The sequence below is a fragment of the Podarcis vaucheri genome (genome assembly GCF_965113315.1).
Source record: "Podarcis vaucheri genome assembly, chromosome: 6".
Classification (NCBI taxonomy): Eukaryota; Metazoa; Chordata; class Lepidosauria; order Squamata; family Lacertidae; genus Podarcis; species Podarcis vaucheri.
In genome coordinates, this window is record NC_138764.1 from 62,682,642 (window position 1) to 62,943,581 (window position 260,940).

The window sequence follows — 260,940 nt, forward strand, 5'->3', positions numbered from 1 at the left end:
TATTAGATTATGACGGCTGAATGGAAATTCCATATTCAGAAGCTGTATTACTGGATACTAGTGTCTATTCCTTGTGACTCACCAGAGTACGCAGGACTGGTGGCCTTCTTGGTCTGATCCAGCATAGATTTTCTTATGTTCCTAATTCTGTGAAGCAGCTTAGGCTGAGAGATAACTGATTTGCCCAGAGACACAAAACGAGCTTCGTGAGTGAGAGATTTGAACCTGCTCCTTCCAACCCTACTTATTGTTCACTTCCTGAAAATGGGTCCCATTTGTGTATCCATATAGGATTGCGCAAGAGTCCCTGCACAGATCCTTTGTGATGGTGTGTCTAATAACCCAATATAGGAAGCTTCTGTGTTGGAGGCTGAGGTGAGCTGGGATGAGGGACTGGTGGAGAGAGGGAGGGTGTGCTGTTTCTTCAGCTTTCAGAGAGAATTATCAAACGTACAATAAGCTTCAGATAGTGCTAATTGCTAAAGTTTCGCCAGCAGTTTAGAAATACATTTCTCACCCTTTATTGACCATGTAGCACTGGGAAAGAAACCTTTGATTCATTTATCTTAAGCCCAAACTACATGTACATTGGAATTCTGTGGTCTGAATTCCCAATGTAATTTTCTTCTGACTTCAAAAAGCAACCCTTTGCCCTACAGTAGTTCACTGACTTAACTGGAGATGGGTGAATCTGTCATTTTTTGGCTTCTCTCAGTTTCTCATTTTTCTAGACAATGTCATTTATCCATATATCTAGTAAAAGTTTGCAAATTTTATTTTTAACAGTCCTCACGTAAATTCACTAGCATTATAGCGAGAATTTCTCCCAATATACACATTTTTGCAAAGCAATTAATGTCGTTCTCACCATGGGAACTTAGGGTGAAGGGCAAGAAATAATAAAACAAAACAAAATATACATCTTTGTATGTCCTTTTCTCTAATATATGCATTTATATGCATACTTTATACTAGTATATGCATTTTTATGCACATTACTTGGCTAGGGAACTGCACTGCAAAGTTTAGGAGTGAGAATCTTGGTTTCCATATTGTTTCAGAAAGGACAAATTTGTTAGGCTCACCTTTAAATGTGAACTGAATCAAAATTCGCCCTCAGCCCTGAACTTAATACCCCTGAAGCTGAAGAGGTTTCTTTTGGGTTTTTTTGGTCCCTGCATTTTCCCTCTGTGGTTAATGGCAACATGTGTCTGTGTGCACTGATAAGCATTGGGCTTTCCCATGGGGTAGGGGTAAAGGGAGATAGCAGAAGTCCCTGAATGAAGCAGACCAAATCCAGAATGGGAACAACTTGGCTAACTTTAATGAATTATAAACAGGCAGGCTGCAGCAATAAGATTGCTGTAAATAACAGTGCATAGACAGAGTTCTCTGGTGAAGCAGTCAGATAGGACAACAGGTCAGGCAGGGCTTCTAACAGAATGAAACTACTGCTGGTCTGCAACAAGAACAGTTTGCAGCCAGGAAGCAGCCAGGCTCCCCACACAATTCAGCACCCTGTGCCTACATGTGTTGAGCAAGCTCCCTGCTTCAGACCTTTACACCTAAGGTATGGACAGTGTGGGGTGGACCAGGAGAAAGGTGGGCACACAATGTATAGGAACACAAGAAGAGCCAAAGGCCCATCTAAGTCCAACATCCTATTCTCAGTGGCCAAGCAGATGTCTGTCAGAAGACCACAAGTGAGATCTGAACACAAAGGCACTCTCCCTGACTGTGATTCCCAGGAACTGGTAATCAGAAGCACACTGCTTCTGAAAATGAAGTAGAGCAAAGCTATTTAAATACAAAGGGAAGTTGCTAAGTTCTAACTCCGTCAAGTCAGGGGTTTTCCTGAGTTGAGTGGAAGTCACACAGAACTTCCCTAAGACAAGTATTTTGTGGTTACTTAGCATACCAATTACAGGCTGGACAGCTGCTTCCAGTGCATCCCTTTCTGACTTAGTGGGAGAGTACAGCTCTTTCAGCAGAAGACCTGGAGTTTCCCCATACAGAGCCTTTTAGGACTTCATAGAACCATAGAACTGCCGAGTTGGAAGGGACCACAACAACAATAGTATTATAATTTATTACTTATACCCCGCCCATCTGGCTGAGTTTCCCCAGCCACTCTGGGTGGCTCCCAATCGAGTCTGAAGGCAGCCCTCTTTAGGGAAGTTTTTAATATTTAATGCTGTATTGTTTTTACAGCATTAAATATTAAATATTAAAAACTTCCCTAAACAGGGCTGCCTTCAGAAGTCTTTTAAAGATAAGATAGCTTCTTATTTCCTTGACATCTGAAGGGAGGGTGTTCCACAGGGCACCACTACTGAGAAGGCCCTCTGTCTGGTTCCCTGTAACCTCACTTCTCGCAATGAGGGAACCGCCAGAAGGCCCTTGGCGCTGGATCTCAATGTCTGGGCTGAATGATGGGGGTGGAGATGCTCCTTCAGCTATACTGGACCGAGCCCAACCCCCTGCAATTCACAAATATTTTGCCCAATATGGGCCTTGAACCCCAAACCCAGAGATAAGAGTCTCATGCTGTGCTGACTGAGTTATCCATCATGAGCTTGTGTAGTGACAGCATATTTTTCCCCCCAGTAGATGCTGCAAAACATCTCCAGTCATGTCCCTTTAGGGCAGGGACAGGGAACCCTTTTCAGTCACTACACAAGCTCATGGAGGGTGGGACCAGAGATGAAAAGTGACGGATGTGACTCTTGCCTTTGTACTGTAGGCTACCTTCAAGCCACACAAAACTCAGAGGTTACTGCACACCTGTACACATATCTCCACCAGGAAAGCAAGGCACATTATCATGGTTCAAGCCAGCCAAGCAAAAGTACTTGAGGAGGGCAGAGAGCAAGGGCCGGGCAAGGGGTGTCTTAGAGAGAAAATATGTGGTCTGAGAAAGGGGTGTGGGGTGGGGAGAGTCCTTGGGGCAAGATGGAGAGGCCTTCGGGGACAGAAATGACTCTGGTGTCTGAGATGTAGGGCTGTAGGGCTTGCATTGAAAACCAAGACTCTAAAGTGGCGTTCTCTGCAAAACAGCCTCAAAAGCACTGTTTGTTTGTTTCTTAATATAGGCTGCCTATCTGTAAAATTTTCTACTGTAGAAAAAAAGGCAATTTCCTACTCAGTAGCGGCTGGCAGCACAGGGCAGGTGGGGCTGCGTTGCTCGCCTGAGTTCCTGTCGATGTGCATCACTGCTGGTTACTGAGAGGGGGAGGCAGTGGGGAGCTTGGTGCAGTTTAGCTGCAGCAGTGATACAAATCCAAAGCTCCCACTGTTGTGCCCACACGGAACTGAGCTCCTCACTGCCTTACCTCTCCCCCTCTCCCTATTGCTAGCTGGGCCAGGTCAGCCACTATTGTTCCCATATGAAAATTAAAGCTATATCAGCAGTAACGTAACTCCTGTCTTGGACGCTTTAGCTGAGATTCCTGCATTGCAGGTGGTTAGGCTGGATGATTCTTGTGGTCTCTTCCATCAATACAATTCTATGATTCTATGACTCCTACTTATAGTGAATTCAAGTGGTGTGTGGTGACTGAATTATAGCCCAAGCTGGGGCACTGAGAAGCAAGAGGGAAGTACAGTGGTACCTCGGGTCACAGACACTTCAGGTTACAGATGCTTCAGGTTACAGACTACGCTAACCCAGAAATAGTACCTTGGGTTAAGAAGTTTGCTTCAGGATGAGAACAGAAATTGCACAGCGGCGGCAGCGGGAGGCCCCATTAGCTAAAGTGGTACCTCAGGTTAAGAACAGTTTCAGGTTAAGAACGGACCTCCAGAACGAATTAAGTTCTTAACCCGAGGTACCACTGTATCAGCATATTCAGGGGGAACCCCAAGGTTTGAAGTAGTACAAAAACTTTTTGGGGAAAACCTAAAAGGGGAAAATCCAAAACCCCACAACCGAATGAGGTCTGAGTATGCTCAGTAGCCATATAATGTTGAGCAACTGACAGCTGGAAAAGTAAAGATAAATTGGACATGACATGGGGGAGAGTGGACAGCCTGCTTGGAGGGATTGGCTGGATAGAACCCTAAACAATATCGCTCCTTTTAGGAGTGAGAATACATTTGCAATATCTTGTTTCCAGTTCCGTTGGCTACCTTTCTCACAAGTGACATTTCGCCCGTTAAAAGTGTTGCCACCTTTGTCTCCAGCTAGTACAAATAAGACACTCCCGCAATTGCTTTGTCCAGAAAGTATGCAGCTCTCTGAGGTAGACCAATAAGGCGTTCTGAGTAGGAAACATCAGTGGCACAAAAAACACAGTATGCTTGAAATGCACATGCAAATCTAGCTTCCTGTATAGACTCCTGTTGACTGAAAACTGGATTCCTGTGAACTCATAACTACATTGTGGTCATTTGCTAATGCCAGGAGGGTGGTTCAAAGGTGCACTTTACATCACTTGGGTGCAAATACTCTTAGGTAAGACAAATGAGAAATCGGAATACATTACGCTGCTGTTACCGCATCCCAAACATCAAACACTATGGTGTTAGGCAGCTATTCTTGGCACTTCTGAAAACATGTTTGTAAACACGTCACATTACAGACAGCAACAGTGACACCATACCTAAGACAGTGCTAAAGAAATATAGGCAAATAAGCCAGATTCCCCTGCATTACACAAAGTGTCTTCAGAAAACTGTCATTCCTTCAATATATCTGCAAAGATCTGCAGAGGTACACCTGGCAGCTGAGCATGGCAGGGGCTTGGATGTTTCAAGTCTGTTTTATGGACATTCTGCCTGCTTTGGGACAGCTTCTTGAAAAATAGAAATCTTGATTTATGTTTATTATTATATGTTCATTTTAGTTAAAAGATGTGGCTAGAAAGAGGCTAAATAATTCAAGCTTCCATATTATTATCCAAGAGGTTTTTAGCACAATTTATGAATGATTAAACAGGAAGTATTTTCTGGATTGGCTTTATGGCACGAATGGAGAATTAAATGTGCCACAGAAATTGGGGAGATTCCACATATTTCTGAACTTCTATTTTTGTCATGTTTTACTTTACGAAATGATCCTATCCACTGAGCCACCAGCAACCTTTATGATATAGAATGCGTAAAACAACGTTTGTAAAGTTCAAATTCGATTCACAAAACACTAAACCATTCAACTGATGCAAAATTGTGTTTGTAACTAGTTGATACATTCTTCAAATGTTTCAGAGTCTGACATCAACTCTGGAAGTGCTCAGGCAGGCGCTAAGAGGAAGGAAATTCCAGTGCTGGGGAGCATTCACCAAGAACATACCCTGTTCCAAGATGGTGCACAGATGGTAACTTAAGAGGAATTAAATTATTTTATGATGCTGGGTTGTTCTTGACTGATTTTAGGGATTTCAATGTGACGCAGAGGAGGAGAAATACAACAATCAGTCTTTAAAATCAGAGATCAGTGCCTGTATGCTGTGTCAACTGCTGTTAACACAAAGGCATGGTCTGCTCTTGCACCATCCATCACCCTTTTCCCATGACAAAGGTACAGATATCGAACGCTTACTGTTTTCTATTTTAATCTGCTTTTACTGTTTAATGAAGGAAAATGGCTTGGCAATGGGGCCCAAAAGCCAAACAGTCCAAAGCAAATAAAAATAACCCCAACCTTTTAAAAGGTTTGATGTCTCATGGATGCAAATGTATTATTACCATTATCTGGGGAGAAATGTTGGAATGTATGAGGTGGGTTGCTGTGTTGGCACTTAACATGCCTTTGTGAATTGATGGTGCTTGCAGCCACAGTTTTCGAACTTGCCTAATAACTTGGCTACTAACTAACTCCAGCTGGGGGGGGGTGGAATGTATGTTTGAAAAAGGCTGACTAACCAAAGGGGCAGTTTTTCATAGGTGCCATGCTGCCACGCTGCAGTTACAGGGGACTGGCTTCTTCTCAGGCAGCTCCTTAAGCAGTACAGCAGGGAGAGAGAGAGGACATCCTGTCTGTTTACTTAGGTGTCTGGTGGCAGATGTGGGCTGCATGCCTGTATTTATGTACACAATTTATTTGTTTTCAAGGCTTCTATCCCATCTTTTCACTTAAAATAAAGCACTCAAGACGACTAACTTCATAATATTTTTTAAAAAACCCAGCCCATTAAAAAAACCACTTAAAAAACCATGCAATATGTGGAAAATTTGTCTTTTTTTAATTTAGAAAAAAAGACAACATGCTAAAGGTATATAAAATTGTGCATGATGTGGGGAATGTGGATAGAGAATAGTTTTTCCTCCCTCTCTCATAATGCTAATGGCCAGCATCATCCAGTGAAGATGAATGGTGGGAGATTCAGAACAGACAAAAGGATGTACTTCATGCACACAGTGCATATTTAAACTATGGAATTTGCTACCACAAGGTGTGCTGATAGCTATCAACTTGGATGGCTTTTGTAGATGATTGGAGAAACCCAGGGAAGATAAGCCTATCAATGGCTACTAGTCAAGAAAGCTGTATATTACCTCCAGGGTCAAGGAAACTTGCCTCTGAATGCCAGTCGCTGGGGAATAACAGTGCCCTCATGTCCTCCTTGTGGGCTTCTTTTAGGTATCTGGATGTTGGACTAGATAGGCCTTTGGTCTGATTCAGCCGAAAGGCTCTCCATATGTTCTGAAACTTCAGAAATAGCAAGAACTCGGGGGGGGGACCCACACTTCAGGGTAGAGATGGGGAGTTCAATTCAGTCTGCATTTAAAAGTGAACTTACTAGTTTCACAATTCACAAACTGAAGCGTAGCCATCCTTCAAGATTCACATTTCTCTGAATTTTGCAAGGCAGTTCTCCAGCCAAGTAATGTGTACAAAAAGGTATAGCGTACATAAAAACCCACCTTTTAGTAAACATAACATGCGTCAACCGAAGCACCTGTGATGTTAGATAAAGCCAGGGAATACAATGAATCCCAAATACACTGCTCTTGTTGTTTCAGGTTTCCCATTCATTTTAGGGGAAATTGCTTTGCAAAAATGAGTATAGTGAGATAAATGCTGATGGGTTTTTCATGAGGACCATCCTGCCACCGCCCCACAAAAAAAAAAAAAAGCAATCTGTTGTGGAAATTTGAGCAACTGAATTTAGTACTGGAAAAATTAGAAACTGGGAGAAACCAAAATTGGTGTATTTGCCCATCCTGACTCCAAGGGGAGCAGAAGATCAGGCAAAATCCAGGCCTAAGGCCTGCTGAAACAAACAGGTATTTAGCTGGTGGAGTCCAGCAAAGGAGGGGCCTACATGGATCTCCCAGGGCAAAGCCTTCCAAGTCTTAAGTGCTACAACAGAGAAGGGCCTTCCTTGTGTCCCCCTAGCAAGAAAGGGACTCTTACCACCAACCCCAGTGGACATGGGATTGTACAGGAGACAGTCTTGTTCCCAAGTCGTTTAGGGTTTTAAAGGCAATAACCAGAATTGTGCCTGGAAATGGACTGATATCCAGTGAAGTTGATAAAGAAGTGGAATAAGCTGAGCCCAGCCACACACACAACAGGCTCAGGTCAGAATGTTTGCAGCTGCATTTTGTACTTGTTGAAGCTTCTGAATGCCCTTCAAAGGCAAATAACTGGTATTCCTACTCACTGCTGCCAGCTGTGAATCCAAGCAAGGCCAGGTTCAGGAGCACCCCCTAAACTGCCAACCTGATCCTTCCAAGGGAGTGCATGCCCATCCAAAAACAGGGTTTTAAAACACGAGTGTTTGCCATTTTCAGCATGTGTGTGTGCGTTTTAGGTACAGGTTATCTTCTTGGGACACTGGATGGGGCGCATGATTCTCAGCAGCAGCCACTAGCAAATTGAAGCAAGGAAAGGTGTTTTTACAAGTTAGAAGTAAGAAAACTAAAAGTGGCCTCACAAAGTGACACTTAATTCAAAGCTTTTACATGCACTTTTCCATCTCGGAAGCATGAAAGTGCCTAAATTAGCAAAACAGAAGTAAACTGTTGACTGCTTCATTGCAGGATTAAGTGTGATAAATGGAGGTTTTGTTCAGCCTCTGTCCAGATGTTGTGTCTATGCTGTGTGCACACGCCTCTTTTTCTCTTTTCTTTTTCTTTTTTTTTACATTCTTGGCGTAAGGCCCATATATATTTTGGATACTGCAGGGAGTATATAATATCATTGGAAAATGATGTGGTCTGGTAACCTTTTAAATAACATTTCCTCCCTCCTCTCTTTTCTAATAGTTTGTTTTTCTTTCCATGTTTTCCTTTTATTGGGGGGATTTAAAAAAAAAATTAATGAGAGAAAAGTTTTAAAACAAAAAAAAAGTCAGATTGCCGTCCTCCTCCTCTTCTCCCTCTTTTTTTTTTAAATTGGGTGTAAAGGGACTTGTAAGGGTGCAGACATAGCTTATATATGGGGCCTTTTCTGTCTAGAACATATTCCTGATTTTTCCCCCCTTCACTTTCCTGGCCAACTTGGCTTGAAAAGTAAAGTAAGGGATTTGGCAAAATGTTAGTTTCCCCCGCACACACCTTTTACCTTCTGTTTGCATTTCAAACCCTCATCCCGAGATGCCTTGTTTTCTAGGAAGTACCTGCCACTCCTATATGCTTTGCCTGAAAAAGGGTGGCTGACTTGCCTTTCCTGAGTTTAAAAATACAGTATCCAGCAGGAATTCGGACCTCCCAGTTTTAAGAAAAACAAACAAAGAAAAGATTGTCAGGCAAGCCTCAAAGTGCCGCCATGCCGCCATACGAGTTGCCCTCTGCATGCCTTTGAGTCTGGGCCTCTTCTGCTTTTGCAGAATGCCCATCCAATTTGCAGTAATAGTGTCCATCTTTCCCAGAGTAGCTTCTAAAGGAAAATGATGAGATTTCAGAAAAGCATTTCTCCCTCTTAATACAATTTTTTGGGAGCTTCACCCCTCCCCCTGCCCTCGGCACACACTAGATTTTCTCTCACACACATACCACACTTTTGGGCTAGGCCAGATGGTGGAGACTTTCTTTCTTCACAACTAGCTAGTCACTGAAATGGTGCACTTTTCTGTTTTGGTGAGAAACACAGAAAAGGATGTGTATGCCTTACTGCACTGACTTGTTGCTCTATCAAAGTTCCAAGTTGTTTAATCAAGACTTTTCAGTTCAGCAAAGGGCATATTTTTATTTTGTCTGATTCTGTGAGACCCAACATGACTACAAAAACCCGGATCCATTTTTTAAAAAAATAAAGGGAAAGCTCACATTTCATTGAGTTCATTACATTGAGTCTGGGATCACAAATCTCTGGTGGTAATTTACTAAAAAAATATATATAGAATAGACAGGTGTACTGAGGATTCCTTACTAACAAAATCTGCAAATCTAGAGGCCAAGATGCTCCTATTTATCAGTATTGTATATATCAAGAGTGGCCAACTGTTGTTGGCATCCATGCATTTGAGAGGCAGTGGAGTGCACCTCTGGGGGTGAAGTCAAACCACTGTGTTAGCAGCACCAAAGTGACCCCAACAGAGTACAAACCTGGGCAGTGTGTATGGAGGTCCTGGGCTGCCCAGACAAGACCCCTATGGTCCAAAGGAAAGCAGAGCAATACATTTGGCACCAGCTGGGCTGCATGAGTTGCCAGAAAGAGGCGTACAAGGTGCCATCCAACCATCTTAAGGACTCCACTCCAGATTTGTGTAGGGTTACTCCTTAGCCTTTTCTTGTCCCAAAGATATCCTGCAAGGCAGCATAGGTTTAGGATTGGAGTTTCCCTTCCCCTAGATGGGCTACCTTCCCAGGTTGACAAGCCCCATCCACCCCTCACTTCCCTCTACAACTCCTGCAGAAACTGCCTTTGGCAGAGTGGATTGTTTTGGAAAGTGGCAGAAGGACATTTCTAAATTTGTCTGGCAGGGCAAAAAGCCCCGAATAAAGTTTAAAATATTAACTGATGCAAAGGAGAGAGGGGGGTTTGCCCTGCCGGACTTAAGGTTATACTACGAAGCTGCGGCCTTCTGCTGGATGAAAGATTGGATTTTATTGGAAAACACTGATGTCCTAGATCTGGAAGGCTTCAACAATTCGCTAGGTTGGCATGCGTATTTGTGGTATGACAAGGGGAAAACACATGGAATGTTCAAAAACCATATTGTCAGGAAAGCAATATACATGGTCTGGAAAAAATACAAAGACTTATTGGAAAGTAAAACTCCGAGGTGGATTTCACCAATAGAGGCCAAAGCTCGGAAAACATCCAATATGGAGGCATATTGGCCGAAATATTGGGAAATAATAGAGAATATTGGAGGTAATTGGAGATTGCAGAGCTTTGAAAAACTAAAAGATAAGGTGCAAAATTGGCTACACTATGCCCAAATTAATGAGGTTTTCAAGCTAGATAAAAAAATAGGATTCCAGGTGGAAAAATCGAAACTTGAGACAGAGCTGTTAGAACCAAAGACCAAGGTAATATCGAGAATGTACAACTTGCTGCTTAAATGGAACACTCAGGATGAGACAGTTAAATCAGCCATGATAAAATGGGCTCAAGACATTGGTTATAACATCATGTCAGAAGACTGGGAAAAGTTATGGACCACCGGTATGAAGTTCACGGCATGTAATGCCTTGAAAGAAAATATTATGAAAATGGTGTACAGGTGGTACATGACCCCAGTCAAACTTGCTAAGATATACCATTTGTCTGACAATAAATGTTGGAAATGCAAGGAGGCTGAAGGGACATTTTTCCACCTCTGGTGGACGTGCCCAAGATTGAAGGCCTTTTGGGAAATGATCTATAATGAGTTAAAGAAGGTGTTTAAGTACACCTTTCCCAAGAAACCAGAGGCCTTTCTTCTGGGCATTGTCGGCCAGAAGGTGTTAAAAAAGGACAGAACTTTCTTTATGTACGCTACAACTGCAGCAAGAATCCTTATCGCCAAATACTGGAAGACCCAAGATTTGCCCACACTGGAGGAGTGGCAGACGCAACTGATGAACTATATGGAACTGGCTGAGATGACTGCAAGAATCCGGGACCTGGGAGAAGAGGCAATGGAGGAGGACTGGAAAAAATTTAAAGACTATTTGCAAAAGTATTATAAGTTGTATGAAACATAAGATGACGTATGATTCAGAACGCTAGCCCCAGCAACGAAATTTAATTATTTATGAAATTGTTAATATTTGTGAAAGAACCAAAGTTTAAATGGGTTAAAATGATATCAGGTTATATTTTTAGAGTAAATGGAGAACAAGAGATTTAAACTTAAATTGCAATTGAAAATATAAAGAAATATATGAAATAAGGGTATAATTTGCTGATGACTTTATTATCAAGAATGCATTATCCGGGGGATGTGGGGAAGTCCAATGGAAATTTGAAAAAAAGTTATTGAAATGGAATCCTTTGTTTTCTTTTCTTATCTTTTCTTTTGTTCTGTTTTTTCTTCTGTTTTACTTGTAATTTGGAAAAATGCAATAAAATTATTATAAAAAAAAAAAAGAAACTGCCTTTGGACCCATATTAGTGTTGTCTGCTCAATCTGCTGGAATTTGTCTATGTATGCAGGGGATGTTCATAACCCATTGACTACCCTCACCTGGTTTACCTGGCCAGTCAAAGCCACTTCCTGGGGTGTGGCCACTGTCACGTACTGACAACTTCTAGGAGCCACAGGTGGGAGCTGAGTACAATTATTTCAAACATTTTTTAAAAACTTAAAATCAATCATAAGCTAAAAACCAAATGAAAACACACATCAACCGTCTACATATCTGTATAGGCATGGCTAAACAAAAATGTACCGTGAAGGTGTCTGTCTGGTGTCAGGAAGTTTTTATTGCATCTTTTATTTCTGATATTGTATTTATTGCATTATATAGAATACAATTAAAAACCTGTGCTATTTTTCTAGAAAAAGAGGTGCTGGAACTTTCCCTTGTTCTCTTATAATGGAAATGGCACCCACCTGAGAGGTGCTGGAACTGAGTTCTAGCGAGTTCCAACAGAGAAAAAAACTTGTTTAAAACCAATATGTGTATTCAACATGAATATTATGTGGACTGCCTGAATGAAGCTGGCAGACCATTGGACGATGGACCATAGTTTGGGAATCCCTACCCCAGAACCTGTGTATAGGATTGCGGTGCCCTGAATCACAGTTCTATGGGAAATAAACAGGTAAAGCATTGTGATGTCCCCAAACACCATGCTGATGGGGTCCAAACATGTATTAAAGATTCTTGATTCTGCTCTCTGTTGCTAGAAACAGGTGGTTTTCTCATGACCTGTTAGGTAATAAAAGAAAATGGGTAGACAGTAAAGTGAAAATAGGCCAAAGATGTCTTCCAAAAGGATGAGAATCAGAATCAAATTATAAATGTTACCTATTGGAATGCTCTGATCGCAAGAGACTTGATTACACATCAGAATGAAGGAAGTCTTTGTTAGCAGTTACATAATGCCTGCGTTGTTTTTTTCTGTTGTTTTTACTCTTTTATTCTTTTCATAAACCACATCGAGGTTGTTGTTTTTACAGCAAAGCGGTATATAACTTTTATGAAATAAAAAATGAAAATTCAATTAAAAATTGCACAGCAGCAAGCACAGCATATTTTAATTGCTACAACCAGTGGGGGATCATTAATTGATCTGCTAAGACTCTCAGCAAGTTTTATGTAGTCCTTGGGGGGGGGGAGTTTTGGGAACCACAGTTCTTGGGAGCAAAGCTCACTGAACAGTGTGGAACTTACGTCTTCTGAACAGACATGTAAGAAGATTGCACTGAAAATGACTTGCCTCAGGGGAGACAGAGGAGCAAGTCTGCTGCAAAGCAAGGATATGTTTAAGACCCTAAGTCAGCACCTAAGAACCACATCAGGTAATGTAACCAGTCCATAGCCCCATCAGTGTTGAGCTTAATTGTTTCTGTTGGTTATTTGGAAGAGATGCGTAAGTCCCATCAGTGACATGAGCATATACATGCTATTTGTTCAGGTTTTGAGAGAATATAAAAAGGTGGCAATTTTTGAAGATAAAAAGGCAAAGCGTCAGCCATTTGCAGCAGTAAACACCTTGGGAAACTTGTTCTCTCTCCCCCCCCCCCTTCTTACTCCTGGCCTCCTCCTGTTTTCTCCCTCCTCTCTCTTAAGGTAGCAGTGTGGGAGCATTGCCAATACATTGTGGTCTCATGGGGAAGCTTTCCTCTCACTGAAAGAGCCCTTGCGCCTGCCAGCCCAATTAAAGCAATGTGAAAGGAAAGCAGCATCTGGAATCATGCTGCCTCTCACAGCCAAGTCACAATTGTTTAGTCTGAAAGTTGTTTCAGGGAGAGCTGAGCTGGCTGGCTGCACAGTGGCCCCCCACATCTGGATCTGCGGCTAGACAGCCTCTTTGGCTGAAGTCCTGTGTGCATGTGCATTATAAACTTTAGGATATGCTGACAAGTTAAGAAGTCAGAAAGGCAGTCGCACTGACAGTCTCTGCAGCCTCTTTCCAAGACACACATGCATGCATGCTCTCTTTCACACACAAACACACACACAACTGCATATAGTTTTCAGAGACCGTCTTTCTCTTTCCTTTCTCGACTAGCAGCTTTCGTCTTCTGAATAAAATCAGCTGAGCCAACACACATGAATAAAACTGTTCTCCTCACTTTGATTTTAAGGCCTGTTTGCTTTACATCCCAGCAAGAATGAGATCTACTGCTGGATGTTCTCCAAAGAGCACCTCCGAGGGTCATATTTTAGATTACTTCACCGTGGTTTGGTCCCGGGGGAAGCCATCTTCAAATGTGGATGCATCTATCATGTTTCTGAACTCAAATGTGAACACAATTAAGGCCAAACTAGACATGACGTTAAATGCATGACTGCATTTAGCAAGTCTAGTTTTTCTTCTTCTAAATAATAGCTGCCGTGGGGTCATGATTGGGATTGGGTGGCATGGAGACAAGGGGTTTAATCCTTTCCCCCTGCCTTGGTCCAAATGGAAATCCCCACCAAAACTTATTAGCTTCAGAAGATAAATTTTCACTGGCACCGGTAGAAGCTGCCCTCCTGGGGCTAATAGTAGGTTTGGAGGGTTTCTCATTCAGATTGCATGGATAGATCAGTTGGTTAGAGAACAAAACATGGCAGGAGGGAAGGCTAAATGCCTCCTTTTCACATATTATGGTCCTCCTTCCCAGCTATTATTTGGAAGAAAAGACCAGTTAAACACCATCACACATTTAAAGCCAGGTTGAGTTTGGCCCTTAGGATAAAACCATTTTCATTCTTGCAAGAGTTTTAGCTAAAACAGTACCATAATTGTCTCCATTCCCAACTAAGGTTGCAATCCAAATCCTGGCAGGGCTAAATAGAGCAAGTGGGGTCAAGGCAGAAAGGGGGGATGGCAAATCACTGTGCCAGCCTGTTGCAGTGATCTAGCAGTAGGGTGCTTCTGGGATCCAGTGTATTTGGGGTTGGCTCAGACCCTCCCCTAGCCCCAAATGTCTCATTTGGGGCTTTCTGTGGGCTGTGATTGCCAGGGATCCCATTGGCAGCACTGCTTCCCATCCATTCAGATGGGAAGCTCTTTCCCACAGCACTTCAGAATTTCTTTAGATTTCTTCATCAAGTCAATGGGCTGGGCTTGCTAGATTGTTACAAGTAGTGTGTTTTTCTTCTGTCACTTAGGTAAACATTTCCACAGTACTCTGTACTGCAGCCTCCCAAGCTGAGTGCCCTTTCTAGTCTAAAAAGGCCCGTGAGTAAGTTACCTCATGACAACTTTCCCTGAACTGTTGTTGAAATACTATGAAGTTGGCTACTAAGCACATGATATTGCTGAGGCTGGTGATTTTGCTTTTAAATAAAGTTATTCCATTAACCTTAAAAAATAAATATCTGTAAAGTGGTACCTTGGGTTAAGTACTTAATTTGTTCCGGAGGTCCATTCTTAACCTGAAACTGTTCTTAACCTGAAGCACCACTTTAGCTAATGGGGCCTCCCGCTGCTGCCGCGCTGCCGGAGCACGATTTCTGTTCTCATCCTGAAGCAAAGTTCTTAACCCGAGGTACTATTTCTGGCCTAATGGAGTCTGTAACCTGAAGCGTATGTAACCTGAAGCGTCTGTAACCCGAGGTACCACTGTACTGATTTCTCAAAAAGTAAAGACTTTGCTTAAAAAAAATAGCTTCTGTCAGGTGCTCTGTAGGCAGCCTAACCAACCTTCCTGCACTGACAGGAATGTCCAAACTAGAACATCATTGAGTTTTCAGGAGATGAGGGCACCCAGGGAGGCTGTAAAGTACAGAGTACCCAAGAGATGATTTGCAGAAGGAAAAAACAATTTACCACCTGCATTGTAGAGTAAGTGCAACAAAAAGCCTGAAAATGTCAGTAAAATTTTCTCTCACCTTTCATTCTTTTTAAATGCAATTTCTTTTCTCATAAATTGGATCCATGTGAGTGACCACGTGTGCTCTGAACCCTTGCCCCTGGGGGCTGATGAAAACTAGCAAGGAGGGAAATGGGTGGCTGGCTGGGTGGATATACCATGGAGGTGATTAATGCCTCTTTATGAGAGGGAGCAGTTCCTGCATGCCGAACAATGGTAAAGTTACTCCTTAAAAAATGTCCCTAAGATCCAGAAAATAACTATCATCTGGATATGAAAGTCCCCTTCCTGGGCAAGGTTCTTGGATGGTTGCTAACCAGCTTGGCTGTATTGGATGATGATGATGATGATGATGATGATAATTTATTATTTGTACCCCGCCCATCTGACTGGGTCTCCCCAGCCACTCTGGGCGGCTTCCAATAAAGATTAAAATGTCACACATTAAAAACTTCCCTAAACAGGGCTGCCTTCATATGTCTTCTAAATGTCAGGCAGTTGTTTATTTCCTTCACATCTGATGGGAGGGCGTTCCACAGGGCGGGTGCCACTACCGAGAAGGCCCTCTGCCTGGTTCCCTGTAGCTTTGCTTCTCACAGTGAGGGAACTGCCAGAAGGCCCTCAGTGCTGGACCTCAGTGTCCGGACAGAACAATGGGGTGGAGACGCTCCTTCAGGTATACTGGATGAGACTGATTTACTATTCTCCACCTTTTGTGGAGTCTTGCAAAGGTATTATTATGCCAGTGTAGCCTTGTGTTTTGCAGGTGGAAGGAGGATTTAGTCAAGATCCTATCCTGCTCAGCAAATATAGATTTTGTATAGGATCACTCACAAGTTGACAGCTTATAATTGGCCTTATTAGATTTTTATGTATTGTATTGATTTCTTTGTTCCACAGATTTTAATGCTGGTTTTTCTATTGTATTCCCAGGGCAGGATGAGGGGGGAAACAATTGCAGAGAAAATGCATACAAAACATAATAAACGGAAAAGTCTCAAAAGAAGCATCAAATAGCAACAAGATTAGCATTGTATCTAGAAAGGTTGGGGGAGGTTTTAGGTGTCAGACAAATCTCTCTGGGGAAAGCTTTCCAAAACTGGGGTGCCACCACCAAGAAGGTCCCCTCTCTGGGACCAATGTAGATGGCCTTCCATTGCAGGTTTTCATGTGTGGACAGTTACATAATGTTACGCAGTCCTTTAAGAACCCTACTCCTAAGCCATGAAACGGTTTTAAAAATCAAAACCAAAGCTTTGAATTGTGCCTCAGAAAGGCTGTTGGCATAGCACACAGGTTTAATATAGTCATAGAAGACAGCACCATTACATTAATCTAATGTGGTATCCAGAGCATGGATAGTTGGGACTAGACAGGCAGGGTTTCAGATAGGTAAGTTAGATCCATTTTTAACAGTTAACATGGTCACTATGACTCTGCCTTGTACATATCATGGACTAAGAGCCAAAGCTGAAGTTGTTTTGATTTGTTTTAAGAAAGCAGTTAACAGACTTTACAAAGATAACGGAGGGCAAACTAAAAGAAACTAAATAAATAGAAAATAAATAGATCTGTGTGTAATTTTTAGCTTCAACTTTTACAAATTCTAAAACGGGGTACGCAATCTAAGGCCTATGGGCCAGATGCAGCCTAATCGCCTTCTCAATCCAGCCTGCGGACGGGCCAGGAATCATCATGTTTTTACATGAGTAGAATGTGTCCTTTTATTTAAAATTCATCTTTGGGTTATTTGTGGGGCATAGGAATTTGTTCCTTCCCCCCAAAAAAAAAATATAGTCCAGCCCACTACATGGTCTGAGGGATGGTGGACCGGCCCACAGCTGAAAAAGGTTGCTGACCCCTGCTCTAAGATGTGCTGTGAAGCATTTTGTTTAAACTTGTTTACATATTGCAAAAAATTAGCATAATTCTTCGTTTATAGATTTGACGGGGAAATTCTCAGAAAAGCCCCACTTTTCACTGTTTTTCTATTAGCTCTGATAAGAATGAAAAGCGGAGATACTTGTTTATGCAGTTGACAGGCGAGTCTTTGTTCTTAAACCATTAAAGTCAGAAGGAGCTTTTCCACTGACTTCCATGACCTGTCTCTAGATCTCAATAGAACTGTCTAATGAATTTCCATCTCTTAGATTAGTAATTATTTGCTGGCCTGACTTCCTCTTGTGGTTTGTATGGAGAGAAACAAACCACAAGTGCTGGTTTTAAACATACTGCTAAGCCATCCCTCTGGTTTGTTTCCTCTTTGCTTTAGAAAGGGAGGAGCAGGGAGGGTGCAGTTTTACCAGTGCGCACTTGCTCATTCACAGCAAGCCACAGTAAAGAAAAGAAAAGAAATAAGTGTGGGTGGGTGAGATATGAAGGATGTCCACAATCTATAGATTAAACTTCTAATGCCAATACTTTTGTATTGTATACAGATACTTCTGTAGGTGAAAGAAATTGATTCAGATCTTCAAAGAGAGTTGCAGAAATATATGTCTTTGTGAAGGAACTTCTGTTCCAGAGGGAGCAAAGTTGGAGAGGATTTCCACAAACTAATGGATATACAGTGGTACCTTGGGTTAAGTACTTAATTCATTCCGGAGGTCCGTTCTTAACCTGAAACTGTTCTTAACCTGAAGCACCACTTTAGCTAATGGGGCCTCCTGTTGCTGCCGCACCACCGGAGCCCGATTTCTGTTCTTATCCTGAAGCAAAGTTCTGAACTTGAAGCACTATTTCTGGGTTAGCGGAGTGTGTAACCTGAAGCGTATGTAACCCGAGGTACCACTGTATTAGAATAATGGAGTCACAGCCTGGCAATGGAAAGCTGACAGCACAAGCAGGGAAACCAGGCAGCTTTGTTCAAAGGAAAGGCTGAGAAGCAGCTAGAGATATTAATGAGACCCCTCCTAAGATATCCCAAGCCCCCCACCCCGAGCCAATTTTTGTTGGTATAGGGAACGTGGGCAGAGCTCCATCGCATGAGTGGAAGTCCTTGTGCAGGGCTTTCACTGACGGGGCTCATTAGTTGGATCCCACCCCAAATGCACCCTGGTGACATGGCAGTGTGGGAAGCTGAAAGGAAGTATGAGCCAGGATTTACCTCAGCCCAAGAATGAGCTTTTGTTATGTGACTTGGGCCTGAAAAAAAGTGAGGCAGTAAAGAGTGTCTGTGGCCTTGTTAGGTATCAGTTCCAGGCAGTGCTCTCTCCCCCCCCCCCCCGAAGGGACGCAGGGAGACATTTTGTGAATCTAACAGGTGAAGAAACTTTTTTTTAAAAAAAAAAATTAGTTTCTTCTCTAGCACAGTGAATTGTCTGTTCCGTTGCTACCTTCGATGGTGGCCTCATTTCCTGTCACGGTGTTTCCTGAGTCTCAGACGGAAGCGAGCGTTTAATGTGTGAAGTAGGAGCTGGAATCTAGCACAGTGATTGGTCAGTTTTGTTGTTACCACCTCCGATGATGGTTTCATTTCCTTTCCTGATTTGAACTATAAAATGATGATCTTCTTGAGTCAAAATGAGAGTACCCCTAAACATTTTTTTAGAAAAAAAGCACTGGTTCCAAGCATAAATGGATATGTTGAAAGTGGGAATTGGGAACGTGCCTCCACAAATTCACTAGAATGTATGGACAAAGTTGCTGTGAACACATTTTTGAATATTAGAGATGGTCAAGGTCTCCCAAGCTCCTCAGTTTGGCCCAGGATTTTTCCAAGTTTCCTAGAAAGAAAATGGGAACACTCAACATTTTCCAATACAAAAGGGCCCAGAAGAATGTGCCTGTCTCCCTCCGTCTCCAGTTTGCCAACTACCACCCCTTAAATACACTTCCCCTTCCTTTCCCCCTACTCTGTGTGGCAGTGCAAGAGAGGTTCTTCTTTCCTACTCTTTCTCAGTCCATGGTTGGACATTGCACTGGTTAGTAGTGTGATAAGGCCACAGAGGGCTGTGGGAGATTGGGAGAACTGCCCTTCTCTCACATGGCTTTGCTTCTGCTATTGCCTAGTGAAGGTACAGGGGAATGTGTCTGTGGTTGGGGTGGGAGGGGATGACTTTTTTGGATGAGAAATCAGCAGTGATGCCAGGAATTCCCCACTTGGATTCTGATCTGAGTGCAAGAAAACTATTGGGGGGAAAATATTCTACTGGGTGAGAATTGTGGCTGAGAAAGCATGGGATGGGAAAGAAACTTGATTCAGTTCACACTGAAAGGCAAACCCACCTGATTCACGCTTTCCAAAACAATATGTGAACCAAAACCCAATCCTTTGAAATTTGCAACTCTTCTAATTTTGTAACGAAGCCGCCCACCCAAGTAATGTGTACAGAAATGCATACACGAGTGTACATTTAAAGGCATATATCTGTGAAAATTATATTGCAAAAATGTGTATATTAATCAAAATTGCATGCAAAAATATGTATATAAGGAGAAATGCTGATGACTTTTCATGATGACTTTAAAAAACAACCACCACCACCACCAAATAATGTGGAGGTATGGAAAACTAAACTTCAAGATTCAAAAATAATGTGAAAATTAGATAAATATCTGCCTCTCCCTAGTTACTTCAGCCTTGCTGAGTATCCCAATGTTGTGGTATTAATATTGTAGGGGAGAAGGAGCGAGGACTAAATGAAAACCTTGCAGTGTAGCCCAGTGTTGTAATCCAGTCTCGTGGTGTTGATTTTCTTTTTTCTTAAGAGAAATAAAGTTGGGAAGCTGTTAAGTGAATTGTAGCAGCAACATGGGGGTTGGTGATTAATTGCTTTCCCACCTGTGGGAGGAGCGAAATAGGGGGAATCTTAGAGGTAAGATTCTGCTGCTTGTATAAACACTTGAATGGATATACTGTACTCATCAAATCCTTTTTGCTCAAAAAGAAAAAGAAAGAAAAAGGTGTCTGTTTGACCTTTGATGATAACATTGCTGTAGTTATTATGAGATATAAATAATAAATAACCAAAACAAATGCTGTTAGAATACACTGCCTGTTTTTTTGTTTTTTGAACAATTTAAACTTGAATTTATCCAAGCACAGGCAACTAAACCTTCATTGCTGCAAATCTCTTTCAACCCGCATATGAAATTCCATTAAATGTAGAATTGCCAGCCTAAGATCAATGGGTGAATGCTCTATAACTCATGAAGCTCTTTGCATGGTTTAGGGTTGGTGCTGCAGGAGAGCAGAGCTCTTGTTGAGGAGGCAGAAATTCAACAGGTTAAGTCTGTTCTTGTCTAAAAATACCATTATGACCAAAAAATTACCTGTTGACACTCTGTCTGTCTGACATCTTACTTGTGTGTGGCCCCCGATTTCTTTTCAGGCCTTCCACCCAACCTGCAAAAAAGGTAAATTTGCTTATGACACAAACTGTACACAGCTCGATTTCAGCCTTCTTTGTAAGTGGGGCTGAGGGCCCAGTTGACATACCAGGCCTAGAGAATTTTGTTAGCACCCTTTGTAGGTTCTGTGCACAAGCTCCAACTAGACCAGACCAGGAGATATGTCACCTATTTCCCTCCCTCCAGGTATTCATTACTTCTGGGGAAAAACACTTCTACAGGGGCTATTTGATTTTATATATTATGTTTCTCCCCTCAGCACAGAGTAACCACAGCCAGATCTTCGCACACTGAGGATTAGGAGAAGCGGCTTTTAGGAAGTCTTGAGCTTCGGCAGCTGTCATTTTAGACATTCTGTACTGCTGAAATGTCATGAGTGTGTGAGGATAACAAAAAAGAAAGGGAGAGTTTGACTGTGGATAGTATGGGATATAGGAAGGCAGAGAGTCTTGGAAAGAAGAAGCTTGAGGGAAGGCTAGGTAAGGTAGGGGAGACTTGATAACTCAGAGACAGTCCTGATATGGTAGGATATTCTGTACCGTTCCATACTATCAGCGTGGGCTGCCATTTTTGAATGCCCCCTCATGTAAATACTCCCCGTACATACAAAGCTAGCATATCTGAGAGACATAGCCCAACTTGCTACCTGTTGTGTTGATTTTCTGCATTTGGGGATATGTCCCCGCAACAGGGAAGCATTCAGAAATTTGTTCTCGCACTAAGAAAGTGTAGCCACTCCGTAAGCTTATTACCACCTCATTCTGCCACATGGGTAGACTAGGCCATGGGTAGACTAGTTGCTGTGGTGTCAAAATATGCCGTACACTATAGCTCTCTTCAGGCTTCTTTCCAGTGAAAGAGAATATGTAAGCAGGGAAATGGAAAGATAAGACTGAGTCTGTGTGCACACAATAAATTGAAAGCACCCATCGCAAGAATCCTGGGAACTGTAGTTCACCCATCACAGAGCCGCACTTAATAACCTTAACACACTACCGTTCCAGGATTCTTTGGGTGGGGGAAGGTGCTTAAATATGTGATGTGCATACAACCTTACATTCCCATGTGTGTTATTTTATGGCATTTCCCCCCCCCCATTAACTGTAATTTAAGGGAAACTGGGACAGAGTTCTTTATGGAAAAGTAGGTGGGACTGAGTGCCCATCTTTAGATGAAAAGGAATCATGAGTTTTAATTCCCTTCAAAAATCCTTTCTATTTCAGCATTTCAGATTTATACAAAAAGAGAGAAAACATTGTGTCAGAAACATAATACCTCGTAATTCTAAAACTTCACATTTCAGAGTCCATTACATTCAGATTAAGTATATGTGTCAAATAAATAGAAATATCTCCCGTTCTTGACATAATAAGATTGTAAGATTGTCGTTTTGAAAACACGTTATTTTCATGGGACCTTTTTGTGGGGGCGGGGGAGGTTGCTTGCACAGAGATATGGTTGTGCATTTCATCGTGTACACAAAGGAAGAAAAATATGGGTTTATGTGCGCTGCTGTTTGCTTTTGTGGGTTGTTACATGTATTAATACGTATGAGTCTAACAGGTTTAACAACCCTTAAGGGCTGGGTTGATGCTGTTTCCAAAGTCTCACCAAAAACATGTTGTTCGCAAAGCCCTCCTATATAAATAAACACCGGTATTTTCTCTCCTGACCTTTACTCTCTTCCCGGATTACATGTAAATGCTGAGCATCCAAATAAAACTTTTGTTAATAAAGAGGCTTGAATTTCATCTCTGCTAATTTTCCATGTCTTGTTGCAGGGTTTTCCTGTGACCAAAATCCTAGAATCTAGAATTGTAGCTTTCAGGTTTTTCATTCTGCTCTCAGCAACCAAATCACAAACTGAAGTAGAAATGAGAATACAGCAGAGCCAAGCAGCAGAACAGACACCATGGTTCAGTGAATACAGAATTTTTATTTATAAAATGCATTTCTAGCCTATATAGTGCCTTTCAGCCCACAAAATTCCACTCAAGGCGGTTTACAATTAAAATATCAACCAGGTTAAAAGGAGTCAAATAAAACAAACAAGGCTATAGCTAGCAAGATTGAAATATACTAAGGCTACAAACCCAAATGCTTGCCCAGGAGTAAGTCCCATTAAACACAACGGGACTTACTTCTGAGTAGGCATGTATTGGATTGCACCAAGAACACTTGTCAGGTTTGAGGGCGCCCTGGGCAGGGTGTCTTCCAGGGTCCCCCATCATCACCCTAACCACCCTCCCACCTCCCCAATCCCCTCCTCCTCAACTTGCTGCTGACATGGTTTCTTCTCCCTTGGTTTTCCTCCCTACTCTGCCTGCCTGCCTGCCTGCCTGCCTGCTTGCTTGGTGGCAGATGGTTATGTTCTCCAGAGGAGCTTGGCAGCAGCCTAGATAACTACTGCTGATTTGAAAATGGCGCTGACAGGAAGTGGGAAGGGAACAATGCGCCTCGCAGCTCCAATTGCAAACCATCCGGGCTGCTGTGTTGCTGCTGCAATTGCAGTTAAACTGCTCTTTCTTTTCTTTCCTTTTTTTTTGGGGGGGAGACACATGGTTGGATTTTACTTTTGCAGTTTAAAATCCAAGCGCTGCTTTTCCAGACAGATTGGCAGAGGCAGTGGCCCAGGTAAGCCAATCCAAGCATGGGCGTGGGAAGCAGAGAAGTAGGTTTGCACTGCATTGGATTACTTTGAAAAAGCCTGGCAAAAATAAAATTTAAAAGCCATAAAAGTAACAAAGAAGAGGGCAGCCTAAACTCTCTTGGGAGGGAGTTCTGTAATTGAGGTGCCGCCCCTGGAAAAGCCCTGTCCTGTGTCCCCTCCAATTGCCCCAATCTCCACAGCAGAATGCGGACCATTCTGAGATGATTGCAACTGGTAGGCAGGGTCACATGAGAAGAGGTGGTTGGTGTACAAAGCTGAACTGAACTTTAACATATCTCATTGCCTTATACCAGGGATGGGGAACCTCAGGTCCAGGGGCCAAATGTAGCCTCCAGTCTTTCTATCTGGCCCTGGAGACTTCTCAGGCCATGCCTGCTTTCCCAAGCCACTCTCCTCACTGGCTCTACTCTGCCCCCTCATCAAGTGCTTTTGCTGGTCTGAAATGTGCCTTTGAACTATGATAATACATCTTGCTTGTGTTGATGGAGGAGGGAGGTTTGTGTAGAAACCACTGGCTTTTATGTCCCTGAAATGTAGCTCACTGTACAATGGCAAGAGTCACACCCATTGCCCAGGTGGACTCCAAAAGGTTGCCTCCAAGGGATTGCAGCCCTTAGGCTAAAAACGTTTCCCACTCCTATCTTCCACAATTTTAGACCATTTGCCAAACTTGCCCAATTTTGTATTCTCTTGGTGACACTAGGACTTATTTTGTACAATGTACATGTCATCCCACTGAGCTATAAACCCCTCCCCATAAACATTTTAGCCAGTGCTTTTATTCTAGGAAAAAAGGTGTCAGCACTGTGTACCCTTGACTAGCCCCAGAAAAAAGCACTTATTTCAGCTGTTATTTCTCTTTTCATGTTAAATCTGTACAGAATCATGGCTACTAGAATTAAAAACACATATACAGCCATACACACACATGTACGCAAGCATATAACCATTCATCTTTTGTTCAGTCTGTATGTAGCACTGCCCCCCTCCCACCCCAAATATTGATATTAAATACATATAAAGACCCTTCAAGTGTCCCTATTTTCCAGGGACATCCCTGATTTAGAGAATCTGTCCCCAGAGTAGCTGGGGCAACCCAGTAAGATGTGTGGGGTATAAACAGTAAAATTATCGTTATGGAATGGGACATCCCTATTTTCATTGGATAAATGTTGGAGGGTATGCTTATAAACCCACAATTTAATAATCTGAAGTTAGTTAAAATAATAGTTCTTTTTTTAAAAAGTCATCAAGTCTACTGCAGGAAGTATTTACACCTGCGATGAACACCACCTTGTGAGAAGCCTTATTTAAATCGTGTCATATTCATCTCAGAGCCATTAGTTGGACTGCACTCTTCCTTGGATAATTTGATAATTCGATGATACTACAAATGCAGTGTCTGACTAATGGCAGATGTCCAAATGAGTGAATGGCAGAGCATGTGATTGCAGATATACATTGAGGAGACAGCTTAGAGAACCAGGGCTGGGGAGTCGGTGTTTTTATCCCTCTCTCCTGGGAGGAAGATAGTGAAAACTTGAGAGAAATCAGAAAAGCAACCAGAGATGAAGGCTTATGAGAAACAGGCCCTGGATAATAATTTTCAACCTGTTGTTGCAGAGTGGTGGGGCCATCTGTGTGCTAGCCATGTGATCCACCACTGAACTATGGCCCTTCCTCTGTCTTTTTAACGATCCAGGAGGTTAAATGTATACTAGCCTAGGATCAGCAAGGTAACAAGATTAAGCAGAGCTTCAAATACATACAGGGGTCCGTACAGGGGTATGGATCCTTACAAGTTTTTTCACAGAGACAAACTGGAAATCATAGACACAGGCTGTGTACACACTCCTGTTTACTCTGCATCCAGTGTACTCCCACTACTTATTTGGGAAGTGATGTACACACAACATCAGCCACAATCCAGATCTATCTTGTATGTATACTACCATTTCTTAGGAAATACTGCATTTCCCTCAAAAACAGTGTCATTCTGAACTGAGAAAAAGAGTGACCTAGCTGCATTTTAAGCTAGCAATGTGTACATAGTCACAGTTATGAACTAAGGAGACCTAAACCCATCAGGGAACAGCAGGCAGAGTTCTGGGTTTTTAAAAATCATTTTGCTGGTTTAATTAAACAGACTTTTGAATTACTGTTACCTAAACCAGTGCAAGCTTTGTGTATATGCAAGAGCTTGTGTTTGATATGAGATGAGTAATATAAATCCAGAGTTGTCTGAGCTAATTGGCAGGATGAAAAACTTCACCAGAATGATGCAAGTTGTGGCATTACAGAATGGGATACTGCAGCCAAAGAGCAGACATGTTGTGTGTAAAACTCACTACAGCTAAACTTTCTAGTCACCCCTCGTGCACACCCAGTTTCTGGGTTTATTTTATATTTTTTCTCATAAAGATCCATGCCCCTGTTGCTTTCCTATCAAAGCCTGTGGCGGCTTCTAGGATAAACATGTGGTCAAAAGACAGAAAACTCCAGGCAAAAATGGTATTCATTTCGCCCATAGCAGCATAAACTGAGAGGCTTTTAAGAAGGGTGAATGGTTTTCAGTAAATCTCTCGTATCAGCAGAAACCTTTGAAAAAGTTTGTTTAAAGGCCGTGGAGATAAACAGCCCAGCCAAGTGTTTGTTTAAGATGTATGTACTCTGTGTCAACCAGTAGGCTGGTATTTGTAGGGGGAAGGAAAGCTGGGATCTTTTTGACTCTCTGCTACCTTCAGCTGCCACGAACTGAGTGTTTAAAGGGCTGGGATGGTCACCAGCCCTCTGGCTTGTTGCCTCCAGTGTGTCTCATCTGGGTGTGTGTGCTAGATGCAGCTCAGGGTGACTACACTTCAACCAAATAACTCTTGGTTTTCAGGCACGCACACAAGCTGCCAGCTAGAGCATTCACGAACTTCACACCAAGGCAAGACTGAAGTGCTGAGCACCCAAATTCTTTAGTTACCTCCTCAGTAAAACTAACATCATTTCAGAAGAGCTGAGCAACTTGGGGTGGGGGAATTAAGTGTTTTTAGAATGTTTGACCCGAGATCAAAGAATGCCCCCGAACTAAAGAGCTTGTGGTAGATTTTATTGACACAGGATGCAGTCATACACAACTAAGATTGGATCCAGATCTTCTAGTTCTTTTGGTGCAATATATCATAAATATAAGGACTTAGATTGTAACTTGTGCCCTCCAACTGCTCCCCCCCTTTTTTTACCAATATAGCGTCAGTTGTCAGAGGAACATGGAAACTGCCTTTTGTAAAGTCAGACTGATGGTCTACTTAGTTCAGAATTGTCTATAAACTGAGCAGCTGCTCGCAGAGTCTTTCCTAGCCCCGCCTACAGATGCCAATGATTGAGCTTGGGTACTACATGTCATGCACTGAACCACCAAGCTTTGGCCCTTCCACAGTTGCTGACAAAGGAGTTTCTAATGGCAGGAAGTTATGAAAGTTTCCTTAATTATGATAGTAGTGTGAGACATTTGTTTGCCCAGCTAAGGTTTCAGAAATTGTGGGCAACAAATGGAGAGAGGGACATTTTTCAAATATGTTATGAATTATGTTTATGAATTTTTGCTGATCAAATGTGATGAGGCATCTTGTCCACTGCACTCTGTTCTGTCCTTAAAATGCAGAGGTATACTTAACGCAGAGGAATCCTTGTTAGGATTGTTCATAAATGAATTCCATGTTGTAACTTTTTTTCCTTGGGAATATACTATTGGGGCTTAAAGATCTCTTGCTATTTTCCCAGAAAAAGAGGTGTTGGAACTCACCATGAACACCTCCCTTGTTCTCTTAGAATGGCAATGGTGCCCACCTGAGAGGTGCCAGAACTGAATTTCAGCGGGTTCCAGCTGAAACCCCCCCCCAATTACTTGCCTTATTATCTGAGACAAGTGGTTGGGTTGTTTTAGTGGGGACAGTATTATCTGTATGAAGAAAACTTAAAAACCCTGTATTTTGGCTTTTTATATCTGCACAGATGTATCCATGTGTGGTTTTATGTTGCCATTGCTAATGGATGACATTAAAATTTTCCACAATGCCTCTGAAGAAGCATCACTCCTAGGCATTGTGGGAAATAAAACACCCCTCCCACTTCCTGGTTCTGTTTCAAATGCTGGTACCAGTAGCCCACAAAATGAGGACTCCTAGAGAGGGTATTTTGTTCAGCACCTCCTAAAACGTAGAGCCAGTCCTGATGACTGAGGTCACTGTGTTGGTTGGGATAAAAGGGAATTCCTTATTATTTCCTGCATGTTTAGTTTAGTGCTAAATGTTAAAGCAAGGGGTTGAGAAGCAATTATAGTACTGCAACCTAAACTTGAGACAAGTCCTTTTTCCTGGGACAGATGATGATCCACTCATCAGATGGAGCTGATGACGGAGGTAATATTAAACTGGGTTCATTGGAGTCTTTCCCAGACAATATATTTAATGCAGAGCAAATTCACATTTGTTATTCTTTCATTGTAAAAGATCTAGATCCCCCCTTGATGTTTTGCCTCTGATTCAAGAATACTGTATTCCCCTGAGACTTAAATACAGTGGTACCTCGCAAGACGAATGCCTCGCAAGACGAAAAACGCGCAAGACAAAAGAGTTTTCCATTTTTTGAGTCATTCCGCAAGACGAATTTCCCTATGGGCTTGCTTCACAAGACGATACGTCTTGCAAGTTCTTGCGAGTTTGTTTCCTTTTTCTTAAAACCGCTAAGCCGTTAATAGCTGCTAAGCCGCTAAGCCTCTAATAGCCGTGCTTCGCAAGACGAAAAAACCGCAAGACGAAGAGACTCGCGGAACGGATTAATTTCGTCTTGCGAGGCACCACTGTAGTAACATTCTATCACCAGAAACGTGATTTCTCCTCCAACCTCACAGCTAGTCTAACATGTTATTTGCAATAGTGACAGTATAGAAAGTGGTTGTGCAAATGTCACAGGAATCTATTGAACAGTGTCTGTGACATCATTTGTGACTACTCCCTACAGCTGCAACGTTTTGTATATATTTTTTAAAAAGATTGCTTAGCTAATGAGGACCACTTTACTGTATCAATCAGGTTCACAAGGACTCTGCGGCTTTGAAATAAAAAAGGGAAAGTGTCAACTATGAGTAAGGCTACACCTTCTTGTCGCAAGAATACCCCAACACTGAGTAATTGTTTAATTTTTCACATATCTATTTTATCAGTTTGCAGTCTGTGGAATCCCCCTCTCTACTACACTTTGCATCACCTGTGATTTTGTTTTTTAAGATGACCATAAATATGGCTATTTCCTTGTAGAAAAGCTAATAATTCTCCTCTATCCACTTAAACTGTAACTCTCCTGGTGTTGAAACAAGGCTAGCACAAGCATGGTTGAATTGATAAAAGCCGAGTTTTTGAATGACCAGAAGTGACCCAAGACGTGAACTCGGTGAACGAGCCAGTCATGTTTCCCCTTCTTTTTCTTATACCAAAGACCCTCCAAATTCCAGATATTTTGTCAAAACTTAGACTGAAGTGTACACTTCTGCTTGCATTTTGAAAAAGTCACTGCGGGTGGAAAGGGACGTTGACAAATGACGACTGGCCCTTCTCATTATTATAGCAAAGCAGGTGACAAAGGGAATGTGTGACAGGCATGACTGAGGCAAGCCCCCACTCTTCTGGAAGCATGGGAGAAATAAAGGGCTTTCTTTATTATTTCTGCCTTATCCAACGCTGCTATCAAAATTAGCTCTGGGGAGTCAATTTCATATTCTCATTTACTTTTTCTCTGACCCACGCATGCTCTGGACATGGCAGAGAAGTCATCTGCTCCGAACCAGATTAGCGGCTGATATTGTACGCTAAATGGTGCTAGAGTTCTATGCAGTGCTGGTCTTTGCAAGAGGCTGGGAGAGGTCAGTCTACCATTTGACAGATTACATGCTAGTATGATAAAATGACTTTGGACTATTATGGGTCAGAAAGAAACTTGAAGGTCATCTACCCTGAACCTATGCAAGGCACGCTAGGAGCCGTTGAAGAAAGTAGGTGGCAACAATCCTGTCACTCATTGGTATACAGTGGTACCTTGGGTTACAGATGCTTCAGGTTACAGACTCCGCTAACCCAGAAATAGTACCTCAGGTTAAGAACTTTGCTTCAGGATGGGAACAGAAATTGTGCAGCGGCGGTGCAGCGGCAGTAGGAGGCCCCATTAGCTATAGTGGTACCTCAGGTTAAGAACAGTTTCAGGTTAAGAACGGACCTCTGGAACGAATTAAGTTCTTAACCCGAGGTACCACTGTACCTGTTGTGTGCTGTTTTCTTTCCTGCATTTAATTGAAGGGATCCTTTGAACCAGATTTTGTGAATTTTGAAAATAAACTCCTAAAGTTAAAGAAGAACTTGGGGTCTTTTTGCACATTGGAGTTGCCAGGTCGCAGCCTGGAGATTCCTGTTATGTCCTTAAAATCCCTGATAATGTAGGAGACACGGCAGTTGTTTTTCTTGAGAATGTTAGCATGACAGAATTACCCTACTATTGAAAATACAATCCATCATTAGTATATCCATCTTTCAGAGGGTTGGGTGCTGTGGTTGAGAAACATGGGTTGCATTAGTCCTGCAAAGTAGCCCAGTGTTGTCCTAATGTTTGGTTGGGTGGGGGGAGTGTATTGCATGACAGCCCTACAGGGCAGTCTAGTGTTGTTGTCCAATCTCAGTATGCCAGTGGCAGGGCTGGCCCACCAATGAGGCCAGGTGTGGCAACTGCTTCAGGCGGCAGGATCCACAGGGGCAGCAGATCCTGATGTAGCCATTTTTTCCTCCCCTTGTTCGCGATTTAGAACTTCACTCCCCCCCCTTCTTTCCTAGCAGGGAGGGAGAGGTACCATTTTGTGGTTCACCTCAGGTGCCAAAATGTATTGAAATGGCCATGGTGGGTGGGTGTTTTTAGGGAAATAGAGTCGGAGGGGGCTGTTAAGTTGATTGTGGCAGCAACATACGAGAGAGAAGTGATTAATTGCTTTCTATAATAATAATAGGGGACGCGGGTGGTGCTGTGGGTAAAAGCCTCAGCGCCTAGGGCTTGCCGATCGAAAGGTCGGCGGTTCGAATCCCCGCGGCGGGGTGCGCTCCCGCTGCTCGGTCCCAGCGCCTGCCAACCTAGCAGTTCGAAAGCACCCCTGGGTGCAAGTAGATAAATAGGTACCGCTTACCAGCGGGAAGGTAAACGGCGTTCCGTGTGCTGCGCTGGCTCGCCAGATGCAGCTTTGTCACGCTGGCCACGTGACCCGGAAGTGTCTCTGGACAGCGCTGGCCCCCAGCCTCTTGAGTGAGATGGGCGCACAAACCCCAGAGTCTGTCAAGACTGGCCCATTCGGGCAGGGGTACCTTTACTTTACCTTTATAATAATAATAATTTATTTCACACTCATGGAGGTAGGGGGAGACAGGGATTTACCTGGCGGTTGCTGCTGGTGGTATAAAAATTAAAATAGGTCAATGTCAAATCCTTTTTGCTCAAAAATAGAAAAGAGTGGCTGTTTGACCAGTGCTGATAACATTGCTGTAGTTATTATAAGGTATAAATAATAAATTACCACAACAAATGCTCTCGGAATACACAGCTTGCCTTTTAACAGTTTTGAATTTATCCGAGCATGGGCATCTGAACCTCTGTTGCCATAAATCACAAATCTCTTTCTACACCCCTCACCCCCCGCCATCTGAAATAGCCCTCTCCTGGTCTTGCACTAAATATAGTATTGCCAGCCTAAGAGCAATTGATGAAAGACCTACAGTAACATAAGTGTTTTACAAGTTACAACTCATGAAACTTAAGGTTTTTTTGCATGGTTTAGTATTGGCATTGTGGGGGGGACAGAGCTCTTGTACTTTAACAGCTGAGTGGCAGGCACAAATTCAACAGGTTGCATCTTTTCTAGTATGGAAATGCAATTATGGGGAAAAGCTTCACCTGGTGGCACTCTGTGAGGACTTATTCTATTCCCGTGACTAGAATTTGTTTCAGCTTTTTTTAACATTGGATTTTAAATTGTTGTAACCTGATGGTGAAGGGTGAGTAATAAATTGAAGTAGTAATAGTAGAAGAAGTAGAAGTAGTAGTAGTAGTAATACTAAGAAGAAAAAGTTCAAGAAATCCTATTGGTTCCCCTGCCTATCTAAGCAACAGATTCATTGGGAAGAAAAAAGTGCTGCTTGTTAGTGTGAGGAAGCAACAGAATGAATTCTTATTTATTCTAAGTCCAAGGGTGGGACCATATAATACAACATGAGGCTTCCAAACCACAGGGCATTTCCGGGAGTGAATTGACAGGTGGGTGGGGCTACAATTCTCCCATCCACATGTTTCTTCCCTGGAAGACCTTCTCTGGGGTTGTGTTTCATTCTCTTCATTTGATTTTAAGACAAATGTCTAAGCTGTTTTTTCATCAAAAGCATATACCAAGCATTGGTAACATTGGAAAAAATAAATATACGATAACATTGAAAAAATAAAAAAAATCAAAACTGCACATTTTTAAAAATCAAAACCACACTTTACAAAATTCCAAATAAAACAAAGCCAGGTAGGACTAAACATGGACAGGACAGCAGATGAGATACAAAAACTAAGCAGGTAAGTTAAATACCTGATTAAATAAATCAGTCTTATGGAGTTTTATCCCAGCTAATCTCCAAGTGGAAGAATAAATGGAACAAAGAGAAGAATTTCAGAGGAGAATCAGTTAATGGGAGGGGAGGGTGCTACTCACCCAGCTGCCAATTCTCCCCTGCAACCCCCTTTCCCTGCTCCTACATTCATTCACATATCCCAGGGATGTTGAAGCTGCGGCTGTCCAGATACATGTTGCTGGCCCAACTCCTGCCATTTCTGTTGCCCATGCTGGAGGGCCATACCTTCATCATCCCTGAGGTATGGAGAGTCTATGTCTGCCAGATGAATATGTAGCTTCACCCTAATGTCTGCCCACAATAACTGCCTCTTCACTTTCACAGGCCATTCTTCTCTGAAATGAGTGGGAGACAAAGCAAATGAAAGCTGATTTTATGGTGACAGGAGCTGTACACCTTGATGAAGTCAGGAATGCACGATGCTCTCCAACGGGAATTTCATCATGAGGTACATTTCAGCTGCTCAGAAACAAGACCCATTTGTTTCACAGGTTTGGCTACAAAGGAACGCCCTGGTAAAGAAACCAATTTAAAACCTAGAAGCTGATACTTTTCATTTCAAAACTCTTCCATTTTGTCTTTCTTTTGAGAAGGGCGGAAGCCCCTTCTGTTGAGTATACAGCCTGTAATTTCCCTGTCAGATCCTAGCCAGCAGGTCAGTGTTGTGACTGACTGTGTGAGGATAGCTCCCTTAAGGGTAATTACACTAAATTTCCTTTTGAAGGACAGCTTTCTCTGGATATGATACAAGGAACTTGCTTTTTTCCATTCGCTTAAATTCATGAAATCGGCATCTGTCACTAGAAACTCAGCAGTTAGAGACTTACATCCATTCCAGCTCCAAGGTGAGTCTTGAAAAGGGAGGTAATAACAATATTGTAGACTGTGGTGCTAATCATGTAACACCAACTGACTTGCCTGAGAGGGGGAAATGGAACAAAAAGCAGGGAACAGGGAAGCATCTTCTCAACTTTGTGTTGGCAGTCTGTGGGAATTTCTCAATCCTAGGCCAAGAGCAAAACTATAAAAAGTGAAAAGTCCAGCCTCTGAGAGGATAAATAGTGAAGTCTTCATTATGGAATCCCTGCAAGTGGAATATATAAGGTAAGATGACCCTTAATTCAAAACAATGATTGGCTGATGATTGGCTACGCAGCTGAATGGTTTATGGGGAGAGAAGTTTTCAAAAAGCGATAGCTCTTCAGGATGAAATTGCCATGGAAATGCTTCAGTGTCAACATATCTAAGATGTAAATTGTTAGCATGGACAGGGTTACCAAAGAATGTAGATGTACTCGATCTCCTTATATTGGTAGTTATAGAAAAATGAGAAATCTAATTAGCATGTTACATGGATGTGGAGGAACAAGAATCCAGTCCCTCAAGACTCCCTCTCTCCTTAAAAATATTCTTTGTTCTTTCAACCTTAAGGCCTCTGCAGTTACTTTTCCACATCTAGAATGTTCCCAAGGTACGAGCTGCCATGAGTCCAGGAATCACCCATCAACAACAAACAGTTAAAAGGAAGAAAATAGCCTCAAAATATCAATGCACTTTGGTAACAATAAACCCTGCTTTTAATTTATGCTAATATGTAGGGTTGTGGTGACAGTAAGAACAAAATTATAGAGTGGCTTTCTAGCTGGTAATTATCCCCCCATTTTCGTTGCTCAGGAAGATGGACACACAATTATGCTCTCTTGCTGTATATTAATACGGATTCTTGACATCTTCAGCAGACCTGGAGCTGTCATCGGGCTTTTTGTCTAGTTTAATTGAAAATTAATGGTTACTGTGTTACCACGGAAACCGTGGCAATGGACGCCAATAGCGCTCACATATCAAACAGGCACTGGTGGCATTGTCTGTCCCTGTTGACCTTGAAAGTTAAAAGAAAACTTAAGGGGAGGGGAGAGAAAGCCCCCCTGAAAACAGAGGGTTGAATATTATGTATCAAAAGGGGGGAAAGGGATAGAAAAAGTCTGAAGGATAGAAGAGAAAAAAGAATTTGCAGCCTTTTGTATCTTGAAGAAGAGAAAAAGCGGAAGGAGACCTTAAATAAGAGAATCAGAGTGGCAAAGGGGAGAATAGTGTTTGAGTACGAAAGCTTCATAGACCACCCTTGTGAGGCACGGAAGACGGCTGTTCGTACAACCGACATTGATGTTCTGATGGGGCTTGCAAGGTGTATTATGCCATCAAAATGCAGAGGATAGGCCCAGGCTAAAGAGTCACCACATAACTGCCATAACATTACACAGACGGTAGTGATGGAGTGAAAGAGTTGTGTCTGTTGGGCCATCAATTTGAAGACATAACAAAAGAACTCAAATCAGTCAGAAGAGGGAGGGGGCAGAAGATGGGAGTGGGAAAGATTGGGGGGGGGAAAGTTAATGGTATGTATAAAAACAGAAGAGGTAAAAAGAAATGGAGGAAAATAGACTGGAGGGTGTAGAATCCAGATTTGCTCCAACTGTTAATACCGAATGAACAATAAATAAAGGTTTGTGGTTTAGAGATCAGTGGATGTTTAGGAAATTCTTCCATTATTGCTGTTGTTTTTATTTCAGTGTTTTGCTGTTTTAGCAATTCTTAGCTTAGCTGGGAGTTTATACAGTGCCAAAAGGTAAATACAGCCTGGTTGTTTTTTTGGCATCACCACCAATCCTGTTAGAAGCCAAGAGGATTAAACTGTTTTAAGAGACTGAGAAATTGAGAGATTCAGAGAGAAAGAGAAAAAAGATGGAGGAAGTGTGTGTGTGTGTGTGTGTGTGTGTGAGAGAGAGAGAGAGAGAGAGAGAGATTTTCTCAAGTCTCATAAACAATGAAAACCTTCAGTTTTCTAATTTTGAGTACAAGTTGGGGTGCCAGACTCATTTTAGCCTTAAATGGAACAATCCTTTGGCATTAAGAGTGCCAGGAAGCCACGATCCAACCGTGCCAAACAGATAGGCTGATAATTGTCTTCCTGAAACTTGTTGTGGAGGACAGTTATTTTGCACTGTAGGCAATAATATTTTAGGCGTTGCTCTGTAATGTGTCTACGGTATAATTTTATACTCAAGTTATGCTGGCTGAACAAGGATAAGATTGCAACTAAGTTGTGCACACCAGTGTAACCCTGTTTCAGTGTGCAAAGTAACGCCATTATAAATTATCATCCTAACCTTTTGTCAGTGTAAGTCTTATATACTCTTGTAACTGTTATGGTTTAAGATGGGAAGGGGAATGGTTGGGGAGAATCTCATTAGTGGCTAGTGAGGTTGGCATCCTAACCTCTTCCAAGGCTAAGTCACACCTCTTGTGTGGCATAGAGCTATGACAGCAAAACAACTAGCAACCCTAAGTAAAAAGACACTTTCATGAGTGTGAATTCTATTTCTGCTACCCGTTCCTTTTCCCTCTAGCACGGCTGTTGCCAGCTAGAACCTCAGAAGTCATGCTCTGCCTCGTTTCCAATTTCAGTGGTTTTTCATCATTGGGCTATTGGCTAGTTCCTGGAGTTGCTACGCCTGTGGTCTTGCTGTTGTATCTTCTATTCTTCCTTGTCCAAGCGACTCCCTCGCCTCCCTTTTGCAGAATGTGTGCCTTTCACACAGGCACGAATTCAGGCATGTTGTGTGTGTAGTATTAGGCAGATCCACTCCATTGATTTAAGGCATATCCAACACACATTTAAAGTGCATGACTTCCCCCAAAGAAACTTGGGAACTCTAGTTTGTTAAGCATCTGTGAGTTGTAGCTCTGCTAGGGAAACTATACTTCCCAGGATTCCTTGGGAGAAGTCATGTGCTTTAAAGGTGCATTGGATGCCCTTTAAATCTATATTGTGGACCTGTGCATTGTCTCTGTGGATTTATTGATTCTTTAACGCATTGGTCCTTGAACCCTCCTCCTAGGGATCAGGGGTTTCGTCCCCCATGTTCTGTGTTGGGGCTTCATCCCAGTCTCTGGCTTATGGAGCCAATTAATAGTTGGAATAGCAGTCCTTCCTTCTCTGCTTTACCTAGCAAGAGTGACACTTGTTGGGGCCACTAGGAGGCGCATCGGAAGATGGCTGACAACAACATCTCTCCGACCCACACGAGGTAATTTGGATGCTATGATGGGGGTAATTAGCCTCCTTACCCCCCCAGGATGGTGGGGGGGACTGCCCTTGCCTGCTGTGCCCTATACCACCCCCGAATTTGTGGGGATGGGGGCACTAGGCACAAAGCCCTCCTGTGGGATTCCGGCACTCCTGGACGCCGTCCCTGATCCATGCCACTAGCTGCAAGAACTTCAAAAGAAACAATTTGGATGAAGGAATGCACATATTTCAAGGAAGGAGGGGGAGTAAAGACTGCTAACAGAAGAGATCTCTGATAAAACAAGACAAGAATAAATCATGAGAAGATATGCCAAGATACGGTATGGCAAATGACTGATGGGGGAGGGGGAAAACTTTCCTTTCTTTTCTTATGTGATTAAACAAGAATCCCCTCCCCTCACGAGTCAGAAATGTCGTTTTAAGGACTTAAGCTGTGGATTTAAGGCTGTGTGGAGATAAACTTTCAAACCAAAGCATGTTTTAAGAAGAGCTTGGAATGTATAAGAGCTTTGGAATGACGCAGTTAAAAATGCCATCGCCATTTTGGGAAGTTCTGTTGGAGGTTTTGAGTCTGGGAGGAGAAAGAGAGAAATAGAGCTGCTTTTATATGGTGGGTGAAACTCCTCAGAGGGACTTAAGAGCGACAGTTTTGCGAGATAAATGATGGAAAGAGCGATGTTATCTATGAAGGCGATGATATATGGAAACCATCTCGATTTGAGGATTGGAAGAACGGAAAAATTCACACAGGATTAATATTGGTGTTTATCGGCTTAAGGAGACTATCAGAAGAGATCATAAAGAAAAAAGAGAAAATATATGAACAAGATGTGATGTGGAAACAGCAAGATAAGACTGGATAGAATTATGAACTCTGTTTGGACTGATTTGGTCTGATTTGGACATTAATGCAGTAGCAAGATGATCAGAATCCCCCTTCGGATCTTGAAATATGGGTCCCCCCAACAAAATTTAAAATTCGGCTTTGTAATTCGGAATTTATGTGATGTGATTTAATTTGAATTGATTGGCCGGTTAATAAAAAATATTTTTTTTAAAAAAAGAGTGACACTTGTTTTCAGACTGTTGTTTGGGCCAAAAAAATGTCTGTGTTGGAAGTGGGGATGGGGGAGGAATCCAATTCAGTTTGCACTTAGAGCAAACCTACAAAATTTTCACTTTCCAAAACTATCTGCAAACTGAAACACAGCCATCCTTTGAAATTCACACTTTTCTGGATTTTGCAATGCAGTTCTCCAGCCAAGTAATGTGTGCAAAAATGCATATACTAAAGTGTGCATAAAATTCATATATTAGTCAAAGTAACATACAAAAATGCATTATATATTAGGAGAAATTGCCCTTGCATAAATATGTAGATTAGGTGAATTTGGTGTGGCACAAGCAAATTCATGTTCTGAAAGTGTGGCCCAGAGGAAAAATGTTGGAGAGCCACTGGTTTAAGTGATGTTGTGGTGGTGCTGTCATTGCCAGATGTCCATTGGCATATTCCTTTTAAAGTTAATGTGAAGATGTTTTTATGAATGGTGCTACTGTGATTGTTGAGCTGCTGGGGTCCTTGTGGGACTATCCTTGTTGTTCTGTTGCCTCTGGTGTTGCCTGTTAATTTGTATGCCATTTTCCCACAAAATTGTGCCCAAGGTGGCTCATAAAATACCCAAAGAACAACAATAAATATAATAATTCAGCAAACATCCTTGGAACAATTACAGATGATGATAATGACAATAAGTAAAATTTTATCCATTTCTCTACTGCTTTGTGTTTTTGATGTTGCTACTGTGAGAAAGCATAGGATACCAACTTGTTACACCAGTGTAAGATTCAACATAGTGGTAGCCATCTTAACTGGATCATAGAATTGGCCTGCCTATCCTCCTTCCCAACTCTCTGTGAGGTAGGGAATCTGCAAGCACATTGCTCCCACATGTTGCTGATATCATTAAATATTCCTGCTCTGGCTACAATGGCCCCTGATGAATTACTGCTCTTGGATACTTTTCCAGACTTCCCCCAGATGTATGTCTGTGCAGATGCACAAAGCAGGGTGATAATACTGTCCTGGCATTACACAAGGGGTTTTTTTGTGTGTGTGTGTGGACAGGCCTCAATTAAATTGTGTGAAAATGACTCAAGTGTCCTAGGCTGGTCACAAAAGCACATAAATACAGCCAAGAAGACATAGTCTTTCAACATTAGAATATATTAGCCAAGAAACTTGATTGTATAATTTATGTGAAGGACATTGATTGCATGAAAATTGTATACAATTCTTTTTGAGAAGTCATACTCAGAGAATGGTGTTTTTTCCACAAATGAATATCCTGGGTCCATAGGTGTTCAACATTTATTTTGGATGAAGAAGTGGAGAATGTCTCTCAGATTTGCAGACAATACCAAACTAGAAAAGGTCGCAACCACTACAGAGGACAAAATAAAAAATCAAAATGAAAAAGTAAAGCACAGAGAGGATAATATTGAAATAAGCTGCTATACAAGATGAAGGTGGTGTATTTCACACTGGCAAGAGAAATAGACAAGCTAATATGTAAAAAGTGTGGAACTGGTTTGGTTTTAGTTCCATTGAGAAGGACCTTGGGATCTAGTATTAATTTATTTGATTTTACAATTTTTTTCACTTTCTTTCCATGAAAGTGCTCATAGTGGTTTACTGTCAAAACAGTAAATGTCAGCAACAAGAACAAAGTTTTTTTGCAACTAGGAACCAGGGAAAGGATGAACAGGTGGTTGAACATCTCCAAGTATTCCAGCAGCATCTTCTGAGATACCAAACAACTGTGACAATTGGAAGCCAATGATACCTCTGGCCTTAGTTCTGCTTCTGCACTGCTGCCCAAGGTAGATCAGATGCAAGCAGTTTGGGAAGCTTTTGCCACCAACCAGAACATGCATTTATTTTAGGGAACGGAAGCCTCATACCTGACTTTCAAAGAAGGCAGGCAGCACCTATGGGTAATGTTACGACCACGCAAGGCAGCTAAGATGTATGCTGCTACAACTTCCCTGTTTGATGATGGTCCAACGTGGGGCAATGGACAGAGAGACTTGAGTTGAAGGGCCGGTTCACACAACCATGATCAGGAACCAGGAAAGCAAGAAAATAATGAATAAATGAACCATCAAAAATAAAACACCAATGAGCGAGTGCTAATACCTGCTCACATCACCTCAGACGCATTGCTGCTCAGTGGAATTTGCTCACGTTTCCAGCTGGCAGGCATTACGTGCCAGGCTGCCGCACATCAAGTGATATGTGCGCATGTATGAGCCACCCCTAAGAAACTGTGAACTTTCAGAGTTTTGCCATCCCCATTCTGTTAACATGTCTTTGGCTGTGGCAGAAGCGACGTAGCAGTTAGGCAAACACTGGGGCCTTTCATGAAGGTGATCTCGGGCTTTTTAAAGTCAAATGTCCAGGGAGTCAATCTTCCTTAAGAACAAACAGCAAGACAAACACAACAGAAGCACGCCTGAAAGCCAGAATCTTTTTTCATTTTCCCTGCATCCCTGATCCCAACCTTAATCCCTGCTCTGAATCCTGTCAGCCCGACTGTTCTAGAACTGACATTGCTGCAGGCATCTTCTCCGCCGACTTCCCTCAGATCTGCCTCCTCCTGGGACTGCTAAAGAGGACTTGGAGATTTCTGTGTTACTGGATGATTCACTCAGTGCCCTCAAGCAAAGCACTGGGGTTCCCTTGGGGGTGAGCGAGGAAGGGAGGGGAACAGAGGCAGTGCAGTGCCATCCCATAGAAGGGAAGGCAGGTTATATGGCACAGGAGAGCTGCCTGACTTACAGCAATGAGTAATAGTAGGGGCTGGTGCAATTCTATTAACTGTAGCTGTGGGCTGATCCCACTGGTGCGGCTGCCCTTTTCTTCCTCTGAGGAAAGACAGAAAGAGAGAGAGCGCACACACACGAGAGGGGATTGCTGTTCTGACCCATTTTGGAATAATAATTTGTAGGTGGAGCTCTCTTGACAGATCTCTTCTCAGTAGTGTTGTCAGGTGATCAATTTGATATTAATACTTTACCAGTGTCTATGAATTTTTTTAACTCACTTTCTCCCTTGCTATTTGTGCTGACTCCCCACCCCACCCATTATGCCAGATTGCTTTTGCTTTCAAATAACATATGGTGGTTACCAGTGCTATTTTTCTAGAAAAAGAGGTGCCAGAACTCACCATGAATGCCTCCCCCGCTCTTAGAATGGCAATGGCGCCCACCTGAGAGGTGCCGGAACTGAGTTCCTGCGAGTTCTGGCTGAAGAAAAAAGCCCTGGTTGTTATGATGGAAAATAATGATCAATACCTCAAAAATCAGTCTTATGGTTTGAATCCCCTTCACTTTCATTCTTTTTTTTTTTAATAGGGAGAAAATAATTTCCCAACCTACTAACTGAATTGATGATGACCACTTGCCCTGTTAGAGCAGCTTTGTGCTTAATATGGTCCTGTGGGAATGCCAGCGCTTGATCATTGTTTCCCATGTTAAACTCGTAAAAGGTTAAGGAGAAACACCCATGTGCGAAATATCTGAGAGCATGCAATAGACATGTGGCAGAGAGTAGAAGCTGATTGGGGTTTTCTAAGGAGTTTCCGCTGAGTGATTGAAGATGCCCATTTCTCTTCCTGTTTAAAAAGTGAGTATGGAAATTTTGTCAAACCGTTTGTATTTTGCCCATTCTTCTCCATTGTTTAAAAGGAGGGCTGTGGTGCTTCCAAGCTCCTCCATTTCTGGATTATAATTGGTGTAGTTGTCCAAATTCCACTCCCAACAGTCACCAGAGGATAATAATATTATTAATAATAATAATAATAGAGAAGAAGAAGAAGAGGGTGTAACTGGCATTCTCACTATGCCTGGGGTTTGCCTTTCTTGATATGTACACTTGTGGTAGTAACATATGCTATAGTTAGAGCTGATAGAATAGCATTGATACTGCTGGCTGCTACTGTATTTAAGTCTTCCCTAGCCACTGCTATGCACTAGTCAAGAGACCCTGGTTGCTCTTTCAACAGCTGTGCAGTGGCTTGAAGCAGACCCTCCAAGTGTCCCTCTTTTCCAGGGACAGTCCCAGATTTACAGAAGCCATCCCGGTTTCTGATTTGATCCCAGAATGTCCCGCTTTTCCTTAGGACATTCATTTTTTCATTGGAGAAATGATTTAGGGTATGGAACAGACTGTCCCCAGGGCTTTTTCCTCAGCCGGAATTCACCAGAACTCAGTTCTCAGTTACGCACCATTGTCATTCTAAGAGAACAAGGGAGGTGTTCCGAGTGAGTTCCAGCACCCCTTTTTCTAGAAAAATAGCACTGGACATCCCTATTGGATAAACATTGGAGAGTATGGATAGGATGCCCCTATTTTCACTGGAGAAATGTTGGAGGGTATGTTATAGATCAGGGGTAGGCAACCTAAGGCCCGGGCGCTGGATGCAGCCCAATCGCCTTCTCAGTCCAGCCCACGGACGGTCCCGGAATCAGCATGTTTTTACATGAATAGAATGTGTGCTTTTATTTAAAATGTATCTCTGGGTAATTTGTGGGACATAGGAATTTGTTCTCTTCCCCACCCCAAATATAGTCCAGCTCACCACATGGTCTGAGGGATGGTGGACCGGCCCAAGGCTGAAAAAGGTTGCTGACCCCTGTTATAGATATGGAACATGAAACACCCATGAGGGCCAAACTGGGCATGATGCTAAGTGTGTCTTTGCATTTAACATGTAGGTTTTAAAAATGCAAATGAAATCTTCTTGTGGGGGAGGGTCTGTGAATTATTGGGAGTGGAGCTGGTTTAGAGAGGAAATTTAACCCTTCCCTCTCAGAATCAGTCTAGTAGAAGAAAACCCCTCTTCTGAAGCAATTATTTGCTTGGAGTAGTGGAAAGAGAATCTTTCATTCAGGGAATGTTTTCATAGATGTACACAATTGGTTGGGTGTGGGCAGCAATGGCATCATCGACAGTTGGTTTTGAGACCCAGGAGAAATATATTGGAGAGCTGAAAGCATGCTTGTTTGGAAACTGAAAGTCAAAAGCCTTTCTAATTACAAAAAAGTACCAGGCTCATAGGCTAAGCAGATTTTCTCAATAAAAGCCAGCCAAGCTGAACATGAAAACTCCCTGGTAAACATTCTAGCTAAGCCTTAAAACAAAATGAATATTTTTACACATTGTTTTCCAATTTCTTTGCACCCTTGTCCACTCAGTCTTCTGTTTTTGAACTAATTTCTGTTCTAAATCAGTTTTACTCTGAAAGGAATAGCACGGAAGTAAAGGTCATATGTGGTTGAACAGAACATAGATGAATGTACATTGACCAAACATTGGGTGGTGGTAGGTGTGGAAAGCTGTACAGCTCTGTCTCTTTCATTGGAGCTCTGTCTCTTTCATTTCACTGTGGGTGATGTTGTAGCACCTTTTAATAATAAATAAATAGGAGAAGATATATATGCATGGTGATGGCTGTTGTTGTTTGTTAGTCAGGGGTAGTTAATATATGACCCACTGGTCATCAGTTGAAGTATCTGCATGCCACTGTCCCTTAAAAGCTGCACCATGCAATGCGGTGGTCGTCTAGCAGGCTGGCATGATGACTGCTCAGTTGTCTGCATGATTTCAAGAGTGGTGTTCAACACCGCCAGATTGTCATGCATCTAACTGTCCTTGAAATAAGGCACAATTGTATCCCAGTTGCTTTTCTGGCTGCATCAGAAATGTGGTTAGTGCAGATGCAGCCTTATTTAGAACATGGCTAAGTGGTCATAAATGCTCATCTCACACAAGAATCTGAACAATAGTATTCTAGAAGACACAAAATGATACGTAAATATGCAGATCAGACAGAGCCATTCAGCTTGTGAATTATTCCCGTGATAGCCCTCTGTTCTTACATTTTATCTACTGGCGACTATAATATAGGTATAGAAATATGTTGTATCATATACAGACATCTCCTCACTCTGTGCATGTGATGAACCAGACTGCATTCATCTTGTCTGTGTGCCCTACCTGACCTGTTCCAGCCAAAAATTAAAGAAACAGGAAGAATGGGATGGGCAGTCAGAATTACCTGGCCCACGTTAGCATCTGCTTCTTGGTTTAAAGCTACTGAGAATCTTTAGACATGTACTCTGTTATTGTAAAGTCCTGTTAGGCATGGCAGGAAGGTGATTTGTTGCCTCTTCCAGGTGCTCCTGTATTTCTGTAACTAGGCATCTTCCTTACCTTGACTAAAATATGTGATAGTGACAGCATCTCTAGGTTTAGGCACTAGTTACCTTAAAATGAAGTCCTATATATACTTACCTGCATGTACCTGTGTAGGACTGCATTGGCAAGGCCTCCTGTTAGAACTCTTCTCAGAACTGGGTCTGTATGTGAATAGCATTTTGGTTAAACTAGACTAATCACTGGTTCTCTGTGACTGGGAACATTTTGGGTACACCTAAGCACTGTGGCACTTACTCCTTTCCCCCAGATTCAGTGGCCTATTTCTTCTTCTTCCTCTGTGTGACAAGTTCTGGTAGGACCTGCAAACTCCATTACAGAAGCAAGTATGGGAAAACTCAAAGCAGTTAGCTGTTATGATGTTCAGCTCAGTAGTAGAGTGGTACTCATAGATCCCAGCATGCGGTGAGGATTTTCTCCCTGAGATATAGAACCTTGAAAGGTTTTCTGTGAAGCATGAGCGTGCAGAGAATACTTGCGACACATGCAATCAAAAAACCTCGCTGACAGTTGTTATCAGACATACTGTCTGTCCTGCTTTGCTCTGATTGTGATGGTTTTGTCTTGATCTAGTGACAAGTGTCCCCTGTGCTCCCCACACCACAGACCACCAAAGCTTCTTTTTATTATCCTCTTAATACATATGCAGAACTCCTGTTGAAGGTAACAGGCACACCAGAACGCCCTTTGCTTCTGTGCTACTCACACACTTTGTTCAGAGGGCAAACATCGCCCTAATGTAATGTAATGTAGTGATGGTGTCATTCTTCTCAAGTCCAAGAAGTTGGTCCTTAAAAGGGTTTATTGGGCACATGTGATTAAGGCTCGACTAGTTCAGTGCTTTGGCAATGGACTAGTGGAGCTTTTCGTTTTCCAAATCACTGGTTCAGATCCAGCCAGATAGCAGTTGGCATCAATCAATCCTCTAATTAAACATCCATCTTCATTGGGAACTATATATATCATCATGGGAGTATGAACATATCATCTTGTACACAAATGAAAGTACTTAAAATAGAGCTTCACTGAAGAATGAAATGACCACATCTTGAAATATATGGGCTGCTTTGCACAGGGTTATTTGTTTAGCATACATGTTTTAATGCCTTATTTTACATGCCAGTAGGATGGGTAACAGTAGGATGGCCAGGTAGGGAAGGCAGAAGTTGGACAATACAAAACTCAGCAGATAGCTCCAGTTCATCTCTGGAGTGACAAGTAGGTATATGACCCATAAGACCGTAAAAACCAAAGGGATCTCTTATTATTAAAAAGCAAAATGTTTGAAAAATTGGGCTGCTGGAGGTGTGGGAGTTCAGAAGGCCAGATAACTCCAACTCCTCCCTCCCTCCCTTGGTCTTTCTCTCTCTGACTTCTCTGAAAGCTCTTCTCCTCCCCTCCTAGTCTTCCCCTTCCTACTTCCTAGAGCCAATTCTTTGGCCACAGTGGGATTGTATTGTTTCTCCAGGCAAGCACCAAAGTTGTGGGAGGCAGCATGTACCTGTGACTGGTGCTTTAGATACAGTAGAGCCTCGGAACTAAGGGATGGGAAGGTGGTGCTTCTCCGTGACTCATGCAACATGGCTTCCCATGCTTTGCTATGTTGGGCTCTCAAACCACCATTCTCAGAATGGCAAAGTGCAGGGGGCCATGTTGCTGTGTGAGTGGAGAGCAAATGAGGCTGTGTATGTATTTCTTCTATGTATCCTGCCCATAGCTGTTATCTGATGTGGAAGTGGGTAGACAAAGCAATGCAGCATAGTGATTAAGTGATTCAGGCTGCAGTCCCAACCATGCCTACAAGTCACATTGAATTCAATGGGGCATACCCTGTTCTAAGTAAATGAAGTTCAGGTTGCAGGCTAAGTATAAAACAAGGAGTCCCTTGTTTTGAGTTTCACCTCTGCCATGAATTTACTAGGCAGCCCAAGCTTCCTCCTGGCCTCATCCTCTTCACCCTGCACCAATATATGTATCATACTACTCACCTTACAGGGAGGTTTTAAGGACAATAAGACAATGCATGTGGGCACAAATGTGCTATACAAATGCTTGCTCATTTATTTACCGTTAATACAAAAGTATTTAATGAGAGCTGTAACTCTTTGACTGGATAGGAATTTTTACTCAGATTGCACTTTGGAATACATTGGCTGTGATTGGAAGTAATAGTCTGGACTGTGAGCATTCTGTGTTTAAGAAACACATATCACCTTTCTGCCGCAATGTACAGCTCAAGGTCTGTGCCAATAAAAGCTGTGCATAGAAATCATGCAGATGAAGTAGAGTAACATCCCTGGGAAATATGGCCTGGGAGACTACTACATAAGGCAGGGTCTTCTCAGTGGTGGCACCGAGTCTCTCTCTCTCTCTCTCTCTCTCTCTCTCTCTCTCTCTCTCTCGATCCGGCTGACCCCAACTGTATTTTAGTTCAGGTGGCACCTTAACACCTTTTGTTCTAGCATCTTTGAACAGCAAAAGGAGTGGCATACAGATGATACAGACTGTTGTATTGTATATGATATTATATATTGTGGGTTTAATTTGTTTTAATGATATTTGTAATGTTTGTCACCCTGGGCTATCCTGAGAGGAAAGGTGGTGGATGATAATAATAGCATACTGTAGTTTTGCAGTTTATTCTGTGTTTCAGAGAGTGTTTGAGGGGGTTTTTAACAATCAAGTGGTGTATAAATTTTATGAAATAAATGAATCATGGAGAGAGGCAAGAAATATTTGCAGCTACAAGGGCTATACACTTGGGAAGGGAGGGAGAGATTGAGATCTTTAGGAAGGTGATTTCTTGGTCCAACACCACAATCCCTAGATTTTATGTGCACAATATTATGAGATACGCACAATGTTAGTGGTAACTGATTGGCTACATCCCTCTCCTGAGTTCTATGCATTACACATATTAGTCCTTTGACCCACACATATCTGGTGAGCTGCAAAAACTGGGGATGCAAATGGAGGACCTTTACTCTTTGGACTGCAAGATGATACAGGCAGGATTTTTTGTCTGCTGTACTGTGAAACTTCATTCTGGGTTGAACAAACTGATTCTCACAGAGTTGCACATACCAGACGTTATCTTAATTGGAGTGGATTTATTATCCCCTGCTTTAATTGACCAGAAATGAGTGATGGGGAATAAGAAAGACTTATCAACACAATCGTATATAGCCTAACACCATTTTGACCCTGTTTGACTTCCATGTTGAATATCTTCTGGACTGATCAAACACTTGATCTGCCTCTGGTTTCATATGGTACTGATATATTGTGGCTTTAAAATAAAGGTGATATATATCTTGAAATAGTGGGAGATTTATAACAGAAGAGAACTTGGTAGATGGGGAAACAATGTAATTGAAATGCTAGCTGTGCATGCATGTGTTTGTATGAGTCGAGTGAGTGAGGGGTGTGTGGGTTATGTGCTGTTCAGACACTCCTGCAATAACGTTCACGAAGTCTCCAGAGAGGGGCCCCCCCCATAAATTTTAAAATTCGATCAACTCTGTGAGGGGGTGTGTTTGCTAAAGTTAATGGATGTAATTCAAACACAACACAGGCTCCTGAATTGTAGTTACACAGATTAGGTGTCATATCCAACACCAACTGCAAGACGTGATTATATATTAAGCAACTGAAACTGGACCCTTGCCTGAGGTGAACTGCATATAGGTCAGCAGATCTGATGAAAGGATTCCTGGACACAGAGATACAGAAAGCTGTTTCAGGACAATTTTATCATGAAACAATGTGAAAACAGGCTGCTATGGGAAGCAGATTTTCTGAGGGGACATCATTTCCCCATCTCCACTGCTATGAGATCAGGATTGCCAACTTTTGTTTCTGGTATGGTTCAATTGCTTTTTACAGCTGCCTGATGAACAGGAAACATATACGTAATCTGCTAAACTTTGGCTGTTCAGTAGGGGCGGGGCTAGAATTGGGGCACAGGCCCGTGACACAAACTTGTCTCCAGACATAGTAAGACAGTGTGTGGCTGGGCTCTCACAAACACTGTGGTCACACCGTCACCATAGACCTTTAACAGTCATTGAGAATCATGGGGACTGTAGCTTTTAAGGGTGCTGAGAACTGTAGTTCTGTGAAGTCAGTGCCCTTGGCAAACTTCAGTTCCCTGGACTCTCCATGATGACTGTTAGGTGGTATAATAGTGCTTTAAATGTGTGGTATGGGTGTGACCTGTGCTTTGCAGGTCATCCGACCATCACATGGGCAAAGTATTTTTTTAAGTTTTTGTTTTTTTAAGGAAGGGCAGATTATTTGTGGTTTTGTGCAAAAGCCCTAATGGATGTTGCACCCCTGACAGCTAGCTGTTCAAAGCATAGGAGCAAAGCAGTTTCCCAACTGGTATTAATTTGAAATAGCTCAATGGAGCTATACTGCTTAAAAACAGGTATCTGTTGCTGGCAAAGCTACCCTGTTATTTGCCATTAGGGTTGTCAGCAATTTTATTGACAGGGAGTCTATGCTTCTAAAACGTGCTACAGGAAGAAATTCAACAGGTACAGCCTTCCATCCTCACTATCTCTCTTATACTTGGGAAGCAACATCTGTTGAATTTCTTCCTGTAAAGCAGCTGTTAGAAACACTGAGCACCATCGGGGGCAGGGGGACTAAGCAATACTATCTGTATAATATGCCCATCACATATGGGCTTGGGATACTTTGTTTTTCAGCCACATCACTAGAGAGAACTCTCAGAATAATTTTTTAAAAAGAAGATGTTTACTGAAAGATTGTTGTCACGGGGACAAGTAAACTCCTGAAGCAGACAGAAGCCTGAGCTTAAGGAAATCCAAACCTAGAAAACGTTTGCCACTGAACCAAAAAATGAAAAGGGGGGAGAGAGAAAAAGTAGCCACAGAATGGGAAAAAAAACCAACTGTTTCCTGAAAAAAAGAATTTAAAAAAATGCCGACGTATTGAGCTGTGACATATGGTTACACAAGTAGAAACCACAGAGGGGAAAATCATGTTTTCTCTTTCATTATTTATCACTCTCTAACCATCTCCAGCTGGGTGAGTAAACAGCCTCATTGGTCTGTAATGAGAACAGCCTGCTGCCACTGTGCTTCCAGCTGCCGGATTCCTATGGTGTGAGGAGGAGTTTTGTATGAGTGTGTGTGCATACGTGCAACTGACCTTGCCTAGCCACTGTCTTGGAAAGGAAAACAGGGGACCACATGGGCAAATTTCCATCCAATTTTTACTCCAGAACATGGCTGTCAAGGCCTGTTGCTTCCCTTCCTTGTTTATCCTGTTGTCCTGGTGCATTTTGGGTTTGGTCAAGATTATATACCCAAGAGGCCCACCCTCACGGTATAAAAGCTCGCTGAAATATGTATGTATTTATTTCACAATCCTTCCATGACACATAAGGAGAGGTTCTCTCTCTCTCTCTCACCCCCACCCCACCCCAATGGATGTATCGTGTGGGCCTACAGGAAGCCTGCAGCCCATCAGGAACATCTTATGCTGTTCTCTTAAATCCCAGGCAATGTCTCTCTTAAGCAGTGGTCTATGCTTTCCTGTGCAGACACGCAATCTTACGCTGACTTTCTTCTGGTTCCAATCTGGACATGGAGACGGGTGCATGTCAATCCGGATGCCTGCTTCATGGTCGTGCACTGGAATGCGCCTGCCGCGGTGTTCTCTGATGGAGTGCAAACTGGCTACAGGCTTTGAGTTAAATTAACCACGCGACTCCCTGTTATTGTTCAGGGGGAATTATGTGCCCAATTTCCCCCCACTGCCGCGTTGCAAATTGAGTCCTAAGTGTCCCGTGAAATGGCTGCATAATTTGTGCATTTAGGAACTGGTGGCACAAATGTGTTCAGAGCTGGAAGGCGACTGAGATCCAGATGGTTTTTCTTCTCTCCCCCCGCCCTTTCTTTTCTTTTCTCATTCATTTAAATATGTCTCTCCCTTTCATAAACTCGCCATTATTATAGTCAATTTGGAGATGGGGAGAAACTCAATGCAAATACCCCTAATACTATCTCAGGCTCTCACAGGGCTTTAAATTCATCGCCATCCCCTCCTGTGGGGGTGGGGAATGATTCAAATCTCCTTTACTAAGGAAAGGAGAAATACAGTAACTAAGTTCCGTTTACTCAAATGTCTCCACGCGCCCCATTTCTCACATCCTAAAACTGCAATACTATACCCACTTACCTGGGATTAAGCCTCATTGAATTCAGTGAGACAGATCAGTAGACATATATCAGATGGCACTGTCAGTCTCAACAACTCTGTTGCATTATGGCCCACCTTTTTTTCTTTTTCTTTTTTTGGTCTTTAAATATATATAACAGTGAATTGCAATTTGAATGTAGCTCCACTGTACCACAAACCTTGTAAACTTCTTGGGGTGATGTGCTTGTGAAGAGCAGTGGAACAGATGTCTAAAGTCCCCAGTGGAAACTGGAGGTTCAATCCTATCTATCTATCTATCTATCTATCTATCTATCTATCTATCTCCTCGGAAGTAAATCCTATTGAGTTCGGTGGAGCATATTCCCAGGATTGCGAGTATAAGATTTCAGCCTAAGACTCAGTGGGAGTTCCTGAAAACATGTGAATGATTCAGTGTGGCTGAGAGGACACCACAAAATAGGGTTGTCAACTGACCAGAAAAAAATTGTCCTTTATCTGTAGCTTGATCTGCAGAAATTCATATACAGTGGTACCTCGGGTTACAGACGCTTCAGGTTACAGACTCCGCTAACCCAGAAATAGTACCTCGGGTTAAGAACTTTGCTTCAGGATGAGATCAGAAATTGCGTAGCAGCGGCGCAGCGGCAGCGGGAGCCCCCATTAGCTAAAGTGGTACCTCAGGTTAAGAACAGTTTCAGGTTAAGAATGGACCTCCAGAATGAATTAGATTTTTGTAAAGAAAAGCTGTTTATGGCAGGTTGATATGTATTATGGTCTTCTAATGTCTATAGGACAGGCTACTGTTCAGTACAGAGGCATGGAAGCTAATAAATAGTTGGTAACCTTACTCCAAAGACATAATCCATTGGTTCTCAAACTTTTTTTCTGGACCACACTTTCAGAACAAATATTTGCTCACACACACTTATTGGTAAGAAATACACTGGAAAACCAAAAGAAACAACTCATAGCAGTGCTTAATTTATAACAGAGCACAACTACATTATAATATGATCATGGGACATCCAGAAAGTATAAAACAATGCAGCATGAATCATCCCCAAAATATAATTATCGATGAGTCTCTTACATATGTAACTTAAGGATGTACACAAACTCAGTGAGAGGCATGAGGTTGCTTTTGCTGGGTAATCTCATTTATATTAGGTCTAATTTGAGACAAACAAACCCCCCTCTCCTCATCAACACAAATAAGCCTTTCTCTTGTCTGATCTTTCATATTTGTCAGTGTTTAAAACCCTGTAGAAGAATAGCTAATGCTATTATCCAGTGTGGTTCGAACAGCGATTCTACATCACAACTAGGATTGTCCTCAATATCAGCTGATGCTCTTGATCTCGTTTTGAAAATATATCTATCCATATTCTGCAAATAAATAAATTGATACTATACTATATTATACTATACTGAAATGTTTCCTTGTGTCTTTGCTTGCCCTTGGATTTCCCCCAATTGCCACCCTCTCCTGCCACACTAGTGTGGTCTGCCACATACCATTTGAGAACCACTTACATAATCATTGTAAATGCCTTCTGAGCAAGCCCTGTTGAAATGCATGGAAAATTTACAAAAGCGCCATCATGCTACTCCCAGTGATTTCAACTGGGCTTGCCTACGAGATCCTCCTGAACGGACTATATCTAAACTCTCTGTGCAGATTTCCATTTCCCAGATTTTCTATCATACATATAGGAGAAGTAAACCTTTCATTTTAGCAGGTCACAGTTTCCCTAAAAAATATGATAATACCACAGACACACTTTTATTTTGTTGCAGAAACTCAAGGCTGCACATGTGGGCTGGGAAGATATAAAACAATAGGAGCCAGTCCCTTTGAGTGAAATGTGGACCTCTTTCCGACACCTGTATTACGAACTGCAAGTTATGTAAATGAAGAAGAAGAAGAAGAAGAAGAAGAGTTTGGATTTGATATCCCGCCTTTCACTCCCTTTCAGGAGTCTCAAAGCGGCTAACATTCTCCTTTCCCTTCCTCCTTTCCCTCATTTAATGACATTAAATGTGTTTACAAATACATTTCAAAACAAAACAATATGTAAAAATGACCTTTAAAAATTGCTTATTAACCCATTTCAATCAAAAAGAGCAACACTGCCATTTAAAGTGGGCTATTTATTCAACACAAGTATCTTTTGTAGGAAAGTTGCAAACAAAATTCACAGTTTAACATATCTTGATCTGAGAAACAATTTTTTGCAGGTGTGTATTGAAATCTTCCAGTACAATACCACAAATAGTACTGTACAAAGAAACAGGAAAACGAGCCAGATGTATTTGCCTGACCCTCTCCAAGAAACAATTGGCTTAGTAACACTTGAGCTCACATTATAAGCTTTCTGCCTTTTCACAGAGAAACACTTAAAAAAAGGTTACTGGTGGAAATCAACAGGTGAACTGTTTCCACCAGTGCCTGCCTCTCTATGCCAGAGAAATTGACACCTGTTGATTTTTACCTATTATGCAGCTCACATTCTGTGCCCATGTAGAAAGTTAAAACAAATCCACACCTTGTGGGCAAGGTGGTCCGAATTATGAGACAGCAAAGACATGACATGGGAACAATATAAAGACTGCATATATTTCTATTTATATAATAATATATTTATATAATGTTACACGCCTCTCCTATCTCTGAGCAGCACCAGATTCTAGAGGTCCAGTAGCTTACGCAGAGTCTGCGTTTCCTTTGTAAACAAGGCACAATGGAGACTATGTTGTCTTTAGGATATATGGTTAATTTACACATATATACAACCTGAACCTATGGCAGGGGTGTTCAAAGCATTACACTCCAAGAGGATCCTGTTTCTCCCATTCCTGCAGCCTCAAACTGTTAGTCGACATTGTGCTCTGACCCCACCCTTCAGCTTGCCGTGTTTAACAGACTGAAACTATTTTTCCTCCAGCCCACATCATCCCCAACTGCAATCCTAAAACTTTCTCCCCACAAAAAACTAGTATTGTCTTCTGCTTACTTCCCAGAGCATAGAATGGAACTTCACCCATTTGCTAGCTGGCATGTAGTCTTAGTTTAGCTGATGACATATCCCTGTTAATGACTTAGTGGCTACTATCAGGCTGGCCTGTATTTTGACACTGCTAAATTCATTGCCTGACAGCCCATCTTAATATTCCAAGCATTGATTAAACTTCAACACCTAATAGACCCAGGAATTTAGGGGAGTTGAGGCACCCAGAAACCCATAGCAATAAAATAATAATGATCTCAGGGAACTTTGCAATATGATTGTAATTCCAAAACAAGAATAAAAATATGTAAGTGTCAGGCGCTGGTGGCGGTTGCTCGTGAGTAACCAGGCAGGACTCCGACCTGTCTTTTACAGGTTTTATTGGTGCAAACTATGTACAGTGCAGAAACCCAAAGTTTATGTCTGTCTCAGTCACTTGCAGATTCCGGGAGCGCCCCTTTCTGGTTTCTCCCCCAGCATAAGAACTTGGACACCCCAAATCTCCGCCCCCCTCCTTACGTTTCAATCCTCTGTGCAGGCAGTGCAACGGAAGTGATGTGTTTGCCTCCTGGCCGGGTGGGCTAGCTGAGGCGCTTTGGCTCTCAGAAGCATCTTTGAGCTTCCCTTCACTCGGCTATCCCCTTCCCCCCTACTCCACTGGAGGTGTGGCTTTCTCCACTGCCGGATGAGGAGCTGCCTCTCAGAAGCTTCAGAGGCTCTTGGTATTCCCCAGCCTCCCTCCCCCATTCTGATGGCAGTCCCCTGACAATAAGATATTAAAAATCAATAAAACAGAAGAGTAGAAAAACAGAAACTACCAGCAAATACAAAATCATAAATCATCTGGTAGAATGAAAACCTCTCAATCAGGTAAGCTTCTTCATGGAGGATGTTCAAGGCCCTCCTCTTCCAGCTTACCACCAACCTTATCTCTGATGGCAGGAGAACTCTGATGGCAGGTTATCTTGTACAGTGGTACCTTGGGTTAAGTACTTAATTCGTTCCGGAGGTCCGTTCTTAACCTGAAACTGTTCTTAACCTGAAGCACCACTTTAGCTAATGGGGCCTCCTGCTGCTGCCGCGCCGCCAGAGCACGATTTCTGTTCTCATCCTGAAGCAAAGTACTTAACCTGAAGCACTATTTCTGGGTTAGCAGAGTGTGTAACCTGAAGTGTATATAACCCGAGGTACCACTGTACTAGCTTGTATCTTGTGCTAGCTCTTGAGTCAGCACCATCCCTGTTCTACGACACCCTTGTGACATATATGGATTCCAATCATTTTCTTTAAAGGTGAAAAGTTGATCGTAAGAGCATCAGGCCAATGGCCCATTTAGTCCAGCATCCTGTTCTTACAATGGCCAACCAGATGCCTATGGAAAGCATGCAAACAGAACCTGCGCGCAACAACTCTGCCCATTTGTGATTCCCAGCAGGCATGCTGCCTCCAACAGTATTGGCAGAACATAACTATCATGACTAGTAGCTACTGATAGACTTCTCCTTCATGAATTTGTCTAATCCTTCTTTAAAGCCATCCAAGTTGGTGGATATCACTACAACTTGTGGGAGCTCATTCCATTAAGTATGTATCATGTGTGAAAAAGCACTTGATTTGGTCTGCCTTGAATCTGCCAACATTTTAGCTTCCTTGGATTGCTTAATATGAGAGAGGAAGATGATGCACATGAAAATGATTGGCCAAGGATCATGATTCATTTGCGGTGTTTTGAGAAGAACAAAAGAGTAGCAGGAAGCAATGAAAATGAATTAATATGCTGGAAGATCAGAGAGATGGAATTAAAAATAAACACCCATGTTCAGAAGAACCCTTGACAAAACAATGATGGCTGTGAGTGAACAAGAGGCATGGAAATGAACAGAAACTTAGGAAGTGCCCTTATATTTAGTCCAAACCCATCTAACATGGAATGAGAGTGTCTCTTTTCAGACAGGCATCTTTTCCAGTGCTTCCTGGCATTGAACCTGGGACTTCCTATATACAAAGCAGGAGCTACATGTGCTGGCCCTGTCAAGGCACCCACCTTTTCCAGGGATGCTTTTCTGCACTTGCATGCTTCTGCAAAATCCAGGAGCATAAGAAGCTAATCTGTGGATATATACTAGCCCTGAGAAACCTCTTTTCTCCCCATAGATGTATAGGAGGGTTTGAAAGCTAGTGTGGGATGTAATAGTTTGTTGCTTAACAAGATAAGCAGTGGTTCCAATAAAACAATTCCCTTTGCAGAACAGATTTAATGAGCTGTCCGTTGATTATTCTTGCTTTTCATCCGAGTGCTTGCATTCTTTGGGAACGGATGCTGATCTGTGTAACCTCTGTGTAAGGCTGTTAGCTCAGGAAAAAACTGGTCTGCTGGATTTGTGTTTGCCCTCAGGAAGACCACCTTATCAGGCTGCTTGGAGCTGCTGTAACACCAACCTTCTTCATTTTTGTACCCTCCCCTTTCTTTGTTAGTTCTAACGGTTAACATTCTCTTCCTGTACATTGTAATGAATTGTCGTCAGACAAAAGTAATCACCAATCAGCACCCTTAATTTTATATTAAAAAAAATAAGCCCCCAAACAAAAGGAGGCTTCATTCTAATTGATGGAAAATTGGTTGTTTCTTGTCAGGTTATTGTTCATTTTGTGGTCCTTAATGACTTGTGTTTCCTACCAATCAGGGCAGAGATTTCAAATCTCATAAAATACCTGTACAGTTTCTCATGCTGTTAAACTGTATGTTACATACTGCCCTCTAAATACATTTTATCACTTCCTTGTGAGCCCTAAGAGTAGCTGTTTGAAATCCTGAGACCTTTTTTTTTTTTCTTTACTAAAATACAGCTGGAAATATGGCTTCATGTAGCTAGAAAAGAAATCTGCTTTCTGGGCTTGCAGCTCATCTTGCACAATGAGCAAGTGCAAACAAGCAGTAAGAGAAAACTCTTCATTGAGTGTAGACTACAGTTTCCCCTTTCCCCACCAAACACTGCTGTTGTTACCAACACCGCCAAGGCTTCCATTGATGAGGGTTTGTGTGAAGCTTCCACACTGTCCTGCTGAGCTGTATCAAGGTTGCAGAGCAGCAGTGTTTAGTCGACGACACCCTTAATAATCAGAGCAATTTCTAACCATACAGAGAAAAGAGAATGGGTGTAAATCAGATTTAACACAGCTGAAAGCTGATCGTGGGAGATTATTATTAAATACTTGTTAAATAAAAATCACAGATGAGCTATGGTATTTTGAAATAGACGGCACATCTTATTCAGTAAGTTACATGGTGGTAAATTATGTCACACATATAGACATATCCATGCTCATTGTACTTAGGTCTAGGACAATAATTCTTCTAGAACTACTACCTAAAGGGCCCAATCCAGCCCAGGTCTTGGTAGTTCTAGGTCCTAAACAAATATGTACATTAGACACCCCACAATGCTGATGTGTCCATATCAAATGTCACACATTCTGTATAAGCAAAAGTAGCTGCCCATCATTCTGCCACATGAGCCAGTCCTCGAACCCTGTTTACATCACAAGCTATTCTTGAAGAGTGCATGTTCTACACAGGCTATTACGGTAATTTGATAAGCCAGTTCTTCGTGATATGAATCTTTGCCTTTGTTAAAGGGAGGTGGGGGGAGAACCATTGCAGTCTGATGGCTCGCAGGGACAGTTCATTAAGCAATCAACCCTTTTAATGAAATATTTCTTTGTTAAAATATTCATTGATCTGCTGCAGTTTTGCACTGAGAAAGGACCGGGCTGTGTCCCAAATGCTTTTCTGTCGAGTCCTCCCAAGCACGCACTTAAAACAGAAGATTGTGCCCCAGCATTACAAACATGGTAATTCACACACCAGACCTTGTCAAGTGACCTTCAGAGGGTCCAACCAAGACCCTAGGGTGGCACAAAGCTCTGTTCCCACTATATTGCAGCAGTATGGATAATGATTGTTGATGTTTTACATCCCACAGGGTGGTCTTCTTCTGAGAAAAGTAAACGTCAGTTCCTCCCCAAGGAAGAAAGGAAACACAGAGAAAGAAAGCAGAAATAAAATACAAGTGGTGTATTTTGTATGGCAATTCTGCTGCTATTATACGTGATGCAGACAGGTGGACCTTGCTTAGCTCCTATGCAGCAGTTGTGTAGTTTAGGGGGGAAAGTCAGTTTTCACCAGTCCAGGATCTGGGCCTTGGTGTCAAAGCAGCAAAAAGAGAGTGCTGGTTGAATAAAATATGAAAGGCAGTATGGAGATGAAGACAAGAATATGGGAAAAGATGGAAAGGAAGGACCTTTGTGAAGAAGCTGGTAAAACAATAAGCAAAGTGAGAGAAACAAAAAGAAAACAAATGGGCAGATTCTCCTTTAATTCTCATTAAAACAAAAATCAGGGAACTGAATGGCTCAGAAAGTCACCTGATGTAACTGAAATTGATGAGCTGCTGCAGTTTTTCATAGACAAGGATCTGTCCCAAAGCATATTACGGTAAATGAAGTCTAGGCCATAAGAAGAAACAACAACATAAACAGCAGTTGAAACTTAAAGCCTCAAAGCAAGGAATATTCTTACACAGCGCTATTGAGTGTCTGACTTGTCCCATCGATTTCAAAAGGATTACTCACAGCTGACTCTGAAAGGGTAAGGAGAGAAGAATCTAAATCTAAGGAAACAATGCAGACAAGCACCGTGAGTGGTGTGTACAGACAGCCGATCTGTATGAGTAACATTATTTGAAAAGCAGATAAATGAAAAATGAAACCCAGACCTGCTGTGTCTAAAGAAGTGAGTGGTAAAGTGTTCATGGCTCTGGGCGGGTGGTACTACAGCCTTGGTCTTTTTCCACCTGGCACGAAGCAAGCAATACGCACAGGTCAGCTGTTCATCGGTCTGGAATTACATTGTTCTCTCGTGCTCAAACATAGCCTCCGAGCCCAGAGCTTTTCTCCTTTTGGTCTGAGGTTTCAGAGACATGATGCAGGCTCCCTGCTGAGTAAGCCCCATCTGGAACTGAAGATTCCCAGGTGAAAAGTGGCGGGGGGGGGGGAGGAGGAGCTGGAGCAAGGAATGTGTGGGAGGCAACATTCCTGGTTCAACCTCTCACCAAAAACACGTTTCCCTGTGAGAATACCCTATGGCTAGCCAGAAGTCCTTTGAAAAAATTGTCAGCAGCAGAGAACATGGCAACTAAAGATTTTTTCAGCTGATTTTTTAAAAATCCAGATTTTATCTTTAGTTCTACAGTAATGCTAACACTGTCTGGAGCCAACAATCTGTTGGCTCATCCACCACTACGATTGAAGAGAAGGAGGAAGAATACTTTTGCAGGGGAGTGGCAGTGTTAGCCTTGCTGTGGTGTTAGAAGATAGTCGTATCACCTCCTTTGCCTATACCATTTTTGATGGTACTGACTAACCACAACTGGAAAACACAGAATGTCAAAGTTTCCTGAGATGGCTGGCAGTCCAGCATTAAGAGGAAGGAGCAGAACAGCCCGAAACCTTTGTTCAAAACTAGGGCTCTGTACATAGGGACGCAGGTGGTGCTGTGGTCTAAACCACAGAGCCTAGGGCTTGCCAATCAGAAGGTCGGCGGTTCGAATCCCCACAACGGGGTGAGCTCCCATTGTTTGGTCCCAGCTCCTGCCCACCTAACAGTTCAAAAGCACGTCAAGTGCAAGTAGATAAATAGGTACCACTCTGGCAGGAAGGTAAACGGCGTTTCCATGCACTGCTCTGGTTCGCCAGAAGTGGCTCAGTCATGCTGGTCACATGACCCAGAAGCTGTCTACGGACAAACGCTGGCTCCCTTGGCCTATAGAGCGAGATGAGCGCACAACCCCAGAGTCATCCGTGACTGGACCTAACGGTCATGGGTACCTTTGCCTTTTTAGGGCTGTGTACACATTAGCAGCTTAAAACCTAGAAAGGTCGTTCCCTCAGCCACTGTATTTACATGCTGCATGTGGACAGCAGAGATTTAACCACAAAGCACACTTTCAAATTGGATGGAATCTGGTTTGAGGGAAAATGCACCAAGCAGCAGAATTTCTCAGGAAACTACAGGTATGGATTGTGGCTAAAGTTCTGTCTACATGGCTTCAAACAGCTGGAGCCAGAGCAAATGGTAATGTGTACACAGCCATATATATTTCTCAGAATGAGTGAGGCATGGAACAAGTTTGTTATGGCCCCTGGTGTTCATGTGACATTATATTCCCCCGAAACAAAGGGCGCTTCCAGACAGGGGCTTAATTTGCAAACAAGGTGTTGAGATACCACAAATGTATTGTGGCAGCAGTTATTTTACTTATTGGATTTTGTCTGTAAAGTTTAGTCTGGATTTAATGGGGTGGGGAGGAGATGCAGGATGTCATTTTGCTACACAGCAATGATGTTGTATCGGTGCTGCAAAAAAGTTGCACGAGGAGCATCGATCGCAAAATAAAATCTCACCTGGAAGTGTCCAAAATCCAGTGTTGAGAAAATATGATAAATCCACAACAGATGGATTACATTGAGAGAAGATGCTTCGAGGATTCTTTAGTTGTGACTCCTGCATTGCAGGGGTCAGACTAGATGGCCTTTGAGGATCTCTTTCAACTCTGCAATTCTATTATTCTATGCATGGATCCTAAGCATTTAACATGTAACCACCCACAGTAATATAAATGATTTGGGTGGCAAAACCCATTGTTTAAAAATAGAAGCATCGTTTCTAGAACATTTCACTGCTTTGGTCATTGGAAAACCTATAGCACAGATGCTAGCCTGACTAAAAGTTGATAGCGTTTGGCACCTTTGGAGTAATTTACAGGCACTGTATACTTGTATTTATGCCACACAGTGCCATCTAATTTAAAATCTCCCAGCATATCCATCTCCAGGATGGATACTCCACATGTAACCCTCCCTATTCCCCCTTCTCTGGCTTTAGAGCCAGTAAGGAGTTCTACATTTCCTTGTGGATATTTGTTTGGGAAAACATGATGCAGTTACTTGTTGACTAAGGCTAGTGGGTTGGCTTTTAACCCAGCGCTGAGAGGAATATGTTGTTTTTAAATGCAGAGCCAGGGGATTTCTCATCACTTACAGTAAATGGATCACGTCATTTCATTGCCTTACACAACTGGAATGTAATAGCCCAATGACAAAGCCATGGCCACCCACCTAACCATTTTGTCTAAAGCTGGAGTAGGAATTTCACAACTATTTAGCCAAGGAAGGCAGTGCCAGCAACCATGTGGAAAGGTATCAGACACTTTCTCCAGTTTGGGGACATAAGAAAGACACCTCCCCTTTCTGGGATCCTGCTAATTACAGGCCAGCTTTTACTCATACAATGTTGGGCACTGCTTTTGCTTCATCATTTATTTTAAACTCCGTTAACTATTTTTATACTCATGGATTCCTTGGAATTTTCCAGTATGCTGCTTATGCTGTGCTGGATCCATTATGCAAATAGATTCAAATGAAGCAGAAGCTTGAGAGTCATCTTTGATTGACGCCATCACCAACCAACCTGGGGCCTTCCTTTATAGACTACAACTTCCATCAGCCCCAGACAGCCCTGCTGGAGGGCACCAGGTTAGTGAAGCCTGGTCAAAACCAACAGAGAAAGTGTTAGGAAGAAATAGACATGGGTTGTTTTTATGTTTGGGCTGTTTCCTAATCAGATCCAGCTTTTGTGTGAGGTAGCTTAAAATTGTCTATTGGGTGAGGAACCACTCAGCCTTAGCTGAGCTGGTAGAGAAAGCAGGAGCTGAAATTCATTCATTCATTGCATTGATATCTCACCTATGGCTCTCCCCACCTCAATTAATCCCCACAGCAAACTCTGCATGGTAGATTATGCTGAGGGGCAGTGACTGACCCAAGGTCACCCAGTGAGCTTCATAGTCAAGTAGGGATTTGAACCCTGGTCTCTCAAGTCCTAGCCAAAAACTCTAACCACTATAGCACACCAGCTTTGAGTCAAAGGACTCTGAGCCATCTCATGACCTCTTAATATATGTCTATTGAGGTATAACGTTATAAATGAAAGATGTTTGTAGAGCAGGCTGAGAAGGAGGATGGTTCTAGATAAAGGCATCGAAGGTTGTGGATGCCAGTTTTAAGGGGCAAGTTGAAGCTACCTCACCTTGCTTTCACTCAGGCCATTTTCCCTTGCCTTTGTGGAGCAAGATAAGCACTGATATTTGAAAGCACGAGTTATGTTGAAATGTTGAGAGCTGAGGGGGGAAGAAGGGGGTATTGGGGCTAGATCCACCTCAACAAGAAAACTACTTTCAAAGGAACCAAAGAGAAGGAAAGGAAGTAGCAGGTTGTGTGATCAACTGGAAATCTTGTAGCAATCAATGGAATTTGCTTCCAAAAATTCTTAAAACTCTATGAATTTTTATATTGAATATTCACCTTCTGTAATTTGAACAAGTTACTATATGTGTGTTACATCTGTTGATATTTGATTTCCATTTGACTTTAACTTTTGAATATCAGTATTGAATATACGGTAGCATAGTATATTATGGTATATATAATGATATTTGGTTCCTGTTGATAGCTGACAATTCTCCAATTCTGTGAGACCCGTACATGAGGCAATGGAGATAGGGTAGGGTTGTTTGAGAGAGCAGGAGACCTTCAGACAAGGGATGTGCTGGGATATAAGACAGGGTGTAAGGGGGTGGCAAACAGGGCCATGGTCAGCTTTGAAGACAAAGATGAGAAGCTTGGGTACGATCTGGGAGCAAGCGGATTTTACTGAGAAGTAACTCCCATTCAGTTCTAAAGTAATCCTAGGAACACTTGTGTTGGATGGAATGGGCCTCTTTGACAAGTTCCATAGATTTCATTGAGCCATCAGCACTATGCAGGCATTCTTATTTTCATTTGATTATAATTGCATGAGGGAGAGCCTACACAAATACATCCGGCTCCCTGCTGCAGACATTTGCCCTCCAGTGTGTGGTGGGCAAAGGGTTGTTGATGATGAGGCGACCAAGGGGGAGGAGCTAGCTGGCACACAATCACTCTCCCCCCCCCCGCCACCTCAGTGCGTGAGGAGAAGAATGCCCGAATATGGCTTTAGTCACACAACCAATTTTTGCTGGAATGTGCCCAATGTGGCTTTAGCAGTATTGTTTTCAAAACTGGGCCATTACCCAATGCTACATATTGTTGAAAAAATATATGATTTCATTAAAACTTTCCATTTGTAAAACATCAGAGCAAAACTGAACATTGACAAGCATTATTTTGATAATTTTTGTGCCAGTAATTTTTTTTTAAAAAAAACCACGCTGCACATGTAGCATGGAAATTGTATTTATATTGTATTGTATTTCTTAACAAGCTTTCATTTCTGTTGTTGAGAAATGACGAAATGCTTTAATCAAAACAGAATTCTCCATCCAAGTGAAAAAGATCTGAATGTATACAGTGCACATTTTGATAAAACTCTCCAGCTAACAGCAATTCTGTTCGCAAAACTGACTTTTTAAAAACCTTGACATGCATCCTTGTTTTGTAAAATTACAAAGTGCATGCTGTAAGTGCCATATTTCTTCAATTGTGCTCTTCCAGCAGGAGAGAGGGGCAAGGTCTAAGGCAAAGAGCTACAGCAAATCAAGTCCCTTTGTTGCTCAGGGCAATTGGTGTCTACAGTAAAGTCTTATTCACATGACTTGTGGCTTATTGTCGTTCAAGAGCCTGACTGTAGGCATAAACTGCTAATTTTGTAGTTACTGTCATCAACCAAAATTTGATGGTAGGCCGCAGATTCCACAATCAGGACACAAGTGTGGGCTTGAGTGTGCACAATATTGTATGGTAGACAAGGGCCTGCCGGTGCACCGGGTGAGGAGTGTATTTTGTGTGTGTGAGGTAGTAATGAAAGAAAGAGCCTTTTCCCATCCTCCATTTTGATTGAGACCCTCTCACTACCCAAATATTTATGTTTCATGGGTATGTTGTGGCGGCCCACAATTGAGGCATAGCCAAATGCAAGGCAGGTAAGAACAGAGATACCGCCGCTATTTACTTTCTGAGAAAGAGAAGAGTGGGAGAGAAAGGTGGGCATGTATAGTAAAAACGAAACAAACAATGTCAAAAGTAGGCCTTGTGTTGCAGGCCGAGATTAAATGTAGGTTTAGGGATGTGAAGTTGTAGTCCGTCCACAATCACTGATAGTTCCACACAGATCGGACCACTACAGCACTGCAAGAAGGTCCACAAAAAATTATTACCCCCTCCCCCATTGTCACTAATCTGCTTGCAGTAATGAATCATGTTATGTAAAACCTATGCGCCACAGTGCCTGCTTGACATTTTTGTTAGCCAGAGGTGATCCAGTGAGTAGCTATTTACAACCTCGGACCAGTACATTTCAAGCATTTATTCAGATTATCAATAAAGAATTTACAGATAGGTTTTGATCTGCTAGAAAGGGCCACAGCCTTTTCACAAGATGGGAGTGCCAAAAGGCATTCTTGGCAACTGCTACAACCTAGACCTTCATATGTTATTAGAAGAAATCAAAAATATGAGGAATATGTTTGGTCAGGATATTTTTTTCTAAAGGTTTATCAATATTTTGCTTTGTTGATTTGATTTTCGAAAACATTTCATGTGTCTAGGCACTCACCCTAACACAGGGCTGCCATGATTAAAAAAAAAAAGTGATGGTGAAGGACCATATACACTGCCCTAAACTCCTTAGAGAATTGTGGGGGAAATATAAATAATGTTCTTAATTTCTAAAAAATAAATGAGAGACTGCATGCTCTAGATATCAGTCTTTTTTGAAAACAGTAGCCAAAATTAGCCTTGTATGCAATTTCAGTACAACACAGAGTAATACAGAATTTTCTTGAAAGCGAGAAGGAAGAGAAAACAATCAGGCTGAAGTTGATTCGCTTCTAGGAAAATCTATGCCTGTACAGTGGTTACGAACTTAGTTCGTTCCGGAGGTCCGTTCTTAAGCTGAAACCATTCTTATCCTGAGGCGCGCTTTTGCTAATGGGGTCTCCTGCTGCGCAGGCGCCTCCGGCGCACAATTTCCATTCACATCCTGGGGCAAAGTTCGCAACCAGGAGCAGCTACGTCCGGGGTAGCGGAGTTCGTAACCCAAAGCGTTCGTAAACAGAGGTACCACTGAACACAGGTCAAACTTTTCATTTTATTTGCAGTTTGCAGGCTTTTGAAAGCGCAGTTCATAGTGTGACTGCTTTGAAAGACAATACCGTTGACAATATAATATAAAATTTTCGGGCAGTAATGTTACTCTAGAAAGAAACACTAACAGTTTTTCCTGGACTGTAGAGGTACCCCATATTATAACACCCAATGAATCAAGATCCAAAGAAAATAATAGGTTCAAACAAATTCATTGACAAACCCTGATATGTTTCCCAGCTAAAATACAATCTTCAACAAATATTTAGTTTTTCTGTTACAGAAAACTTTATTGCATTGCTTTTGCATGAGTACTATTAGAGGTATAAGAATCACTCAGCAAATAAGGCCTGGTCTCACAAATGAAAGCACGATAGGGAATTGAGAGCCTTTCCTGCAGAAATGTTTAAATTAGATTTTCCCTTCATTTAAGGCAAAGCAGTAGGACTTACCTATGCATAACATGATAGCAGGATTGCAGCCTTGGGCCACAATTCTGCATAGGGTTAGATGTGCCTAACTAAGCTCCATGATTTCAGTTGGTTCTAAGAGTGCATAAATGTGCATTAGGTTGTGGTTTCTGTCTGATAAAAACATTTTGAGTTTTTCTTTCTACTACTGCTGCTCTTCATAAGGTTTTGCAAGAAGTAAGTAAGTTAAATATTGTGGCATTTGGATACGTTTTTACAATTCAACCTATTAATCTTTACTCAGGAGAAACATGAATATTGAATCTGTGGAGGCCATGCTATGCATGTGTACATGGAAGCAAGTCCGACCAATTTCGATGGTGGAATACTTAAGGTATTTTGCTTTGTGTTCAGTGGGATTTGCATCCAAATAAACATTCATTGGATTGCAGCTTTTACAGCCCAATTCTAATAATGGCTTCTCAGGAATATGCTTCATTGATTTCAATAGGCCTTACTACTTAAATAAATTTAGGATTGTAGCCACAGTGGGACAAGAGCAGCACTTGGTTGTAGCAGCAGAAACATTCATGCTTCTCTTGTATGCAAAATGGCTGTCTAAAACTCTGTTTCTATCCCTCACAAAGTAGTGAACTTGAAAACTTAATGGTAGCACATGTGCCCTGTAACCAGATGATCTGTAAGTTTAAGGAAAATGCCTTATTTCTTAAGGCCGAGAAAAACTGAAGAACTGTCTGCATTCATATGGACTCCCTCTTTTGCTCAGATGTTAGGCTGAGGAGCTGCTCTGGTTCCCCTGCCTTTGGAAGTTGGGGGACAGGGTCTTCTCTGTTCTACAGCTGAAGCACTATGGCATTCCTCCTCATACATGTATGGCATCTATTAGACCAGGGGTCTGCAACCTTTAAGACAAAAAGAGCCACTTGGACCTGTTTCCGAAGGAAAAAAAAACCTGGGAGCCGCAAAACTCGTCATTATAAAAATAGCTTTTTTGTCACTTTTTTATTATTTGTTTGTTTGACCCCTCAGAATTACTCCTCCTCATAGAAATAAACGTTAAATTAACAAGTTACCTTTTTTTGCGTGTGTGTTCTTCACTCCCCTTCAAAACAGTGACCAGCGTACATGCCCCCTTTCAATGCAGTGACCAGCGTACATGCCCCTTACAATGTAGTGGGCGGGTGGGAAGGTGATGTCGGGATGGTGTGTGACTAACGCACGCTCCGTCCCCATGCGACGTCACAGCCAGTACAGCGCCCGCCACAGTGGGGAGTGTCGGGGCGCACAATGCGCCTCCTCCCCTCGCTAGTATCCGCCCCGGAGCTGCGGCAAAGGTGTAAAAGAGCCACATGCGGCTCCGGAGCCGCAGGTTGCAGACCCCTGTATTAGACAGAGCAACCACCACATCTAAAGTCTTGTCAGATAGGTGTGGCCAGCATGGGGTTGGGGGCAGCAATTCTCTCCCCCCCCTCCAAGCCCATCTTTTTTTTTAAAAAAAAAAAATCTCTCGCATTGACTCCAACGAGACAAAAATAACTGGGGCTGGTGTAGTTTTGGACACTCCACCCCCCACCCCGGAGGAGGAGTGTCGGGAAGAAGGGGGCTTAGGAACTTCTGGTTCCTTGCCTTTCCTGACATACTCCTATTTTGGCCCCCACAACCTGTGCAACATCTACACCCATGGGATCTTCAGATGAAGGGTGGTATACAAATTTTAATAACAACAACAACAACATACTAGGGGAACCTCCAGTGGCCTTTGTGCTGTCCATTCAAGGGCCTTTCCTGTGGCCCCTCAGCTGGCTGAATGCTGGCTGTAGGATTGCACCCTTAATATAAACACCAGGTAAAATATATATAATTTATTTGATCTTTCAGAGGCATTTAACTGTGGATAGCTTTTAGTAGTGCTGATTTCTGTCCATTTATGTTGGGTCATTTTAATTAGACTTAAGGCAAACTAGAATGAATCAGATCTCCCCCCCCCCTTTTTTTTCTTTTAAAAAGGATCAGAGCAGCCACAAGAGGCTGGGAATTCAAATCAGGACCATGACTGCTAGGAGATGGTGTTTTAAACTTTCCACCAATCCAGTTTCCTGGTCGAAATCCACCCCGCCCCCCCCCCCATTACAGCCATTTCTCCACAGGGCAAAATATAACATAGGGTTGACTTCAGCTGGGAAAATGGCACAGGTGAAAACCATCCCACAGGACTGTAATCCTGATCTGAATCAGGCCTTGTCCCAAGGCAGCTGGATCTATCTCTTTACCTCACCTCAAATGTAGGTGATGGTTATTTTATTATTTATCTGTATTTTATATTTTTATTTGTTTTATTTTTTAATGTATGGAATAAGGCAACATCAATATCCTTAAGTAGAAAGAAGGCATAGAAATATTCCCCAAAAAATGTCTTATTTAAGCATATATATTCAGTGTTCTCTGAATAGATCAGGATCATTGTTACTGAGGGGTTGGTAAATACAGGTAAGGGCATTTTTGATCTATTAAATGTATCCAGAAGATAAGAGCTGGGATGTACTAAGGCTGCAATCCTAAAGACGCTTACTAGAAAGTAAGCCCAACTAAACATAGGGGGACCCTCTTTTGAATAACTATGCTGATAATTGTGTTGCATATTATTAATAATAATAAACCTGGGTGAATTCTGCTGCTCTTTTACAAGCCAGTCCTACACATACATACTGGAAAGTATGGTTTTAGTGAGAGCAAAATTCAAGGCAAATTTGAAGAGACCTGCAAAGCATTTAGGGAAATGAAAAGGATCTCAGTACGATTAGCAAAAATGGTCAAGCTTTCCAATCTCTCAGTATAATTTTTTTAAGCCATTTCCAAGTAAATAAACTAAGGGTCAGGTGTGAAAAGTACTTTATAACGTTTATGAAGCCTAATCCTATGCTTCGGGTTGCAAGTGTGAGGACATTTTTACTTACGTTAATTAAAAATAAATTGAGTCTCCCCCTCACTCTGCGTGTGCTCAGGCAAATGTTTTTTTAATACTTGTCAGAAAGTGGTAGGAAGCCATTTCAAAGTTATTCAGGCTAATATAAGTATTTCATTGGCATTACAAATAGGAGAAATGCAAAGAAACCGGACTTAAGTCTCATGAGTGAAAACAACCCTAATCATCCCCCCATATTCACAACAAAATTGTATGGGCCGCTTCCCATGTTATCTGGGATCAAACACACATTTAATATTTCCTGTGCACCTTGAGAGGAGCAGCGGCCAGTCCTGCTGCATGCACCTGTGTGATACCTACAACGATCCCTGCAGGTTTGTGGCACACAGACGCACGATATGTGCCCATTAAATTGTTTGGTAAAATATATTAAGGTATGACATAGCAGCGTGGCCACTCTTTCAGCAGGGTCTTTAAAACCAGAATCGGTAGTCTAACACAAGGGCTATTAGCGAAAACTGAACAACCCAAAACACGGAAAACTAAGAAAAATATGTACCCCTTATTATCCCCCTCCCTTAAATATATAAGAAAGGAGGGGAAACTTAACACATTAAAAGTGCGGAGAAATCACGATTTCAGGTATTAAAGGCCCCCAAAAGTGACTTGAGAGAGGGGCCTCGCTTCCTTTTGCTTGCCTCGATTCAAAAAAACCTTTCCTTCCCCTCTCCTCCGCGCTCCTCGCCCGTGGCTTCCTTTCCCATTCAGGACCTGTGGGCTTGGAAAAGAGCTGCACCTGCTTTAGATGGATTATGGTAGAACTGGAAGTAACTCTCTCTCTCTCTCTCTCTCTTTCCCCCCTCCCCTCCCTTCCCAGCTCTCAAGTCACATCTCCAGTACAGACACAACCCCTGTGATTAGAGGCTGATCTCCACATCTGAATGGGACAGAGAGAGGAGGGACCCGAGACATAAGATTGACTCCCCCCTCCCCCCCCGCCCGCCTCTGAGACTTCCATTGAGGAAAACGGAACAGGAGAAAGGGGTGAAGGAAGAAGAAACGGGACCCCCCCCCCGAATACAATAAGAGAAGAAAGCGGCAAAGCCTTTGGCAAGAGAAAAGTATGATCATGCCTGAACTGTGTTAGTGCTTTCTCTCCTCTCTCTCTGTCGGCTTGCTTCTCCCTCTTTCTCTCTCTCTCTCTCTCTCTCTCTTTCTCTGTCTCTCTCTCTTTGTCTCCGAGGTGTTTAACTTTGGGGGAACCTCGGGCTGCTGGGAGCTGGAGGCATTTCTGCTCCGCAAGGGACGAAGCTGGACGAGGCGGCGGCGGCGGCAACGGCGGTAGCAGCGGCGGCGGCAGCAGCAGCAGCAGCAGCAGCAAAGAGGCAGCCACATGCTCCAAGTGGGGGGTGTTAAAAGTTGAGACCCGATTCCAGGCGCTGTAGATCGAAACAGGTTGGTGGGATCTTTTAACAGTAGCAGCAGCCGCCGCAGCAGCAGCAGCAACAACAACAACAACCCTCCCCTCCCCCCTCTTCTTAAACTTTCAGTGCTAGTTTAGTTTTTAATCCATACAGTAGTTCCTTCCTCTTTCTCTCTACCCCCCCCCCCCAGCCGCGCGCACTCTTCTGCTTTAAAGAGATATATATATACCTTGCATTGAATATTTGCGATCAGGAACGACTTAAAGTTGATAAACTGGCCGGTCTGTTGCGCCTGCCCCCCAGGTGTTTTGGAAAAAGCAGGTGTGTAGAGGAGGCTGAGATTTATGCTTTGTTGATTCCCTCCCTTCTCCCTCACCCCCCTTTCCCGCATCCTTCCTTACTCTCTTTCTCCCTCTGAGATTGCAACCTCAAGGATGTTAGGGTGTGTATGTGGAAAATATATATATATAGAAAAACTACTTGGCGAAGGCAGCCTCCTCTCGGTTTAATTTATCAGTGCCTTTTAGTAAAAGAGACGCGTGAAAGTTCGGGGTACCCGGAAAACGGAGCACTCCAGACAAAGAGAGGTGCTGGTGGAAATAACTTTTCAGCTGGGATTTACAGAGGGTGGCATGGAAACCAAAGGAATCGGATATGTGAGACTAGTTGGGGGTGTTGGAAAGCTTTTCTCTTTGTTCATGGGGGGAGCTGTGAGGATGGGAGGCAGGGATAAGAGGTTCTTGCTTATAGGGAAAATGAAGGAAGAAGCATGCAGTGAGTGGATTTTTTTTTTTTTTTTGTTCCTCTGTTTTGTGAATGTGAAGAGGGGTGGGGAGTAGATGTTGCAAAACCGCTTTGGGGTTTCTGCAGATCAATCAGTCCTGTAAGTGTGTCTTTGAATTACAATTTATTGTGATTGACAGGATGGATAGGCTCAAAGGCACTCACATTTATGGTCTTCTTGAGTACACATTTAGAGTGGGGGTGAGATCCTGAATTGGGATAGCAGAATTTCTTGTCTTCCCCACTCTGAAATAACTTTTTCCTGGCAAACAAGTTGGCAACGGATAGGAAAGTTTTTTTTCTAGTGAAAAGATCGGCTCTCTGGCTTAGGTCTATTCTTTAGGGTAATAAAACTTTGAGGTGGTAGAGATGCTAGAAAAATATTTCATAAATCCTGAATTCCCCTTATTTCTTACCGGTTTTTATACGGTGGCTGAAATTTAAATTTGCTTTATTCTAAATAACAAGTCTAAAAAAAAACTTTTAATGGCTCTTTAAATTATTATTTCCTGCTGGGAAGGTAGCAATAAATATACTCTGTTGTTACAGTAGTTCACTTCATCATCTACATTCTTAAATGAGCTTATCTTCCTCGTTTTATATATTTCTTAAATGCACAAAACGTATGTATTGCTGTCAGGTAATGTTTTTGGCCCAATCAGTCTTTCAGTCTATCTCCTTAGCTTCTTGTCGGTTTGTCTTCTACTCCCACCTTTAAATGCCACCTCTGAATTAGAAATGTTTCTAATAGCCCTTAGAGCAGCAAACTTGAACTAAAATTAGCAAAGAAATGATCGTATCCATTGTTCACTATAATACAATGTGATGCCATCCCAGTGCTCCCTAAAAGGGGGGGGGGGAAACCTATATAAATTTTTATATAACCTATATAAAAGTGGGAAAGGTGCAAATATATATAATTTAAATGCCATGGTGATTGAAACTTGAAAGGGGAAATTTTATATTCAGACTTAGGAGCTTAGAAGTGATGTTCTCGGTTTATCTGTATAGGTTTCGCCTAACTGAGAAAACTTTTTAAAAGCACAAATCTTAAAAAACAACCTAAAACATCAACATATTTTTTTAAAAAAGGAGCTCAATAGATATTTTGCTGTGATTGTGAATTGGGACTGGGTCTTCTAGTAGGTTTATCATAGTTTTGTGAGCATTAGTCGGTCATTAAGAGAAAGGGAGCAAATTCATTACCAGCCTTTCTTGGGCAGCTGAGAAGTTTCAAGTAATAATTATTTTAAAACTTGTAGTTGACATGGGTCTGTGAAGATAATGCTCAATTTCTATCATCATTTTCATCACCATTGACACACAGCAGAATAATTAATAAAGTTACGGATCTTGGTTGTTTTATAAATTTTCATAAGTGATAAAGTTCTGAATGCTACGTAACGCAGATGAGTTCAAATATGGGGGGGAGTGTTAAAAATGGTTTTATTTTGGCAGACCATTTTTTGGGTATGTGATCTGAAACAAAAACTCCCATTGAATTTGGTATTTAAAAAATGAAATCATTTAATCATCTCTCCTCAAGTTCAAAATAAACTTCAAATGGATGAGAATAGGTATACTAATTCATTAGAGACACTTAGACTCTAAAAGATCTTTTGAAGCGCAGTATTACAAGGAATGCATTTGACAAACTCATAGTGAGATTTGTCTCTTCTTAATTTAGCCCTAAGGAATTTCACTACAGATCCCATTCCAGGGTCCATTGCTGACTTCAATCAAGTGCTCAGTCCGAAATACTGTTTCTTTGGAGACAAAAATTTACTCCAGTTTTTAGCAATGGCTTATAACTTCAGTTTAATGCTTTCAGAAAAGCTGTGGGGTGTACAATAAAAAAGAATTATTACATTGTGTTAAAAGGTGGGTATAATCAACAACAGAAATAGTGTAGTATTCTACAGATATATTACTACATGTTAAAACATTTACACAAAAAGGGGCTTGTGTTGCTCACAGGCCATTTTCTGTCAAATTGTCACAGTGTGTTACTTCCTTAGGCACTGGGCCCTGTGAGTTGTGTATGCTGCCTGCAGTAGCATCCAGGATCCTAAACCGTTTTTACACATATTTAACATTTCTTAATTTCTGTTAATTGTACTTTAAACTGAGAGCATATATTGCAGGTGAGTGATGCTTGTATAACATGATTTAAAATATTTAACCCCCTTCCCCTCTCAAGTTTTTAAAAAACCCAGTCAGATTTAAACTAAGAAAGATGGTCAGAACCAGATTCATAATTTTTTGTGCAAACCAGGTCCGGGGGGGGTGTGTGTGTGTGTGTGTTGGTTCTGATTCCAAATCTTTGTTCCTTTATTTTCTCCCCCTCAGAAATGGGTGCACATTGAAGTGGAGTAAATTGCTGAGCCCCTGTGTTTCCTGTATTTTGAATTGATTTTGTATAAAGTTCTTGGAAGTTTAAACAAATCTTCAAAACTTAATGCTTATGCGTATGTGCATAGAATGTAAACATCTAAACTTTGAGTGGGGAGAACATCTATTTCGTTACAATTGATGCAAGTGATTAGTTATATTTTAAAACTACAAACATAATGAAAAGGAAATATGTTTCTCTAGTAAAGTGCTATCTTATATGATTAATTTGAGTATTTTGGCATGGAAATATATGATCAAAAACCTTCTCTCCCATCCATTTTTGAATTCTTTTAAAGCAAAGATTAAAAGGGGGGGGGGTACTTCAGTCCCACAGGCACTAAGCATTGGTGTTAGGCAAAAACCTTCTTGCAGAGTAAGATATATACAGTAGGCTGCCTTTTCACAGCTCCATTGTGTAATATTGTAAGGAAAGCTGGGTAAATAGGCATGGAATTTCTTTCTTCCCGGACTGGTAACTTTCTAGACCATGAAGTTGTCAAGTTCATCTGATACTCAAATGTCACAGTTTAGGATTATAATAAGAAAAGTTTTTTTGTTTGCATGTAGGACTAAAGGATGTAATAATTGAGAAAATAATTTGGAGTGAATAGTTCATTCAATTTACACTGCATATTTTCTTATTATATTAACATTTTGATTGCTCTTTTATTTATTAAGAGTACAATCAATAATAGCAAAAAATCTGGTGGATCTCTAATTCAGATTCTCTTTATAGAAAGGAGGGTTTCTTTAAGAAGAAAGGGGGGAAATCTATAAAACAAAGAGCAAATAAAATAACCACTTCAGGCGCTTTCTCTTTTTCTTTTCTAATAACCAAGCCGGGAACTATGTGCAGTCAGTTGTGAAGTTTTTGCCCAAAGAAGCCTAAGAGCTTTTCTTTTCTCATGGCAGAGGGGATGCATTTGAATCTGATAATGTTTGTGTGTGTCTCGCTGTGGGGCTGAAATGGGGAATGGAGGGGGTGATGGCTGAAATGTTTCTGTTGCATGTGGGGGGAGATCGAAGTTGGAGGAAGAAAAGATACTGTTGTATTTTGCTTTTTAAAGTGACATACAGTGCAATTCACCCAGAAATAAATCTCGCTAAGTTCAATGGGAGTTACTTCCAAGTAACCATGGTGTGTGCCTGTGTGAGAACTGGGGAGAGTCAGAATTCTGAACCCCCACCTTAAAACTAGAGGGGGAAGAGATGGATCTAACAGAAAAGATGGGCATATATGTCCTCCCCTTCCCTTAGAATGTAAATTTTATAGCTTGGCACCATTTAGTAAAGAGCTTTCCACCTCCGTTTCGCACTTCCAATCAGTGATTTTCCCTGTAAGTTGAAGCGGAGAGAGAAGTCATTTGTTCACCAAAGTCCTTCTTTACTGGTAGCAGGTGTTTGTTTCTAGAAAAGGCATTCACTCTAAAAAAAGGTTAGGGGATAACATCATATAAAGCTACTCATCTGTGCCCTGTGCTTCAGGAAGACAACATATTGTTACACAGGTTCTTGGCACTGAGATCCTGCAAGAAATTCGTTATCAGCCGTTATAATCAAACTCTGCTTGTGTATGGTTTGGCCTTCAGGGTAGAAAAAGGCTCTCTTATTGCTTCCTTATGGAGGAACTTGCTTTTGCCTGCAAAAATATATTGTTTTATCCCAGTTGTCTTAAGAGAGGGCAATAAAAGATCTTTAACATGATTTAAAGACAACAACTTCAAAACAAGTCCCACTGATGCCCGTTTTGATTTAATTATTTTCAATTTGGCATTGTTGTGCTGTTGCATAGAACAGGATGCCACCTTTCAAACTTGGCTAATTCACTTGCCTCCAGGGCTGAGTGATTTCCTCTTTACACTGGGAGTAATTGCCACATGGCAGGTTAAAACACACCTTCAGAATTGTTGTTGATAGGAAAAGAGTGATGACTTAAATTATATGAGGGAAATCTGTACCTGGGAGGTGTGTGATAGGCGATATGATTAACAAAATAATAAATTTTCAAATTTTGAATGCAGTTTTACTATTATATAAACTTTGAAATTGGCATCCATGCCACAAACTTAGATTTCATTCACTTCTATTTGTTGATTTGTTCTGTTAATTTTTCTGGCTTTGGATCAAATAGACACATACATTTCTATATTCATTCATTGTCCTGCTTTGTCTCAGAAGCTCCTTCACTGGTCATAAACATTTTTTTCTTGGTAGTCAAGAGGGAGGCTTTTGAAATGTTTGTTTTGTTTTTAAGTTAAAAATACTATTTTCACATTTGACTTTGTTCTTCTACCCACACTGGAGTTTCAGTTCTAGTGTGTGCAGTTTGCACATGGAATTTAAAACAGTTTTTATTTTCTTTGAAAAATCTGCTTGTCTTACGTGAAAAGGGTTTTGAAGCAATACAGGGGGGAATGCAGTAGATAGAACATTTCCAGAATTCAGTTTCAATTTGTCTTATAACAGTGTATATATGTGTGCGCACGTTTGAACTGGTGGTTCAGTTGATTATTGAATTTCTATCCGTTAATATATTTTCCACAGAGATCCTGATTTTAGGAAAGGGTTAAAAAGCTGAACTAGGAAGAAGGATATATTAAAAAGTACAAGTGCACTTGCACATTTGTATACATAAGGTAATTTAAGCCAAGATCCATAGTGTGGGGATTCATTGGGAAAACCTGGACTCTCGTTTTGTTTTATAAAAACCCTGCTATGTCTGGTGAACAGAGGTTGTCTGTATAGAGGACGGTTATTGAAAACTTTGCAATGTAAGTATCTCATCAGCTCAGTAGAGTTTCCCTGACAAGGTGTTAGTTAGCATTGTGAATCTGACTCTTTCAAATTCATTATTGTACATCGTTCTCTACTGACTTGGTCTTTATGGCAATATCAGCATTTGTTATCTGCTAGCCTGCATGTGTCACCCAACCTCCATGTCCTTGTAAAGAGACAGAATCTGATCAATTCACTGCCCGCTTACCTGAAACACTTCCATCCGTTTCAGGACTTTCAACAACAAATGGATCAGCAGACGAGGATTTCTGCCACCATTAAGGGTTGTTGCGTATCCTGGCATTCTGGATGGAGTATTACGTTAACTGCATGCAAACTTCATAAAAGCACACTATAAAAATTCTAAGTATCGATAAAAAAACACAAGCATTGGAAATACTTGGGTGGGAGAGAGAAGCCACTGTTGCCCTGTTTTGATATGCTGCTTCTCATTCTGCCCCACTGGCGAAACTTTACCACGTGGTGCCTTTGAACGGGCATTAGCATATAGGCAGCAGCTAAACCAGAGTTGGAAACAAACCTATGGAAGTCACTGGCATGCACATGTTTTAATTAGCCGACAGGGGTTGGCAGAAGAGGGACAGAGAACTCTGCTCCTCTCCCAGCAGCCTGCTGCATGTCTGTACTGGGTGAAGAGGAGGCAGCTTCTGTCCTGCAGCAACTTACTTGCTGGAGTGCCCCATCCATCGTCTGTCAGTCCATTAGCTCACTTGCATGCAATTCCTTATTGTTTATGGCTACCGGGCAAGTGTGTTAATACAGGGGTAAACTAAACAGTTCATACTTCGAAGTGGGGAGAGGCTTTCCCGCAAGGTTTGGCAAGCCGCTTTGAGGTTTTATTACAATCAAGCGGTATATAAATCTTGTTAAATAAATAAATAAAAGTCATTCTCTGTGAGAAGCTTGACTTTGCTTCACTAGTTCACGAAATATGAATAAGGAAAATCCCTACAAATTCATAAAGGAAGAGAAGTTTGTATCTTTTTTGAAGAAAGGGAGCATTTGCCCATTTGTATATAGCAGCTGTATGCCAATGAACCTGGGTATTTTAACATGAACACTATCCTGGCACTATTTCTCCTCAGTCTATTTAGCTTCCTGAATTTATGCTAGTATGGTTTAGAAGAGAGCCCTACTTGCCTGTATAAACACAAGAAGGGTGGAATAGCACTATCAGGTAAAGCATAAAGCATCCTGCATGAAGACAGTGAAATGACCAGTGTGCCTCTGCAGTATTAGGCAACGGAGCATGTGTATAGTGTGTTCCTTGAGGGCAGCATAGGAGCTAACATGCTTCTGGATTTATCTGGCACTGTTTGATCCTGTCAAAAGGAAACTGTGTAATGACTCACACATGCGGGAGTGAACAAAGCAGTTTTGGGGAATATATCCCATCCCCAAAGAGGCAGTTTGTTCAGTTAAAAACCAGTCATTCCTCTTTTAAAAAATCTAGGAGTGGCCAGCGGCTTAAAACTGTTCTCCCATATCCCATGGCCCCATACAAACAAATAAAACATGGGAAGCGGCAAAGAAGAGTGTAGATGAATTAGTTGATATTTTCAGGCAGTTTTTCTAGGGTTTTCCTATGGTCTATTTCCTATATACACTTCTAGTTCACACATATTTTAAGCTTTACAAATGACAATCCAGGTATATTCAAATAAAACATAGTGATTGTTTTCTCTTAGGCAAAAGGCCGATATAAGTAGATGGTGTTGACCTGTGTTTCAAGACCTAGACTGTCTAGTTCACTTTTTGGTTGTGCTGTGATCATCCTGTGTTGCTTTGGGTGGGTCATTGCTTCAGTAACATCTAATTTCAACGACAGTTACCCCTGTTTTGGAATAGAATTACAGTGAAGTAGTTGGGTGTACTTCTTGGTGTTGGGCACCTTAGAAAAGCCTCTGTAAATAAGGTACTTGACCACATGAACAGGGTGAAAAAAAGCTTGCTTGTGGTGTGTGTGTGTGTGTGTGTGTGTGTGTGTGTGTGTAGGATTGGAGGCGATGCAGAAAGCCTGTTTTTCTGCCAGCAGCAAAGACTCGAAGTATATAATGGGAGAGGCAGTAGATCCTGTCAAATAGCAGGACTTCATCCATTGTAGTGAGGTAGGGAACAGCTGGATTTTTAGATGAAGGGCAATACCATGCCAGTATAATGGAGCAAAGTGATATTTGAGCATCGTCAAACACTTCGTACCTTAATTTTCCTGGTGTACCCTATAGAATAATTCTTTGCCTTCTTGTTATTCAACATTCATTAATATTTACAAATGATTTATGTTTGTAACCTAGTAGGGAGTTTTTAAACTTGAACCCAGTGTGTTTTGTATAGAAAGCACTCCATAGCATGACCTGAATTTGACCCAGCTCTGCCCATTTTTCTGCCCTGAAGATATTCTTGGGACTCTCAGAAATGGCTTCCCAGATGGACGAAGGTCTGGGTCACAGAGCTCTTCCGATTTACGTGTGAAAGGATGCTGCCGCCTTTTGGTTTAGGTCCTGATTTGCCAGATGTGGGATTAAAGGTGGAAATGCTGAATATCAGATAATTGACATAACTGGACTGTTTGTGGCAAGTTGTTTTTCTGCAATCTGATTAGTTACAGCCAGCCCTTAACGTCACAATAAACAGCCAGTTGGAATTGATGACTATCTCCTCCTAGCTCAGGCTGAAGCAGCATTATCTTTGCCTAGACAAGGGAGTGGAAACAGTACTGTTAACATCTCTCTGCCTTCCTATTTTTTGGTGGGTGGGTGCACTCTGTATGGTGTAACTAGGTTCTTACGGCTGACTTAAATGCCCAGCAAACATTTTTTGTGTGCCCAGCTAGTTGACTGAGAAGCATTTCAAGAAGGCAAGAAAAAGTTCATAGAGGGGTGCCAAGGATACAATACAAAGCTACATCTTCATCTTCCAGTGAGCCTAACAGTCTAGAACAAGTTGGTTATTGGAGGTCACTTTTCAGTATTATTGACCTTTTCCAATTCCAGAGAGTATGCAAATATCAAGTAGTTTATGCAGAGAGTTGGCATCCCTCTCTTCTTTGATTCATCTTGGTTCAACTATTGGACATACACAATGTTTTAGGCAAGCCCCAGCTTCTATTTTAGAAGATGTTGTGCCTTTGTTTCTTGCAGCTGCCTGGCATTTGTTTTGACAAGGTACCTTCTCCAAGCAGAGACTATGGCTACGGACTCTGGCAAGTTGCATTTGTTCATTAATGAACGGTGCCCTGGTTTTCTTCTATTTCTCTGCCTTCGTGTATTACTAGGGTGGGTGCATTAATCTGAAGTGGATGGCAGTTTATAATGCCAAGATACTTTCTTAGCAAGCAAAATTTAGCAGTTTTTCCCCTCGCACTTAAAGAAAAAGTGCAGACTGGTTTTTTTCCAATAAGTAGAAGGGGGAGGCTGGCATAGCAGAGTGGAGAACTGAAGAAGAAGAGGAGGAGGAGGAGGAAGAGTCGTCTCTTATACCCCCCCCCCTTTCTAGTAGAAACCATTTTCTACAAAATATATCAAAAGCAGTCACTTTTTTGAGATTTTATGTGTGTTTTAACTAGACCAAACTATGCAGTTGGGTGATGAAAGAATGTTAATATTACTTTTGCAGTAGACTCTTGAGGTGGAATTTGCAGGTGTGAAGGAAAGCAATTGTTCTGATTTAAAGATTTAAGTTGCAGGACTTCAGTCAACTTCGCCCCTGACCTTTTCTTGTCCTATTTTTGCCTCTGATGTAAACATAACATTCATGTTCATGGAAGGAGGCATCGTTTTAATTTTGAGTGCCAAAAATCTTTGTACTGAGGTCGCTTTCTCTCCTACGCCCTATTCATTCAGTCAGATAAAGTGGCATTTCAATAATACAACATAACAATCATGCTGAGCATTTTCTTTTTGTTCATCTAACTTAAAATTTACCTTTATGCCTGGCCAATATTTGGTTTCAAGTATCCCATACTTCAGGTCGTGTAATTCTGAGAGTTACGTGTGGCATAGCGAAAGGACAGAAACGATCATTTCTCTCCCTAGGCAATTAGAAATTAAAACTTAATACTCTTTTTTTTTTTGAGATTTTATATTTTCATTTTTTCATAACAAAGTTGTTGCACTATCTATATTTGGATGAAATGTTCTACATTTGTGATCAGGTTGTGTATTATTAATTTCTGTAACGCTTTTAAAATTTCTGTATTCTTGATCTTTTTAACATACTCTTTGACAGTTTGCTGTTATCCCCATTTTAGAGATGGGGAATTTATAATGGAGTACAATTGGTTAACTTTGTCCAGCATTTTTTTCTGTTGAAACAAAAGCTACACAGAATTCTTGCTATTTGCAGCCTTTTGTTAAAAAAAATAAATAGAAACTATTTTTTGGCTCCATCACCACATTCAGAGAAATGATCTACAAATGAGAGTCCTGCTTGTTTCAATTTGTACGCTTTCAGACTGCACCTAATGTTTTTATTTTCCCATAGTATTTCAGTGTGAAGTCTTAAAAGTAACCATAGTGCAGAAATTAGTATCTCGCCTCCCACAGGATACTCAAATAGGATTTACCGGGCTATACTGTAAGGTTGAGCTTTTATTTTTTTTATTGGCAAAATCTCGACAAAAAAAGACACTGCCGACACAGGTTGCCATATGTAAAGATTTTCCCAGACATTTCAGCAATTTCTGCCGAGAGGCTGTTTTTGACAGCTGATTGCCGGCTATGTCTGGGAAATTCCGGATGTATGGCAACCGTACTATACAAATATTTTCAGAGGAGTAAGAGAGGAGGCTGGTGTATGTGCAAAGTACAGTGGTACCTCGGGTTAACAACTTAATTCATCCTGGAGGCCTGTTCTTAACCTGAAACTGTTCTTAACCTGAAGCACCACTTTAGCTAATGGGGCCTCCTGCTGCCGCTGTGCCGCTGCTGCACAGTTTCTGTTCTCATCCTGAAGCAAAGTTCTTAACCCGAGGTACTATTTCTGGGTTAGTGGAGTCTGTAAACCTGAAGCGTATGAAACTTGAAGCGTATGTAACCCGAGGTACCACTGTATGTATCTGGTGTGTTCTGTAGTAGAAATGCCCTATATTGTGTCTTCTACCATGTAGCTTGCTCAGGGTAGAACAACTTACTTGATCACTGAAAAGGGCAACTACCAGTAAAAGAAATAACACCATTCTTGTGGAGTCCATGTATTGGTGGTAATGCAGCCTAGTGTTGGTTTGGAATCCAGAGCAGAACTGGGCCAAGCATGAGGGAAGTTCTAGATCAACTCTCCCGCTGCTTTAGTCTCCCTACAATAATGCAATCTCTTGTCTGTTGTGAAAGGACTTTCTCAAGGGAAGGCAGAAGGGGTTGGTTGCTGTTAGACGATCGATTCTAAGAGAACAATAGGGCCAGAATGAAATATAACTAATGAAAAGCATTTTTGAACATGCATGTGTTACACTAGGATGCGAACTTCAGATAAAAACTCCCTGTTATGCACTGAGTTATGCAAATGTCCAGAGTTAAAGAGTCTCTCTCTCTCTCTCTCTCTCTCTCTCTCTCTCTGTGTGTGTGTGTGTGTGTGTTCTTGACTTTCTAAAGCCATCTGGAATAAAGGGAGACATACTCAATGTTTTGATAACTGATGTATTTCCTTGTACTATGAAACCAGTACGAGCGCATCTGACCTTTTTGCAGAGGGCAAAATGAAAAACCCCGTCATGACTATTCTTACTATTTGACTATCATTTTTCTTAATAATGTAATATTTATTGAAATAAAAGAGGTTTCCATGCTCTGGTGTCAGCAGAAAATGCTTATAGAGTTTCTACAGTGTTTTCACAGTCTAGAGTAAAAGTCCAATGTGAATTTTTAAGTTTTGCTGCCTCAAACCTTGATATAGTAGCCTTGCCCTGACTTGGAATAACCAGGCGCTTCTTCCCTCCCCTAGCCCATGCCGCCCCATGGAGAAAGTTCTGTTCCAAAATTTGACACATTATTGCATAAAATCAAATGTCTGCTTTTGCTTGCTGATGCGCTGTAGGGCTGTTTTTTTCCTTTAAAGGTACTGTACATATTCATGTGCTTTGAAAATATATTGTTTGAAGTACAGTGCACTAAAATAAACTAAAGAAAGGAATTGTTTGAATAATGTCTGTCGGATTCTGTAGTTCTTGGTTACGGCATGTAAATGGTTTGAGGTATAGGCTTTGCCCCAGAAACTGGTGATGGGTTCCTTGTGGTGCTAGTTCTTTCTTGGAGTGGCATGTTAACACATTATTTATGACATATTATAAAGTAAGTATAGCACTGTCTAGGTCTGTTAAAGGTGGCATGGCAGCATGATGTGTCTGTGCTTGTGACATTTTACCTAGCCTGTGTGTGTGTGTGTGTGTGTGTGTGGAAGGGAATCTCATAGTTCCTGAGAAATAGCAATATTTTTAGACCCTATTTTCACAATCACCGGAATTATGTGGGAAATCCTTTCCTGGGCTGTACCACTTCAGATTGCAGGTGGTGAATTTTCTCCATGGCATCAGGAGAAACACCCTTTAGAGAAGATTAAAACTCTTTATCCTGGTGTACCAAGCCCTCCCCCTGTGGGAAGCATTCAGATGCCACCCCATTGCACCTTGAAATGGTACACCCTAAGAAAACCTATGTAACTTCATTTATTATGTACAATGGGCCTAAACGTTTGTACTGTACTCTCCCCTGACCCAAGTTCAAGGTTGAGTGTGACAGTTTCTAATGAGGTTCAGTTTGCATTATACTACATATGGACCTGACAAAGTGGTAACCCAGGAGTAAGAATCGGTGAAATGAGAGAGAAGCTTTTTAAAAACCCATCTCTTCCTTGAAAGGGTTTTGTCATCCTAGTAATTTTAGTTAATCTGAAGTAGGAAAATCCTTCTCCTTCCAGTGTTCTTAAATCTTTATATGCCTCCACTCAGTGATGTATCCAATTTGAGGCTATTTAGTGCTGGAGCACTTGTTCTGTCATCTAGGGATGAATGAATTTTAAGAGTTTTAAGAGTTTCCTTGGATTTTAAGGTCTGGGATGAGACTAGAATGGCACTCAGGGTGATTTCTGATCCTTGGTCTCCAGGTTGCCTTTGTTGAACCTCTTCCTCCTTGGACACTCTGTAGACCATCTTAGAGTAAAATACTATGAAGATTGTATAGAAATACCCCAAATAAAATAAAAAAATCCTTTCAGCAATCTTTCATTCACATAGTTCACTTTTTGGTCTATCAATCATTTTGTTCTTGTGTGTATGGAATTCGTAGCACAGTATTGGAAGTACTATGATTAGTTGCTTCCTTCTTGATGAAATCAAAGACAGTCATGTTGACCCACTTTAGGCTGATCTCTAGCTAATAAGCCATGGTACATTGGACTGAGAATGAACATTACGCTTGTATATGCCCTTCCTCCCTTTCCCTTCTCTTATGCACTCTGATGGAAAAACTACCAGGGTTTGTTTAAATCAGTTTCCTATTACATTAGAACCAGGAAACCTGAAACCAGGTTTAATCTCTGATTACAAACTAGGATATGATTTCCCTAGTTTTCCACTGAAAACTGAGATTTAATAAAGTCTTGCATTATAGTACACAAGAATAGGGAACAGGGAGGCGTGCAGTTATAGCACTTTTCTCTTGGTGCAAAAATCATGTCTGAAATAAGCCACTGTCCCCCTTCCCCCACCTGTTAGAACTGAAAGTTCTATTTTTGGCCCAGTAATAGCATTAAGGCACTATTGTATTTCCTCTATTCTTAATTTTGGTGAACCACCCTGATAAACTTTTATACGGAGGTGTAAAAATCTCAAACATTGCAAGGAGTGTATTATCTAGCACTACTCTAGAACTAGGCATTCACATTTAGCCAGCTATGGGAATGGGTTGCTGACATCTTGCGTGGCCCACTTTTAAGATATATCCATTAAAACTAAAAAAACTGTAACCCCATATTTCAAGCTGCAGAAATTGCAGCTTTTGATAATTTCTATGTTCCCGAAGATTGGCATGTTGGATATTGCTCAGGCATGTTCAGGCCCTACTGTTTTGTCCCCATGTGAAACAGAACACATCAAGGTGTGCAAATGAAGGTGACTGTCTAAAGAGCTTCAGACTGCCTGCACTTTGTGACGAAAGTTGCAGCAGTAACAAAGCCAAAATCACTCTGTTAATCATCTGGAAATAGCATTCCACCCTGACATAGCTGAGGGGGAAGGTGGGGGATGGTGGAGGAGAGGTTCCAACATGACCCATAAACACAAGAGGACTACCATAATCTGATTTGTTAGTCTGGGATGAGCTGGATTGTGAATCTCTTTCCAGTTCTCAGTAGGAGCGATAACGCTGCCATTAAAGCCCTGAATGCAACTAGTATTTATTTTGCTGTCGTATGGAGTTCTTGCTATGGGTTAGTGATTGAATAGGTAGAGAGATTCACTTTCTGTTGTAGAGGAAAAGTTAAGACATGTCGGAGAAACAGCTCTGTTTCTTCCGATTCCATGGTTGTCCTGTGATCATGCAAGCTACAATTTCTTCAGAGCTATAAATCTAGTATTGTGTATTTTGTGAAATCAAGAGTGCAGGAGCTGGAGGACCTTGGGCTACACATATTACCCCGCATAAGATGACCAAGAATTTTTAGGTCAAAAAGAACCTGCATATTTATCTTCTTTGCTCCATTTGTTTTCTTTTAGTCTCTTTCCCCTGATAGTCCATGTGGCAGTAAAGCAATATGGGAAAGTTTTAAATTGAAATTATTGCAGCTATTTCTGGCGTCACACCGAAGTTGGCCAAGTCAACTGACTTTGCAGAGCGACCATTTTTTTTGGGGGGGGGGTACAGTTAGATTTGCTCATATCTAACATGTGCATACATGCAATTCTCTTTGTGATGTGAGCTATTCAGTTACTTGTTTAATAGCCTATTCTAAAACTAGTAAACTAGTTCTTAACTGTTTCTTGTTGAAGGAAGTGGCTAATTTGGAGCCTTGTAAACTGTAAGGAAAAATTAACTGAAGCAGGCAGAGTTCCCAGATGTACAGCTTTGCACTGAGGGCGGCACCAGTTAAATGGTATAATTTTGCACTATAGGCATGTATGCACTGGATGCATTTTTGCCTGGAGGATTTAGGAATTTGTCTCCTGGCTGCTGGTACTACTTACTGATTCTGATTTATTAGTTCTTTATTGTTAAAAAAAAATTGATAAGCTGTAGGATATAGGAACAGTTTTAACAGAGCAAACATTTTCATAGAGCAGTTTGGGACTGGGCCAAGGCCCATTTCCACTATGTTCTTGAGGATAGTAGTTGCTTCCCCCCCCCCATTGACAGCAAACTGCTGCTTCTGTTGAGTAAAGGGCTTAATTAGAGTAAGACACTGGATAGGCTTTCCGTATCTGAGTACTTGTTATGCTGCATCTTCTTGTTCTTTCTTTGGCAGTACGTACAAAATGATGGTAGTATTTCAGCAGCTACCTTGGTGGTATGACTGAGGTATGCTTCACTCTCATAAAACAGGGCAGAACTTGAATCAGGGAACTTGATTCACACAACTCCTAACAAGTTGCCGGTAGTACCTTTTACTTCTTGGATTCTGTAGTGCATGCCTGCATGATTAAAATAAAATAAAATTAAAGTCTTATTTAAGACAGATTCTTGCCTTCCGAAGAAATTGTGATTGCAGTGGGAGGGGGTTCAAATTTTACTGTATTTTTACTTATTTAGGTTATTTCTTTCTGGATGATGCCCATCCACAGCAGCTTGAAGTAGGGAATGTTTACAAAATATCAACTGTTAAAGTTTGCAAAATATCTACAGTGTTCAAAAACAAAACAAATAAATATGCTCAGCTGACCAATTAAGCACTTTTACAGCACTAGAAAAATAGAATTGTATAGTTGGAAGGGCCCCAGGGGTCATTCTAGTCCAACCCTGCTGCAATGCAGGAATCTCAACTAGGAACTCTCAGTTCAAGACTGGACTAGTCAAAAAAGAGATGTCTTTAAAGCCTTTTGAAAAACTTGAAGCCTGGAAGCCTGTCTCAGATGCACTGGCATAAAGTTCCAAACCCATGCGGCTATCATGGAGAAGGCTTTCTCCCTCATTTAAACCAGCAGTTTAAATTTAAACCAGCGGTTTAAATGAACACTTCTATATGAGAGCTTGTTCCTTGGCCTGCTTCTTCTTGCATCTGATGTTTGGGGTTATTTGACAATACAGTCATACCTCGGGTTACAGACGCTTCAGGTTGCTTTTTTTGGGTTATGGACCCGCTGAAACCCGGAAGTACTGGAACGGGTTACTTCCGGATTTTGGCGGTTGCGCATGTGCAAAACCGAATCGCAACCCATGCGTGCGCAGACGTGCTGCTGCGGGTTGCGAGCGTGCATCCCACACGGATCCTATTTGCAACCTGAGCGTCCACTGTAGTTTCAGCAGAAGCAACTGGCTTCCCTTCCTCTTATTAAGCTTAGAATATGTGGGCTGAGCCATAGTTGCTTGCATCAGCTAAGCATCCCCTCCTTAGCTGATCACTCATCAGAATATTGCCAGTGTACCTGTGGATATTTCTGGTGCTTGCAATTTATAGGTAGCTGGGCAGACAGACTTCTCATTGTCTCTAGGGGCAAGGACAACTGGAAAGCTGTGTCTCTTCCACACACACACACACACACACACACACACACACACAGAGGCTTAGTAGGGCCAGAAATGCTTTTGTCTGTTTCTGAATTGGTGATTAAGCCATTAGCTGTATGTAGCTAATGCTTGAGATGACAACTAAACCCCCCCATATTTGACTTTCATGCTACATGGTGGGGCAGTATGTTTTAATTCACATATTAAAACTTTTACTGAATGTGAGACCAAATGTGAAATTGGGCGGGGTGGTGGGGGGTGGTGGTGCTGCTATCTGAAAATCTTGTTGAGGTGTAAATTTGTCCCATGACTGGTAATGACTTCTCTTGTATAAGCTATGAATGAAGGAGACTGGACACAGCATATGCAAACTAATTGTATTTGATGTCTTCCGCTGGTGAATTCGCATGAGCTTTCCATGAGCTAAATCCCTGCTTGCAGAGCAGCAAAGTCATTCAGAGCCTCTCTATCCTGTAAAAATGTAAACACGCAAATCAAGGTGGGAGATGAGGCTTCCTTTCATTACTTTAATTTTGTGTGTTGTGCATGTCTCCTTTCTTTCCTGCACACTTTTATCCATGTGCAAGTGTGTAAGGTAGGTTTCCAGTAGCAGGAAACACTGAGGGCATAGTGTGGCTAAGAGTTGCAATTCCATTCATTTTCTTTTTTCATCCACGGTTTAAATTGTTTCCATTTTTGTATTTTCTTTTCTGTTTAATTAGGTTGTGATGGGAAATTATCTCTATTCGAGAGTAAAACTCCTGACTTTGTCCCAAGCCGAAATTTTGCGTGTTGCACAAGTACATAATGGCGAGAGGGTTTTTTTTAAAAATAAAAAAAATTCTTCATAAAAGCTTCTTAAAAGAGAAACTGTTTTCCTTCCCCATGCTGCCTCCTCCCTGCCCCCCCTAATTAAACGGTTTGAATTTGCACGTTAACCGCTTGGCGCTTCCTCGGCGCCTCAGATGATTAGAAAGGGATATTCATTTATGCCTTTTAAACGCCGCCCCGATTAAAATCAGAGAGATTTTTTCCTTCATCAAAATCTAACATCCTTGAAAAATTAATTTGATGCCTCTTGTTATCAATTAATTGAATCTCGTTGGGAAGGAGGCTTCTGCAGCGGGTGGTTAGAGCTAGTCCTTCTGTTCTTAGCTGCTTTTTTAAAACACACTCTCTCCCCCCCTCTACTGCTTCTTCCAAACTGTGACATTATAAAACTTTCTTTTATTATCTTACTCTTCTTATATAAAATAAATGAATAAAACTTGTTTCTGCCCCCGCCTTTCTTGGGGTGTCTTCATATACTGTATAGAAAGGAAACCTCCTCTTCCTTCTACTTCCTAAGAAGACTTCAGGAAAAAAAATAGTGCTTTAGCAATTTCTTGCCAATGTAGCTGGGTTTTCATTCTCTTTCAAATGGGGATATTGGATATTTCATTTGACTCTCCCTTTCAATTAAAAACGTAGAGCACCTTCACTTAAACCTGCTTCTTTTCTCTGCTGAAGTAATTTTTTTGTTGTAAATTTCGGTTCTTCCCACGAGACGAGACAGACTCCTTCAATATGAATAGACTTCTTTCCCCACTTTATTAACTTCTCAACTCTTTGTCCCCTTTTCTGCTTTCTTAAACAAAAAGCTGGCAATCAAAGGTACTGACTTATTCGCACAAGCTTTTTTATTATTTATTTCTTTAAAAATTATTTAAATAAACTATATCTTGAAGTGTTTTTCTCTTCTTTTCTGTATTACACTGAAACTGCAGAGTTATTCAAACTCTATGTCTCCCTAGTTCTATAACATGATCATGAATAGATGGATGGAGCAAATTTTAGATTGCAACAGAATAGCATGAGCAGTAGAGAACAAAATTTTCACTTCCTCAATCTCCATTGCTTTAGGAAGGCCACTCCTGTTAATGGTACTTAAGTGTTCTCACAGACCTGGCAAGAATATAAACTTGTATGTATCGTTCACCTTACAGCTACTGTTTTCAATCCTGTAGTATTCTTCCTCAGACTGGGATCCCTCTAGTGATTAGACTCTACAGAAGTATTTTGAAATTAAAGTTTTTTGCCCTATCTGTCCATCTGTCAGGATATAAAATGATAATCATGGAAGTCTGTTTAATGGCTATCTCACCTAGCTTCTCTGCTTAGTTTGGTCCTTTCATAGCTGTTTTTATACAACTGTTGTTGAGAAATGGTAGTGTTTCAGATTAACGACAGTCGCAGCTGAGAGCATAGACTTGTCATGCAGAAATGGCTTCCCCTACAGGCAGAGCTACTGATTCGGCAAAAGTGAATGAAATTTTGTAAATTAAACCATATGCACGTTTAAGAAAACTCCACTGGAGTTCAGTTTTGCATAGCAAGTAATTTTGCAGGTTAATGTGTAATTGGCATAATTCTTATTTATGTGAAAATGGCTGCGGATGCAATTCCTCTTTCAGAATGAAAGTAGGAAACTATTATTAGGATGAATATATTTAAGCATATGCAACTTAAAAATGCTAACAGATTTGCCAACTATAATTGACATAAAGTTTAAAAATAAAACTAGTTGGAAATCAGGCATGTGCCACTGACTCCATTCCTTAGCTGGTTGGCCTGTTACTAATAGAAACTACAAAAAAATCCCCAAATGTGAGAACCTGATGTGGTAGCACAGCAAAAGCCATAAAATAGTTTGGACCTCAAATAAATGAAATGTTTTGGAGCATAATTAATAATTACCCAAGGGTTACCTTTGGTTGAACCTAGTATTGTCTAAGAGGTAGACCATCTAGTTCAGTTGGGAATTGAACATAGCACATTTTGTGTGCTAACTATGTGTTCTACCACTAAAAATGCTGGGCTTTCTACTTTTCCACCAATTTCTGAGCCTACGATGCACTTTGCTATTTTGATTTCAAGCCTATCTTTTCAAGGGCTCGCAAAAATGTTCAAGACCCATTTACACTCTGTAGGCTGTGTTTTGTCACTTGCTTGTTCTAAACCATCAAGGGGTAGGAGGAGAAATATCAAGTCATAATTAAATCGTGGTCAATATTATGCTCCAGTTCTTTGCGAACCTGAACATAAAAACACCACCTAGCTTGGTGTGTTAGATATAAAGTGATAACTGAGCTGCTTCTACAGTGGTGCCCCGCAAGACGAATGCCTCACAAGACGAAAAACTCGCTAGACGAAAGGGTTTTCCGTTTTTGCGTTGCTTCGCTAGACGAATTTCCCTATGGGCTTGCTTCGCAAGACGAAAACGTCTTGCGCTTTTTTAAAAAGGCCGCTTGAAGAGGCGCAGTTGCGACGGACCGTGCTTCGCAAGACGAAAAGCATCGCAAGACAAAAAGACTCGCGGAACGAATTCTTTTCGTCTTGCGAGGCACCACTGTATTGTGTGTATCCCTTGAATTACTGATTTCTTAATTTTGCTAAGTAGTTTCTGCACTATGACAGCAGCTTCATGTATTATAATTATGCAAAGGAAAAAAGTTGGAAGGTGTATGCATCCCTCTTCTTAGTTTCATCATCACTGATTGACTTGGAAATCTCTGGGCCCTTTGGGAAAGTGATGCTTTCAAGGTTTCTATATTGAAATGTATTTTTCTACTAAGCAGAACAGCATGGTTAGTTGGTCATCTCCTGTACCAAAGATGATCTTCGTGGAACAGCTCAGGGGTGTGTATGATGATAGAACTTCAGGTTAGGTGTTGGTCTTACAGAGCATAAATTGAACTTTAGACTATAAAATGCTTCAACAGTCCTGGTTTTATGCTACCCTTAGAAGCTAGTTTAGTTGCAGCCTCCTATGCTTACCCTGATACTTCAATTGGTTATGGAAGTTCACAGTGCAGTTCATTGTGGAGCAGCGTTAGAAACTCTGATATATAAGCTAAGCACCAAATGGCTCCTTAAACCAGTGTTACAGTCACCAAAACGGAATGTGTAGTTGCTATTTTGGGGCCAGACAGCTCAAAAGCCATCTTTTTCAACAAGACTTTTTGCTTCCTGAAATTAATTGTGATTGCGCAGATAAAATATAACAGATAGAATTCTGCGGGTTGCGTTGTTAGTGTGTGAAAACAGTCCAGATACAAGGATCTCTAGGCATGCACTTCCAGAGGGGTGGAGACATCAGGATTGGTATAATTTTCACTTCTATTGTGACTTATATGCATCAAGCTTGAAAGATGTACATTAGAGCCCTATGCTTGTTTGATGTAAATCCCACTAAGTTCAATGGAGCTTACTCCTAGGCAAGAGGGTTTAAGATTGCAGTCTTCCAGAGCAATCCAACCTCCCCCTACTATGCACTAAGTCAAGTAGCTGTAGTACTGTGGTAGTGAAACCTTTCTAGAGTGGGCAAGGTTGATATTGGATGGTGTGCTCCTTCTTACAACTTCAAAGTATATTCTCATTTAGATATTTTAAGTCCTTTTTTTATTCCATAAAAAACCGCACACTCAAGTAATACATTTTCCAGCATATTTTGAATAACTTATGTCAGTATGTGTCACCTTAGTTTTCTAATGCTGAATAAAATGGAGGGTTTGTTCACATGAAACTAGAAATTTCATTTGCCCTCTCACTTTTTTGGTCCATTTTCAGTGACTAAATTCTTAGCACTGTAGGTCTGGCCTTTGCATGATAGCCTGAAATCCTATATATGTTTATTGGAAATAAGCATTGAAAGCAGTGGGGTGTATGCATAGGATGAATCTCATTTTTAAAAAATACTGTTATGGAAAAACAGCTTTAAACCCTGCATGTTCAGTGGTACATATTCTCAAGGTTGGCATGCATAGCTCTGAGCCTTAGTTGTTGAAAAGTCATACAATTTATATGATTTCGATTACAAGTCTGGGTTGCAAAAAATAGGTGTTCTTTTTTATATATATAAAAATGAAATGGGAAAAAATCTAGTTTATAGATTCATAGTATCCTTTGCTATAAGCCACACTTGAATATTACACTCTTAGTCTGGCTTGTACCTGCAGTGACAATTGGTACTTATTATCACTTGGGTTTGCCAAGCGAGTGGAGAAATATCTAGTCCTTAAGAACTGCATTGTGCATATTCTGGTATTAATGTGAATATAAGTTAATTTGCACATGCAGAAAACATTTAACAAGAAAATGGTGTCTGAATGATTGTCCTTCAGAAACATAGCTCTTTTTCTTTTCCCCACTTTCATAGAGTATTCAGGGACTCCATTCCTTCAGAGGCAGTGGGGTAGTACATTTTGCCCCAGATTGCATGTCAGCCAACCTGGACTTTCAGAATGTATACCAAGGATGCACAAAGGTGTCTTACCCTAGGCAACCTCTTGCCCTGTCTCTGGATTGCTCCCCCTTTTTACCTTGCAAAAAGCCCCCCCAATAATCCCTAGTTAACAGGTGAGGATATGACAGTTCTTAGTAGTTCTCTTGCTCTTTTCTTGGGAATAAGAGAGGCCACTCTGTATATATTACATACATTTGAGCTTTCCACAGAAATGTCACAGGATATATCTCTTTGCATTTCATACACTTCTGGCCTTGCTATTTACATGCCTCGTCTCCTGTCCCCCACCTTCAAGCCTCCGTAGCCTTATCGTCAGTTGAGGATTATGCTTCAGGTATCTGTTGATACTCTAGTTCACAAATACTTGCACTGCAATACATCTGTTAGTCTGTAAGATGCCACAGGATTTTGTTCTTTGCAGGGCTGTTGGTTATAATCACTTTCCTAAAATCTGGTAATCTATCCTCATTGTGGTTTGTACTTGATTAAAAGCAAGACCTTTTTGTTCTGTATCACTTTTTATGTATAGTTTGGTATAAACTAGGGGGGTTATACGATATGATGGAAAATTTGGAAAACTCAGATCTGAGCTCTTAAATGTTCTTTGGCTTTTTAAATCCCATTCTTAGGTATATGCCTAAAATGCATCTGGTGTGAACTTGGTGGTAAACCTAGGTTGCCTTAATTGGTTTGATAGAGGACTACACTTGTTTTGGGGTGTCAGAAGTTGTGAATGACCAGATTCGTTCTAAAAACAGAGGAAACTATTGGCTAGAGTTATTCGCATGCAAGTCCAGAGGCACTGCATATGCACAATTATATTTCGACGATGTCTTTTATAAGAGCAGTCGTGTTGGAAACATGCATTATTCGTTATAGCATGAAATAGCCTTCCCGGTGGCAACAGAACAAAAGTTTAAAAATTCAGTTGCCATCTCTGAACAGATTAGTGCTGGCAAGCAGTAGCCTCTTCTCTATGCCCTCCTCCTTTTTGAAACCTTCAGGGTGACACAATGAGGAAGGTTCTGTTACCCTCGCTTAGACCCAGTCTCTCTCACACACTTATGGTTTCCTGAGTCTCCCAAACAGTAAGGCAGGAGCCCCTGTGTGTGCAACGTCACTATTTAATTAGTCGTCCCTGATTAACAAAACTTGGCGTTCAGCTTCCTTCTGCCCTCATCTTTCCTGGCTTCGAATCAATGGCTTTGATATGCTAATTAGGGAGTAATTTAATTTCAAAAGGCCGCAATTAACAAGGGTGTTGTGGACATGCTGTAGTTAAGCGGCGTAATCTAATTTGCATTAGTAACAAGCAGGGACTAATTAGAAGCTTAATTAGACACTTAGATGGCTCTTGTGTTTACTTTCTTAATGAGATGGAGTGGGGCTCTTTTTTTAATCTTTTCAAGAGCTCAGCAGAAAGCAAGCAGTGGGTGAAACCAGGATGCCAACGCCTGGCACTTTTTCAGTCGCTGAAGGCAGCGAAAGCAGGCCGGTTGCCTCACCCAGTCACTCCTCTCCACAGAAGAGATGAAGGCTTCCAATTCTAGCCTTGGCATCTTATATAGGATTTAAATGGCGGAAGAAACTCTGCTACTGTGGAAGGATTTAAAAGTTGGCTATTTCTCCCCCTCATTCCGATGAAAGGCACATAGGAAGTGACCTTGTATCAAGTCAGATCATTGGTTTGTCTAGATCTGTATTCTATAGATCAACTGGCAGTGGCTCTTCAGGGTTTCTGGCGGAATCTTTTCTAGCTGTATCTGGAGATACCATGGATTGTACATGAGACATTCTACATGGAATATTGACCTATGGCCCTTCTAGGCGAAGGCAAGTGACTGTATTGGAGAGGCCAATTCCTGCTCATTGTTAACTATGTGGTCCCCTATTGAAGTGCTAAGTTTTGCTTAAAATGGTGGATATGCAAAGGTTGTTCTAGGCTGCATTAGAAGCCCATAGATCCTTTTCTAATTCATCTTCATTCCCACCAGTTGAACACATCCTGTGAAAATTTTCATTATCTTGTAAATACTTTACCTGCTGCACATTGTCTTGACGGTCTAACCTCCTGGACTGGACTTTCAAATGTTATTTCCTTTGTCAAAAATAGAGTCCCCAGTTGTACAATGGAATTGTCTACAATTCTCACTTCTTTATGACCTAGGAGAAAGGAGACTATGAAATGTAAGTCTATGCAACTTCTTCCTGGCTCCAGCTTCAGGGAGACAACTGCCATAGAATTATTTTCAACTCCTCTTCAGAGTCAAGGATTTGGAGAAATAGGAAAAACTTGGAAAACAACAGAATCTGGACAGGGTTTCACATTGTTTTGCATTGTGAGTTCACTAATGAATGTCAACACTAGAAGCAACACTAGACTATAGAAAAGTATGAAGTGCAAGAGCATGGGACGTTGAAGGGAAGTTGTCATGTTCTTTTAATGACTATTAGTGCATGGGGTGGGCTTATTCCAAAATAAAAAGTTGCTTTTTAGCTAGATGAAAGTAGTAGATGAAAGCATCCATAGGTGTGATCCCATTAAAGGGGGTACCTGGACTAAGCCAATCCTTGCTTCCTTAAATCTCTTCTAATTTACTGTAATGCTTTAAATTCATTTTAGCTCTTGCAGATTTTATTTTCTAATCCCTTTCCACATTTCCATGTGTTTGTGTGTTAATTAAAGGGTAAAAAGCCACTCTGAGCAATCCTAGGTTCTTCTTCTCCTCCTGAACCCAAAGCCTTTTAAGATTAAGAGCTGTTTTCTAAAGACTTCCTATTACCCACACTTGGGGAGGAATATCGTTCAACTCTTCACATGTTTAAGCAAAGACTGAATGTGAGTAAAGGTTTGTGAGAGAAAATACTTTATCCTTGCTGGCTAGGACTAGTGTTGCTTAGTCAATCTAAAGGCCAAGTTGTAGCATTCTGAAGTGGTCCTAGGGAGGTATTGCTCCCTTCCTTACTACACCTTGTACAAGTCTCCACAGACTGGAATTCAAAATATCAAGTAGTATGGTGCAGTATGTAGACTTTGGGGTTTCAACATGGGTAATGAGCCATGAGGCTTAGGGCAGCTTCCTGTGTGACACGTTTCTCCTTGGCAGTTGGAGGACAGAAAGAATTCTGTGAAATAACCTTTATAAGGTGGCCTAGAAAATTACTGTTCTCAGTGCAACAGTACTTGAAAATAAATCTTTTTTTAAAAAGACTGTTCGGTTTCCGAGCTACTTAGCCTTAGCCTCAGATATATCCAGATCATTTGCTGAATGCTGAGAATAAAATAAGCAGAAAAATGAAACTCTAGGCATGAAAAAGTGTTGTTTGTGGCATCTCTTATGCCTGAAGGAGCATCTCTTTCAGTACCAACTTGCCTACATGTTAAGATCTGCTGAGATCCATGTCCATGTACCTCCTTTATCAGAGATACATTTGACCGCACGAGACAGAATCTTCTCAATAGTGGCGTTATGCCTATGGAATGCCCTCCCCAAAGAGGCACACTTGATGCATACATTGCAGTGTGCCTGGTGCCTGGTGCCTGGAAAAAATGTTATTATTTACCCAAGTATCTTAGTCTGTTGTAAACTTTGGTTTGTTTTTAACATTTTTTTTGCTGTTTTATTGTAATTTTCATTATGATATGATTTTTTGTTGCACATCACCCTAAAATTCAAGTACAGTAAAGGATGATGTCGAAATGTTTAGGTAAGTTAATAATAGTACGTTGCTAGTTAGGATAGTTGGGGCAAGTCTGTTCTTCATCACCCCACCTTCTTTGCATAGGGTGCATCTTCCTGGGTTCATAAAGCATTTCCTTTCCATTACTTTTTGTGATCTTTTGCCAGAATATAGGCAACAGATTCTATTCTTAAGGGAGAGACAAACAGACTTGGGGAAATTTACAGGACTTTGCTAGGAAAGGATTGACTGTTGAACCTTGAACATATTGGCATCTCCACTTCTTTAAAACAATATGTGTGTTTTTTATTTTACTGTTTTATCTTTTGTTAAGTGTTTTGATTTTTTTTATAGTGAATGGCATATAAATTTTATGAAATAAATTAATAAAATAAAAAATATTTACAAACTTAAATGAAAGAATTAAGTGTTTCATTTAGCTACTTCTTCTAACCTTTGGCAAAGAGTAGCTGCGTGCTGATGTATTTGAATCCTGGCATTCACAACTTGAGGAGAAGACCTTTTGGGTGGTAAACTGAGTGCTATGCCTGGCCTTAGTCTCTTCCTTTCTTGGTAGTTCTGAAGCCTGAAAGAATGAATTGGGCAAACCGGTTTGGTTGAATGTTGGGAGGGGCTGAACTTTCAGAGTTTGGAACTGAATGGGAATTGCCCTGAAGCTGTATGAACTTGGATCTCTAAGACTGTGGCTATTAAAATATGACAAGAGTATGTTCCGACTTTCAACCAAAAATAAGCTCCTGCCAGCTCAGTGCCAGAAGTTAAAAAATTTATTTCGCCTCCTTTTTCAGCTAGAATGTGATAGAAGGTGCAAGAAAGCCAGAGAATTGTCCAAAACACAGGGTACATATGTGAATAGGGTTTAGAATATATTCTCTCCCTATGCTTCCTTGAGATTAGGGTTTGTTTAATCTAGACAGAATGCTGTTGATGTAGCGTGTGATGTGCTACATAGTGAATTTTCAGTTTAATCTTCATATTTTGGTACTGGAAGGAATCTTCATGCATCTCAGATTGGTCATGGCTTCTGGAGTGGGAAAGGATGTGTGTATGCATGTATGTTTGTTTATTTGCACATATTGCCTACTGCTGTGTGCATGCTTGGCCTTCATACTTATATGCAACAATTTGCTGTACTACCACCGTATAGTAAGTTCACAATTTATGTGCTCATTCAGCTTTATGTGTTTGGCAATTTTAAAAAAAGGGGGGGGTGAGCATCCAGGAAAAAATACTTTGGGTGCAATGGCGGGTGGGACTGCCATTGTGTTTTGACTATACACAATTTGGGCTTTAAGTGAGATCCTTGGAGGGCTTACTGTACTTGCAGTGCACAGCTCTTGCTTGTACCATTCCATGTTCTGAACTTCTTGGATTTATCTGTGGAGTGCACTCAGGAATTAGTGAGTGGAGCATCTTGCTTTTTGACATATATAAAAAAATAAAAGAATTGTCCAGTAGCACCTTAGACACCAACTAAGTTTCTTCTTGGTATAAGCTTTTGTGTGCCTGTACACTTCTTCAGATTGCTTTTTGACATTCAAGTTTGGACAAAATTGATATTTGCTCCTTTTTAGCCCGTATACTATATACAGAATCAGGGGTTTTTTTTTTCTAATCGAAGTGAATCCTCATATCTTCTGATGACTTTTCTTTTCCAAGCTTAAAAATAGACCCTCACAGACAGGGTTCGAAACTAGCAGGGCACCAGCTGCATTTTGCGCCTAAAGATTTTCCATTTGCGAGCACTTCAAAAAGTCTGGGTGCCATGTTTTGAGCCTGACTGAAACTTCAGGATTACTGAAATGTTTGTGCTTTGAAGCCTCAAAGTATATGTTAAGGATAAACAATATGTTAAGGAGTTTAGCAATAAATAGTAGAGTGTTTTGAAAACTGAAGTATGGTACCAATATTTTTATTGTAAACACTAAATTTAACATGTATTAATAATTTCTGTTAAAGTGATATTAACAGTCTCACTTATGTGAATTGTGTACTAGTTCATGCTTATCAAAATAATAAATAAAAAGTGTTGCTGAACACCCCCCCCCCAAATGGCGACTGTACATTCTGTTTTGGTGCCCACAACCCAGGTCCCAAGAGCCATTTGGCTCCTAGCAGTTTCTAACTCACAGATCTCAGTAGACCTTGCTGTCTCTTACAGTGTTGTGCACTCTATTCTCCTCGGCTACTTCAGCATTTTGGAAAGTGCACCTGCTGCCCAAGTAGAAAGCAAATACAGAGTTTTTGCTGCCTTCTGGAATGTTGCTGTTGTGCTTGTGGGCTCTTGCTTTCTCCCCGCCACTCAGTGCTACTTGGCAGTGAGGTGGAAGGCACAGACACAGATGATGCATGTGGGTGTCTTATCTGCTGTGACTTACTCAGGGGGTCAAATGTGTAAAGGTGGCGAGAGCAGAATCTTTGATGGCAGAAGGTTCCATGACAGTTGAAGGTGCTCATTGGGAGAAGACTTGAGGCCATGGAGTTTCTGGTTGCTATCGGTGACAAGTGTATTCTTGGCAGGAGAAGTTATTTACCCAACATTCAGAAGAGCAAAGCGGACGGATGTGAGGTGATGATTTTATGTTGGCAGAAGGAATCTTTTAGTAAGATATGTGCAGAGTTGAAATGACAATTAAGAGCATCTGCAGACTGTTGCTACAAGCACATTAGCTTAGCTCTCTTGTCTTGTGGTGTGTGGGACCAGAATATTGGAAGAAGAAAAAATTAAGGTGTCTGCCTGATTCTTTTTTTTTCTTCTCCTGTAGTTTAAGAGATCGAGAAGTGAAAGGAGAAAGTGAAGCTTTTACCCCTTGTTGCTTCAAAAACTTTATGAGAAGAATATATTTGAGAATCTAACTTTACAGTTTTTGTATATGGTTAAAACTGCAATTTGAAACAGTTGCTTCAGAGCACTGTCATAATATAGCTACCTCTGTAACGAGAGCATACAGTACGTGGGTTGCTGAACATTTTGATGAGCTTTGTGCTGCTTTAAGGATAAACATTTCTGTGTTTTTGTACATGTACACCACTGCATTACACGTACAGTTCTCCCAATACAGAGAACAGACTCTTGTAGCTTGCCCACAGATCTGCAAATACTTCATTTTAAAATTCTAGAAGATAACATGTATATGCTGTTACGTGTTCTTGCTCTCAGTGAGAGATCTGTCCATACAGCAAAACCAGCTGATCTCTGTGCTCTCTCTCCCAGGGAAACTCCGGGCATCCATCAGTCTGTTAATTGCACTAATTAGAGAGTGTGGAGGTGTTAATTGGAAAACCCTGGTATTGTGCCTGTTTAAGGGAAGAAAACGTCAATAAAAATTAATTGATGACTTGGCATGGCATGCGCACTTCACAGGTTAGGAGAGAGTCAAAAGATGTCAAGGCAAATGTTACTGCTCAGATTAAGCAATTGTTAATTAAAAAGCAGCAGTAATTAATATGCCTATGTGCCATATGGTATTGGGTCTCTCTTTACTCCTGTTGCCTGTCTCTTTCGTCTACCTCTTTCCCTAACCTCCTTTCACTGCCAAATAAAAGGTGTACTTTGAAACAAACAAATACGGAAAGTGAAATCAGTGGACAATTGTTGAATGAAATTATTTTGATTCCAGACAAAAAGAATCGCAATTAGTTATCCAGTCACACTAATTAATCATTGAAGGATGAATGTCTGACCTCCCTGCTCTTTATATTTGTGCATGTACTTGTATGTGGTATTGTTGCCAGTATTACCTCTCCCAGAAAGACTGAAAAACCACCGCTGCTCACCTGTATCTTTACTGCTTATTTATTCATTTAAATTTAAAAATTGCTTGGCACTGAGACTAGGCTTTAACTGCAAACAGGCCCTTTCAGACTACTAAAAATCAGTTGGTAGTTCTTATTGGCTGCCATTTTGATATGCCATATACACTTACTTGTCCAGATTTCCATGGGTGGTGATTTGTGATAGCTCGTGCCAGAGAGACTGACTAAATTGTTAGGCTAGTACTTCTTGATTGTACCCACATGCCTTCTTCTGAATGCAGATAAAATGGTGTAGCTTGCCATAGCAGTTGCTGAGAGAAATTTGTGTGTGTGTTTGTGTTCATACTATAGGATCCATTTCTAGTTTTGACAATTTATAGTTTGGTGATTTTTCAGTTTCCTGTCAAGGTTTCTAATAAGTTCGCAATAAATTCTCCTGATATTCATGCTGGAAAAATCATTGCCAGGCTTAACACTCCTTCAATCCTTTACTGATAGTGTTGGCTTGCTCATTTCCCAAAAATAAACTAGAATACTGCTCCCATTGTATAAATAAGGAACTCAGGGACCAGTGCTTCAACTCAAGTGAGAAGGCTGGCAGAAGGCAGCATTTATATAAAAGCAAATATCATCTATCAGGGTTCATTCCAGTACTACATACTGGTAATGATGTGAGTGTACTAACAAATGGGCAAAAGGATTGTGGTTGTGAAGTAGAAGATACTCCTCTATTATTCACCATATGCAGAAAAGTGGAATTAACATCAGTGAAATAGGTACTTGACTTTATTCTGAGTATGTATCTGAAGCCATGAGCTGATGTTAGGGTCAGTTTGTTACTCACTGCTATGATTATTATTTGTCTCAATTGTGTGACGTGACTAAGAGTGCAATTCTATTCATGTCTACTGAGAAGTAACTGAGTTCATAGGGTTCATAGGGTTCAAAGGTAAAGGGACCCCTGACCATTAGGTCCAGTCGCAGAGGACTCTGGGCTTGCAGCACTCATCTCGCTTTACTGGCCGAGGGAGCTGGCGTACAGCTTCCATGTCATGTGGCCAGCATGACTAAGCTGCTTCTGGTGAACCAGAGCAGCACATGGAAATGCCGTTTACCTTCCCACCAGAGTGGTACCTATTTATCTACTTGCACTTCGTGCTTTCGAACTGCTAGGTTGGCAGGAGCAGGGACTGAGCAACAGGAGCTCACCCCGTCGCAGGGATTCAAACCGCCGACCTTCTGATTGGCAAGCCCTGTGCTCTGTGGTTTAACCCACAGCGCCACCTGTGTCATAGGGCTTAGTCCCAAGTAAATGGGTACAGAATTGCAGCCTAAATATTTTCCCATTGTCTAGCTCAGACATCCCGTTCAGAATGTGATTTGAAGGCTGGAAATAGACCATGGCTTCACTCCTTCCATCTAACATTCTCCATTTCCTGGTTGTTCTAAGCATGGATTTGGAATCTGGCAACTATGGTTTGCTTGATTTGGATGCCATGACAAGCTATAGTTAGAACAAATCAGGAAACTGAGGAGGAAACCAGTGTCATGTTTCTAATCCTTCCAAATTGTGGTTTATTTTATATATATATATATATATATATATATATATATATATATATATATATAATATTTTATTAGGTTTTAACAATAAGAAGTTTAGAAAAATAGTAAAGACAAAAAAGATACAAAGTTATAAAATACAAAGCTACAAACATTAAACACAAAAAAGAAATAGGAAAAAGACATATATATAAAGAAAAAAAAATCCCTCTTTCTTAAATTATCCTCTTTAGTTAACTTATTTTCCTGACTTCCTCACATCTCCCATTTTTGTATCCCTTTTAAAAATTAATTCAGCAAGTTCATGTCCTATTATTCTATCTATTATTAATCCAATCTTATATTTTACCTTGTTGCTAAAACCCCTGCAATTCATTTCAATGTCCTCAACATTCAAAAATTTTACAATATTTCTGCAAATAAGTTTTAAATTTCCTCCAATCTTCTTCCACTGACTCTTCTCCCTGGTCTCGGATTCTGCCAGTCATTTCCGCCAGTTCCATGTAGCCAAATTGTGGTTTAGAGAATTGTCAGAACCGAGTTTTTCCCACAGGCATTGGTTGGCCACTGTGAGAGTACAGGATACAGGACTAGATGGGCCTGATCCAACAAGCTCTTATGTTCTTATGAGGCTGTAGCCAGGTTTGTGCTCTGAAGGCATGTGATTCAACAGACTTGTTGCCTTGAAGCAGGCCTGGGTATTCTTAGCATGTAAATTAGGGATACTATCTGGGAATTCTTTGGGGTCTTCCAGACAACCTATTTATTGATCATTCATCCTGATTTGCTTTCACAGGAGTTACGTTGTACCTAGGGGTTCTGATTTGTTTGTGGGGAGGTCATACAACAATGAACATTCATCCTGATTTGCTTGTGGTGTATTCATACGTCTTTGCAGTGACCATTTGTTCATATCACACTTTTCAATGCATTTCCCTGTCACTTCCCTAACCACAAAAGTCAGTTTCTTTTTTAAAGTGGATTTGTTGTGGTGGGATGATAAAGCACTTTAATCCACTTTAATTGCACAAACCTAAATTTCTTGGTATGTGCTTGACTCCTTCGTGCAAAATGCTGACAGTCTGGAGGTGCTATTGATATGCCATTTTGAGCTCTGTGGAAGAAAAGTGAGCTATAAGTGTAGTAATAATATGTAGGCTCAAAGTGTACACATCTTGTTCAATCACATCTGTCACGCCGCTGCATGCATCTATTTAAAATGTGTCAGTCAAGCTGCATGCTCTGTGATGTATGCTCTTAAACTATAGCCCGCAAAGCAGCCCTTTGGGGAGGAGACACAGGCCTTACTGAGCCTTCTGGGTGCTATAGTTGTCCAAATAGCACTGGGAACCCAATGTCTTTAAAAGCCATAATTTAAAACTTTTTCCAAATCATTGTGTGTTAAAAAGTCATAACTTGAGGGTTCGTTACACTTCCCTGGGTTTAGAACCACTTTTAGGGTTGCATGTCAAGTTTTTATTGGCAAACCTCAGATGTGGGAATATGACTGCTCTTTCCCTTGCTTTATTCTAGCTGCATTTTTTAAAAAGTTGCCGGCATATATCAGTAGAGGGTAACTATCTGACACAGTCCTCTAAAACTGTAAACAGCATTTTGTCCCTAACACTTTGTGGAGTAAATTCTTACTTAACTAGGAACACCCCCCCCCCACTGGTTTGGATGAAAATTGATTCTATCTATTTCTCTCAAACACCGCCGCCCATGCAGCGAAAGTTTGAGAATTAAGATTAAAAGTGGGGAAAACAGTAAAAAGGGCACACACAAAAAACCACCCCACCCCACCAAGGAAATGTTGGGAATGTTGATAGTTTTGCAAACTGGTGGGAATTTGATTTTGGTAAAATTGTATCACTTGCCTATATCATACACACCTGGTGTACAAGTTGTGGATCACAGGAATGTCTGGGTGGCATGGGCTTATTTTGGAATGTTACTGTTCTTCAGAGTACAGAAATGCTTAGCCACTTTCTGGCATGGCTGGTGACAGTTGAACTTTAAAGTTCAATATAGTGTTTAGCCCACTGGAGCTTCAATGAACATGTTCAGTGCAAAGGTTGTACGTGGTGTGGTCATCAGGATATTCTTCTAGACCTATGGGGGAGAATAAATACTCTTATATTCCAGTATTTCTGTGGCTATTTTTATGGACAGTACGGGAACAACTGCTTTCCTAAAATGCTTAGAAGTCCCTATAAACTGTAGGCTCTTGAATATTTATTACTAAAATATGTGAAAACATATTTGGAACATGGACCTGTTTAACTTTAAAATACTTTATCTCATCATGAAACTCTCCTCCCATATCATAGTGGGTTGGAGCTTTGAAGCCTTATGCAACCATGTATCGCCCCCTGTGATAGATGGGGACATAGGAAGTTGACTTATACTAGCTCAGACTATTTATCCATCTAGCTCAATATTGTCTGTTGACTGGCAGTGGCTCTCCAGAGTCTCAGGCCGAGGTCTTTCACATCACCTGCTACCTGATCCCTTTAAAAACCAAGCCAAACCAGGAGATGTCAGGGATTCCGCCTAGGACCTTCTGCACACATAGCATGTGTTCTACCGCTGAACTGTGGTCCCTTCCCAAATCTATAGTATTTCTTCATGGTTCAGTTCTTGGTGTGTTTGGGATTTCTCAGTGCATTCGGCTTGTTTTCTTTTTCCGTCTACCACAATAGCAGTTTTCAGACAGGCAGGACTAGGATTAAATGAGTACCCAGTGCATTTGCTTGGGGCATCAATGGGCAAAGATAAAGATAAGCCTGGGATTTTGTTCTGCAGCAGTTGTTTCGAATTTTTTTTCTTGATGGTGGTCTAACTGGACACCACTACCAACCATGCTGCCTTCCCAAACCATCACACGAGGATCCCAGGGTTAAGGCATTTTCATACATGGCACTAAAAGTACCTTGCCTTGTTCTCTATATGTACTCATATAAATGCTGTTGATGTGGGTAGAGGGAGAAGTAAACCATTTTAAACCATCCCAAGTTTGCTCTTCATTCAAATATTGTCAGAGGAGCATAGGAACCAGACAAGAGAAAGCAGGAACCATACTGTATCACAGCACCTGTAACACATCATGTGTTGCCCAATAAAATGTTAGTTGATGGTATGCATTTGAATCTGCTAACTGCGTGTATGGATGGATGGGTGGGTGGATGAATACTTTTGAGGAAGAAACGACTACTTTGTTTCTATTTTTAAAAGTTACTTAGTTGTTTATGCAGCAAACCGCTAGGCAACATACAATACAATACAGTACAGTATAAACTTTCAAGCATACAATCAGTCAGTTAGATAATGTATACTTTCTTCATGGCAAGTGCTCTCTTGGAAGAGATACTTCCTTCTGTATACGAAGTATCATGGTGCAGATAAACACAATTCATAACTGCATGATTCATGTAGCATGTTTTCGGTTACGTTTTTTTCATCTGCAAACATTATCTGTACCTATAAAACTAATATGTACAGTTGACCTATTATAATTGGTTTGATTTAAGTGTACCTAAGCTCCGGAGAAAAGCTAGAAAAGAACTGTAGGTAAACAAAATGGATCTGGTTAGAGCGCAGTGCTGATAATGACAAGGTTGTAGGTTCAATGCCTGTTTGGGGCTGCTGCATATTCCTGCGTTGCGGGGTGTTGGTCTACATGATCCTCAGCGACCTTTCCAACTCTAGAATTCTGTGATTCTACTCCACCTTGCCTCCTGACCAGTTATACAAACTCATGACGTTTTGGAGCAAGCTGCATGTTTTTTCTCTGTCTTTTTTCTCTAAGTGGCTAGGATTGCCTGCTGAACAAAGATGTAATGGAGGGGAATGGCAAGTTGAAGGAGATGGATTCATGTTGTTTCTATGCGTCATGTATAAGATTAAAATCTACTTTTGTGTTCCCACGCTTGTAATAGCAAAGCCTATGCTGGCGAAAACGTTCGTGTGATTTTAAAATTGCTCTCCCGCTTTTAGTTCTAAATGTTTTTATCCTTGGATAAAGAGGGAGAGGCTATAGCTCAGTGGCAGAGCACATGTATTGATTGCAGGAAGTCAGTTACCAGAATTACTAGGTGATGTTGGGAAATACTCTTGTCTTAAACCCTGGACAGCTACTGCCAGTCAGTGGAGACAATGCTGAGCTAGATGCGCCAATGGAATGGCAGAAGTGACTTGCCTAGTGGAGTGCAGCTTCTATGCTACCATTCTGGCAGATGGGTCTCTCTTGCTTACCAGGAGGAGGAGGGTGTGAGGTTGCAGGGAGCTTTGCATGATGATTTGCTATACAGCAGCTTCTGGTGTTCGTATTAACGGCCTTCACATGTGCTCACACCGCATTTATAAATTGAAACAAAACAATATACAATCATACTTTTTTTGCCCACCAGTGATTGAAATGTTCTTTTTGAAACAAGATTCTGTAGCTGCTTTTATGGTTGTGCTGCTCTTTATGTTTGCTTTAGATGCTGTTTTTAGCTTCATAACTTTGTGTTTTTATGGTTTAATTAGGAATTTATTCTTACTTTTATTTTTATAAGCCATTTCAAGCAACTCCTTTTGTGGAGTGAAAATGCAGGGTAAATTTTTTCTACAAAATAAAAAAGCTTCAGAGGCACTGATTTGATGGAGGGAGTTGATAAATTGAAAGAAAATATTGCAGGAATATAAAAAGGGAAGGGGAAAGGAATCCTATTGGACTATGAAGGTCTGAGCAGCACTTACAATGTAGGTAATACTGATAATGTGTACAGCTAGGATTGCTTTTTTTTTTAAAGTGTGGTTGAGATTTTGAAAAGCAAGTTTTTTTCACATTTTGAACAACTTATTTGCTGAAAATAGAGTTTGTGTCCCTGTGAAGTAGGAAGATGCATGTTGGAAAGCACTGTCAGCAGCTTTGTATAGTTAGCATGTGACTAAAAGCTGAATTGTATCTCTGTTTTGCTTGCAAAATGTTCATCATCTTTCCTGCTAACTTTGCAACTCCCACAGTCCAAGTTCAACAGCCTTTGTCTCAGAATGCTGTTTCTCCGGTGCCCTACTATCCTGTGTCCTAGTATCACTAGCCTGAAACATGTATATTTTCAACAAAACCAAAAATGTAGTAATCTCTGTGCCCTTGAATTCTCCTGCAGCTACAAGTATGTCAGTGTGTGTGTGTGTGTGTGTGTGTGTGTGTGTGTGTGTGTATTTGATAGTGTGAGGGACTACAGGAGAGAGTCGACAACTCCACATGGGAATTAATGTCATTCATACACCCTGCGGAAATGACTTTTGAAATGCATATAATCTCAAACATGCAAATGAGAAGCTTGCTTCACCCTGTTTAATATGAATGATCAGCTTCTGAATAGCTATTATTACACGCCACATTTCAGCAATTATGTTGTTCCCAGTTTGTCGGTCTATCGTGCCAAAAAAAGGGAGGGGGGAACCACGCATAGGAAAGAAAAGGTAGAAAAAAGAAATATCCCTTTTTTGCTGCCCCTCTTCCGCTTTCAAACTTGCTGACCGCTTCTCTGATCAGTCCCAGTTAATGTCTTTCTTCTTCTTCACTTCTTTGCTGGCTTGGCAGCTTGTTTCCTTTATCAAGAGACAAAATTAAAACAAGACACCCTAGTGTGTCTGTTGCGTTTTAGCCATTTTGTTTTAGTCTTACGTCAATTGTAGATAGATTTATTAAGGTGAAATGGCACTGCCATATAGAATTGGGATAGCAAAACTCTGCCCATTGATCTAACAGAATTGGTGCTACCAGTTTAAGATAATTGGTATTTCCTCCTTTACGCTGATATAACTATTTGTAGTATACTGCTAAAGTAACGTGAGTCAATATTAGAATCTTCTTTCACTTTATGTTTAAAACAAACTCCTAGCTTTTCTGGTTGCAGAGAAAAGCTTGAAAACATGACAATAGTGCATTCTTAACTATCTCAAATGAGAAATTTAGAAAAAGGAACCTTTTCCATCTTCCAAAAAGAATTTTCTATAAGAATCCCCTCCTGCCCTGCAAAAAATCTAGCATTTTATTAAAGTCAAGCAGATACCAGCTGCTGGGCCTATCCAATGCCAAACCTCACTGCAAATAATTCCTGCTGTCAGTGTACCAGGCAATTTACTAAGTAAGTAATCTAGAGCATCTCTCACTGGACATGTTACTGATTGTGCGTACAGCTAGGGGAAACAGTTACTCTAAATAAATCCAGTCAGAAGTGATGATTTTGAATGTATGAAGAATAAAAAACTGACTTTTTTCAACTCCTCTTTTTCTTCCTTTTGTCAATAAGTCTCTCTCTCTCTCTCTCTCTCTCTCTCTCTCTCTCTGTGTGTGTGTGTGTGTGTGTGTGTGATGTCAACTAATTCTTGCCCAGCTCTGTAGGATGACATAATCTTTGTCTTCCTCCTTGTAGTTCTGAGTTTTTCGCTTTTTACAAACTCAATGCATAGAGACTTACAAAATATTAAAGTCCAGAACTTACCATACTTAATTCTATTTAGAGAAGTGAGTGGCCCCATGCCAACCAGTATACCAGCAGAGCAACCCAGGTACTCAGAAAAAGAGTGTGCTTAAAAGGAAAATGAGAAGATCATATGAATGCATATTGCTATGGAATCCTGGCAGTATAAGGGTAGAATACAGACCCCAGTTTTCCCTATGGGCTCCTTAAAGTTGTTACGAGGTCTACTGCCATCACTATTTACAGGTTTCCTTTGGGATGGAAAAGGAAAGTCCTCTGATCCATATTACCCCTACAGGATTATTTAAGCTGTACAAGTGGCAAAATACCTTACAGGTTATAGGAACATGAATGGGAAGAAATCAATATTGCCTCTGAACTCTCCCTAATAGTGAGTATGGGTGGGGGAGGATTAACCTCCCCTATTCTCCCTTCCCCATGTTTGAACCTCAGAAAGTATTGTTTCCTTTTGTGTTTCCATCAACCTGCTGCCAGTTGTCTCTCCACACTCCCATGGCAACCTTGCCTGGCAGGCTGTTGGCCTGCAGTTCAGGGGTGGCGTGCCAAGTCCAAGGCCTTCTTGCGGCCCTTTCAGGAAGGAAGAGCGAAAGTGAGTGAGCCAAGTTATTCAAGGCTGGCTGCCTTCTTGGTCCTGAAAGAGGATAGAGATGGTCAAAAGTCTTTTTTTCTTTTTTTAAGAAGGGGGGCACCTTTTATCCAGAAGGCTAATGTGGACATTGTGGTTAGTGTTGGACTGAGACGAGGGAGATTGGGTACCCAATGGCCTTGAAGCTCCCTTGGGTATACCATGATCAGTCATATTCATCTCTCTCTCTCTCTTTCTCTCCTCTCTTCTGTTCTCTTCTGCTCTGTTTTCTCTCTGTGTGTCTCTCTCAGCCTGACAGGGTTGCTAACTGGGATCCCACAGCTAATTCTCCCCTGGTCTCCTCGCTGGCCCAAATAGGACTAATTTAGCCAGCTAGCCCTGGTGATCATCTAATGTTTATTGGATGGACTTTCCCCCTAAACTGATTTTTGAATTCTGAATTTATTGTTATTCATGTTTTATACTGTATTTTATGCTGTTTTTTGTTGCATCAATTAAGTGTTTCAAATTTGTTGTTAGCCGCCCTGAGCCTGATTTTCTGAACCGGGAAGGGCGGGGTATAAATAAAAATTTATTATTATTATTATTATTATTATTATTATTATTATTATGTGATTGTGTGTATGTGATTCCCCATAGTTTTTATCCCACTCACAGCGGCATTTTCTTTAATGGAGGGTTCTTGATAGATGCATGTGCTTGAGATAGAAATTACTTCTTCCCAAGAGTCCTTTAGGACCACTACGTTCTTAGTTGTTTGGTTTTTCTTAGTTAGTTTCTGAGACTGGAACAAAAACCCCTCCACATCGGTAGTCTTTTCTGAACTGAGGACCCACCTTTTAGCCCAAACATTTCTTCCTTTCCTTTTTTAGCCATGTATTTGTATGGTGGTACTGTGGCTGCTGCAACCCACCTTAGAGCAGGACATGACCTGTAATGAGTCCAGACCCAGCAGTTGAAGACCAGTTGAAGAAGCAGAGACAGCTTCTTTGTATCCCCCACCCCTTTTTTCATTTTAAAGAGGAAAGAAACTTTAACTGACAAGCATTAAAGGTTTCAAAAACAAAGTGGAACAAACAGCCGGGTCTGCTGTATTGCTTCTCCCACTATCATTCCGGTGGTGCTAATTTCAAATTTAGACATATGGGCACACGATTTTTCAGGATGGTAATTTGTCCAGCCTTGCATACCCACTCCCATCTATGGTAAAAATGTGGAAAGTCGCCTTTGACTATAAGGTGGGTTTAAAAGCAGAGCTGCTGTCTACTAGTTCCTTGCTTTGCCTATCTGGCGGCTTCTTTGAAGTTAGGGCTGGATTTTCAAAATAGACCTGGCTTTAGTTTGCTACGGATGCCTTCCTGATGCCTGCTGGTTTACTGCAGTATGTGCTCTTGCTACTGTACACTTTGCACTTGAGCAGCAGTAATTCTATTTCACGTTGCTGTTTGTTTTCCTTTGGATGCTTAAAAACCGTGTCACCCATACTCATATAATGCAAGGGAATAGTAACCTGCAGTGAGAGAGGTTTTACATGAGAGGTTTGGGGGGTATTGTGGCTCTTGGTATTCTTTGCTGCTATCGTGTGTGGTGGTTTTCTTGGTTTCTCCTGTCTCTAGGGTGGACTTGCCCCCTTTTAATGGTATGTCCCAATTCCTAGTATATTGGCTGCTTCAGTTTTGACTAATGTATGTGTTTTATTAACCCATTGTTTTGTTTATTTTGGGGGGTAGTGTTTATTAATTGGCTTTCTTTTAGGCATTGAATCAGCGCTCTGCAGGCTTATTGTAGCTTGTTTTCATATTGCTTGGTTGTCTTCTGATACTTGTTTTTGTATGCTGTTTATTTGGGCTTCCTTCTGAAAGGAAAAGTGGGGTATTGGTACATGTTGAAATGAAAACACACAGCATAGCTGCTACTCTTTTTGAGCCTTGGAACAAAACAGAGCAAACAGCAGGAATATGCTTCTCACTAAAGTGTACAAAAGTTATGTTATGATGAAGTTAAGATTGGAGTAAAGTGCTACTCTTTGAAAAAGGAAAGCTGCCTTCTATTTATTAACAATAAAATGGAAATATCAGCATATCCTGCCCTGGTATTTGTTAACTCTTCAGCCCAAACTTGCAGGGATTGGCAACCTACCATTCACTTATGTATTGAGTAGCTGCTAAAATGTGCAGTGATTGCCTTATGCTGTGACCCTCCATGTGTTGTTAGACTCCTTCTCCAGTCAGCCCACGGCATCATGGTCAGTGGTTAGCTGTGGTGGGCATTGTAGTCCAAACACATCTGGAGGATCAGAGGCTCCCCACCCCTGGTTTAACAGGTTTTATGTTGATGTAATCACCACTAAGACAAACTATAGAAATCGAAAACTTTCATATTCATTGCAATTTACATGTTAAGGTGAAGAAATGCTTTGGTTTTTAACAGCATTTTGTGGAAGATGGGGGGCAAGGGTCTTTTCAAAGGCAAACATTTCCTGAAGTACCTCCTGCTTTTCTTATGAAATCTTAGTTTATCCAGATGTGTTTGTGCTGACTGCATGGCTAGGTAGGAGACTTGGAAATATTAAATTGCCAACTCCATCAGCTCATGTGGGAAGTCCTTTGTTGCGCCATCATTTTCTTTTGAAATCATTATGCTGATACACCCATTTAGAGTGCAGAAACCACATTTTATCTTCAGAGGTTTACTCTAGCGGACATTATTCACCAGGCCATGCAAAGCATCATAATCCATAATATGATCACAACAACAAAAATATAGTCAGTGGTTCATTTACTAGATCTCATGTTGTGTGAGTGAACCTGTTGAACTGGGCTTCAGCCCCCCCCCCCCCGATTGAGGCATGTCATTGGAAGCAGTCATGGAAGTGCCTGTTTCTCACAATGTTTCAGGTAGGTGACAGATATACTTTCTCCTAGGCCTCCTGTGATGCTTTTGACTTCTAAACTCTGTATGAGGGATTCTTTTCTTCTTCTTCTACCGGTTTCTACTAAGTAAGGAGCTTCTCCAAATTCTATGCATTGGAGCAGGCCCAGAGCAAGTGTGTTATGAAAACGACTCCTAGCAGCTAAGCTATTTTAATTTCTATGAGAGTTTCACTTGGTAAAAAAGAGGACATGTTAGTGTGTGTACTGAAGACGTTGCTGTACTAAACAACTTTGTGGGCACAGCTGTTCTCTGGCAAATGTCCCATTGGTTCCTGCTTTCTGGATGTCTTGGGGCATTTATACATCTGGGATGGGGAGGAGTCTGTCGTGCTTAGGTCATTGCAGTGCAGTGTTTGAAACTGATATGAAAGCTAGGCGCTAAATGGCACCTTAAACCGAGGTTATGGGCAAAACAACTGAATGCCCAGGCGTGTTTTTCTATAACAAGAATTCAAAGCTGAAAATGAATGAACTGCAGCTAGAATATTATGTTTATTTTTCACATTGTCTAGTCCTTCCCGTGTCCACCCCCCTAATATTCTTAAGAGGGTCTCTTCTCCTGTACCTAGAAGTGGGGAGGCAGAAAAAGGTCCTCCTTTCCTTCCACTCTGCAGTTTTAATCTGAATCCTAGGCGCAGTACTGCGTTCAGAGCTCAGAAACTCCTTGCACTAATGAAATTCCTTGTCGTAAAATGGGACAACCGAACGCTGTTGCAGTGTGAACAACATTGTGCAGAGTGATGCCTTCCAGTATAGCATAGATAGTAGCTTCAGCTGAAATTTATGCTCTTGTAATAGACTGCTTTGCTTATGCAGGTGCTGCTAGCAAGTCATGATGGTTGAATCTGCCTCGGAGACAATACGTTCTACTCCCTCCAGTCAGAATGGGGTCAGCAGCCTAAACAATCCAACTGATGGAGGAGGCGGTGGTGGATGTGGAAGAGAAGGAGGAGCCAGTGGAGAAACCAATGGAGAAATGAGCCCCGTGGAACTCTTGCATTTTCAGCAGCAGCAGGTACTGAGGATTTGATTCTTCCAGACACTCTCTTGCTTACCTACCTTTTGAGTGCTTCTCTCAACCTGTTAGGAACAGGTTGATCTAAAACGGATCCCAAACCTTTTCCTTGATCTTTATACTACTATGTGGTATAGTAGAATGCAGAAAAAGGGCAATGGAAAGATAATAAGCCATGAATAGGGTAGGTTAATTGGTGGGAGGGGTTGTGGATAGTCTTCTGCTGTCAGTTCTTAGCCACATTTAGTAATCTTGCCTTCATAAAACCTACTTCCATAAAATTCTGATTGGAATGAATATTTTTTCATGGAAGTGACTTTTTCACAGATGTGACTTCTTTAGGATTAGCATTTATGCCTAGGTATGTGCATACCTTAAATTAGCATTCCAGCTTACTTTTACCAAAATGTTTGACTTTGTTTATGACGGATCCTTGTGTGTTCACACTCTGCTTCTTTTTCTCTGTACCCCACACTCCCCATTCAGTGGCAGGATATTCTTAGAGTCATGTGAACAGATTGGCTCATGGCTGTTTGTATGTCCACTTGTAACTGCAAGCATACTTAATCTTGTGGCCAACCCTATTGGAAGGTGCTCCTCTGAGTATGAACCATCCTCCTTCAGTTGTGTACATACTTTACTGATACTGTTCATGTGTTTTTTTTTTCTATCTCCAGCTTTGCAAGTAAGCCAGTGTAGTGCTGGCATTGTGTAGTACTAGCAGGCTTTTGGGGCAGCCCAATGAATCACATCTTACAAACACTGCACTGTCACCTGCCTTGAAAACTGACCAGCCGTAACAATTGTTACCATGTCACTGTGGATTCTTTCTGCTCACACAAAGTCCTAAAGGTGATCTTGTATGCTCACAGCAGTGTTACCCTTTGGAGCTGACTCAAATACACACATGGGTGCCACATTGTGAAGGTACTCCACATATTTGCTGTCTTTCCTTCAAATCAGGGATTAAGTAGTCCCAAATTAGAAGCACTAGCTACCCTGCTTGGCCAGGTATTTGGAGGTAACAAAGAGTACATGCCAGAGTTCCCCTTTGGCATACTGTGTGTTTGCCCATGCTCACACAGTTCAGCTCTGTTTTGGTGGTCTTTCTAAATGTGCTGCTTGTAAAGGAAAATAGGAACACATGCACTACAGGGTTTTTTGTGTCCATTTCTTAGGCATATATGTGCATATAATTTTTATGTAGCATTTGCATGTGTTTGTGTATGGATTTAAGTGCTTACAATTTACCTTTCAAAACAAACTTAAGAGGAAACTTTAGTAACCGCAGATACTAAATAAGGCAATGAGCCCAGACTCATACGGAGATCGCCTCTCGTCTAAGTTGTAAATTCCAGCGTGAAAGCTGTAAAAAATTGCTGTGTCTGATACTTTAGTAGTGAGCACTGTAAATCCATTACCTGAATAACAGCCGTTTCTCATGCAGTTAAGCCACTGTTCCCCTGATCTGAAGGGTAATCATGCATGTCATGCTTCTCAGAGTCACCCCTGCTGAATGAAAGAGACACAGTTCTCCCCCTCCTTCAGAGGGGCGTGTGTGGCTGTAGTAAGGCTGTCTTCATGGTGCCTTGGGGCTTGGCACTGCAATTAGTTTAACAGTATTGTGGGCTCTAGTAAACAGATGTGTGCTCACTCATTGCCCAGGTAAAGTATTATGCAGTACTCACTGAGTAGCATGAACCTGGTGCTGTTTGGCCTAAGCCACTGTGGGAACGTGTAAAAGCGATTGCTCCTGATTTAAAGCTATTGCTTTGTCAGGATGTACAATGTGTGTGTGTGTGGGACATTTACAGCTAAATGCTCAAGTAATTCATCTCCTCTGCCCCCAATGTGTGAGACTGCTATTTTTAAAACAAACAAACAAACAAACAAAAAACCAACCAGACACACAACTTTTTGTATTGCAGTGGTTTTACTATTGGAGGAGAGAATGGCACATGGACTCTGGACCAAATAAGCCTGTTGGGCCTGTTTTCCTGAAATAATGCCCCGCTGCCCTACATGTGATGCCATATGTGACATCAGTTGTGATGCAAGGAGAGATGTGGCTAGATAGGTTGCACGACTGAGTTCCCCATGGGGAGCTTGATTGCACAGGGCTTGCAAAGCATTATGTGCAGCACTTCACTAGCTCCCAATAGACAGCTGACTATCAGGCATTTGAGCAGTGGTGCACAAAGCACTTTGCAAGCCCTACGTTCAGTGCTGAGCATAGGACTGACACAGCCCCTTGTGCTGCAATTCCCAAGTGCTTGATAACCAGCTGGCTGACAGTCACTTGGGATGTTCCGTGCAAGGGACTAGATAGGTGAGCAGGACAACCCACCTGTCAATCATCTGACATCAACAATGTGGGGGTTATAATACTGTGTGGTTTGGCTTGATGTAATATGTATGCCACTGTTTTGCGACTTACCATGTGCCACAGAGGGGCAACTAATACTATGCCTACATCTTTACTGCATTTGCTTGTCCAAAGGCAGATATGATATTCTGTCTTGCTCTGTGGCAGAACTCTCTTGAAGAGATGGCTGTGGAAAATGCTATACCACAATTGGTCAGCCATGTTGAGATTCCTGCATTGCCGGAGGGTTGGACTAGAAGACCCTTGGGGTCCCTTCCAACAATACAATTCTGTGTTTCTATGTGGACTTTTCTGAGATTAACTTGAGGATCTTGCAGGAAACAAGTACCCCCCCCAAACCTATGGTTCTTTTTGATAAGGCAATACGAATGATCAGCTACTGCTTTTTATGTGCGTGGTTCCATAGGACTTCCTTCAAAAAGCACTCAAGGGGAGGTAGACATTTGGGAACCTGTTCTCTTCCATTCTAGGTCTAAGGAATGGGACATAAAAGTACTAACTTGAGTCTCTTGTTCTAACTGCAAGGACATTTTGTCTACCTTGCCAAACAATGTACAGAATCTCTTGCAACAGACTTAGATGTCCATAGCCATATCTCACTATGTAGAGAAGCTGCCTTGCTTCCAGTAGAACATGCTTAGGAAGTAAAGGAGAAGGAGGTTGTTTTTAAATTGCAATACCTTGTGGAGATGTGTCATTTTGGTCAGTTTTCCGAGTGCTCCCATATACCTGCCTTAGGGCAAAATATATTTGCTTATATTTTTATAATTTACACACTCACACAGCATTTAAGCTTTTTCAAGTACCCGAAGGGTCTGACCAAAAATGACAAATCCCCACCTGCTGCAATTTAAATGAACTTCCTTGCGCCAGCTCCTTCCTGGGACCTTCTACTGGAGGCGTCACTTTATAGTGGGATGTACCAATAAATATAGTAGTAAAGGGGAGCAACTGTACTTCTTGTGCTCTTTTCTTCACCAGAAATGAAAGAGCTTAGGTGTGAAGTAACTAAAAGAAGGTTATTTTTTTTTGGGGGGGGGGCGGACGGAAGAATCATTATCCCAAGTAACGTTTGCCTTTCTTCCATGCCCCTGCCCACTCACCACTGCATATAATTAACCTGTAGAATTCACCAGTGTGAGACGGTATTTAAAGGCAAAGGAGACTTCTGAACGCAGATGGCATCTGCAGTGACAGTAGCTCAGATGAGAACCATTGGTGCCATCAATCTTCATGCTTCAGGGAACAAGCTGAGCAGCAGCTGGGGTCAGTAATAAATGTCCCCATATATAGAGTTTTGCACAATTAGGTGCTTCATGAAGGATTTACACCTTCTCCAGTAGCATCCTATATCTGCCCCTGTTTAAAGAGGCTTCTGAGCCATTGGTCTGTTCCTGTCTGACAACTTCTGTCTCTTCCTTGTGCTTCAGATCCCAAATGCGCCATCTCTCACTTCTTCTTTAAAAACGAAACAGAAAAACCCCCAAGACTAATTCTCAGGAGGAGGACTAGAAAAATAATAAGTGGACTGTAAATAAAAGGCTGGGGGGGGGGAGAGATATTGGTGAACATATTACGCAACCAGTTAGTAAAATTCCTGCCACATGAAGAGTTAAGGCCTAGAATGTAATAAAACTGGTCATGAAGAACTACTTCTAGAGGGCAAATGGCTAATGCCATCAAATATGGAAAGACAGATTAAAACTTGCTGCTTCAGAATAATAGCTAGTCTTTGTTAGGGCGATTTTGGACATGTATTTTCTGTGTCAGAAGCCATTTGTATATATGAAGCTCAACACACACACACATCTCCTGCTTTATCCTGTGTTACAGGTATTTGTTGAAACTGCTTATATAATACAGTGTGTTTGTATATGTGGTGTTCAGCACTACACATTTCAGAACAGTTGCTTTTGACATGCTAGATGCATTTAGTTTGCTCTGGGTGATAGCATTCTCTAATTCACCTGCGTACATGAATCATCTCCCAAAGTTTGAGTATGGACATCCTGGATCTGATCATGTTTGATGAACACAGACTAGTAGGTGGACTTTAATAAGTATGTCTAGACAGTGCTTGCTTCTAGGATTTTATATGATTCAGTGCTGTCTGTATAGAAATTCTACAGCTCCATCCACATGCTTTTTATGGAGTTCATTGTGGGATTAACTGAGCTACTTTTGTTTTTCTGGAGATGTCTGGTGCAAAAATATAATAGCCCTTTTCCAGAATACTTCTGGATGTGTGCCCCCCCCCCCGGCCTATTTGAAAAAATCTCTCAACCCTTCCCCCCAAGTTGTGTAGTCTCTGGCTTGCACTATGAGCTAGGTGCCTTCTCAATGCTGCATTCTATTCCTTTGGCAAAGGAGGTAATGATTTTGAATGCTGATTCCCATGCAAGTGTCATTGGGTTACTGCAAAACGACCAAACACCTAGAACAACATAAGCCTTTGCTGATTGTGCTCCACATGGAAGGCAGTAGCACATTGGCCATTTTCCTACAGAGAGACAAAGTGATTTGCCCAAACAACAATAAGGCTCAGAGTAGGGATTAGAACTATCAGATTCCTGGTTTTGAGGCCTCTGCTTGGTCAACTCAAGGATTTTTTGTTCTCTTAAGGTTGGTATATTTTATAAAGTAGCTGCAACCCAAGACCCTGCTGATGTTGCTTCACTGAAGAGATCTGTTCATGGTACACATACTGTAAGAACACATTTTGAAGATCACAGTAGAGGATTTTGTTGTGGTTATTCCAGCTGCTGTGCAGGTATAACATGTTCTCTCCACCTCTTCCCATCAGACAAAGTGCCCAACTCCTGAGCTTTTGGTAAACAAGGCCTGGAAACGTGAGCTGGGCTGTGGAGTAATGAGGTGACAGAAGGAGAGGGAGATAAACAGAGAGAGTCAGAAGTCAGGCATCTGACAGGAGTTTAGACTGAAACAAACAGCACTGGCAAGAGAGCGCTCGTCACTTTTGAACAAGACGGAGTGTCTGTTTCCATGCAACGGGCAGAGCTGAAGAGCTTGTTTAAATAGAGATGAAAGAAACAAGGAGGCTGTGTGACCTGCAGCTGGCGTATGGTCCTGAGGCTAGAAAAAGGGAGGAGGGTGTTAGGAAGAGAGGAGCTGCTGAACTTGAATTCAGGATGGTTGAAGAAAGAAATCTGGGATGGGCAAGCAGATCCCTTGAGTGCTGCATGCAGATGTGTTGGAAAGTTCAGTGGTTCCTGGAGCTATTTCTTTTATGTATCGCAGAAAGGTCGCAATTTATCAGAGGGCAAAGCAGAAGCTCCAGCATATGATTTGGCAACTGGGTATCAAGTCTGAGCTCTGACAGGCAAACTTGGTTATTGCTAGATGTCTAAAGTAATAACTTATGAAACAAAGATTTGACCTTGTAGATTTGATTTGTTTTGTTATACATGGCTAACTCCCAAACTTTGACCTGTTACCTAATAGATCATATTGCCCCTGCGGGAACCTTTTTCCATGCAAAGGAAAAAAAAAATCACACATAAAGTGCTACAGTAACCTAAATGCCCAGTCATGCTTCTATATCCTTTGAAAGTTGGTCAATTAATCAAACCTCCCAGCCCTATGTTCCCAGTGTTTGTGGGTATTGCAGCTCTTTTGGGTTCCTGTCTTTACCCCCACCTCCAAGTAACCTTTCTCCTGTGGAGCTTGCCCTTTCCAATTTGATACAAGGCAGACTCTGAGAAAACACTAAACACTGTGTGCTGCTGTCAGGAAAACAGAACAGCCACGTTATAGTTTCATTTACTTTCCTTCCTTTTTCTCTGTAATGTGTCCGGTCTTTAATTCAGTTGTGAGCCTGTAACCAGGGACTTAAAAAAAAAAAGTCATTCTGCAGCACCTACTTCTTGTTGTTGTTGTTTTATATAAAAAAACAACAACAACCCAGCAATAACAATATTGTCGTATTTCGCTTCTGGCTCTGTAAGCACACTGATACTGTTGCATTGAAATATACATAAGATAGTCAATGATCTTGTATGCATATGTCTTGGTATAGATGTTGCCACTTGCCTTTGCCAACTGCTCAAAATATCTGTGATAATTCTTCATGCAGAAGCACTAATGCTTTTTAAACAGTCCTTATCGCATTTGTTGCACAACTTTATGCAGATAATGCATTGCAGGGGGTTGGACTAGATGACCCATGGGATCCCTTCAAACTCTACAATTATATGATTCTGTGACTCGCATGCAATTTGTACACATGCAATAAGGCAAGGATAGTCAATGTATTACTATCCAGATGTTGGACTACAACTCTTACCATCCCTGACCATTGGCCATGTTGGCTTGGGCTGATGGGACCTGGGAGTCCAAAAACATCTGGAGAGTACCATGTTGGCTGTACTGGCATAAAGAAGTGTTGTGTATTATAATGCTTCTGTGTGTAGTCATACCATAGATAAAGACTTTTCAGATGCCTACAAAAGCAATCTGGTCACCAATGAACTGCTTGTGGAGATGGAAACGGCAGTAGGAAGATCTGAAATCCTGATAATAAAACTAGCTGTGATGGAGGTGATCAAAGCCATGGTAATTAATTCTCTTAAAATATGCCAGGCTTCATCTGTCCAGCTTCAAGCTTGTTATTACCCATAACATTGCTATTTTTTTCTTTTTTCAAATTATGGGTACAAGTCTTCATAGGGCGTGTTTTGGAACAGGTTGCCAGAATAGGAAATATCTATCCACATATCCGTAAAACTTTCCTAGTGCAGACAATATGGACATATGTGTTGCGGCTCTGACCTGAACAATGTCTTCTTTTGGGAGATGGAGGTGTGGAGGATTGTGTTCCATTTGAGCTCTCTGTATGGTCCAGTGAAACAGCGATTTAAGAATCAGTAAAATTATGTTAGGGGACACAGGTGGCGCTGTGGGTAAAACCTCACTGCCTAGGACTTGGGGTGGCGCTGTGGGTAAAACTTCAGTGCCTAGGACTTGGGGTGGCGCTGTGGGTAAAACCTCAGTGCCTAGGACTTGCTGATCACATGGTTGGCGGTTCGAATCCCCGCAGCGGGGTGAGCTCCCGTCGTTCGGTCCCATCTCCTGTCCACCTACCAGTTCGAAAGCACCCTTAAGTGCAAGTAGATAAATAGGTACCGCTTTATAGTGGGAAGGTAACGGCGTTTCCATGTGCTGCACTGGTGCTGGCTCGCCAGCTGCAGCTTCATCACGCTGGCCACGTGACCCGGAAGTGTCTTCGGACGGCGCCGGCTCACGGCCTCTTGAGCGAGATGAGCACGCAACCCTAGAGTCGGTCACGACTGGCCCGTACGGGCAGGGGTACCTTTACCTTTACCTTAAAATTATGTTATGGCTATTTCCACACATTTTGAAGGTCTGTGGGTCAAGCGCCCTTGATTCTAGGTAGCCTGGATCTTGAAATGTGGCTCCAGCAAAATGCTCTGTGGTGCCTTGTTCATTCTGAAATGTGTTCATTTTCAAAGCAGTCTTGGGAGTGTCTATTTATATTCCCACTCATGCTTTAGCTCAGAAGGGTCTGTATATCTGTAGTCTGAAAGCTGCTTTAGCCTACAGTAAACATGCAGTTGCTGTATTGTAATTTTGCTGCTCTGAACGTGCACTGGGGGAATGGGGAGAACAACTCCCACCTCCTTGCAAGGAGTAGACTATTAGAAACAACTTCCAGTGAGGCTTCCGCAGACTCTTTCTGAAGAGAGTGGAAAGAATGGAGGGATCACTTCCCATCTTTCTCTAGCAAATTTGATGGTGTTAGGGGGAAATCCTTAGGTTTCAATGGTGGGGCCCAGCTGAAAAACGTCCTGGGATTCAATAGCGCGCGCTTACATTGTGGCAAGGGTCATAGAAGGGGAAAGGTCAGCCAGGGTCATGGGAGGGTTGCCTAGCGTCTGGGAACTCCCACAGTGGTTGCTGTGGGAACATCAAGAGACCTCCAGTGTGTTAACATCCTGTAACGAGATTCAAAAGAGCTCTAGCCTTTGCACATTAATGAGTTTTTAACTTGGGCTAAGTCCTCCCCACCAGAACCCCACCTTTCCAAGTTCAGATCCTCTTTAATCCTTGGAAAGAGGGAGCGTTACAGAGACTGGAAAGCAAGAGACCAGGGCAGTGTGATGAAAAACAACAACCCCTCCAACCTACTTGGTAAGACAGGCTTGAGGAGGGGAAGAAGAATCCTCTGAGCCATACTGCACATTGACTGCTCTTGACTTCCTGGGGAGCCACTGCTGAGAACATCTGGAGAAGAGATTAACCCTTTGGAGGCCTTATTGCTTTTCTCCCACTTGCGTGATTGTATTCACGGTCTGGTGGCTACAGCAGCAGAGCTCCAGGATCTCAGGCAGAGGTCTTCCCCATTACCTGATACCGAAACCCTAAAAAAAAGGTTGACGAGGCCCAGTATCGCATCTGGGAACCTTGCATATGAAAAGATTGTGCTCTACTACTCATTTTACACGCTTTCCCCTAACAAAATCCTACAGTTGTTACATTAAAAAGTGTAATCTGAACCAGTGGTTGCCAACTGGCAGCCCATGGGCTTCATTTATCGCCTTCTTGACCCTTTGCAACCTTCTCCCAAAACAAAGTTGTTTTTTGCATATGGCATACTTCTCCATTAATTGTGTATGAGATCTCATCTAGTATTTGTGCTGTCTCATCATTAAAAAAACACCAACCTTTTATTTATTTATTTATTTATTTATTTATTTAATTAAATTATAAACCACCCTATACCCGCAGGTCTCAGGGTGGTTAACAGGATTAAATCAGAATATAAAACCACAAAATCTGTAATCCAAATTCAAAAAACAACCCAATATAGACCACCAAATTTTAAGATTCATAAGCATTTCCCTTTCCCACAACCACAGCCCTGATCACATGTTTTTAGTGGGGGGGGGGGAATAACACAATCAGGCCTGCACATGCTCTAGACTGGCACAGTGATTAGATGCCAGCTAGGGATGGCTGTAAGACCAATTCGGGATCCAGCAGATTTTGGTCTAGTTCCACCGTACCCCTTGGAATGTCCCATTTTGGGGCTACTCCCTGGCAAGGCTATCACCAGCAGATCTCTTGTCTGTTCAGAGGCCCACTCACCTGGGGGAGCTGAGCGGAGGGATGCCTCTGCTCAATCTATACCCACACAGCTTGGCATAAGTGGGGGTTGGATTGCTCTGCAAAGCATCAACTTGATTCCCAAACAGCAAATATATACTCAACAGTTTTGATACTTCCTTTTATAATTTGAGTAGCTGTTTTTGTGAAGCAATGATACTAATGTTTTTAAAAATTTGCAATGTTTTACAATCAATGGCATGCCATAACTTTTAACATTCAGATAGTACTCCAAACCACGGGTTGGGAAATAAGAAATTAGCCATGTGCTTGCACATTCTCATCTCCCTTTACATGCAACTTTATATAGCACATTGCTTCCTGGTTTAATCATGCCGTAGTGTTTCACTACATCCAAAATAGCAAGCAATGGTGTGAAGTGATCCTGGTTTGCCACTGTGGTTCAGTGGCCTTTCTGGCATGCTGTAGTTTGATTTAACAAGAAAGCAATGTATTTAACTGAGATCTTGAGCGGAGGTAGGAAGAGGCAGTGTGTGAGCATGTGCCTCATTCCCAGTCCTCCAAACCATGACTTGGGATATTATCTGAAAGCAACCAATGTTAGATAAGATCTCTATTGATGTTAATTGTTCACTGAAACAAACCTTCTTTTTTGCTTTTATTTTGGAACGCCAAGGTCAGCCTGAAATTCCACTTTAAAACAAATAGATCAAAATAAAAAATTCAAGTCAGTTTTTTAAAAAGGAATTGTATACAACACATAGCAGACCAATTATATGTGTATCGTCAACATCATGGCTTCATGGAATATTTGACTGCAGTCAAGTTGGCAGTCATTTGACAGTATTTCGTACTGGCATGCCAACCCTACATAGGAAAGAGAGAGATGTATTCCAGGAATTGCTAGTAAAAATGAAGTGAGGCAGTAGCCGAAACGAAGACAAGAAAATACCATCTAAAAATTGTATGAGTGTGATGGGGGTGCAGATATGTCTCTTCTCATTGGTAATCTCACGGGCATCATCCTGTAAGTGTCCTTGACAGTCCCGCCGCAACCTTACGCACAGCAATTAGAAAGCAATGGAAATACAAGTTGGAAGAGAAGAATCTCATTTAAAGTGCAATGCTGAAATGAGAATGGAGTGCTTGGTTTCTAGGGCTGGATCTAGAGTGGCTGATGAAAGGTGACTATCAGAAATATAACGGCTGGTGGACAAATGCAACTAAACGTTGGCCTTTGTATGGCACTTGATGAAAATCTGCTTCTGTTTGAACGAGGAACTTGCTCTTTTCCCACCTCCCAATTCTATATAAAGCCCTATAAATCTTCCTCTAAAGTGATTCCAAACAAGCTTTCTATATACCGTAATTCAGTAACTTACAAAAGTAGTAATGGTATTAGTACTAAGATGACGTTATCAGCTTTGATAACTTGTTTGCAGATTTTACTATATTTTATAGCTTTGGATTTAGTTGTCATGAAAATCTGTTCCTCCACTTTAAAGAATAATGCATAACCATGTTTGTTAGTTGAATATGCTGCTGAAAGGGGGTCTGAAGACTAAAAAATAAATGTTAAAAGCCTCCCAAGGGAGTGTTTACTATGTTTTCCTTTATCCAAACTCCAAAATACTGTGTGTATGCAGAAGCATAAGATATTATTGCTTCCAAAATTTAGGACTTGTGCTGATTACAGGGAGTGGAGAATTCTGTAAGTTTTCAAAAATGTGGTCACATGGTATTCAAAAACACCTTGGTACTGGTTGGGCATCCTCTTGCTTTAAGCACCCAAGGTAAGCCTGCAGGACAGTTTCTGGAACCATTTCTTGACATTCATACATTGCATAAATGTTAAACCGTTAAATGAAAACTAGTCTCTAAGATGAAGCAGTTTCATATTTAAGGGAGAGTATGTGACTTGATCGAGGTCCAGAGGGTGGCAACACTAGAACAGACCTTTTTTTGCAGGTGTGTGTATGTGTGGAGAGAGAGAAATAAATATATTTGTGCAATGCATGATGCTATTATTACAATGTTTTAAGATAAAAGCAGATGCCAGAAAACTTAATTAAGCTTCATCTTGCTCTTACTTTTGGCTGATTTCGTGTCACATTCCTCCAGGTGTTTGTCTCTTGCATTGGGCAATCTTCCTAGAGGCATACTGCCTGCATCCAGGACAGTCCGCTCTGGTACATCAAATCTTCTGCTTTCAAAGAACAAAAGGGGAGAAATGGGGAGGGGGGGGGGTTGAAAATGTTCATGAAATTATTCCTGTGCATTGATCTGAGGAGAGATTAGCCTTACTCACCTGGAAAACCCTTACATTTCCATAGTATAGCAGAAAGTTGCTTTGTCTCTAAAGACACTTTTTCCCAAAGCAAAGAAATAAAATAAATATAATTGGTTGTAAAGTATTTGCATTGGAGTGGTTTTGAGGAAAGCAGTATTGTTAGTGCTACTGGCCAGTAAGTATTCTTGCACAACCAAACCTCTAATTGCCATAACTATCACATTAAGGAAAAGCTGGAGCAAAACTGCATTTTTCAGTGACAAAATCCCTGCATTTTAAAGGGCAGGAAAATGCAATTTCCTTAGAAGTGCTTCTTTGAGGGAAAGATGTCTAGGTTCATTGTACAATTTGAGAAGCAGCTGCTCATCTATCATGTGGGGAAAAGTATTACCCGATATGACCACAACTCTTAAGTCTGGCCACTATTTTGGTCAGCTGAAAAGTTGGAGGGAATATATCTCTTTTCAACTACGTCCCTATAACATTTTGAAGTAGACAGCAACAGGTCTGCTGATTCATTGCCTAAGAGGGTGATGATCTTCAAACTTCTAAAGTGTGGGATTCTTCACAGCAGCAGCTCCTATTTCTTCTTGAGATCTGATACTGACAAGATTTTCTTAGTGCCCATGTGCACCTGGAATTAATTGTAGACTTTCTCTGTTGCTAGATGTGTACACACACAACCCTTTTTGCAGGCTTTGTAGCTCTGGATATTTGCAGCTAAGCCATAAAGTAGCAGCTGAAAATCAGACAGAAAGAAATACAGACAGAAACAACTATTGAGCCGAATACTTGGATCCACACTACATTGGCTTAGAACCCAGAGCATAAGTCGGAACTAAAATTCACTTTGAAAAAGTCAGTAAGCTCCCAAAGCTAAATTCTTTCCCCAGAAATGCCGCTGATTGGTGTGGATTAAAATTGGGCAGGGTGGGGAAGATTTTGAAAAGAATACAGATCTCAGGTTAATGTTTTTGAAATGGAAACACTTTTCATTTTCCAAACTCAAACTCATCCATGGCTCTCAGTTCTTGGTGCATTTTTGATTCTTAATATGAATATACAGTACATAATATAAACCATTAAAGTGAATGCTTCATTAAATATACTTTCAGCAGAACATCACACATGCATGTATTCATGCTTTCTCTTTCTCCTTTGTGGCTTGGCTCACACATCACATTAACCATAGTTTTTGGAACAAGCTGTGGTTTTAACATGAACAAGCAGCAAGCTGGTATACAGTGTTGTAAAGTTCTTGCTCCAGTCCTGGTGCTGTACCATGGAAGAAACTAGACAAGAGTTTGCCTTGTCATGACACCAGAACCTTGACTTATGGGTTTGTTTCTTTCCAGATAAATCATGAGCAGTAACTGAACTTTGTTCTTGGCATACTGCTCATGGTTGGTTTTGGAAAACAAGCAGCAAGCCCCAGATCAGATGTCATGTCGAGCCAGACTCTCTTATTTCCTGGTCAATGTTTTTAACTATATTTTAACCATGGCTTAATTTGACATGTGAACTTAGCCACGATATAATATTAAGAGTAGAATGGGTTGAATTTAGCCCCATCAGCAGAAGCCCAGGGCAAGGACTTCCACTTTTGCAGTGGGCCTCCTTCCCTCTCATCCTCCTGTGCACCCCCTGAAATTGGTTTGTGGGGGGCATTGGGAGATCCTCCAGAACAGTGTACCGGGGGAGGAGAGAAGGAATAATTCCTTTTACGAAGCTGAAATGCTTGCTAAGATGGAATGATTGGAACAGTGGATAATTCTGGTTGATAGCTTCACATCTGAGCTGATCATTAGGCAACTGTTGAGTGGGGGCCAAGAGCTAAGGAACAGAACTGGGGTGTCTAAACCAGAGCGCAAGTTGAGAGCCAGAAGCAAAGGAATACTTGAGTTGCCGAGGCAAAGTCCCAGCCTGTACAGGAGGCCTTTTTAGCCTTGCTTGATGAGGACTGTCAGTGGCCATTCTTGGTAGGCAGCCACTCCAGTATCCAAAAGCCATTTACTATCTGGGAGATGCTCCATCTTGTAATCTGGGTGCTATATCATACGGCGCAGCCATTTACAGAGCCAGAGTCTCCTAGTTCTCAGCCCAGCTGTTCTTCCCATCTGTTCTGTCATGTTTGCTATTGTCAGCCGACTTGACCACTAGATTTGTTTTTTTAATGCACTGTGTACAAATGATGAAGATGTTCAAATGGGGTTTTCTGATAGCTACTCTAGAACTCTCTTCCTTCAGATAGTTGATTAAACCAGAGTATAGAAGCATCAAAACAAGACCTTCTTATTTGGGCAAACATGTAACTGTCAGAGATTTGGTGGCTATATCAGATAACATGTTTGTCTTTTACACAGTTTATAGTTTTAAACAACTTTTTTTTGAAACTCATTTTAAAAATGTGATTTTAAGCCTCTTTGAATTATGTGGGTTAAAAATCTAAAGAAGAGTATTTGTATGTCAGCCAGAATATTCTCATAGGGGAGCATCGTATTTCATCCTAAGAAGATGCCAAAGGGCTAACACAATTGCCAAGTGACTTTGAATTGTTGCTAATATTCCTCTTAGGAAAAACAAAACCAAGGGAAGCAAAAGAAAAGGCAAAGATCCAAAATGATATTGCAAAATGTCCTCATCAAATAAAAATATTTAAAATAAAATAATTAAAATACTCAGAGCATTTGGGTTGATTACCTTTCTCAGAAATTTATCAGATTCTCTTTTCAAGGAAAAATCTCTTTTCAGTAGCTTTTTGAGTCTTCAATGTCTCTTACATTCTGTCTTTAGATGAAAGTGCCACTCCACAGTTGCACACCAAAACTGAATTCCCTGTTACAATCTTCTCTTTCTGTGTCTTTGTTTCAGGCTAATCACTGAGAATTTGTAGAGTAATATGAATATGGTGGTTCCTTTTACCTGTTCTTTTCCTTGTGAAAGGCTCCATTTTTTTCATGGATACAACCATGTAGCAAACCTTAGCTCTAGCCTCTAGCAGACTTTTACAGTACTGAGATGTAATGACTGCTTATGCTAGGATTACTTTTTCTTGATGGCAATGGGATAATAGAATCTAATCTAAGTGGATGTTTGTTGTGGGATGGGTGTTCCTCATGCATGCCCCCCCCCCGCAAGGTCTTCATGGCATCTGTAGCATCCATACCCCACCCCCAAACTTTTAATCTGGATTTACCCTTTCTAGAAAAAATGGTAATTTTAAATATATATAGCTAGTGACCCATTTGCAATTTAAATTCATGGCATGCAGTTCACTAAAAGAATTATATGAAAATGATGTATTGATTATATTTAACTGCGGTTAAACTTGCTAAGATGTATAAAAATTTGTATGATTTATGCTGGAAATGTAAAGATAAAGAAGGTACGTTTTTTCATATGTGGTGGACATGCAAAAGGGTAAAGGGCTTCTGGGAAATGATATATAATGAAATGAAAAAAATCTTTACAAATACATTTGTCAAAAAACCAGAGGCCTTTCTACTAGGAATATTAGGAGATGAAGTGCCAAAGAAGCAAAAGAGCTTATTTATGTTTGCGACCACAGCTGCCAGAATGCTGCTTGCCCAGAAGTGGAAAGACAAGAATGTCCCAATGAAAGAAGAATGGATGACTTAAGATGATAGACTATGCCGAAATGGCTAAATTAACTGGGAAGGTCAGGTACCAAGATGAGGAAAAATTTAATCAAGAATGGATTTTTAAAAATAGATTACTTTAAAGAACACTGTAAAAATGTGGAAACATTAGCAGGATTGTTGTAGCATTTATGAGCTGAAAATAGAATTAGGATATGAAAAAGAATTTGAAATTATGTGGAAAAATAGCTAGATCCAAGGGAAATAAAAGGGGGGAAATGGAAACGGGGGGAGGTCAATCAAGTAAATTTGGATTGAATATGTATGAAAATTATTGTTGTTATAAAAAGAGAAAATAAAATATATAAAAAAGTGACAGGAGAGTCCAAAGACAGCTCCACAACAGTGGTATCTGGCTAGGGATGTCTGATGTCAGGGGATTGAATACTCCTCTGCCAATCCACTTGATCCCGCCAGACACTTCTTGGGGTCCTTACTTCACTTCCCCTAATCTGCTAGGACCCCCCTCCCACTCAAGATCATCCAGGATCATCCAGCACCAACTCCCCAAGCTCTTCTAAATCCTTCTCACGATCTGACCATCCTCTTCATGGCATCTCTATGAAACTCTTGTCAACATTCTTAAGCCCCTACCAGGAAGTATCCTGCATCTCTAACTTTTGGTACTGAAAGGCAGAGGAAGAGGTAGTGCAGTATGTTCTGTCATCTCTCCTAGTAGAGTAACCTAGTTGATCTTTCAGATATTGCAATAAACTTTCTTGTTTTGCTGCTTTTGCTTTCATTCTTTTTTTCTGATCACCACTTGCTTGCTTTTACTCTCCTCGATTCTACTCTGTGATCCTAGATGAAACCCTTCTCTTGAAGGATTTCTTTGCAATTACCTCCTGTTTTCTCTCTCTTCATCTTCTCCTAATAAGGTGGTTTCACTATTTAGCTCCGTTCTTTCTACTATAATTTATTCTTCTGCCTGGTCTCATAATCCTTTCTTTCTCAGCCTTGGCTTACTTCTTACTTCTGGTCTCTTCATTCATATATTAGACAACTTGCACGTTAATGGCGCAGGTCCTGAGCACACTGGTTTTTTAGAAGTCTAGACTTAATGCTCACCCTTTTCCCCCGTTAGGCAATATTCAACACTGATTTTTCCACAATGCTCATTGTCTCTCTTCAGTTGTTAAATTATTGTGCCACCTTTTTTCTTCTTTCTCTCACTCAGCTCCTCAGATTCTTGGTCATTTTTTTGTGATATAAATCAACTGCTGTTTATTTCTGATATTTATGGCATTTGCTTCTTTCCCCCTTTCTTTTTGGAACCTCTCTGCTGCCTTCTTTTTCCTTTATCCCCTGTTTCTTTGAATGGTCTTTCTGTTTGTCTTCATCCAAAAAGACCTTTGGTTCTTTTATTCCTGTTTTGTCTTTTTCCCTTAAAATGGTTTCTAGAGATCTTACCATTACCTATATTTTTGTAATGTTTTGGCAAGCTTTCCCTTAGCACTAACTGATTCTGTTGACAATCATTTAATTTATCTTATTTTCTTTCTTTCTAAACTGGTTGAATATGTTTTCTTTCATTTGTTGGTTTTTCTTTTACCTAACTCTATTTGATCTTCATCAGTTTTTTGTTTGTTCTTACCACTCAACAGAAGCTACTTTTACTTTATTTAATTATCAGTCAAGTGAAGAGTGCTAATAGTCTATTCATCTTGATCTGTCCTTGTTCTTCTTGTTCTGTCCTCTCAATACTTTTGGTCATTCTCTTCATTTTGTCTTATCTATCTAACCATACTTGCCACATTTCCATTAATGGTTCTTTTGTTTCCTTGTCCTCTTCCTCTGTCTACCAATGTTTTTAAATGTTCTATTTTAATCACCTTGCTTTTTATTCTTGTCCATGTCTTATTTTTTGGTTATAATAATCATGTTCATGGTGACAATGTTGTGTTACTTTCTGTCTCTGATCTTCTCTCTTCTTTTGTTAATTTTTCATCTTGTCTTCTTATTTCCTCATGGCTTTCTCATTCTCTGAAGCCAAATCTTTCAAAGAGAATATCATATTTTTCCTCTGGACTCTTCTCTTTCCATTTCTTTATCTATTGATCATGTGATTACTACTTCTTCTCCTCAAGATAGAGATCTTAGGGATCCTTGGGGAAGAAGAGTGGACTATAAATGATTATAAACAAACAAATAAACAAATGTTCTCTTCCAATTCCTTCTTTCCTCTCAGATGTCAACATTAGTCTTGTAATTTTCAGTTGTCAGAAAACAACAATTTTAATAACATTTTCTTGTTAATTGTGCCCATGCTTGGTTCCATTATTTTGTCCCGCTTTACTTATTGTTTTAGTTGATCATTGCTTCAACCTATTGAGTGTATTATTCAGTGTTGGTCATACTCAGAGTAGATAAATTGAAGTCAAGGGGGTTACTCTGATGTAGAATATCAGTTTTTATTCGGGGATCTATTGCCCATCTTATTTTTTCTGCATGCAAATATATCATGTTTCTGAATATATATTTAGCTTCACTTGTTACCTTTTTCCATCTTTGCATTGAAGGTTCTCTTATCTTCAGATACATTCATTTTCTAGCTCTTGCTTATCATTTCCATATTCTTTTACTGATTATTTGCATTCCTCTAATTTTTCATTCCTTGTTAAAACCTACATCCCCATGCCTAGCCCTTTGTCTGTTTGTGCTTTTATCTACAGAACTCTTTACCAGCAAGTTTGTTTCATGTTTATTGATCAGTTTCAATTTTATAATAGTTTTTGTTGTTGTTAGGCTAATAAAGGAAATAAATGGCATAATCATTGCTCTGGGACGCAAGGTGCTTTGTGTATTGAATACTTGTAGCAGGAGGGGCTAAAAGGATAGAATTTAGTCCTTAAAACAGGTATGGGGCATTATACCTCCAACATCTTCCTTCATTAGACAGTGCTTTCCTATACAAATGTTGTGGAGTCTAATATACTCAAATATTAATTTTTGCTAGATCAGTCTCAGTTTCAAGTCTAAGGAAATTTTCCATACAGACTCTAAAGCAAATTTTCATTGTTTGGGCTGCATGATGCCCTCCAATTCCCTATTCCACACCTGAGTTCTTGAGCTTATTGTTGCACTCCATACCAATTTCCAAGCTTTGTGAGATTCCATTTTTTAAATATAATATAATATAATATATAATATAATATAATATAATATAATATGATATGATATATTATTAATTTTTCAAATTTTACATTATAAATTAAACATCTTTTATTATACTATACATTTATTCACTTCTTCCCCTCCCCTCCCAAGCCGTGTGAGATTTCAGGGGTTCCAGATGCTTGCCCAGGGTTGTGTGTTTCCTTTTGGAATTAGGGACAGTGGAGACTGTGGTGTCTTTATGATCTATGGTTTATTTACACATATATACAACCTGAGCCTATAATGGAGGGATTCACCTTATTAACACCCCATTGCCCACAGCCTTGGATTCCAGCAGAAATCAGACATGGCTCTCTCTAGCTTTGCTGCTTTACTTTTAGGTCACATCACTGGTAAACTCTGCTCTCAACTCTGGCTTTTTCTGTTGAGAAGGGGCCCCCGCCCATTTGCTGTCTCACGCCGAGCCCTTTAATCCTCCACCACCTCACCAGGAAGCTAGTTTGGATATTCCGTGGAATTAGAAGGCTTGATTAGCTTTAAACAGTTGCTGGATCAAGGCATCAGAGGAGTATGACCCCCCCCCCAAAAAAAACCCCTTGTAACACTTATAAACAACACTTTACAAGTTTAGTTGTCTGTTACGTGGCATAGAATCTTTCCTTTTATGAAACCTAGACCCCAGCACTAACCATCTAAATAAGGGTGCCAAATAAGCTATCTCTAAAATTGCCCAAGCTGGGGAATTCAAGGAAGGGGGAAAAATTGCCAATCTTTTGTACATGCTGACAAATATGCCCTGTCATGTAAACTAATATCTGCCTCCTTCCAATATTGGCAGCTGCATTCTCTTAAGTGAAAAATGTAGTGTAGAATTATCCTGCATAAACTTCTGAAATATGTCATTAGTCCATTGAAAAGATACTTGGAGATTATGCAACGAAACACCACATAGTATATTTATTATCCATGACAAAATATTCATCTAAAGTGCATTAACCTAACCCCAAATATTAAATTTGAGTGAGGCTCATTGTTCCAAATCACTGGAAAACCTTTATCAACCGATTCAAATTCAGTGTAATTGTTTGATGAATATCTCCTGGAACCAAAATACCTAGCTATGTTAAGACCTCTGGGCACCAACAAAATCACCAGTTAGTATACAAAGTAAGTTGTCTGCAATTGCCCACTGGTATTAATTCAGATTTTGCCCAATTACTTGTATATCCTGAATAGTCTACCCAAGCTATTAATTACTCTTTATTAATTCTGCTTTGGGTGTTTCAGGTCTACTAATGAATAATAATAACACATCCATGTGTAAAGCTAATTTAAATTATACTTGATAATGAACAAAACCACAAATCGCCCTCTTCCAACTGATTGCACATGCAATCAGTGGTTCCAAACATAAATCAGAAGGCAGCCCTATCTGGTAACCTGTTCCAGACCAAATGGTTCTTAAAGAATTTCATTTGTTCTTACTTTCAGTTTAGGAGAGAGGTATAAAATTATAATTCATTTAAACATTTATGAGAAAATCCAAACTTTTCCAAATAACCAGGCAATTAGGTTCTTGAACTGAAGGCACATGCCTGTTTCTACCTATTTCGTGGTAGTAGTGGGGGTGAGCTTTCCTTTTAAATGGATTGAGAGCAAACTACTAGTTTCCATATTGTCAGGTGGTTGGAAAATTGTATGCTGCCTATAAAAAAAAAAATGTTGGCTACCAGTACATATGACTAGCATGTTGACTTTAAAATAATTATGGAGAAGTGTCTCTACTGTGTTGGAATTTGCTGTTTGAAAAGTGGAGCCATGTATACTTCTGTGTCCTAGTTTTGTGTCCCCCCCCCCCCCGCTCATTTTTCTCCCATTCCTGATTGTATGGCCTTCTGTGGGTGAGCTGCATAGTTGTTACAGGGAGACCCCAGTGTGAGACTGTAAGGCCATGTCATTTTCCCCTGTAAATCTTGTAATTTCTTGCTTCAGAGCACAACAAAGTGAGAGAGTCAGCAGGGAGTGAATTAAATTCCCCCATGAGAGCTTGTATGGGGTGGGCCTCTTATATTCTGTCCACCGTTCCCTTGGCTCTCATGCACCATGCTGTGTATCCCCTTAATCGAGCAGCAGGTCTCCTGCGTACCAGCTTGGCTTGGTGCCCTCTTGACATGTTCCGGCACCCGTCACGAGCCGTATTCTTCTTGCACAAGCCACTACCAGGCTTAATAAACTCACACAGACTTTACAGGGTTCCCAAAGCCCATAAAACAGGGGGCTGTCCCTGCTGTCCCCTTGTGAACAAAGCTACTGTTGTGTGGCTAATGCAATTAAAATGGGGTCTATTGGAGACTTCATACAGCTGGCTACAGCATCCCAGTTTCTTCTGGCAAGCTGGCCTTCCGATCATTATGGCACTAGTGTTGTAGTAGAGCTCTTTTCTCTCCTCAATTTGTGTAGGACTCCTCTTGAACTTTGATTGGCTAATTAATTGATTGATTGAACTAATGAAGCATAATTAATTAAAATGGTGAAGCATTGAAAGAGAGATTAGGAAGCAGACGTGTGAAGTGCTGAAAGACTTTCCGAGGGTCGGAGAGTTAGGTGAAATAAGACTCCAGTTTTGTTCCTGATTCTTACTCTGCGTTATAAAGGAACAGTTATCTTCTCTTCTGAGCCTCTATTTCTTCATTTGTCAAATTGTTGGAAGGATTTTACAACAATCCTTGAACTTACCTTTTCAGTTGGGTGTTATTTCTTGTGAGGTCAGTGATATTATAAATCCACACTTTAGTCAGTAAGGACACAGAGCGGAATGGATTCAGTCCACGTCACATGGAAGGTCAGTACAACTGTGCCATGACTAAAACCCAACCCTCTTAAATTGCAGTCAAATCCACCCTTCCTTGGGTCAACTGTCCTTGGGCAAAAATTGCTGCAAAATGGAAGCTTTTAAAGGGAAGGCGCAGGCTGTTCTGTACACATTGGAAGAGGATGAAAGTGCTGTCTGAGCTGTTGCCACAGGTATTTGGAAGCCAGATGGTGCAGCTGAAACTTTAAACCTGTTGAATTTTGAATGGGATTTCATTGCGACTGTTTTCTTTTGTCATTTTGGTTGATGCCTGTATAGTAGGCAAATCCAAGGAAACATCGCTTTCATTTCCGAAGAAGGCAACACACACCACCTTAGATTTATAGAACTATTTATACAGAAATGGACTGTTGATATCTTACTTTTCATGTGTTGACATGTAGACCAGTGAACTTTATTGAAAACACCAAGTCTAAAAATTATTTAGTCTGTGGCATTTTCCATTGTTGCTGCATGCCTTCTCAAATGAACACAATGCAGTTTCAGTGCTTGTTTGTCCTGTAAAGTACATATTTAGGAGCATGTTTCTGAGTTTTATATGACTGACAATTGTATTAGGTTTGTTGATATTGTGGGTGGGTGGAGAAGTTGCTATAAGAGACTTTTAGCACTGTTTGTGTGACTGAGGAAGTGTCTGTAACTTTGTTGCTTTTTAGCCAATAAGCTGCTTCTAAAGACTGTGTTTGCAATCTTGCACTTCTTTTAGCATTTAGTGAAACTGTAATAAAACACCTGGTATCCTTTGGACATCTGTGTGGTGTCTTAATGTAAAGTCAGCTGGGGAAAAAATGGGTGTCTGCCTTAAAGACGCACATATGGTGTGCTTTCAAACCTATAGTGATGCTAACTTTTAAAGTTTACATGCATGGTATATCTGATGTATATGCAGTATGCAACACAGAGCATATTGAAACTTTATAATATTAAAATACATTTTAAAAATTGCTCATGTGTTTTTCATAGCTCTGTGATGAGTATGTTCTTCCTTATAATTGTGCTGAATACTGTCGTAGAAATAAAATTACTTGCAAACATCCCTGCTGTGTTCCCAGATATGGTGTATGCATGAGAGATATTCATGAGATCACTTTGTAACATGTGTGTAGATACTCTTGTTTACAATGTGTGTCCATATGCGTTGCACGTAGCACACATGCATATCTATCTACACTGCAAAACTAGGTTGTGCCCATGTTTAAGTTATGCATCAGTCTCATTCGTAGCTACAACAATACAGTCTCTGTCTTGCATTTACATGCCATGGTGTATGCAATTATATTGCATACCGGTAAGTGTGCACACACTAATTTGATCCATGTGTTGAAAATCAGCTGCTCCTCCAAACAGAGAGAGTACGGTACAGTATGTAAGGTTTAAATGCCTGACGGAAAGTAACTTTGTTCTTTATAGCTGGAAATGTGGAAAATTAACAAGCGGTTCTTTCTCTGGGACACACCCTGCAAGTGCCTCTGCTGACTGGGGAGAGCACAGCCGCCCTTTGGAAGCCAGAGTCTTGATTTACGGCTGCGGTGTTGACAGCTCAGTGGAACCCACATGCTGTTTGCAGCACCGCCAAGCTGGGCTATGACCCGTCGACCTCTACCTCCGTGCTCCCCCCTCCTGTCTCTATGCTGTAATAAAAACCTGTCTTGCAGGCAGGGCTACAATGACTTTGTTGTTCAGAAATGTACCAATTTTTTAAAAAAATAATTCTTCTCAAAGCAAAAATAAGAAACGTATGAGGAAGTGGGGCTTTGGGAGCAGCCGCTTTTGGTACCACAGGATTGTTTGTGTTAGGGGTTATTCTCTGCTTGCAGTCTGCTCTTGGCTCCTGAATGAAACCCCTCTCCTCTGCTCTTTGCAAGCATAGGCTTTTTCCCTCTGCGGTATGGCTGCTGTGATGTGACATATTAGAGTGCACTTCCCTCCCATGCCTGTGTGTTCTTTTTTAAAGTACCATGCCTTCATGCACACCTTTCTATTTTCCACTTCTTCAGCTCTCCACCCTCTGCTTGCCAGTCATGGTTTGTTGTTGAGCTTACCAGGCTAGCCATTGCCTGTGATCACGCACAGGAATGCCATCAGCTCCTGAAGAGATATATCAGTGGCCTGAAGAAGGGGGAGAAGTCCTTTCCCCATCTTCACTGGGGATACTTAAAGTCCTGTGTGTCTTGAAGGAAGACAGAAGTGAGGAAGCACAGGCCAGAGAGCCCATTCCAGCAGCTCCTGAATGAACCATTAGTCTGCCTGAGAGAATTCTGTTGTGTATTATGTACAACTGGTTTCTTTTTGTAGTGGGTGTTTTTTAGTAGTTTTAAATTTTGGATTATGTGTTGGGAGTCTTGGCTGAAACATGGTATCTTAATAGAACAAGTAAGTAAAAAATACCCATAGTTCTATATGTAGTGACTACTTAATTTGTTATACAAATTTTATTCCCAGCTGCCTAGAATATTTGAATCTGGCAGGATTTTTAACAATCTGTATCCAGAATGTCATTCTTGAAGGTATATTGGCCCATCTAGACCAATCTGTGTACAGTCATAATCTATGCTTGTATTTGAGACTTGAAAGACCAAGGTGGAGTGGGGTAAATCTAAATTGAGTTAGGTCAATGGATGCCTATTCCTTTTGACTGTTGCCAAAAGACTATTGATCCCATCCTCTCCATCCTAAAAACAATATGCAGCTACTTGACGCTGCACTATCTCTGTGTTGCTATGAGATTGGAGTGGGATATGGACACAGAGAAAATCAGATCAAGAAAATAAATTTCATTCCCTTGGATCTATCTTCTTAAATGTTATTTCCTTATTAATATGGCTCTTATGTTGGAGTTCCAGTAGTCTCCCATGCTGATAGCTGGTGAGGACTATTTCTGTTTTAGCTTAGTCTTCCAGCATCCTGGATCATTCTTTGGTCTCTGATCTTTCTGGTAATGTGAACCTTCACAATGGTGGAAGAGAAATGCCTGACTTCAAGGAGGTCCTACTATTTGTGGTCTTTCTGTGCCAGTGTTGCATGCTTAATACAAACTACTTTGGCAAGTAATATTTGATCTGCTGTCTTGAGTATGTGAGTAGTTATTTTTCAAATTTGATGGCAAGTTTGCATTGGAAAGAATATAAAAAGAGACTCCACTTTTTAAATCTTCATCCTGTACTATATATCTTTCCCTCCAGGCTCTTCAGGTAGCACGGCAGTTCCTTCTGCAACAGGCAACAGGGCTGACTTCTCCCAGCAGCAATGAAAATAAGCAGCCAGCAGTCCAGGTGAGAGGATAAGAGCTTTCTGGCAAAAAGTGCCTCTGAAAAGCTATGCTTCCTGATGTGATTTTAAAAAACTCACTGCTGATCCTCTGAATTACAAACTTTTGGTTCTTAAATACTATAGTATTAAGATATATTAGTATTCCTTATATACCTAATGTTACTGTGGTCTTTGGAGGTATTGCACTATGGTTGTTTCCATTACACAGATGATAATTTAATTTTTGTTCCATGTTCCAAGCTGGTATTTACCTAGTAGGCCACCTTCCATGTCAGTTGATTGATGAGGTTGTCACTCCTGAATACATTCTTGGTGTGTATATATATATATATATATTAATTGTGGCACCCATACTAAATTTTACATTGCCAAAGCAAGCCAAACAACTATTTAAAGATGTCATTCAAGGTCATATGGCTTAAATACCATTTATAGAACTTTGTACTTGTTGAGTACTTCTGGAGAATTGCGCTGAAATTATTTAATTCATTGAGAGTTAATATCGGAGGAAGGCAGAAACATCTGGATTGTATTCTATGCTTCTATGAACTTGAAGTGAGAGTAGCATCTGTATTCTTGTAGATTAACTTCTGTGAATTACCCTGAGATCTTATGATGAAGGACAGTAAATACATACATACATACATACATACATACATACATACATACATACTTTTGACTGATAGAGCCATTTGGGCAGAACTTGGTTAAGACACCTGTGTGTTTGATTCCCATTATGGATATAATGTTTAAAGTGGCTCAGAGCAGTGAGTTGGATTCTGATATGTGGAAGCAGATGTGTTATTGGAAGCTTTTTTTAGGTTTTGAGGCTGGAGGAGAGTGTACTGAGAAAAGCGTCAGAGTTGCTGGATGCCATAGTGCTTTGGGGTAGCAAGAACCTATGGCAGCATTCCCAGGTTCTACAAAGAATGTTAAACAATAAGGTGTAGACGAGCTTGCCAATATTCTGCATTAGTATGTGATATGGCACGGTTGGGCTTTGAGCCTTTTTCTTTAAGGACTGGATTCACACAGCCACATGGGCCACATGTACTCCATTTTCAGGTGAGGTTGCACTGTTTCATGACAGACTGGCAATCTGTAGCACTTGTCACCAGCACAGAGTGCAGTTTTGCTCCTACTGTTCAACCCACTTTAGTAACAGAACGGTAGCATGCCAAAACATGATCTAGGCTCATCTTTGAACCACTAGTTGATTAGGCTCAGAAGGAAATTGGCCACTGCCTATTGCTCCTGTGGATTTGTTTATTTGGGACACTTCACATTTGAGATGTTGCCATGTCAGTGAGATGCCATAAATGGTGGCAGTGTTTATGGAAATCTTGCTATAAAGTTGCTATAAAGGGAATAGTTAAAGAAAGTCTGGAATTAACTGCTTTCCTTTTGACAACAGTGAGGCAAATAATAGCTGCTAATTGGAAATCTCCTAAACCCCTATATATTCTGTAGTGGCATGAAAAGGGAATAAACCTCTTACTACTAACTTTCTTATTTATAAAAGAAGCAAGGAGGGCTGTGCTCCCAGTAAACTCACAGAACAATTGAGTTTATAATTTTAAATTCACAAAATATTCATGCTTTATTTTCATTTGTTTAATTGTAATAACAGGTTTGCCTCATAATTAACCAGGCTGCTGAGCAATATATACTGATCAATTGTTACTTTATGCTTAATTTCCCTCATACTCTTTTCTTATTTTCTTTCTTCTTTTAATTTAAATATGTTTTGACTTTTTAATGTTTTATAAACAAGATCTGTTTAGTTATCTTTTACTATGTGTATCTTATCAATCTAAATAGAAAATAAAGACATAGCCAAATGGGTTAATCAACCCTGTCTTTGCTTGCCCACCCACTTCCTTGCTATCTTCATCCTTTCGGACTGTCATATCTGTCCACCATTTTATTTGATCTCACTCTAAGTTTACATCCCTTCCCCTATTGAATCCTATTTAGCTAAAGCATATCCCTGTGACCATGTTAGTGAAGTCTCCATATCAGAGCATATACTTTGCATGCATAAGATCCTGCGCTCAGCCCCCGCCATCTTCAGCTAAATGATCTTGGATAGCAAGAGAGAGTTCTACTTAAGACCATGACTTGAGCTAATAATGACCTGACAATTCTGAGTTAGATGATCCTATCTGTTATAATTCCATCCTAGACTATTTCATCTTAACTATTTCTTCGTGATTTCAATTGGAGAGTGAGAAGCTAAATGATTTTTTAAATAGACCACCGATGTCATAACTTATCCAGTTCTGACACAACTGCCATTCACTCTGTAATTACCTGATTTCATACTGGTCAGTGAATTTGGGTGCATGTGTCCCCCAGATGAAAGGTCATACACTCACCATAATCAGTGCATTCTTGGATTCTGTGTAGCCCCATAAATGAGAGTGTGCTAGCACAATACCACAGGCATTAATTTATTGAAAGCTCAGGAAGACCAGGAGTAATGGCTCCCTTGCCCATCCTCAATAACGGATCATAAATGAAGTTAGCAGGCACCGTCACTACTTTCTGCTCAGTCCCATTCCCTAACCATTGCAGAGAGGTCCTATAAGACAAGTAAAAATAGTCATGATCCTCTGGATATTTTCATAGTGTTTGGATGGAGGGTGAGATGTGTGACTGCACATGATACCTATTTTTTAAAATAACAGGTGAGCAATTATTTGTTTTTTACTCATGGATTCTGTGCAACCCCTCATAGGGGAGAATATTTTGTTCTTTCATTGTAAAGAGGAAATGGGCAGCAATGCTGGGAGATCTCATTCAGGGCAGGAATCGTGAAGGCTGCTTCATGTCCAGTTTGTACTGCTTAGCAAAAGTCAAACCTGTGGACCAGGTTGCTGCCCTGTGGATCTTAGTGATGGCTATGCCTCTTGACAGCTGTAGAGTCATCATGAAGCTATTGGAGTGTGCAAAAAACAGATCTGGACAATTAACGTTCTGCATCTCATGGCAGTGTGAAATTGTCTTGACAATCCAGTGAGAGAGACAGTGAGCCGATATGGGATATCCATTTAGAAGGGCCTCCATACCACGCAAAGAGAGAACTAGATGTTTCCCCCCCAAAAAAACCCAAACAAACAGACAAACCCTGTCCAGTGTAGATGGCCAGAGCATGACAGAGATCTGAGGAATGCTACAACTACCTGCCATCTGCAGACAGAGTAGAAGAATACACAGGTGAAACTAGCCATTGGAAGGTGTGGAAGTCAGATGCTACCTTATGTTTTAAGTTGTGTTCTTAAAGGGGGTCCAAACATAGCAGCTACCTTGCTAAGATGTCAAGTTGGTGTAAGAGCAACAAGGATGGTGTAGGATAGCCAAGAGAGCTGGCAAGTTACCAAGGGTTGAGATGGTGTCTTCATGAGTGAAGTAATTTTAAAAGAGATTCAGTTGTGAAGCACAAGGAGGAAGAGACGGAAGCATGTTGGCTGAACCTTGTTAGAGTCATTAAAAAGAGACATTCCACTGGATGGCAAAAAGCTGATTTTGCAGCCATGTGGACTTTAATATTTGACCAAGTAAGGCCAAAGCCTTTCAGTGAAAGGAAACAGGTGAGGGCTTGAGTCAGCATAGCTGAGTCCGTGGCAACATAATTAATCGTGAAGTGCTTCCAGTTAATAGATTAAAAAAATGATGTGTTAGCCTAGTATGGGGGCCGTAGGAGCCAGACACACAGATGGTGGTTGGGGTGTGGGAATCTGACCCTTTTGCCTGAATACCTAGTCTGGGATAATGGAAAATGACGCTGTGTAGTCTTTGGTCATTTGTAGAAATGTTGAAAACTACAAGGTGGGCAGGGTGGCCTTAGAAGAATACATGGCTTTTGATCAATGAAACCTTCTCAGAAGTGGAACATTGACCATCAAATATATATCTTTGCAAGCCCTTCCCCCTCACAATATAATGCTCAAAACATGACCTGCAGATTATTGTTCATTCTGTGTGATTCAGAAAGATGTTGGATTCACTCAAAGATCTTTTGTTGCTCCGTGTCTCTCTTCCACTCTTCTTCAAAACATTTCCTATCATGCTTGGCATTATGTTGTCACGTTGTGCTCTGCCCCTCTCCGATAAATGACAGCCAATGATATGACACAAGGGCAATGCATAGCATGATGACATCACATCACACATTGTGTTAATGTAGACACTATGAGGAAGAGGGTGAGAGAGACGTGGAGAGGCAGCAGTTCTGTGCTGCTTGTAACACCTAGTTACACTCTGAAAAAGTTACACCCGAAGCACAAAGCCCGCTCTTCAGATGCAAAGCTATAAAAGTGTCCTGCTTTCAGCTTTGAATGTCCCTAGAGATGTTGCCAAGATGGAGGTCATTGAACATGTACATGCCATTGAGGGCAGCAGGTTTGGGACATGAAAGGGCTTGCAAAATGAGCATAAATTCAGGTCTAAAGGAGGAACAGCAAGAGAAGGGGGGGAAGCCCAAGTGAATGGAAAGTGACAATTTTAAATAGCTGTGTGGAGGGGCTCTCCCTTCAGGCTAATTAAATTTATCGGCGAACAGCAGGTTACCTTATTAGAGCCACGTGGGTTTAATTAACAAAGGAAAGTAATTAGTATGTGCTCTCCTGGAGCTGAAGGTCCCGCCTATACCAAACTGAACTGCCTCCACAGTTTGCTGGAAATGGAGGAAACCCAGTGGATGAGAGTATGGAGATGGGGGAGGCTGCCTTCTGCTTTTCTGGACACCCCAGGGAGCCAAATCTATGCAGTGGTCTCAGCACTGTTTGTTCTCATTTTCTTTCTGTTGAAATATGTCTGGAATAAAGCAAGGGGATTATATTGCTTGTTGTGTTCCCCTCTCACTTATTCTATTTAGTTTGGAACCACATACCTGCAGTTTGATCTTGAGTGTTTAAGCTCTCCTCATCTAGGTCTGTTGCATTTATTTTTTCACTTGGCTGCCTATTTCTAAACCTATCAAATCGAATTGGTATAGGCTCACTTACCTTCAAGGCACCATTGTTGGCACTGAAGGCAATAAGACTTCATCTGATGTCCAGCACCCCTATTCATGTCTTAAAATATTGTTGAAGATGTTAATCTTCAGAACAGCCAGATGGGACTAGGATTAGCAAAACTAAAGCCATTTTGGGGGATTTTACCAGTTTAATGTGTCGGTTTCGGCATCTCTAACCATTACAGTGCAATGAAGGTTAGGGTCTTTTGGACTCTTCTCCACCCCAATTTTCCAAACCTGATCAATGAAAAATAACATTGGAACCAGTTCTAAGCTTTCACAGTATCCATTCCACAAAATAGCTTTGCTTATATGTTCTGATCTCTCTCCATCAGGAGTGCCTGTAAGTTCCTGGCAATATATTAGGTGACTTTACTTTATTCCAAGAAGTTTTAAATGGAGCCCTGCTGGGAGTTTTCCACTGACTTCATTGTTTTTTCAACAAGCTTTGGATTAGGCCCAAGCACCTCCTATATTGGAACAGTGGCTATGGAAGACCATTACTTGAAATGCAGTAAATTTAGAAAAGGCAGATGGCTATAGGGGAAAATCCTATATTGGCAGGGAGACTGTCTTTATGCCCTAATGGGTCTTTTCCAGTCTTGAAAATGCACTATAAAAATGCCATCTCTTAAGGGAGTTTGTGGGATATGATGGAATCCAGACCTGGCCTGAAATATTTTTCCTTCTCTTCTAAACCACCACCTCCTCCTCTTTCCCTCGAGCCTCTATAACACCTGCCCTGAAAGGAGTAGCCCTTCTGTGAAGGTACCAGACGGGCCGCCATCTCCATTAATGAGTTTAACTGAAAGTGAAGAAGGCAAAATCACTGCTGATATTAACAGCAATAATTCATCAGGGCTTCTTTCGAGCCAACAGCCAGCTTTTTCCAATAGCTTTTTCAGGAAGGAAATGCAGTCACTGAATGGAAAATATCTTGAAAGAACAAAGGCAGTAAGGGTGAAGTCAGATTCCTGTAATCTGTGAGTGTCTCCTCTTTTTTTTTAGTGTATGTGTTTATATATATTTGTGTGTGTGTGTGCACGCGTGCACACACACACACGTGTGCAAATACACACAGAGAGAGACACATGCCCATCTTTTGGAATTTTTCTCTTATTGTTTTTCTCCCCCTGCTGTTTCTTTTCCTGGTAACTATGAAGTGTGTGTATGTGTTGTGTAGCTGTGTCTCTCTAACCTAGTCTCATTCTGTCGTTGCCTGTTTATCTTCCCTTTCACCCTCACTCATTCATGGTCTGTTTTCTCTCTCACACTTTGTTTTTCAATCTCCTTTCTCTCCCCCTTCCTAGTCCACCCTTTCCCAGCCTCCCCTCTGTCTGTCCTGCTGGCTTTCTCAGAGTTAACAGAGCCTGACGTCCTGTCTCCCTCCCCACCTTTTGTGTTGCAAAAGAACTTGTGAAAGTTGTAGACATGAGTCAGGAATAGCTCATAACTCAGCAACCTCTCTCCCCTCCTCATGCCCCGCATTACAACTGGAGGAGGATCTGAATGAGGGGAGATACAGGATTAAGCAGACTCACTTTGAAAGGAAGTTTATCTAACAGTGGAATGGTGTGGATGAGATTGACCAGGAGAGTTTCTCCAGGCGGGATGGGGGGTGGGGTGCAGATGTAGAGAATATGGGTGAGAATGAAGAATGTATATAGCAAGATTCCTGGGCCAAGGTCTGGGCTTGGTGATGGGGTACGCCGAGGTGATTGTAAAATATGTGTCAAAGTAATCTGAATTTGTAGTTCCACACGAGCCCCGCTATGGCAAAGTTGAAGTGGAGCAGGAATGCTTCCCTGCCTTTAGGGGAAGCAAAAACCACATACTTCACTTTTTTCCCACTCGCTTGCCAGGGCTGCAGTGGCTGCCTCCCAACCTTTCTCCCTACCCACATAAAGAAAGAAAGCAGAGCGCTTCCCTCAGTCTAGTAGCCTCTGAACTGAGCTGAAAGGATTTTCTGTTTGTTTGCTTTACAAGGAGGGTATAAGGGACTGAAACTAAACAAATTGCACAGCTAGGTACAGAAAGGAAAGCAGCAATTTCCAAGTTTGGAGTGAAAGTGTAACCATATCCTGGACTGGCAGTGAACTGATAGATTTCCTCCTCAGTAGCTGGGAGTGAGAGGGAATGCTAGCACTAGGGAAATAGTTCCAGAACAGGCTGTAAAAATGCTCTCAAATCTCTCTTTCCCTTTCCTCCTTCCCCCTTTCTCTCTCTCTCTCCCTCCCTTTCCCTCCCTCACTTATGACTGTTCTTCGGGCAGGTAGTGGTTGAAAGACTAAGTTGTCTCCTATAGTCTGCTTTTTAGCACTGCGCTTATACCAAGGTATACACATTGTGAATATTAAGGAATGCCAAAACTTTGTTTTGACTGTTGATCTTAATGAATGGCGTTATGTCAAATAATCAACATTTTGCCCACATCAAGACTGCAAGCTAAGTCAAACAAATTCACTAACTTTTACCTCCTTTTAAAAGGTGTTTTTCTGTGCCCTAATTTGGTATTGTAATGCAATTTTAATAAACAGAACTAAGCTGGCTGCCTGCCACCTGACTTCAGGGGCCTCTGTCCCCTACTGGACCCTAACTCATCAGTCTGTCTTTGGAGCCACATCCAGATGACAGCTTTTTATTCTTGTGGCTGGGCTCTTGTCTTACAAAGTGTGTGCATTTTAGAAAGACTCACTAAGCTTAACTGTCTTCATGGCCCAGACTGGTCTCTTATCAGCTGTGAAGACTAGAGGGAAGCTAGTGCAGACTCAGGCTGCTCTGTGTTTTGGAGACCGCGTGGACCAGAAGTGCAGAAATTACTCCCCTAAAATTCTAGCTATATAGATAAACGTGCCTGAATGGTCTGTTTTTTTTTTTTAAAAAAAAATCATTAGTTTTCAAGTTATTATGAAGCCACAGAGAGATGTAAACAATAACAAAAACATTCAATACTATAGCCAACTAAAGACAGGGCATACAAAACCTAAACATATTAAATAAAAGCACCCAATCTAAAATCACGACAATCCTATTTCTCTTGGCTGTGTGGGGGAGAGATACCTGGAAACCGGAAACTAAACTATATAAAATCAAATCCCACCATACTAAATAGAAATGACCAGGATCTTCCTGCCCCTTAGAGACCCATAATGTGTTGTTTTTTCTGCAATAACTACATTCCAGATATTTATTATTATTATTATTATTATTGTTATTGTTATTATTATTTTGCATTTATATCCCACTTTTTTTTTTTTTGCAAGGAGCTTTCCCCTTCCTCGTTTAATCCCCCCCAAGAAACCTGTGAGGTAGATTAGGCTGAGAGGCACTGACCAGTGGCGTAGCGTGGGTTGTCAGCACCCGGGGCAAGGCAAATAATTTGCGCCCCCTAACCCGTGGATTTTAGCACTCGAGTGCGAGCGCGCCCCCCCCAGATTTTGCGCCCGGCCCCCTGCACCCCCCCACGCTACGCCACTGGGGCTGGGGGCGAGCGAAGGAGCCAAGGACCCCCCCCAAAGGCTCAGCAGGAATTTATTAAATTTATTATTTGCGGAGCCCCCGCGGGCCGAGGCAGCCGAAGCCCCCTCCCCTCGGGCGCCTCCCCACCCCCTCCTCTCCTTGGGCTGTAGGTGGAGCTCCAGATCCGGGCTTGGCTAGCGCCTCTCCTCCTCCCGGCTGGGTCCGGGGGCTTCCAGCCGTGCTCTGTCCTTGCCCCCCCCCCCCCGCGGCTGAGACTTGCGCTGAGAGCCGGAGCCAGCGGCGCCCCCTTCTGACCCTCGCCCGACCGCCGGCTTCCTCTCGGAGGGTTTTGGGGAGCGCAGGGCGCAGCGAGGCCCCTCGGAGCTCTCCTCCCTCCCAGTCGGCAGAAGCAGCCGCCGCCTGTGGCTGGGCCGAGGGGATGGCAGCGGCGGGGTGCGGAGGCTGCCCGTGCCTGGCCAGGCATCGGTGGCAGCGTTGGCGCTGCTGCAGCGGCTGCTCCTCCTGCGAGCAGTGAGTGGAGCGCAGCGGTGGCGGGGGCGCGCGCGCGCTAGGGTGCAAGGCTGGCGGTGGCGGCGGGGAGCCCGGCGGAGGAAGGAACTTGTCCCTTCCCTCTGGACTCGCGCCCCCCCAGATGTTGCGCCCGGTGCGGCCGGCACCCCTGGCACCCCCCACGCTACGCCACTGGCACTGACTGACCCAAGGTCACCCAGTCAGCTTCATCATGGCCAAGTAGGGATTTGAACCCTGGTCTCCTAGGTCCTAGTCTGACACCCTAACCTCTACACCGATTTTTTAAAAAAACAACCTGTAGGCATTCCCGCCAGAGATGGGGAGAAAATCTCTCCCCCCATCCCAACCTCTCCAAAAGTTGCCAGATATATCAGAAGTAATATGAGATAACTGAATCGGTGTATGATGCTATTGGTGTAGAATTTTTAAGGAACATTCTCTCAGATGTGCATGAATAATCTGTGAAGTGCAAACTCTTTTAAAAATGTAAAGTTCCATTGACCATGCAACATTCTGAATTTGTGCATAAATGTTTTGCTAGAAGAGATCAATCAAAAATAATACTGTGCATGGAACTGTAGAGCTTCAAGGAACCTAAGGATCATCTTGTCCAAACTCTGGACCAGCAGCATTTCTTCCATTCAACCTGGCAGATTATCTTGTGTTCATTTTCAGGTGTGCTGCTGAGATGTGATTTCAGACAATATACCTTATTGTTGTTTGGTTGTTTCTGTGTCATTTGGAACAAACATGGGTGTTAAGGCATTTTTCTCACCGGTGATTTGCAGCCATGCAAAGCCTGCTGATTTATGACCACACATTTTGGTAGCAAGGTTTCTGAATTGTTGTTGTTATTCTATAAACTGAATAAAATAATATTTGCCACATGAGAAAGTCTGTAAGTGACTTACAAAAGGTTAAGAACATAGAACATAATATAAAATCTGAAAAAACCAATACATTACAATAAAAAATCATGTATTTATTATAAAATAATAATAAAAACATACCCTAAATAGGCATCAAAGTAATCATAATCCATAAAATGTATTGCATGTTGAATGTATGACTATTTAAGAGTTGCCATTGCAATTCTCTTGATTATTTTAAAATTCTGAAGCCAAATACAAATCATTTTAGTGATGGCAACTTCTCAGTCAGGTGGAGAAGTCATGAGCCTTTCTTCTATATGGCATTACTTTCAGCTGTGTCCTAACTGCTTTCTTGATGGTTTCCCCATTCTCTCTCTCTCTCTCTCTCTCTCTCTCTCTCTCTCTCTGCTATTTCCAATTGGGTAAACTACAGTCATAGGTTCAGACCAATAGTCACTCCTGAAAATTCCACCCTAGTATAAAGATACAGTGGTACCTCGGGTTACATAAGCTTCAGGTTACATACGCTTCAGGTTACAGACTCTGCTAACTCAGAAATAGTACCTCAGGTTAAGAACTTTGTTTCAGGATGAGAACAGAAATTGCGTGGCGGCGCAGCAGCAGCGGGAGGCCCCATTAGCTAAAGTGGTGCTTCAGGTTAAGAACAGTTTCAGGTTAAGAACGGACCTCCGTAACCAGAGGTACCACTGTATCAATATTTGAAATGTTCAAAGAGAACTTCCAGTTTTCTGAATGAAGTGCTAGAACTAAGCCTAATCACTTTGGCTGTAATTTAGGGTAACGGTTTAAAAGTTGCCACCATCTTATTGATTCTTGATTCCATTGTGAAGTAATCTGCAATTCTTAGTTCTAGATCCAAGCATGTGTGACATCAGATGACTTAAAACAAAATTCCTTTGATTCCTTTTTTGTAATTAAATTCTTTTTTAATATCACATTCCGTCCAGGAGAGGAACACGTATTCGATTTCAAGAAGGTAAACTGCTGCTTGTCATTAGAAACTTTGTGTGGAGGTAATGATAGATAGGTTTAATAACTTGGCCGTTCAAGTTACTGAATGACCATTCATTCTTGATCAGCCCTGGTAGCAACAGTCTCTGTATTTGTAAGTGAATGTCACTTTTCAGCTGGGCTTTCAACAGGTTATAGACAAAGATTCAAAATTTGTGTGGACCTGAAGAAGCATTTTGAAGATAGTGTTACTCCAGCTGACATGAAACAATTAGATACTAGCTATCTCGAGTCTTACCACAATACGTATTCTGATTTAACTTAGGTGATCTAATGGTGCCTTTATCAGCCATTAGTTCTACTTTATTTAGGAGACAGAATAGTCATTCATGAAGCTCACTGTGTGATGCCAGGTCAGCCATTTCCTTATTACATCATCTACCATATATAGTTGGTGGCAGAGGGGGCCCTTTTGAATGTTCAGCGCCCTCAGATATTGGACGGTGGCAGTCTGGGAGAGGGCATCCTCTGTGGCAGCCCCCAAGTTGTGGGGCTCCCCACAGAGGTGCTTTTGGCACCTTCAGCAAATGCTGAAGACTACCCTGGCTTTTGACACTTGAGATGTATATTTTTGGACCCACCTTCTTTCTATAATGTTATGTTGTTTTAATCTCTATTTAATATTGTGTAATAATTGTGTTTTAATAATAACGTTGGGTTATAATCCTTGTACCTGCCCAGGGACCTTAGGGTGAAGGGCAGGTAATTAATTGTAATAATAATAGTACTGTAATAATATTGTGCTGTATGTTTGCAGTGAAATGCTAAATTGGCCCTAGGTTCCTAGTAAGCTTCCTGCAGCATAATACATAGGTGTGAAATTGCCAGTATTGATTATTTAAGTGGTGGTTTCCTCAGCTGCTTTTCCTCACACACATAAGTTTCTTCTGTGTTAGGATTTCATTTTGAGTGCTGTAGCCCTGTAACTATGCTGCCACTTTCTATTCGTTTGTTTATATATTTTCTTACTTACAGTCATACCTCATGTTGCGTCCGCTTCAGGTTACGTGTTTTCGTGTTGCGTCCCGTGGCAACCTGGAAGTACCAGAACGGGTTACTTCCAGTTTCGCCGCTCGCGCAGAAGCGCTAAATCACCCATGCACAGACGCGGCGCTTTAGTTTGCATCAATTCCATGTTACGGCCGGGCCTCCGGAATGGATCCCATCTGTAACACGAAGTTCCACTGTATTACATTTCATTCCCGCCTTTCCTCCAAAGAGATCGGGGTGTCTTGCAAGGATTTTCCTCTCTCTTCTCCCCACTCTCCCTGCCCCATATTATCCCCACAACAGTGCTGTTAAATAGATTAAACTAAGAGAATGTGATTGGCCTAAATGTCACCAAGTAAGTCACATGACTGGGAATTTGAACTTGGATCAATGCAATGTTAGCCTGGCACTCTAACCACTATGCTGCATTTGCTCTATGCTGGGCCACGTTTTACTTCCAACCATATGGACTAAATACTTTTCAGAAGGTCTATAGTTGGAATGGTTTTGGATTTCAGAGATCTTCTAGATTCTGTATCAGAGACTAATTTTGCAACAAGATCATGCCTATTGAAAAAAATCTGGTGATTAGAAAGCAACATTAGATTCTCTTTTGCCGTTCTCCTCAAGACCGTCCATTTCTGAAGGAAGATTGTGGAGGAAATCTGAAGACATGTTTGTAGCAGAAGGGGGGGGGGAATGGTACATGGAAGGAGTAGCAAGTTTGGAGCAAACTGCAGGAAATTGCTTTTCTTTTGTCTGCTGTGGCAGAGAGGGCACTGGTGTGGAAAAGTGTATTTTGCTGATTTGAACTTGAGTGAAATGGGTAATGAAGACAGATCAATACTGGCCCCTCTGCATTGCCTCACTCGAGGAAAAAGAGCTGCCTGTGTGTCTGCTGTGTAGCTGATTTCCCCCCACTTGGTCTTACTGCAGTTAGTTCTCTTGCACTCTTCCTGACAGAATTTTGTTCCTATGCGCTACACTCTGAACTGGTTTGCACATCACTTTAAGCCATAGTTTAAATTACGCTGGTTTAAAATGAACAAGCAACATGCGGGTGAAAAAGTCTCATTGGCTTAGCATCATGGTTTGTCAAGGGAGAAACAAACCATGAGGCCTGGTTCACACATGAAAGCTAGCCAGCCTCTGGTTTGTTGCTTCCACGGCACATTGAAGAAAGTAGCTGGGAGGAGTGAAGTGTTGTCTTTTGAGCAGCACGCGCCATTGAACATTAATGTGACATGTGAACCAAGCCTCTTTCCCGCTTGAGCATTTCATCACTACTTGCTCTTGCTTTATGTGATTGATTTCAAGAAAATTTGAACTCGTTTTGAACAGATACTGTGTGGCAGCACTGTCCTCAGTCTAAAGTGCCCCCTGCACGTAGGATAAGAGTTGCTTATACCAGGATGATAGGAAAACTTGGTACAGGTCTGATGCACAGCCTGACCTACACTAGCCTTAGGTCGAAGATCAGCAAAGGCAGATGCAACCATAGAAGGCTGTTAGGGTAAATAAAGCATCAGACATGACCTTGTTCCTAGTTTGTTTACCATCAAGGAATGTTAATGTACATTCTTAAGTGTTCTCTTCATCCCTTTTCTTTGAATCTTAGAGCTCTATGGGTTGGAAGAGACATAACATACATGTGTACAGTGGTACCTCGGGTTACATGCGCTTCAGGTTACATACGCTTCAGCTTACAGACTCCACTAACCCAGAAATAGTGCTTCAGGTTAAAAACTTTGCTTCAGGATAAGAACAGAAATCGTGGCCCGGCAGCGTGGCAGCAGTAGGAGGCCCCATTAGCTAAAGTGGTGCTTCAGGTTAAGAACAGTTTCAGCTTAAGAATGGACCTCCCAAACGAATTAAGTAATTAACCCGAGGTCCCACTGTATATCATACTCTATTTGGAGTGATAACATGTGGTTTCATCTGAACACATTTCCTTGTGGAAAGTTCTTTCCCAAGAATTGTTAATAATATTTTATGCATCTTGCTTCAAATTACAGAAGTTTATAATCGTGTTCTGTACAACTGTGTAGGTGTAATGTTGGACCTAAAGCTGTAGGCAGATCCCAGGGTAGGCCAATGGAATAAATTATGAATAGGACTGGTACTAGATTGCTTGTTAACCTTATGCAGATTAGAAAATCAGTCCAAAATCTATTCATGTGTGGAGTGTTGATTGGTATGTACCCATTACTATATTTTATTAGAGGGGGTCACCAACCTTTTGGGGGCAGGGGACATATTTAGGTTCTTGAGAGAATTGCATGGGCACCAATTTGTCTGGCTGCTTCGCTCCTCCAGGTTACCTTTCCCCGCCGCCCAATGGACAGAATGCATGTGCACACAAACACAAACATGCATTGGGTTGTATTCAAGAGAATGTTTTGTCAGTGCAAGGTTTTTCTTTGTGTAATGGGCCATTCTCCCCTCCCCCCATAATCTAAGGGTTCTTCCAACTTTTAGATTTCCCATTGTGCAAATATTGACTACTGCCCATTATTTGCTTTTCCATGAGGTCCAGATAAAAATCAGATCCAGTAAAATTAAGTGATCCTCTTGAATTTGTGTCATTTTCCTTGGGGATTCCCCCCCAATATATATATATGCTTTCGTAGATTTTCACGGGTACAGGAATGCAGGTTTTGGTGTCTTCGGGTGTCTTCCCGTGTAAGAGTCGGGGTGTCTGTGCGACGTTTCGACGAGATCTCACTCGTCATCTTCAGGCTGGTGCTTTCGGCTTCTTGTTACTGGAACAGAGCAGAGTCTGGTGTTTGAGTTCCTATAAATACTGTTGAGGGGTGTGGTGTATAGCCTCCAACGTTCTGGGCAAAGAGGAAGTTCCTAGATTAGTGTGCCTTTTCTTCTTTTGTTCCTTAATTACTTGAGGGATATCTTGGGTGATTTCATGAGTGATATTCAGAATATCACTGGGTGGGTCATTAAGTGTAGATTAGTTGCTAAAGCTTTCGTGTCTTGACCTCTTGAGCTTGTGAAGAGTTTTTCTGAGAAGATGGCTGTGCTGCATTTAGTTGTGCTCTGGCTTGGCTTCGTGTATAGGGGCGAGCTATGGTTTTGTGCTTTGTGCCAGCCAGATCTGTGTAGGGATTGCAGGGGGGTGCAGCATCCGGAGGTGCCACTATAGTTTGGCTACTGGATGGAGTCTGTAATATGTCTGTGGAGAGGGTCTGGGTTTGGGTCTGGTGTGGTTGATTGGTGACGGCGTTCTGTGTGCCTCTGGTTCTGGTGTCGGTTTTTGTGGGGAGGGCTAATTTCCAGATGTCTGGCAGGCGGGACGTGTCGTCACGCTTGTTCATGTTGTGAGGGTGTTTCTCTATCTCGATGGCTTCCATGATTATTCTCTTGTGGTGATGTTCCATGTTAAAGAGCAATTTGGAATCTGCAAAATTAATTTCATGTCCTGTTTCTTTCATGTGTTGGAAAAGAGAGGAAGTTTTTTCTTCTTTTTTGACGGCATTCTTGTGTTCTGCGATACGTGCATTTATTCGTCTGTTTGTTTGTCCAATGTACGTGGCTGGGCAGACTTTGCAGGGTATTTCATAGACCCCTTGGTTTTCCAGCTGGATTTTGTCTTTTGGGTTTCTGAGGATATTGGCTATTTTTTGGTTGGTGCAGAAGGCTGTTTTGATATTGTGTTTATGGAGGATTTTGCTGATTTTGTCTGTAGTGCCCTTGATATAAGGAAGGAGGGCCATGCCATTGTTTTCTTCTGTGTCTTGGTTTTTGGGGGGTGTTTCTTTTTGGATTAGCTTCGTAACCCTGTTTTTCTGGTATCCATTGGCGATTAACACATTTGAGAGATTCTGTAACTCAGTTGTCAAGTGGTCTTTGTCAGCCAGGCGTTTGGTTCTGGAGATGAGAGTCTTGGCTACGGAGTTTATTTGTGCAGGGTGGTGGTGTGATTGTGCATGTAAGTAGCGGTTGGTGTGTGTTTTTTTCCGGTAGATAGTGTGTCCTAGGGAGCCATCAGGTTTTTTGTAGATTAGGACGTCAAGAAAGGGGAGTTGGTTGTTGTCTTCTATTTCCATAGTGAATTGTATTTTGGGGTGTAGGCTGTTGAGATGTGTGAGGAAGCTATCTAGTTTTTCTTTCCCGTGTGGCCAAATTACAAAGGTGTCGTCAACATATCTGAGCCAAAGTTTGGGTTTGTGTTCTGACTTGTCTAAAGCATTGGTTTCAAAGTGTTCCATGTACAAATTTGCGATGACCGGTGAGAGGGGTGATCCCATAGGTGCTCCTTCTATCTGTTTGTATCTTTGTCCATTGTGGATGAAGTACGTGTTGGTTAGGCAGTGGTTGGTCAGGTCCAGGATGTATTTGGGGGGGTTGTATTTGTTTTGAATGGCTGTCAAGGCTTCATTAATGGGCACTTGAGTGAAGAGAGATACAACATCGAAGCTCACAAGTAGGTCATCGGGATGTAGGTATTGTTTCTTTATTGTTTCTATGAACTGGAAGGAGTTAGTAACGTGTGAAGCGATGGATTCTGCATAGGGCTGAAGTTGCTTAGCGAGAAATTTAGCGAGATTTTGTAGAGGTGAGCCTATGGAGCTGACTATTGGTCTGAGTGGTGTTCCTTCTTTGTGTATCTTGGGGAGACCGTAGAGTTTGGGGCATCTGGATGATTTTTCTCTGGGGATGATTCTTAGCTGGATTTCTTCACTGATAGGAGAGGCTTTTATTTTGGATTTGGTGGTTTTTTCCAGATAGGTGGTGGGATCTGTTTTTATAGGTTGGTAGGTATATATATATATATATATATATATATATATATATATATATATGCAGGTTTTGGTGTCTTCGGGTGTCTTCCCGTGTAAGAGTCGGGGTGTCTGGGCGACGTTTCGACGAGGTCTCACTCGTCATCTTCAGGCTGGTGCTTTCGGCTTCTTGTTACTGGAACAGAGCAGAATCTGGTGTTTGAGTTCCTATAAATACTGTTGAGGGGTGTGGTGTATAGCCTCCAACGTTCTGGGCAGGGAGGAAGTTCCTAGATTAGTGTGCCTTTTCTTCTTTTGTTCCTTAATTACTTGAGGGATATCTTGGGTGATTTCATGAGTGATCTTCTGAATACCACTGGGTGGGTCATTAAGTGTAGATTAGTTGCTAAAGCTTTCGTGTCTTGACCTCTTGAGCTTGTGAAGAGTTTTTCTGAGAAGATGGCTGTGCTGCATTTAGTTGTGCTCTGGCTTGGCTTCGTGTATAGGGGCGAGCTGTGATTTTGTGCCTTGTGCCAGCCAGATCTGTGTAGGGATTGCAGGGGGGTGCAGCATCCGGAGGTGCCACTATAGTTTGGCTACTGGATGGAGTCTGTAATATGTCTGTGGAGAGGGTCTGGGTTTGGGTCTGGTGTGGTTGATTGGTGACGGCGTTCTGTGTGCCTCTGGTTCTGGTGTCGGTTTTTGTGGGGAGGGCTAATTTCCAGATGTCTGGCAGGCGGGACGTGTCGTCACGCTTGTTCATGTTGTGAGGGTGTTTCTCTATCTCGATGGCTTCCATGATTATTCTCTTGTGGTGATGTTCCATGTTAAAGAGCAATTTGGAATCTGCAAAATTAATTTCGTGTCCTGTTTCTTTCATGTGTTGGAAAAGAGAGGAAGTTTTTTCTTCTTTCTTGACGGCATTCTTGTGTTCTGCGATACGTGCATTTATTCGTCTGTTTGTTTGTCCAATGTACGTGGCTGGGCAGACTTTGCAGGGTATTTCAAACACCCCCCAAAAACCAAGACACAGAAGAAAACAATGGCATGGCCCTCCTTCCTTATATCAAGGGCACTACAGACAAAATCAGCAAAATCCTCCATAAACACAATATCAAAACAGCCTTCTGCACCAACCAAAAAATAGCCAATATCCTCAGAAACCCAAAAGACAAAATCCAGCTGGAAAACCAAGGGGTCTATGAAATACCCTGCAAAGTCTGCCCAGCCACGTACATTGGACAAACAAACAGACGAATAAATGCACGTATCGCAGAACACAAGAATGCCGTCAAAAAAGAAGAAAAAACTTCCTCTCTTTTCCAACACATGAAAGAAACAGGACACGAAATTAATTTTGCAGATTCCAAATTGCTCTTTAACATGGAACATCACCACAAGAGAATAATCATGGAAGCCATCGAGATAGAGAAACACCCTCACAACATGAACAAGCGTGACGACACGTCCCGCCTGCCAGACATCTGGAAATTAGCCCTCCCCACAAAAACCGACACCAGAACCAGAGGCACACAGAACGCCGTCACCAATCAACCACACCAGACCCAAACCCAGACCCTCTCCACAGACATATTACAGACTCCATCCAGTAGCCAAACTATAGTGGCACCTCCGGATGCTGCACCCCCCTGCAATCCCTACACAGATCTGGCTGGCACAAGGCACAAAATCACAGCTCGCCCCTATACACGAAGCCAAGCCAGAGCACAACTAAATGCAGCACAGCCATCTTCTCAGAAAAACTCTTCACAAGCTCAAGAGGTCAAGACACGAAAGCTTTAGCAACTAATCTACACTTAATGACCCACCCAGTGGTATTCAGAATATCACTCATGAAATCACCCAAGATATCCCTCAAGTAATTAAGGAACAAAAGAAGAAAAGGCACACTAATCTAGGAACTTCCTCCCTGCCCAGAACGTTGGAGGCTATACACCACACCCCTCAACAGTATTTATAGGAACTCAAACACCAGATTCTGCTCTGTTCCAGTAACAAGAAGCCGAAAGCACCAGCCTGAAGATGACGAGTGAGACCTCGTCGAAACGTCGCCCAGACACCCCGACTCTTACACGGGAAGACACCCGAAGACACCAAAACCTGCATTCCTGTACCCGTGAAAATCTACGAAAGCAAATATCTCACCTCTACGGGGAGGAAACCTTCCAGCTGACAAGAACCTACGAGAAACTAGAAATCCGAAGAGCCACCATCTTATGTGATCTCCTGTTCCTACGCAACTGCCGAGACAACAACTTAACTCCCACATGCTTCCAACTTAAATTCCACTCTAAAACCCCAGCTACCGAAAGGATCCTGAAACGAACTGAACTATCCCTAATCAGAAACGAAATACATAAGAAAAGATACCTACTAAACCAAACCAACAAAGATCTGCTCACTCTTCACCTCAAACTATGTAACAAAATCCACCCTGCACTCTGGGACAAATGCAAACAACTAGCCGTCTGGAGAGCTGAAACTGAGACCTCACATAAGACAGACAGACACACCAACAAACTCTACAAACTAGAGAAACGCCAGAAGCCCAGCCACCCTCCACAACAACCCATGAAACAAACAGTACATAACATATCAGACAGGATCCTCACCCCAACTGAAACCAAAGTACTCTCCAAAGGTTTCAACTTTGCAGTCGCCCCGAGACGCATCCCCACAGAAAACATCATATGCGGAGTCGAAGCTAGCCTGACCAAAATCGACCCAGATGAAGCCAATAAAATCAGACTTGAAGTCACCAACATCCTCTGCTCCAGCAAACCACCCAGAAGCAATTTACACAAAGAAGAACAGAAAGCACTCACCAACCTGAGGAAAGACAACAACATAATCATTCTCCCAGCAGACAAAGGCAACGCCACTGTTGTGATGAACACATCGGACTACCAAGCAAAACTATCAAATCTACTCCAAGACCCTACCTACCAACCTATAAAAACAGATCCCACCACCTATCTGGAAAAAACCACCAAATCCAAAATAAAAGCCTCTCCTATCAATGAAGAAATCCAGCTAAGAATCATCCCCAGAGAAAAATCATCCAGATGCCCCAAACTCTACGGTCTCCCCAAGATACACAAAGAAGGAACACCACTCAGACCAATAGTCAGCTCCATAGGCTCACCTCTACAAAATCTCGCTAAATTTCTCGCTAAGCAACTTCAGCCCTATGCAGAATCCATCGCTTCACACGTTACTAACTCCTTCCAGTTCATAGAAACAATAAAGAAGCAATACCTACATCCCGATGACCTTCTTGTGAGCTTCGATGTTGTATCTCTCTTCACTCAAGTACCCATTAATGAAGCCTTGACAGCCATCCAAAACAAATACAATCCCCCCAAATACATCCTGGACCTGACCAACCACTGCCTAACCAACACGTACTTCATCCACAATGGACAAAGATACAAACAGATAGAAGGAGCACCTATGGGATCACCCCTCTCACCGGTCATCGCAAATTTGTACATGGAACACTTTGAAACCAATGCTTTAGACAAGTCAGAACACAAACCCAAACTTTGGCTCAGATATGTTGACGACACCTTTGTAATTTGGCCACACGGGAAAGAAAAACTAGATAGCTTCCTCACACATCTCAACAGCCTACACCCCAAAATACAATTCACTATGGAAATAGAAGACAACAACCAACTCCCCTTTCTTGACGTCCTAATCTACAAAAAACCTGATGGCTCCCTAGGACACACTATCTACCGGAAAAAAACACACACCAACCGCTACTTACATGCACAATCACACCACCACCCTGCACAAATAAACTCCGTAGCCAAGACTCTCATCTCCAGAACCAAACGCCTGGCTGACAAAGACCACTTGACAACTGAGTTACAGAATCTCTCAAATGTGTTAATCGCCAATGGATACCAGAAAAACAGGGTTACGAAGCTAATCCAAAAAGAAACACCCCCCAAAAACCAAGACACAGAAGAAAACAATGGCATGGCCCTCCTTCCTTATATCAAGGGCACTACAGACAAAATCAGCAAAATCCTCCATAAACACAATATCAAAACAGCCTTCTGCACCAACCAAAAAATAGCCAATATCCTCAGAAACCCAAAAGACAAAATCCAGCTGGAAAACCAAGGGGTCTATGAAATACCCTGCAAAGTCTGCCCAGCCACGTACATTGGACAAACAAACAGACGAATAAATGCACGTATCGCAGAACACAAGAATGCCGTCAAAAAAGAAGAAAAAACTTCCTCTCTTTTCCAACACATGAAAGAAACAGGACACGAAATTAATTTTGCAGATTCCAAATTGCTCTTTAACATGGAACATCACCACAAGAGAATAATCATGGAAGCCATCGAGATAGAGAAACACCCTCACAACATGAACAAGCGTGACGACACGTCCCGCCTGCCAGACATCTGGAAATTAGCCCTCCCCACAAAAACCGACACCAGAACCAGAGGCACACAGAACGCCGTCACCAATCAACCACACCAGACCCAAACCCAGACCCTCTCCACAGACATATTACAGACTCCATCCAGTAGCCAAACTATAGTGGCACCTCCGGATGCTGCACCCCCCTGCAATCCCTACACAGATCTGGCTGGCACAAGGCACAAAATCACAGCTCGCCCCTATACACGAAGCCAAGCCAGAGCACAACTAAATGCAGCACAGCCATCTTCTCAGAAAAACTCTTCACAAGCTCAAGAGGTCAAGACACGAAAGCTTTAGCAACTAATCTACACTTAATGACCCACCCAGTGGTATTCAGAATATCACTCATGAAATCACCCAAGATATCCCTCAAGTAATTAAGGAACAAAAGAAGAAAAGGCACACTAATCTAGGAACTTCCTCCCTGCCCAGAACGTTGGAGGCTATACACCACACCCCTCAACAGTATTTATAGGAACTCAAACACCAGATTCTGCTCTGTTCCAGTAACAAGAAGCCGAAAGCACCAGCCTGAAGATGACGAGTGAGACCTCGTCGAAACGTCGCCCAGACACCCCGACTCTTACACGGGAAGACACCCGAAGACACCAAAACCTGCATTCCTGTACCCGTGAAAATCTACGAAAGCAAATATATATATATATATATATATATATATATATATATATATATATATAACCGTATAATTAAATCTTACATTGGTAAGCTGCACAGTATCACAGATCTGGTACTTGCAAGCACTATACAAACATTGATCCAAAGCATGGGTCCTCGTTTTGAGGGAAACCCTAGTAAAAGTTAGGAAGAACCGTGCTTCGAACTCACATTATTTTGCCATGTCAGAGGCTTTGCAGGCACTGGGGAAGGCTTCAGCAGTGTCATTGTAGCAATGGGCACCACATGGCAACTCCAGGTAGGTGTATGGAGCAAGTTTTAGCTGTGTGTGAGCAGTTCCATCCCTGAACTTGCTCTTCTGACTACACCTGGTTTCTTTGCATCTGTTGCAGCTTGCTTGCTCTATCCAGATATCTTCACATAATAGCTGTTGTTTTACATTGGCACAGAATATTTATCTGTTGTTTTACACAGCAAAACAAGATTTCAAACATTGCGTCAAACCAAAATATGAGCAGTAGCATTCAGTATTCCAGTCATGCTCATTCAGTCATGTGATCCTTTCTCCCTCTGTTCCTCAAAGACAAATTGATATACTAGGTAAGGAATTGCCTTCTACCTTGAAGAATACTGTAACCTCTTTGACTCTTGGGATACTTTATCCAGCTTCAAGCAATAGGAGATTTCATCTAACACAGCCTTCAGCTGAAGTCTTGTGTTATGCTTCATTAATGACTCTTACCCTGATTTAGATGGCACATTCCCTCCAGGGTTGGTTCCTTCTTGCCATATTGCTGCTTTGGTACTGCAGTCTTATCTTAAGAATCTGTTCTGCCAAGTTCTGCTTTTTACTTATCTATTTTGAAATCACAACTAACGTCACTCAATGTGGTGAGTTTTCATCAGGAAACACACTTTCCACCACACACTGGCGATCCTTTTGCATTTCACTCCTAACTCTGGTATGGTGGGATTCCATTTAAGTAAGGCATCCTGGAAAAGCATCTCTCTTCTGATGCATTGTCAAAGCTTTGTTAGGGAGCCAGCGCTGTTAGTAAGCAGTTTTGTGGAATGGCAACTGGCCAACAAGTGAGTCACTGCCTGCCTTAGCTCACTGTCTGCCAGATGCCAGCTATGACACACGCACACCCACAAACCATTCTTGGAGAGAGAAATTCAGCCTCTCTGTCTACAGACACAATGCTTCTGTTGTTGGGAGTGCTAATATTCAGAGAACGGAGAAGAGTCTACAGTTCTTATGAAAGTAAAAAAGCAGGCTTGGGACAAGGAGTTAGTTGAAGTTTCTGTACTAGTTCAACTTTCATTTGTACCAGAATATTATTTTAATATTTCTTTCTTGTTGTGCTTGCAGTGTGCAAAGTCCTGAACTAACTGGTTGATGCTAAAGTGGTTGATCTTTCCTTTTAACATGAGTTTCCTATAATGTTTGTTGATTGTATGATTCCTATTAAATATTTGAAAGCTTATGCCCCAAATTAAAGTATCTTCTGCCCAGATGGCCCAATGCTTTGGGAGCTTTGTCTTCCTCCCAGAGTCTAATATGGTATATTGAAAGAATCCATGTGTTTAACGGTAGAAACAAATTCAAGCTTTCATGTTGTATGTTCAGATCATGTCAAAATTGCTGTCATGTTACTATGGCTGTGTGAGCCATTAAAACAGGCCTCTCACGCTTCCATTATCTTCAGATATGCCATCCTGCATGCCGTAGCTCAAGGTGTTGCTACTAAAGATATTTAGGGTGAGCAGGCTTAGCTTCCATTTTGATGGAAAAGTTGATTTTGGAGTCCCCAAGAAATGGACTGAAGCCTTTTGCCCCTTAATTGAAGCCCCTGCTCTTAGCCTATAGGTAACTTATTTATCCTTGTTCACACTGCTTGAGCTAGAAGGGAAAAAGCAAAATAGCTGGATAGGGCAGTTATGGCTATCTAAAGTTATGGAGCCTATTGGTCTGTGTTAGTATTGGGGGGTTGCTTCAACAGATTTTCAATTCTGGATTGTTTCCATTATCAGGATCTTGGCATGCTTTCTTGTTGTTGTTGTTTTTTTGTTTTGTTTGTTTTGCTCCCCCCCAGGTTTAATAAACAACTTGAATACAAGCACATAAACTGTGTTGTCAGGAATGGTGCTGCTGTTGCACAAGATGAGCTATAAACTTGTTGAACAGTCAGTCTGTCTTGTTTAAATCTCCAGACAATAGGTGTACACTAAGAGAGGAGATATAACAAGGAAACATTATGATTTGAAACCTCATTTTTAACAATGGTAATTTCCTGTTAGCACTGGACGCAGTTTTGCATCATTGCTTGTGTCAATAAGCAGAGTACATGTGTTTAGCTTATAACTTTGCAGGGCTGATATATTAAACCACTTTTCAGCATTTGATTAGGGCAAATGTTTTCTGTAATGAGATGCAGCTACTGTGTTGACAATTCTTAGAATATTGGGTAGAAGATCTTAAGGGAGGTAGATGATAAGATGGTAGAACCCAGCCCTGGAAATGATGGTGCTACTTTTTTCACCATCTCATCTTAAACTAGGAAACAAGAAATCTGGAGGCCTCTTGAGTCCTAAGAATACTCCCATCTTATAAGAACCATTGCTCATGTATCTTTTATCTTCTTTCCTGCCCCTCTTCCTAAGGAGCCCCCACCATTCTCTGTGTCAGCTTAGCATTTTAAGAGAAAGGGGAAAGCGATTTGATGTAGACAAAGGTTTGTATGAAAATATAATTCTGCTTTGTTAGCAGCCATCACACTCTAAAAGGCACTGCTTTTGTTTTCTTGTAACGTTGTGAAAACCTCATGTCGGATCGAGAGCTGCGGCCCTCACGACTAATCGCCTCTCCTTTGTGTTTTTAGATTATAGGGGCAATTAGTGTTGTCAAAACCTCTGGCAAGTCTCTTTGCTCTTGACAGGGTGTCAGTCCGACGGGCGCGAAATGGAAGGTGTTATAACTCTCCGGTAATTAGAATGCCTCCGATTTTGAAAATGCCAGCCAACGTGTATCAAGCTGGATGCACGGTGTAGTGGTGGGGGTTGGTGGGGAAGGGAGTTCAGATGGGGGATGCAGATGAGCAATTAATTACAGGCTCTCATTCAGAGCACATTGCAGGCTGATGAACAGCAAAGGGAAATTAGCGTGATGCTTGTCTCCTAGTGAGTGGGCATCAACTCCATTCTTTCTCATTCTCCTGGTACTGCTGCCTGAGTTTCTATGTTGATTTTCATTGCTACTTGCATGTTGGAACACCCATTCCGTTGGTTAGACAAAGCACAAAATACTAGTAGCAATGTACATCAGTGAAATACAGGTTGCAAAGGCCATGGTTTTGCTATGATAACAAGGCTTTATATTAACTACTCCACTATAATTTAGTGGAATACCTCACCAATGGCTTTTCCATGTTGTGCTGCCAGTATTATATTTGGTTTTGCACAAGATTCTTTCAGGTGAATGTTGGAAGAACTTTGCAACTAACTGTGCTATTGATGGACTAGAATCTCTGTCCAGCGTGAAGAAGGTTAGACAGTCTGGATTTTGTTAGGGAGGACCAAGGGTCTTACAGCTTTGCTTCATGGACTGATTCTGGTTAATGGTGCCTCTTTAGCAGTTTTGGAGCAAGCCCACAGCAGTTAATAATTAACTTTGTAAGTTGACTCAAAGTGACTTCTGGAATAACAAATGAAAATTTGGGCACCTCCCTCAAGCCAGCAACCTGAGTAAACAGATAAGACTTGCAACCTGCCCCAAAGGTCAGCAAGCTCCTGAATGCTTGAACCAACAGGACAGAAGGGGGGAGAAATTCCCTGGTAGAATTCCCTCTGCTCAGGTTCCTCCTCCTGAGTGTGGTATTAAACTCCTTGTAAAACTAAAGGTAAGATTGCCCTCCGGGTCGTCACACTTGCCAGATTGATGGTAGGTTTGATCTGCTTCATGTGACAAACTGCAGCCTTTTCCATCCACTGCAGTATCTTCATTGAGTTGTTCGATTTCAAACTGGGATGGAGGGGAGAATGCATCCCTGACAAGGGACACAAGAGGGATGAGAGTTTCAGATTGCATTAGCTGTATCTCGTGTATATCCTGGAGGGACGGGAACAGATGTTTTGAATGCACCCCAAATTTGAACTATTTCTGGACATTCTTTGCTCTTTCACAACAGTGCACTAGAGTGCTTATCCTAACTGGAAAGTTTATTTTCTCTACTTAAGAGAAAGGCATGGATGAAATGGAGCAATCATTTGCATTCCTCGATTAATTTGATTAAAGTGATTTAGATGCCCCTTTTCCTTTGCTCAGAGTGGCTTACAAAGCGGATGTATCTTTCCTCTCTTACTGAAGACAGAAGGAGGAACATCCTCTAACTTCAGCTGGGAGGTCATTCCTTAGTTTCAGTGGCAACTGGGATAAAGGTCCTGGTCTTGGAAACCAATAGTCATTCTTCACAAAGTGAAGGCTCGTGGAGCAGGACATGATCTGACAAGGTGTGTGTGTCTCTATGTGTGACTGTCATATAATTTCAATTACTCCCCGCATAGCCTAGCTCTAGTGAGTCCTTCATCATCTTCCACCTTCCGGGAACCATCTCTTCCCTTTGTATACAATTCAGTACTTGGAGCATTAACTCCAAATGGTGCCTTTATTCTCCAAGACAGGGGTTCCAAAACTATGGTCCATAGACCACCAGTGGTCTGCGAGCTTCATTCAGGTGGTCTGCAGCATGTTTGTGGATTTATGGTTGAAGATAGGAGAGAGCATATCCATCACATTAAAAATATTTATTTTTAATTGCTTCTTTTACTTCTTTTATTGTATAACCATATGAATTCCATGGAATACAATAGGATGCAATATCTAAGAAATAAAACAAGCAATAAAAATGCAATACAGCATCTAGTGCAACAATTGGAATAACAGCAGAAAAATCATTAAGTGGTCCTCCAAGACCTTCAGCAATTTTCAGTTGTGCCATGTGGGGTGCTGGTGGTCAGGGAACCACTACTTTATGAAGAATATTCCCAGTAATAGAGAATCTGCAGGCCTTTTGCAGATAGAAAAGACCCAGGAAACTTTATTTAGCTCGAAAAACTTGTATGCTAGTGAGAGTGGAATGCCTGCTCCAGAGAGCCCCCCATGCAGGAATTTCATTCCTAGGAAAATTGTGTATTATAATAGTCAAGCCTGTAAATTTTGTCAGTTGGTTCTGAAACTGAAAGTTGGTTCTATTGTCACTATTTACACGACAGAGTTCTTCATCTGTGGTACTGAGAAAATGTGGGTATTTTTAAAATGCTCTTTGCAGTGAAGCCTGATGAATGTTCTTCTAACACCTTTGCCATCTTCCCAGTGCTTGTCCAGTTGATTTCCTGCTTCTGATGCAAATTTCACTGCATGGACATACAGTTGATCACTGTGTGTGTGTGTGTGTGTGTGTGTGTGTGTGTGTTCGGATTTTTTTGTGTTTTACCTTACACCAAAGGTTTTCCATGCAGGAATTGCATGACAGTTGAAGCAACCTTCACTCTGAGAATAAGGTGTGATTATTGTTCTTATTACTGCTGTTGCCACTATTGCTATCATAGCAATAATATTTAATATGCCACATTATTCAAAAAGGTGCACTGAATCCCTAAGGGATATGTAGCTTGCAGACTGGTGTTTCTGTGCACTTGTTAACCCATCCCCAGGAACATCAATTTAAAATATGTACTGACAGTTATTCAAGTAGAGCTCATCTCTTTAATACACCCTTCGTGAACCTCTCTTTCCACACTTTCCACACCTGCACAATTGCACCTTAAACACACTTCACCCCCATTGATTTCTTGTAGGCTCTTGCATCTTTCCTGGTCTTCTTCCACTCACTTCAAGCCAGGGTGTGTGTGGAGTGATCCAATTGTGACCCCATGACCATGTGATTATTAAACCAGTCAATCAATTCCTGCCTAGATGGACTTCTTTCCACTACTACTTTCCTTGTATGTATAGAGGTATGATAGGCAAAGTAGTCTTAGAAGGAAGGTGGAGTAACTTGCTCACTACATTTATTCTCTCTTCCTAACAAGAGCACACTAATTTGTCACCTTATCTCTGCCCCCACCCAATTGAAACCTAGATGTTCCTCACATGGTAGACCAAAGAAATTATAGGATAGGTGTGGTCAGTTCATTCTATGAGGGAATGCCATGCAAAACTCCTCTATGTCCATATTATTTTCTTTCCATTCTTGTTCAACACTAAAGCATTGAACTGAAAATAGAGGAACCTGCAGCAAAGAAGTACCATGAGTTTTAGGGATTGGGAATAAGCAGTATATGGAATAAGCAGTATATGGCACCCAGCTTTTATATTTTGTTATCTATGAAGCTAGAAATTGCTGCCTCTGTCCATAGCTAGTGTGTGAAGGTTGTGATTAGATGGATGAGGCTTAATCAAGGTAAGACTAAAAGTGATGCTGATGGGAATTGGAGTGGCAGGTTTTCCTGTTGTGCTGTAGGACTCTTAGAGCAGGGATGCAGGCTGGTGCGTTCCTGGGTCAGTCAGACCTACTATGTCTATGATACACTGGCTGTACTTGTTTCTAGATGGTAAGAACCATTATCTGTCCCTTTGTTACTTCAGATAATAACAAAGACTGTGTTTGGTCTATATAGGTCTGTCCTTTCAGGCTGTTTGAAAGCTGTAACTAGTGTGGAATGCTTTAGCCTAGCTGCAAGTGAGTGTAGGCATGGAAACATTCCTGCATTTGGTTCTGAGGCAATTACAGTGGCTGCCAGTGAGTCTCCAAACCCAATTCAAGCTGTTTTTATTGACCTATATCAGGGATGGTCCAAAGTGCAACCCAAGGGCCACTTAAAGCCTCTTTTGGTGCCCCTCTGGGCATCTTTTGGCGCCCCTCAGCAACATTTGACACCTTCCCCCTACAGCCCTTGAGATGCCTCCCCAAAGCTGGGTAAGCAAAGTGCTGGGCTTGAGGAAGGAGGTGTGATGGCTCTGTCAGGGTCCTAGAGTCCAGCCTTCTTCCCAAAGCCTAGTTAGGGCCTTCCCAGCTTAGGGAAGGAGATGGCAGGGGGCTCTAGGAGCCTCACACCTCCTCCCCAAAGCCTGCTGCCTTGCTTAGCTAGCTTTGGGAAGGCAGTGTGAGGGCTGGGTGTGTGCGTCAGATTTTGGCCTTCTTCTCCCCACTCTTCAAGCAGCAAGGCAGTGTGCGGCCTGGGTTTTCTGTGCCAAAGTACTCTTGTGGCCCACTTGGTATGAAAGTTGGACCACCACGACCTATATATAGCCATTCACAGCCTACTTATCTCACAGGTGAAGTTATCTGGGGTACAAAGAAGCAGTTATTTAAAGTCATTGAATGTAGAAGTGAGAATTGTGTTGTAGTCTGGAGTGTAAGGAAGAAAAAAATTATGCTGATTATTTTTTGTTAGATTTGGTTTTCATTGTACTTCTGTATTAAATACGTTGTGAGATGCCTTGAACAAATGTGAAAAGGCCAAATACAAATGCTTTAAATAGCAGTTTGACACCACTCATATTTATCAACCTGATTCTACACCGATTTTTTTCTAAGCTATGAGAAAATACCTAGAATAGTGGTTTGTGGTCTGTGGATCTCTTAATGGTAGTTTGCAGAGAGCAGGCCATTTTCACCAGAGTTCTTCTGACTTTTGGTTTCCATTTTCAGCCTTGAGTGAAAAGGTGTACCTTTAGAACAGTGGTGTCCAAACTTTTTTCAAAGAGGACCAGATCTGATGAAGTGAAGGGCCGTGAGGGCCGACCAAAGTTGTTAACCTTTTTTAGGATTGAAATTGTTGAGCCCCCCAAATGGACTTTGGACATGCTTGCTTTGGAATATGTCCAGGAGTTACATTGAATTGTGTAAGCAGCTGCATTAAGGCCATACAAATGTAAAATTTTGAAACTCAGAAGAACTCCTGAGATTAGAGCAGGGGTTAGCAACGTTTTTCAGCTGTAGGCCAGTCCACCGTCCATCAGAGCATGTGGGGGGCCGGACTACATTTTGAAGAAAAAGAAATGAACAAATTCTTATGCTCCACAAATAACCCAGAGATGCATTTTAAATAAAAGGACACATTCAGGCGATTGGACCACACCCGGCCCATGGGCCTTAGGCTGCCTACCCCTGGATTAGAGCCTTTGTTATGTAAAGAATGCTAAGAATCATTATGACCCTCAACATCCTCACAGAACTTCTGTTCTTCAAAACTACTGATTTAAGGAGATGCTGGGAAGGCCATGCCAGTAAAGTAAGTGGTGTGTGTGTGTGTGTGTGTGTGTGTGTGTGTGTGTTGGGCAAACTTCTCCCCTGCTCACCTTGGCCTGACTTTTTCCAGAAATAAATTGATAACCCTAATCTCCCTGATCCCCAAAGCACTCTCCTAATTTCCCCAAGCACCTTCATTCCCTTCCTTATGATCAACCTTTGAGTTCCTTCTTCAAGTTTCCCTTCCAAGAGGGGTTCAAAAAAGTAGTGACAAGGAAATGGATCTTTCATAGCAGTGCATACCACAGCAATAATAACCTTTCAGGAGCTCTTCTCGTTGTGAGACTTTTGTGGGTGAGCTGAGAGTTTGTTTGGACCCTGGGTGAGATCTTTGTATCAATGTAACATTTTTATATGTAACTATGTATTTTTGTAATACTTTTGTTTAAGTTGTCTGCTGTTGCTTTCATTTTCTGTACACTGCTTAGAGATACTTTATATTAAGGGGCATAGAAGTGAAGTAAATCATATCACCATCATCATCTACAAGCAATAGGTTTTTTTCAAAGACAAAGAAGTGGTATTATGGAGCCTTTGAGTTCCTTCTTCAAGTTTCCCTTCCAAGAGGGGTTCAAAAAAGTAGTGACAAGGTGTCTGTGTTTGTTTCAGTCTAACCTCAAGTTCAAAACTAGTTCAAGTTCTACAATATTTTGTACTGTGTTAAATTACCTGTAGAAAGTGAAGCAACGGAATTAGGGTGTCTGACAAATGATTTATTTATCTTTGTGGTCTTAAGATCAGCTTTTGCCCTGGACTTGCCTCACTGTGTTTGGTCTGTCGTGGGTAATAGTTGTAGGATTGGACAGACCAGTTTATCTCAACTCTAAGGTCGTGTCCTTGTGAAGTTTTGAGAGGGGATGTGCCGGGAGCCAGTCGGCCTGGCAGTACTTGTAAGTGTAACAAGCATCTTGCTCTTGCCCACATGCCAGGAACAATCAATGGAGCTGTACCTTCTTTCCCTGTTCTCCTACCTACACCCTTTCATTTGGGTATAGTGTATGCCATCATCCACTGTCCTTTGTTTCTGCAGGTTCCAGTGTCTGTGGCCATGATGTCTCCTCAGATGATCACCCCACAGCAGATGCAACAAATCCTGTCTCCTCCTCAGCTCCAAGCTCTGCTGCAGCAGCAGCAAGCAATTATGCTGCAACAGGTAAGACAGTCTGTGTTTGAGTGGCCTTCTTGTGACAGACATTTCATGTGATTTCAGAGGACCGACCTTTGTGTCTCTACATTTCTCGCATGCAAATATAATGTGTTTTCTGTTTGTAAATTCCGAGATGAGGCACTGATATTCTACACTGATGTCCTGAGGCAGAGAGATACTTACTTACCCAGGGTTGTTTGATGTGTCCTTGCTTAGGTGCAATGCAAGTCCTGGACAGCCACGTTCTAGACTTTCTACCCTACGAACCTATCCTCGCCCATGTCCTTTGCCTCTGAATATGGTTTGGCCACAAATATCTAGGCTAGCTGAAATTGTTTTAGTTTCCCCTTTGTAAATGGCAGCTCTTTTTTGAGAGGGGCTTGAATTGCCCTCCCAATGAACAGTTTAAAGATTGCTGTATCATAGGGGGTCTCTCTCCAAAAAACATTAACAAAACTCTCTAGGTTTTTCTCCTTCTTCATGCTTTATTAGACCAGTGCTAGTATAGTGAAGAGTCTGTCCCCATCAAATGGATTTGGGAGTCAGGTCTTGTTGCAAGGTGGTGAGGTGTGGGTGTGTGCTTGTGTGGGGAGGGAATTTCTTTTCCCCGGCAACAAAATCGTACAGATTCATTGCTAATGCAACATTGTTAGTCTTCTCCTGCTCTGCCTTGGGAAATGTCTGGATATCTTATGACAACTGAATAATCATAATTGTACATTGCTTTGCAATGAGATTAGAGTCTAGAAAGGCCCTTATTCCATTTTTGCCTCTTCCCCCCTGCTTTAGCTGTTCCCGTGAAATATTAAGAGCATTAACTATGAATAATTGCAGCAAGTTTGAAATAGTAAGTTGGATGTGTATGCCATTCTAATTAGTACTGAGTCAAAGTATTTGGCCTTTGGTTTTTGTAAATTTTGGGGGTTGGGGCAGAAGTGATCCTTGAAGATTGGATTGATGTTCAGGTGCAGGTGAATTTCAAAATTCTTCAAATTGCCTTAAAAACAAGATGTCAAGGTTTTCTAACAACACAAAGCTTTGCCAGCTGTTCAAGTGGTGGCTTGGCTGCTCTGGTTGTATTACTGGGATGGAATGCCTCATGGAAATAATACTGTATCTTGATGTAACATCTTTCTTGGGGGGCGGGTTGGGGGAGCCATTCATCTGTTGTGTAGCATTTGTTTCCAGGGACATTTTGTGCCAGGGATACACCCAGAGCATCAGGCTGCTTTTCAAAGTAGCTGCAAGGCTTTTTCAAAATAATAAAAATCAAAAGAAACTCTCCCAACAACCACATTATATTTAAGGTAAGATGAAAATTCTTGAGTTTAGTCTGCATCCTGGAAAGTTGCCAAATATCTCCATAAACACTTTCATGGAGAATGGACAGTTCTGCAGATGTGAAGATTGCGGAATATTCAACCAGCCCTTAATTCAAATATTCCTTGTGTTAAAAAACTTGGCACCCAAATCAAGGATGTATCAAGAGCGTTTGGTTGGTGCCCTGCAAATTAAACTTTTGTTATCTGAACGTGGGCTTGTAGTTGAGCTCTCTCCTTGCTAACCATGAGCTATAGCAAAGACCTAGTTTGGCTTTTTGTGATGTGTTGACCAGGTCAATGAGAAATTTAAGAAGATAAGATGAATTAAGGGTGCTCTTATCCAACTAAATAAATTAAGGTGCTCTCACCACTAGGAATTACTTTGTAGCTGCACATAACTGGAGAAGCTTATTCCATTTAAGAGATGTATTTTGACCTAATGCTTTGTCTAGCTGTTCCTCTTTGCAGCTCTGAACCACATTTGCTTGCCCCCTAGTTTGGATTTGAGTGTTTGAATAAAAAGTCAGCCTTAGCAGCTTGATCTGGTACTTTTACAGACAGACAGACTTTCTTTGGCAAAAGGAAAATGCTTTCTCTCTCAGTTACGAAATAGTTAGAAGAAGGGAGGAGATAATAAAATCCCCCAACAAAACACAACTGTTTTGATAAACACTTTCTCTAGGGAGGGGGAATGAACAAGAAAACACAGCATCCTCCACACCCTTCTTCCTGCCTTCAGTACCTGTTTACTTCATACAAGCTGATAAGAAGTCAAGGTTGGCCCCAGGGAAAGAACAAAGGGTAAACACTAACTTGGGTGGGGTCCTTCCTTCTCTGAGCCTCTTTGGAGCCAGATAGAGAAACATGTTTGACTGCAAATTAAACAGCCTAGGCCGGAATAGCTGGCATTCTCCACAAGAAGAAAACCAAACATCACACCTCTCACCTCTTGACCCAATGTTCTCAGAATCCCATACAGAGACCAGGTTTTGATTGGCTTTTGGGTAAACAGGGAGGCTTTCCAAACCTGTTCAGCAGACATAAAGAGAAAAGTTTCTGCTGTCAGCACTGTCAACTACAAGCTGATAAGGACTTTCCCAGAATCCCCAGGGGCATTCCTCAGGAGCCAGCTTTTTTTCCTAGTGTTGAAGAACCTGTGTCGACCTCTCCTGTGGTTCTGGCCCCCTCCTGTGGAAAACAAACCAAATTTGTAGATTTAGAAGGGCACAGTATATTAAATTAGAATTGGCATCCCTTTGAAAATCCCTGTATAATACCACTCAGCACACAATGAGCATTACCCTTTATCCAGGAATCTTAGGTCACATTGTAGAGTATTAAGTGTTTATGTGCAGTATATACTGGCATGCCTGTTTCATAGATAGCACAACAGAGACGCTAAGTAGAAGTGAGTTATGATACCCCAGAGCCCCAATCATATGTACCATTTAAAAGCTGCACTCTCATTTTCAGTTTTTTGAGGTGTAATTTTTTTTAGGAAAAAAATAAATTGTACTTTTAGGATTTTATTTTATTTTTTGCATTTTTATGTAATAAACCCAAACTTTTGCTTCTTATAGCCCATGTCCAGGACATGCAGAAACAAGGGCAAGTATTTTTAGGGCAGGGCAATTTATTTTCCTAAGATTAAAATAAAATGTATGTTTGTGAGTATTTACAATTTAAGAACTGAGCAACTTGCAAAGAGTACACCATACATAGTATACAAATGTAACCAAGCCTTACTATATGCCATTGCATTAGCTTGGATTCATCCCTTGCTAGATTGTAAGCATCTTGGAGGCAGAGACATACGAGTGCCAAGTGCCTTTGGCATGCTATAAATTGCTCTTTTCACTCCCTGCTGATCTTCAAATAGGAGACAAAGATCTGGTGTGTTTTTTTAGAGAGCCTTTGAAACTCTGAGTTTGGCACACACAAAATTTGGCTTGCTTTATTAATTTAATGTATTGATTTCTGAGTTTGTTCTGCCGTTTTGTTTACTTTTTGTATTATGGATTTTAAAATTTGTTACAGCTTGTCTTTAGGCTTAAAGACACAATGCTAATGTTTTAAAAAGGAAAATAGGTAACAGTTTCACCTTTTTGTTTCTGATGTGACTGTAAAACATACTTTGGCTATTTTGACTTTCTTCTGTAACGTTATTATTCACTCGTAATATTTGCATGCAAATTGTTCAAGGGGAGCTTGGAGAAACTGCATGTGTGAAACTGCACTTAGAAAGTACTTAACATACAATGATTAAACCAACTGAACAGGCTGAGCATGAAGGAAATCTTTAGAGTTGGGGTGCTAAACAGCTCAGGACAAGGACTGCCTGTCTGCATGTGAATTGACCTAGACCCCGTGATCATCATCTGAGGTCCTTCTTCATGTGCCTCTACCATGAGAGGCCTAGAGGAGACAACACAAGAGCAGACCTCCCAATTTGTGGAATACCCAGGGGGACTCACCTGGCACCATCATAACATATCTTTAGGCATTAGGCAAAAACTTTCCTCTATAACCAGGCCTTTTGCTTTTAACAATCTGTGGTCTTTTAGAAGTGGGCAAGTTGTTTTTATTGTATTTCTTTCCCCCCTTTTTGTTTTAATTATCTATGTGCGGGGGTGGTAGTGTCTGTCTGTGTCTTTGGTTCTAAGTTGCTTTGGGTTACCCTGGACAAGATAAAATGACTAACAAATTTAATAATGATGATGATGATGACAGTGATGATGAAGCAATACAATGCATAACCAAATAACAGACAAATTGCTTGATGTAGTAAGATAAATATATGTCTGTTTCAAATGAAGTAAGCTCCTTCAACTCTAAACCAGTTAGTCTCTGGTTGTACTGGACACGAAAATACGCAGTTTCCTATCTCTCCCTCTTTCTCATTTATCTCGCCCCAGATGGTGTAGTGATGGACAGGAAGAGGTTACAGCCTGGAGCTCATGTAATTCAGTCTGTTGAATCATATTCTTTCAGTTCTGGGAATTCTCCTTTAATTTTTTACATGTATTTGCCACACCTTTTAGAAAAATATTACATTTGGCTATCTGTTTCCATTGCAAGAATCTTTGGAGGAAATAATTTCCCTGTCTTCTTTCCTTGTTTTTTTCTTTCCCCTGTAAACAAAAGATTTGCAATTGCTATAGTCTTCTCTGTCTCTGCATAAGCAGGAAGGTGACCTGCACAACCACCAGATTCTGCTGTTCTACAAATGATGATTTAACATCAAACCTTGTGGAGTTAAGCATGCCTTACTCTGGGTGTTGCTGGCATGGAAGAAAGAGCCTAGTTTAAATGGCTCGCATTTTAAAACCAACAATTCTCAGGAGTTTTTGAATCTCCCAGCATTCCAATGCAATACTTGCGAATAATGTCACAATCCTTAGCCGCATGATATCAATCTAGTGTGAAGTGCTGGGGAAACTGAAGTAGTTTTACAAGTGCCAGTGTAATCCAGTTCACAGAGCAAGAGAGAGATATTAGTGGAATACTGGGTTTCTTAAACAAGTTAATTTCTCAACCTCTATTTGAATTCATAAAATGGGAGTGCCAGTGAGCTTCAAATGATCTTTGTGAGGATGGATGAGCTGTAAAGAAAATTGTTATACTAAAAGTACAACAGAAATAAATAGCTTTCTTCCACAGACTCCTTATGTGATCCTGTTCAAATCACCTGTTTCTTGGGGGCTATTGTAAATAATGCCAAACATATATGTAACACCTTGTCAATGTGCTAACACAGGCATAGGCAACCTTCGGCCCTCCGGATGTTTTGGCCTACAACTCCCATGATCCCTAGCTAACAGGACCAGTGGTCAGGGATGATGGGAATTGTAGTCCAAAGGGCTGAAGGTTGCCTATGCCTGTGCTAACATCTTAGGAAATGGTGAGGCCCAGATATGTAATGATATGTAACTCTCAATCACTCTGCCCTTTTTAAAATCAAACACTGACCTCATTCACCTATTGCTTTAAATCATAGTTAAGCAAAACTAGAGTTTTAAGGTGAAAGTTCAGTGTGCTGGGGTATGCTACTGAAATGGTGGGCGTTTCACTCCTACCCCACTCTGCCACCATGCTCCAGGAGCTAAGCCATGGTTTGGCCTAGTGTTAGAGTCTGAACCCAGGCTCACGCTTTCTTTATTTCCAAACAAGCCAGGGGCTGTAAGCAAGGTTTGTTCTTAGCTTCCTGCTTGTGGTTTATTTGGGAAAACAGGAGCGGGGAAGGAGTGACGCACCTTCAATTTCAGCAGTGTGCATGAGCAACAGTGCGTAACCTTTGGTGCTCCAGATATTGCTGAACTACAATAAGCCCCAGCAAGCATGCCCGGTGGCCCAGTAGGTGTAGTAGTAATTTAGCAACATTTGGAAGACCACAGGTTCTCCACCCCTGGTTTAAAGTGATGTGCAAGCAAACAACTAATGGTCTCATTTCCTCTCTATATTCTTCCCTCATGCCTCTTCCTCAGCTGCAGGAATACTACAAGAAGCAGCAGGAGCAACTTCATCTGCAGCTACTGACTCAGCAGCAAGCTGGAAAGCAGCAAGCCAAAGAGGTGAGTTTGGCCTCTGTGTACAGAAATGCACTGCTGTTTTCATGAACACTTCTGCAGAAAAGTGAGTTCAACTTGTTTATAAAGGGGGGGGGGCAACTTCAGAAATGTCTTCTGGGAATGGTAGATGAGTGGTGCATTATTCCTCCTTTAAAAGAACAGACTGGCCAATTGTGTAACTTCCTATGGGGGGGGGGGCAGACTGTCCTTCCTTATTCTATGAAACAAGCTAAATTTTACTATGCTTTAAAAAAGACTTACTTTTTTTTTAAGAAGTAAATTATCCTGGATCCCCAGTAATTGTCTGGGAACCTGTTGCTTGTTCAAGACACTTATCTGCAACTGCAAACATATGATTTTCACTTCAGGAATCAAAAATCATAGATATTTGCTGCATCCCTGCTATTAGCACTCCTGCCAGAATCAACATCATAATACCGAGTGCTGTGAAAGCATTCTTTGGCAGTTGTGCTGCTGCCTTGAAAGCACACGTTGCAGTGTATGATAACCTGGAAAATCTGATATGCTTGTCACAATAGCAGAACTTATTTCTGGGATACCTGTTAGTTCTAGGGAATAATAGAGTTTCCAGGATTCAAATGTCCATATCTCAAACCCTTCTTAACCCTTCTCCAATGAATTTCTTCAGCTTAATATTTGCATAGTTAATTGTGTTGTGATTGGGCCAGATAATTAAAATTCTAGATGCTACGAGTTATTTTAGCGTTTCCCACAAAGGTTTGTGCGAGGACAAGTGGAGAATGATTCAGCTATATTGATGTTTCTAAATTCCAGGATTATTATTTTTTGCTATATTTGATAGAGTTTATTTCCCCCAATATTTACTGAAGCACCATGAATTTCAGCTTGTTGTGAATTATTGTGATTAACACCATCATCGTTGTTACTATTATAATCACTATCATCGTTATTTAGTTGCCTATTTCAAAAATAGTTTCTAGGTGATTTACAAACAGAATAAAAATATGGAGTTAAAAATGTAGCAACCATCAGTATGCTAACAAAACAATAACCTCAAGCATCACAGCAACAGCAAAATAGCAGCAGTATATGGGCCACAAGAACCTTTCTCAGTTGACCTTAACCTGTATCATCTGCGTCAGGGAAGCCTGATTGGAGAATATTCTGTAGCTGAGGGGCCACAGCCAGAAAGGGCCTCTCCCATGTCACCACTCTTCGACATTCTTTACATTAAAGATGGAAGTTTATCAAGGTCTTCAGTTAGTGTTGGATTGATAGAGGCACTAGCTCAGCAGTACTGTTCTGTATACTCCCTCAAACAGATTTTGATTCTTCCTGCTGTGTCACTGGTGATGTGTGCTGCTTCTAATATATTTATTGTTAGTTTCTTCCATTCTCTGTTGCAGTAGCTTCCACCACAAAGCCATCTGGCATAACCAAAATTATCAGCAGCTCAGAATCACTATTATTAAGGACTGTATGGTCACCTTATGATTTAGCCACATTATGCATATGGCCAGATATCAGGATTAACCTATGACCTCTCTGTGAACCCAATAGGAACTATGCATGCTCAGGTCAGACTCTAAAGGTTCTAGAGCGCTCTTATGAAAGCAGGGTGCTCTCCTGCTCCTCTCCCCTAAACGTTATACCAGTCTTTCTGTCACACCTCTCTGATTTCAGACTGTTTCCATGTGTTGGCTGTAATGTATAAACAGGCCCTTAGACTGGCCTCTGTAATATATATATATATATATATATATATATATATATATATATATATATATATATATATGCAGGTTTTGGTGTCTTCGGGTGTCTTCCCGTGTAAGAGTCGGGGTGTCTGTGCGACGTTTCGACGAGGTCTCACTCGTCATCTTCAGGCTGGTGCTTTCGGCTTCTTGTTACTGGAACAGAGCTCTGTTCCAGTAACAAGAAGCCGAAAGCATCAGCCTGAAGATGACGAGTGAGACCTCGTCGAAACGTCGCACAGACACCCCGACTCTTACACGGGAAGACACCCGAAGACACCAAAACCTGCATTCCTGTACCCGTGAAAATCTACGAAAGCATATATATATATATATATATATAATAAATAATATGGTCGGATAGCCAGTGCTTAACCTAGTTTTGATTTCTGGAGGGGTGACTTTTTTGGTCATATGATGCTTGAGATAATCTCTGAAACAGTAAAATGCTATTGATCAAAGTATGGCTGATGTTACTTACTTTTTCTCTAACTTTAAATATGTGGGCAATAGTCTGTTTGTTTGTTTGTTTGTTTGTTTGCTTATTTATTGGTTGATTTAAATTTATACCCCTTCCTCAAGGTTTAGAGTGGGAATTCAGAGCCAGGTTACAAATCATATTGAATTATATGTCATTCTCCTCCTCACCCCCAGCTGGGTTTCTTTTTCAAAATCTGCCTGTGCAGAAAGAAGAAATGCAGGAATAGCCTTTTAACCTTTCCCCCTTCTGTTGAAAATTCCCCCTTCCAGCTCCCTTTTCCTCTCAGAGTGGGAAGAAATAAATGTACCTCAAATCTTTTCCCTTGTAGGGGAAAAAGGGATATTGGGGGGAGGGAACAGTTTTCAACAGCCAAAAAAACCTGGAGAGGAAATAGTTTAAAAGGTGAAGGTCTGTGAAGGCAGATTGTTGCCACCATTGCTGCATTTTGTTTTTAGGGGAAGGGGCAAGAACTACACACAACTTGGTGTCATGTGCAACTTGGCCATAATGCCACTAGAAAACAAGCTTATTTATGAGCACTATCCAGTAGAAGTTAATAACTCCTCTTAAATTCTATTGATTTCAGTGGGAGAACTCAAACTCAGGCTTAAAGCTCTTCTGTTGAAGTCAGCGGGACTTGAAAGAGTTTTGCCTAGAGCTAGATCATACCCATAAATTTTATGTATATTCTTACACATTTTTCTGCATTTCCCAGGTTCTGGTATTTTATGTAGAATAATATGCATGCTTTCAAGCCTAGTTTTACATCTGTTTGGGCTAGGAAAAAAACAACCACACACAAAGCTAAGACTCTCAAGGTGTAAATTCTGCACTTGCATGGAATACGTTGCCTATTCAGAGCCCATTGCCCAGTTGGCCTTTTCTTCCTAATTTATTGAATTTATTCTATATCTGTTCTATACCTGTCTATAGTTGTTTCTAATAATATTAACTCAGCACTTTTGAAATCAGCACCTTTATTCCCTCATGCCCAAATGTCTATAAGAAGTGCAGTAATTGAGGAACTGAGAAATCACAGTTACTCCTCCAAACACATACCGCAAGCCGACAGCAGAATAAGAAGAAACTCTGAATCTGAAACGAGCATCTGAATTTTGTGGCACCTGTTTTGTTTTGACTTGCAAAGTGCTGCTTCCTTTAGCTGAGCAACATTTTTATTTTGGCAAGTATGAGTTAATCCTGTCACAACCAATGTGGACAGCAGTATACAGTGTACTCAGGCCAGTAATGTTATGTTGTTGTTTCTAGTAGTGTATTTGGAATGCGAAACCAGCTGTCCCTGTTCTTACAAACCTAGTTCCTTTTATGCTTCCAGAAAACTTGAGAGGGAGAAAAGCTTTCAGACAGAGCCTCGTCTCTGGCAGTTGCCCCAGTGTACCAGATGATATTGCATGAGGGGGCAGCACATGAAGATTGGCCAGCGAGTAACCTAGGCGTCAGATTAATGAAGTGCTCCTGTCAGTCCGGAGTGTCACGCTGAAACTCCTCTTGATGTGCTCATAAATCAAAGTGACGGTGCCTGTTACCCCAGTAGCTGCACCCGCTCAGCTGCGTCTAATGTAAACAGAGTGCAGACAAAATGCATTAAGGAACTCAAACCCCGTCGCTAGGGAAAAGATCAGGGATCAAGGGTGTATAGGGTTGGAGCAGGAAGAGGGAGGGTTGGATTTGGGGATTGCACCCTAACAGGAAACCTTCCCTATGTGCCTCCGTCTCTGAGAGAAGGAAAGATTGGAAAGGCCCAGTGGGTGCTAGTGACTGGCAGAGTAAGGTTCAGTAATTACTTTCTTTGTGTTTAAGATTTTTATCTGTGGGCCGATAAGCTTCATACTTCATTGGTTCTATCAAAAGTACGCAGCGGATGACCTCCAAAAGTGAAAGTGTCCAGAGAAACCCACAGACTCTGGCAGCAGCACGTCAGGGGAGGCTGAGAGGGAGCTGGTAGGCAGAAGGAAACTTTATTATTATTTTTTTAGTACCTGGTGATCAGGGAAAGATGTTTGAGGAATGTGGCTTATTAGAAGAAAGGCTGGAAGAAAGACTGAAGTGCATTTAATGGACTATGCTATTTTACAAATGCGGTGCCCATTGTTAGGCCTGGCAAACTAGCAAAGCTTTCATATCTTTTAAGCATAACTTGAACTCAATTTCCTGTGATAATATCTGAAAAACAATAATTCCATTACATGCATTACTGTGCCTCATATTCAGTATTTTATCTGAATATTAAAACTGATAACTCTTCTCCCAAAGGTTTGGGGTGAGTTAAAAAAAAGGGGAGGGGGAGAATAAAACAAAAAATAACCCACCAACAGACTAGCATAACATTAAAAAAAATCACTGACATTTCCCCACTCTTTCCTAATATAAGCCTCAAAGTCCAGCCCTAAACAGTAAGTCCTCGCAGAGCTACCATAAAGCAATCAGGTTTGGATTTTGTTGAATCTATAATTGGAGTAAGGTTTGTAATTGGTTTGAGTAGGGAGCCACCAAGAATGCTTCTCTTCATACCATCTTTGCTGTCTGAACCTAATGAGTGTCGGTGTTGTTGTTGTTTAGTCGTGTCCGACTCTTCGTGACCCCATGGACCAAAGCACGCCAGGCACTTCTGTCTTCAAAAACCTAATGAGTAGATGGTGTCAAAAAGAGGGCACCTTGGTGGATGACTGAGATTATATTTGGAAATGTGTCAAAAGGCCATTTTAAGGTGTGCTTGCTGTATTCTCCAAAACTAAATACAGTGGAACCTTTGTTCTCAAACGGCTTAGTTGATGAACAGATTGGCTCCTGAATGCCAAAAACCCAGAAGTAAGTGTTCCGGTTTTCGAACATTTTTCAGAAGCCAAACATCCAATGCGACTTCTGCTTGAGTGCAGGAAGCTTCAGCAGCCAATCGGAAGCTGTGCCTTGGTTTTTGAACATTTTGGGAGTTGAACGGACTTCCAGAATGGATTAAGTTCAAGAACCAAGGTACCATCATATCTAATGTGGTTTTCATATTGGTCCTTTCTTTCCATACTAGTAATGGAAACAGTACTACTGAGTATGGTGATACCACATTACCGACTCACTCATTGTAGACAAAGGGCACAATCCAACAGGAAATTTTGTATGTGCTAGCCTCAATGAAATAAATGGAAGCTGCAGAAGAGCACAGCCGTATTCTTGCTCAGCTTCCTTTCATTTCAAAAGAGCTTATGCAGGAGAACTTCCCAGAGGATTACGTCTGCAGGTGCCTCCTGGAAAGCAAGTGTATTTTCATAGTTTCCTGCACTGACATTTTTGATGGTGTGGAAAGCAGCTTTAGAACTTATTTGTGAGTAAGGACCCTAGGGAGGAGGATAAATTTTTGTTAGCTTGAATTGGAGGCTTGCAACCAGGGGATTTGATATCCAAGTTTCTGTTAGAAGCTTAAATGAAACTAGCTAAAGGGTTCAAACAACCATTTTAACCCAGCTCTTCTTCCAGTGGCAGGAACTCCACATATGATGACATGTTCCATCCCCAAATTGTTTTAGGAATTCCAAAAAGCTATGCTCTAATACAGGGGTCAGCAAACTAAGGCCCGGGGGCTGGATCCGGCCCAATCACCTTCTCAATCTGGCCTGCGGGTGGTCCAGGAATCAGTGTGTTTTTACATGAGTAGAATGTGTCCTTTTATTTAAAATGCATCTCTGGGTTATTTGTGGGGCATAGGAATCCGTTCATTTCCCCCCTCAAAATATAGTCCGCCCCCCCCAAAAAGGGCTGAGGGACAGTGGACCCAGCCCCCCTGCTGAAAGTTTGCTGACCCTTGCTCTAATGCATTAGTTACTCTGTTGCATGAAAAACATGTCCTGACAATCCATTTTCTAAGGACAGGTGCTTACACTCCTGGATTCTGTTGCAGCCTCTAGTGCTCATTCATATGGCCCTAAACTTCATTGTACCTTCTATTTATCCCCACTTGTCCCACAGCCACGAGTCACTCCATTCTCAGTGCCTATGAGATTCCATTTCAGTGTGGGCCTGTAGAAAAGCCATGCAGCTGAAGCCATTTCACCTGCTGGTTACTCACTGTTCCCTTGTCCTCATCTGTTATCCTCCAGACTCCCGGAACCTACTATAAGGATGCTTGGGCTCAATGACAAGTCCATGAGGAAAGATACAGAGGACTGTTGAGTTATGAAGTGAAAGCAACATGCCCTGGGGATCCTAATGACTTAATCCGTTCCCAATTTCCTTCTGTTTTACAGCCTGGAAGTTGAGTGAATGGGGCAGTGTTCAACTGCTCTGATGTAACAGGCAGAAACCTGTGCTCACAGAAAGGCCTGCCAGGGAGTGGGGATGCAAGGGAGGGGGAAAAGCAAACTCTAGTCTGTGTGATACTGCTACAGATTTTTTACATGGGAGCGTTTTAGGATCTCCTCCCACACCCTTAGGCCACTCAGAGTGCATCTCACACACATAATTTTTTTTAACATGAATGACTCACCCTTCCTTGCTTGTCTGCCTGCAGTACAGTCTGTAGGGGATGCCTCTTCCCAGTTTTGATGCCCCTTGGCTGAGACAGACTGCCTGGTGATTCATCAGTTAGGAATTTTATCCAAATTGAAAATGAATGGACTTGCCTTGATGTACTCTTCAATGATGTATTCTATTCTGCTCTTCAGATAGCTACCAAATAAATGCTTCAGAGATTAGATGGAGGACAAAATGGATATTTTAGGCTCTGAATCTTTCCCATATTTTGCCAGTTCCTGCTTCTCTGAGGCCGCCTTGGTTTATGCTACAGTGGATCTCTCTCTACCTCTTAAATTTATCCATTTAAATATTTATAAGCAACACTTGCGTAAGAATAGAAGAAGGCAGTGTACAACATACAAGCATAATGTGATCTTACCTGCCAGCTGAAGTACACATATTTTAGTAGAGGTAGTATGAAGAATCATAGCATTGTAAAACTGAAGAGTTGGAGGGAACCCCAAGGGTCATCTAGTCCAACTCTCTACAGTGCAGGAATCTTTTTGCCCAGCGTGAGACTCAAACCCATGACTCTGAGATTAAGTGTATTATTCTCTACCAACTGAGCTGTCCAGCATAGGGTTATGGTGAGAAAGGGGCCACACATTATTCTCTCATACATATTGTCATTTGTTACAGTTCTGTTTATAAAATAAATCAGTGGCTGTAGTTGTGCTCCTTTTTCTGCCCATAGAGGGGCCACCTCATTTTACCTGTGTGTTTTTAGATTGTGATTTTATGTTGTGATCCGCCTTGAGACCTGCGGGTATAGGGCAATATACAAATTTAATTAACAACAACTACTACTTCCAAACAAATCTTTAATAAATGTTTTAGGAAAATCATTACATAAATTATTTTAATAATAATATTCAAACTGTTTGCATTTGAATTTAATCCTTTCATTTTGCCTCTTGGGCTTTCCTTTTAAATCACCTCGATTAAAAATATTTCAGAAGAATCTTGTTCTTGGCTTTGCCACAAACTCCCCATGAAATCATGGGCAGGCCATTATTCTTCTCACTGAAATTAATGGCCCTCGTCTTGTTGGAGTCAGTGTACATGGATGTCAATGGGTTGTGATTAAGGCCCACAGTCAGCTAGAGTTCTTGAATTTTAAGATAATTTAGTGCTGTTAATTTCTGACACTGAGATTGATTCTCCATCTTAACATTAATTTTTTTTTACATTGGATTAACCCATTTCCTGCCTGTAATAGGAAGATAATTATGAGCATTTGTGACACGTTTTGCAAAACTTTTTCTAAATTATGGCCCATATTTGTGTCGCATTCCATTTTCTCTAAAAAGCCATGCATAAACAACAAGATTTCTATGTGTCATTCTGTATGAGAGGTGGGAAAAAAAGTTTATATTAGAGTATATTTCCCTCTGCCAATTTAATTAATATATCTTTAAAAAATTAACGCCTTTATTCCTTGAGACCAGTAGGAGCCCCAGATCCTGGGCATTAAAGTTTCAGGGGTAGATATGGCCCAGATGGTTGTGTGTTTCTCCATAAAGTCAAACCATTGTCTTTAAGAGTTTCCCAGGTTATGATGCTCTAGCCTGCAAGCCTTTTGTGTTGCTCATAGGAGCTCAATCCATTGATGCTGATGTATGCTTCGGGTAGGCAGATACAACTGAGAAACAGAGATTCTGCTTCTTTATGCACAATTCAAACGCACAGACTTTGTGGAAATGCTCATCTGGCAGAGAGACTCAGCATTTTCACTGCTCTGCCAAGCAGGCTCGCTCTCTTCTCTTCCGCCACCCACCCCCTTCGTTCTGCTGCTATGATAGATCAAAGGCTTTCTGTCTTGGCTATATGCTGTGTGGCCACTGAGGACAAGAGATCAGGACTGTGAGCTGTGCTGGCTGAAAGCAAGGCTGATGCTGGGATTGGGCTGCTTATGCAAGACCCCAGAGAATCCCGGAAGGCCTGTGCTACAGGGTTGAAAATAATGTGTTTTGATTTTTTCCTTTTGTCTTCCAGCAGCCATTAGGGAATAAGCAGCTGGCATTCCAACAACAGCTACTGCAGATGCAGCAGCTGCAGCAGCAGCACCTGTTAAACCTCCAGCGACAAGGGCTGGTCAGTTTACAGCCAGGACAAGGCACCGTTCCTCTGCAGACCCTTCCACAAGGTAATTCACATAAGCTTCCTTGCTTTTTTAGTGCCAGAGGAGGTAACCCATGCACCCAGAGCAGCAATTAGCACAGCCTGTTGGTTTTCTGTTAATTTTAAGAGCTGACTGTTTGAATGCACGTGGGGCCTAACATTTGGCATGCTTTGGGTTTTGTTATAGAACAGACATCAATAACGCATTATTGGACCAAAATGTAATGTGCCTGAGCTGTGTTGCTGTTAACGGGAGAAAGCTGGGGCCTAATATTTCATTTTTGCCTTTCGTGCATAACACAGGGATTGCCTGCCGGTGGAAGCTTCACTGTGATGTTGCTACTTTCTGTCTGCAAGAGGGGGATGCATAAGCAAAGTAGCTTCACTTTATGCAGACACCTTATGCCCCTCTCTTCCAGAGAGGCAGTCCTTGAAGAAAGCAGCGGAGTCTAGACTGATATACTCAGCCTAGTTCATGCTAAATGGGGTCTTTGAACATAGTGAATTGGTAGGAACAGGCAGTGGCAAGCCATGTGGTGGCGGGCAAGCTGAAAGCAATGCTCAGGTTTTGCCAGTAAGTGCCCCCACCCCCGCTTACCTTGGTCATGGCAGCAGGAGTTAGCCAAGTACTGCTTTCATCCCCATCCCTCCTGCACTCCCCACCGCCCACCCCAATCAAGCCTATTTAGTTTCATGTTCAAATGTCTAAGGGTCTCTTTATTTGTTTGGAACGGAAACCAGAAGAAGTTTGGACGCACACTCACTTGAAATTTCAGTCTGGCATCCTGGATTTGTTTGACTTTGCTGGTCAGAACTGAGTCTATGCCCATCCTTTGGGGAAGGGTATTGACTCACTAGTAAGACACATGCTTTTGCATGTTCAGTCTCTGGTATTTCCGGGTAGAGCTGGGAGGGGTCTTGTCTGAAATCGTGAAGAGCTACTGCTGGTTAGTAAACAAGCAAGCATGCAGGTACACAGATTGAAAATCACGACTGCTTCACTCTTCACCAGGTTCTGCTACTGCCATTCTACCCTGAGCTAAGCCATGGTTTGGCTTAGTTTTAAGTACAAACTCAAGACTGTGGTTTGTCTCACTCCAAACAAACTACGAACATTAAGCTAAGAACAAGCCCTTGATACAGCTTGTTTGGAATGAGACAAATCGTGGGCCTGGGTTCACACTTAACACTTAGCCAAACTATGGCATAGCTCTGGGTAGTGGTGCAATAGCAGGACTGGGAGAGGAGGAAAATGGCTGTGATTTTTGCTCTCTCTACCCATACACTTGCTTGTTCACACTTAGCCTTGATTTGGTGTTATGTGTGAACCAGGCTGATAAAAGGCAATTTTCTATGTTGCTGTGAGTAACTGAATGCAAATATGTAATCGGGCAGCTACTTTTTAAGAGTTACATCCCGAAAAGCATTGTAGCTGCTACTGTGCCTAAACGTCAGTATTTTTACCTATCTAAAAGACAGTGTGATCATCTAGCTAGCCAAATCAAGATAAGAATGAATGCATTCCATGGCATGAAATCCATATATTGCCAGAACCACTTGTGGTATATACCAGACATGCCAAAACAAAACCCCCCTCTGGCTTAGTTTTTCTTCTCCGTATAAGTGGTATAAATCTCCAGCCTCTGCATCAGGGATGGGTAAAAGCAGTCAGTTGTTGGCAGTGCGTTGGAGGACTGCTATCCAATTTCTAGTGGGCCACATACTGCTGAGATGGTGGGCTAGTGTGCCTGACTGTCTCGAGCAAAAGTACTTTTTATATTATTAAGCAAGGGTTTGTTCTTGGGATCTCTAATACAGATTAGTTATGTCTTTAATTGTTAAGAAACCCTTCAGTAAAATTGTAATTTTAAATAATCAATTTAAAACTTGTAATGGCCGTGGAGATTCTAGACCATGTAAGACTGAAGTAATTCCATGCCTGCTCTAAAAGTCACTAAGTTCTGTTTGATTTCCAGATGCCACAATTAATAGTGTTACATAAATAGTCATTGAGGAGAGCTCTCAGTAGCCGGGAGACTCAATTAGCTCTTTTGTCAACAAACTAAACACAGAAGCCACACCTTTCATGGATTTTTTTGGCTCATCTTAGCATGGGTTCTGCAGATTTGTGATTCTTAAATCTTTCTTTAAAAATCTTTTCCTCTTTCTGCTGCTCCTTCCTGCTCTCTCCAACATGTGTGAAGCTGTGTGTCCCTCAGACCTTCAGCAGCTATGGAAAGAGGTTACTGCTACACAGCCTGTAGAAGACAGTATCAAGCAAGAGGGACTTGACCTCAGCACCAACACCTCCAATTCTACCTCGTTTTCGGCCGCCAAGGTCTCTCCTCCAATTTCCCACCACCCTCTTCCCAATGGACAGAACGCCATGCTCACACAAAGGAGGGACAGGTAGAAACTCTATGTGGTCCTTTAAAATATGGAATGGATAATTTGTAAAGAATATAGAATTTATCTCAAAGGACGGGGTAAAATTCTACACATGATTGGGAGAGACTAGTATTTTCTATCGCGTTCAGACCTTGAACTTCTACTTTTTGCACTACTATTTGGCACAGTGTTGGCTTACCAGATATGGAATCAAATTTGTGATTGTACCTGCCTTCAGTGACAAATGGAACTTATTAAGTCACAATAGACTTAATAATTGGCCATGTGGAAATTGGCCACTTCAATTCAGACCCAATGAATTACAATTTAGGCTCAATGAACGAATTACCGTATTTTTCGCTCTATAACACGCACCAGACCATAACACGCACATAGTTTTTAGAGGAGGAAAACAAGAAAACAAATATTCTAAATGAAATAGTGGATATATGATTTTTGTGGTTCATGCTGTGGCCACAGACATGTGATCTGACAGTGAGTTTGGAGTAGCCCAATGCAAAAATCCTGAGGATCCATGTGGATCCATGCTTTGTAACCACGGAGGAGGGAAGGAAGGGGAACCATGGATCCTCTGCTCACGACTGCAGCAGATTCCCCCCGCCACCCGCAGGCATTCGCTGCATAACATGCACAGACATTTCCCCTTAATTTCTAGGAGGAAAAAAGTGAGTGTTATGGTGCAAAAAATACGGTATATGTGAGTCTTGCTAGCCATTGGAGAATGGCTACATGACTATCTTCCCAAACATTTGTGTATAATGGCCCCATTGCTGTTGTGGAGACTATGCTGACTCAGTTGTTTTTTTAATGGCACTGGTGCAGTCACAGCCTTTAGTTTTTCAGTTTACCCCAAGGGCCAAATAAGAGTTCACAATAGCCATTCATGTCAGGGAAATGGCTTAGATGCTGTACTGTTTGGGAGTATCCAGTAAAGAGCTTTCCACTCTGATGCTTTGACACCCTAGCAGACAGCTAAGGATCTAACAAGATCCTGCATATAGGCGGAGACTCTTACCCTTGGGACAATCCCATGCTAATCAGATGAAGGCAGCTGTGCTAAGTACACAGTCCATAGGTCTGCCAGCCTTGTGGGCTATCAAGAATAAGCAAGAAACATAGCATGGATGCACTGCAGAGATAAGGAAGTTCTGCATCAAGCAGAAGCAGACAAGCAATCTATATTAAAATCTAATAAAGCAAACCCATCAAACAAACAATCTCATTAAACTCCACTAAAAGTCAGTGGAAACAGGATTATTTACTAGCAGAGTAGGTATCAGAAGAAAGGTTACAGGGAGAGAGTTCCACAAATGAGGCGCCAACACCAAGACAGCTCTGGTAACTACCCAAGTTGACTTGGAAGATGAAGGAACCTATAACCTGACATCCTATGAAGCTTTTACTAATTTGGCAGGTTCACAGGGGAGCAGGCAGCCCTTTCATATATTGTGGTTCCAGACCTTTTAAAGCCTTATAGCTCAGAACCAGCACTTGAATTATGTTTGGAAATAAATTTGGAGACCATGAAGCTCTTTTGGTACTGGTGATACATGTTCCTCTGCATCTGTGTTTGAAACCAACTGCAGTTTCTGTGCATTCTTCCTAGGTAGTCCCACACATAGCACTTTATAGTAATCTAACCTTGATGAAACCAGGGTATGGATAACTGTAGCCAGTGCACATTTTTTTCAAGAAGAGTTGCATCTAGCATACCAAGAAGATAGTTAAAAAGTATTTTGTGCCACAATCTAAAATATGAACTGAGGATGAATTCTGCTGGTCTGCATCTGCAACTATGGTTCTGGCAGCCCAGGCTAGATTCGTAGTTGACTGGGTGGAGACAACATCTGCTCAATGAAAGGAGTATACATTCTGTAAAGACTAGATGGGCTGAATGAACATGTCCCATCCCTTTAAAATGCCCTATGTGGTTGTTCCTTCAGCCAACAAAGCAAATGAACTATACAGAGCTAGAGCTGCTATTCCATAGTAATGCTTTTTTGTTTTCCTTTACCCCCTCCTTTGCAGCTCTTCTCATGAGGAGACTCCTGGCTCTCACCCTCTGTATGGACATGGAGAGTGCAAGTGGCCTGGTTGTGAAACCCTCTGTGAGGACTTGGGACAGTTTGTCAAGTAGGTGACTTATGTGCAAGGTATATTAATGCTGCTGTGTTCTTTGTCCCAACCTGTACTTAATAATTCTTCCTGTGTTTTCTCACACCATAGACCAGGCTTCCTCAACCTTGGCCCTCCAGATGTTTTGAGACAACAATTCCCATCATCCCTGACCACTGGTCCTGCTAGCTAGGGATCATAGGAGTTGTAGGCCAAAAACATCTGGAGGGCCGAGGTTGAGGAAGCCTGCCATAGACCTCAAAAAGGAAAAGTCCTGCTGCAAGCACTTTAACTGTTTATGATGTGCAGGGAAGCCCAAAGATCAGTCTGTTGCTTTTTGGCCCTGGGGATGGTTTCCTCAGATTCTAGAGATATTTTCCCTCCAAATCAGTTATTGGTGAGCTTTGATACTTCAGAAAATATAATTTATGTCTGTAGAACAGGTACCTGGTAGCTTTTGATAGTCTAGAAGCACCACCATGCCAGCCCCCTAGAGCCATTCTAGCATCACTACTTTTAGAAAAATTGAGTACAGTACTTCTGCACCAGTTTTTCCTTCTGTGAAATGGAGCTAGACCCCTCTAGGCTTCTTCTCCGAAACAGAGCTATATCACTGTCATAGACCTTCGGTAAGAACCGGGAAGTTTTTAAAGGCTGCCAGGCACTGTGGGGTATATAGGAAGAGTGGGAGAGACTCTGCTAGAGAGAAAGAGGCTGACTGGGACCTACCGAAATGACAAGGCTTTTGGAGGAGAGAGGAGACAGACCACTAAAGTTTATAGCTCGCCCATGTTAGGAAGAAGAAAAGGGGGGCGGGTGGGGAGAACTAGAGAGAAACAGATGGCAGCGCGGCAGCCTGCTGACACCGCTTGTGGGCTCTGTCACTGACTGATTAACTCCGCTGTCTAAGAGCCCTCTGCTAGCGTCAGGGTCAAACAAATTGTTTTCACGCTTCGTCAGAGGTTTACTTAATTAGTTCATTTGCAATTAGATCTCTTTGTAGCCAAGATTTTTAGCAAAGACATCAGATGAAACTGACGGGTTTTCTTTTCTTGCTTGTTCGGGTTCCCCCCTCCCCCCAATGCCTTTCTTGCTACACATGCTTCCCACCCCGTCCACATACGCACATGCCGCTCCTCATTCTCGGCCCCCCTCCACCTCCCACCCCACTGCCTCCGAACAGAATGTTGTGAAGGTTGAAAATGACGTTTGGGAGGACTGGAGACGGTCAGAAGCACAGCCTGTATGCCTGATCTGTGTGTGTATGTGTTCTGTGAAATGAACATTTTAGAAAAACTTGCCACCCCACCCCCACCCTGGCCTTCAGCTACCGAAGGATCACTGTTAACGAGCCAACAGGTGCCAACTGCAACAGACTTAAGGCAGATGGGCAGGGAACTCGCATACTCCTTCAAAGCCTAACTTAGCCTTTTTCATGTGGCCAGGAGGAGGCCAAAAGGGAGAATTGATTCCACCTGTGCTACCATATGTAACTGACTGGTCCGAAAGGAGCCTCCTAACATTAGACAGCCATATCCTGCTTCCCCTAACTGGGAAGTCTTGACACAGCTTAAAATAGTAAGGAAACATTGCATGGAATGTTGTTCAATAGCAAAACTAAGGCTCTAAGAGTAAAATGAATTTAATTCCCTGCACTACCTTTAGTTCGTTGGCTGACATTAAGAAAGCTTACATTCATTCGCCTGTTAATGGTACAAGCTTTGAAATGGAATATAAAGTCCAGGCCTGTTTCGGTTTTGTTAAATTTTGTATGGCAAAAGGCTATGCTGCTTCAGTTAGGGACCGGAACTTGGCAGCAGATGGAGGGTGGCTTGTTGAGGCAAAGTTGTGAACCTACAGTGAAGAGGCTCTTGGAATTCATAAAGGAAAATGCATTTTCTGTCCTTATAATCCATCTCTCCTGAATGAAGAAAAATCTCTGGAAAATTGGTAGACTTACGAGTGTTGAGCTCTTTTTCCAGCTGATTTGTAAGCGTGTCACTTTGCCTTTCTGTGGTTCAGGATCTCCACCTGACTCTTTGGTTGACTTGTCTCTTCAGACTCCAGGGCAGCCTTCCCTAACTAGATGTCCTCTATGTCTTCTAGATCTTTTGGACCGTGACTTATCTCTGACCATTATCCATGCTGGTTGGGGCGGATGGGACTAGTAGTCCAAAACATCTGTAGGGAATCAAGTTGGAGATGACTGCTGTAGGTCGTGTAACTTGCTGTGTATCTATGTACAGGGTGAGTCTTTTAAAAGAGGCCCCGTGGAACATGTGTACTCTGTATCCACAGGGCCTCTTTTAAAGGACTCACCCTGTATATGTAGCACCAGTGTGGTACAGCAGACAAGGTGGTAGACTTAAATCAGAAAACCTTTAGCTCAAATCCCCACTCAGCAGTGATGCTGACTAGGGGGGAATACAGCCTTGCACTCTTCCAGTTGTTCCGTCTTTGAAAACATTTTAGCTTGCCAGTTGGAACGATTCCCCATCTCCTCCCCCCATGTGCTGTTCTGGGGGATCTCCTCCTGCCCTGAGCCATTTTCAGGGAGGAGAGGAGGAAGTCCTTGAACTGATAGGCCTGGTTAGGTACATTTCACCCTAGGTCATGGTCTATGGGCAAGTCACTTTCTCAGGCTAGCCTCCCTCACAGCATTATTGTGATGATAAAATTGAATAACCTGTTGATGAACAGGATAAAAATGAGATAGATAAGATAGTAGACATGTTGCATAGCACAGCCAGTGTATTAAAGAATCTTAATAAAGGGGTAAACATTGTCAAGGGAGTTCTGGTTGTCCAGAGCTTCTCCTCCTCCTCCTCCTCCTCCTCTTAAAAATATGTTTTCTGTTTTTAGACACCTCAATACAGAACATGCACTTGATGACCGGAGCACAGCTCAGTGTCGAGTTCAAATGCAAGTGGTACAGCAGCTGGAAATACAGGTGAGTGTAAATGTATGCAGCGAACCTTATTCAGTCCCATCTGTATTCAAGCCAAAATCCTTGAACACAGCAAAGTCAGTAAGCTGTTTAATTTGGGATCTTGTGTGCCTAAGGGATGGATTTTGGAGTTTCTTTTTTACATTGGTTTAAGGCTTCCTTCATCTTTTTGGCTCTAAGGATCCAGGTCCTTTATCAAGATCGGCCTCATGGGCCAAATTTGACAGGTAAGCAGGGTTGCCCATCTGTTAAGCACATGGTGTCATTATGACCATCGAATGATTGACATACAGGCTGTCAGATCTACCTGGCAAAATCCCTTGTGGGGCTCCCAAGTGTCCCCTGCTGCTATGAAAAGCCCAGGAAAGAATGCAGGCTCCACTCCACTCCCAAGCTTCAAGTTGCCTTAGACATTGCAACCTTAGGATCAGAGGCAGGTCATGAAATACCATAGTATTCATTACTCCTGTCTTCTGTTATGCTGATAGGCATCTATTTCAACCCATCAGAGTGGTGGAGAGGGCCTCAGACATATGAGTCAATCATAAACGGCTCCAGCAGATCCTACTGAAATTTGCAAGAATTGTAAAAATTGGATGCACAAGGGTGTAAACAGCCTTTCTTCCATAACCTAGGACTTTATTCTGTGATTACAGAGCTGAACAACTTGCAGGAATGTCACCAAATGTGTTCTTGACTTTATGAGACCAGGACTGGACTTAGAGGAGCTATGTGGCTGCTTCTAAAAGCAGAAGCCGTGCATCATCTGCTGCTGGTGGGGAACATTCAGTAATACAAAATCTGATGTGATGTCACTGTGCTTTGAGTTTCCTCAACCCCCCCCCCCATTACAACTGATGAAGAGGAGGAGCTGGGAAACGTGAGGCATGGTGGCATCACACCACGTGCTTTATATTAATGGATGCTACCAGGGGTGAGAGGAAGTGATGCACTGCTGCTGATCTGAGTGGAAGCCAAATTCCTGCTGTAACATTTAGTTTGGAGCTGAGAGAAATTGTAAACACAAGGAGGAGGCAACATTGGTAATTTAGAAGAGTATGGATTTTGCATATAGGCGATACCTATAAATGTTTGCATAGGGTGCAGGAACAGGTAAAGCAGCATGTAATCTGTGATAAATGATTATTGCATAGGATGGAATATAAATTGGGAATGGCATTTGGTTTCCCATTCCTTACTTCCAGCTCGTTTTCGGAAACAGCCAGCACTGATGCTTGCTTGATGGACTCTGAAGGGAATGGGCAGGGGGTTCTTTTTATCCATGTTGCTAGATTGTATATATGCGAAGCAGTGCAGGGATGAAAGGAGCAGCATTCTCTGGAACATGAATCTCCACAGCAGCAGGATTAGTGGCAGAGGAAAGAGTGCCAGGGAGCGAGGCAGCTATAACACAAAGCGCAAGTAGTCTCTGTTGGAAGCTAAACTAAGTCAGTAGTTGCAGATGGGGTGCCTCGAAGAGAATGCGGCAGACATGCAAGAAGAGGAGAGAAAAGGAAGGAGTGCAACACTCAAAGAGCAGAGTTAAGATTGTTACACAGCCTGAGTCAAACCGTGTGATTCTACCCTGTTCCCAAGCTCTCTCTAAAGCAAAAGGTTGAAAGCAATTACTAGCGCTTAAAGAAGGGAATGTGGGGGAGAGAATCCTTGAAGAGAGCAGAAAGCTCCATGCGTGAAAAGAAGAAGCTGCCACCAGAGTTCCCAATTATAAAGTTTTCACTACAGAGCTCCTGCTGTGTCGGCAGCAAGAGTGTCTACATCACGAGAGTGGATCTGTCAGCTCTAATGAGAGCCACGACAGTGCCAGAGCGTCCTTGCGTCAGAGTCTCTCAAACTTCCAGCAAACTCCACTCTGGCTGCTTCCTTTAACTGCTGCCTCACTGGCCCCCTCTCTCTTTTTTTAGTTTTGGGGATGGTTTCAAGACCTGGTGGGAGAGGAGAGAAATGCCCTCTCTGGGTGTGTCCTAGATTCTGCATAGGGGCCCATCAGGTCAGGAGGAACTGAGGCAAAGTTTGAGGGGAGCACTCAGAAAGGGAAGGTGACACAAAGGGAGATGGTGTCAGATCCCATTGCTTCTGCAGCACTCAAACTCTCTCCCTGTGCCACAGCGAATATTTCACCCTTCTCCGCACACTGAGAAATAAACACACACCCCAGGAGCATGCAATTAAAGCAATGTTGCACATCTGGAGAGATGGATGGGCAGGTGAGTGGGTGGGTTGAAAAAGGCATGGTGGGAGTGATAGATGGATGAGAGGAAGTAGTGTAGAGAGGGAAGAGATTAGAAACATGAGCAAGTGATGAGGTGAGGGAAAACTGTAGAAGCAAAGGATGTTGAGAGGAGGTGACTAATATGATAGAGTGCCAAAAGGAAAGATGGTAGAAGTGATCTAGCAGCTTCACATGGGGCAGGAGGATCCTGATGCCTGGGATAGGGAGAGAGGCCAGTCCATTTAATACCATGGTGGATGAAAAGGACGAGAACTGAGTGAAAATGCAGTGAATGAAATGGAGGGGGTTTCATAATGTGAGGTTCCATTTTTCAGCAGCTTTTTCTGCCTCTGCTCACCCACATCTGATTCCTTTACATCAAGGTCACTGGCACTCCTATGTACAGTGGATGTACCAGAGTATCAAAAAATCACCACACATCCTGATCTTGATATCCAATAGGAAAAGGCAGCTCTTTAGAAGCTTGGAAATGTGATACTCCAACCAGATTCATGGCTCTCAGGAGTATTCAGTGTTACTAGGGAATTAGGGAAGCTGGCAGCTTTTCTCTTCCAGGAGTGCTCTATGAAGGCAGCACAGCACAGCAAGAGCTAAAGGGAACAGCCCAGTGCTGTCACGTTACTGCATGTAGGAAGTATTAGTCAAAAGAAGAGAATGGCATGTTCACACCAATGTTGAATGGAGCAAGCAAAACGAGGTGTCTGTGATCCCTGCTGATGTAGAGGGAACCATTCAAGGGCATGATTATTGATGGAACACTTAACTGGACCCACCTTTCTAAATATGTTGGCCAAGTGAATTGACCAGTAATGGGAAAAAGCTTCCTCAAAACAAATGACTTCTTGTTTGGTTTTCTTTGCAGCTAGCTAAGGAGAGTGAGCGTCTCCAGGCGATGATGGCCCACCTCCATATGAGACCTTCAGAGCCAAAGCCGTTCAGTCAGCCTGTAAGCAATGCTCAGCTTGTTCCTCACCTTTACACTCTAACTTTCTTTTCTAATAGGGATTGCCACCTCAAGCCTCAGGCCCATATTGTCCTGCCAGAGTCACTCAGGGCTGAAGCAACCCTGGCTGTGACAACATTTCTAGGCTCACAGTAACAGGAACTAATTTCCTACGAGTTCCTTTGAGCCACTAGGCTCCTAGTAGATGGCATGATGGTGTGAGGAAGCCAAGGTACACCTATGCTCCATTGAAACTCCTAAACTGATGATTACCAGTTTTCCACCCTTGCGGAATCCTCCCTTTTACTACAACCCAAACATTGTTTACTTGAGCTTCACTTTCCACAGTCATAGCCATAGAGGGTCATGTAATATCATAATGCCTGCCAGATGCTGCCCATGAATCACCAGGTAGCTATCCCTTCTTTATAATAACAATACCCTTCCTCTATCTGTTTCTCCAAGTCCTCTTTTACACTTTGCACTTGCATTTCTCCATGGCATTTCACAGAGGCATAACTCAAACTGTATAGGCTGAGTAATCTCCTTGAGAGAGGAACCTGTCCTCTTGGAATCTGTGAATTGTCATGCATGTTATTATTTTATTATTTATTACATTTACATACCACCCTTCATCTGAAGATCTCAGCGCGGTTCACAACATGCATGCATACTGATGGTGCTATAGAAATACAAACAACCATAGGTACCTGTGCTGGCCCTTTCTGCAGGCAGGTAGAATCACTCGTTCTCACAACATCAAGCCAGACTGAGACAACCTCCCAGAGGCAACAGCTCACAGAGCATGCCCAGATAGCCCAAGCTGCTATTGTACGCAAGGAGTGAAGCAAGGGGATTGGGATAAGACAGGCTGTGCACAGGCCATCCTTGCTTTCACATTGCACAGTTTAGAAAGCCGGCTGTGTAGAAAGACCACACCACTTGTGTCAGTCCTGCAAACTGTGTAGACATAGGCTGAAAAGTGCTGCTTGGAAGTGCTGAAACAACACACCAAATTCTGAAATCAGAGCTGATACAAACATACCCTAGTGTCCTCTACCCTGCAGGGTGTGTTACTGGCTCATTCCTGACCTATAGCCTCCTGTGCCGTCTTATTGGCCATTCTAAGGTGTTTGAGACACATCTATCTCAGGAAAAGCAGCTGGTGACATCTATGCTCTCTTGAGGTTCTAGTTCACATCTGTGCATGTGAGACCCTCTTGGAAGAACTTGCATCAATGACAAAAATATGTGTTTCCCCTCTGTGGTTTCTGAAAGTCCCTCCTGTTCATGAGAAGGGAGGTGGCCATGGTTACAGTTTTGAGGAAGGAAGAGAGAGAAAGTACATGCATATCACTGAATTACATTCCGAACCCCAAGAGCTCACTAACATCTGCAGTGCTTCAATATATGGTTGTATAAGATGACCTGATTTTTTTTTACTCATGAAATGATTGCAATCCTCCTTCTTGGCAAGGGATGAAATTTTGCATGGATGCTGTTGATCTTCAAAAGATAATGCTTATCTGTCAGTGTTATGACTATAGATAATGGTACTATAGATAATGGTACTGATGAACTACTGGGAATTGTGCTGTATCCTGGGACAGCATTGCTCCAATTTGCTAATGAGACACTTGTGGCAATGCCACAATGTTTTTAAAATGAAATCCACAACTACCTGATCACCTTCATGAAATGAGCAGATAATTAATTTCCCCCCAAGTTAAGCTGCAGTTTAGACAATCTCATTGGAAGTGGTGTAGCATAGTAGCTAAGAGTGCACACTTTCAGCCAGGAAGCCCTTAGCTCAAATCTTGCCTAAGCCATGAGCTCACTAACGGTCCCCACCTGTGCATGCTTGCTTGCTTCTAAATAAACATTCATAGACTTGGACCATGTTTGGATTTATGCAAGCCACTATCTTGTAACTTCAGCCCCCATCTGCAATACAGGTGGTAGAGTGTGCTAGCTGTAACTGAAAACCGTTCCTCCTAAAGTTTGGCTTCCCATTTGCTTTGGAAAAATGGCTACGGACAAGAATTATGGATTAGTTTAAAAAAAACACTGAGCAAGGAAGGAATACTTTGTATTGTACTAGATGGTCATCTGGTTCTTTCACGTTTCTAACAACTGGCTTTGATGTAGCTAGTAAAGAGTTTTAGGTTTCATTCACGTTTGTAGAGTATGATCTGATTTCTCATCCACATCTAGCCCTTCCATTGTAGTTGATGAGTCTCAAGTTCTTATCTGAGATGCCTGTTTCAATCTTTGCTGCTGAATTGATTAGTAAACCCTCAGTGGTGTGCCTCTGCCTTCCACCCAACCTCTATATCTTCATTGATAGAAGTTGAACAGCCATGTGCTATGTCCATATAGAAAACTGTTGCTTACCCAGACACCTCTCTGTCTCCTGGGTTGATTCTAATAATAGTTTGTCGTCCTCTTTGAGCAGCTGAACCTGGTTTCCAGCGCCACCCTCTCCAAGAGCACTTCTGATACCTTCCCTGATGGATTACCTCATCCCCCCACCTCTGCTACTGCACCCATTACTCCATTGCGGCAGGGCCCTTCTGTCATCAGCTCATCCACTTTACACAATGTAGGGCCTATTCGCAGGAGGAACTCAGACAAGTTCTGCACGCCAATCTCCTCAGGTGAGAGCAGCTGGGGAAACTGCAGCTGCAACTTTATGTTTGGGTTGAATTGTGTGTTTCTTAGACTGAATTGTGTGCTACTTTTCTTCATAACTTTCTTTCTTCCCCCTAGAACTTGCGCAGAATCATGAGTTTTACAAAAATGCAGATGTCCGCCCCCCCTTCACATACGCCTCGCTTATCCGGCAGGTGAGAAATTCCTTATTTTGGAGAAATGTACAAGTGTGCCAGAAAGACCTGGAACAGGCAGCAGTTGTTCACACTCACCTTGAATGTTGCTTGTGACAAGTGGCTCAGGTTGCTAATGGTACATTCTAGACATCGCCTTCTTATGCTGCCTTTGGAAATGGAATTTGAGTCAGTGGCTGGGGTGTCAATCTGGTAATTGAGAAACCTGGATTCATTGTGGTCTTGAGCTATCGTGTTTTTTTCACCCAACCATGCCTTTCACAGTTAACACTAGACATTCTAGCACTGTAGGTAAATGGATAGGCACATAATTCTCTCTGTAGTTTGTTTTGTGTAGAAGTCAAAGGCCTAGAGACTAAGACTTTAGGCTATATCTACAGCCATCACTGCTGTATCTTGTGACCTCAGTGCCTCTTTGTCCTTTACATGATCATTATTTCCTCAAGAGTTCAAAGCAGCTTAGTTCTATTACAGTGTCTCTGACTTGGTGCTTTTCTGGTCCCCTGGGTGAAAGATACATTAGCTACAAATGGAGTGTGAGAATGGGGAGTTTTCAGCAACAGAAATGGCAGTGATGGCTTCAACTTGAAACAATAAGATTTTGCCACCCCTACTTGCCCAACAAGGTATTTTTGAAGTCATTACTACAGAATCACCTTGTGGTTAATAACTCAAATCTCCATTTTAAATGAGATGGTTGAGGGTTTTTTTGACCAATACCATTTCCTGAATATTAGCCTTTGTGAGGAGAAAAATAGAATCTGCATGTATCAGTGCTATTTCATGGGTTGTTGGCTGCCACACTTGATATTTGAATTATTTGCACCCTGCCTCTTGCATGTAGGAGCAATGTTCACGGTGGGCTTTACAGTGTTTCTGGCTTCCAGGGTATAACATAACTACTAATGTTTCCTGTTGTGTCAGAGTATTAGCAGTAGAGTTTGTCAGGATCAGCCTTAGTGGTCCATAACAACTGAAATCTCTTTTCAGCCTTAGCTTTCAGGCACAGCAGGTGGGACTTTACTGTGTCAGTTTCTTGGATGAACTGCAACCTTCTGTTTCCAGAGCTGCCAACAGCATATCTTTGACAAAGAATAAATTCCCTGGGGAGGGTGGCTTCTATTGCTCCCTAGTGGTGCTGTATTGTGTGGGCATTCCCCGCCTTCCAGTTAATTGAAGTAGGCTCTGTAAGTTAGTGTGCAGGCTATGATATTGTTCTGTGGATCTCACCTACACCCTTATTCTCCTTTGGCTAAAAATATGCCTTCATTGTCCATGTAAAAATATACTTTAGAAGAGATGCTAAGATCTGCTTGCTGGCACTGGTCTTTTAAAGCCCTGGCTCCTGGAATTCATTCCTTTTGAGTCAGCTCTTTGAGGTTAACCTCCCTGGAGTAGCTGAGATCTAGGAAACTCTTCCAAGAGCAAGCAGTAGTTGGTGTTTTCAGACACATTGTCACCTCCATTAGCCAGGCCAAAGTGTGGGAATGAGTGCCTTTATGCTTATCTCACCTCCCTCCCTCCTACAGCATCATACACGCTTCTGCATGCAGTGTTTTGTTTAAGAATGCTGGATCAGACCAAATGGCTGGGATCAGACAGGTGCTCCTGGAATACTCACCAAATGGGACATGATAGAGCATTATCTGCTGTTTTTTGCTTTCACCATCTAGTAATCAGAAGTTCACTACCTCTACATTTGAGTTTTGCTTTTAGCTACCATGGTTAATATTCAACACACATAGTATTTGGCATGCTCATGTTTTATTAGTGGTGTGTATATGTGATTATTCTTTTTGTAATAAATAATTTTATAGGCTTTGTACATACCTATTCCTTAACTTCCAAGTTTTTGGCTGTACCATGGCCAATACCCATTGGTATCCCACCCGTGAATTTGTCTGATCTTTGGAAAGTTCATTTTAAGAGTTTTTTTAAGCCCTTAAACTGGTTAAGGTGTTGCCTTGTAATCTACCACTTATGAACTTCATTGGATCATGCCAAGATCTAGTCTATGTACCTCCATTATGCTCTCTTTTTTATTCACTAATGGTAACCAGGTATGGCACACCCTCCCCTCATGTGGATGCAAATGGTACCTGAATTATTCTCTGAGTGAAGTTAGCAAACAGCAGGCCCAACCAGTTATCTGCTTTCAGTTCAGATAAGAATGAAGAGGGGCTGGAGTGGACCAGTTTCAGGCAGAAATTGTTGATCTTGCTCTACAAAACTGGGATCAGGATTCCAATGTTCAAGTCTAGTTCAGTAAGGAATGTTTTGAGTGCATTCTAGCTAATTTGCCCAGATTTGATCTGGTGCAATTCCTGGTTTGCAGCAATGGTTACTGTGCTTCACTCACTAAATTAATTCAATTTTTATGCATTTTGAAAGCGATACTTTAGCACTGATTTTACTTTCCATCCATTGTAACCTGGAGCACTTCTTTCCAATTAACTGTAAGATGGGTAGAGTAGTCGAAATCAATGGTTTGTCTGGGCTAGTACTTACTAGAGCTTCTAATCAGTCAGGTGTACTATATGTGTCACTGCATTTGCATAAGGGTATGTCCTGCTAAATGAAAATATCTCAAGACTATTTTAGCATATTCTTTAGGCAGTAATACTGATCTGCAAAGATATGTCATATCTAAAAATGACCAAGCTTTATGCAGCTGGTCATTCACCTAAGTAGAAAAAGAAACAATTTTCAGAGAATCTTGCATATCAGGTCCCAGAATCTGTTTCAGAAGTTTCTTTAAGGCCTTAGAGCCTGTTATTACCCATGACTATGCTTCTCTGCACCTGTAGAATTGACAGAAGTAGCTCTTTGAGCATGCACAGCAGGGGTGGGGAACCATTTTCAGCTTGAGAGCTGAATTTCCTTCTGGGCAACTTTCAAGGTCTGTGATGGCCAGTGGTTGGAAGGGCCTGAGGCAACAGTGGGCAAAGCAGTGAATGTGAATTTTACCTTTGAACAACAGGCTAGTTTCTATACTTCTCTATCTCCAGCCAGATAATAATAATAATAATAATAATAATAATAATAATAATAATAATAATAAAGCATATCTAAAAACTTAATAAAAACATCATGCATTAAAAAGCTCCTGATACAGGACTGCCTTCAGATGTCTTCTAGACAAGCAAAAGTCATTATCGGAGTTCAAAGACGCATTCCCACCAGGCAAAAATACTCAAGGTGGATGTGAAGCAAGGCTAGTGAGAACTGTGGCCTGCGGAGGGGTCTGGCTTGGGAGAGTCACAAGGGCACCATTTACATGCACACCCCAGGCCTGAGGTTCTCTGTTCCTCTACTGCTAAGCTTGCTTCAGTGCATTTAACCTAAGAGGTAGAGCATTCAAATTATGAGAGTAATGCTTCTGCACCTTTTGAGGACTAGCTATTCAGTCCACAATATATTTTATTCCTGGCTTTTGGGGGGGGGGTGTATAATCTTGGGTAGGTAATTGTTTTGCAACATATCTTGCTTCTCCTGTATCTTTAATAAAGGCTATGTTTGGGCTGATTCATACATTCATACATATCACTCTCAAAGCCTTATCACTCAGTTACTTGAGTCTCAATTCATGAACTGTCTTCACTAAAAATGCATTGTTTTGGAGTAACCTTGTACAGCTATACAGCTATTTTTAGTGTTGGATCTGTGGTGGCTGTTTCATGCATGTTGGTCTCCACCTGATGTTGTATTCCTCAAGTGAGAAACATGGATGTCCTAAATTCAGATCTTTGAAATGTGTAGTTGAAAAGCAGAGCAGCATCTTCTCATATGTCCTCATTAATGGTTTGCCTAGTACTGGTGGTAAGAACTTATGGGACTGATGTCTGTGAGTAACTTTTTCTCACCTTTCAATGCAGGCTATCCTTGAGACACCCGACAGGCAGCTAACATTGAATGAAATCTACAATTGGTTCACACGGATGTTTGCCTACTTCAGGAGAAACACAGCTACCTGGAAGGTAAAGCTTAGTCTGGGATTTTAATGCAGCTTTAGTGCCAACCCACTTCTTAATATGGAACTGGGTCTCAATTTGGAGGACCTGCTAAATAATTTCATGCCCCAAATGTTTTTGGTGGAAGAGGTTCTTAAATAAGTGGGAGCAGGGAGCTCTTATTAAGCAACTACATGTGTCCATGTTTGATCTGTATCTCGGCTGCATCCTGGTTATGGACATGACACTGGGAATCACGAAGAAGTTAATGAATTAAGGCATTTACTCTGTCAACATTCTGCTAAAGATTCTGTTCTGGAGTGGAACAACAAGGCCACTTCAGAATAGATATTCTGCATGTTCTTACTTCTTTTTAGAAGTGGAGAGGAAGGATTGTTCATTAGTTTATGACACCAGGACGCAGATTCATGTTTCAGTTTCCCACTCCATTTAGCATTACACAGAACGTATGGTGCTTGGATACTATGGTAAAGGCAGCATCCACAAAGAAATATGCACTGCCTTTTGTAATGCACTCTATGTACCTAAGGATGGATTCAGATGAAAGAGGTGGCTAAAACAAAGTGTGAGTGACTTGCACGTTCTACTTTCCCTCCTTTTGACTTATTTCTCCTATACCTGTAGTGAGATGTGTAAGTTCCCCATATCTTTGGGAACTTGCCACTGGCAAGGTAGGCAGCTCCCTTCCTTGGATATGACTTGAGGGGCAGGGGGAAGTAGCTGAATGAGTCATTCTTATCTCCTTCTCACACACACCCATCCTTTTTTTGTGCTGCTTTCAGTAATTGTGATGTGACTGTGAGACTGTCAGGGAAAGGAGCTGGGACCAATGGATGCAAACCTTCTGAAAGCAGGGAGTACTAGTAGCGAGGAATATCTAACGTCCCTCCATCTCCATTGCTTTCTAACTAGGCCCTGTGGTTGTAGCTCACTCTGGTGAGAGAGCTGTGGGTACTCGGCACAATTGACAAATTGATAATTTAGCTTAAAATGTGTCAAACTGCCTGGGTGGTAAAGCAAGCCAGGGAACTATATTCCTTCTCTTAGAAGAATCTGTTTCAGCCCTCTGAGGTGGAGGCAGTGATGTGTGGGTGGGTGACAACAGCATGTGACCAATCTGTTCCGTTATAAGGCTGCAGAAATAGGTCTGTGCTGGCATGCACGTGGCTTGTCTACAGGAAAAGCAGAAGGGGAGTTAGAGATTCTAGAAATAGAAAATAAGGTTAATGATAACCCGGGGGCTGGTATCTCACTGCATGTGGCAAATAGATGATGCCTTAGCCAAGCTAGCAACGATTCAGGCTGGCTTTTCAGAGCATTGGGATGCAGATGGTCTCCTGATAGGGAAGATTGTGTGTGAGCTGCTAATACTCAACTTTCAACCTTGGGGAAGAAGAACATGAGGAGGCAACTTAATCTTTGTAACAGAAAACAATCTTGCACATGAAAAGGGGCTAACAGAAGCGCCACCCAGTCTCCTGTCTGGTTCAGATTCCCTATGAGCTGTTAGCTGTCAGTTGGTGTTTCTGTCTTCCCATCTGTAAAATGGCACAACAAGAAGGGGCCGGTTTCCTCTGTTACATTAACATATATGTAATATTGCAGTAGGCCCATGATCCTAACTGAGGTCTTGATTACTGCTATAATCATAATCTTGGATTTGTCTGTCTCTGTCGCTCTCCTTTTCACCGTAATGTATAACTCTCTAGGCAGTTGCCAGTCCATCACTGTAAAGGCATTGTGTGGGAAACAATGGGGAAGGGTCATAGCTTAGTAGTAGAGCATATGCTTTGCATAGAGAAAGTCTCAGATTCAGTACTTTTGAGGTAGGGATGAGAGCGCCTTTCAGAAACCTTTCAGAGAGCCTTTCAGAAACCACTGCCAGCTAGTGAAGTCCATACTGAGCAAGGTGGACCAATAGCCTCACTTGTATAAAGGAGCTTCTTCTTTCAATATTTCTAAACCAGACAATGAGCACACCTCCCCTACTGTGTACTGGAGGCACAGGCTCTGGATATGCAGGTGCCGATGCTTGCTCTTGGAATCAAGTCCAGCTCCCTTTGCTTGTATTTTTTTCCTGAAGAATTCAATTTTAGCAAAAGTGTACATCCTTAAAATGTGTCTGTGCCCATGTGTGCTTTCATCATGAGAAGATGGTCCTGATGTTTGTCCTAATTCAAAGCTTGGCCTGTAATACACTGATCCATTCCTTGCTCATGTGTTCAGTGACATCTGGAAAGCAGAAGAAGTAATTCCAGAAGAGATACAAAAGTGAGGGAGGGTGAGAGAGAGGATAGAAGGACTATCTCCAGAGTAGAGGGGTGTGTGTTGTGTTCCTGCAGCTGGGCATCTCTGCCTTTCAGCTGGAGGCCTGATAAGATTCTGTCTTCCAGACATGACATAATTCTGCCAGTGTCACATGCAAGCCGTGATACAATCACTCCCTCAGACGGGAAGCCAGAGTCATTGTGTAGCCGTCAAACTCTTGATAACGACCAAGCAGAGCTTGCTGCCCATTAAGCAAACACAAGTCTGAGACTAGCAAGTTATTTTCTGTGAGTGAAAAGGGGTTATGGCATCAACCATGTAGGAAGTGAGTGAACTTATTTGGATCAATTCATAGAGAAGTGCTGAAAATTCTAAGTCACCTATAAACATCATTGGGGAAGGGTAGCTGTATGTGGTAGTGCATGTGCTTTTCAGTGAAGAAGTTCCAAGTTCATGGAATCTTAAATGAAGAGCTACTAGGGAGCAGGGCAAGAAAATGCCTCTTCCTCCATTTCTGTTGTGTTGCTTCCGAAGGGAGACTACGCCAGGCTAAAGTATGATGGCTTTGTCCATTGTTGCCTTTGACTGTTCCTGACTACATAGCAGCCTATACCCTAGCTTCTGGGGAACAAACTCAGAGAAAAAATATTTATTTGCTTGCTTGCTTGCCTGATTGCTTGCTTGCTTACTATATTTATGTAGCCACCCCATAACAGGCATTTTCTAGGTGGCTCATAAAGGAAAGAAAATGCAATATTCAAGTACAACATAAAACAAATTAAATTATTTTCAAAAATTGAACTATTAAAAACAAATTTAAACCTCAAATTTAAAACAGAGAGACCAGAACAATGAAGTTTTAAAGACCTGGAAAGATATTCAGCTGGCACCGAAAAGCCCATAAAGATGGCATCAGGTGCACCTGTCCAGGATGGCTGTTCTATAACTGGGGTGCTGCTACTGAAAAGACCCTGTCCTGAATACTTGAAAGCAATGCTTTTCTGTCATCCTTCATCTGCTTAATTTGTGAGGCCTTGGCATGTCTGCAAAACTGGCAAACAGGCTGGTTTCAGAAAACAAATCTTAAAGCTTTGGGCAAAGGGGAAAGAAGTCAAAACTCTTTTTTGTTCCTGCCTTTTCTTTTCTCGTACTGCCTGAACAAGGAAGAAGAAACAGAAGGAAGGTCCTTTGTGCAGCTTGTTGGCTACCTTTCCCTACATATGCAAACATACATGTACAAATGTGACACACACCAACAGGCATATAAACAAATGATACCAAGATCTGAGCTTGAATCTAAGGACAAAACTACTAGGAAGAGACTACTTATTAAGGACTAAGTGCCTACTTAAGCATGATAAACATGATAGGTACTTAGTGCTTGGCACATTTACGTAGATGTTGGTTTTTGCTTTTCTTTGGTGTGCTTTTCAATGCATCTAATCCCTGAAAGCCACAAAGCAGCTGTAGTGCCCATGGCTGATATCCCACATTACGGTACCCTGGAGAAATTGTGCAATTGCTCTGGAAGTTGGCATATCCTCACAGAGGAAAGATGTTAAACTTATACACAACCTGGTACCTTTATTTGTTCTCATCCATTTTCCTCCATTTTGTGGTTATGTGCTGAAATATTGAATTAGCTTTGGTGGTCCAGTTCTCCTCAATTTATTGCCATTCCAGTTCTTCTTGCTTAGTTAGGTAGTCCTTGTGGGTGGATGCTTTCTCGTGGATGCACAACTCAAAGCACACTAAGAACCAATGTTACATTTTAGCAGTGCAAGAGGGTTGCATTGGACATCCACTGTAGCAAAACCTTTTTGTTGTAATCCTAACCTATTTGTCTTCTCTTTAAGACGTTCATACATTCTTCCCTCATGCATTGATGGGGGGAGCTGGGCTGTGACCAGCAGCCAAATGTTTGGCCATCATGAAAGTGGTCCTATAAACATAAAGCATCTCCATGTATGCGGGGTGATCCTGATTGACCCAGGATCTCAGCTTAAGTGGAGGCGCTCTGTGTGCACAGGCTGATGCATGCATATGCATGGGTAGAACATGTGGTGTGAGCCAGCAGCAGGGCCACCAGCCCAATCCTGCTTCCTGTGAATGTGCGAAGGGTGAGTTATATGAGACCTGCTTTTGTTAACCCACTTTTTCTCTATATAGACTATAGTGCACACATTCACCTCTCTGCATCGTTGTCATTGATAGCCCTGCCTGTTTTCCGTTCCCCTCTCTGTGGTGGTCTGCAGCCCTTTCTGTCATTACTGTCCTCTCTTTTACTCAACCCAGAGTTTTCTCTGTTCCCTATCTCGTTAGCCATTTTTCCTCTCCACACCCCGCAGCATATGCTTGCTCACTCTCCCTTCTCACTGCACAGCAGCAGGTGTCCCTGTTCCCTCCAACGGTTATGCCCCTTTTTGTTTCTCTCTCCTTTCCACAGGTCTCCTCACACACGGATCTGTTACTTCCCTTTCTCTGTTTCCGCTGCTGTTGGTCTCACTTCACCACTATCTCTAGTACTCTCTTTTTGCACCCTTTCCAGCACAATCCTATAGATGTCTACTCAGAAGTAAACCCCACAGAGTTCAATAGGGCTTACTCCTAGGCAAGGGAGTGTAGGATTGCAGACTGTCCCTTTATACGCTCTCTTTCTACCCCCACCCTTCTCTCTTCTTCTGCCTTGCTAAACTCAGCAAGAATACCTAAGGCATTCATTTTCTCAGCGGTTCACACATTAAGTGCCTTTCCATATATTATTTGGCAGCAAACCTGGGTTAGCAACTATGTGTTTGTGATAGGGAGTTGGAGCCAATCCTAGCTCTCTGCTGTGTTTAGTGATATGATACATGCATTTACAAACAGGTATTTGGCTCATTTGCTCATTACGTTTTTAGAGGTATGCTTTTCAACGTGTAAATCTGCCTTGAGGGGATCTTATAGGCAGGAAACCATTGAACATGGTGATCTGGTTGCAACAGGCTGGTAAAGCTTTGCGGCCGACTTGGCTGTAGAGTTTGATTCTAGGGAAATGAAAAGCTATGTAGAATATAATGCAGGTATCTTCCTGGACTTCTCTGCTGGAGGGCCAAAAACAGGCAGGGTGGGTGCTGCAGTTGGCTGACAGCCCTGCTTAGGTTGTGCAGCTCTATCTAGCAACAGAAGGAATAGAATATCCTAGCTCACTATCTATAAAAGCCCTGGATTTTGTTTGTCATTCATGTCTGGAGCTTCTCTCCCTCCTTTATTTAGTTGCCACTCAGCTGAGGAAAAAGGTCCCTTCATTTCTGGTTAACATAAGCTGTGCCTGCGCTCATGTAACAAATCACTGTAAGCTCTGATTCTAGGGGTTTGCTCGCCACATCATCCGTAGATGGAGACAGATAGTTAACCTATTCAAGTGCAAAATGAGAGACTTGAAAGAATATTCACTCCAGCTTCTTCAAGAATTATATAATCTTAGTCACTAGAGTCTGGAAAACAATTATTAGCTGACACCTAGTCAATTCACCTGCCAGAGGACGAATTTTTCCTACTATGTAATTATTTACAATACAACAAATTTCAGCTATAATAGCTTATGCTATGCTGTAATCGCATTCTCAAAACACCAGATAGGAAAGTGCTTGAGGGAATACAACCGCTGTGAAATTTTCAAGCAGCATGTGATGTCTTTAACTATTATGCCAACAGCACACAGCCTTGTGCTTTTATGTTTTCTTACAGTTTTAGAGTGCAGGTATACAAGAGTGCTTGCTTGCAGCTGTACTCTAAGGTCGGTAGGCAGATATATCCGTATACTGCTATATCCAAACCTATCCCTCTTTTGGACTTCAGTCCTGTCCTTTTCCCTAGTGGGTAAGTTATGGCTGCTTTAAAACACACACACACACACACACACACACACACACACGTAAATATATTTTGCATAAGATAAATAAAAATGTGTTGGTAACAAAATGAAATATCAGCTCATTCTTCACAGTTATCATGCTACCTGCCTCTTGCATTTCATCACAGGAGTCCCAGGGACACTTGTAAAAGGGATGTTGATTGCACCACAGATGGAGTACTTCTAGAACTTTCCTGTCCAGAGGACATAAAGTCTTCTGTTTCATAGTTGTGTGGTGTCATTTAAATAATTATATGTAAAGTCTTCCTTAATACAGTCGTGGACTATGTGAACTTCAAAATGTCTTCTAGGGTGAGTGGACATGGGGCAGAAGACCAAAAGTGAGCAGGGACCCCACAAAATCATCAGTACTGTTGAATATGTCCCCAAAAGCCTTAGGGGGAGAATAGCCCCCTTCATGCGTTCACCATGGAGAGGAGACTCCACATGATCAAGAGGCAGTGGGGCTACATTGCATTAGGCATGGGTGTCTGCAGTGCAGAAAGCCATATATGTAGATCTCTCTGCATTCTGTGGAACCCTGACCCATGTCAGAATACAAAGAAGCCTACAAGTGTACAGGTCTATATAAGTAGATTTCCCTTTTGCAGACATGCACATCAAACATTTGATTGTGACAAGAAATCTCTGTGACAGCACTGCTGCCCCTTGATCACGTATGAAGGGGGCTTATGTTAGGCAAACAATATGAAATTGCTCAGAAATGGAATATTCAAAGAGAGATCCTTACATGTGGACACATTTGTCTCTTAAGTCACTTATCATAAATTATCTCTCCAGCAAACAGATGAACTCTCCTCCCTCTCCTCTCTGCTACCTTTGAAAGAAAATGTTAGCCCTCTAGCTCACAGTCAGTCTGTCAAGGCTAAAACCACTATAGCACCCTACCAGGAGCACTAGTTTGCTCCACCTAACATTTTTAGGGGGAAATATGGCTGGGTGTAAAATATTTCTGGGTTTGAACATGGAAATTTCTGGTTTTTAAAAAAATTATGGCAGTTGGTTCCCCGTAGTAGTATTAGTGCACACAATATCCCCCACCTGACCTGCCAATCTCTGCCTGCCTGGGCTACCCCTGGTTTGAGGTGAATTTTTCAAGATCACTATCATCCTTATTCTACTGAAGGTCCTCTTGGTTTTAAGCAATATGCCATGCTGATTGTCAAAGTAGATAAAGGGCAATATTTATCCAGGATCACTATACAATGAATACAGTAGGGTGTTTAACACTAGGAAAACCTGGGTTATGTGGAGAAAAGAGTAAATGGAACAGCAGGTAATTTAAAAAGTGGTGCTCCACCCCCCAAGAGTAACTTAGTATGGTCTTGAAAGAAATCTACTCTGACTGTTATGTCCTTTAGTACCCTGTCATATTCAGTTATATGGCCAAAAGGCTGATTCCCCTTAAGAACGGTAAAGGTTGAAAACACATACAAACATAGGAAGCACACACCAATATATGCATGTGCATGCTTAATGTTCCTCTCTCACACAAACATTTAAAATGATGTGTATTTTAAATTATATTTTATTGTAAACCACTTGGAGGTTATTTACAGCTCAGCAGTATACAAATTTTGTTAAATAAATAAATGAACAACTCCTTTCTGCACAAACATATTTGTACAGAGAACCAGGCAGGTCCCCCAAATGTTAACTGAGCTGTAGACCAGACCTACAGAACTTAAGGCCCATTAACAATTGTGGCACTTCCATGGCTAAGGACCACTGGGACATTTAATTTCCTTTTACTCTATTTCAATATACGTATATCCTGGTTTTCTGTCACATAGTGAAGCAGCTAACAACCTCATTTAAAAACAATAAACCATAATAAATGAAAATTTGAAATCAGTTTTAGAAAGACCTATCACCAGTCAATGACAGATAATTCAAAATGCTGAGGCTGCCAGGCATTGAAGGCCTATGGAAACAAGTAGGTCTTTACTTCCTATATAAAAACAAGTGAAGGAGAAGCTGTATGGCTTTTGCAACGAAGGGCATTCTGTAATCTATGCACTGCCACAAAAAAGAATGTCAAACATCCATCCTTTGTAGCCCATTTCTACCTTATTGTGCATGAGTACAAATCTCTCTCAACCTCACAGTTTCATTAACAGGTGGCGTGAGGTTGGTAGACTGGTCCTTCTCTTTCTCTGGATTCAGAGGTAGTCAGTGGAACCCGTACCATTTTTGACAGCATGATTCATTCAGTTGGCCATGCTATATGGCCTTTTTGTGTCAGAAACTCCTTCAGTGTGTAAATTGCTAAGGAAAAGAAAGGTTAGGGCCGGATTCAACCAAGCTGGAGCACTAGTGGAAGCCAGCACAAGGACTCCTGGTAGTACAGTGGAGCTCCCCCCCCCCCAATGTGCCTCCTGCTTCTCCCCCAGATCAGCTCTGGATGTTCAGGAGAACCCCCTGAACGGTTCAGGGAGGCAAGGCGGGAAATCATTCCATCTGGCAAGCAGAAATGCTTGTTCTGGCACAACAATAATATTAGCACAACATTGCATTCCACCCTTTGTGTCCTCTTGCCATGGGCTTCAGTAGTGAAGAGTAGAGATAATTAAGAAGGTCAGAAATAGAGTGGGGAAAGACTCAAAGAAGAAAAGGGAGTAATGGAGATGAGGATGCAGAGAGACAGGGAAATGAGAGAGAAGCTGGTACAGATTGCGGGGAAGAGAGTTCTATTGCCTAGCAGATATGATGGTTGAGAGCAAGCGGAGAGGAGGAGATGAGGATGCTGTGACTAAATAGGATGTGCTGGGTGAAAGTACGATAAGTGAGAGCAGCTATAGAAGGACCTGAAGTAGTTCAGATAGAGTACAGTATGGAATACAGAGCAGGGGGCATGGGAGTCAACACGGAAGTGGTTAAAAAGAAAAGACAGAGTATAACAATTGGCAGAAATGCTTGCCCGTTGTTGATGGGGTAAAGCAGTCCTAAAAGTGTCCCTTGGTAATTTAGAGTTTTACGCCCTTGTTGTAAAGAAATGCCATAACAGCAATAGCTCCTCTTCCTTTCCAGGCCTGCAAGTGGGTGGTTCCACTTTCATTCCCTTACCCAAAGTGCAGGCAGGAGGGAAGAGCCCAGTGGAGACAGTGCACATGGGCACCATGCTCCCCTCCTTCATTGGCAGTGGATGTCTTTACTTGTCCCATTTTCTCTCTGCCAGGGGTTGCAAGACAGAAATAAATCTGTTTGCATACTGCTAGAAAGAAAACAGTTCACTAAATTTCAGCAAAAATGTTAAGCATGTGCATAGCACTGCTCTTCTGTTGCAAATAATGTGACTTAAAGTGCTTAACTTTGGCTGGGTTGTGCCCGGGGGGGGGGTGCGCGTTAGATAGGAATAAAACTGGATTTTGTTGGTTTTTTTAAAGCTGCAGCTCTTTTCTCACTTGTTATTTATAGCACAAACTATTTTGTTTCTTCACCTTTTGATCTCTCTTGTTCACTGTGTACTATTAACAACCTTAATTCTTATGAAACATTAGTCATTTAGTGCAAGGTGTTTTCCATTATATCGAACTTTCATAATAGTCTGCGGGCTCTTATTTGTAAATCTGGGCTTGTTGCATGAGTGAATACTAACTGCTGTTATTCACCTTCGTGTTTTTTGATGTTAATGATTCAAAGATATTTAAAGTACGCCATAGACATGGTGGATTTGACAGCAGAATTACAGACGTTTCAGTTACTTGTGAGAAAATGGTTAATTCTAAATTAATTTCTTTGAAGCCCGCCTGGAAATATGTTAGGCCCCGTTTTGTGAGGAAGGCTGGCATCCTGCTCCCAAATCAGTTGTTTTGTTGCTGGTGTTCTGTGCCTCTGTCTGGATGACTGACCATGAATAATGATGTCAGAGAACTGAAATGTGTAATTTCACCATCCCCAGCATGAGATCTGTTGCTTCACAACGTATTGCTGTGCCTGTATTTTAATTCTGCAAGGTTTACAGGTTTTCGTCTATGCTCATCCTCTAAGCCTTCCTCAGCTGCTTTTGTTCATTGGTACAGAGTATCAGCAAGAGTTTGTTTCAGCAACTCCCACTTTCTTGGCAAGGGGGTGTACAAGGCTAATACAATCCTACTATATATTCATTCTTTTCATTTCATTCTTTGTCTCAAACCTTTGCTCTCATAAAGTCTCCCCGTCTTTCATTCCAGTGTTTTGCACCACTGAATTTTCCTCTGACTTTACCACCTTCATCTCGCCTACTTAACCCTATGGGACCTTCTGAAGACAACTACATGTGTTGCTCTTTAAAATCTGTGCAGTGAAAAGTGCATGCCTGGCATGTATGAGTGACAACATGTGTGTGGGGAGGGGTTGCTCTGCCCAGTGATGTCCCCATATACCGTATTTTTTGCACCATAACACTCACTTTTTTCCTCCTAGAAAGTAAGGGGAAATGTCTGTGCGTGTTATGGAGGGAATGCCTATGGGTGGCGGGGGGATCTGCTGCAGTCGTGAGCAGAGGATCCATGGTTCCCCTTCCTTCCCTCCTCCGTGGTTACAAAGCATGGATCCACATGGATCCTCAGGATTTTTGCATTTGGCTACTCCAAACTCACTGTCAGATCACATGTCTGCGGCCACAGCATGAACCACAAAAATCCTATATCCACTATTTCATTTAGAATATTTTTTTTCTTGTTTTCTTCCTCTAAAAACTACGTGCGTGTTATGGTCTGGTGCGTGTTATAGAGCGAAAAATACGGTACATGCTAATAGTAAAAAGACACATTGCCATATTTTGAGTTGCATGCTTGGCTGGATATGCCTAAAAAGGGATGTATCAAAGTGCCCCTAACTGAGAGGGTGATATAAAAACAAAATCTGCTCTCCCTTCGATGTGAACAATTATAAGACTAATTATCTATGTTCTATTTAGATTTTTGTACTTTGGTTAAATGCATCAGCCTTTAAGCAAGTGTCATGGGAACGTTTGCATTTTGGTGTAGGGAATGATTTGAAACAAGACTGTGATTAGATGACCCTTTTATTTTCCTTTCTAAGCAAAGAGTAAGAGCCACAATATTAACCAGAATGGGTGTCTGTGAATAGGTAATTTAAACAAACTGAGGAAGGCTGCAATCATTTCAAGTGCTCTGTAAGTAAGTTTGTGCGCCAATCATTGAGTCCCCCTAATGGTTCAGGTGGATTACTACAAGTAAATAAGCTGTGCTTGTGCAAGACACAAATAACTGTAGACAGCATCCCGGACATGTTGCAAGTAGGGTCCTATTGAAGAGAATTGGGGAAGGGGATGTGGAGATATGCCAAGCTATAGCTGTCACTCTTGTTTAAAACTACATGCCCCATAGAAAATGCTATGCCTAAAATGGTTAGGGCAGGAGCCAGAAATCCAAATTTTTGGACTCTCTTTCTAGCCTTTAGAGAGGAAGTGAGGAATGATGTCCATTTCTACATCCTTTATTGATGTTGTGTAGACATTACTTGCACCCTTGGCTAATTAGAAATAGATTGGTGCAGACTGAAAATCTCTACTAAGAAAAAAAATCTTACTTTGAAAAATAGTTACAGATGGGTAGCAGTGTTGGTCTGCCATAGTCAAAATAAAAAAATTCCTTCCTGTAGCACCTTAAAGACCAACTACGTTAGTTCTTGGTATAAGCTTTCGTGTGCATGCACACTTCTTCAGATACACTGTTTCAGTGTATCTGAAGAAGTGTGCATGCACACGAAAGCTTATACCAAGAACTAACTTAGTTGGTCTTTAAGGTGCTACAGGAAGGAATTTTTTTATTTTGAAAAATAGCTTTAAAATCTTGTGTTTGCTTCAATTTGCCATTTAGTCCCATATTTTTCTTTATTGTCTCTGGCAAAATTGAAGAAAATAATGTCAGTATAAAAGAGGTATGGGAAGGAACAGAAATTCCAGCACTACGGCTTGTTCCAGTGAAAGCGCATATTACGTTGGTTGTCTCACAAAGAAAGCATTTCATTTTTTAAATGATGGTTTAATCCTTCTGGAGCAATTTGAGGTACTTAGGTAGTAGGAGCTGGGTGAGTGCAAAGTAAATAGGTGCCAAGAGGTATGGCAAGAGGTGCCTGCAAAGAAGCAGGTGTGAGGAGGATTTTGTTGGTGTGGCGGCAGCGCATGTAACAGGGAGGTGCTGAATGGCTGGGGTAGAAGCTGGGGAGAGAAGCTGGGGAGAGAAGCTGGGGAGAGAAGCTGGGGAGAGAAGCTGGGCCAGGGGCATAAAGCAAACATCATTAGAAAAGACAAAGATAAGAAGCAAACAGAGCAGCCAAGCCTGGCATTAAACAAATACTCTGTCAAAACACAAAAGCTGCATTTAAATCATGCAAGGATGCCTCCCCGGAGCAGGAGACCAGAGAAGTAAGGAAAGAGGAAAGACACACTTGGCGACACCCTCCTGCCAGCCACTGGGATGGCCAAAAGACAGTGAATAATCCACATAAAGAGCTAGAAAGCTTAGTGTTTCTTTCTTCAGATGCTGCCAGAAGCACCTTTCATAGATTTTTCCTTCCTGGGATTTCTGTGTGAAGTTATTCCTAGACAGCTTATGAAAATGCATGTGGGATTTTCAGGAAGAATCTGTGAACATCCCTGCACATGTAGTGGCCTCATTTGGCCTCCATTTCCTTTCCTGCCCTGTGCATATAAGCAAGCCAATGTCCTGTTGCCAGCTATGGATGGTTAGTGGTACCCCATAAAACACTGAATGGGTGCTAAGCGAGCCTGAGTCTGCTCTATACCTCTTGATGATCAGGAGAGCAAGCCTTGCTCTTAAATGATTTGGTTTTTAGCCTGTTTTTATTGTTCTGTGGTGCTTAATGTTTTGCTTTATAGTTTCTGCTAGTATTGTACACACACACACACACACACACACACACTTGCGCCAAGGTTCTGTTTGGATGAAGAGCAGTTCAGAAAGTTTGTAAATAAAAAAAAAATGATAGAAGCAGTCTGCTGGGTAGGGATCAATGTCAAATAGGGAGACCCTTGCAACCAAAATCCATCACTGCCATATTTTGGGGCAGAATGGGGATGATTTCCCGATCTCATTATGGCCCTTATGAGCCACATGCAGATAACATTCTCGGCCTTCATCATCTGGCCAATAGCAGCATGGCCACACTAATGAAACAGAGGTAGAATTTTTCCCAGCACAGGTTTGCAAAAGACGTACGTGCTCATCTGCTGATTTCAGCGCCGGAGGGTGTCTGCCTTCAAAGCGGTTTCAGTGGAGACCAAAGAGAAAAGGCCGTCATTTTGTAACAGAAGCAGATGTGGTGTTTCCAACAGTAACCAATCCCATACAGGATTTGCTGTACCAAAAACAAAACAGGAGGCCATAGCATTTTACAGGGAAAGCTTGACCTTATTCTCTTGATTTCTTCATTGGGACTGTCTTTAGAGACAGATTCACTTCCTCCCTGAGATTCCCTTTGTGGAACTCAGCGAGCCATTTAGGCATGCTTTCTCTCTCATGCACACACACACTTGTGTGATTCCTGTCTGGGGTAAGCCCTGAGGCAGATCTCCTACTCACAGATGATCAACCACAGAGTCACAGAGCTCATCTGCACCTCACACTGCAGCAGCATCAATGCCACAAAAAGAGAGAGGGTTATAAGGCACTTCAAATGTCATTGTAAAGGTGGTGCAGAAGAAGAAACGCTATTCGGTACTCTGTTCTGAGAGCAGCAAAGCAAATCCCCAAGCCATTTCATCAGGCTGCTATTCAGTTCCCTGAAAGTGTTACCAAGTCCAAGCCATGATGCCATGTGAAATCCCTCAAGCTCTTGCAGCGCTTATGCAGAGCTGCCGCAAGCAAACAGTGCCATGTAGAAGGGCCCTTACCTTGAAAATTGGCATGGTATTTACCTATTGGAAATGTGTGCCAACATGCCACAAGCATGGCAAGACTGAGCAAGATGCAGTGTTTGGGTTTTTACTGCTCGTAGGCATGCCTGATATGCGATGACCATTAACCTTACTGTTAGTTGATGTGGTCTTACTGAATGCAGGAAAGAAGTTTCCTCTGTTGCTGAACACTGTGTAGTGATAAGAGTATGCTAGTGATGAACACATTTTCAAGTGGTACATGGGCAACATCAGGCCCCATATAATTCTAGCCTGAACTGCTGTCATTTATAACAAAAATGGAAATTGAGGCCTCTCTTCTCATGTCTGGAGAACAGGGGCACCAGGAAGGGACAATTGCATTGTCACAAATATTCAGGTGGGTAAATAATAGAAGGAAGTCGATGGGGAGGAGGAATGGGTAGGCTTGAAAAATACTGTAGCCAGTATGGGAAGAAAAAGTCTGATTCATTGAGTTTCCAAGAACTGTAACACTTTCGAAGGTGGGGTTTTTATTCCCCATCTCTCTCTTTTGCCTTGTTGTCTTGGCCAGCTCTTTTGTTTATACGGCCCCCGTTCGACCTTTTAAATTGCTGTTAATGTTTTAGCGTAACGAATTAGTCTCTCATCACGAATCAGGACTCGAAATAAAAAAAAAAACCTCCGAGGCCAACATCCTGAAATTGGGGTCATTCTCATTTGCAAGGCAGAGAATCTGAGAACCTTAATGCAAGGAAATTTATTCAAAGGCAGAGCCCCGACGTGATTAGGCCCTTTGTAATTATAGCTCGGAGAGATTCCACTCCAGCCTCCTGCCTCCCTCATGGATTAGCAAGTGAGTCGGAAAAATACACAGGATTTAATTAGAGGCAAATTAAAATTGGTAATGAAATAGGGGCAGTAGCAAATGGCAGGGAGCTGGAAGGGGGGAAAGGGAGCTAGTATCTCTCGGGGCAACACTGCCTGTGTACGTGCATTTTCTTTATTTTACATTTAGAAATGTAAAGATGGGCAACACAGAATAAAGAGGAAGGATGGGCTGTGTGATGGGAGGGGGGAAGGCTGAGGATTTCCAAGTAGGAGCTGGCATTGGCAATTCATTTCCCAGCACGATATTTAGTTTCCTTTCCCTCTCCCTCCCTTTTCTCTACATTTAGCCAATAATGAGCAATTACGTAGGCTGGTTTGTGGAAGCCCAGCAACCATTCTCAGTTCACTTCCGTGGGAGGTGAGAACAAGACACACAATCACAAAATGGCTCTTCCATGGAAGCTTTGTTAGCAAGTGTCCCAGAGAATGGAATGGTGTGGTCGCTGTCCTGCGGATCTCAGAATAACAGGACTGAAACATTTTTCATAGCATGCTCTGCTGGAATGTCACACAGTAGCCCTCTCCTTCTGCATTTCTGACCAAGCCTTTTCCCAGCTGCTGCTGGCATTTGTTGATCCCATCAATTGCCCTTGAAGGAGAGGGGCTCATCTTCCGCTCTCACTGCTGGTGTGTGCTGCTGAGGGTACCTCAATGCCAGCTGTGATGTTTCCTTAGGATAGTCCAGAGGTATGCAAGCACATCCCTGCTGTTGTGAGGAGGTGGCTGGGACCAATCATGATTAGGATGAGACGAGGTGATAACTGATCAGGAGGTGGTGCTGACCCAGGCAACAATCTAGCTGAGTAATATGGCATAGGAGCATGTACAGTAGAGACAATACCCAAAATATCTAGCTATTACCATAAAGAGCAGATGGTTGTCTTCAGAAAATGGTAGACCGAAAGCATCATCCCCCATTATACAGAGAGACAGATTTTCAGGATATCGGTAGCAGGTTGCTGACTAATCTGTAGGAGACTGGCTGCTAACAGAGGTGTCAGCTGGAAGCGTTGCCGAGAGGGGTGTCTAGCAGAAGGTCTTCACGTGTTTCAACATCATTCTTTATCTTCTTTCTGTCCTCCCTGCAGAACGCCGTACGCCACAACCTGAGCCTACACAAGTGCTTCGTCCGAGTGGAGAATGTCAAGGGAGCCGTCTGGACTGTAGATGAACTTGAGTACCAAAAGAGAAGGCCACCAAAGATGACAGGGTGTGTCAGACAGCTTGCCAGGCAGCCTCCATGGAAAGAGGAGTGCTGCAGTTGAATATGAGAATGGCTGGAAGTATGCAAAGCTCATGGGGGGGGAGTACATAGGAGGGGAGCAGTGGGGCAGCAGCACATCTTCCAGCAACATGTTTCTCATCTGGGCTGCACACTCAGAGGCAGAATCATGAAAACAACCTGGCTGGTCAGGACCAAAGGTCCACCTGTGTCGTCAACTGTGCCCTGGCAGATGTTACTGAGAAATTTGCACACAAGGCTTGAAGGCAACAGCTGTCCTCTGAATTGGGCAGTATACCGTGTCTGAACATACATCATTGCTAACACGTGTAGATAAATACCCAATGAATTTGAAGGGCGGAGGGGAGCTTTTAAAGCTAGTGACAACCACTGGTAAATCTTGTGGCTATGAGTTCTGTAAATGAATTAGTATTTTGTGAAGGAGTAAATATCCCTCTTCAAATGATTGGCATATAATCCCCATCTATTATCCCTGAGGTAAGCTCAGAAGTGGCTGAGAGGCCTGAGTTATTATTTTCATTCCTTCAAGATTTCCCTATGAATTTATTCGTTTCAGAACCATATTTTAGCTTTTGCTTCACTGATTAATATGTTTATTGCCTGTGCCAGTTTTCAGAACTGAACTTTAACATTGCACACTGCTCTGTGATTATCACATCTCTGTGTGTGTGTTCACTACTGCAAAGATGTACATTTAGAAGTATGCCTCTGAATGGCAGCTGCTAAGAATCACAAGCAAAGAGAACACTTTTGCACTCAGGTAATGCTTGCGGGCTTCCCATAGGCATCTGATTGGCTACTGTGAGAACAGGATGCTGGACTAGATCAGTCTCTGATCTGATCCAGCGGGGCTCTTAGGTTCTTAACACTGGCAGCAACTATTGCAGCTGCTCTTCCGTAGTGGGTCTATTTTTGCATCTTGTGCTTAGGTAAGAATGCTAACAGATGCTTCTTTTGTTTACAGGAGTCCAACTTTAGTCAAAAACATGATTTCTGGCCTTAGTTATGGAGCACTTAATGCCAGCTACCAGGTATGACCCACCAATGAACAAGTTTTATAGGTAATATTATTCCCATTAGAGAGAGACATCCCTTGCTGAAAGAGTGCTGTGTTCACAGTTCATGTCCAACAAAGCAAGCTCCCACTCCACTGGTTCCTCATAGCAATGCGAATATAGAAATAAAATAAAATATAGAAATCAAATGCATAAAAGGTGGTTTGGTTTTTCTGTTTCTCTCATCACATGATAGCCAGTGCTCCTTTCCCACAAGATATATTGGAGAACCAGATCAACCTAAGCAATCCCACTCTCCACAGTCATGTGAGAGCCCTCGCTCCAAATGGGCCAGAAACCCACTTTACTGTTTGTTGCAGTAACTCACTAATGTCCTCCTAGGCAATGTAAAGATCAATTGTTTTGGCAATAGTTGTAAGGAGTAAAGGATAGCAAATGGCAGAATATCTAAATAACCTCGTTCTCCCTCATCACAGCTGAGTGCCTTGCAGGATGGTAAATGAAATTGTCCTTTCAGCCTCCCCTCTCAGTAGGTTGGTAGACTAGGGTGTTGTAGGTCTATGGATAGGGAGAGGGTCCAGATACGGAATAATTGTGCAGGTATCATTAGAATGATTACTGCTGAGGAACCAGTGGGCTAGCACTATTTAACAAGTCCCCTAAATTAGACTTCAGAACTCTCTTAGCCAATGAAGTAGGTACCCTGAGCTTCCTCAGCACACACAAAAAGCTCACCTTTCTGACATCTACCTGAGTTTCATTCCCATGATTGTTGAAGGAATAAAATCAACACAGGAAAGTTTATTAATGAGATTTTACAAAAGTATTTTAGTTGCTTTTGTTGTTACTTTTGTTCCTTGATTCATTTCATGCTGTGAGATTTAAAAGTGGAACATACATTTCCATTTCTGTACACTGAGCTGTTGTAGAAGAAAACATAGCCAGATGCACTTTTAAGTACTTGGGGAAAGTAATTTCTATTTCTCATTACCTATATAGAACTAGAGTTGTTTTGTAAACCTGTCGTTTCTTTTCTTTTTCTTTTTTTGAGTATTCATTAACTGTATTCCCACCCACAACACACCCACTAAATTGGTCTTTATTTAGGGAATGATATTATGCTATGGTATTTTTATTACTTGCATTTTGACTTTTTAGGCAGCCCTGGCTGAGAGCAACTTTCCTCTGCTGAACAGTCCCACCATGATCAACACAAGCTCCACTAGCGGCATGCTACATGTCGGCCATGATGATGTGAGCAGCACTGTGGAACAAGTCAACAGTAATGGCAGCAATAGCCCCAGGCTTTCACCACAGCAGTATAGGTAAGTTCAGACTTGCCTTTTTTCTATAGGCTTCCTTCCAGGCAAAAATGAATTGGAGCTCTGGTAGCTCCTGCATACTGGGCTGCCCTAGAAGTGCAATGACAGATACAGTAGTCTTTAAAATGCAGACATCTTCTACACTTCATTAGTGGGTCAGGCTGTGCAACTTTTGGAGGACCCATTTAAGAATCAAATACATGTACAACTTGAGTATTGCCCTGCTGCTTGTGTCAGTGGGGGGGGGGGGATAGCCCTGGGGTTCAAAACGGGCTTCTTGGGAATGCTAATGAATTTTCACCAGATTTCCTGTTAAATAATACTTCATTTTCACATCAGAACCCTCCTTCAACACACAGTGGTACAGTGCGTTTTGGCAAGCTATAATGTCAGCATCACTGTTGGATAAGAGTCTGAGTGAATACTGCCTTACTCAGACGTAATAAACCAGGCATAGGCAAGCTCGGCCCTCCACATGTTTTGGGACTACAACTCCCATCATCCCTGGCCACTAGTCCTGTTAGCTAGGGATGATGGGAGTTGTAATCCCAAAACATGTGGAGGGCCGGGTTTGCCTATGCCTGTAGTAAACTACAGTGGTACCTCCGGTTGCGGACGGGATCCGTTCCAGAGGTCCGGCCAGATCCCAAAGTTTTCACAACTGGAAAGACCACTTCTGTGCACGCATGTGTGGCAGAAGAGTGATGCAAAAACCCGGAAATATACTTCCAGGTTTGCTGCTTACGTATCCCAAAGTTTACATAACTGGAGGGATACGTAAGCAGAGGTACGACTGTATCTAGAATGGGTGGGTGGGTGGGTGGGTATAGGAGCCACACATTCAATGTCCAAATGTCAAATCATTGATTGTAATGACAAGGGCTTTCAGACCCCGTAATCATCCTCTTAGGCCCTTCTTCATGTGCCTCCCCCATGAGAGGTCTGGAGGGTGGCAACACAAGAATGGGCATTTTCTGCAGTGGCTTCCCATTTGTGGAATGCACTCTCCAGGGAGGTTCGCCTGGCGCCTTCATTACCTATCTTGAGGTGCCAGGTGGAAACGTTTCTCTATAACCAGGCCTTTTAAATGTGTTTGTGGGAGGAGGGTTATTGGTTTGTTTTTATTACGCATTTTGTGTTTTTATGCTGTAAACCACTCTATGATCTTTGGATGAATATTCAAATAATAAATAAATAATCAGCATTAAAATTCATCTGGGGAAGCATTAACATCAAGTTAATCTGGAGATTGCAATGAGTATAGACTAAACATTATAATTGCCATAAAACGCCCCCAGCCCATGTAATTGATCCAAATGCTGCGAAAATTTCTGTCCCAAGGGAAACATGTTTAGACTCGAATATTTGGGATCTTGAAAAAGTCAGGACTAATGTCCTTTCAGCCAAATGTTCAGTTTCTGCCCTGCTTCTTTTGCTAGTAATCTCCTGAATGATCTTATTTTCCCTAGTAAAATTTTGTTCTAATTCTGCTTGGTTTCTCCAACTTTCCATTCTGCAGCCACCAAGTCCATGTGAAGGAAGAACCAACTGAGACAGAAGATGACAGCAGACCTGTTTCTCTCATGGGAACAACCAATCAGAATGTGACAATTCCTGATGACAGAGACATGGAGGAGGAGCTGCCAGTGGAAGACTTGTCTTAAGGGCCCTCCCTCCTCACCTAGGCCCAGCATTTCCCCAGAGACAAAGCAATGGCTCCCACCTCCTCAAGGTGACCTTCAGCGTTATCTTCTTTAAGGCACTTCTGCAAAGCAAAAGGGTTTCCTTGGGTCTACCCATTGCTGAAGGCACACACTTCTTTCCCTTCCTTACATCCCAGTGACTCTTAACAGACATTCACAGAGGGGGATGTGCAAAGAAACAAAAACCAGAGTTGAGCTTTTTCTTTAACTTTTTTATTATTTTATAACTGATAAACGAGGATGGTAGGTTGGTTCTGTCCGAAGACTTCTTTGTTGCCTTCCCCTGCTCCATCACCCCATTCTCATGGGGATAAAAAGAAGGTGTCTCGTATTGTCTGCTCTGTGTTTTGTCATTTTCAGCTCATATGCCATATTGTTTCCACAAATCAAGATTTTGGAAGCATCCAGTCCAGCAGGGGGCAGCATCCAAGCCTTGGGCTTCTGTGAATGTCCCCCACTTTCCCATGGAAAGCATTTCCAGTAACCTGTCAGTTTATCCCACTGAGAACTTTGCACTAGGAGGAATGTTTTTTCACGCACACACACTTAGCATATATGCATACACAACTCACACACACCCTAGCACTATTTCAACGTACTGGAACAGCAGTTTGAAACTAGAACCCTACAGTGGCCCTGGTGTTGTCCCAGCTTCTGCTCATTTCCTGAATGAGAGAGAAATGGAAAAAAAAACGAGCTGGGTATAAGGAATACACTGTAGGTCAACAAACAGCCAAAGGGTCTCTCACTGCCACACATAAAACCACTCGGTTATTCTTTCTCCAACCTGTGTTTGTGCCCCTGCAAGTTCAAGAAGTAGCCTTCTTTTACCAGTCGTGCTTGACAGCCAGACTTCAGTCCACAAAATTTTATTCACCACAAAACCCAGGGATGAATATCCATTCCGCGCCATCACATACTGTGAAAATTTTACCGGAAGCCAACAGCCAGATGATTGGACAGCAAGCTGCTGGAGCCCAGCATGAGACTGAATTCAGGGAAAGACTTTAACTTCTGCAAGACAAACCTTTTTGCTTGCTCCTCCCAGCTTCCATTCTGTCCCTTCCGTTTTCACCCATGCTGGGATAAGGCCAGAAAGCATGACTCTTGGTTGCTCATGTGGGAATGAAGAGGTGGGTAAATGGGAAGGCCAAGTATATGCGAGTGGAGCTGACTTAGCAAAGCCAGCAAAATCTGAAGCACTTGTGGTGGGGGGAGGGGGAAGTGGGGACAGGCCAATGTATGTGGCTGTAGAAAACCAAGAGCCGGTTGACCATGCAAAACTCAAAGCAATATAAATGTAAGGTCAACAAACTTTTTCCTTTGTGACCAAACACAGCAACGCTATGATGAAGCACTCATTTCCTTCTAGGCATTAGCTTGTCTAGTGGAAATATATCTAACCACACAATTGGTATGCTAGCAGTTAGTTCCTAGATGCCAACTATTTTGGAGGGGGAACAAAAGTTTCCAAAACGTTACAGTAGGATCTAGTACATCTTTCAGGTGAACAAACAGTGTTAACCAAAAACCCTTCCCACGGCCTTTTTATTTTGTGTTAACTCATTGTCTGATGCCTCAAATTAGAATTTCAGGATGGAGAGGCAAGAGGATATTCCAGAGCTCTTCCCGGCAGAAAAAAATGGTTTCCAAAGGCTCCTCTCCCTCTACTTCCATGAGAGGGCAACTGAAAAGCTCCCTCTTGGTGACCAAAAAATTGTCTTGGCCATTGTGGAACAAGGGATTCAGTGGGTCAAAGAAGTTGGATACTGGGCTTTTGAGGAGTCTCTTTCTAAAGCAAGCTCATGTGTGTCCACTCTCCCACCAGTAAATCTGTGTAACCTAGGGCTTATCCACACTTCCTTTTTCCCTGTGATTTCCAGTCATGGGTCCAAGAGGTTCTTTTTTTGTCCCACTGCTTCCTTCACTAGGAAAACCTCTTTACTGCTGAATTGGAATAAACATTTATCTACAGAAAATCCAATAGATGGGGTTTACCGATTCAGGAGTAAACAGCGGGGTTTCCCGAGAAAAGCCGTGGAACCCATACCTATTTTGTGCCTAGAAATCATGGGACAAACACAAGTGTGGATGACCCCCACATTAAGGGTTTAATCAAGATACAGGAGTTTCATCATCACCTTTTGGGAAAACAAGCTGGTACTTGGCCACATCTGGATGATTCCCAAACCAGCAAGAAATTGTGTTCTGTATGCAACCCTGAATGTTAGAAAAGTAAGCTGCCATAGCCGTGCTTCAACACTGAAGTTCAGCATAGATTAGCTTGCTGGATGCCCTCCCCAGACTAAGGCCCCCAAAGACATTGGAGCAAAATAATCATGATTAACTTGTCTTAGGATTCCTTTGCACCATTCTTTCTTTCATTATTAGGTCCCCCCCCCCTATTGTTCAAAGCACCATCTGGTAAAGTGAGGGGTAATACTGTCTGGGTAAGGAAGAGAGCTACCCTACTCAAAATGTTGTCTCTTTAGCCTGTATGCACCATTGCTCCATTTATCTCCAGCACAGTGCATTTTAATGGTGTTAAAATTCTTCCTTAAAGTCTCCTTTCACCAGCTGGCAGACCATGATAACAATCCCTCCTTCTTCCTTTCCTTAATTCCCAAGCTTAGCTTAAAAGGTTACAGTAAATCAGCTGGCACTTCTTGTGCCTTTTTGCCTCCACTCTACCTCTTCTTAAGTGTACAGAATGACACATTAGTTCTATACAACCCCAAACTTACGTTTGTAGGTGAATGGTGATTGGGATCAGACCTCTTAACCAAGATCAAGTTCTCTCTCTCTCCCCCCCCCCTCAAAAAAAAAGGTGCTCTCTGATTAGTCTCTGCAACAGCTCTAAAACCACCTAGCAGAATCATTTGAGTCTGTTTGCTCAATTTTGCCAGTGGAATTACCTCCTAGAAGGATCTCTGGTGGGTTACACTAGAACAATATCTCTTTTTATTAAATTCTGGAACACCATGCACTATGATCTCTAGTCACCTTCTTGGCCAGTCTCCCCACCCCCTTGCGTTATTTTCTCTAAATAAGTTTGCTGGTGGAAGGGAAGCCTACCCCTCAAGTCACAAAGAGCAGAGGTTGATGTTACCCCATGTAAGCCTTATCTAAGCGATTGTATTTGTCCATGTATGTAACACTCAGTACTTCCTCTCTAACACTTTCCTTCTGAAATTTCATATTGAGTAGTGCGCTTAAGTGACCCACATTTGTATCACACCTAGACAAAAATGAAAAGCAGTAAAGATATATAAAAAGCTTCCCACCCTTCCTTCCTTTTTTCTTTCTTTCTTTCCTTCCTTCCTGAATCATGGCTGCAAGAATAAAGAGATGCCACAGTCCTCACTCAGAAAACCACGAATGCTTGGTTCCTGGAGTCCACACTACCGGGCTCCACTGAGCCTGAATTCCCCCTACTCAGCTTCCTGACTTCTCCAACCAGCAGAGCAAAATTGGAGTTTATTATCTAGATTAATTGAGGGTAGTTGCTCTGGTTTGATGGGAAGTGGACTGTATACCTATTGGAAGAAAGAGGGGCCATCTTTAAGCTGCAGTAAGCTGGAGGTGATCTTGCTTAAGGGATGTGAATCAAATTTAAGAAGCTTTAAATAACCTTCCCAGAGAAACTATCCATTGCCAGTGAGTGGCTGGCTTGGCAAAGCCTGCAAATACAGTCAAGACAGACTGCAAGAGCTGAAAATACCTCAGAACCTTTTGACTGTCTATCCATCCCTCAGGGCCCAGCTCAACTCCAGAAGCAGCTTGAGGAAAATGTTCCCATCCTTAGTTTGAGCAGAAACACACCACACCTCACTTCCTCCTTGGGACCATATCTCAATGCCTCCCTAGTGCCCTCTTCAGAATGCTTTACAATTGGCTTAACCGTTGACCAAAGACCTTTCTTAGATAAGAAGCATAAACCAAAACACTTTTTGTTTTAATTTTTGTTTGGTGCTTTTATTCTGACTTATCCCAACTGGCATAGGCCAAAAAGAAATTCACAAAGATCCTGCACCCCTTTAGCCCCTTTGTCACTTTCTTTTGATTTTAAGTTATTATTTAAACCAAAGTTTACAGGTGCTGTTTTGTACACTTCTAATGAAGGTAGACCAGAATCATGGATTGCTGCTTTGTGTTAGTCATTTGCTTTATTAAGGGTACGCCGTTGAGCCTAGAGAGGGTTTGCATTCCATGGGTCTCTCTTGAACCTGCTTCTGTCTCCCTCATTCCCCTTTTCAGATCATAGCTTCCTTCATTTCAGCTGTTATCAGAGGTTGTTTGTGCAGTTTGGGATTCTTCTTTTTGTTTTCCGCAGTCGTTCTTTCCAAAGTTTTGTTGTCCTAACCCTTTTCCTCATCATCCAAAATGATTGGGAGCCTTGTCAGAGCTTGAAGGCATTGTCTGGGTAGCATGTGTTTTGAAAAGCTCACAGCAGATTCATTGTAGCCACTCAAGGTATTGAGTCAATTAACACATTTACATAGTGTGAGATGGCAGAATTTTGGGCCGCATGATTTCAGACTGCAGGGGTGGGGCTGTTGTGGCCATCTTTTTAATGCTCCCATACATTGAAAATGTTTTGTGTTTTTTTAACTCCCTGCTTGTATTAAATTGCATGTAGGAAATGTGACTAAAATAGGGAGGGATTCACCTAACAAACTCCATCAGCTTGTGCAACAGGGCTTCCTGCCTCTCCCCATGCCTCTAAAATTGGGTTGGGAGAATCCCAGAATAGTGCATCATTCCATCTGTCAAGGCAGAACATCTGCAACAGCGCAGCATTGAAATATACCCTCTGTCCTCTCCCTGATGTACTAGTTTAATATAAACTGGATGATTATTTTTACATGACAGAGGGTTTGTTTAAGATTCCTGTAGTCTGAAATGATTCCTTCTGGAATTCTGCCACCTTATTCTATTTAATGTGTAGATCAGCTTTGCAATAAGATATTTATTGGATCTTTGTCTTACTCCATCACGATCCATGTACTACTGTAGCATGTCAGATTGCTTTGAAAACAACTCTAGAGCTGAGTGGTTATACCCCAGTGTTGTTTATCTTACCCCTTGGTATTCTTTCCCCATCAATTCCTACTAAGTTCCATCAATTTGAACTCTTCAAAGATGCTACTCAGTCTGTTTTTCTCCTACCTGGTACAATAACTTGTGTTAGGCACCTGCAGCTGGTCCTGGGGTGCCCAGTATATGCGTTGTTCTGCCAGTATTAAAGTGGTGTTACCTGGTGCTGTACTGCCAATATCTGAACTGTAACCATCATCACTTGCGGGAAGAGGTTCTCTTTAGAAATATAACTGTCTCTGTTTAAACCAAAGCCCGTGCCTCACTGTTTGGGTTTGTTCAACTTGACTCACTTATTGGAGGGGCCCGAGAAAAGGGAGCATAATGGTCATAGTTAATATATTAAATGCCCATTATCTCAAACCAACTGGAGGCAAGGGATGGAACAACTAAGGCTGAATTGTCGCTGCAGTGCTGGGCATATGGCAACCAGTTTATACTTTTGGTAGAATCAAATGGTAAAACTTCTTGGACTGCAATGCTTTAGGCCACAGGTGGAGGCAAAGGTGGTTGTTTGCCCTGTGCAGGATTTTTTCCTCCATTAGAAAACCAAACAAGTGCCGCCACCCACCCACATCTTCATGGTGCAGTCCAGGAAAAGCTTAACCATGATTCTGATGAATATAAAAACTGGCCCCAAGTTCTGAACCTGGAGCAGCAATAACAACCTCAGTGGCTTGCACTGTCATAGAGAATCTAGTCTTGACTGAGAGTCTTGATTAACTTGGTGGGACACTGCCCACTCATATCGCATAATCCATACCTGACTGGGCACTTACTATGACTCTAGTGAAAGTAGGCAGGAGCCTTTGCTAACTTATAGGTACAGAGGATACAACCTTTCTAGAGACCCTGGCGTGCATATACATAATTTGTAAGACAAACCGGCTTTTGACGTAGAACGGAGCGTCTCCAGTCTGTATTGTGCTGCTAGCCATTTCTGCCAGTTACAGCTCCTCCCTGCCTAGATGTGACAATATTAATGTGTGCATCCCACAGGGTAACTTTGGGTCTTAATTCTCGCTGCAGCAATAAATCTGTGTCTGGAGTTGCACCACTTCAGAATGCAGGTAGGACAGGAGATCATGAGAATGCAGTATTTCCATGCACATAGAAAACTAGTTGTTGGAAAGACAGGTTCTCCTTGACTTGTCTGTATGAGCAGATCCCACCTCCCCAAATGAAGGAGCATTCAGACACATGAAGTAGTCTAGCTCAGACACAGATTCCTTTATCCCTGTGAGAACTATACTATATTACTACTAATTATGGAAGGAATTTGTGTGTGTTTTATCTGTGTTATTATCTTATTTAGTTTCTCAAACAGTGATTCCTACCCCTCCAAATGCCAGAAGGGCACTCCCCACCCCCACCCCCTGCTATGTTGCAACCCACTAGCTTTAAAACATTGGATATGCTGTCCAAACGTCACTGTTTTGTATGTTACAACCAGGATTTTGCATCAGAATTGTCAGTATGCATATTGGTCACTAGGCAAGTGGCATAGTTTTGAATCTCTTTGGATTTTCAAATCCACCCCTGGTCCTGAAGGGAACCAGTGTACATGTGAGCTGGATAATTAAAGAGGAGGTTTGGGGTGTCATTCTCTCAGTCCTCCAAACTTCTGTGCCCTGCAATTGTTTCCATTTCCATGGCTCAAGTCAAAACCATCCTCTCTTGGCTTGGCTCATTTTTTCTTGTGTTTCTGACTTTCCCAGCAAAAGCTATTTGAACCAGGGTATTAATTTCACGTTGATTGCTTCTACAGCTTTCTAATTTTCAGTGGTAACGCACTGTCCCAATGAGAGAAATGTACCACAAAAGTAGAGTGGTTCTGATGTCTGGTTGCTTTAAGATTCTGCCTCATCTTTTATACACATAAAGGAGTGCCATTATAATAGTGTTTCCACATGGCTCATGGGCTTGCCTGTGTATAAAGCTGAAAAGATTATTACTTGCAAAACAGCAAGTCCTAAATTCATTCATATCAATAACAGGATTCCCACTAACTTTACTGGGCAACTGATCAGGATCTGCCCTATCCCTGCTCTTTCTAGACACAACTTTAAGAATCTTTACAGGTGCTTGATTAATAACAGAACACTGAAGAAAGACTATCGTTCAGTATCACTGAATCCATGCTGTTTGCTACAGCTATTCAATTTGTGGTCTGTTTGCCCTCCAACAGCTTGAAGTGTGAAACTTGCTCCTGTTTTTTGAACTGCTTGATTGAGCTGCTATAGCTTCAGTTGGCATAATTTTCTTTAGATGCTGCCTTTCATTTAAATCTGACTCAAGCTACCTGAGCAGGATCCTTTCTTATGTCCAGGTCATGGCTTTGAAATTGTGTTTTCCTGGGTTACAGGGGGATTTCCCCATTCCTCTAATGTTTACCTTTCTGTGGGTTCCAGCCTGGCAACACCAACACTTTAGAAGTGATGGACAACAATGAGCATAGTTGTTAGGATGTGAGCAGCTGCTTGGCAATTGGTCAGATCTGCACAGTCCTTGTTATTGAAGTCAGTGTGTTTCGTTACACTGGTGTAAATTCAGAAAAAGTTAATGGTCAAGCATTCCTAAAGAAAAAGAGCAAATCCAAATACTGTTGAGATATTATTTGTCTTAGATTAATATAAATATGTTTAGAATAAGCTTGGGAAATCCATATTGTTCCTTCTGGCCTTCCCAGCAAAATCAAGCGTAATGATGTCTGACTGAATTCTCTGCCCAGAATTGTACAAAACGTATTCGAATGCTGCGATTTCATCTGTAAGGTGTTCTTTCTAATCCGCTGTTGCAAAAAGTGGAGGCTCTTTATACAGACTGGGAACGGGCCTCTAGTCAATAATTTTCTGGCGGCAGGTTAAACATCTGATTATTTTTATTTTTATTTTTTGGTCTTCTGCTCAAAATTGAATAATTCCCGTAGTGCCATATTAAAAACATCAGCACCCATATGTAAATGCAATATATGTACCAACAGACAATGAATCTATGGGGTCTTCTCTTAACAGTTAAGGCATCCATGCAATTTCTTTCACCTCATCAAATGTGCCCATTTACTGTTGTTCCATAAGTCATTTTGGAAGAATAGTTTACCACAGAGTTTCTTTTTGTGGCTTTAAGCTCTTGTAATGTTGTTCAGTGTCCTTTATTCCTCATCCTCCGTTAATGAAAAGTAAGTATGGCTGGCATGAGCCTTGGAGGGTTCTCTTAAGCTGGAAATATCTTGGCACTTAACTTTCCCCAAGTTTAACTGCATTAGGTACATCTGTTTTTTGCACAAATAACTTTTCACAAAACACTGTTTCATTCAAACTACGTATAGTACTTGTGTGTTTTTATGGTTTTTGTTGTTACCTCAAAATGGCTTTTAAAGGGGTAGTGTGGGAAAGACCAAACCCAACTTGTGGCAGGATAGTATCTGTATATATTGATATATATGCTGGTGGTTAAAAACCTACTAAAATTAGTTTATTGTTGTCTATTTAACTATCCTGTGATGAAACTAATGCAGGGAATATTTTAGGAAGGTTCCCCCCCCCCCTTATTCTGGAATTTAGGAAGCCATTCTTGTATCTCTCTTTGACTTGACTTGGATGCTGTTCCAGTTCTTTATGCTGTCTTTGGTTTGTTTTCTTTCTGAAAATTAGGTTGTAGAAATGGTGAGGGTGGGAAGAGAGAACCCGTTGCTTAAAAGAAATTGGGATACTGATGTAATCATTTCCCTTTCCTTCTCACTTCCTCAAAGTTGGGAGAAGTAAGAACAGAAGCAAAACACATTTTATTAAACCAAAGGTGTGTGTGTTTCAGTTTTGTATGTTTACATAATCTTTAATAGGTATATTTCAAGGGGAGAGAGACAAAAATCCCACTCAGAAAAACCCACAAGAGCGTGTTCTGTTTATCCATTCTGTAGATTTCAAGTGTTCAACTCCACAGAAATGTGGCCACTCTGCATAATTTGTAGAGGTTTTGTTTTAATTTTTTCCTTCTTCAAATTTAGACTATTCCAAAGTGCTGAAGGATTTGTCAAATGGGAGTCTTCTTATTACTCATTGCAATGGGGCTGTTCTTCTATAGGAATGAAATACTGGTGCCCCATTGGCTTGTTGTTCACTTTAACCGTTTGCTATTTGGAGCAGCTTTCCGGTTAACCTTCCCAAAGAGTTGAGGCTCGGCTTCTCTGAGCTTTTCACCACTTGGCATTCTTGTCTTCCAAATCTCTCACTGAATCTCAGGTGGCAGAAAAATCAGCCAGGAAACAATGACTAGTGACTTTCAAACCGTATCAGCTTAGCAGTTTGGCATGAGCCAAGGGGTCACTGATCTCATTGAATGGAAATGGGGAGGTTAACATGTCTCCTGAAATGACCTGATTTGCTAATTTGTAATATTTAATTTTGCCTCCAGGGGCTCCTCCTTCTTAGATCTTCTCTATTGCAAGTGGATCTGTTCTCCCTCATCCTAGTACCCAACATACAGTGGGAGGGTAGGGGACTGTGGCATGTCAGCACTCTGTTGTCTTTTCCTTCTCCTGGTACCCAGGAAGGTGCAAGAAAGGGGCGAGACATGCAGTGACCTTTAATATTGTGGGTTTTTCCTTCCTCACATTTGTTGGTTTGATGTGATCATCCTTTTAGCAGGTGGCAAGTCAGTGTGAAGGGAAAGGTTACTGGGGAGGGGGAAGGATGTCTGTAAACCTTTGATCCATCCTCCTCCTACTGCATCACACTGCCATATTTCCACCCTGTATAAAGGAAATAGCATTGCTGTGTATTTGTACTCTGGACTTCTGTGTGTCTGCTCTGGCAGACGGTAAACCCTTGTACAGTAGATCTAGCTGCATGTAATCTGTATGACAATGGCATTATAAAATGCAATAAAATTAAATTACCTATGAGGTGGTTGTGACTCTTTAAAAATGTACTCTTCTCTAGCTCCTCTAAAATGGAACATTATCCATTTTCCATGTAGCTCTTTTGTTTGCTTTTCCTTACCCTACTGAATATATTCTCACCTTCGTTTGGCAGTTTAACACTCCTGTGCGCATTAGCAACAGGGAACCACTTTCCCCCATATGTTGTGCTTCCATTCAGCCCTGTTCTGTAACCTCAGGTCTACTTAACTGACCCTGTGTCCTCAATCTGTTCTTCTGGAAAATGTGCATAAAGAAAAATAACAATATTTTGCATGAGCCCCCTTGTCATTGGTAATATAGCAACTGCTTTGCCCTGAGATCACAAATTGAAATATTAATAGATGCAGATCTTTTAAGAGGTTAAATGAATTATGCTTTCTGACTGCTTTTTGTTTCATTGCACCATTTGAATCTGACATCCCTAATTATTTACAGTTCTGGCTGGTCTTTTCCTCAAAGCGCCTCTCCAATCAGCATCTTAAAGCTGATATCTCTCTGCTGGATGGAAAATTAACCCCCATGCCTAGAGGTCCAAACTACTTAAGGCCAGCCTGACTTTTATGGTGCAAACAAACAATAGCTTTAAGACCACCTACCAGCACCTCATATCCTGGAACATCTGCACACCTTATGGTCCCACCTCCTGTCTCACCTGCCCTGGTGGCTTGTCAAGGCTTACATTAATTCCTACCTCCCTGCCCCCAGGGGATACATGCTTCGTCTCTGCCACATCCTGCCATTTTTCTGTGCTGCATAAAGATAGTAATATTGAAGTATTCTAATCTTTATTCCTCTTATGTTTGTATTGGTAACTTCCTTCACAGTGCTACGCTCTCCACTGCCCCAGAAGTGAGAACTCATCAGGCTCCTGTATTAAGTGCAGGATTGAAGGGTTCAATGTCCATGCAATGTTCGTTTATAAGCAGAGCATAGTGGAGGCAGAGCATAGTGGAGGCAGACAGACTTCAACAAAAACACTTCTCCTGCACCAGATGCCTCCAAGCCATGGCATGGATTCCTTCAACCCCTAAGATGCTTCTGATCCAGCTAAAACCTCTTGACTTTTCAGCAGTTTCTCTGCCATTCCTAATGCCTGAGGGATATTGCCTTTCAAAGGACTGAAATTTCAGGCCTCAAGAAGTTTTGGCCCTCAGCTATGACCTAGAAGAAAAGTCTAGAAGAGAAATGGCCAGGTTAAGAAAAAAGAAGAATTTAGAAAGCGGTCAGATAGACAGACAGACAGACAGACAGGAAACAAACTAGTGGGTTCTTTCACTAGTAACACAAGATACGTTTACTTTTCCTTAATGGCTCCTCTCAGTCCCTAAACATAGGCTGCAATCCAAAGCCCCTTTGTGCCATGGTGTGTGTGTGTGTGGATTGGGTGGGTGTCTCCTTCCATCCAGCCCTCTTGGTCTCAGCCTATAGAGTGATGCCAGTCTCACTGTTGGTGCAGAGTTCCCTGTTCCACCCACTGAATGTGTAAGCAGGCAGACCTACTGCTAGCAGGATCCCTGCCAGAGGTGGCTGGCAAAAAGCTCCAGCGCAGGGGGGATTGGGGCAGGAGCTGAGAAACTTTGGGCTTGATTGCTGCACCGAATCCAGGCTGGCACAATGATTTCCCTCCTCCCACCACCAGCTAACCTGGCTGGAATGAGCAAGAGGGCTGTGGGTATGGTTCGGCTGCTCCATTACACCCCGCTGCTGCTTTGCTAGGGTTCGGGTTGTTCTGTTTGCCAGTGAGCAAAGAAAAATGGATATCACTGATACAGGTGGGGCAAAGATACCCCAAAGTGCATGTGCCTCCAGAGAGAAAACTAGATTAACTACTTACGATATCTTCATCAACTTTGCTCAGTGCCAGCCCTTGACATTTGGGCACCTGAAGTGAACCACAAAATGGCGCCCTCCTCACTACATCAGGTGCAACAGAGGAGGAATCCAATCAGCCTTGCCCAATGGCTGAAGTGAGAATCAAAGGCTGTCACACTCTGAATCTTGCTGGGCAGGTGCAGAGTCCAAGGGGCCATTTCCTCCTTAGGGGTGGGGGGAAATCAGCAGTGCCTCCTATTTGTACATGCAGCATTTGGGCAGGTGGGGGGGACTGCTAAAGAGGCAGATCCAGCCTCCAAGGAGCATGCCGCAGCTGTTGCCACCCCCACAGCAAAAGTGGGTGATGAGTTCCATGGGGGCCAGATCTGCTGCCCCTGTGGATCCTGCCGCCCAAGGTAGTTGTCTCACCTCATCTCATGGGTGGGCCTGCCCTGACTTTTCTCTTTGTGCCAAAAGCTAAAATTTATGCCCCCCCCAATTAGGAACTATTTGAACGGTGGCATTTTCTGCTGCATCAAATGCACATCTTGAAAGCAAATATTCCATGTGTCCTTCAATTTTGCTATACGGAAAAACAGCCCAGCTCTAACTGCACAGTAAGATAGACACAAAAAGGGAAAATATTTTTTTAAAAAAATAAAATAGGACAATAGCAGCAAAATGCACACATCTGTCTTGTATACAGATTTAGAAGGAGGCCTGTAGCTCCATGCTGGAGCATGTGGTCCCAAGTTCAGTCCCTGCTACTTCCAGCTAAGAGGATCAGGCAAGAGATGGAGGATACATCTCTGGAGAACTGCTGCCAGTCAGGAGACAATACTAGGCTAGGTGGACAAATAACCTGACATAATGTAAGGCAGGTTCCTATGTGAATTACTCTGGGATGTGACTCTAAATCTTGCCCCCTTTCAAAAGGATAATGGTAGTATATTTGGTAACCAAGCTTGTGCACTTTCTCCACTAATACGGTAATCCAATGAGCCTTCCCATACTGGTGGCCAGCTTCAGTCAATATAATATAAATTTAGCAGTCTGAATCCTAAGCACTCCCAGAAGAAAAGTGCAAGAAGAAAAGCACACTGAAGCTAACACACAGCAATAAAATCCCCTGCATCAGTCAGGCATGAAAGGAGTAAATTCATGCACTAGTAATGTTCTCTTCCACACCACACATACTATCTGAAGGACACAAAAAGATGCTGCAGCACTCCTGGATATGAGATTCTCCAAAGCACAATAGCCACGAGTCTCTGGAGTCCCTGTATGCTTGTGTTTGAGCCCCTGTGCATACGCACACCACAAAACAACAACAAATAAACATAGTTTTAACTGACTGATGCTGAGAAGGATAGAAGAACATGCAGTAGGCTTGTTTGGGAGGAGGCTGGTTTAACAAAGCCTCAAGCCTTCCTGGAGCAAAAAATCAAGATGTATTTTGGGAGAAAGACCATTTTGGCAGCGAGAGTAAGGAACTGGGGTTATTAGGGCAAATAATAATGGAAGCGATGACTGCACTCTTATAGGAACATCTGCTAGTAGCTCAGTAATGCCTTCAAGACAGGACTTTGTGGTGGGCAGAGGTCCAGGGCCACACTCCAATGAATGATCAGAAGAGTCCCCCAGAATATAAAGTAATATACATTACCATCTAAGATGGGCAGAGGGACAGAAGGCCATTATGTCCAGAATCTGAAATTATCTAACTGCACCACTGGTAACTTATGATATAGGGTAGTGGAATGAGAAATGTAAATTCAAACTGACCAAGTGAATGGCAGAATTAAGACCAAACTCATCTTTTGTATGCCTGATCCAACAACTATGTAAATGGCAAAAGAGAGTATCTGGCAGATCTGAAGTCCACCCAGCACACACTACCAGGCAACTCTCTAACCAGTCGATCACAGACAGGAAAAGATACACATCATGGAGCATTTTGTCATCCTCCAGCCACATACGCAAAGATCAACTGGGTTGCACAAGCAACCCATGCAAGCTGTCTCCGGATCAAATACCAGATGTGATCTTGTGCTAGAAGATTGAGAGGAGTTCACAAAGCAGCACATACTGGTGAGAATGTACTGCTGGTGGGAGCAAGCATCAAATGGACCTATTGGCTGCTCTTACACAACCAGGTTGCTTGGGCATTACCTGGCCCCCCCCACCCCAACTAGCCTCATCACTTTGCTTATTTGCTTGATAGCCAGCACCCGATGATGACTGTCAAAGCAGATTGATTTCCCACCACTATTACTGCCCCAGGCCAACTTGACTGCTTGACTTCCCACACCATCAAATCACATTGTAAATATCTTGCTCTGTAAATATCCACTCTGTGTTGCAGTCAAGAAATCCTCAACCGTCTTGGTCAGAGTTGTTGCTCCTTTCAAATTGAGGACAGGAGTGGGGAAAGGTTTCTACTGTGTTTTTAAGCAGACGTTGGATGGCCATCTGTCATGGATGCTTTAGCAGAGATTCCTGCATTGCAGGGGGTTGACTAGATGACCCTCGGGGTCCCTTCCAACTCTATGATTCTTTGATTCCTCCACTACAGTTGCCTTGATGAGTCATGCTTCCCTTTATCCTGATGCTAGATTAAAGGCCTCCATTCCTATAGCAATTCCTACCCCTTGGCCAAAGCGCTCTGGCACCATTCCATTACAATCACCTTAGTCCCAAATAAATTGCCTTTCAATAAAGTAGTCCTTTATTAAAGACCATTTAAGTCATCTGTCTTGCAGGCCTCTTAATGTGCCCAACTCATAGACCTTCTCTAATTCTGTACAGGCTACATCTGCCCTTCCTGCCGGGGTTCCTGGACCAATCTGACCCACTACTGATGTCAGTGTTGCAGCAAACCTTTACCCAGGGGTATCATCTGCTGGGCCATTGTAGCTGATCCGCTCAGCACAGCTGAACCCAATTTTCCCTTTCTTCCCATCATCCCCCCCTCACTTGTACTGGGGAGGTAGGAACTTATGCAGTAGGAAACGAGAGTGACAAGTGCCACACAGGCCTTCCCAAGGTGAGCATGGAGTCAAGAAGTTCCACAAAGGAAATTTCCCCTCACACAAGACTCTAGACTGCAGCTATTCCCTCCCCAAGCCCTTTGCTTTCACTGTAGAATTCACTTCCTCTTCTTCATCACCTGCAGTTTCTTTCCAAGTAGTTCTCTAAAACCGGGCCACTAATCCAGCATCTCACACTCGTGACTGGTGGGTTTGTAGTCTCCTGGACAGACAAAGCTTCTCTCCCCACTAATTTACCCGCTGGCATTTTATCTTGGAAAAATCTGGCCGGTGTTTTCACTTTCAATTCGGCGGCATTTCTCTCTCATCGGCCACCAGAGGGAGGTATTGGATTTGAACTTGGTGCCTTGTCGCAAACAAGTGCTACTTACAAATAGTTCAAATGGGTGAGTAGGAATAAGGAGGGCAATTTTTTGTACAGCCAGTGGCAGGGTCTTCAGTGTGTTGTGTTTTAGGATCTGGACAGGTATCAGCAAAATTTTCAGCATTATGGTCTGATTTTGAAGGATGGGAAAACAGAAGCCAGTGTAATTATGACGTAAGTGCTTATGGGATGTTGTGATTGATATCCAGTATGTCCTTTACCACAGCTGTATCATCACATCCCTCAAAAAACAAACCTTTTCCCTAAACAGTATACTACATTCAACAAGCAAATGTTCTAATGCCCATGGAGGTTGGGTGCTCAGCTGACCAGATTCATGGTGAATGTGCAAAACCACTAAACATGGATTAATGGTACAGCATGATGTACTCATCTGTCCTATCCACTTACTCGTCAGTTGCCCTTGCTTGTAATAAAACATGGAGAGAGGGTAGGGAGGAACGAATCTGTCAATTTAGATTTCTCTCAGCTTTTTAATTTAGCAATCTTGAAATTCAGTTCTTCACATTTCTGCAGCTATTTGTGATTTTTTAAAAAAAAATCCTCCTGAGAATTCAGTAGCAATTTGGTGTGAGTGTCTCTTAATCAATACATTTTCAATGCCATTTTGCTTAATGTGCACTTTTTTTGCAAACAATTCCCCTACCTTTAATGAATTTTTGTGTATTATTTTCATTAATATTTTCATTTTTTATCACACTTTCCCTGAATGCATGCATTTTTTGCACATACTGGTTGAAGAACTGCATTGCAAAATTCGGAGAAGTACGGATTTCAGGATAGCTGTGTTTGGTCCACGTATTAGTTCAAGAAGTGCGAATTAGGTAGTTTCTCATTAAAATGCACACAAAACTGAATTTCTCCATCCCTAGGTAGGAGTCTCTGCTCCTTTTTGTGCATGCTAATACATGCAGTGTAAGATCTAACATACATTAGGGATTAAACAAATGGGTGCTAATTATTCTTCACTGATCTATATGGAAAAAGAATATGTGATCCAACGCTTGTGCCCAGCAAGAAGTTAGCTAAAGGAGTTTACCATCTGAGGGGTGTGGGCTTTTGCTGGTTAGACAATGAGTTCCTTCAAAAAAAAAATTTGCAGTCATTTAAATTAATTGGCACGGGCAAAGAAAACCCCTGAATGGCTGTCCTTTTAGTTTCAAGTACAAAAAGGAGATTATTATTTGGGAAGGAGCCATTTGCTTGCCCAGCCTTCCCTTCAAAATATACTGTAGGGGTTCTACCATGTCATTCAGGAATTAAATAAATAAATAATAATAATAATAATAATAATAATAATAATAATAATAATAATTTATTATTTGTACCCCACCCATCTGGCTGGGTTTCCCCAGCCACTCTGGGTGGTTTCCAACAAAGATTAAAAATACATCAAAATGTGACACATTAAAAACTTGTCTGAACAGGGCTGCCTTCAGATATTTTCTAAATGTCAGGTAGTTGTTTATCTCTTTGACATCTGGTGGGAGGGCGTTCCACAGGGCGGGTGCCACTATCGAGAAGGCCCTCTGCCTGGTTCCCTGTAACCACACTTCTCGCAGTGAGGGAACCACCAGAAGGCCCTCGGAGCTGGACCTCAGCGTCCGGGCAGAATGATGGGGGTGGAGACGCTCCTTCAGGTATACTGAGCCGAGGCCGTTTAGGGCTTTAAAGGTCAACACCAACACTTTGAATTGTGATCAGAAACGAACTGGGAGCCAATGTAGGTCTTTCAAGATCGGTGTTACGTCTTGGCGGCCGCTCCCAGTCACCAGTCTAGCTGCCACATTCTGGATTAGATGTAGTTTCTGGGTCACCTTCAAAGGTAGCCCCACACAGAGCACATTGCAGTAGTCCAAGCGGGAGATAACTAGGAAGACTGTGGATCAAAGAATGGCCAACTGAAATGGTCTGCTTCACACTGAGGTTAAGCCTGTATCTAAGCTGAGCTGTGATAAAATAAATGTCTACCTAGAAAACCAGACTGTTACGTACACACACTACATTTTCCCCAAAGAAACCTGGAGACTGTAGTCTCTTTCAGAGGTAAACTAGTTCCCATGATTCTTCCAGGGGAGCTATGCTTTTAACGTGCTTTAAATATATGGCATGTATGTAGCCTGGATCCCGTCTCTGATAACTGCCCTTTTCTCTATACAGAGAATTATTTGTATTGAAAAGCACTGTCATGTCAGCTGCCACCTGAATTCTGAAGTGATATATAGCCCAGATACAGGTTTACCACCTCTGTAATAGGAAGGTGTCTCCCCTGTACCCAGTCTTTAGATATAAAATGAGACATCTAGTATAAAATGACAGGGTCTCTGGGTCAATGGGGGAGCAGCCACCAGCACTCTCCAACAAGGTTTCAAATAGGCTGCAAAGGGGAGATTAAAAATAAATCCCTTGCGTGTTGGAATGTGATTATTTTTTTTATTAAAAAAAAAAGACCTCTGGTCTAGAGAAGGAAATGTTACAGTGAATCCTCTCTATAAGTACCTGGTCTCAGCAGCCCTGTCTTAAAGCTTTGCAGCTCCTTTCAAAAGTACCTACCATTTGATCTAGGGGTGCTAGGGATGACAAAATTCATCTATTTCTATGCCATGTCTTTTTTGGCATGTGCCCACACATAAATTCATTCTGTCTCCTTCCTGTAGTAACCACACACAAACCCACATTTCAATAAGTATTTAAATGTGTATTATTAACGTAAAAGCCTTAAACCTATAAAGCCTTAAATGGCTCAGGACCGCAATACCTCAAGGACTGCCTCGTTCCATATGAACCTACCCAGACTCTGAGATCATCTTCTGAGGCCTCAAGAGGTCCGGAAGGTGGCAACACGAGAATGGGCCTTCTCTGCAGTGGCTCCCTGTCTGTGGAATGCTCTCCCCAGGGAAGTTCACCTGGCGCCTTCATTATACACCTTCAGGCGCCAGGCAAAAACATTCCTTTTTAACCGGGCCTTTGGTTGATCTGATTGCTATCCTATGCCCTTTTAAAATGTGAGACTTTTATGCGGGGGGTTGTTATTGTCTTGTTGTTTCCATTTTAATTATATATATATTGTGGTTTTTATGTTGATCGTGTTCTGTGAAGAGCCCTGAGACCACCAGGTATAGGGCAGTAAATAAATTCAAGAAATAAATAAATAAACACATATTTTTTATTTGGGGCTTTTTTCTTAGCTGAGAATGGCATGAAGCACTTTTTCAGCCTCGTGCAGATCCTACTTTGCCTTAGGCAAGCCCCATATCCCTGCAAGGCACAACCCCCTTGATCTCCAGATCCATCCAAGTCTGGTGCGCATGCATACCCCAGTACATGCTATTGAGCATCCTACCCTCAGGTTGCTGACACCCTGGAACTTTTGATAACAGCATTTTGCAATGGGCCTCCTATATACAACACTCACTCTTCCTCCTGCCATTGGTTACTTGCCTGTTATTTTTCCAAGCAATGCCTTGGCCTTCTAAAGAGAGCCTTCTCTTGCACCAAACAGCTACAAGATAACGGAATTGTCACTGGAATGGGAGCAGGAAAAGTCAGAGCTTGGTGGCCAAGCAGAAGCTTTGCATGAAGAAAGATCTGGGTTCAATTCCTAGCATTAACTGGACTCCTGTCTAAAACCCTGCAGAACTGCTGCCAGCCAGCCTTGACCATACTGAGCTTAATGGACCACTGAGCTGATTTCCTATAAGGCAGCTTCTTATGTGTGGATGCAATAAGGAACCACAGCCAGCTCTCTGGAAGATGCCCCTATTTACCACATGTTTGAAACTATGTGTTCATAGTTCATAGGTACACAACTTGAGAACATAGGATGGTCTTCAGTTGAGTTTGACTCGGAGTAAACCCTTTGAAATTAATGAATGGTACTAAGCAAGGTCCATTATTTTCATTGTGTCTGCTTTGAGTCCCAGCTCCTGCCAACCTAGCAGTTCAAAAGCATGTCAAAGTGCAAGTAGATAAATAGGTACTGCTCCCGCAGGAAGGTAAACGGCGTTTCTATGCGCTGCTCCAGTTCGCCAGAAGCGACTTAGTCATGCTGGCCACCAGCTCCCTCGGCCAGTAGTGAGATGAGCGCTGCAACCCCAGAGTCGGTCACGACTAGACCTAATGGTCCGGGGTCCCTTTACCTTTTAAGGGCTCATCCAGACTTCCTTTTGTGCTGTGTTTCCAGGCACAGGTCTGCACTATAAAGCACTGTGCCCAAGTGCTTCTCCCCGCCCCAGGTGCTTTTGCTGCAAAAACCCACTCTCTACTGCTGAATTGGAACAAATGAAAATCCGAGCTATCGTGGGGAAAGTGGCAGGGGAGGAGTGCTCAGACCTGTGCCTAGGAAGCATGGCACAAAAGGAAGTCTGGATGAATGATGAATGAAGAGGCCATGAGGGGTAACTGTGCCACATTCATGAGTTTGAAATGGACAAGTCTTGGGTCTCCTTACTACTTACCACTTGCATCAGGTTTGAAGTTGTACAATGGATGAAGTAATGATAGGAACAAGTCAACCATTGAGAGCAGCGGCGTGCGGTTAGTGGACTAGGAGGACTAGGATAGTTCCCTAAATGTTTCTGGTAAATTAGAGTATTATATTATTAAAGGCCGGCGCCTCCTTTCCCAAACCAGGGAAGCATCTTCCCAGCTTAGGGAGGGAGGCGTGATGTTCATGCACACAACGTCAAGCTCTCACATGCTGATGTTGCCCCACCACCACCAATTGCCCTCGCAAGCTGGTGCCTCTGGCCCTAACTCTTAGCCTATGGAAATTTTTACCACACACCACTGACTGACGGGGCAGAGGTAGGGGGACTAGACTAGGTTCAGTCCTGGACACTACTACTTGTTGGAACTGACTTCCCAATTTTTCTAACTATTTTTAGGATATGATAACCTGACGTATTCCCACAGGGAGCCATTTCCATATGAACACTCCCCCTACCCCCAGTTTTCACATGGTACAGTCTCTACCTCAAAAAATAAAATAAACGGCTGTGTGAATTTGGCCTTGGGAGTTAGCCTGGGAAGAAAACAAGGCCAGCTCATCTAGCAGGCGGCATAACGGCATGCAATTCCACAATGCAATTTCCTGGCAGCTTTCGGTCAGTGACTGAAGCACTTTGCTCCATGGAGCTATTGATTGTTATGAAAAGAATATAGCTTTGATTGCTTTAACACTTGCTGAAGAGGCTGTTTAACTGCTTAAAGAAACCATAAAGCCTGTGCCTGCACGAAAATGTTTTCTTTCCGATTGCTAAAGCAGCGGCCAGAGCAGCTGAAAAGTCTCTGCTTCTGCTACCTGTGAGTGCAAAGGATGTCTAGCATCCAAAAGAGATCACGCAAGGAGGATTCTGAAGCGGGGGGATCATTCTGAGTTGCTTGCTTTTAAAATCCATCCCTTCATTTTTTTTAATATGAAATGAAACCATACATTTTTTTGTTAATATTTCTGTCTTGTTTTCCTTTCTGTTTCATATGAATAGCCATTCTTTTCTTCCTCGTTTTAAACAACAAAACACCGTTGTTACCTCAACTCTCTCACTTGATGATTATTTGTCAGCCTTTTATGTACTTATCATAGTGGTTTGGTGTATGTATTAAGCATGCTAATAACTAAAATTGCTCCTTCTGCATTTCAAAAGCAGCTTCTTAACTCTCAGCCAATTTAGATTTTTCAAGCTTTATTTTTTTGTCACTTTATATTATTTGCCAATCATTAAAACTTTATTCTAGGCTTTGAAAAATCTAAACTACTTTTCAAAGAGTTGGATCCTGAGTTGCCCTTCTGCAAACTGGGGGATTTATTCTGTTCACAGGAGGAACTGCAGTCCAATGGAGGCTCCTGATGGAAGTACAGTGGTACCTCGGGTTACATACGCTTCAGGTTACAGACTCCGCTAACCCAGAAATATTACCTCGGGTTAAGAACTTTGCTTCAGAATGAGAACAGAAATTGTGCTCCGGCGGTGCAGCGGCAGCTGGAGGCCCCACCCCATTAGTTAAAGTGGTGCTTCAGGTTAAGAACAGTTTCAGGTTAAGAACAGACCTCCGGAACGAATTAAGTACTTAGCCCAAGGTACCACTGTACTGGGGAGTGGGGGAGGAGCTTTTTGCAATTATCCTAGCAGCCACAAACGACATCCTGAAGTCCTCTAAAGAACATTTCAAGGGAGCTGCGGATGGAGGGAGAAATTGGCAAAACTGACTCTCCTCAGTCCTTCCTACCAGTGGAACAGTTCCATTCAGTTCTGGGAACTCTGGCTCTGAGCCATAGTATTTGCCAGTCTGCATGCTGCTTCTATTAGCTTATTGATAGACTTAAAATATTAAACTGGCTACTGTGTACTAACTGTGTTCTACAGCACTCATCATCCACGTGCAATGTTATTCCCCTCCCTACTGTATTTAATAAACCTGCCTTCATCTCTCTTGCTGCGTCCAGTTCTTTGAGGGGCTGTCATTTCCCCTATTTGTTGGAAATGAATACCCGGCTTACAGTGTTATTAATATCCCATTTACAATGGGCTCACTTTATGAATTCTTTAAATAAATTTGAACTATCAGGGCTCTGGTGCTTCACCTGTACACAAAAGAGTCCCAAAGGACTGTAAAGTGCTGTACTTTTTTGGTTCCCCTTCAAACTGCCACTGAATTCTGCACCAGCTAAAGTTTACGAACCATCTTCAGAGGTGGATAGGTTAGGCTGAGAGGTAATGCCTGGCAAAAGCCCACCCAGTTTGCTTAGTGGCCAAGGCATGATTTGTACCCCGGTCTCATTCTAACCACGACACCATGCTGGCCAGATGTGCTTTTTCCTTTATATGGCAGTGTGATGAGATTCTGGTGCTGAGCACATAATGATAAGTCACAACTAACATTAATTCTTGCTTTCCCAATACCTTTTAAATGCATTATTTCAACTACACATCCAACATCCTATACCCTTTTAAAATGTGGCTCTTTTTGCGGGGTGGGGGGAGTTATTGGGTCATTGTTCCTATTTTGATTTTATATATTGTGATCTTTTCTGTGAACTGCCCTAAGACCTCCAGTTATAGGGCAGGATAGAAATTCAATAAAGAAAGAAAGAAAAATACACAGTCAGCTCTTTTTTTTAAAGTAAATGGAAGTTGCAATAACATTTCTATATGGAAAAAAGTGTCCTCGGCTTTGTTTTTCACAAATCGAGAAACTGAGAGTGAACCAGAACTTATGACAAGCGTACTGTATCTTGCTATCTGAGAAGCCGGTAGATTTGACTTGAATGGTTCTAATCTGACATTTTCACAGTGATATCAAATATTAGTCATACCCAAGTAAACTCTATGAGCCTAAGTCCACTTATTTCAATGGGTCTACTCTAAGTATGATTTAATTGGCTGTCACCTACCCTATTTAAATGAAACAAGCACAATAAACAACTTTTAAAAGGCAGCCTTAGCTGCGTGTAAATAAAAATTTGTCTCCTAGCCCAAAATTCATTTCAGCTTTCTTCAGTGCATTGTTTTGTGATACTTATTTGCTGCCCTCAGGTGGCTACATTTTTGTGACATTTATGTATTTTGAGTGAAATGCACACTTTTTAATCCTGTGAATTAAAGCTTAAATTTCGGATTCCAAATCACTAACTAAAAATTCAGTTATGATGTTGTGCTGCTATCACCTTGAGAGCAAATCTTTTCAGTTGTTCAGCTGTGGTTCAGAATTTTCTCATCCCCCCCATAAACATTAAGGCATGTGTAAGAACTTCCAATTTGCACATATTAAATATGGAATTTCAACGTTCAACAGTTCTATCAACAGACTTCAAAATTTAAATTAAACTGGAACTGAAACTTCAAAACAAACCAGAGGCCTAAAGGGCTATCATTGCAGTCCATAATATTAGCTGTTTTGAATATTATGATATCACATGCCATTGTTTCTGTGCTATTTGCCTATACATGTCTATCCTCATAGGCCTAAAGCAAGGAAAACATTGCACAGATACTTAGGTTTAGCACATCACTGAGCTTGTTCATTCTTCAGTTACAAGTCTTAAATAATCTTGTGCCTACACCCTCACTGTGGAGAGAAATTGGGGAACATATTGGTCTCTATAACATTTATTTGAACACAATAACTAGCAGGACACCTAATCTGTCCCTAGAAAAAAAGGAAAGGGAGGGGTAGGTCAGATGAGGGAGTGATACAACTAAATATGGTGTTGCAGAGTTCAATAATTTATTTTTGCCTAGAGAAGGAAGGAGAGACGCATTCCTAATTTTCAGATGGTAGTAACTGAACAGCCCCATTGTTAGAGCAGAAATGGAAGTTACCAGAGCATTAATAAATACTATTAGGCACCCTCTGTCCAGGAGAGGCCAGAGATATCACACCTCCCTTAGCTGGTGAAAAGCTCTTCATACCATTGCATCTATGTGGGCCAGCCCTTCCTAGAGCTGGTTCTGATGTCACAAAACAACAAATATGGCATTTCAGGAAAAGCCAGGGTTATTCAAAATAGGCCAAGTGCCACCTTGCATCACACACCACTTCTATTCAAATGGGGGGGGGAGGGGTTGTGCCAACTGTTTGGCTCATAGCATTATAAGACAGCAAGGCTTCTTCCTGTTCACTTTCTTTGTAGTATGCACAATAGAATCATAGAACTGTAGAGTTGGAAGGGACCACGAGGGTCATCTAGTGGTCTAACTTCCTGCAATGCTCAACATGGGGCTTCAACCCACAACCCTGAGATTAAGAGTCTCATGTTCTACCAACTGAGCAATGGTCAGAGGCAATTTTGTGAACTTGATCACCCCACCATGCCTCCTGGTGTGAATGAAATTTAGCACAACCTAGCGGTATATCAGTCAAAAAGCCACAGTTCCATAATGCAACAGGTGCTGCAGTGTGAAAGCACTGTTAGAAAACAGGACAGATGAGCTAGCATTATAACCTGGAAAACTAACACAAGAAGCCCCATGTCTGAATGTACCCCAGATGGACCTCACCACTGGTTAAGCCAAACACACAGCAGCTTTAGGCAGCACTGATTGTGTAACAGTGTAATAATTTTGTTGTAGTTTAGTCATTTAGTCGTGTCCGACTCTTCGTGACCCCATGGACCAGAGAACGCCTCAGGATCTGTCCTTCCAGTGAGCACTCAGGGCTGATTTCCTTCAGAATGGAGAGGTTTGATCTTCTTGCAGTCCACGGGACTCTCAAGAGTCTCCTCCAGCACCATAATTCAAAAGCATCAATTCTTCGGCGATCAGCCTTCTTGATGGTCCAGCTCTCACTTCCATACATCACTACTGGGAAAACCATGGTTTTAACTATACGGACCTTTGTTGGCAAGGTGATGTCTCTGCTTTTTAAGATGCTGTCTAGGTTTGTCATTGCTTTTCTCCCAAGAAGCAGGTGTCTTTTAATTTCGTGACTGCTGTCGCCATCTGCAGTGATCATGGAACCCAAGAAAGTAAAATCTCTCACTGCCTCCATTTCTTCCCCTTCTTTTTGCCAGGAGGTGATGGGCCCAGTGGCCATGATCTTAGTTTTTTTTATGTTGAGCTTCAGACCATATTTTGCGCTCTCCTCTTTCACCCTCATTAAGAGATTCTTTAATTCCTCCTCACTTTCCAAGGCAAAAAGATCTCCCAAACTAAGAGCCCTTATTTTCAGTTGGTTTAAGCACACACAGAGAACTTTTAGGATGAACTGGTGTAAATGGAGGAATGCATTAGCTTGCCCAGCCAACTTCAAAGACATAATACTAACCAAATGCATAGGTAACAAGGCAACCTACAAAAATAAACTCTAGCAGCAGCCACCTTATGATGTCCATAGGTCAGTGCTGGGGAACAAAGGGTTTCTTGTCCACTTGAAGCAGCACACACATAAACAGTCCAGATGAGCCTGAAATGGTCTAGCTCCAAACTTCGCCAAGAAGTGGATCAAAGGTTTAGACTAATATCAGTCCTCCCTGCAGGCTGTGCTGTTAATGAGTTGAAAGGAGTCAGCTGCTTGCAGCAGGGCAAGCATAATGGAGCGGTCCATTGGGGTAGTGAGGATAGGGGGAAATCAGATACATCTTCCTTATGAACCAGCCCTTATTTGAGAGAGATGTGGCTGTAGTTACGCTGAGGCATAAGACCCCCCAACTTTTCCCCTGCCTGTTAGAATTCAGCTGAATTGCAGAAAGCCCCCAACACTCCTCCCTACCTTGCACTGCAAAGATATTTCCTGAGTCAAATATTTGCTTAATTCCTTCCATTTCACTCACCAAAGACGTTGTTAGCTTTATTTCACTGTCTAAGACTGTGTGTTCCTGTTTGTTCTCCATCCAGTCTGCTCCTGATGCTAGTTTGGGAAGCGGTGTGCACACAACTTAGCTCACACCATACCCACCCTGTTGTTTCTTACAAAACACTGTGGTTTGATGTGTTTCCCCTCCAAACCAGCTTCATTCTGAATTCAGAAAAAGCAAAGGCCTAAAGGCTGCTTTAAGCCTGCAATGTGTAGGCACTCCAAGGCTCTTGACTGGAGACCAAAACAAAAAGCAGGTGGCTGTCAGGTCCATATGGCCAGTAGCACATACATTGATACTTGACTCCAGTTCCCTCACAGATGGCTGAGACATTACTGGAAGGGCTCTGAGCACACTTAGCTTTCCTCCTCTCTTTCTAGGCATGGTCCATGCGTTAAAGCTGTATCAGAGCACCCTCCCCTCCCCCCAGAGCTTTCCCCATGAGAACCTGCTCTTTAAAGCTCAACCAAAGCAAATGGCAATCTGCAGAAAACCCAAACTGACATTTGCTCCAACTGTGTGCTAAAGAGTGGGTTTCTGTGGGTAAAACCTCACATTTTGACACAGAGCTTTTAAGCACAGACCTGAGCCTGGAAAGAGCAGGGCAAAAGGCAAGTGTGAATAAGCTCCTCGTTCTCTGGGGCTTCCAAGTCTTCAAAGTACATTCTTCCAGTTGTGGTGGAGAAACAAGAGAATGGGGGGGGGGGGCGGCAGTTGCTGTGCAACTTAGGGCTCATCCTGACTTCCTTTTGCACCACACTTTCTAGGCATAGGCCTATACTTTAAAGCTCTGCATCAGAGGATTTTTGTTTCCCTGGGAAAACTCACATTTTACCACTGAATTGGGGCAAATGGCTGCAATAGCTTAATATCTTAGAAAAACTACAAGTGAAGATTAATACTAAAGTAGTTCTGATATTTGTGGACGCGGAGAAAGCCTTTGACAACATTTCTTGGAGTTTTATGAAGAAGAATTTACAGGGAATGGGGGTTGGTCAAGGTTTTGGAAATGGTATAGGTGCAATTTATTTAGAACAGAAGGCTAAATTAATTGTGAATAATGTAGTGACGGAAGAATTTAAGATTGAGAAAGGAACACGACAAGGTTGCCCAATCTCTCCATTGCTTTTTATATCAGTCCTGGAGGTTTTGCTAAATATGATTAGAAGGGACCAATTGGTTAAAGGTATACAAGTGGGAGCTAAACAGTATAAACTGAAAGCATTTGCTGATGATTTGGTATTGACTTTACAGGAGCCAGAATCTAGTACTAAAAGAGTACTGGAATCGATTCAAGATTTTGGTCAGGTAGCAGGCTTTAAGTTGAACAAGATGAAAACTAAGGTTTTAGAGAAAAATCTAACTGTGATTGAGAGAGATAAGTTTCAGAAGGAGACAGGATTAACACTGGTTAAGAAAGTGAAATATTTAGGGGTTAACATGACTGCTAAGAACGTGAATTTATTTAAGGATAACTATGAAAAATGTTGGACTGAAGTGAAAAAGGACTTAGAAATATGGTCAAACTTGAAGTTATCACTGTTAGGCCGAATTGCTGTGATAAAAATGAACGTATTGCCAAGGATGCTGTTTCTGTTTCAAACATTGCAAATTTTGGACAAAATGGACTGTTTCAAGAAGTGGCAGAGAGACATCTCTAGATTTGTCTGGCAGGGCAAGAAGCCTCGAATAAAATTTAAGATATTAACAGATGCTAAAGAAAGAGGTGGATTTGCCCTGCCAGACCTTAAACTTTATTATGAATCAGCCGCTTTTTGTTGGCTGAGAGAATGGATGCTTCTTGAAAACACTGATGTGTTGGATTTGGAAGGTTTCAACAATGTATTTGGTTGGCATGCATATCTGTGGTATGATAAGGTTAAAGCACACAAAGCGTTTAAAAACCATATTGTCAGAAAAGCACTGTTTAATGTCTGGATAAGATATAAGGACTTGCTAGAAAATAAAACCCCAAGATGGCTGTCACCAATGGAAGCAAAGGCTCAGAAAAAACTCAATATGGAGGCCAAATGGCCGAAGTATTGGGAAATTCTGGAACAAGAGGGAGACAGATTAAAACTGCAGAGTTTTGAAAAATTAAAAAACAGAGTGCGAGACTGGCTCCATTATTATCAAATAATGGAGGCATATAATTTGGACAAAAAACTAGGCTTCCAGGTGGAAAAATCAAAATTGGAAACAGAATTGTTAGACCCCAAAGCTAAGAATCTGTCAAGAATGTATAACTTGCTGTTGAAATGGAAAACTCAGGATGAAACGGTGAAATCTGCTATGATTAAATGGGCACAAGATGTTGGACATAACATTATGATGGCTGACTGGGAACAGTTATGGACCACAGGTATGAAGTTTACGGCATGTAATGCCTTAAAAGAGAATTTAATGAAAATGATTTACAGGTGGTACATAACACCAGTCAAGCTTGCAAAAATCTACCATTTGCCCGATAATAAATGCTGGAAATGTAATGAGACTGAAGGTACATTCTTTCACCTTTGGTGGACATGCCCAAGGATTAAGAATTTCTGGTAGATGATTTATAATGAAATGAAAAAGGTATTTAAATATACCTTCCTGAAGAAACCAGAGGCCTTTCTCCTGGGCATGGTCGGCCAATTGGTGCCAAAGAAGGATAGAACTTTCTTTATGTATGTTACAGCAGCAGCAAGAATACTTATCGCAAAGCATTGAAAGACACAAGATCTACCCACCCGGGAAGAATGGCAGATGAAGCTGATGGACTACATGGAATTGGCGGAAATGACTGGCAGAATCCGAGACCAGGGAGAAGAGTTGGTGGAAGAAGATTGGAAAAAATTCAAAATATATTTACAGAAATATTGCAAAATTACGTAATGAATGTTAGAAGGATGGAATGAAGTTATATGGCTTTAGCAGAAATGTTATAAAGAATTAAGCGAAAACAGATTGTTAATGGGCCAAAGTGGAAAATTTAAGGTTAGATTGTGTTAAGATAAATTATAGAACAAAAATTGAGAAAGATGGAAAGGATTTGCTGAAATAGCTAATTGAACTAGAATACAAAAAAGGGAGCTGTGAGGAGGTCGATGAAACAAGTAAATGAAAGGTAAAGATACGGAAATATTGGATGTGTTTTTAAATGTTTTTGTTTTTCTTGTTGTTTTTGCTGTATTGTTTTTTGTTTTTGTTTTTATTTCTGATATATTGTAAGGTATTGTTTTGTTTTGTTTAACTTTTTATTGTTTCTTTCTTCTTTTTTCTGTAACTATTAAACCTCTAATAAATATCATTTTTTAAAAAAATGGCTGTAATAGCTGAGCATATTCAAGAAGTAACCTGTAACCAGGAGAATGTATTCAGTGGTAAAACACAGTTTTTCCCAGGGAAAGCACCAGGACAAAACATAAACAAAAACTTCCTTGGACACAGAGCTTTAAAGCCCAAATCTGTGCCTAGAAACATGGCACAAAAGGAAGTCAGGATGAGCCCTTGTTCCTAGAGACAGCTCCTGGCAAGTTGGAGATACTTAGAAGAATGAGTAGCCTTATCCTGAGTTTGTTCCAGTTACAACCACCAAGAGCCTTAAGAAGACGACGCCAGCAAGAGGTGTAGGAAACTTGCCACTGGCATAGGTGTGAAAGTTTCTGTGCAGTCAAGTTTTCCATTGCCTCCTCTTATACCTATTTATTGGATACTGCACCTACTTTCTCACCATCTGTTCCAGTAAATATTAATCCTTGGTACCTTTCCAGTTATAACTGGTTGATTGGTATCGTATCATCCCTTCTTCAGTACTAAATATAATGTTTTACTATATATATTTTTCTTCTGTGATCCAATAAAAAAATAAAGCTGAAATCCTATACCCACTAATCTGCATGTGAGTCCCATATACATGCACAGAAATGTGCTGTCAGGCTTTGAGAACAAGACTGCGTTTGACTTTTAAGCTATGCAAGGAATGCTTTTAATTCTCATCCACTCCCTCATCAAATATGGTTTCACTGTTATTTCAATTGCTCTTCCTTCAATTGCTCTTCTTTCCCAAAATTTCCCAAACAGTATGGCTGTTTTTATCTCACGGGTGTTAACATCTTAGATTCCTTGGCATAGACTTATACCGCGTAGGCATACAAAAGGGTCATAATGGAAACGCCCTGACTTTCCACTGTGTCCACAACTTAGTTAAGGCCCAGTGGATTAGTTAAGAAGGTGTAAGAAGGCAAAAGAAGAAGAGTCACTTTTGAAAGACAGTATCGTGGTTATATTCATGGTTATAACCATGGTAATATTATATTCAGAGCAGATCCATTGAAATAAATGGCCATAGCATTCAGTTCAATTAAGTTCAATAGGTCTACTTTGAGTAGAGTTTAACTGGAATACAATCCTCTGTAGGAAACGCTAGATCTTTCTTGTAGGAAGGGATAGAATAATAGAATTGTGGACTAGATGAGGGTCATGTAGTCCAACCCCCAGTAATGCAGGAATCTCACCTAAAACATCCATGACAGGTGGCCATCCAACCTCTGCTTAAAAACCTCCAGTGACAGAGAGTCCACTACCATCTGAGGGAACGACCACTGAAACATATTCCTCATGGAATTTATAAGCAAATAAAGACAGAACAGGTGTTGCAAGGTGTGACAGAAGAGCTATTTTACACACACACACCGGAGATGATATACAGAATACAGTCGCACCTTGGAAGTTGAATGGAATCCGTTCCGGAAGTCCGTTCGACTTCCAAAACGTTAAAAAACCAAGGCGTAGCTTCTGATTGGCTGCAGGAAGCTCCTGCAGCCAATCGGAAGCTGCGGAACCCACGTTGGATGTTTGGGTTCCAAAGAACGTTTGTAAACTGGAACACTCACTTCCAGGTTTGCAGTGTTCAGGAGCCAAAATGTTTGAGTCACAAGGCGTTCCACTTCCGAGGTACGACTGTACAGTAAAGATGATTAAAAGCAACACAGAAAATAACAGAGCAAACGGAAAAACAGTCCAAAGTAGACATTCATGGCAAAGACCTGTTATAATAATTTATAGCCTATTTTTCAGTATAAGTTGCAATTTCACCAAAACTTCATTTATTTGAATGGGAACCAAGCGCAACAGTCTGGATCCACCCTGCCAAAATATTTTTATGTAATTGTTCAAGTTAATAACTTCTTTCTAAATTGAACTGGAAGTTGAACTATAAATTGAAACAATGCACCCTGATACAGTGTATCAATCAGAAATTCTGGAGTGGTTTTTCAGCTATAAAATTGCGCTTTCTGCTACTTCAACTTCCAGAATTAGTTTGTATTCACTTGACTATGGTAACAATACTTATGAAACATTGAAACCAACCACTTTATTGTTTTGTTATTGCAGGAACTTGTTGTGTTCTACATGTAACATGCAAATAAATACATTGATATGGAAATAACACATAGTGAGTTGGCATAGACAGGTGTGGTTGGCTGTGAATACACATCTTCTGCAATCAAGTCTACATCTTTACTATTGCACAGAAGAGGAGCAACATCACTATCCATCACTATGTCAATACCTTCCCCACCATAGTGGAGGTAAATACAGGCCCATATTTTTCCTAGGCACTACGAAGCGATCCTGACTCTTTGTATGCATATTAGATATTTGTACATTGGGGTTTATATTGGTTTTAACTGCATACCCCCTTAATATATCAGAGATTGAAAACTGTGGCATGCTTTAAACACACATTACCCCCCAAACAACTTACACAGGAATGAAAGCTCCCCTTCCATCTGAAATTAATAGACTATGCAGAATTGGATAAGATGACAGGAAGGATTCAAAACCTACGGGATCAGAGATTCTCAGAGGACTGGAGCAAATATATGAATTATTTGAAAAGCAATTGTAATCAACAGATTACGCTAGTAGGATTGCAAGAAGTTTTGTAAGGAGGACTATGTGAAATATTGCAGAGAAAACTATGATAAGAATTATTAGTGAAGGAGTATTACAGTAAATGTAATACTGAAAATAATGAAATGCAGATTAAGTGATAAAGACTAGAAAATCTTCAGATGCAGTTGATGGAAGTCCAAAACATTGTATAAGATAAGAATGTATGATATATGATTTTTGGAAATTATTTGTAATAAATAAATAAAAAATATTTATTTATTTATTTATTTATTTATAAAAAGAAAGCTCTCCTTCTATCTGCCACTTGGGTTTTCTCTGCAATTAGCTTTGATTTAAGAAAACATAAGGGTGATCATTCTTTGGTTTAGGTACATACTATATTTCAAATAAATAATTTCCCTGCGTGGGCTCACAAATTTGAAATATACCCTTCCATCTACAGTGCATGAAATGGCAGGCTGTGCAACAACATGTGAAACAACATGTGGCATTATTTATGCAAATGGCAGCTGTGGACAACCAATTCCGGCTGGAGCTGCAGCCAGGGAGAGGGAGAGAGTGAAGGTCTTCTCATATCATGGTCCCAATCCAGCTCAGACGTGCTCACGCAGGCTGCTTGTGAAAGAGAAATATTGGACTCAAGGGCAAACCAGATGGACACCATCAGCTGTAACTCGGCCCTTGTTGTATATATGCATTTATGTGCCATAAAAACTACAAGCAAACCTCTCCTCAGAGATTTAACTTCTAGAGACAGCGTATGAGAGAAAGAGAACCAGAACAATGACAGTTCTAGTTTCCCTGTCACAGAGCTACAGTTCTCAAGCTCATTAACAAACTACAGCACCCAAGATTCCTTTGGGGGGAGGGAGTTGTGTGTTTTAAATACACGTGGATCTGCCCTCAGCAGCAAAATGGACAGTAATATACTAGGGACAGGGGATAGGAACAGTTTGAACAAAACATACCCTCCAACATTTCTCCGATGAAAATAGGGACATTCCATTCCATAATGATAATTTTACTATTTATACCTCACACATCTTACTGGCTTGACCCATCCACTCTGGCCAGTTTCCAACATATATAAAAACATAACAAAACATTAAAAAAAACATTTTTAAAAAACTGTATTCAGGATTGCCTTCAGGTGGCTCAGGGGTCAGATAGCTCCATACCCTCCAACATTTCTGCAGTGAAAATAGTGGCATCCTAAGGAAAAGTGGGGCATTCTGGGATCAAATCAGAAACCAGGATGGCTTCTCTAAATCAGGGTCATCTCTGGAAAACAGGGACACTTGGAGGGACATATGACATTTGACATGGGGGTGTGATGTATATATTTAACCGTTTTTTATTGTTGTGAGCTACCCCAAGCACATATTTTGGTCACAGGGAGAAATTATAAATGTAAGAAGTGAAAAAGCACGAAACAGAAACAAAAGGCTACTATACTTCCCATGGGGAGTGGGGGAGAGAAGAGATGTGTCACTCACAAGATTGTTGCCCAGCCCACAACTCTCTCCCACCCTCACCAATACAAGCAGCTGCCAAAGACCACAAACTTCGCTCAGTAAGGAGCAGGCTGTTGTTTCCTTATGAGGCACCAACCCTTTTCAGGTGTTCTTGAATTCTGTCCTCAGATGGAACATGAGACCATCCATTTACAGCACTCTTACACCACTTTAAACAGTTATGGCTCCACACCCACCCACCCCAAGAATCCTGGGAACTGTGTTATATTAAGAGGACTGAGAGTGGATAGAAGATTACCTCACATAACTACAACTCCCACCATGCTTAACTAACTACAGTTATCAGAATTAACTGAAGGGAATCCATGATTGTTAAAGTCAAATACAGTGGTAACTCAGGTTAAGAACTTAATTCATTCTGGAGGTCCGTTCTTAACCTGAAACTGTTCTTAACCTGAGGTACCACTTTAGCTAATGGGGCCTCCCACTGCCGCTGTGCCACCGCCGCATGATTTCTGTTCTCATCCTGAAGCAAAGTTCTTAACCTGAGGTACTATTTCTGGGTTAGCGGAGTCTGTAACCTGAAGCGTCCGTAACCTGAAGTGTCTGTAATCTGAAGTGTCTGTAATCTGAAGTGTCTGTAATCTGAGGTACCACTGTAAGAGTACTTTAAAAGTATGGTGCAGATGTGGCCTTACAGTCCTTCCCTATATATTCTAATTCAGGCATTTATCTGGGCAATCTGGGCAATGGGGAGGGGGCAGAGGCACACGTGTGAACCTCACCCTCAATACCCCTGTATGTGCTGATTCCAAATTCAGACCTTCCTGCAGTGAGAGAGAATATCTGATGGGATGGTTTGTTTGCCACTGCTCTAAAGTAGGAACAAAGGAAGCTGATTTATGTGGGTCACTGGCCCATCTAGCTCGCTTATCGACACTGACCAGCAGCACCTCCCTGCTATACAATCAGCCACTCTCATAATGTAAAAGCAGCATATGCATATCTATTTTTGCCCTTCTGATGGTGTGCATTTTCTTATGCCAGTCTCCGATACGCTACATTGCTGCTCTTGGCACAGGCTGGGATTTGGAGCAGCTGCAAGCTGTCTCCTTAAAGCCAATACAGTTTTCTTAAGTTAAAAATGGGGAGGGGCGAATGTGTGGAATGTCGGTCCAACTTTGGACTCAGTTTTCTCACTCTGAATGTGTGGGAAGCGTGTAGAAATTGCGTCTTTTGTAGCCGAATGGCTGCATCTCGCAAAATTCCACAAACATGAGTATTTGAGGAGAAGAAAGAAATAAAGTTGTCTTTTCCCAGCAATGATGCCAGTGGAGAGCGAGCATCGCCCAACAAATGAGGGCTTACTACTTACTTTACTTCCTCAGTAACTTCCTTGTGGTAGTGGCAGAAACAGAAGTGGTACAATTAGCAATGTGGTGCAGCTATTAACCACCACGCTCTTTACCCAACATGATCTACTAAACCGATGTAACTGCTCATCTGATTCATTTCCTTCCCTAACTCCAGTAAAGGGTCCCAGGGTGGCTTACAACAATTAAAACGCAACTTTAAGAGCAGTTTTAACCAACAATTACAGAAAATACGTGCGTCCTTAAAAATATACATCTCAACTGTCAAAAGCCAGGGTAATGGCATGCATCTTCAGATATGTATGTTTGCAGCAGGGATAAGCTTATCCTGAGCAAGTTGCCTCAGGGCCAGCACACTTCCTCACCCCAGCTCCATTCCAGAAACATGCCAGGAGAATGGGAGGGCTTTGGATCCTGCAGATTTAAGGATTCCCCCAATCTGCCGCTGATATGTTCCCTTTTTTGCCCTCTGCCATTGGAGCACCAGCTGTCAGGCTTAAGGAATCTCTCCCTTCCCTCCCGATGGTTTCAAGGAGCCAGGAAAAAAACAAGAAAGCTTTTAATTAAGATTTATTCAGTCACTGCTGTAACAGACAAAGAATTCCAGTCTTTACTCCATGATGGAGTTGCACACTCTGACTCCTCCTCCTTTCCCCTTCCCCAGCAGCACCAGCCCCTATGGAAGGACTGTTTTGTCCTAGGGGATGGAGGATCTCCTACTCTGTCTATTGAAGTGTTTGCTGGCAGTTCTCCCCCCTCCCTTAATTCTCCCAATTCTGCATAGCTCGGCTGCTTGCCCGTCCCTACATTGTTATCTTCCTCATAGTTTGGCTGCAATTCAAAGCTGTCTCTTTCCCCCATCAGCTGCAGGAGGGCGGGGGGGGGGGGAGAGATCCTCACCATTCCTCTGCCTCTTCATTCCAGTCCCTGACACCAGCAGTGGGGAAGCACCATGAGCCACGGTTCCTTCCACATTGGCTGGAAGGGGAATTCCAACAGAGGGAAACCTAGAATACTCCTGTGTCTTCTGATGCCCTCCCAGGGGCCACAGGATTGTGCCCTACATAAATTCTAAGTAAATAAATACCATTTGAATGCAGTGAGACTTGTTTTTAAGTGCACATGCTTTAGAGTTGCATGGCATCCATGCAGGGAGCAAGTAAGTTTCATCAAAATAAAACAGGGTTTACAGTGCTACCTCTGGTTACGAACGCTTCAGGTTATGAGCTCTGCTAACCCGGAAGTAGCTGCTCCTGTTTGCGAACTTTGCCCCAGGATGTGAATGGAAATCGCGTGCCAGAGGTGTGCGTGCAGGAGGCCCCATTAACGAAAGCGCACCTCAGGATAAGGACAGTTTCAGCTTAAGAATGGACCTCCGGAACGAATTAAGTTCATAACCAGAGGTACCACTGTACTTTTAAATAAATGTGTATAGGGCTGTCTGGGATGTGCAAGTCATGAGTGGTGAGCATGAGACGTGAGGGAGAAGTGCCTTCTCCTGCTTCCTGCCAGAAAGAGGCAAAGCAACTGAACAGAGCTGGCCCAAGGCACATTGCTACCTGAAGCAAAGGGCAAGAGGGTGCTTTACCCAATTCCATGTACAAAAGCTACCCAGAATGGCAGTTGACACTGGCAAAAGGACAGCTGAGGGCAGCACCCTGTTGAAGACCACATGGTGTCTGCCCACTCCATGATACTGGGGCTTTGCCATCCCAATCTGCCTCATGGCACGGCTGGCCTTGTGCAGCTCAGTAGACAAACTGCTGAGGCAAGTGTGACTGGAAATCAGTGTGGTGCTCACAGGACCTTGGTTGAACAGAGTACTTGTTGCAAATGTTCATTCCCATCCAAGGCAACTGGTCTATGCAATTCAGTTGTGGCCCTAAGCACACCTATTGAGGAGTAAGTCCAAATGAACCCCGATGAAATCCAAGTAGAAATCTGTGAGGTTTGCAAGGGAAAAATTCACCAGTGTTTACCAAAGGTAACCACTTTAGCCAACCATGTGAACAAGTCGTTCCAAACAAGCTAAATATAAATGTGGAATGGTTGCTTGCTTCTGCTGTGTCATCTGGTGACACTTTGTCATGCTCCAATCAAGGCTTGACACACTAAATTTAAAAAGTCAAAGAAAAAAACTTAATAAAACCAAATTTGAATCCAGACTTGGTTCATATCCCATATTGATATCATTCCTGAATCCCTTGTTCTCTTCGGTTGTAATTGAAGCACAAATTTGTCTTTTTCTCCCCTGAAGTGTTTGTTTAATAACCTCTCCCGTTATCAATATGCCATGTTGCAGGTTAAAAAAATAAATCTGTTCAAAAAGATTTAGGTTGAAAGCCTGTTTCTTTCTTTCTTTCTTTCTTTCTTTCTTTCTTCTTCTTCTTCTTCTTCTTCTTCTTCTTCTTCTTCTTCTTCTTCTTCTTCTTCTTCTTCTTCTTCTTCTTCAGTATTTACAGAAATAGCTTGTGACTCATCAAATCTTTTCGCTGAACATGTAAAACACTGGAGTCATTCACTTCCAAACTTGCAAACCACACCAAGGTTGATCCCTCTCATCCCCTTGAATAGAGTGATTTAAGAATGCTGGATGTTTTGTTTTCTTAAAAAAAGTTCTGCATGTGTGCAAAGGATGGTGATTGTGCTAGACAGATTAGACCCTTGTGCATTAACACTAACCATACGCTGTTACAGCCATGTCTTGTGCCGAGAGGCATGTGTATGCATGCAATGCCATTCATTTGACACCGATGCAAGTAAGGTTTGTCATATTTTTTGTATGTGTTTGTACACATGTATGCACACATTTTTTTAAAAAAACAACCTACAAAACTGTTGCCTATGGTTAGAATTAGCAAAACAAACTTGCACTGCTATCTTGTTAAAGTTGGGCTGTTTTTCAGCTGTGATGAATCTCCATAACGATTTACATGCACTTTAACCCACAGTCTGTTGGGTTAATGGTCTGAATGTATAGCAATCCATCACGCTGAAGATCAGAAGGGGACATAGGGTCTTGTGGCCAAAACTCAGGCACCAGGGGCATCTGAGATTTGTTTATTCTAGATTTCCTGTGGGATGTGGGCAAGTTCCACTAAAGCTGCAGACATAAACTTCAGCACGTACATGGCATAGTAACCCTGGCAGTGATGCAGAATCTGCCACTTGAGGAGGGGAGAGGATCAACCACATAATTAAAAGCTATTTTGGGACAAGAGTCCTCCTATAGGCACATCCACATGGAGGTTCTCAAAGTGAATACCCACAACAAATCATCCCCAACAGAACACTATCACACTTGTTGAGTTCTAAAGGAGTACACTGAAGGGGAGTCTACATGACTGCAAAAGCAGACCATATATTCATCTTCAGACTGCCATTGTGAGTGAAACTGCCATTTTATGTCCTCTGATATAAAAAAATCCCTAGCACATCAGGGAGACGGCTAACCTAGCCTATATAATAAGCTAGCTTCTAGATATAAGAATGCTTAAAGAAAGGGAAGTTCACAAATACAGTCTCCCAGCATCATTCTGTCTGTACTGATATAGTGAAAGAAAGAGAGAGAAAATTGCCATTTAATTTTAGTGAATGTGTAAGGGTGCAGGAAAGTTTTGTACAGCCAAATGTGGAATCTGAGCATGTTTCAATTGCAGCTTCCTTACTGATTAAAATTGATTCTCTCTCTTTCCTGCATTCTTACCCAAACTTCATGTGATCCTTAATTCAAGGACTCTGCCAAGATGACAACCACATGTCTAACTTCTTCCTACTTGCATAATATGTAAAACAGGGTAAGGAAACTTTTTTTTTCAGCCTAAGTGCTGCATTCCCTCATGGGCAGCCTTCACGAGGCAATGATGGGCACAAGCAGAGCAAACATGAGGCTAAAGGCAGGAGTGGGTGGAGCAATGGACAGGACTCTTCCTTTGGTACAGTAGGTTATATTTCAGCCATGTAAAAGTGAGAGGTTTCTACACATCCACATCTATTCACATGAATGTTCATTCTCCTTTTTAGTCTCATTCAAACAAGAGGCATTATCATACTTCAAGGATGCATTCCATCCAACCAGGCAAAAAGCACTCAAGGACAGCATGGAGCAAGGCCAATGAGGGACGTGACTTAGATAGTGAGTTCTGGAGGCCAGATAGGGAGGCCTAAATGGCTGCATTTGGGCCCCAGACCCACAACACCCCCCAGTCAAGAGGAACTTGCCATGTCCTGTACCAGAGGTGTCAACTTCTCCAGACAACTGAGGGGGCCCGATGCAACATCCTGACGTCACGCATGGGACATCACAAGGAGCCAGGAGGCGGAGCCAAATGCCCTCTGAACATAGAACACCTGTCCCCCTCAAAAAATATGGGGGGGGGGACAAAGTGCCTCAGTCCCTAGAAGCCAGCACCTATGCCCCATACTCCTTCTCATGCTCAATTGTAATAGTAGTTTGTATTTTCCCAGCATACATCATTGGCTGCTGATTGTGAGGGAACAAAACATTCCATGACATTAGGACTCCCCCCACCCCAAGCTATATATTTATAGCATTATATCTAGTTTGGCCTAGTTATGAATGGATGAATGGATGAATGAGAACTCCCTGGTCTGTGAAAGTCCATTACACAAACAAGCAGCATGAGAGTATATCAAGGTAAAGGGACCCCTGACCATTAGGTCCAGTCATGACCGACTCTGGGGTTGCGGCACTCATCTCGCTTTATTGGCCGAGGGAGCCGGTGTACAGCTTCTGGGTCATGTGGCCAGCATGACTAAGCTGCTTCTGGTGAACCAGAGCAGTGCACGGAAATGCCGTTTACCTTCCCACCAGAGCGGTACCTATTTATCTACTTGCACTGCGTGCTTTCGAACTGCTAGGTTGGCAGGAGCAGGGACTGAGCAACGGGAGCTCACCCCGTCACGGGGATTCGAACTGCCAACCTTCTGATCGGCAAGTCCTAGGCTCTGTGGTTTAACCCACAGAGTATATATGAGAGTATATAGATTAGCTTTATATTTAAGGATTTGGGGTAATGACCTTGGCCCCACCCCAATTTTGCTTCAATGTCACATCTCTGGGCATTAACAAGTTCTGTACATAAACAAATAATCAGGTAGGAGATGGTTATTTTATGTAGTTAGAGAACCAACTAAAACCCTCCTTTGCAACAAAAACACACACAAAGAAATCCCTCCTTTGCAGAAACTCATGCCTGCCTTATGGCAGGTAATTAGCTGCCAGTATGAGTTTCCCAGTTATGTAACTGGTGAAGGAAATAAAAGTCATGTGAACACAAATAATAATCACAGTAGAGTTTTGGATAACTGGAAAATTCCACAAGCCCCATGTTTGCTATGGAAGACATCACCTTATCCTTCGTGAAGTTGGCCAATCCTCTTTTAAAGCCATCCAAGTTTGAGGGCATCCCTGCTCGTGGGAGCAAGTTCCATAGTTTAGCTATGTGCTACTACATGAAGGGCTACTTTATTTTATCTGTCCTGAATCTTCCAACATTCAGCATCATTGGATGGCCACAAATACTAGTGTTGGGAGTGAGGGAGGAAAAGTTTTCTCTAGCCTGTTTCTCGTTTTCATGCATTATTTTATAAACCTCTATCATGTTGTTTTTTTACTTGCCTTTTCTCTTAACTAAAAAGTCCCAATCCTTCCACTTGTTGGCTTCGACTATGAAACAAGGGCAGCCAGTTGACTACTAGGTCTCTGTGGTCCCCTGGAAGCTTCTCCCCTAGACCACTTGGGCAGGAGCACCCTGTGTCCCTACACAGAAGACATCCTTCTGAAAAATCACGTTAAGCCACACCAAGGTCTACTGTGTTCTCTGTTTGATGCTCAGCACCCCTGTGATTTGCTTCCTTGCTTTGAAAATCCTGTTCAGGCTACACCAGCTTGCGCCGTCGCCATATATTTGCCTCACAGTGACTGATTTATCCACTTCCTTCCATTTAGTGCCTTTGCTCTAATGTGGCAAAGTGATATACTGCTGCCTCAACAGGGATGACTTTTATGACAGGAAACCCATTGGAAATGACAGGTCTGAAGAAAGGTGCTTATTTTACAAGCCAGGTTTACATAATATTGAAAAGGATACAAGCTCACCGAAGAAGTTTGCCTCAAACATATTATAGTGGAGAATATAGCTGACATTCCTTCCAAGCCTTGATTCCTAACAGATGTATCTCCACCCAACCTCCAAGTCTGAGGTGTGCAAAGACATTATAAACCCATCCTTTTGTCTGCTCCTGCTGCAGCTTGTGCTTTTACAGACTTGCCATTCTTTGGTGATGGAGGCACTACAAAACCCTGTGCCTTCAGGGGAAAGAGGAGCTTTTCTGTGTGGGGCATGCATTTAGAGATGAACTATGTTGCCAAGGAAATAGGTGCTTCGAATGAGATCAGTGTTAGGGTGTGTGAAACAACAAAAGAGGCAACCATGTAGGTTAGAATGACATACTTTGTAGACTCAAAGCTAGGGCAAAGTTAGACATATACTGTATTTTTTGCTCTATAAGACTCACTTTTTCTCTCCTAAAAAGTAAGGGGAAATGTGTGTGCGTCTTATGGAGCGAATGCAGGCTGCACAGCTATCCCAGAAGCCAGAACAGCAAGAGGGGTTGCTGCTTTCTCTGCACAGTGATCCCTCTTGCTATTCTGGCTTCTGGGATTCAGAATATTTTTTTTCTTATTTTCCTCCTCCATCTTATGCATCTTATGGTCTGGTGGGTCTTATAGAGCGAAAAATACGGTATGCCCTTATTAAAATGAAATCACACCACTATGGAATATTTAGAGGCAAAAGAAAATAATTTTACATCCTTAGAAAATCATTCCATTGTGTGGGTTAAATATTGGATGTCAATGGAAAAGACCAAAGGGAATTCAGAGAGAGACATAGGAAATACCTTAGGTAGTTAGCTGAAAAATTATTTGATTAGGGACAGGGCTGTCAACCAATTAGAAGCAGAGCTTCCTCTCCCTCTTTTGTTCCTTTCCAACCACCCCCTGTCCTTCAGTTCTGCTCTGGAGGGTTAGGGGACTACCCAGAGCAGATTTCAGGTGCAGGGGGAAGAAACAAATGGAAGTCCCATTGTGGCTGTGCAACCCCATAGCTGTTACAATATAATGACTAACAGAAAATACCATAGCAATAACATAAATCACCACAAAACCTCAGCAAGGCAGCAACAACAAAACTTTCTCAGTGCTCAGATGCTCCTCTCCTCTCCTCAAAGGCCTGTACAAAGAGCTGCATAATGAAAGCAATGTTGAGACACACCTAAGAGGAGAAGTTATTCCATAGGTGTGGAGCTACTACAGGGAAAGCCCTCCCCATGGACCCCAAACCCACAGTTCTCACTGAGTGCAGGAACCACCAAAAGGGCTTTTCTTGACAATCTTAAAGCACAACTGGGTTATTATGGAAGATGGTGTCCTTTCAGATATTTGGGACCCAAGCCATTTTCAGCTTCACATGTCTTGATATGCACCTTAAATAAGCAACCAATGCAATTGTTTCAAAATAGGTGTTACATGTTAGTGACCAGCTGCATCCACAAACACCCTGGCTGCCTGCATTTTGCACAAATTGCAAACTGAGTGCAACCTTGCCAAGAGTATCTAATCCTAATCCAGGAATCACTCATCCACAGCACCTCTGCCATGTCTGGATTCAACTTCAATTTCTTGGCCTCCACCCAGCCCATTACTGCTTCTAGACATCAGTTTCAACACCTC

The 260,940-nt window shown here is 41.9% G+C and overlaps 1 protein-coding gene and 1 long non-coding RNA gene across 7 annotated transcripts; one reads left to right on the forward strand and one right to left on the reverse strand.

Moving 5' to 3' along the window:
- The first annotated feature begins 68,070 nt into the window (after positions 1–68,070).
- FOXP4 (forkhead box P4) lies at positions 68,071–228,873 on the forward strand. Of its 6 annotated transcripts, none has more exons than XM_082226855.1 (17): positions 68,071–68,282; positions 110,345–110,543; positions 135,154–135,243; positions 166,324–166,446; positions 172,247–172,333; positions 181,064–181,214; positions 183,394–183,598; positions 185,627–185,731; positions 188,576–188,663; positions 191,774–191,857; positions 194,310–194,511; positions 194,624–194,700; positions 198,576–198,677; positions 214,678–214,799; positions 215,797–215,863; positions 217,007–217,173; positions 218,690–228,873. In XM_082226855.1, the coding sequence occupies exons 2-17, from the start codon at positions 110,361–110,363 to the stop codon at positions 218,832–218,834; spliced, it is 1,998 nt and encodes a 665-aa protein (XP_082082981.1). In that variant the 5' UTR covers positions 68,071–68,282; positions 110,345–110,360; the 3' UTR covers positions 218,835–228,873. The 6 variants fall into 6 exon arrangements, with proteins under 6 accessions (XP_082082981.1, XP_082082982.1, XP_082082979.1 ...); XM_082226856.1 differs by lacking the exon at positions 68,071–68,282 and adding an exon at positions 68,471–68,616; XM_082226853.1 differs by lacking the exon at positions 68,071–68,282 and adding an exon at positions 96,628–96,762.
- On the reverse strand, positions 85,571–96,585 carry LOC309534618. The gene is made up of 3 exons (XR_014220804.1): positions 96,324–96,585; positions 92,532–92,654; positions 85,571–85,678 (listed from the first exon to the last, which is right to left on the reverse strand). It is a non-coding gene; the product is annotated as an uncharacterized lncRNA (long non-coding RNA).
- Positions 228,874–260,940: the final 32,067 nt, after the last annotated feature.

Bases quoted from the DNA above. Each gene is read 5' to 3' on its own strand.
- FOXP4 (XM_082226855.1), top strand. From the start codon at position 110,361: ATGATGGTTGAATCTGCCTCGGAGACAATACGTTCTACTCCCTCCAGT. The intron at 183,599-185,626 runs GTAGAAACTCTA...CCTCCTTTGCAG, and splicing joins CTCACACAAAGGAGGGACAG to CTCTTCTCATGAGGAGACTC. The intron at 217,174-218,689 runs GTAAGTTCAGAC...TCCATTCTGCAG, and splicing joins CTTTCACCACAGCAGTATAG to CCACCAAGTCCATGTGAAGG.